At 42.4% G+C, this 264,522-nt stretch overlaps 4 protein-coding genes across 6 annotated transcripts; 2 read left to right on the top strand and 2 right to left on the bottom strand.

Moving 5' to 3' along the window:
• Window positions 1-516: 516 nt before the first annotated feature.
• On the bottom strand, window positions 517-78,930 carry SMS (spermine synthase). The gene is made up of 11 exons (XM_073357304.1): window positions 78,668-78,930; window positions 46,600-46,720; window positions 35,500-35,593; window positions 33,026-33,090; window positions 30,786-30,961; window positions 29,122-29,276; window positions 28,248-28,337; window positions 26,991-27,105; window positions 24,542-24,621; window positions 5,830-5,945; window positions 517-3,440 (listed from the first exon to the last, which is right to left on the bottom strand). Exons 1-11 carry the CDS (start codon window positions 78,720-78,722, stop codon window positions 3,398-3,400), a joined length of 1,110 nt encoding a protein of 369 aa, XP_073213405.1. The 5' UTR covers window positions 78,723-78,930; the 3' UTR covers window positions 517-3,397.
• Window positions 78,931-121,097: 42,167 nt separating this feature from the next.
• MBTPS2 (membrane bound transcription factor peptidase, site 2) lies at window positions 121,098-166,627 on the bottom strand. The gene is made up of 11 exons (XM_073357292.1): window positions 166,471-166,627; window positions 162,102-162,250; window positions 159,967-160,105; window positions 155,144-155,247; window positions 145,362-145,489; window positions 140,075-140,193; window positions 136,999-137,179; window positions 132,758-132,852; window positions 130,260-130,455; window positions 124,604-124,679; window positions 121,098-124,201 (listed from the first exon to the last, which is right to left on the bottom strand). Exons 1-11 carry the CDS (start codon window positions 166,543-166,545, stop codon window positions 123,979-123,981), a joined length of 1,485 nt encoding a protein of 494 aa, XP_073213393.1. The 5' UTR covers window positions 166,546-166,627; the 3' UTR covers window positions 121,098-123,978.
• Window positions 166,628-180,170: 13,543 nt separating this feature from the next.
• LOC140905218 (myb/SANT-like DNA-binding domain-containing protein 7) lies at window positions 180,171-181,983 on the top strand. Its single transcript, XM_073328101.1, has 2 exons — window positions 180,171-180,769; window positions 181,358-181,983. The coding sequence occupies exons 1-2, from the start codon at window positions 180,187-180,189 to the stop codon at window positions 181,441-181,443; spliced, it is 669 nt and encodes a 222-aa protein (XP_073184202.1). The 5' UTR covers window positions 180,171-180,186; the 3' UTR covers window positions 181,444-181,983.
• A 9,027-nt stretch (window positions 181,984-191,010) lies between these two features.
• Window positions 191,011-251,696, top strand: SMPX (small muscle protein X-linked). 3 transcript variants are annotated; one of them, XM_073328078.1, is made up of 5 exons: window positions 191,011-191,156; window positions 195,347-195,408; window positions 201,199-201,285; window positions 206,770-206,923; window positions 249,345-250,368. In XM_073328078.1, the coding sequence occupies exons 2-4, from the start codon at window positions 195,370-195,372 to the stop codon at window positions 206,908-206,910; spliced, it is 267 nt and encodes an 88-aa protein (XP_073184179.1). In that variant the 5' UTR covers window positions 191,011-191,156; window positions 195,347-195,369; the 3' UTR covers window positions 206,911-206,923; window positions 249,345-250,368. The 3 variants fall into 3 exon arrangements, with proteins under 3 accessions (XP_073184179.1, XP_073184186.1, XP_073184169.1); XM_073328085.1 differs by lacking the exon at window positions 191,011-191,156 and adding an exon at window positions 192,106-192,183; XM_073328068.1 differs by lacking the exons at window positions 191,011-191,156; window positions 249,345-250,368 and adding exons at window positions 192,118-192,183; window positions 251,333-251,696.
• Window positions 251,697-264,522: the final 12,826 nt, after the last annotated feature.

Genomic DNA, 264,522 nt, shown 5'->3' with positions numbered 1-264,522 from the left:
CCCTCCTCAGCATCTCTCTCTATACCTCTCCAGGTATGGAATGTCCTTCTAAAGCCATTTTGCCAACCCATTTTGCCAGCATACATACAAACCATCAACTTCCATTTAAATCCCTCCTGAATAATCACTTCTGCAATTTCTCCTACGATTTAACATTACATATGTAAAAATAAATGCAGTTGTGCACTTGCCATTGTCAATACCAAGTAACCCTATGATTATGTTGTTGGAACCCATGTCCTCCCACAGTCCTGACCAGTCCTGTTGTTTTGTTTCCCCATCCACAGGGCAGGCTGGAAATTTTACTGTAAGCTGTTCCTGGCAGGGACCTCTTCTTTTATAGGTCACGATAAAGTTCCTAACACATTCCTGCATGATGGTAAAAAAAACCCAAAACCTGAAATTACGGATCATGAGAGGCAGGAAAAACTCCTTTAATATCTCAATAAAAGGACATAAAACTCAACAATATTGTGCATCTATATTGGGTGGGGATTGGAAAAGAATGGAGACATGTTGATGGTCACCACATCAGACCATTGCATGGTCTTTAATACTGAATATGGGAAGCCACAAGTGAATTTAACAATTCAGTCATACAGCTAATAAGAGAGTGTACCTTTATTTTAACATGTGCACTGCACTCGTGCAGTAGATACAATGCCAGCAGTCTTCTTTCAGCACAGTCAAATGACTACCAATCAAGTTTTTAAATATTTAATCACATTTCTTGGTGGAAGCAGCATTTAGTGCAAAGAATAAAAACCATTTTTTCAGTCTCTGTTTCCATGTGTAGTGAGGCACTCGTCCAACTATGTCCCAACTGGCTTTAAATGTAAGATGTTGTTCAACTATAGCAAGTTTCATCTGAAGTTCACATGAAGCTGATTTTGTTTAAGTTTACACTACAGCAATAACAAATAAATAATGAATGACAGTGTTTTAAACAAGGCAGTAATGTAAAGAGAAAAACAGCTGTGTTCAGTGTTTGCCAGTTTGTTTTCTACTACATCTATCTCTTTAAGAAAGTCTACATAAAAACATTCCGAATCAAAAGAGTTACACTCCCCATCCTCTTTTCACAATGTCAATATACGAGGAAAAATTGTCATATGTATTGATCAGCTTTCAAAACAATGCTTCCTCCCACCTCCCCATCACCCATCAATTTAAGACTCCTCTCCCTCATTGAACATTCCAGGGACTGATTTCACAGCATCTTTCCACTTTCAAACAGCTCTAATTCCATGTATCTATGCAAAACAAAGCAAGTCTTTGTGCTACAAACCTATCAAGTGTATTAGATCATGTTCTAATCCACAAGCCTGTGGAGGATGGGGGGTGTACGTGTCTAGAACCACTCCAAACACCAGGACATGGGCTATCTTAAACCTCACTCCTGCAAGCATCCATGCACGCACACTTAACCTTACTTACATGAGTCATCACAACCAAGTCAATGGTACTACTCATACATGTGAAGTTAAGCACGTGTTTTTGCAGCATCAGGGCCATATATAATCCCACTGACTTCAACCTTCAGCCACAGATGCACAATTACAACTGTTCAGGGTCTAGCAGTATGGTCACTACAATGTTCTGTGCTCTGGATGTGACACTGCCACGAATGCCAAGGACCAGGAGAGGGCTCTTTCCACTTTCCTACAAGGAGACTATTCTGTAAGAGTTGGTGGGACTGCACAGGCTCTAAATCAAGGAGTGATTTGGCCCCAGGCGTATGAAATCAGTAATGCTGCTTGCAATCGCTTAAAGCAGTAACTTAAAACAGGGAATACAAAGAACTTCACTTAGCTTCCCAAGTTAAAGTGGTCCCTCTAATAGCATAATCATACATACAAAAATATACACCAAGTGAAGAGCAACGGGGATTTTTTTTTTGCAAGGGTTCTAATTAATATCATTTTGGATTTCTTCACAGGCTATTTACAGTTCGCTAGTAGTTTTGACACGATAAAACACATCAGTTGTACTGTTTCTTCAGAGTGTAATAATTGGAAATTAGTTTTTTGACAATCTGAATTCACTGTTAATGCGGGGGGGGGGGGGGGGAAGGAACCACTTCACCTCAAACTACAGTACATGGGAAACCTGGTGTTTAAAGATAGTCTCATTTTGGTCCACAATCTCAGATCCTCAGGGAGGGACAGTGAATTTTTTTTTATTCTCTCTTTCAGACATACCAAAGGCTTAAGACTTCTTACCTCCTCTGAGGTGGAATCTTTTTAATGTTCTGCTTACAAATAAAGTTGGCAATCAGTAAATAGCAAGCTTTTACAAAAATATAATTTCAGATGATGTGCAGAAATATTGAAGGGAAGAAATTTTTTCCTTAAAAAATCTCACAAAAAATAATGCACCCTTCCTTCCATTGGAATTTTGACTTACCAGTGAATACCATGTCTGGGCCTAATCCTGAATTAGTGTCACTGTGGACACCTGACTCCCTATGATCAAAGTTTAACCTAGTGAAGTGAATACATTTGTTTCAAAACACAAACTATGAATGAACAGGACCTAAATCACTTTCTCTCGTCTTCCCTTTTACACGACTTTCATTCTCTATGGACATAATGTTCTGCCATAAAGCTAATGGGTGTCTGACTACAAGAAGCCTCATTACACATTTCAACATCCCACATTCAGGTGGGAATGAAAATAGGTTTTAATTTTCAAAGTTATGGTGCTGAAAATACCTCTATAACCTACTCTTAATCCATATTAAAATCAAACTATTAAATGTGACAGGAGCTAAGTAATTCTAAGTGGTGATAGGTGAGAGCTTTGTCTGCTGAAGAGACTGCAGCAGCATGATGAATGAAACTAAGGCGTAAACAAATGAAACCTCATATTAGCTCCTCCCCTTTATAACTAAGGACATAGAGTATTCTTTTAAAAAGTTATGCCCTTCACATTTTCTGTAATGGAAGCACAGTGGTATTCACTTAAGAGAAACCCGCAGTCCTTTAAAAGCACCATAATCTATAAGTGAGTTAATATCTGGAGAAAAAAAAATACAGGGACCACCCTCAGGAATGAAATGTTAAAGATGTTTTTTTTTAATCAGTTTGTGAAGATCTACAAAAAAATAAAAAGGATCACATTCTAAAGGTTCAGTGCATTCAGCAGCTATAGTTTTGCTGCTAATTCATCTTTAAGTTGACTTTCAAAAATAACACCCTACCTCATCAAAATATACATTTTCCATTTGCTTTTAAATTAAAATAATAATAAAAAACATTTAAAGAATTCACAATCAATAGCATGACTAAGTTTCAGGATCATCTACAGCATATAATTTAAAGGTTCAAGATGCCAATATGCAGCACGCGGCAAGCCTATATGCTCCATGCAGCACACAATTAGAATATCTTGATCTTCACACTTCAGTTCTCGTCTTCCAAATGGTGTAAAACACCCACCTGAAGAAAAAAAAAGTCAAGGAACAAAGCAAACTGTGTAGTATATTGTCAAAGAAACACTTTTAGAACTAAAGTGAAATAAATCTCCAAATAACCCCTGTTTATTATAACTCAGAAAGATAGGGTGGGTAATATCCCCAACATTCCTTCTGGATCCCAGGAAGTAGCACCCCTTTGACATGTAGGGGTAGATGCCATTTTTGTGAAGTACCTCTTTGCCTCACACTCATGTTTTTTTATTTAGTATCATGTATTTTTCCTGCAGTTATATGGAAAGATTTGTTCCACAACTGCCATGACTTCTACTTATAGTTTCTGTCATTTCTGTCCCTTTCTTACTTTGCCTGCCATCACACTTTCTTGGTTTTGATCTTGGGTATTCCTCGTAATGTTTCCCTCTTCTTGTCGTACATTGGGCTGGAAGCAGTTAGCACAACATTTTGTTCTGCTGGCAGCAGATTCTGGCCCCTTCTTCATGAGTGCAGAGGGATCCAGATACAGCAAAACCAACACACTTCCACTGTGCAGAAGATGTGAAGAGGCAGCGGCAAGGAGAAGTGATCTGCTTGAACTCCCTGTTTTCTGTTATTCATGGGGTATGATGAAAATTAGATCCACTTCTGTGTAAATCTACTTGCCCCCTGTGGTATGGGAAGGAGGGAGGTAAGGCGAAGACTAGGGCAAAGTTTAGGATGAGAGTAGTATGCATTGCTCTGCAGCACTAACAGATGACAGTGATCTAAACAGAGTACAGATGGAATTTCCTTCCCATTCTTATGTCAACTTTTCTGGAATACTTATTAGTTTTAATATCTAGTTTTCCTTTTTTTTTTTTTTTTTTTTTTTAGAATAAAATGTATGCTGTTCACATTAATGCATACCAGAAGTCTAAGTTAAACGAACAAAAGTTATGTCCTGCAGACATGCCGGAGGCTAGTCTGAAGGCAGCATGACTCCTGCTGCCCTTATTAGCATTTCTGTATATATGGTGGGTTATCTTGTCATGTCGACAGTTAGACGGAATGAATGAAAACTTGCCCTTTATAAGAGCTGTTCACTTGGAAGCCTGATTATGCCTATTTAGTAGCCAGAATTAATAGAATTAGCTTTAGTGGCATTTCATGTCAATTACCTTACTGGAAACATTTAAATATACTTTCCAAAGGAATGAGTATTCTTCTTGCCATAGTTCATGTAGAAGCATTTTGCAATACTACTGCACAAACAACACTTAAAGTCTTTCATACAAAATACACCCAAACCATCTACAGAGTTAAATTAAGCAAAGCATGGCCTATATAATAGACAGTGAAAAATATGGTTTACTAAATACATTAAAGCTGTTAGTCATAAGGGTAAAGCCAAAAGAGATGGCATTTACGCCTTTTCTATTCGTCTTAAAGATGCTTTAAGATGCCATCTGAATATTGATGGATAGTTGGCAAGGTCAAGAGAAACAGGAAGATCGTTCCAGAGGGCAGGGCTTCAGAACAGAAGGCTCTGGAAACAACTGTACCAAGATAGTACACAGGAACAGAAAGGAAGCTGTACAGGGAGAAAACACACAGAGACAGAGGCAGAGTGTGGCAAAACCACACAACACTTTAAAAACCAAGCAGAGCAGACCTAAGTACGCAGGAAAAAGTGGGCAACACCAAGCAAGAGTCTGGAGAGAGAAACTCTAGGAGATCACAGAGGAGGAGCTGCAATAATCAAGGCAAGCGCAATCCTTTCAGGACAGGCCACCCATGAAGATGCCTCTATGGAGGTGAAGACTTGGGTAGCCTTTTCATGCCTCAAACCTCTTCCCTTGATGCGGGGAGAGGAAAAAAAAATACAAGCTCAGAGGAAAGATTTCCTGACTTTCATTCCTCTGTTTTTCCACAGGAGGTGGCTATTTAGACCAAGGAGGGAAAATAATCATCAAGGTGAAGGGACAGAGACAAAGACAAGTTGAAGGGATGAGGGGAGGGAGGGAGGAGCAGCTTGTCCTGGGCCCTGAAAATCCTGGCCAAATCCCTGACTCCTTGATTTTTCATTCCCCAGGTTTATGAGTTTATCCTATGGAGGTATACTCCACCACTGACTACTTTATAGGAGAGTTAAGGAACAAGTGGCCCAATTTTGAAAGGTGCCGGGCCCCTCTCACAGGGACATCAAATGGGAGCTGTGGTTTCATGGCACTTTTAAGCCATCCTCTCCCCCGCCCCCTACTACAGTAGTTCACTTCCTGTTTAGTAATTACAAAACATGTTTAGATTAGGGCATTTAAAACTGTTGTCTTGTTCGTTTAAAGAAAAAAACTATTCAGTTCACTCCAACCCAACAAACTGGGGTTGTTTGATTTATTAATCATACAGGCTCAACCTTTTATATTTGTCAAGGATACAATTCCATGTATGAGGGTACACATACAGTTTCCTTTGAGAACTCCACAGGGCAATAAAGCCTACCAAGCTGTTCTTCATAGAGGGTCAAGGCTTCAGTCAGATTGATACAGTTTCCCTGAGAGGAGGACAAAAACAAACAAAATACATCAAGTCCAAGTTACAATGAAGTAAAGAAAAATTACAGGTGCATAGGCACAAACACATTATACATTAATTCTAGGCTGCTCTGCACTACTGAGATATGTTTGAGCTCTTCTTAATACACAGTGCTTCTAATGTCAAATGCAAGATGAAGTCTGAATAACTTGTTTTTCCATCTCACTTACCCTTTCATGTAAAGAAACCTACCCAATCACAATTTGTAATGAATTTGTAAGTACTAGAGGATTGTCTGACTCCCTTCTCATTAGCAGGAGCATTCACTGCATCAGTGCTTCCAATTACAGCAGACATTAATGGTATTTATATGAACAGCATCTACTCCATAATCATTTACTTTATGATTGTTTCCATACATTAGTAAACAGCATTATAAGTCAGGTTTTTCTTAATTAAAATCTTAATCAGACTATGTTGTATGAGTTAATCTACATTTAACAATTTAATCTACTCATCCATAAAACAATATGTTGAAACAACAGAGATTCAGCAGTGGGATTTCTCCCTTACCTTTAGTTCCTTTGTGTCACATTACTGAAATGCAGGTGCTTCCCAAGAATACTTTTTTTGTATCTAAGCAACCAACAGCAGTTTTCTCCCCTCCAAAAATATTAGCAATTATTTGCTGAGCAAAAGAAAGTAAAATCTAAATGACCTGCTATTATTTCCCCTCGTAACACTATCACCAAGACACCACCACCTCCACAGGAGGACAAACTAAAAACCATATTCTTCCATTCCAAGTAACTAACTCCACAACAACCACCCACCCCAACAAGCCAGGCAGTTCTTGGGGTATACAACCTTTTATGAGACTAACTTGAAAAACTGAAAAGCCATGGTTTAAGAATCATACTCTTCAACAGGCAATTGAGAAAGTGAGATATGAGGTCGCCATGTAAAGAGGGTGGTAAGTAGAAGTCATGCAGACACTTCTCTGTACCTGGTTTGAAAAAAAATTAGGGATAAGTCAATCCCTTCTGAACATCTCAGGAAAAGAAGGTAAGTCCATAGCGTAGGCTATTATTTTAGGTGGTTCTGCAAGTCTAAGAAAGAGGTCCATATCAAAAATGTATGTCATTTGTTCCATGGTAGCCATCCCACTTGTGGATTTTGGTACCAATTGTAGAATTGAAGGCAAGACAACCAATTTTGAAGAGGAGGTGCTCTGCCATTTTAACAAAGTGCTCCAACAACAATTCCCCATTTAAGTACATGTACATACTTGCAGTTCATTTGTTTTCCCAACTGAACAAAAACATGCTCTCTCATCACTTTAACCAGGAAAAGATGTAATGTTGCTAGATAAACAACTTTATTCAGTGACATTTGCTGGAAATGTTATATTTTGTTCCTGAAAGATATACTGAGCATACTGACAGTCCAGCCCAGGCTTGTACTCACTGAAGGGACATCGGATTAAGATTCAGCAGAGGCATTTCCTCCTTCGAGAGACAGATACAAACACACCTTACATTTGGTGCAATCTGCTCATTCTAAAGTTCTAGGTTTTGTTCCTTTGGTATATTTTTAAAGGGTTCTTCAGAAGTATTTTTATGACTCCCAGAGATAAGTCATCTGACAGGGATAGTTTAGCAGCCCCCAAAGACTCCATCAGAAACAAGAAAATCTTCATTTCAATTTGGTTGTCCTGGAGATTTACCAAATAGCTTTCCAGATGGTTTCCAGGAGTCCCATTCAGCACATCCCTGTTAGAGAAAAGTCAACTGGGGAACTAATTCAGGATCTCTACTGTCACAAACAATCAACAGTTTCCTCCACAACATGCATATATTCTATTTTAAAGAAACATCTAAGAAAATGGTTGTCATAAATATAAAGGGAAGGGTAAACACCTTTAAATCCCTCCTGGCCTGAGGAAAAATCCTTTCACCTGTAAAGGGTTAAGAAGCTAAGACAACTTCGCTGACACCTGACCAAAATGACCAATGAGGAGACAAGATACTTTCAAAGCTGGGGGGGGCTGAGCGGGGGAGAAACAAAGGGTTCTCTCTGTCTGTGTGCTTTTTTTTTGTTGGGACCAGAGCAGGAATGCAGGTCAGAACTCCTGTAAAGAGTTAATAAGCAATCTAGTTAGATATGCATTAGATTCTGTTTTGTTTAAATGACTGAGAAAATAAGTTGTGCTGAATGGAATATATATTCCTGTTTTTGTGTCTTTTTGTAACTTAAGGTTTTGCCGAGAGGGATTCTCTAATGTTTTGAATCTGATTACCCTGAAAGGTATTTACTATCCTGATTTTACAGAGGTGATTCTTTTACTTTTTCTTCAATTAAAATTCTTCTTTTAAGAACCTGATTGCTTTTTCATTGTTCTTAAGATCCAAGGGTTTGGGTCTGTGTTCACCTATGCAAACTGGTGAGGATTTTTATCAAGCCTTCCCCAGGAAAGGGGGTGTAGGGATTTTTGGGGGAAAGACATTTCAAGTGGGCTCTTTCCCTGTTATTTTTGTTAGATGCTTGGTGGTGGCAGCAATAAGGTCCAGGGACAAAAGGTAAAATAGTTTGTACCTTGGAGAAGTTTTAACCTAAGCTGGTACAAATAAGCTTAGGGGGGTTTTCATGCAGGTCCCCACATCTCTACCCTAGAGTTCAGAGTGGGGAAGGAACCGTGACATGGTGGCAGAACGGTGGGATTAACTTGAAATCATTTTGAGATCAATTTGAACCAGAAGCACAGATTTAAAAGGTGTTTACCCTTCCCTTTATATTTATGACCATGGTCTATAACAAAAAGTCTATTGGTTCTTTACAGTCTTATGCCCAAGTAGAATATTTCGTTATTCCACACTAGAAAACACTGCCTTTATTCCTCAAATCAATCTTACGTCTGGACTCTTATGTTAGCATTCAGCAGAGTATCTGAGTGCACCTTATACTTCAAAAATACTCAATTGGAAGACACTAAACACTGCTTTAGATGTCATCTGTTGACACGCTAAGAATGCTAAAATCAAAAGAGGTTAGCTTTGGCTGGTCTGCTGAGGTCCCTGAGCATTACAGCCCTTGGTTAACAAAATTCCCTTTTATTATGAGTTACATAGAGGATAAATGCAAGGTTTTTCTTTTTCTCAGTTTTCTCCTCAATAGATTAATACAAGAAATCTTTATTGGCACATTCTTGCTAAAGGTAGATTTGAGATCTCTAATCTTTGGGGTCAGCCTAGTAACATTTTACCCATGCTGCAATAGACTAGACCTGTAAAAGAGATATCAGGGTGTGTGGTGTGTGAGAGAGAGAGAGAGAATCATAGGGGGCACCTCAAAAGGTGTTCCTTCTTCAAGGAACAAACATAGCTACATAGGACTTAGACTTGTATGAAACGCAAAAAATCCAGATGGTCCAAGTGAGAAAACAATGAACAATAAAACCTGAGCTGGCATTTATTTTTATATATATATGTATATATATACACACACACACACACACACACAGAGGGCCTGTACTGGACATTTCCAAGAGATTTCCAAGAAGGGGATGAATCCTTTCTCCAGATTTGCAGACCTGCACCGGAATCACTACTGCATCCTCAGCCAAGCCACTCCTTTCCCCCTAATCACAATGGCAGGTGATCAACAGAGTTGCAGACTCAGCTCCCTTATTTGCTCCTTGTCTGGATTCTGCCTACTCTGCATTGAGGCACAGGGAACCCAGGACCACACAGGTAAGTAGATATGGTTATCAGCTATCTAGATGAGGACTGGAACAGCCAACCTTCCATCTAAAGAGATAAAAGCTACTTACCTCTGTCACTTAAACCAAAGGCAATGCTGCTTACCTTCATGTGGCAGGAAGAGAGCTTATATTTTGCAGACCTCCAGTCACTAGAAGCAGAAGCATGAACTAACAGATCTTCAACTCCACTTTCAGTAGCAACAATAGCTTTTTTACCATTTTTTAATTTCCAATGGATGTGTCACATTTATCATAGCAGACAAAAAACAGAGGAACTTATATGTAATGGTATAATCAAATCTTACTGACGTAATAACGTCTGAGCAAAAGTCCCTAAAAACATGTTCATGAGAAGAACTAAGCCTCAACATTGTCACTATTTATTGAGAGTAGCACTCATAATAATAGACCATTAATCTTAATAACATAAGAGAGTCATCATTAAACAAACTCTTGGCTGCATTCTAATCTTTCAAGAATTTTAAAGAATTGGATAATTCAACAACCAGCACCAGCTTCACAGTTTCTAGAATGACCTTCTCATTACATGCCCAAAAATCTACCCATCATAACCCTAGAAGATGTATTGCTTTTGACCTTTACATCTTACATTTGCATGGAAAAGAGACAAAGGCAAAAAAGCCTAAAGTAACAAAACACTGCCTAAGCAAAAGCAATTTTTTTCACCAGTTTTGAGAAACTTTTGGAGTAGTCTGAATACAGAGATTTAAAAAAAAAAATTAAGCAAGGTATCTTCTTTTTTTCCTTCCAGACTACTTGCATGATTTGTACCTGACTGGAAAGACGTAAAATACTACCACTGCTATATATATATATATGGTTCTCATTCTAAAGACTTAAATTTCACCCTTTTTTCTAAAAGTCCTCTTATCTGAAGGTGAGGATCAAGCTCTTTTAATGACTTTGATGACAAAAACCAAGGTGGATAAAAATCAATGTTTTTTTTTTAAAAAAAGTAAATAAAAATTGGGTTTTATTTAAATCGGATTTTTTTGATAAAATGCTTTTTGATGAAAAACCTATCTCAAGATAGTTTTAATTAAGATACATTATAGCTCAAAGATATCATCATGGAATAGGGATTATAAATTCTAACTGATAGTATGAGACAACATATTCATGTAATGTTTAAGAAAAGTTTTGTAAATGAGTTCCAATAGTTTGTGGATTAGGGACCCAATCTGATGGGGTTTCAGGGGCTTCTGCATAGATGATTTAGGCTAATCTTTCTATCTACCCAATGGGACTCAGTGCTCAGTCTAGAAGATACCATCAAAGATGCTTAGTTTTGCAGTTCTCAAACTGTGGATTTGTGTCTCCAGAGATAACATGCTTGTTAACAGCAAAAATGTAGATAGATAGATAGATAGCCTATTGTCCCTCTGCACATTTGTGCACACAAAGTCAATCCCTTACCTCTCTCTAAAAGTGCAAAGTTTCAAAAAGTTCAATGAATAGAAGATTGTTGGAGGCGGAATAGATCTGGACAAGCAGAAGAAGTCTGGAGATAAATGGGAGAAGGGAGGGACAGGCAGTACAAACAAAAGTGAAACTGTTTGAGCGGCATATTCCAGCGGCATATTCCATTTCTGAGTATAGCCTTCATTGATTTGAGATCTATCATACCATTCTCTCACTAGAAGGGAAAACCTCTAATGGCAGCAGGCCATAAAAGAGACCCAGTTTGGGAATATTTTAATGAAGTTCTTCTACGTGTGAATAAGACAGGAATGCGTGCAAAGAGCACAACAAAGAAATGCAAGGCTTGGTGATGTTCTCCTCCTAATACAACATGGCAAGAAAATCCTCCAAATATTAACTTGTTGAATTGGAGATAATTCACCTCCCTGTGACTTCATAAATATCTGCTTCAATTACCTTTGGTAAATGAAATAACCAAACAATCATTCATTTTCTGATATAGCTGTAAAACTAATCTGAAAAGTTTTCAAAAATACATCACTTTAAAAAATATATTTACTTCCAAAAATGAAACCTACATCTATCTCTGCATTGTGAAGAATATGTATTAAGGTCATAACAACCAACAATAATGCACTTTTATGTAGAAATCCATGATTAAATCGAGTCTTCCTGACTAGTAATTTAAATCAATTTGAAACAGAGTTAATTAACGCAGCACTTTCAAATGATCTTTCACATACAATATTCATATGTTTTGCTAAAGTATTATAGAGTTTTGTTTTTTTGAGAACAGACTTTATTTAAGACACCAATCAGAATTTTACTATTGTGTTTCTTCTTGGAAGACAATTTCTAATTTGTTAAAAAATAGCTCTAATTTAATATAAGCTTATTTTTGGACACAGACATAAAAAAATCAGTCCAAACAACAGACACATGTAATTAGAAGAGACTGAACCAAGCAGATCTTATATTTAATCTAGTATAGTTGAGCAGTTTCTTTCAAGACTGTTTCTTCCATGTGGCAGGCCCAGATAATAACTAGAAAGTAAGCCCAACCTGTCTGTTTTGACTTTGGGAATGAAAAGGTATGAAACAATTTCTTTGCTTCCTACTATTACAAGGATCCTCTCTACTATGGAGTATTTGAAACAAACCTGAAAGAGTTCAGAGGAGTTTGGAAGGGAGATAGGGAGAGATGTCATCCCACTTTTATTTTATTGTACCTTGATTTTTTGCATTTACTGTAAGTTCCATGGATGGAATAAAGAAAGCTTTCTGTCTTACAAAGTATTTTTTTAAACATCTTTTACCCTTAAGATGCTCACTTTCAGTTTGCTGGAATGCCAAAGAGAGTTGGGTAAAACAGTGATCATTAAAACTGAAATGATATTTCATTTACAAATGCACTCTTGATTACACAGCCCAAGATTGCACATGTCACATTGCAATGTTTCATACTTATTTCCGAATAGGTTTACGACTACTATAGGTATCAGGAAATGGAAAGGAAGAGATTTATAAAAAGGTAAGAGTTGGGTACTTTAACTTAGCACAACTGTATAAAGCAATACACTGAAGAGACTATTGTAGTACTCGTTTAGTAACCTATTATTATCCAGAGGACTGCAATGGTTATTTGGTTCAGCTGTCCTTTACCAACCATATAATTTTGTTTTGACATCAGATTGAATGAGAGTACCAAAACAGCTTGTGTGTGTAATTTAAGATTCACAAATAGAAAATAGTGCTTGGTAATTTATGGAACATACCACCATTATGGAGGAAGTTTAATGGCGAGACCAATAAGGCACACAATGACAAATATATATATATAAAATAGACTAGTTTCCCAGACTGTCATCTTCGTATCCTAGCCCTTCTCCTGTCTTCATATATGACAGAGGAATCACTATAGCCAATGTGGCAAACAAATTACAGGAAAGAACAAAACACTTCAGTATGTAATTTCTACATTTTGTCAAACCCACAAACTCCCACCCCTCAAATCAAGACTTGCCCTAAGAGTGGTCAGACACATTCCATTTTACAGTATTTTTAACACCCTCTTTGAATTGAGGTATATAGAAATGTACATTTTATATTGGTTTTGTTTCAAAGAAGTTGTCTACTTTTATTTAACAAGCCAAAAACAATACAAAAAACACTGCCTAGAAAATTTAGATATGGCCATTACAATAATCAAACAAATTATCTAAAAACATCCCCTCCTCACTAACAGTTGACAGGCAACTAGAATAGTTTAATCAATTGTAGCAAAAGGCTTCACTTAGATTACTTCCAGGTTGCAGTTATGATGCCAAGTTAGAGCAAATTTAGGAGAGTTCCTGCACCACCGAAATTATTCAGACAGGGATCAAGACTAACACACAAATGACCATCTTCAGTCAGATAGGGGAAATAGCTAAAAAATTAGTGTAGGTTGAAGGAACACAATTCAAGGGTGTAGCAATACACTTTTTCTTCCATCTAGCCATTTTGTATTCAGTAACGGACGATATTAGACAAAGCCAGAGGCTTCATTCCATCTCACTTATACTGAGTTTAAACAGGTTGAGTAATGGAATTACTCCTCTTTTATATGGTAATATGTGAGATAAGAGTTAGGCCCTTAATTTTTCCCCTTTTTGTTCAGCAAAAGCATTCAGCACACCATAGAGTTGGAGAAGTCTTTTCTATTTTGTACTTTAACCATCTTGAAGGAAGTTTTCCCAATTTATTTTGGTTTTGGCTTTTTCTTTATAGGTGCCATGATGAGATAGCTCTGCAGCTTTCTGAACAGGAGAGTACCTAACGTGATTTGTAACTCTCAAGCATATTAGACATGGGGAATTTTAAATAAGCTTACTTGCATTGTAAAAAGACTACATATTTCTATACAGTAAGATTTAAACGTCCCTTGCATTCTTACATGGATTAGAATACTTACACCTTTCACTGTACATGCCTTTCTCCAAATGTAAACTATCTCAACTCTTAGAGACTGTAAGCTCTTTGGGATACAGGCTATCATGTATAATATGCACAGTGAAGAACTAGCCAGGCTGACCTCGAAGCACTATTGCAATATGAATAGTGAATCCAGAAAGTGTCAAAACTTTTCATGAAAAGGTTGTCCCTTTCTTATGCACCATACCCCACCCCACCCCCAGCAAGTTACTCAAAAACATTCAACCAGCTCCTGTTAAATCCCCACTACATACACAATATTAGTGTCAATACTTCCCCAAGTCATATTTTAAGATAAGCCTATCCCTTGCAACATTTTTTCTTTCGTCTGCCACATAAGCACATACCCTTCCACCACGCTTTGTGTGGTAGCAGCCAGCTTTCCTACTAAAAGGAAACAGGAAGGGTAACATCAATAGCTCTTTTCTTAATGGGATTAGGACAAAGGAAAGAGTTGAATTTGGCCAATATTCCCTTTCCCTTTTATTTCAGCGTGACTAAGGGCCAGAAGATATCTATTCTACAGCAAGACAGAAAATCATTTTGGCTAAGTGTATGTGTGTGGTGGGAGATGGGGGCAGTTATCAAGAGATAAGTGAGCTGAATCGGTTCAAAGGAGGACTCTGCAGTGTTTTATGAAAATACAGTTCATTTTGCAAATTGGATACAATTAACTTAGGCTTGAATAGAGACTGGGAGCAATTGAGTCATTATATAAAGTAAAACTATTTCCCCTTGTTTATTCCCCCCCCCCTCCCCGTTCCTCAGATGTTCTTGTTAATTCCTGGACATGTGCTGGAAATGGCCCACCTTGATTATCACTTTAAAAGGTTCTCTTCTCCCCCCACCCCACTCTCCAGCTGGTAATAGCTCATCTTAAGTGATCGCTCTCCTTACAATGTGTATAATGAACACCCATTTTTTCATGGTCTGTGTGTATATAAATCTCCTCACTGTATTTTCCACTTTATGCATCTGATGAAGTGAGCTGTAGCTCACGAAAGCTTATGCTCAAATAAATTGGTTAGTCTCTAAGGTGCCACAAGTACTCCTTTTCTTTTTGTGAATACAGACTAACATGGCTGCTACTCTGAAAGAAATACCTATAACCGGAGGTTCGAGATGCGTGGTCTCTATCCATACTCCATATGTGGGTGTGCATGGTGCACATGTGTACCCATGTGTGGAACACACACAAACATACATAGGAACCATGCCTCAAAAATAGTAGTGTTGGTCAGAAGAATTTTGAAAGAACAAACTGACAAGAAATTACACACACACACAAGCAGCTATGAGGCAATGGCCCAACGGGTCTGAAGAATCTACAAGAGCAGACTTCTAATATATTGGAGAGTGGCTGGGAAGGAGCAACATGACAGATGGCGGCGTGGGGGAAGAAATCTGATCCTCACGACAGTAGTTAGTGGAATGCACAAAAACCCACCATAAACATTCTGAGAACATTTTTATCTGGATGGGAAAGATGACCCAGACAAGGAAGTGCAGTTCCCGTACAAAAATATTTTTGAAGTATTCATTTCATAAACAGGCTCAAGATGACAGCTATTGGCTGAGAAGGTTAGATCAGCAGGGCAAGTATCTGGCATCAAGAATAGTGGCTATCAGTTAAAATGGCTGGGTTATACAAAACAGCCAATGACTGATTATTAAACAGCCTCATACAGCAGCTGTTAGAGACCCTTCCAGCAGGTTTGGACAGCATGCAAAAAGGTAGTTTTGAGGCAGTCAGGACAACTCTGAGTGGGATTTTCAAAAGCACATAAGTGATTTAGGAGTGGGATGGTTTTCAACCTTTTTTCATTTGCAGACCCCTAAAAATTTTCAAATAGAGGTGCAGACCCCTCTGGAAATCTTACACATAGTCTGCAGACCCCCAGGGTTCCACAGATCACAGGTTGAAACCAACTGACTTAGGCAATTTTGAAAATCCCACCCTATTCCTTTAAGAAAAGGATATTTTACCCTGCATGGAACAGAAACATGGCCCAAACAGCATTGTAAGTAGTGAGATCTGGAAAGAATGACAATATGGGACTCAGTCAGGAGGTCCCAAGTTCTAAGATTGGTCAACAACTCAGGGCTCTATCCTTCAAGATCCTGAGAAGGGTACTCAGCACCGCATAGGACCAAGCCCTCACCATGTAACCTTTGGCAAATCAGTTAACTTCTCTGCTTCACAGAAGAGGGAATGATGAAAGAAACAGTAATTACACCATGGGCCAACCCTTTAAACCCTTAGCACCTCATGCATTCCTATTCAAATCAATGGGACTATGTTCAGTAGTATGTCTTCGGGCCCTTTTTGCTTCTTTATGATATATAAAGGACTGAAAGGGTCTCTCCCCACCTCACAACATGCTGGGGGAAGTTGTTGGCTTGCTTTTTTGCACTGGAGATTCAGATCCTGTGTATGCTGCAGAACTATGATGCCTGAGGAACTACTGAAAGAGTGAGGTTATAAGAGCCAAGAGTCCAAGCTGAACAACTGAGAGGAAACTGAATAGTTTTCATGTGCTGTATATGTGTGTCAAGCATATTCAGAGATAAAAAGTCACACTATCCTATCACAACTATTAGTCACGTTAAAAATCTAATCTTCTCGTTTCAAACGCAACTTCCAACTTATATATATATCTTCTTACTATATGTTCCATTCTATGCATCCGATGAAGTGGGCTGTAGCCCACGAAAGCTTGTGCTCTAATACATTTGTTCGTCTCTAAGGAGCCACAAGTACTCCTGTTCTTTTTGCAGATACAGACTAACACAGCTGCTACTCTGAAACCTGTCTTCCATATCTACAATATAAAAACAAATCCTACAACTAGCCAAGTCTGTCCTAGCACTTTTGTTAATGCAAATAAATCCTCAAAATTCTCTCTCACAAAACTTTTCCGTAGACTCTGGTGTGCTGAGAAGTTGCTAGCCAATATTAGTCTTTTTTCTCCACCTAGTGGTACAAGATCATACTGCACAATACTCATATTATCTAATTCAGTGGTTCTCAACCAGGGGTACATGTAGGGTACTCTGAGGGTACTCAGAGGTCTTCCAGGGGTCACATAATCTCATCTAGATATTTGCCTCATTTTACAACAGGCTACATAAAAAACACTAGTGAAGTCAGTGCAAACTAGCATTTCATACTGCTCTGTACACTATACACTGAAATGTAAGTACAATATTTACATTCCAATTAATTTATTTTATAATTGTATGGTAAAAATGAGAACGTAAGCAATTTTTCAGTGACAGTGTGCTGTGATACTTGTATTTTTAGGTCTGATTTTGTAAGCAAGTAATTTTTAAGTGAGGTGAAACTTGGGGTTTGCAAGACAAAGACTCCTGAAAGGAGTCTGAAAAGGTTGAGAGCTACTGCTGTAATCAGTCTCCGAATGTCTAAGAAATGATCAAGCTGTGGAATGGAAAGCACGTGAAGAAAAATTTGGAAAGAACAAGTATATTTTGAGAAGGTTGGGAGGGCAGTGTAACTATGTAAATCACAGCTATAAAAAGAATGTAAAGATACAAGCTCATTTCTACCCTTTTTCATGATATATTCCTGGTACAATAGAGACTCCTGCCAAGCCTAGAAAAATACCAAACCTGCCTTGTTTAAAAGCATAATGAACAAATTTTACATCACAGAACCTGGCTAAATGTTCCCGCGAGCCCTCACTATTAGGCAATTTCGGTTGAGAATAACGTGCAAATTTCGCAGAAGAAAAAAAAAGACAAACAAATGAAGCCTCACTCCATTTTACTACCTTCATTGTGCTCACCCTCCAAAAGACATACATCTTGTCTGGATAATTCTTCTCTGTGTGAACCTGATCCAAAGCCCACTGAAATCAACAGAAAGCCCCCCACTGATTTCAGTGGGCTTTGGATCAGGCCCCAGATGTAGCTCCGTTTGGAGTCTTTCAACTCTGGTTGGCAGTGAAGACTTGAGAGATAAGCAATAGACTGCCTCTGCACATATTTCACAGCTTTCCTGAAGAACACTGATGGACAAACCCCCGGCCAGTTACACCTACAGTTTCATTTATTTCGTGCCCTTTTGTTCATGAGGAGTATACAGATGTATTATCTGCTCAACACAGTCATGCAGAAACAAGGATTTTGGTGTGCCAGTGAAGCTTTCATGAATTTGGAACTTAAGTTATTTAATTAGAAATAGTACCATGTGACCAGTTTGAAGGATTGGTGACTTTTTTCCCCATTCATGCATGTTATACACTCTCAAAAGATCAAAAAAACCCTAAGAAATAAGGGAAAAAACAGCAAGTTCTGATTTCAGAACAAACCAAAGCACTGCATATGTACAGCACATAAATTCATAAGACTGAATTAGCCTAGGAACAGTAACTAGAATATTGGAGAAGGAAAAAAAAAAGGATATTACACAGCTAGATGTGGAGGATAAAAATAATTAAGCAACAGCAAGGTACATTCAATTACTATTCTTTCAGACTTTCATCCTGGCTCTGCAGCCTACAACTATTACCACCCTCCTTCCCCCAACACTTCTGTATTTATTTACCTGCTAGTAACTGTTGGTATTTCTTGAACTTCCCTAGCTACTGTCAAGGAGCTATCTATTTGATACTCTTGGGCTCTACATCCTGTGCTTTTGCACTACATAAAACTGTATCTGCAAATGCAGTCTGCTGAGCCTAAAGTCGTGCAATACATGTAATTGTACTGTTAGCTTATAGTGATACAGTTGTGGTACAGTATAATCAGTGTGTATAAACTTTTTTCTTCTATATCCAGCACATGTAAGGTAGTTTTTACTTAACTCATAAAACCAAAAATTTTAAATGCTGTTTTTGTGCCTTTTTAATTGAATGCAAATTTCCATCCAAATTCAGCTTAAATGCAAATCACAAGTAAAAAATGAATCGAGTTAATAAGTAATATAACATTCACCATTTTCTAACAAAAAATATAAGAGTTCAGAATCTTACTAAACACATGTTAAGCTATATAATTGCTTGAATTAACGTGTACAGCTATAGCGTACCCACTTGGTTTGCATAAAGTTCCTAATTTAGTGTAAAGACTATATTTGGTTGCAAATCAACATGTTTTAATGATTACTATCCTATGAGAATCAATCTTTCTTTAAAAAAAGAAAAGGAGTACTTGTGGCACCTTTTCTTTTTGCAAATACAGACTAACACGGCTGTTACTCTGAAACCAATCTTTCTTTAGGATAACTAAAAAGGTACTTATACAAAACAAACCGTTTTCAGCTTGCTCATTTAAAAAAAAAATCAATCCACCCCCAAGTATATTTGCTTTAAAAAGTATCAAGATACTAAAAAGGTAAACTTTAGCCTAGTGAAATATGTACAAATCATTGATAACACGTAATCTGACTCTGTAACACAAGCTAGTCATTGAGAAAGTCACACTCCAAAGTAGGTGGAAGGTTTGGGTGTGTAAATGAAGCTATGTTGTGGGAGAAAGTTTGCCCAGACACTGGGAAGAAACAATATTCTAACCAGACAGCCCTTCATCTGACAGCTTTCCCAGTTGAAAGGTTGACTGTACTGCATGCTTGGCAACCCCTACAGCCAGTGTTCAAACACCAGCACAAAGCACAGCAGACTCCAGCTGGAGCCTTGTTGAGGCAGCTGGCCAGTAATAAAGTAGGAGGTCTACTCCATTATTAGACACCTTGATTTCTGCCGACAAGTGTCTGCTCATTATGGGAAAAGCCAAGATGTAACATAGGGAGAAGCGACAAGCCAGAATGAATAGATGGGCAAATAAACCATTACTTTTTCTGGTATCACTTAATACATTATTTTCCGGCTTCAGAGTTTTCAGCTCCCTGGGGAAGGCAATCTCAGTTTTTACAAATGCCTTCTTTGAGAAAATGAAGTTACTTTGCTAAGCAAATACAAACGACACCATGCAGACCCAGACAGCAGTCTAAGACACAGCAAATTGGAGTAACACTATGTAACAGAATCTATAAACTAAACAACCCTCCACTACCAAACCACACAGACTGGCAAACTGCAATACAGAGACCAATACAAGTCAGCATTTATCAAGACATCATAGTATTCAACAGGCTGCAGTTTTCAACATTTGCTTAAACTAGGCTCCAATACCATAAAGGTTACTGTTGGTAATGTTGACTTTTACTAAAATAATTAAAATTGGCAGATTCCTCATGAATACGTAAAACCATGGTTACAATTTTACATATTTTACAGTTACAGAAGGCTGATTTTACTATATTTTACAAGTGAAATGAGTTAAACTCTGATGACTGGCTATCAAAAAAAACAAACCAAAAAAACCATTACTACCTCCCCCCCACACACACACAACCAGTGAAAGTGTTTGTTTGTTTTTTTAATACACACAGTGTGTAGATTAAGATCAGTTTGAAAAAAGCCAAACTTTTTCTATGGTGCCTTTATACTTTCTGAAAATAAGTAAATTTCAACTCCTCAGCAGGTCAAGCTGTGTAAGAGCACATGACTCCCGTGCTCAGGACCCTCCATTGGTTACCAGTTAGACTACAGTGCCAATTTAAAGTGTTTCCACTGATCTTCAGATCTGTAAATGGTCAGGATCTAACTACATGAAATAGCCTCTCCATCCCGACAACTCTCCATCACTGGGTTCCTTTGGGATAATGCTGCTTTAAAAACAAAAGAAGCTTACCACCCTCCCAACCCCCTGACACACACACACACACCAGGCCCCCAGAATCTGAGGACCAGAGATAAAGTATTCTTTAAAGGGGAGGGGGTGTCTGTTCAACAAGCTAGTAGGGGAGATTAGCCTGAGAAAGTCTGACCAGTTTTAGAATACAACTCAAGACCTACCCATTTGCTAAATACTTCCTATGTCTAACCAGAGCACAACATTCATACCTGTCTGTCCACTCCTGTATCTGCATACAGAACTAATTTAGAGCAGGCACCTGGGTGATAAGCATTATTGCAAAACCTACAGTTATAAGGGGAAAAAAAACCCAGAACAAATTATGTATATATTCTCTTTGTATATGAGAATTAATTTTGTGTCTGCTGCAGATATGGTATCAGTCATCAAAATATGTCCTGCATCCAATAAAAGATGTAGATATTAAACAGACTCTGAGCTTTGAAATGAGATTTCGTATTGTTACATTAAAAGTCATTAGAGAGAACTGTTTAAGCTTTAGACAGCACAATAAGAACGCAACAGTGATTTTAAAAGATTGTATTACACATTACAGTGACCAGATTAAGAGAATAACTCGCCTGTACAACCAAGAGGGTCTACAATAATGAAACACATTAAGGTGGGCAATAATGGAAACCAACACAAAATAAGTGGTGGTGGTGGCTGGGGGGGCTTTTGTAGGCCAACCTTATTTTTGGGGGAACTTACGCACTGCAATCTAGCATAAAAGCCATTTCCTTTACAAACGCCTAGCTTAGACAGACATTAAGTTCACAGACATACCAACAAATGACTTGTTCGCCATTCAAGAATTATTGCAGAGTACTAAGTGGAAAAAAAAAAATCAACATACTACAGCTGCATGCTAGATATATTGAAAGACAAGTTATGCTGAGTGCATAGGGAGGAAAAAAAAATACCTTAAGAGTTACAGTTCAGATATGTGCTGGAGAACAGAAAATAGCAGCAAACATTTTGTGTTTAAAACAATGATAGAAAACTGTATGTGCAGTTATGACTACATATTTGTGATAAGCAGAGTCCAGACATCCCAGAGGAAGAAAAGGGGCTTGAAAGCTCCAAAATAAGCAACTGAATACTGTATACAATACTATTATACTATAAAAGTGTATTAAGTAAGGTCTTTTATGAAAGCCAGCAACACACTGGTCATGAATATCATTGTGAAATGTATGTATTAATTAATGATTAATTAATGTATGTACTCTGAGGAAGCATGGATACTCATTGATATTATGCACTCAAGTCTAATCAGACTAAAGCCTTGGCTATACTTACAGACATACAGCGCTGTGAGTTAAACCCGCCTTCGTACAGCTGAGTAGGGAAAGAGCTGCAGTCTGTCCACACTGACAGCACACTGTCGTGGCCACATTTGCAGCACTTGCAGCTGCATTGGGAGTGGTGCATTATGGGCAGCTGTCCCAGCATTCAAGTGGCTGCAATGTGCTTTTCAAATGGGGGAGGGGTGGGTGGAGTGTGACAGGGAGCGTGGGGGGGAGAAAGTGTTTTTTTGGGGTGCTGAGAGTGTGTCAGTACCTTGTAAGTAACAGACCTTCCTCCCTCCCCCTGCCTCTCTCTCACTCACTGAAAGCAAACAGCAGCTGTTTCTTTTTTTTCTCATAGATGAGATAAGCAGCCGCTTTCGGAAAGGGACCCCAATCCCCCGCCCCGCCCCTCCCCTCCCCTCCCTTCCCCCTGCTGCCTCTCTCTTCAAGCAAACAATTAGCTGTCGCTCCAAACAGAGCCCTCCGCCTGCCCCTCACTCACTCAAAGCAAACAGTAGCTGTGTTTTGTTTTTTCGATAAGCAGCCCCCCGGAAACGGCACTTCCGCGTCCGGAGTTCACAACAAAACAAGACAGGACGCTTCAATTAAAAGGATTATGGGGAGTCTCGGGAGGTCAATCCAGCTCCGTTTACACTGGAGCTGGAGCATCTCAGCCAATGCGCAACAGCTGTTAATCCTCTCGGGGAGGTGGAGTACCAGGAGCGCTCCAGCCAGGGAGTCAGAGAGCTCTACGTGCCTTGCCAGTGTGGACGGGGAGTAAGGTAGAGCGCCCTGGTAGGCTTTATTGTGGTATAACGTGCAAGTGTAGCCAAAGCCAAAGGGAGAAACACGGTTTCTCTCAGAGAGAGGGAAGGTATCTCTCTCCCTCTCCCTAATATAAATTAGGCAATATGGAACCAAAACAATGGAAGCTCCATCTACATATGAGTCAAGAGGGGGATGGGAAGTCAACAGGAGGAGATGAACAGCGGGGGGGTCATCCTGCTTCTGGAGACAAAACAATGAGTTTGGAGAAGTATAAAGATAAGCAAGAAGCCATTACTTAATGGACACAGAGGCCAGTACTCCTGAAATCTATGAAAAGTGGATCACTCAGCCATGTGGGTTGAGGACACTGATCTGACTGGAACAGTGAAATTGCCTGAGACCAAGATTGTAATCTGTTAAATTTTAGACACTGGAAAATATGTTTTATTTTTGTTTTGTCACCATTTTCTGTTTCTATTATTCTTGCTTTTTCTCACTTACATCGCTATTCTTATTAATAGACTTACTTTTGGTTTTTATCATAATGCAGTGTTGTGCATTAAAGTGTGGATTGTCAGCTAAATTAACAGGCTGGTGCATACACTGCCTCTTTAGATGCAGTAAACTTGATACTTTCTGAGAATGTCTAGTGATAGGAGCTGAATACTGCAGAGGAACGCTCTCCCAGGGCCGTCAGGAACTCGGGTTCACTGAATGTTACCTTCAAGGCTTGGTTAAGACTGACAGAATCTTGAGGAGTTTGCTGGTGAGGTGGACATAATGGTGTGGCAGGGACCCGACACACAGTTTAAGCTCCAGCAAAGCTCTCTCTTGCTGAGGCAGAGGGGTAACAGTGGCTTACGGTTTTGGGCACCCAGAGAAAGCATCACAATATTTTAAAAGTGTCTTCCAGTGAAAGTTTGATTAGAATTACACCTGAAGTGGTTTTACATCAGTTACTATATTAAAAGGCTTTTATATTTTTTCAATCATTTAAGTTAATGAATATTAGGCCAGAGGTTTCAACATTAATGGGCACTTGGAAATCAGAGTTTTGCCACTATCTTCACCTGAAGTGTTTTTACAAGTGCCAAAATTAGACCAGGTTTTCAAAAGTTGCCTCTAATTTTGTGGCTGGAAAAATGCAGGCAAAAATTTATATTTGCAAATCTGGTCCTTGAAGTTGGAGCTAGCAATCTAAACATACTATGGGGATGTGTTCTTTATTATTAACTCTCCATTTATTGCTGGTTCAGCACCCAGTAGGTCAGTTTTCAACTCACTCATGCCTTATGGACACACAAGTTTTCATCTTTTGTTTATATATTACTAGAGCCATTGGCCTGAAAACTGGTTCATTGTTTAACAATTCACCAGTTCTTGCTTTTTTAAACACCACTTGAAGACATAATCCTCTGTGACAAGCCAACTAGTTTCTGAAGAAGTGATTATAAATGTCAAAACTAATACACTATGACCTCAGCTGAAAACATGCACCACCAGAAACAAATGAGTCAGCAGCAACAAAGACCATGTTTCAAACAAATATCCCTAGCAATATATTAAAGAAAAAGTCAGACAGTATTTTTTCAAGATCGGAAAATGTAAGTCACTATATAGAGAGAGAATGCAGAATTATTTCTTTTAATCACAGTGTCATACCTGCGTGAAATATTTTCCATCATGTTTCAGGACTTTCATTGAAAGGTCAAGAATCAATCGTAGAAACTCCCATGTAGAATCTGGATATAAAGAATGAATTAGAATTTTCAAGTACTAGTGGCTTGCTAAGCATTACATAACTAATATTTAAGCACTGCTACGGAATATTTCAGCAGGATGATTATTTTTCTCCATCATTAGTTTAAATAAAGTGTTGATTACCAGCACTTGGGCTGTTTGGATTTTTGTCAGGTTTTTTAAGCATTTCTGAGAGACTTTCCATAACCTGTAGTGTGAATTCCCACACGTATTTTCATGAGTTCCCACTATTCAGCTGACTGTGCTTAAAGTCAAACTAAAGGGTAAACAAAGAAAATTTCAGGAAAAAAAATCAAGTCTTCGATGACAGTAATTGGACTTTTTAAGCACAGAATATCAATAGAAAAGTATTTCATTACCAATAAGGTAATGCAGTTTCCACCCAGCCAAGGGCATAGAAGAAGCAAGCCTGCAATCCTAAACTATGGAGGTTAGATGCGTGACATTCCCCCTTCAGCTCTAATTTTTCCACACTGCAAGGTGCATATTGGGAGCAGTTCAAGATGAACAGCTCCAGAACCCTGAAAATAAGAAAAATCTGCAGAAGAAAAAATGTAATGTGATTCTTTACGTCATTGGATGAATGCATTACACTAACCCTCAGGAAGATTTAACTTATTTCTCAAGCATAACTGCAATCGGCAACTCAAGCTAACAGTTATTTGTCATCTAGAAGGCATTACAGGAAAGAGACCTAAAATAGCGCCACCTAATGAAATATTGAGATCTTACTGTCCTTCAACATATAGCACAATAAGACTTCAACTTTCTCTAGTCATTCCAGCCCCACTGTGTCTTCTGCAAGGAAAATTCTATTCTCCATAGGGAAGGTATCTTATGTTCCCTAAAGTGTTCCATATCCATATTTTAACAGAATGGTGATATAGTACATAATAATTCTGAAGTCCTCAACTGTTTTGAAAAAGGACCTCAACTTTCAGCGTAAATGGGAGGAGAGGGAAGAAATGCTCCAAACAGAAAAGAAATCTGGGCAAAAAGTGCTCCAAAAATGTACATGCTAGAGCAGCAACTCAAATATAGGGATACACTATTACATTTATTTTAAAAAACACATCTCCCTGCCTGAGAACATAAAATAATGTGTCCCCCAATTTCGTAAGACCCAATTAAAGAAAACGTACATTCATGTTCTGTAGGTCACAAATCTATGGCAAGCTGTAAAAAACAGATTTGTGTTTCCAAAGTCTTCCATAGTTTATAAACTAGCTGTACTGTTTAAATTCAACTCGGGAAGTGGAGATGGGGGAAAATAAAGATTCTTCTGTGACATTTACTTCAAAATTTGCAAGGAAAGTGCTCCTCACTTCCCCTTTTTCCCAATTCAGGAACTGAATGCTAAAATTTAGAAGTCCTGATAGTCACAATTCTTCTCTCCACCTGCATGCATGTGCACTCCCTTTCCTCCCCCCCCCCTTGCTTTTCTTCCTAGTGCTCCTAATTATGACAACATCTCTGGTCTCAAAAGAGCCTATTACTTACAGAAACTGCTGCGAATACCACCCCACACGCTGCTGAATGAGACTCTGACATGGCTGAAATAAACTCTTAGTAAGTGTACAGTTGGGTTCATTGCTGTGCAGTGACTAGGTCCCCATCACCACCAATATCCAGAAAAGAAGGGGGGGAGGGGGGTTTTGGGAGGAACGATGTACTTGTGGATATATGTCTATACTTCTGCAGGGGAAAAAGCCATGGCAGAGTCTTAGAGCCCACATCAACTGACTCAGGCTCACACTACAGGGGTAAAAATAGCAGTGCAGATGTTCCCACAGCAAGACGGGGTGGTCTCAGAGCCTGTGCTCCGGCCCAACTGGGAACACTGACACTACTGTTTTTAGCCCCGCATGAAATGACCCAGGCTGAGATTCCCTGCCACAGGTTTTGTTTTGGGGTTGGTTTTTTTTGCAGTGTAGGTGTACCCCATCACTGCACTCTGCTATTTAGCTTTTGGTACAACTGGCTGTGACCCAGGAGCCCCATGGGACTAGACAATCCAGGCAGATGCTCCGGAGTTGGAGTGTGCCTTTCACTAACCTGCAGAGAGTCAGCAGGGCTGAGTAGGCCTAGAAGAGCATGCTTGTGTTGCCCATGGAGTTGGGGAGCTGACCCATGGCAGGTACAGACAAGGTTTCCTCAAGGTGAAGCCAGGAGGGATGGGGCAGGATGCAGAAGGGGCAGCAAGGTTCCTCACAACGCAGGGTACCCCCAAGCAGCAAGCATCACATAAGGTAAAAAGATCCCCCTCATTTTAACCCCCAAAATAATATTTTGCTGCAAACTGTCAAGAAAGCGAAGTGTTAAAAACAATTAGTATAAACAAAGAATTAACCTTCTTCAGGAGATGTGGAGATTGGAACAGCTGTCAGATCATTAATTACATAATCAAACATCCTTCCTTCTTTGGCATACCTCTTCAGTACTGGAACACAGTCTTCTATTAGAACCTAAAAAATTACTATGTTTTAATAAGTGATCAAAATCTTCTTAAACTGACTGCACTAATATGATCTATAAGCATTGAAATAGGGAAAGAGGTCAGAATTAAGTCTGACTTTAACATAAGGTTCTAATCTTAGCTTTTTATATCTCAATATAGAAGGCAATGCGTGGGGGATTGAGCGCGGGAGTGATGCAGCAGCGAACCAGAATTTCCATTCCCAGCTCTGTCACCGACTGCTGGATGACCACTTAGATCACTTGTGCCTCTGTTATTCCCCATTTTTTAGATGGGGAAGTAGTTACTAGCCTCACAAGATAGTGGCAAGTTTTGAGATCCTTGGATGAAAGGCACTTAACACATGCAAAATATCATGCAACTTTTGCTAGTTTTTCTCCAAGAAAACTAGCTAGTATTCAAAGATATGTCCTTAGGAAGAATAACCTTGCAGTTAAGATACCGAATTATGATCCAGTAGCTGTGGGCTAGTTTACCTGCTCTGACAGACATGATATGTTACATAACCTTCTCAGTAACCCAGTTTCTTCTTTCTTCCAATGGGGGAAAGAGGGTAGAATATTTACTCGTATGAATAGAATTTGCCAACAGATTTCAAGCAAATAATAGCACAGATAAAACCAAATTAACCCCCCAATCATGTGAACTATATCTGAGATTCTGAATGATGTACTAGCAATTGAATTAAGCTTATGATTTGCATTACTTCTCAGCCAGTTTATACTGGGAGTTATTAGATACCATACTCTAATTTTATATTAATATTACCTATTTTCACTCAGCTACTAACAAGGTTTGGTGATGCCAATATGCATTATTACGATTCAAGTTTCTTTATTATTCCAAGTGTGGGTTGTAAATATTAAGAAAACAGAGTGGGTTTGGAGAGGCAGAGTTAAATAATCCAAAATTAATGAATCAGTGTTTTGAATCCAAACCCTAGTGCAAACTATACCATGATTCAGAAATGCAGATATGGATTAAGCCTAAAATAGTAGGAAAGAAAATGTTAAGAAGTCAGATGGCATACAAAAAACTTCCCAAAACAATAAATTGCCAGATCTAAATCTAGATCTAAATCATATTTTCATTTGTAAAAGTTACTTGCAATGAAGGCAACAGATAGATTACCTGATAGCATTCTCCTTTAAGATTGTCTAAGACATCTCCACATGTTTTACGCATGTATTTTCTACACCCGTCGATCACCATTTGGTCAATGTTTGATGTTAGTTAAGGAACATTAAATTCTGTTCACCTTTCATTAACCAAAGTTTTGGGGGTTTTATCCTTTTATCAAAGAGATATAGTCAATCTTATGGAGGAATAGTAATAGTAATACATATTTACTGCAACATCTAGGATTAGGAATTCATTCCCAACCTCAATTAGAGGTTTAAGATATTATTTATATTAAAAAAAAATTCTTTCCAACCAGCATTGTTGGCACCATAATTTACCATACATTTTAAAAGTGTACTGTTTTAATACAATGATGATGATAATTATTTTGGTTTATAGACTAATGAAATTTGCTATGTACAGTGACTAATAGCAAATCATATCTGGAAAATGGAACTTTGAAATCTTATTTATGAAGCCACCTTTGGATCATTTTCTTTAACTGGTATCTGAGAAAGAGGATACGGTTGACATATGCCATCATCATTAAGAACCAAATCCTGAAGTCTTTAATCAGGTGACATTCCCATTGACATCAATGGCTTTAAGTTACCTAAATAAGGAAATCAGGGTTCAACTCAAAGTGCAGAAAATGCTGTTCGAAAGCTACGATTTGGATTAGGAACTTGGCCAGGATCAGATCTCACAGTCAATGCCTGCATGTTGTAGTGATTGGGTCTAAAACCATTCCTATTTTTTGGCTTAGACAGAACCAGTCTCCCAACACAAGTTCATACAAGGGACATTTAACTTGAGGTCCCAAGATACATAAGGAAGAGTATGCTAGATTATTAACATGAATGGTCATTTGTTGAAAGGATATCTCCACCATGGTGACCATCTTTGGTTTCAGTTTGACTATTTCATACAGTATACCCCCATCACCACCTCCTAGGATCAGCACTTCTTTCCCAGTGAAGTCTTCTTTCCCACTGCCCATTATGGCTTGCGTATATGCCAGGTCGCTCTCTGCCAGATCTGGAAGTAACAAAGAGAAAGTTGGTCAGAAGCTTTGCATTTGTAAGTCTGTTAATTACTAACTACAGTAGACCAGATGCATCTTAAAAGCAATGCTGTGTATTGTCAGTGTGAAAACCAGCATGGATTTTATATTCTTCCAGAACAAAAACACCAACACTTACAAGTGTTAACGTTACAAAGTCCAGCTCTCCAAAGTGAGGACATGCCAGAACTAAGGGCTTTTCCTGCATGGAATTTTTATGGTTACTTTGGTTCCCATCCCATCATTTACTCTGCATGGGTAGATCTGCATGATGACCCCTACTAGGGTCAGTGAACTCTGTGCAGATATAACCACAAGCAGCCAGTTGCAGGTGGGGGCATTACTGCATACCCTCTGCTAATTCATTGGCTTTTTCTTACACCTCAGTTAATTGAGCAGTTCCCTGGGCTATCATTTTATTATATATATTTATTTATTTGTCTACACGATGCCTGCAAAGCGCACCAGAGGGGTTTGAAATCACGGCAGATCTGGCAACGTTCTTTCCTGTGGCCCTCCTCCAGACACTTGAGACAATTTAAGTGAGGGTCACTGGTAGGCATAGGCTTGCCACAGGAAGCACACTGTTTAAACCCCAGTGACCGAGGCATGCCCCGGTACTGGGGGAGGGATGGACAGCCTCTCCGGGCATGGAGAGGAGCCCAACCCCTACTACACTAAAACAACTAAAAACTAGACTAAGAAACTATGTACAGGAAAACTATAGAGAGAACCACTAAAGGCACTTTGCAAACGCAAAGAGGCAGTTCCAACAGCCCTCACGGACAGTAAGAAGGAACTGAAGAGCGCAGGCTCAGCGGGCCCCTTATATCAGTTCTATGATCACACAGCTCCAGGGGGTGCCAGAGCTAAGCCATCGGATACCACTAGAGGAAACATTCCCGACAGCTGTGCTCAGGGCATGCACACACCCAAATCAGAATGGACATGTACAAGTACTCGAAGAAGTAGTATTGATGGAGAGATTGAGACTGCTAAAAGGCTGAGATTTGGCTACCCCTAGCTGGCCTCAACCAAAGAAAATTAGTTAACAAGTAGAAAGCAAGTCGCCAAAGGCCCAAATATTTTACAGGGGGAAATAAGCCATCTAACAAGGTTATGAAACCTTAAGGCAGACTAGGGAAAATCATTTCATTTGTCCTTTAAAATAATGGGCAGTTGTTTAGAAGATAGATCACTGAGTTTGCTTTCCAGTCCATTAAAGTAACTCTCAGAGGTTGCATAGCCTGGGGAGTGGGAAAGGGTTAAATATAAGAGAGTTTTCTTCACTTACACATTTTCTGAAACTTTCTGTTTGATACTTTGAAAAAGGTGCCTTTAAAACACGCACACACACACCCCCCAAAAAAATCCACACAACCTCTTACTTGCAGGGAAACTAACAAAGGGGTGTTCTGACAAGATAGACTCCAAATGACCTACAGCTTTAGAGCAACAGCACATTGTAAAAAAACTATACTTACTAACATCCCCACTGAGGATAAGAATATTCCCAAACTGTTTCGAATGTAGAATTTTAATATTCTGATAAGGCGACTCTTCATCATAAACAACCTCATCTATGTCATACTCTACCAAACGCCCATCAGCCGTGGGCCAGTATCTATCAATGGCTCCTCCTCTCACAGTTGCTGGCAATCTAAGGAAGGGGAAAACAAAAACTATTCACGATTCACTCTGAAAGTTAACGAACATTCCTCATTCTCCTTTAATTTAGCATGAATGCAATACATGAGAGATGCTCTCCCTCCCCACAGTACTTAACATTTTCTTATCATCATTAGGAATGCAGTACTACATAACTGAATGTTGTGGACACCAACTCAAATACACGTTTAATCTACGATTTTGCAAGAAAATACAATCCAAATAGCATTCATACAAAAAATAAAAATTTTCAATGTGATTTTTACATTTTTCTTGTATTCAGTAAAATTGCACTGTATACGAAGTTATTCCAATTTGTGTGTAATGCTCATGAAGGTTATTTGAAATATTTTAGCTAGCAGTCAAATATACAAGGATTGCTAGTGTCTACAGGAGAATCTGCGTGTTGATACTTTAATTTAGCACTACTCTAGCAACCTGTGTGTGAATCAGTCTTTTATCCTGGGGAAGAGGATTTGTGGAACACTAGACACTTAATTTGAAACTAGAAACTGAAATTAATGACACAAATGCAGAACATGGGCAAAAAGACACCAAACAAGTTTAAGCACTGCCTGCCTTTATTCTTAACGTAGATGTGAAACACATTTGGATGTTTCCACCAGAATTTGCATTAATTTCTGAAAGTCTGGCTCAGATATGCAGCCTCAAAGTTGGATGAATCTAGTAAGTCATTTTACAATTTCTTAATCGAGTATAAGTTCAGTTTTAAAAAATTAGTTAGCTTTAAAAAGACAAATTCACATTCAGCGTTCATGGTTAAGGTGACACCAACAGATCAAAATGCTTTTGTTATATTCTTCTGTGCAAGACCGTCTAAACACTGATTTAATTTGTTTCATATTTAGGAAAATTAAGCTTTTTGAAAATATAAATTGATCTTTTGAATGTCCAGTGATTCTAAAGGACAAAAGTCAAAATTATACCTTCTGAGAGACACTAGATGGCAGTACACAGTGGGAGAAAGTACAAAAATATACATCGACAAGCACAAATATGGGAAGGCAAAAAAAATCAGGACCTGCAATTTCTGGCTGTTCTGCTTTGAGAGTGAAAGACCTTTGCAGTCCTTATAAAATAAACACACATGGACAAGATAGCCTCTCCATTTGACCACATCAAAATATCAAACTGAAATTAAAATGCTATTTTCTCTGATTTTTTATTTATTCAACTCAATTGTTATGAAAATATTTCAAACTACTTTTTCTTTATTTTGGATTCCCTTTCTCTCTTCATGTACCATAATTATTACATAGTATGCAAAGTATTACACAATGGCTTAGTCTATGTACAATTTTAACAACAAGCCGAGTGGCAATATTTATCAATTCTGAAATAAAACCACCACATTTATAGGTATTGAGAAAGCAGACATGCTCAGACTTAAAAAAAAACACAAAACAAACCAATAACAGACTGTGTGTGTCTCTCTCTAAAAATTATATATAGATATAGATAAAGGCAGTAATTTATTATTGGTGATTTTAATAGCCTCTTAGAAACCTGAAACTGAGTTTCCTTACAAAACTCCACCACAGCAGAGATAGTTGCTATTGGTACGTTACAACAGGATTGCTTACCAGTACTAGACAGCACTATAGAATGTGTCTGGGAAACAAAAATCTCCTATTAAAAAAAAAGTAATGTGGAATTTGTTATATACCAAGAACTCAGTTTTGCGCCTACCAATCTTGACAGTGTTTCTTTGAACAGGTATTTATTATAGAAGTTAACTGCCATATGAATTTTTCAAAAAATTATACAAAAATATATTTATATACATGCATTTGTTTGAACAAATCTGAGGATTAGAAAGAAAAATTAGCAGTAAATCAAAAGGTATGTCCACAGACCTGTCCACTACACTACAGGATCAAAACGTTGAACCAAATTCTGTGTCAATCCAGAGTGATTCCCTGGCTTCAGAAGAATTAGACCCTACTTACACCTGTGTAACAAAGCAGGATTTGACTCACTTTCAATGTTAACGTAAATCAAGTTAAATGGTGATGATACATTAAAAATAACATACCGCTTTACCCTTTTGATACTGCTGTGAAACAACTCTTTCATTCTTTCTTCTATCTTATTTAGTAGCTGTAAGAAACATGAAAGATGTTGAATTTACGAAGTTCAGAAATACACTTCCCCACCCACGATACAGTAATTTGAAATAGTGTTAAATAATGTGTAAAAAGAGTCTCCCTGTGGTGCTTATACAGCTGGGTTGAGGCCCCTGGTCACGCCCAATTATCACCCACAGGTCAGCCCAGCCCAGTCCAGGCCCCAGCACCTTAGGGCATGTCTACACTGCCATTAGACACCCGTGGCTGGCCCATGCCAGCTGACTCGGGCTCGCCAGGTTCAGGCTGTGGGACTGTTCAGCGGCAGTGTAGACTTCCGGCTCAGGCTGGGTTTGGGGCTCTAGGACCCTGTGAGGTGGGAGGGTCCCAGGACTCAAGCTGCAACCTGAGCTAGAAAAACCTACACCACAATTTATCAGCCCCACAACCCGAGCCCCACAAGCCCGAGTCAGCTGGCCTGAGTCAGCCTTGCAGGGCTGAAAACTTGCAGTACAGATGTTCAGACTTGGGCCTGAACGTCAGCACAGAAATTTTATAGCCCCACAAGTCCAAGTCAGCTGACCCAGCCAGCCACAGATGTTTAATTGCTGTGTATGGGTAAGAGCCCAAAGGGTAAGAGCCCAGAGTCAGCAGAATTCCAGTTAGCAGTCCATGGGTTTGTTAACTTACAGCTTGAGTGTCTAAACTCATTTGTAACCCCAGGTTAGGAATTGTCAAACCCTGGGTCCCAACCAGCATCTACACTGCATTATGTGGGCCTGAGTCCAGTCACCCAACCTTCCTAGTACCCTCCCAACACAGGGCCGCTCTAACCCTTGGTTCATGATGCAGTGTGGGAAACCTTGACTAACCACCACACTTGACTGTCAAGAGGACAAAGAAAGTCAGCATCTGGGAGCATGGAATGCCTTTGGTGGACTCCCAAAGCACAAGTCCAGTTGGGCTGTGTCTACCCTGTAAAGCAACAGGTCTCAAACCCTGGATCCTGGCTTGACTCGGGCTCGTGGAGTACTGAGAGCCTGGGTCCAAGCCCTGAGTTAACACAATTTGCGTTTAGATGGAAGGAAGGCGTTAGGCTTGAGGCTGAGTTTGAAAGAGGTCAGTAGCACCACCTTACTTTGGGGGTGCCTGGGTAGCAGCTTTATGGACTCTTGGCCAGGTAGCCATGCCAGTCTCTCCCTCCTGGGCTTCTCTGAGGTTCACCTGACTCCTTGCAGAGCCGGGCGGGGAGGGGAGTGGGAGGGCAATGACACAAGGGAGGTATAGGATCTCTGGCATTGGGAGGTTCCTCCTATTGCTTCAGCAGCCACTTCCTTCTCAGGACTTCCCCCTTGCTGATAGTAGTTTCCTCTTTACCATGCATGACTGGCATAGCTACCTTAGCACACAGAGCCCACGCTGGCCCTGGCCCTTTCAATGCGGTGTTTACACACCCTGTCACACTGGGTATCTCAAGAGAAAAGTAATGACACACAGCCTTTCACTTGTAAGTTACCAATACAGATCTGGTCAACTTTATGACCATGTGAAGTTAGCAGTCTTAGCCCAATTCCTAGTGAATAGTATCCACATGACAGCAGCTATAACCACAATTGGCACATTTATTGACAGTATCAGCCTGGAGGCCAAGGATCAAATGGGCATACAGAGGCTCTCATTCTAAGTAAAAAGGTAGCTGATTCTCCAACTTGGCATTAAGACACAGCAGCATATGGAAGTTTGCACTACCACTAAGCAGTGTCACCTCCGGGTGGTGGGAATAAAGCGCTTCAGTTGAACAGCAGTTGCAGTACAGCTCTCCCAAACTTGGCATCTGACCTGGCTGCTAAGTTAAGGGCATGAAGTTTGACAAAAGTCAGTGGGTTACTCCACACTGCTGCCTTGTAGATATTCCTGAAACTGGCAGAAGACATTGTTTGTGCTCCGGTGGAGTGGGCCTTCACATTTGGAGGGAGAGGTACACCAGCCATCTGGTGATCTAGCTAGGTAAAATGTCCTAAGTAGCCTCATATGGCCACAAAAAGACATCCTGAAAGATTTAGTTCTATCAGTATACTAGAGCAAGTATGTATACACACACACACACACACACACACACACAGAGTGTTAGTTCTTGAGTCTAAATCAGATAGATAGAGTCAGGCAGAAGATTTAGCCAACACTAAGAGATAGTGGGCTGGACACCACGGTTTTATTTTGTTGCCACAGGTGGTAAGAGGCGAGGGGAGGGTGGCAGCCACTTTTACTCCTGCTTGAGAGCACAAGGAGGTACAGGATGCATGGCCAGCTGCAACAGACACTGCTATTCAAAAGACTCAGATCTTGTGGACACATTCACCTATAGTGGGATCCACACTGACATATTCAAAGAAACTGCTAGGATTTCTTCTACATGCTTTGAGATGGCTAATGGTATACTTACATGATCAATTTCATCTCTTCCTTTAATATCATCACTGTGGCTCTGCAGATCCACCAATACTAATCCATGAGGGTAAATTCTCAGATTGGAAAAACTAAAAAGCAAAATTATAGTGATTAGGATTTCATTTATTAACAACACTGTAGTTTACCAAGAGGAAAAACTATTTCTTAATACAATGCAATGCTGGAGGGTAGGTATAGGATACAGAGGGACCTAGACAAATTAGAGGATTGAGCCAAAAGAAATCTGATGAGGTTCAACAAGGACAAGTGCAGAGTCCTGCACTTAGGATGGAAGAATCCCATGCACCGCTACAGACTAGGGACCGAATGGCTAGGCAGCAGTTCTGCAGAAAAGGACCTAGGGGTTACAGTGGACGAAAAGCTGGATATGAGTCAACAGTGTGCCCTTGTTGCCAAGAAGGCCAATGGCATTTTGGGATATATAAGTAGGGGCATTGCCAGCAGATCGAAGGACGTGATCGTTGCCTTATTCTACATTAGTTAGGCCTCATCTGGAGTACAGTTTTGGGCCCCACAATACAAGAAGGATGGGGAAAAATTGGAAAATGTCCAGCGGAAGGCATCAAAAATGATTAGGGGACTGGAACACATGACTTACGAGGACAGGCTGAGGGATCTGGGATTGTTTAGTCTGTGGAAGAGAAGAATGAGGGGGGATCTGATAGCTGCTTTCAACTACCTGAAAGGGGATTCCAAAAAGGATGGATCTAGACTGTTCTCCATGGTAGCAGATGACAGAACGAGGAGTAATGGTCTCAAGTTGCAGTGGGGGAGGTTTAGGTTGGATATTAGGAAAAACTTTTTCACTAGGAGGGTGGTAAAACACTGGAATGCGTTACCTAGGGAGGTGGTGGAATCTCCTTCCTTAGAAGTTTTTAAGGTCGGACTTGACAAAGCCCTGGCTGAGATGATTTAGTTGGGGACTGGTCCTGCTTTGAGCAGGGGGTTGGAGTAGATGACCTCCTGAGGTCCCTTCCAACCCTGATATTCTATGAATTCAGAAGTCTAGTAATTTTTCCAGCTCCACTGTCAAATAATGATTTTCTCTCTCTGTTTCTTTCAAAAAGTAATTGAACAACATACAGAGTTGGCAGGAGCATGACAGCCACCCCCTAAAGATCATACAACTAATCTTAAAACAAAACAAACAAAACCACAGCAGTGCATAAAAACCAACACAGACATAACAAGAGGGAAAATACACTGCACATCAGTCTCTATTCTTTGAATATGAGAATTTGTTTAGAGTTATAATTAGATACTTAAAAACAAAACAAGTTTCAGAAAACAATTAGCTATTCCCTTGCCTTTCACTTCAAGAGAACTTAAAGTATTAGAGCCACCTCATGCAGACAGCTTTCATGTTAACAGATTAATGACTATTCATAAGAAATACAAAGTGTATTTTATGGGAGGGCGGGGGGGGGCAACAAACACAATTAAGTGACAAAACAAGTACTAAGTAAGAATGGGTAACTAGTTTCTGCTAGTTTAGTTACTGGAAACTTTTAAAGTGATTAAAAGTTTCCAGTAATTTTGGCCTTAAAGTGATTACCCTAAAAACTAAAAAGGAAGAGGCCATGGATGACATGCACTGAACCAACAACAAAACCATTTGCTCTATTCTAGAGGCCATCCATCAGCCATTTGCTTTGGATATCAGCGGGATTTTGTTAGGTTTGTTGGGTTTTTTTAAGCAAAGAAGAGAAGGCCTTTAAGATGGAACTCCAGTCCCTTTAAGAGATGTCTCAGTTCACCAAAGTCTCTATTACAGGACCTGACTTAGGAGAAGGATATGCAGCATATCCCCTTTGGAGTAATTTTATTTTTAAATCTACAGTAACATCTGTAAAGTACTTTTTAAAATATGCAGATTTATAGTTTTCATCTGAACCAGATGGTATCAGAAACAGTCCACTCAAGGCCTTTCCCACTAATATTTAAGACTATCTATGAGACATCTGTAAACTAACACCATTAAAACCATGGTTCATCAAAGTCAATGGACCAGTCTTTTTCCTCCTACTATCTAGTAAATAACTTTTGCATAATAAGCAACCTGCTAGTTCTGTTTGATGGAGGAAAGTAGATGAACAGTGATGTGACAGATCAGGCGTTGATAACCTGTGGCTCGTGAGCCACATGTGGCTCTTTTACAGTTAAAGTGCAGCTCGTGGACCCCCCACGCACCCCGCATTCTCTGCCTACCAGATGAGAAGGGGGAAGAAACTCGGAGTATCTGCCCTGCAGCAAGGTGGTAGAATTAGGGGTTTCTGCCCTGCAGGGAGGGGAATGAAAAGGCTTTAGCCCCATGAAGGGGCAGTGGAGCCAGAAGCCCAGCACCTCGGCAGATCTTGCAGCTCTCAAACTTCTCAAGATTATTGTATGCGGCTCGGAGGGTCAGTAAGTTTGGCCATTCCAGTGATAGATTCATCTTTGTCTTGTAATTATAAGCCACAATGGAGGTGAAACATGGCAGTCGTTAAACCACCAGCTTAGTCACTAGGATGTTGTTCCATCATTTTAGAAACACTGTGACATTACAACTCTCTTAGGAGAAGGCACTCACAGGTACTTTGTTCTAATAACGGTTTGGTTTTTTCTTCCATCTCAACACTATGGTAAAATGTTAGTGAAAATCCTCAATACAGCAACTTAGTTATAAGCACATTCAGTGCACTGATGGACATGAGCAATAGCAATGCACACACAGTGAGACTTTCTCCAGCTTTCCAGAAATATGTACAACAGTAAAAACCAACCAAGTTACGCCATTTATTTTTAAAGCAACCATTGCCACTGCAGTCCCCATCTATTCTTCAGATTCACCATCCCCCCCAGCCACTCTTATATGGCAGAGTCAGCCCATCAGACATTTTACTTTGACAGCCCTGAACACTCCACCAGCATCAATGCTTGGGTGTAAGAGCTGGTGTTTTTGCAAGATTCTGCACACTGTAGCATTGCCTATACACAAATGCTATAAAAGCAACATCAAAGCCAGGAAACTCTGGAGTGGTTTTTGTTTCGTGAGTGGGATGGCTAGGATCTGGTAAAAGTTTGCAGGAGATTGGCTCCAGCAAAGCAGGATTTGCTATAGTATAAGCAAGTTTTGCACTACCAGAAAATGATAACTTTTATATATGACTGAGAGGTTATTAAGTTAAGAACCTAGAGATGGTCAAAATTTTTGACATTCAAGATTTCAGGCCACATATCAGGGGAGAAACATAAAAGACTGAAAATATTTGTGATCTTTTCCTCTTTTTCCCAAAAAACAGCACTATAAAGAGCTGCCATTACTGTTCTCTAGCCTTTATGCATGTGTATCCCTAAAAGCATTTTTAGCCCTTTCTCTTGGTCTGTTTCTTAAGGCACTCTGGGCACATTACAAAAGAAACCCTGGCTGGCAACAATCCTGCTGGAAAGAAACAGTCAAGCATGGATGCAGAAGCCTGCATGACAACTTCTTCCAATAGCTGGACACCCTCCACTACAGAAAGGGATTTTAATAAAGCATGCTTGCTCAAGCATGCTATAGACTAGCCCTATAGGTATGTACAATGCCTTCAGTCCAGGAGACTACATGGTTTTTATCAAATACTTAAATAGAAGTACTCCTGTTGACTTTTTAAGTCAATTGATTCAAACCAACCCCTAACCACCACCCATAGTGCTAGAGCATGTAGCTAGGTGGCACTCTTACTATTCTGTACTAAACCCATGCTTCAACATGGTGCCAGAGAATGCTGCACTATCAAATGTGCCATTTCAGAAATTTATCCCCATACTGTAACAACTGGAGGTAATTCACCACCCATTGGCCATTATTAATTTGGGTAGTCATCTCCTCCACACAAATTCCCTCCTGTAATTTCAATTTCCTGTCCTGAAGTGAGGCATTGCTATTACTGTTTAACAACTGCCATGTTTCACTTCCAATGTGGCTCATTCCAGGGCTGCTTCCTCAATACATACATACATACTTTGTAATTTTTATAAAATAGAGACACAATATAAAGGCAAGGCTATTTTACAGCAGGTATTAGAATATAAAGCAGAGGCTTTTCTAGACCTATGTGGATTTTATCTATTTGTTATTTTAACTGTTACCACAGGATCCTTTAGGCTTCACATGAGTGGAAGATTGCTGTCATACCTCCTTTCTTCCGCAAACTGGCATCTGAGTGGTTCAAAGGGTCCATAATTCAACTTGTAAACCTAGCCCATACTTCCTGCCTCTAAACAGAAGACAGTCTTAGCCTTTTTCTAAAGGCAAGTTGCACCAGTTTAACTAAAATTAGTTTTTAAATCTGCTTAGCTGGATGGAAACCCCTGCTGGTTACTGATTTACTTTTTTACCAAATTAAGCTAAAACTGATTTAAGTGTGTCCACAAACTAGGCAGGCTTGAAAACAGATGTAGTCAAACCACTGCAATCATATGTTTAGAAAAACACCCATTAACAGCAGAGCAGTCCAAGGGTGCGGCCAGGAGACTCATTAGCTTCCGCTGTAAATAAGACTCAGCAAAATCAAAAACAGTTACTATGCATTTCTGTTCAAAGTTCATCCTCTCTCCTAAGGCAAGTGTTTTCTTATTACCGGTGTTATCTATACTGCTAAGACCAGTTTCCCCGAGTTGCCAATGAGCACAGGCTAGCTTCACCACCCAACATCCAATGAGAATGCTTCATACAGCTTACACAGGGAATCCAAAAATGCAATGACATTTTTGATAGAGCAGTGAGATATCACACTGTAAGTAACCATTGGGTGGCTGCCATCAAAAGCTGTTCAGTTTTCTTGAACAAATACTGACTATAGAGAAGGAAACAAATTTTTGCCACTATTAAGTTAGACCTAACTTTGAGTTGGCTAGGCAATGAGAAGGGGACAATTGACTCAATGGGCTAGAGTCCTCTCACTTAAAGGTTGGGGGTGGCGGGCGTTTTAATCAGCCACACTTACTAGTTTAAGTCACAAAATTATCAGGAAGCAAATGAGAGCAGAATCTAACCCAGTATCTTACCACCACATCCCACCAACTCAGTCCTCTTGTTTGGAGCCAGATCTAAAGCTCACTGAAATCAAAGGGAGACATTTCAGCAACTTGAAATGGTATTGCATCAGACCTGTAGATACTTACTAAGACGGCTGCTACTCTGAAACCTACATTATTAGAGAAGTTTTCAAGGTGTCACTTCTAAGATCAGCAATTTTTAAGATTGAAAAGTAGATTAATACTGGAGTTTAAATGTTGTAAATTCTAAAACAAGACTAATTTTTACATTAATAACGAGACTAGTTGAAAACAGCCAATGTAGTCTGTAAGATAGAAATAGTCAAACATTAATTATTATGGTAGCACTTAGGGGTCTATCAGGTTGAGGCTCCTGAAGTGACACTCCCTGCCCACAGGAACATATATACAAAGATTTTGTTTTCCAGTAATATCAGATGCTTTACTCTCCTTTCCTACACCTTACTTCTGTAATTAAAATTCATCTTCAGTGGTGTGGGGCAGCAGTGTAGAGGAATAGTGAAAAGAGATGAGAAGCAGCCCAAGTCAAGCAAGTCTTTCTCCCCTTTAAGGGGTAGTGGAGGTAGACTCTGAGCAGAAGCCTGGCTCAGCCATGGGGCCTTGGTGCTGCTGAAGCTGTGGGCCTGGATCCTGCCAGCCACCCTTCTCTCTACACAGGTTGAAGGAATCACATAAGAGCTTTTCCCCCTCGCCCCTTTGGGGGGGGTGAGAGCATGCATACCTCATCGGAGCAGGGTTTACTTGTTTTATTTGTTCTAACATTTAACAGTCAGGTCTCGCCTACGTTGGTTGTCTTGTCCAACCGTCTGCTGGGGTGGTTGGACATTAGAGGTCATCAGTTCATCAGGTTTCATTTCCTTTATACTTATGAACTAGGAAGTGACTTTTTTATACCACTTGAAGCTGTGGGATGGAGATTTGAGTTGACTCCTGTTAAATTTAAAAAAACTGAAAGAGGAGTCCACTTTGCTAAGGATTCAGCACCCTGACCCTTTCAATTAAGGCTTGAAAGAGGACTACGGGGGGGGGAGAGTAGGAGACAACACAACACACCCCCATTTTAGGCCTTTTTTGCATATCATACAGCAGCCTAAATATTTTCCTAGACAGGTCACTTTTAAAATGTTGTCTTCTGTCACTTAGGTATTCCTCATAATAGGGGAGGGGACAGAAGCCAATCCTGATTGATTTATTAAAATAATACCATTGAAATGTCTCAAACTTTGCACATCTATTAGTATTTCCCAATGGATTTCAGAGCGTTTACCAAACATGAATGAAAGCCATCACTACACCATTCCTGCATAGTAGGTATTTTAATTATACAGATGGGAAAATGAAGGAATTTAAGATATACCCAATGTTACAAGAGACAGTGACAGGGCTAGAAAGTGACTCCACATCTGATTATGCCTTCTGACTCTAGGATGATTCCGAGGGTAAACCACACAATTTATAGCCTGAGGCCAGGTCTACACTTCAGACCTACCACGGTATAACTAAGTTGTTCAGGGGTGTGAAAAATCCACCCCCTGAGTGACAAAGTTACACCCACCTAACCCCCAGCGTAGACAGTGCTATGTCAATTGGAGAGCTTCTTCCCACAACATAGCTACCACCTCTTGCAGAGGTGGATTAACTACATGGAGAGGAGAAGCTCCCCCGTCAGTGTAGGAGCGTCTCCACTTAAGTGCTGCAGCTACGCTGCTATAGCGCTGTATGTGAAGACAAGCCCTGAAACAAATGCTTGGAGAGTGTCCAGACTAGCCTTTTTTAAAGAGGTGTTAACATGAGATTAAAAAAATCCTTCACCCTCCTGCTGTAGGCCAAAACAGAATCATAATCTACAGAACACAAATGCCAATAAAATCCCAGTGCTCTATTGTGTTCCAAGGCTGAACAGAGGTTTAAAAAAAGGTGAAGGTCACAGCTACTCAGAGAAGTAGCTCATTTTTTTTTTATTTTTTTTTTTAAATGAGAAAGAGGGATTTTGCTTTTAAACAGTTGTGCAGGCAGACCATGAGTGTGGATTTGAAGCAACTCCTCCCCCTTTCCCCACATACACTGCCTGCCCAGACACCACATGCAAATCTCAAGTTTACCCACACACGCTATCAAAGCTGCCACTACAACACAGTAAGATACAGTATTCATTTATATGGCACCATCAATTAAAAAAAAATAAACCTCGAGCAGTTACAGGTACTACCTTTAGTGCTCCCCTCACCCTGAATTCCTCTGCCAATTTTCGAAGTTTTACATTTTCTTTTAATCATTAGTTTCTTGTCCAGTTGCTGTATGGAAGGTGCCAGCACATACGCAAAAAGTAAAAATACACTGAAAGTGCAGTAATAATTTTCCCTACAATGTCATGCACAACCTGTAATGAGAATCAGTAACATTTCAGGTAGAAATGTGCTGTTTAACACAAGGCACCCTTTTAAAAGTTAATGCAATTTACATAAGTGACTTTAAAAGTATTGGTCAGAAACAAAAATTGCTGAAGTCCCACAATGCACTTTGGTGTATTTGCCAGCTCAGTGTTTGGTCAATGAGGCTGGTACAGCAAAGAAAATATTCATTCACACCACTACTGGCAATGATTTGATTGGTTAAAGTGGGCAGTGTCTTGCTTCTGTGTGGGGTGTGAATGGTTATTTCCCCTACATTTGTGTGGACAAAATGATTAGTGAATATTTTTCAAGTGAGCCTTCTTCAATTAGGTTCTTTGTCAGAGTAAATCATGAATTAAATGGACCAGGTAGAGTTGCCAAATGTGACTTTTGCTAGCTTAACTTCAGACAAAGAAGGACGCAGCTCTGTTATTTTGGCAATGACAACAGGAAAGTGTGGCGTAATCCGCAAATCAACTCTGATTCATTTAACAGCTGCAGCTTTCCAAAGGGCAGTTCAGATAATTTCTTTGTCAGATAAATTTTTGTCGACAGCAACGGTAATAGTCTGAATCTCTAATATATTACAACTAAAGAGTAGCATGCTCATTTTACAGAGTTTGTATTGCATACACAATGTTTACCAATATATCTGAGTTGTTCAAAACATTTTCGTTTTTCTAGTTTTAGCACTTTTGCATGTGGCCCTGCATTGGCCCAGCTTTCATTGCCTGGTTCAGGGCATAGGTAAGTACTGAAACTACCCAAAGCAATTACTTTGATATTAAGGCTGGCTATTCTCCCTCCTGGGCGTCACCTCCCACTCAGCGTGCAGTGTTTGTGCCTGACAAGACCCAGCAATCCAGTATGAAAGCTCCTCATTCAGGCTCACAAAGAGGAGACATTGTTCAGCAAGATGGATCTGAGTACAGCACCCTCCACTTAGGCCTTATTATCAGAGTTACAAGGTTTCCTACCAAAGCCAAAATAGTTTTGTAAGGTAACTAACTCCAGCCACTGCCAATGGAATAATATGAAAGTCTTTTGACAAAGGTCAAACTACAGCTGCATGACAGAACAATGTACAAACTTGCTAACTGTAAATCTAAAAAGAAAAGGAGTACTAGTGGCACCTTAGAGACTAACCAATTTATTTGAGCATAAGCTTTCTTATTGCTGAATGCATCCGATGAAGTGAGCTGTAGCTCACGAAAGCTTACGCTCAAATAAATTGGTTAGTCTCTAAGGTGCCACAAGTACTCCTTTTCTTTTTGCGAATACAGACTAACACAGCTGTTACTCTGAAACCTGTAAATCTAAAGGCATTGTTTTATTAACATACAAATTCTATATGTATAATTCAAGCAGTACATTCTAGTATATACAAGGCCTCAGAGTTTCCTTAAGTCCAGCTAACATTTGACTAAATGTATAACTATGTCCACAAATGTTTTAATGGGCTGTAACAAAAGTTACAAAATTTGGAGTTTCCTTTTAACCTTTTTAGTAAAGAGGGTTCAGTTTAAAAAAAAAAAAAATAGAATGAGAGCACGCTGCAGTCTAGCCTAGCTAACAGAAGATTCAAGAAGCATCTTTTTTAGTGGAAGATATAAGGCCTTTTCTGCACTGAGTATTTTTGTACCTGTGTAGCGAAACTGATATAACAGTGTATGTAAGCTCCTATCACAAACCCCCTGCCATAGTGTAAACTGCGATTTTGCACCGGTACAGCTCAAAATTGTGTAAGAAAGAAAATAAGTCCCACAAGAAAACCCCGTACAGCCATGGTGACACTTCTCACTTTGCAAACTAGGATAAACTGCAACATCTCTATACTCTGAGCTTGCACCACTGCATTTAGATTAGCATAGCTAAGCCAGCGCAAACAAACAAAAACCACAAAGCATAAAAACCACGTCAAACTGCACAGCTTTTGGTTTCTGCCCTCAACGATGAGCCAAAGTTACAAAATGGTTAGGCATGAACGCAGTAAAGCTAATCTAATTCGTGATGTGAAGCATCAAATAGGCCAATTATATTAAATATGCAGTCCTTCAAAAATATATATATATATTTCTGCATGGTAAAGCAGCTAAGGGGAATAAACTGAGCCTGGTTTTATTTATTAGTTTGTCTCAATTAGCTCTGCTTATATGAAAGCGTGTCCCAGTCATATTTTTTGGGAAATCACCGATGGGTTTGTAAAATAGCCAAAAGCAATGGCAATAAAGGGGCAAAAATACCAAGTTAGCATATCTAGGGACAAGAGGGGTGACTTTATTGGACCAAGTTGTGTTGGTGAGAGAGACAAGCTTTTGAACTACACAGAACTCTTCTTCAGATCTGGGAAAAACAGAAGCCCTGGGGACTTCATTTTTCTTCTCTCCAGAAAATGCACTTCAGTTAGTACATCTATCATTCACATGCTGCAATTTTCTAAAGCTAAAACGTGGTTAAACATATAACGATCTTATCGTTGGAAAATTGATAATCCTGAGTTTAAAGCAGCAGTGATAAACTATGGCAGGGCTTCAAATACAGTAATCCATGGCAAGTAGGAAGTTCTCTCAAAGGGAGCTGGAAGGAGTGTAACTTTGGATTTCTGCAGAATTTATGATCTCATTATTCCCCCCCGCCCCCCTCCCAAAAAAAACCCTAGCCATTTTGACTGCAAAGATGGCATTCAGTTCACAGTGGGAATGTTAAGTGATTTAATGCAGGTTGTCCTAAGTCTGACGAGAAACAGTTCCTGGCTGTCTGTTTCTGAGATGTTTCCTATGCTGCAACCGAGGGTAAAACTGATTAGGGTGGTCAGTTTTCACTGCTACTGTTCAGAGTTTTGTGCAGCAATGAAACTGGACGAATTTTGGGTTAATTTAATTCCACTACAACAGGAGGACCCCTCTCCTCCTCTCTCTCACACACATACACACACACAGAGAAATAAAAAGGAGCAGGCAGATCAGCTCAGCCTAGGAGACTCCATGATCCTTTCGGGACCCACAAGGGAGAAATAAAATAAGAGAAAAAAATATATAGGGAAGGAAGTAAAGCAAGTACGGTGTGGACAGGGGAGAAAAATAAGGCGGCTGAAAAACAGGAAGAGACACACCATGATCTAGAACAGGGATTGGCAACCTTTGGCACGTGGCCTGCACCTCTTCCCACAACCCCCACTGGCCTGGAACGGCGAACCGCGGTCAGTGGGAGCCTCAACTGGCCGAACCTGTGGACGCAGCAGGTAAACAAACCATCTCGGCCTGTGTGCCAAAGGTTGCCGATCCCTGATCTAGAATAAGGAAAGAAATAAATAAAGGTAGGGAAGAAGGTAAAATGAAAACAACAAGGACACAGTAAAACACCTTCTAAATTTAAAATGTTCAAAAAAGTTTTAGTTAAGTACGGTATTTAAACTAAGTCTCAGGCAGTACCCAACTGTTTTGTTCCTTTAGGGGTTTTATTTTGTTTGGGGATGAAGGGGTGGGCAGAGGTTTTCAGATATACGGTTCCTTTTATAGATTGCTTTCAGAAGCTCAGATGGTGTTAACGCTGCTTTTCTTACATAGTTATAACTATGCTCATAGATGACTTCACTCATCTGGTCAGAATATGAACCCAGGGTCCAATATCCAACTCACCTGCCATTTTTGTTGATGTAAGTTGCTAAGTAACCATGATCCTCCCAGTTATGAATTGTTTCTGTCATTCCCTGCTCTTGAAAAACAGGCTGTAGACCTTTAAGAACGGCATTGCAATCAGCTGCAAGATGAAGGGAAGGAAGGGAAAATACAGTCAGTTAAGACATTCTCAGACAAACGTTAAGTTTACTACACACACCTGCTGCTTTATGTATATTTTAAAAAGGTTCTGTAGTTCTTGGCAGCAGTCTGGTAGCTATACTCTGGACCGCCTTTGTTCCCCCACTAAGGCAGTGGCTTTTGAGTCTGCAATCTTATGCTATGAGGGTGCCTTGTCCCCTCCTTTATGACATCTTTCTGGTCAAGGAAGTTCCATAAGACTTTTTTTTTTTTTTTTATAAAGAGTTGGGTGATCATAGGGCAAAGTGTCTAGTTTAATAGGATTAATATTATTACTCAACCATCTCTACCACCATGATAGCAAGACTCCAGACTTGTACTATTTTAATTATGATAAGACCTAATAATAGAGAAGCTACTGTACTGGATGATCTCGCAATTTAGTATTCTTCCCAGGTTAGGACTTTTAACATTCTCTCTAATAACAATGACTGACTGGGCAAGATGATCCAACCAATTCCACTCCAGACACAAGCCAAGCTTTTCCTGGTTCCTTTTAGGAACAAAAAGACGATTTTCCTCAGGTGAAGAGGGAAACTCTAAGGTGAAAATTTGTAGCTAAGGGATACAAAGCAATAATAAGTGCTAATGCACGTTTCTCACCACCACCACCAATACCAACAGTGAGTTAGATTTTTAAATTGACTGTCAAGAAGCCCTCCAACAGAGACTTCAATCTGCAGGTATTCTCTGTTGGTCATCACTTTTCTATCATTCTACTGATTTATGCGCTGATCCCTGTCTGTGGTACAGAGAGGTCTGTTTGCACAGAACTCAATAAAGGCTCAGGGCCTTAGTCATCAAACTAGAGATGTTACAGAGTTTAGTAGACTTTCACAGGCCAAATCTAAACTAAAATGGAATTACTTAGAGCCGGTTCCCTCAGTTATTTACTTACATTAATTAGACAATCCCGAAAACAGGAGGAGCAGAATGGTCATTCCCTTATTTAAGAGGAAGCCATTATAACCTGCCAACTATAATCCAGTTATTCTGCTAGAGTTCATATCCAATATACATAAACATTTGTCCAAAGTCATCCCTAGTGTGATCCCATTGAGTTTAATGCAAGTAACATCTGAGACTCGTTTGCTCTGTTATCTCCAAAAAAAAAAAAAAAAAGATAAATCTACTTTTGTAAATCAGTAATCATCCTTTTATAGCTAAAACAAACAAGTTACAGCACAAAAGTCTAGTGTGCATAAAATAAAGAGACTGCATCTTTTGCTTCCTCGTTATGGTATTTTAGAAGCTGTATCAAGAGTGAAATGCTAAACTAAATTGTGAGAAGTTAGTTGACCTTGGAATTAGTTATCCATGCTAAATTAGTGATTCTGGTAAAATTATATGAGACTCAGTGTAAAACTGGCAGAAAAGTGTCATACAACGCAGGTTCTGATGTACATAGCATTAATCCTCAAAGCATAACCCACAAGTTTCAATTAAAAAAAAAAAAGGAGAGAGATATCAAGCCCCAATTAAACCTCTGTTGCCATAAGACCATTCAGCAAGACAGGCATAGCAAAACAAGTAGCTAGTCTACACGGAGAAATATATTGTTTAGCTACAGTGGAATAATTATAACTATAGCTAAGCCAATATAGCTATATGCAGACACTATTCCAGAGTTAAAGTGACTTTATTCAACCATTACTCTGCTTTAGCTGGTCAGTTTCTCCAGGTAGACAAGCCCTAAAACTTAGGAACCCCTATCTTCCACCGAGTACAAAGACCACTAGACTAAACTGCCAACCTGATTATTGATTGCTATTATGTAAAAGCTGTACTCAGACATGTGGGCTATCATCCATATAATTTTACCAAAGAAATTGAAATACTAGAGAGGAACAAAAAAATATTTCCCTTATTTTTCCCTGTCAACAAGAATGATGTGATTCATCTCTCTTGCCAAATGTAGTAAGCTGGGAAGGCAATGCCTTTTAGATAAAGATCAAATAATGTTAGAGCTAACAAAGCAAGAGTTCACATTTTCCTTTTATCTTCTAGGTTTCATTCATTACATTCCCTGGGTTGCAATTTATGCTTAACTAGAATTAAGAAAAAACAAACTGTACTAAAAAGTACTGAAGAATTTGGATGCTGACATGTCTACTAATTTGACTCGTGTGTAGTGTTCACACATGCACAACTATAAGTGGACTCTCCCTCCAAACCTCCACAATATACATGCAGTGTTAAGCGGTGGTATAAATTCAAACTTTACTGGGGAGATTTTATTTCCAAATTTCTTTGGCAAATTAGCTCAATTAACTATTCCCATTATGATAGCTGAAACATAATCAAATGCAATCTCTACCCTCCCTCCTCAAAAAACCACAACTTTTTTTTGCCTTCTTTCATATTCTACGTTTTCTAGGAAGTTTTAGAGCCTCTCCCTGGCTTCATATCCACTAGCAATTTTTATACCTCCTGTGCAGCAGCAGCAGTAAAGATACACCATTGGTGTAAGCACTAGCACAGACTAGACTCAGGTGTTTACAGCAGTGGCTTGAAAGAAGGTTTTCATGACTCAGTGTTGAACACCCTGCCCTGCTCCTGTTGTCTGCCCTGCTAGTACTGGTACAACCACTCCCTGGCAAGAAAACTGGTTCCACATTTTTTAATTTAGACTCTGCACTTGGTGCGGTCTCTTGTGTTGTCCATCCCATCACCCACACATCCTCCCCACTACTACACCCGTCCGTCGTCATCTCCCTCCCACTTTCTTTCCTTTCCTCCTACAAGATCATAAGAGTGCTACAGGAACATGAAAATGAAACTGATGGGTGCCTCGTTAGTTTAATTATACACACAGCACTTTCCAGGCCAGCAGATTAGAGTGAAAACCAAAAAGGCCTGGTCTACACTTGAAAATTAGGTCAGCATAACTACATCACTCAGGGGTGTGAAAAATCCACACCCCTGACCAGCATAGTTAAGCCAACCTAAGGTCTGTGTACAGAGTGCAAAATTGATGGGGAGAATTCTTCTGCTGACCTATTTATCCCCCTCAGGGAAGTGGATTACCTATGCCAACTGAGCAACTTCTCCTGTCAGAGTAGGCAGTGTTTATACTGAAGCTAAGGGCTTGGCTACACTTGCAAATGTAGAGCACTTTGAGTTAAACCAGCCTTCGTAGAGCACAGTAGGGAAAGCGCTTCAATATGTCCACACTGACAGCTACAAGCATACTGACGTGGCCTCATTAGCAGCTCTTGCAACGGCCACAGAGAGCAGTGCATTGTGATAGCTATCCCAGCATGTAAGTGGCTGCAACGTGCTCTTCAAATGGGGGGGAGGGGGTGGAGTGTGACAGGGAGTGTGTATGTGCGGGGAGAGAGAGTGGGTTTTTGGAGGGGCTGAGAGCATGTCAGCATGCTGTCTTGTAAATTCAGACAGCAGCAAACCCCTGCCCTTCCTCCCCCGCCTCTCTCTCTCTCACACACAGCATTCCACAGTAATGGTTGCTTAGTCTTGGAGCAGATAAGCAGCTGGCTGTCAGAAACAGCGCTTTCAACAGGCATATCCGCATTCCTACAGCAAGTTCAAAACAATGAGAAGAGTGGTTACTTGACTTAAGGGGATTATGGGACGTTTCTCAAAGCTGATCAGAGCGCAGTAATGCAACACCTCCTTCACCCTGATGCCTGGGCGTTTCAGCCAAGGCGCAACAAGCATTAATCTTCTCGCCTAAGTAGAGTACCAGGAGCGCTCTACGTGCCTTGCCAGTGTGGACAGGTAGTGAGCTAGGGCGCCCAGGGCTGCTTTAATGCACTGTAACTCGCAAGTGTAGCCAAGCCCTAAGTGTAGACATGCCTAAATGAATTCCAGACCTTCACTTGAATGCTGCAGCTGCATCATCACCACCACTGGGTAGCCAGGAAGTATTTGGAATATTGACACCCACCACCTCGTCCCCCCCACTCCCCAGTTTTAAAAATAAATGAACTTGCCCCCCTACCCAAGTTCAGAGCAGGAGAATCAATACACTGAGCAACCCCTAGCAAGGCAAAGTGTATCCTCTGACCATAACAGCAACTCAAGTGAAAGAAAGCCTTTCCATTCAGCTCAAATTTTGACGCAAGTTCAGGCCAGGGAAATTTCTCTATAGTTCACATGGAAATTTAACAAACTGCATTTTTTTAAAATGTGACAGAATTAATAATTATCCAAGTATCTGGCATTTATGTATTGAAAGGAATGGAACTGCAAGGGATTAGATATCAAAGAATACAAAACAAGAATTACTATTACTTATAATGACATCACATCTGCATAAGTTTTAAGCATCCAGTCTGTGCATAACAATATGCTTCTAGAAGAGGCAATTTGGAATAGCTACAGACATTCCTCTGAAGTTACAGTTGCCAAAAGGCTGCTCGCTGTTAAAAATCAATTAATTTAAATACTGTCTTAAGGAGAAAAAACATTACGATCTGCTAGTCTGACTTCTTGCACAATACAAGCCACAGAATTTCACTCTGTAATTTCAGCATTCAGCCCCATAATTTGTAGCTGAACCAGACCATCTTTTTTAGAAAGACATCCAACCTTGATTTAAAGTCTCCATGTAAGAGAGAGTTTCCAACAATATCCCTTGGTAATCTGTTCCAATAGTTTATTACCCTCTTGTTTATTACACATCCTTTTTCCAGTTTGAGTTGCTCCAGTTTTAATTTTGAGCCATTTGATCTTGTTATGTCTTTATCCTGTGGATTAAAAAAGCCTTCTAAATTTCTGGTTTGTTCTCTCCTTGTAAGTACTCCTACACCACAATTAAAGTTGCTTTTTAAACTTCTCTGTAAGATAAACAGACTAAGCTCCTTAAAACTCATTGCATGGTATGAACACAATTAATGTGATGGTTCCAAGAATACAACATCAATTTCTATCTGTTTAGTTCTTGCTAGTCAGATAAAACAAATTAAATAAGACTGTGATGGGGTTCAACTAGGGACTGTGGGACCGCTGTGCCTCATTAACTCACTAATCTGGGTTGTCTCTCACAATGCCTTACTGGAGACAAGCAGCAAACCCCTCCACATGATGTTAACACTCAGTACAACTGCATGTGGAGCCCCACACCCAGCTAGATTGCATGAATGCTCCCAGAGCCACTCATGAATCACACAGAGAAAGGCACCAGCCAAATCCCCCCCTCTCCAAACCTAGTACCTGAGGAATATGCCATCTTGAACTGCTCAAAACCCTTTCTTGAGCAATGCAAGTTTATTAATTGGTTCACTACTTCATCAATGGAAAGTGGACATATACAAGCCTTTGTAACCTGAGCAGATTTACCAAGCACTTCAGTCAAACTCACTGATAAGGATAAACATTAGAATAAACTTATTGATTACAAAAGATGGATTTTAAGTGATAGGCAAAAGTCAGAGTAGTTACCAAAGGAAAATAAAAGATAAACACACAGTCTAAATTCTCAACCTTATTAGACTAGGCAATCTGGACTAAGAAGTTTTTCTCACCCCACTGAATACTACAGGTTGGTTACAATCTTTCATATGCAGGCTCTTCCTGTTAGCCTGGGGACTAGTCTCCTCAGCGCTACCGATCTTGTTGCCTTCAGCATAGTTGGGGGAAGATATAGGACAAACCATGCAGCCTCTGTCCTCTATTTTATATCCTCATTCCATGTGCTTGGAGAACACAAGTTCAGGTATGTCTGATGGGCAGAGTCACCAGGCAAGATTGAGAAATTCCCTTGGTGTGGACTTGTGCAAATGAATCACTGAATTGTAACTCCCTTGCTGGACAACGGCTGCTGATGGTTGTTGGACATGCACCCAGGCATTGGTTAGCTCCCTTGTTGTTGTTTCTGGGGATCTAATACCTCGGCAATTCCCCAATTCACAGCATATTTTAGTGACAACCATACAACACAATCTAATAACTTCATATGCACTAATTATATACATATTTAGATAGAACAATGGCTTTCAGCAGATCATAGTCCTTCCCATGAGTCCCTACCTGGCATGCTTTATATGAAATATGACAATTATACAAAAATTATGAATATGGGGTTTACAAGGTGCCTTCCCCATCCCTGAGGTATAGTGTGTCACAAAGACCCCACTGTTGAATACTTCTCCAGTTTTGAAGACTACTTTTTCCTAAATAAACCCATGGACTAAGTTACAAAGCAAAAATTCATAAACCTAATGTAAGATATGACACCGAATATGCATGGTCTGAAACATCATACCTGTGCAAATACTACTGTATAAGCACACATATTTATGCCACTGGGTGTTAGTATGTGTTCACCCTCCACACAACATGCAAATATACAAGTGGCCTGGGAAAAGAGCAATCTGAATGCCTGACAACTTGTGACAGTTCAAGGTATTGGATGCAGGAGTTTGAACTTGCAAATCTATAAAACCAGTGCTCTGTAGTCCATAGCTACATGGCTCCAACAGCAGCAAGTCTGATCCTTTACGATCGCACTGTCATTTGCTCTTACCTTGTAGATATATCCCATGATATAGCAGTATGGCCCTATGAAATCTATGCCTATAGATACACTAGCTATGTGTATTACCAACATGTGCATTTGTCAGCACATGTACATTCAGGAATTGGGGTTGAGGGGGAAGGGCAGAGGCCCCACACTGCGCGCTTTTTGATTTAGGAAGTAGCAAATAAATCTGTGGATTATGGACGGCTGTAGAAATGGCAGAAATAAAGTGCATTAATCATATAAATTAAGAGGTACATTTTCATTTAACTGATAGCATGCAATATTTCTGGCCCCCATCCCAAACGTAATTTGGTGCTATGGCAGGGGGGAGGAAGGGCGAATTCACCCAATTGAGCAGATTACAGGAGCGGAGCTTATAAAACTAAGAATTTATATACCTCCGAAGATACTCCATCTCTAAATGTGATGTTTCTCAGGGCAGCAATATAATTCATTAATTAACTATGTTTCTCACATTTACTTATTTTGAGTAGAGTTTTAGACTTCCAGGTTTTCTAAAGTTTAGGAAGGCTGTTCTTTCTTGTATTAATAGCTTTTAATTGTAGCTTTTGTTGAAGGGATGTTTTTAAGAAGAAACTGAAGAGCATAAGAAACCCCATTCTAACATGACCTTTCAAACAACTGAGCTACTTTTGGCCTCAAGTTGGTGAAAATATGTCCTCTAAAAACAATTGGCCTTTGCAACAAACATCTCCCGCAGTACTAAGTTTAGAAGCATTCTGCTCTCTGTAAGAAAAACACCATAGGAAAATCCTTTGTTTTATGCACACTAGGTCCAGCCAGACACAGAATGCAGGAAGCAGAGCTCTGTACCAAGACTTTCAAGGCACTTGGGAACTGAATTTTTAATAATGTTCACATGTGAGCAGCCACTAATATTTCAAGTTGAAATGACCCACCTGTTGTTTAGTTGTACATGGGAAAGTGGATCAACATTGGATTTTCCTGTGCACCTGCTCTGTTTTATTAGGTTCCTCATGTGTATAATATGGAAGATGGGTTCAGAGGGCTACTTTTCCTTAATAGATTATCACAGTAGTAGTGAAGTTCTAAAATTACGCTACCAAAATAGGAATGTAGAAACTACACAATGAACACAAACCAAGTGCAAAAGTGAATTTCTTTAATACTCATAATGCTTAGCCCACTTGGAGCTTCTATGAGATAGCGTAATAAAAGTAAGGTGATCGCTAAGAAAAGGGAAAATTTGCACAGAGAAGACCTAAAAGGATTTCTTCTTTGCTTTTTACGTTTGCATGTCTTGACTTCACTGTTTTTGCTGAAGTACTCCTTGGTGGACTGGGAAGGGGGAAAAAAGTAAAAAAAAAAAAAAAAAACACCATACCCCACTAGTGAGTGATGTGATAAGACAGTGAAAACAAGAGCAACCAAGACAGGAAGGAATTTTTATCTAGGCTGTTTGAAATGGAGTTTAAAAAAACCTGATAAAGCCATTGCAGTTGGGAAAACTGCTTTCAGCAGATTACCTTTCAAACTGATTGAGAAATCTTCTACTCCAGTCCTACCTATCCATATCTCCAACCAAGTCACCCAAAAAGGTATTAATTACATTGGGGGATGGGGAGGATTATAATTTGGATCAGATCTTATTTACATATCATAAATCAAGAAGAGAGAACTTTTATTTTTTGCAGGTTAACTTTGAACTGCTATTCTACTTTGAAAAGTGACTAAAGTCTTGTGTGCACTTGAAATGCTACAGCGACACCACTGCACTGCTATAGTGCTTCAGTGTAGACACTACCTACGCCAACAGGAGGGATTCTCCTGTGAGTGTAGGTAATCCAACTGCCTGAGGCACAATAGCTGGGTCAATGAAATAATTCTTCCATCAACCTAGCGCTGCCTACACCGGGGGTTAGGTTGGCTTAACTAAACAGTTCAGGGACATGTATATTTTTTCCCCGTACGAGTGATGTAGCTGGGTCAACGTAACTTTTTAGTGCAGACCAGGCCTGCGTAAAAGTTGCACCTTAGTGCTGAAATTTTTGCTACCTGTGAGAATTCAGAGCAACATCAGCTTTCCTAAGCGTGTGTCTAAGCTACGAAATTAGGTCGAATTTATAGAAGTCGATTTTTAGAAAGCGATTTTATACAGTCGATTGTGTGTGTCCCCACTAAGCACATTAAGTTGGTGGAGTGCATCCACAGTACCGAGGCTAGCGTCGACTTTCGGAGCGTTGCACTGTGGTTAGCTATCCCACAGTTCCCGCAGTCTCCACCACCCATTGGAATTCTGGGTTAAGCTCCCAATGCCTGATGGGGCAAAAACATTGTCGCAGGTGGTTTTGGGTACATGTCGTAAGTCGCCCCTCCTTCCATGAAAGCAGACAATCATTTCGCGCCTTTTTTCCATGTGGGCGCCATACTGCTTTCAGCAGACGGTGCAGTAGGACTGCTAACCGTTGTCATCAAACCACCGCTTCCGCTGTCACTCTGCTCTCCTGCTCTTGTCTCGATAGCGAATTTCTCCATGTTGTCTCTCATGGGCTCCCGCTTCCACTGCAATTCTGTTCTCATGAATCCACCTTGCAGGTTGTCAGCCACCACTTCCGCTGCAACTCTGCCCAGCTGCTCTTGTCTCGCCATACCATGGCAAGCATGTAGCCTGCTCAGCTGTTGTGTCCTGGCAGCAGATGGTGCGCTAGGTCTGCAAACCATCGTCACTGAACGACCACTTCTGCTGCCACTCTACTCTCCTGCAGATGCCGTACCATGGCAAGCATGGAGCCCGCTCAGATCACCGCAGCAGTTATGAGCATTGTAAACAGCTCGCGCATTATCATGCAGTATATGCAGAACCAGAACCTGCAAAAGCAGGCGAGGAGGCGATGGCAGCATGGTGACGAGAGTGATGAGGACATGGACATAGACTTCTCTCAAAGCACGGGCCCTGGCAATTTGGCCATCTTGGTAGCAATGGGGCAGGCTCATGCCATCGAAAGCCGATTCTGGGCCCAGGAAACAAGCAGACTAGTGGGACCTCAGAGTGTTGCAGGTCTGGGACGATTGCCAGTGGCTCCGAAACTTTTGCATGCGCAAGGGCACTTTCATGGAACTTTGTGACTTGCTTTCCCCTGCCCTGAAGCACAAGAATACCAAGATGAGAGCAGCCCTCATAGTTCACAAGCGAGTGGCAATAGCCCTGGGGAAGCTTGCAACGCCAGACAGCTACCGGTCAGTCGGGAATCAATTTGGAGTGGGCAAATCTACTGTGGGGGTTGCTGTGTGCAAGTAGCCAACGCCATCACTGAGCTGCTGCTATCAAGGGAAGTGACTCTGGGAAATGTGCAGTTCATAGTGGATGGCTTTGCTGCAATGGGATTCCCTAACTGTGGTGGGGCAATAGATGGAACGCATATCCCTATCTTGGGACCAGACCACCGAAGCAGCCAGTACATAAACTGCAAGGGGTACTTTTCAATGCTGCTGCAAGCACTGGTGGATCACAAGGGATGTTTCACCAACATCAACGTGGGATGGCCGGGAAAGGTACATGACGCTCGCATCTTCAGGAACGCTGGTCTGTATGAACAGCTGCAACAAGGGACTTATTTTCCCCGACCAGAAAATAACCGTTGGGGATGTTGAAATGCCTATAGTTATCCTTGGGGACCCAGCCTACCCCTTAATGCCCTGGCTCGTGAAGCCGTACACAGGCAGCCTGGACAGTAGTCAGGAGCTGTCCAACTATAGGCTGAGCAAGTGCAGAATGGTGGTAGAATGTGCATTTGGACGTTTAAAAGCACGCTGGAGCAATTTACTGACTCAGTTAGACCTCAGCGAAACCAATATTCCCATTGTTATTACTGCTTGCTGTGTGCTCCACAATCTCTGTGACAGTAAGGGGGAGACGTTTATGGCGGGGTGGGAGGGAAGTTGAGGCAAATCGCCTGGCCGCTGATTACGCACAGCCAGACACCAGGGCGGATAGAAGAGCACAGCAGGACGTGCTGTGCATCGGAGAAGCTTTGAAAACTAGTTTCATGGCTGACCAGGCTACAGTGTGACAGTTCTGTTTGTTTCTCCTTGATGAAACCCGCCCCCTTGGTTCACTCTACTTCCCTGTAAGCCAATCGCCCTCCCCCCTTCGATCACCGCTTGCAGAGGCAATAAAGTCATTGTTGTTTCAAATTCATGCATTCTTTATTAATTCGTCATACAAATAGGGGGATAACTGCCAAAGTAGCCCGGGACAGGTGGGGGAGGAGGGAAGACGGCCACTCTGCACTTCAAAACTTACTGAATGCCAGCCTTCTGTTGCCTGGGCAATCCTCTGGGGAGGAGTGGTTGGGTGCCTGGAGGTCCCCCCCAACCCCCGCATTCTTGGGCATCTGGGTGAGGAGGCTATGGAACTTGTGGAGGAGGGCGGTTGATTACATAGGGGCTGCAAGGGCGTTCTGCGCCTTTCCTGCACCTCAATCATATGCCGAAGCATATCAATTTGATCCTCCAGTAGCCTCAGCATTGCATCCTGCCTCCACCTCTCCTGTTGCCCCAGCCATCTGTCCTCGCGTTCATTTTGTGCTTTCTTGGACTCTGCCATTGTCTGCCTCCACACATTCTGCTGGGCTCTTTCAATTTGGGTGGACTGCATGAGCTCAGAGAACATTTCATCGGAAGTGCATTTTTTTCGCCTTCTTATCTGCCCTAGCCTCTGGGACGGAGATGTTAGTTGCAGCGTTGAAACATTTGCAGATGCTGGAGGAAAAAAGGGGAGATTAAAATTGAAAAAAAGACACATTGGCCATTTAAAAGGAGAGGCTGATATTTTCGGGTTAACGTGCAGCACAAACTCAACTAACCCCCCCCACACACACCTAATTCTCTGAGATGACCGCTTCACCCCTCCCCACACCATGTGGCGAACAGTGGGATGGATTTCTTTTCAGCCACAGGCAAACAGCCCAGCAGGAACGGCCACCTCTGAATGTCCCCTGAATAAAATTCCCCTATTTCAACCAGGTGACCATGAATCATATCATTCTCCTGAGGATAACACAGAGAGATAAAGAACGGATGTTGCTTGAATGCCAGCAAACAACGGGACCACATGTTGCCATGCTTTCTTATCCAATGATTCTAGACTACGTGCTACTGGCCTGCCGTGGTAAAGTGTCCTACCATGGAGGACGCAATAAGGCTGCCCTCCCCACAAACCTTTACAAAGGCTTTGGGAGTACATCCAGGACAGCTTCATTGAGATGTCCCTGGAGGATTTCCGCCCCATACCCAGACATGTTAACTGGCTTTTCCAGTAGCTGTACTGGCCGTGAATGTATCCCAAGTCTTATGGGCAAAGTAATCAAACACACTTGCTTTTAAACAGTGTATTATATTTACAAAAGTACACTCACCAGAGGTGCCTTCTCCACCTTCATGGTCCAGGAGCCCTTGGAGTGATATTGGATCCAGAGTGATAAACAGTTCCTGGCTGTCGGGGAGAACCGTTTCTCCGCTTGCCTGATGTGCATTATCTTCCTCGTCCCCAAAATTCTCATCCCTGTTGTGTGAGACTCCCCCCTTGCAGGAGTCCACATACAAGGTGGGGCAGTGGTAGGGGCACTCCTTAGAATTGCATGCAGCTCATCCAGAAGCGGTATGTCTGGGGCTCTGACCCCGAGCAGGCGTTTGCCTCTTGGGTTTTTTGGTAGGCTTGCCTAAGCTCCTCAGGTGTCACGCGACACTGCTGCGGGTCCCTGTGATAGCCTCTGTCCTTCAAACCCTTGGAGATTTTTTTCAAATATTTTGGCATTTCGTCTTTTGGCACGGAGTTCTGATAGCATGGATTCATCTCCCCATACAGCGATTAGATTCAGTACCTCCCGTTCGGTCCAAGCTGGAGCTCTTTTGCGATTCTGGGACTCCATCGTCATCTCTGCTGATGAGATCGGCACGGTCACCTGTGCTGATCAGCTTGCCACACTGGCCAAACAGGAAATGAAATTCTAAAGTTCGCAGGGCTTTTCCTGTCTACCTGGCCAGTGCATCCGAGTTGAGAGTGTTGTCCAAAGCGGTCACAATGGAGCACTGTGGGATAGCTCCCAGAGGCCAATACCGTCGAATTGCACCCACACTAACCCAAATTCGACCTGGCGATGTCAATTTCAGCGCTAATCCCCTCGTCGGGAAGGAGTACAGAAATCGATTTTAAGAGCCCATTAAGTCGACAAAAATGGCTTTCTTGTGTGGATGAGTGCAGGGTTAAATCGATCTAATGCTGCTAAATTCGACCTAAACTTGCAGTGTAGACCAGGGCTAAGGGCATGTCTTCGCTATCAACGTTAGAGCTTTAACGTGGCTGTGTAGTCGCAGCACCAGCACTGGGAGAGAGCTCTCCTAGTGCAGTAAAAAGAAACCACCCCAAGAGGGGAGTAGCTCCCAGCGTTGGTGCACTGTCTACACTGCCACTTTAGAGCACTGAAACTTGCAGCGCTCATGGGGGTGTTTTTTCACATCCCTGAGCGAGAAAGTTGCAGCACCATAAAGTGGCAGTGTAGACAAGGCCTTAGTGACTAAAGTTTTTGCTATGTTTAATTCTCACAAGCAGTGCAAACTGATTATTATAAGACAAGTATGATTCTATTCTTTCATGTGTATTGAAACAAAAATGGTTTGATGAGTTCCAGCTACAAGGCCAATATGATACAAATGAGTAGGAGCTACAGGACTGGGACCATTGCCATCAATTCAATCCAATGCACATGGACAAGATTCACCATAGTTACAGATCTCATCTATTTGCATTCCATTATACTACAAATATTCAAGTAATAGTCTTTTTTTTCCTTTAATCCTAGTAAGGAAGATGTTCACTTTTCTCTTTGTATTCACACAGGAATGGGAGTATAAGAGAAACACTGTCTCTCTTTAAAAACGTGACTGCAAGCCAGACAAACTGTCAGGAGATCTGGAGCAACAATGTGCCTGAATTCCCTTGATAATTTTTGTCAACTGAAATAACATTTAAAAAAAAAAAAAAGTCTCTCCCTCCCCTTCCCTCCAAGATATACAAATGAGTGGACAGTTGTGAAAATTTAGACATCAGTACATGTAAAACAAAACAAAGCACGATTTTCTAGTTGCTGTACTCTGCCTGTGCTCACATTGCAAATACCTTAAGGGGTTGTCAGATGTATGAAGTAAACTGTAAGAGGTCAGTTAAAAAATCCAATGGGATGTATAAATTGGAGTCCCAATTCTCAGATTACAGAATTAAAAAACTGTTAATAATTACTAGTATTAGAGTAGCATCCAGAAGTCCCAATTAGTATCAGAGTCCCAGTGTGCTAGACACAATAGATATAGAGGACATTGCTCTAAAACATGAGTGCAAGTCTTGATAATAACTAAAAATGTGCATGTTCACAGTAGCATAGGTTTTGTGAGACACCTAATTGCTCGAAGTTCTGTGCCAACTGCACCCAATGACTTCGGCTCTGAGAGAATTGATAAAGTGACATGTATTTACTCAGTCTTTAAAAAGGACACTAAAGGACACATTTCTGTCTGGCTTCAAAGACAAAAACTTCATTTTAAACAAGAAGAACAGAGGACATGGATTAAAATGTTTCAAACCTATATGAGTCATGACTGCGTACTAAGAAACTGGTAGCCAGCCTCCCACCCCATAGCCTATAATTAAACACAGCACAAGCAGAACGTGAAGTCTGTTAGAAACCATAATCCCAGTATCCTGAGGAAATTCCATTCTGCCTATCTAAATCCCCCTTGAAGTTTCAATTGGATAGACCATTTTTTACTTCCCATTCTTAATGACTGCATAGCTGTATTAAGCATTGGTTACGTAGCACCACAGTTTTGCATGGCTCTTTACAGCTAAGAGAGATGGTCACTTCCCCAACAAGTTTAGAAGGCTAAACCAGATAACGTACGACAGAGAAGGCCAGGGTTGCAAATGAAGGTGAGGAGACTTAGGCCTGATCCACACTAGAAAGTTAGGTCGGCACAACTAGGTTGCTCAGGGGTGTGAAAAATGCGTGCCCGTGAGCGGTGTAGCGATGCTGACCTAAGCCCTATGTAGACAGCGCTAGGGAGACGGAATACCACGTCAAAGCATCTAGCGTATTACTGGTATTATTTAAAACATGTTTCAGAGTAACAGCCATGTTAGTCTGTATTCGCAAAAAGAAAAGGAGTACTTGTGGCACCTTAGAGAGACTAACCACAAAAGCTTATGCTCAAATAAATTGAGCTACCGCTCACTTCATCGGATGCATACTGTGGAAAGTGTAGAAGATCTTTTTATACGCACAAAGCATGAAAAAAATACCTCTGCCCCACCCCACTCTCCTGCTGATAATCTGTCTAAATCTTGCTCAGAGTTGGTCTATTTGGTCTAATTAACCTCTTACAAAATGTCTCAATGTTGGCATTAAGTACTAAAAAAACGTTTCCTTTTGTATGGGTATATTTATTGGCCTCTGGACTCCTGCTCATCTGAAGTCCCACCCATATTTTTATTTGCTAAGCGCCGACTGGGAGCTCAGGAGGATACAAAGAAGACATGCTCCCTGCCTTGAGAAGTTTAACCATCTAAAACCATGATCCCGCAAGGATGCTCTGAGTGGGCATTACAGTTCACCCTCTCAGAGCTCCTTGATGGATCAGGGCCAGCATAGACAGACAAATTAAATCAGACCCAAGAGTCACCAGCCCACAGGATGGTTTTTGTAACTGGCCATCACTATAAAAATCTTCATCCCAATATAAAAGTCTGCCTATCCTACAGCCAGTTAAGGATCTAGCAAAGCCAGATTTAAAATACTTTCCGGGTGGTTGAGATTTAAGCTATTTGGGAAGGGAAGGCCATTTGTTTCAAAGTTTGAAAAAAAACCAAGGTCACACTTCAGTATCTGCTTTGATTTTTAGTTGCATTAACATGCATTAGCTTCACTTGTCAGAGATGATAAATCGATCTCCAAAGCTGTTGACTCACGAAGACTAACTACATTTCCTCAGTATTAAAAGTACTTTTCCTGGCTTGCGTACAGCACAAATAATATTTCTTGCTCATTGGAATTCAATAACCCTGCTCCATCCCTTTTCTATTTTTGACTCCTCCTACTTAACAGTTGCCCTAATGCAATTAAAACACACACAAGTTGTCTCTTATTGTGTTAAGTATTTTATGGTTTTGCTTGGTTCAGCCAAGCAACTTTTAGATCCCTTCAGCACTGCTGAGGAACTGGGACCATTTTAGGAACCACTTCCAACTAATCAAAGAATGTTTTTCTATTAAGCTAGGATGAGTCCCAAAATAACCTTCCCCAGGAGGTAAAAGAGGCTTAAAACCACTAATCATGCCTCTCAGAATTTGGCATGCTGATTCCATAAAAGGCATACTTCTTGCAAGACAGCCTCTAGAGAGAGAAAGAACACTGACACAGTGACATATCACTTCTTTCATAGACAGCGCTCACATAGACTTGCACCAAAACAAAAGGGTGCAAATAAAAATAGAGATTTTCCAAAAGTTTGATATTGACAGAAATAAAGGGCTGTTTTGCCACCCAACCAACTGTAATTATAACAACTGATTGTTTTTTTCAGCATCTGTTCGCATTCGTTCTTTAAGTAAGGCCTGGGTTGGACACACCACAGCACTATGCAAAAACTACTCAGCAATGGTAAATGGAAAGCTTTTCCCAGCAAGTGCCTTAAGCCAGCAATTTCTACAGAATCTAATATTTCATTAAAAGAAAGTTTACTAGTCCTTCTGGCTAAAATGATAAACTATCCAAACGTAAGGTTTAGAGTAGCAGCCGTGTTAGTCTGTATCCACAAAAAGAACAGGAGTACTTGTGGCACCTTAGAGACCAACAAATTTATTAGAGCATAAGCTTGGGTTTGAATAGAGACTAGAGTGGCTGGGTCATTACACATATTGAATCTATTTCCCTATGTTAAGTATCCTCACACCTTCGTGTCAACTGTCTAAATGGGCCATCTTGATTATCACTAAAAAAGTTTTTTTCTCCTGCTGATAACAGCTCATCTTAATTAATTAACCTCTTACAGTTTGTATGGCAACTTCCACCTTCTCTGTATATATATGTATATATCTTCTTACTATATATTCCATTCTATGCATCCGATGAAGTGGGCTGTAGCCCACGAAAGCTTATGCTCTAATAAATTGGTTTGCCTCTAAGGTGCCACAAGTACTCCTGTTCTTTTTAACCAAATGTAAGGCAAGGCAATGTGTTTTCTGGGCTCACAGATGGCTCCAGTCCCTTTTGCCATCCTTAAGTTTGCCAAGCAGCAGCGGAGTGAAATTAAATGAGACTGACCAGTTTAACTGCTGCTACTCAGAACCCTACTGACACCTTTGACACTATCAAGAATCACACAGTTTCAAGCTACTGATCCTTGGGAAAGCAACCCAGCAGCATCATAGGCAGACAGTGGATATGTCCCAGTAAAAGAGAGGCAGGGGAGGAAAGAACAGATGTGTAGAAAGAATAGTAAATATGGCAGGTGACCAGCTTGGCTTAACAGTGAAATCCTTGCTGACCTTAAACAGAAAAAAGAAGCTTACAAGAAGTGGAAGATTGGACAAATGACCAGTGAAGAGTATAAAAATATTGCCCAGGCATGCAGGAATGAAATCAGGAAGGCCAAATCACACTTGGAGTTACAGTTAGCAAGGGATGTTAAGAGTAACAAGAAGGGTTTCTACAGGTATTTTAGCAAGGGAAGGGGGAGAAAAGAATATACTAGCAGAGACCCACGATCTAACTAACAGTTCTGAGGGAAGGATTCAATAAACAGAAAACCTCCATCCATTCTTTCAGCAGCTATGAGGAAATGCAAAATGTAGAGACAGAAAGCTGCTTTCCTCCACCAGCTAGGGAAGGATTGAGTTTCAAACACCTATTATCCAGAGGCTGAGAGATGCAGCCTAAAGCACCTCCTCCTACCCAGAATCCAAGGTAGCAGGGGTTCTGGCCTTGTTCCCATGTTACTGATCCCACATATACGCCTGTTGGGCTTCCCTCATCTTTCATATCTACCTTTGGCTATCAGATTCAGGCCTTCTGCTAGTAGGCATCCAATAACATTTTCAAGCACTGGCAGTTGAGTATTCAAGTCATGCCACTGTGCTGTCAATCTCTGTGTCCTGGAAAATAAAATACTGCAAGATATTAACTACTTAATTCCTTTTCCAAGATACAGTGTACCTGAGGGCAAGACCAAGGACTTTACTGTACTATTACATAATTCATCCTGGCTTTAAGTAATTAACAGCAGTGATGAAAGCAAGGTTTCCTGCTTGCTGATTTTAATAACAATTTAAGGCACTTCAATTTTAAACCTCATTCTGCAACCGTGTTTTGTTTAAGGAAATAAGTACTGGTTCATTCTCATTGGCTGATATAATAATTAGAACACATTGATATGCAACAAAGTACGAAAATTTGGTACTTTTTTTTTGTTAAGAGGATGCACTATCTATACACATTTATTTTAGTAGTTATATAGTTTAAGTATACATTTATTCAGATTTTTTTTTTATTACTGTTGGAATATGCAGGTGACCCAAGAACCTCTTAAAGCCAGCTGAAATGGGTGTAGAGAGGGGTTACACAAATCTCAAATCTGGTGTGCACGTCCTAGTTCACCAAAGCATGTCACGTGAGGTTTCAAACGAAAGCCAGTATCACACTGGTCATTAATGTCATTGTGAAATGTATATATGTGTACTACACGAGGAATTATGTATCTATACCAGAAAATTATGTTCTTAAGCATGTAAGGTAAAAAGTAGATCATCAAAAGGTGACATGCCTCAGACCAGTTCTTCCAGACAGGAGGTAAGAAATGTGCATCTCTCTGTCAGGATATAAATTAAGCTTTGTTAGCTAACACAATGGTTGCCAATTTACACACACAGTCAAATGTTAACAAAGAGATGTGAAGTCAAAAGGAAAGCAGCATGCAGGAAAAAAAAAGCCATGGAGCATTATCCCCTCTCGGAGTAAAGACAATGAAGGGAGGGGGGGGATAACCTGGTATCCTGCACTTATGAAACAAACAGTCAGCATGTTTGCATTCATGAAAGTAGGGGTCTCAGCCAATCTTGGTTAAAAATGCTGCAGAAGACTGTGTGAGAGAAGCTTCTTTTGACAGGAGGTTAACCTTTTAGTTGAGTTTACTTTCTAGAAAGCATTTAATGATTTTGTTTAAGATTAAGGCATTTCTTTCCACTATTCTTACTCACTATTACTTGAATCTTTGATAATAAATTTATTCTTGTTTTCACTATATGTATATATCTAACTGTGATGTTAAGCAAAATGCCGATCCTGAGCTGAAACTAACAACGTGGCATGTACCATTCCATTGTGAATAGCAGATCTGGTAACTGTGTAGAGTGTCTAGTGGATATGGGACTGGACACTGCACAGATCACTCCAAGGACTTAGGCGTTGGTGTGTGCCTATCACTACCTGTACAGAGAGAACGAGGACTGCAGAAGCTGGGAAGGTGGTTCTTGTGCTGCCAGAGGCTGCTGATCCACAGCAGGCACACACAAGACCCTTTCACACCAAGGACGGGTAGCAGTGAGGTGCCTCACAATCCTGGGAAATGTCACAACGCATCATACAACATCTTTTATTTACTACATGATATTTTTTTTTTTACTTGATAATTGTGTCAAGTTGCATTTGAATGGAAATTTGGAATTTAATTAAATACACAAAGTTAAATAAAACTACCTTAAGTGTGCTGGATACGTTAAGAAAAGTATCAAATGTGTTTTGCATTTAGAACGGATTTTATGAAACGAACTATTTCGGTAGTTAGAGAATTGAACTGATTGTTTCTGGTCACCATATCTTAGATTTTCAAAGGTATTCTAAAACATATAAATAGGTACCTACTAGGATTATCAAAAGTGCCTATGTGCAGCTTTAGGCACCTAAATATCTTTGAAAAGTTAGCCCCCCCGTTTCCCTCACATTTTTCCAATTACTTGCTCTCCTCCTCCACCACCTGTTTTTTATTAATAGACTGATTAGGAGTTGGAAGAAGCAGGAAAGCTTATTTTTTTCTATCAACTTCTCAACTTTGAATGAACTAGCCCAAAATTAAGAAAATATTCTCTGCACCTGCTAGCTAATCTTAAACCAAAAGTAAGGCAAAAGATTTTCTGCCCAACAGAAATTGAAAGTACTTTTCCCCTCCTTAACATCAAATGCATATTTAATTGATTAAAAGATTATACTAAATGTAGGCATTAATGTAAGTTGTCATAATTTCAAGTTTAATTTGACAGGTTTATTTTTAAAAAAGAAAAATGTATTTAAATACAAAATCTGTTAACTGATTTGTATCCACTCTGCTTAAAGCAGTAGTCACTTTTCAGAATGTACCATGTAAAAAGGCACCTCATTCAGCACATCTACCACGTGTCTATTCAGGGTTACACTTGATTTAAAATAAAATAAGTTTGTACTGATTTCTAGTATTCTTTATACTGCAATGCCAACACAGCAAAAAAGGGGAACTGGATTCTAATTCTTTTTGAACTTTGAACAGAATGAATGTTCATTCCATTTGCCACCCAGCTACATTGGTACAACCCTATTGTACACAAGGGGGTTACACAGGTGTAAATAAGCAGCATAGCATGGCTGCTGGTTTTAGCACCAGCATCTCTTTCACACTGAGGCAGAGGGGTTACGCTGCAACCTACAGCTTTAGATGCCTCGAGAAAACATCACAGCGTAGTCGCTTCAGGAGTTGCACGCCTATATCAGTGACCTGAGGTTCACACGCCAAACACTTGCTAAGCAGACCATAACAGATTCAAAAGTGAGGGAGCAAAGTACAAGGTTAGAGTCCGTATTTGTTCCTGTTTATTTAGGGTAAAGGAAATAAAAACAAAAGAAAGTATACAGAAGAATAAAAGCAGCAGAAGAGTCAGGCTGAGCAAAGAAATCTGTGATAAAAACTCACCAAGAAGCCATCAGAAAAGCTGTGTGCACAGCAAGGTCTGTCAGCTGCTGACCAGAAGAAATTGGAGCTGGTGGCCATGCTGCACTCATGTGCTATGAGGCAGGATGGGGCACCTACTCCAAACTAGCGGCCAAAAGAAGTCCCTTTTTCTCCTACAGCACATGCAAGAGACCAAGCAGACCATTGCCCATATGATCTAGCAGCAGCGGTGATAGTGAGAGGCCCAAAGGTATGAAGTCTGGAGTGGGAAAGGATGCTCGTTAAGTAGAAACACATGGAGTTGGAGGCCAGGTGTCGGTGAGGAGGCAGAGCTGGAGCACCAAGCTTGCTGATCGGGACAAACGCAAGCAGCATGAACCTGAGAAGAGAATCAAGTACTGCCCATGGGACGCAAAAGGAAGAACATAAGGCTGTGTGCCCAATTACAGGCTAGCAGGCAAACAGATAGGGGTGTGATGCCTGTAGCCTGAATCATTATGGACACCAAAAATGGTCTGTGATTTTGACTGTGGGAATGTGGGAAACTGGTTTCCTTGATGTGTCATTTTCTGTAATAATGTAAAGGCTCAGGTATTTGCTTGCCATAATCAGACTCAGTGTCAAGGGGGGAAATCAAGTCAGTGCTGATTGTGTCTGTGGCACAGTTAAGAGGTGTTGTTGGCACAGAATCTGCTGGGAGCGGTGGGACACGGATAAAGCCAGGAAATGCTATTGGCCAGTATTCTGCTGAGAGCAGGAAGACTGCTGGGAGAGGCAAGACTCTGATATAACTAGGAGATGCTGTAGGCCAGAGCTCCACTGAGAGCAGGGACACTGAAGCACAGAGAGAAAGTGCTGTAGCCCAAGATCTGCTAGGAGCAGTAAGTCACGAGTACAACTAGGAAACAGCTGGAAGGCAGAACTCTACTGGGAGCGGGGAAGACTCTGGGTGGTAAAGGGTCTGGTTTCATGCCTTCAGGGGTGACAGAACTCTTTGCTGTTCAGGGTGACCAAGATGTTGTGTGAGATTAAATGAAAGCCAGTGACATATTGGTCATTAATATCATTGTGAAATCACTCTATGGGGAATTATGGATACTTACTGATATTATGCTTAAAAGAGAGAGAGGTTTTATTCCAGACTGGAAGGAGGATAGTTGCCTCTAATGCAAATTAAGCATTGTGGAACACCACTAAAGGAAGTTCCATTTGCATATGAAGTCAACAGAAAAAACAGGACGACAGAGGGATGTGAAAACCAACAGGAGGGAATCTGAACCCCAGGGCGTCATCCTGATTCTGGAAACTAAGACAATAAACTTGGGAAATATAAGGAGAAAGACATCTCATTATCCATTTCACTGCTGAACACCCTTCCTGGAGGGAGGTGACTCAAAAAAAAAAAAAAAAGTCTGGATCCTGATTTAATTGAAAAAAGTCAGCAAGCTTTTCAGAACGATTCTGAGGGTGAGAAACTGTTTGAGACAAATGATTATAGCCTGCTAAAGTTGTTTACTCTCTTAGGAGCATATTATACTTTTGTTTTATTTGTAACCAATTCCGTTTCCACTATCCTTACTCAGTATCACTCGAAGCTGTGCTCTCGTTAATAAGCTTATTCTTGGTTTTATTATAAACTCATCTCAGTAATATTAAATAAAACGTGAGGCCTCAACTGAACCAAAACAGGCTGGTGTGTACAATGTCTCTTTGGAGACTGCAAACTTGGCAATTTCTGTGAGTGTACAGTGACAGGGGACCACTCTTCACAGTGGGCTTGGAAGCTGGCATGCACCTAAAGTTAACCTGGCAAAGCGAAGGAGTAGAGGAGGTTGTTTGAGTGGCTAACAAACTGGTGTGACAGGGAGCTGACACCCAGTTTAGCACCAGCAAGTCTCTCTCACCGTAGCAGGGAAATAACAAGGTGACCCCAGTCCTGGGTACACCAAGAAAGCATCAGAGCTTCACTCTAAGAACTCAGGATGAGTTTGCAGAGCTCGTAGGGTACTTCTACACTGCAAAAAAAAAAAAAAAATCACAGCAGCAAGTCTCAGAGCCCCAGTCAACTGATTTGGAATAGCCTTATAGGACAAGAATGTCTACACTGCTACTTTTAGCTCCATAGTGCAAGCCGAAAGCAGTTGATCCAATCTCCGAGGCAGGCTGCTTGAGGGCGAGAGAGGACTTGCAGTATAAACATACTCCTAGTTAGAAAACAAAAACAAGTCAAGACAAAAACAGAGTGCCTGTAATCTGAAATCAAGTTTCACACATACTTTCAGCAACTCCTTGGAAGGGCAATCCTGGAGGAGAGTATGGAAACAGCAGACTAAAACACTGGCTCCCAAGGCTCTAGGAGAATTCACTCCAGCTCTACTACACCACAGGAAGTTATCCCTGCAATGAGTGAAACTGAATAAAACTCAAAAAGAAAAGGAGTACTTGTGGCACCTTAGAGACTAACCAATTTATTTGAGCATAAGCTTTCGTGAGCTACAGCTCACTTCATCGGATGCATACCGTGGAAACTGCAGCAGACTTTATACAGTTTCCACAGTATGCATCCGATGAAGTGAGCTGTAGCTCACGAAAGCTTATGCTCAAATAAATTGGTTAGTCTCTAAGGTGCCACAAGTACTCCTTTTCTTTTTGCGAATACAGACTAACACGGCTGTTACTCAGTTTCTCTCTAGCTGCATCTACACCAGAGAATTGCACTACTGTAGTTTACACTGGGATGACTGAACCTAGGCAAGCTGCAACAGTGCACCCTTCCCATCCCCCACCCACCAGCTGACTTTTTGTAAGCAAGCAGTACTTATGCATCAATAGGCAGGCAGCACTCCATGCAAGTGACTGTACATTGTAACATAGATTCATAGATGGTTAGGGTTGGAAGGGACCTCAGGAGGTCATCTAGTCCAACCCCCTGCTTGAAGCAGGACCAATCCCCAATTTTTGCTCAACATCTTCTCCACAGTCCTAAGACAGACTGCAGATGCCATGGAAAAATATCTGCAGTTCCAAAGACACTTCAGCTGTATCTACGCTAGGCTGTTTTGGCAACGATCTTCCAGTGATTCAGCTCTGCCACTCCTAGCAGCAGCATACTTAGACCTTGGCCCACTGTGTCTCATCCAAAATGCCTCAGAGCAGGAATACGCAACGTGGTGGTTAAAATGCCAGTGACCAGCTGTCTACACTCACAGTTCCACAAGTGGTGCTCTGCAGATGTAGTCTTGGGGTGGGGAAGAGGAGAGACTAACAAACCCTGGTGGGGGGAATAAACACAAATCATCCTGAGTTTTAAGACTGGAGATTATATTTTAATTTCTTTCAATTACTGTTCTAATTAGTGATAGTACTTTAAGGAAATAACCAGTCTCAGAACCTTTCAGATCAAGTTTCTTCCTCAAAGAAGTTCTGCTTGTCTGCCACCAGATACATTCGAATCATTAGCTTGACTTGCTGTAGCTCACGAAAGCTCATGCTCTAATAAATTGGTTAGTCTCTAAGGTGCCACAAGAACTCCTTTTCTTTTTGCGAATACAGACTAACACGGCTGTTACTCTGAAACTAATATATTGTTACCATACTAGCTAAAATAGGCTCTTTACATACAAACACAAGAGATTATTATTGTCAAATATTTTGACAGTAGACAGAACTATTGGGCAAATTTGTTTTTTATTTAAATTAGTTTTAGACTAATAGTGTCTCTTCTAAAAAAGTATCCCACAGAGCGTGGTTTGTAAAAGAAAAAAAAATGTTTTTCCTACAATTTGAGTGAAGCTGAAGTATACCATTTAAAAAAGGGACTTCAACTTACATAGCATCCCATTACAGCTAACCATTATTGTTTGTACAACAGCTTCATAATGCCAGCAATGCTCTGGGAACAGTGGCTAACTGATGTTGCAGAACCAACAGAATAGCAAGTATTGCTTATGGGGTTCCAATCATAACCGCGCGTATTTTAAAATAAATTTCTCCTTTTCTGCTTAGTGGGCTTATTAATGCTAAACAACACTTTAAAACTGAAGTATGAATGTTTTTAACATTTCTCCCCCACCCCAAAAGTCATGTGCACATACACACACATTATTATAGGGTTCCCAGTTCTTACTTGGCTGCCTTTTTAACTACAGAGAGAACTTTCTATAGACTTTGCAAACAGTTAAGGAAAAGACAGGGCACATTTTTGGTTAACCCAGTGAGTGACATCATCCTTCACACATCTAGCCTTATAATGGGCATTTCCCCATTTAGGACAATATGGATGGTGTTTGTGTTTGGTCCAATTGACATCTTGCTGTGGGAAGAAGTGAGATATTTAATGAACTCCTACTGCAAGAGACCAAACAGCAGATGGTAAGGAAAGCCTACAAACTGAACATTTCAAGTCCACTTAGCATTTCAAGTTCTCCAGTACCAACATTTGCATATTGATGTACACATGCCTGGGACGTTACTTACAAATTCCAATGCATGAGGAAGAGAATACATCTTACTTCCTTTAAGTGCCTGAAATTCACTGACTGACCAAAGACCAAAAAAAAAAAAATTATATATATTCTCTCAGTATGCTTGTAAATTAATTAGTATAAATTTATAAAATAATTGTGTGCATGGTAAACTGCACATGGTTGCCCCAAGAAACATTTTCCTGGTAGTGTGCTTGAATGACGCTCCACCCCACTCCACAAGTTTAACAAATTTAATAGAAGATATTTGCTTCTTCTTGACTGCCACTTGTAACTAGAGCTGATAAAAAAGAATGAATGTTTCATGCAGGTTTTCCTCAAGAACGTGTTTAAAATGGCAAACTGCGGCCACTGGGAGCTGTGAGCAGCCGTACCTGCGGACGCTCAGATAAACAAAGCGTCTTGTGGCCCACCAGGGGCTTACCCTGAACAAGCCGCAAACTAAGTTTGGGAACCCCTGCTTTAGAGGCAAGAAATCTCATATTTCTAGAATATCAAATACAATTATCTAACAGGAGGAATCATTAAAGGGATATCAACTTAAAAATCCACACAACACATCTAATTAAAAAACACTACCATTATTACAATAACCAAAAGAGTAGAGGGCAAAGTTCCTTTTGTTTACTGTGACAATTTGACTATGTTGGGTTAGTTTCACTCTTCCTCCCGCACAGACACTTACTCCTGTTTCTGTGGGTCTTTCACCCAGCAAGAAGGAAAATAAAAAACCCTTAAAAGAACAGGAAGAGGAAATTATAAAACCTCAAAGGGAATGAAGAGGCTAATACAATACCTCTTCCCCTCCCCCCAAAAAAATTTTAATTTAAAATAACTAATGCAGTGTGGCAGAGAACAAGTCCATAAAGAACATCCAAGAAACACAGATTTGTGTAGACAAAAGAATCCAAGATCCGCAGAATAGAGAGACAAGAAGAAAATGAAAATACTTCACCTGGCCCTCAACCTAACAAGCTTCAAAGAACACCATATTTAACTTCACAAGTCTTGTATTAGTTAACCGGGTCTACAACCAGGTTCTCTACCAAACTCTAAAGCACGCTATGGCTCTTGCCATTCCTTTACCAAGGGATGTGGTATGTTTTCTGTCACTTGGGAGCCTGGATATTTTTCTGATCCAGGACTTACTAGACTTATATTATACAGGAAGAAAAGGAGTACTTGTGGCACCTTAGAGACTAACCAATTTATTTGAGCATAAGCTTTCGTGAGCTACAGCTCACTTCATCGGACGCATACTGTGGAAAGTGTAGAAGATCTTTTTATATACACACAAAGCATGAAAAAATACCTCCTCCCACCCCACTCTCCTGCTGGTGGTAATAGCTTATCTAGAGCGATCACTCTCTTTACAATGTGTATGATAATCAAGTTGGGCCATTTCCAGCACAAATCCAGGGTTTAACAAGAACATCTGAGGAGCGGGGGGTAGGAAAAAACAAGGGGAAATAGGTTACCTTGCATAATGACTTAGCCACTCCCAGTCTCTATTCAAGCCTAAGTTAATTGAGTATGTATCAGATGAAGTGAGCTGTAGCTCACGAAAGCTTTATGCTCAAATAAATTGGTCAGTCTCTAAGGTGCCACAAGTCCTCCTTTTCTTTTTGCGAATACAGACTAACACGGCTGTTACTCTGAAACCTGTCATTATACAGGAAGTCAGCCTAGATAACCACAAAGTCTTGAATTCCTTGTTTCTCCTGGATGAGGCTCTGGAGGACTAGTTAATTGTTATGTCATGATCCCACAACCTGCTGGGAGAAGGATGGAGACTTTGCATGTTCTTGTTGACAGGGTTTGACAAGTATTTCAACTGAACGATCCATCCCTCCCCTCCCACTCAAGAGTTTTAAACACAAAATCATATCTCCCCCACCCCCCCCATTTCAAATTAAGGCTGGGAAAGATGGAGATCAGGTTTGTCCTGCAATGCCGTAAGGTACAGGAGAAGTTAGACAGAGGAAGCACTGGTCTGCCAAATAAATGCAAGTGTTCATTCAACAGAGAGTTTGTGAACTGCTGGTCCAACAGGTAGCTAGTACTTTATATTGTTTAAATCTCTGTGACCCCAATCCTATGATGATCTATACATGTGCTTAATCACAGTGCATAAAGTTATGCATATGCTTACATGATCACATTTTCATAGATGCCTTAGGGAGTTAGGTTCCCAATTATTAAGGGTGGGATTCATGGGGGGGGGAATTTAGGTGCCTACAGGATTAAGCAGTAGCTGATATTTTGTAAATGCCACCTTTTACATACCAACATTTAGATACCATTCGCATTCATAAAAATCCTTTTAGCTATTGCTTAATTCTGTAGGCACCCAGGCACTTTAGGCACCAAATTTCCAGTTAAGAGTCCCAGAAGCACTTGCGTTTCAGCAGCTAGGCACATGCACAGCCGCCCAAGTCCTGAGATCACCAAGCAGAGAGGGCTGACCCTGTTCAAGCACCTAACTCTACAAGAGGATTCACGACTGTGAACCCTGAAGGCAGGGAGACATCTCCCTCTGGCCTGGAGTTAATTGCCTAACTCACTTTGAGGGGAGGAGCTTACACAATAATACCCGTCTCCCAGCCAATAGGAAATGTTGAGTTTAGGTGCTCCCCACTGAGCATGTTGGCTTTTGTTAATCCCTTTCTTAGATCCTCTCTCCCCATACATTGCATAGTGAGCCTGGGTGCCTAACTCAGGATTAAGAATTCCAGTAGGTGCTGCAATGCCTAAATCCCCCTTAGGCTGCTATAAAAAAGCCCAGTCTAGCTTTATCTAGAGGAAAGGAGCCTAAGTATACTTTTTAATCATCTGCTTTATATTGTCTAGTAGATTTCAGCTATTGCAAGTACTAGATATAATTAGGTATCACAGGGTTACTGAAGTCTTCTTACTTTATATAAACTGTCCATTCACAGAGAGGCATGATTTTAAAGACTGACTATATTACCACACATTAACATTTCCTAAACCACGTCATTCAATAGCCTAAAATTATATATTTGGGAGTAGGAGACACTTGAAAAGTTATATACTAAAAACAAGACTCTCTAGTTGCTGTCCGATGGCAGAGAAATCTAAGGCATAAAGATAACGTACATTACTCTAAAACAAAAACAGTTCAAAGATACATCAACAGTTTGTTAGTAGTTTCAGGACATCCCAGAGCACTTTACCATCACACTGTAACACTGCTAGGTGCAGCTGTTATTTTTCTGTTCAAAAATTGTATTGCCCATAAGTAAAAGTACATTTCATCATTCACTTATTTATTGGACAACACTTCCCTGTTTAGCCAACTTCCCCTTTTGCTGTTAACGTGAGTACTTCACACACACTAACTGGAAAGAGGAAAGTGTTGTAAAAACAATAGGAAAGTATGATTTTAAAGACACAGTAAGGCAGATGTAACACCTGAAAACACAGCCTCCATTAACTAAAGGAGGGAGGGAGAAATAGGAAAGTACAAAAACTTTTACAATTATTTTCCCTTCTGTGATATCTTTTTGGTTTTTGCTGGTTCACTACAAAAAATGTATCATTCTGCACTGTCAAAAATGCTATGGATTGCAATAAAGCTTCTAGAATCTATGGTATCTTCACTGAAACAGAATTCCCAAAAAGGATTTGTTTAACAGTGGGGGGAATGCCTGTCCCCAACCAAAACAGCCTGGAAAAAGTACTGCTGGGGACATTCTGCAGCCAAAAAAATAAGAACTCCATGCACAATATTTTAAAATTCTGCAAATCGTATTTGTCATATAAATGTAGAGGCTCCAGCATGGCATTGGGGAGCACAGGACACTGGCTGCACAGAGGTGGGAGATCACTGTGCAGCTTCTTCCCCCCCCCCCATAGGGCACAGACTCTGCAGTGAGGCTTGCACCCAATCCACACACAGCTCAAGGACCAGGCCTGCCCCAGAAACACCCCAGGGCCCTGCCCCTCCATGCCAGGTGCTCCAGGTGTGGGAAGGCAGGATCTAAGCGTGGAGAGGCTAAGTGTGGGGGGATCCAGGTGTGCGTTGAGGGCAATCTGGGTGCTGATGGCTCAGGGATCCGGGTGTGGGGGGGACCTGAATGCACAGGGGCTTGTTGGGGGGGGGGGTTCTGGGGGCAACCATAAGGGGACTCTGCAGGGGGGTCTGGATGTGGGGGGAGTGGGGCTCATTGCAGTGGGGATCCAGGTGCAACTAGCTGGGGCTTGGTGAAGTGGGAATCTGGGTGTGGGTGGCTTCCAAGTCAGGGGTGAGGCTCAGCAGGAGGATCTGGGTATGAGGGGATCTGGATGCACGGGGGTTGGGTGGATGAGGGAGCAGCTCCCTGTACACAAATCCCTGAGCCAGGAGGTGCGATGGATGCAGAAAGCGGGGAGCAGGGGTAAGTGTGCAGAGCTTCCTGCAGCTGGGGGAGAAATCTGGGGGTGGGTCTTACCCAGCCCTGGATGCCGTGCAGGGGAAGACGAAGTCCAGTCCTCCCCAGCCCAGCCGGGATTATCAACTGAACCCAGCGCAACATAGGAGCAACCAGCCAGGTATTCCCCAGTCCCCCACCCCACCCCTACTTCTCTGACAGCTGCCCAAAACATACTTCTGGGGAGGGTCGCATGACCGCTCTTGTGGCTTCCCTTTGCTTCCCTGTCAGAAAGTCATTTTTCTGCACGGAAGCAAAGAAAACTGCAGGGGATATAAATTACGCGCCTGCACAGTGGCGCAGAATTCCCCCAGGAGTAAAAAAGGACGCATTCAAAAACAACTAAAAAAAAATTTATTTTAAATAAATATTGTCAGAGTAATTAATAAATAGCAAGATAATCCAATGTTTACTTGCCTCTTTACAAAGCTATCTACAGACTTTGACTGGCACTCAAAGTTCACTACAGCACTCTCCAAAAGCGAAACGTATCACCCACCTAACTTACCAAATAAAGTGAATACTTTTATTGAATTTTGGCTCAAACCCGCCTCCCCATCCCTCAACTGACCAGTCCATGACTGAAGTCAGTAGTTAAAATCTGATCCCCAGCCCACTTTTATCACTAATTACTGCAAGGAATTCTGCACACCACCATCTGACAAGAAATTCAGGAATAGCTTATAAAATCATAATAATCATGTTGGATATGTGTCCCTCTACTTTGTGTTGACCCAGAAAAAAAATCAGCAGGTTATTGCCTGTTACCCCATTTTAAATAAGAGAAAAATGCTACTTTTAGCATTTCACTGACAAGTCATAATAGACTACATAATGAAATGCCACAGGTCAGATTTTCAGGACCTCCCATTTTACAGTAATGTCTCCTCCCCAAAGCAACCTCAGAAAGCCTAATATGGCTAGGAAGTTTTTTAAGAAAAAATCTAGTTTTTAGTAAGAACAGATTTAAAAAATTAAGATGATGTTTTAAAAACGTGAACGGTACAAAGTTTAAGTGTAGAAGTTTCTGGTTATCAGGGAATAAAGTACAGATTATCAAGGGGTGCAAAATTCGGTTTAAGATCGGATGGCGTAAGGAATACATAATCTGCAATATCCCAATTAGGGGTAAAAGATTAACGGGTCAAAGTACAGGCACTGCGCTATGAGAGTATGTTGTTCACATAATGGCTATGTTCAGGTGTGGAGTATAATGAGTCGATACGATGATGAGAATGGATTGACCCTCATTTGATGAGATTTAATGTTCAGTGAGTTTATGGTTCTAGTTCATATGGTTCAACGGACAAGTACATGCATAAATCAACCCCAAAGACTGAAGTCATCATGCTAAAGCACAGCATGTAAGCCACGAATGCACACCCCCACCAACTCCCTTCCCATAGCACCATAACAAAGGGATAAACAACTAAAAACAAAACCTGAGTCTTTTCTAGCTTTGCTACCCCTGTCATTTGCAAGAGGCCCACAATGCACATTTCCAAACCAGGCCTCCGAATCCGGGCACTTCCTTGTTTCGTTTCTCCATATCATATTGTTGTACTTCCCTCCAGCCCTCCCAAACAAAAATACCTCATTTTGCCTGGCTTTATTTCCACACTAGGCCAAGCATTACCTTGGCCGGATCCCATTTCCCACCAGGATAATGGCAGAAAAATAAAAATAACCTCGCCAAGAGAAAGTCACCCAACCAAGGGACAGAAAAAGGTCACGCACGCGGCAAAGAAATGCTTAATAGCAGCGACATCCTTCCCCCAGACACACACACACTTCCCAGTGACAATCCACTAATTTGCATTAACACTCTAGGCTGCCGAAGAAGAGCTGCACGAGGTGCGTTGCTAGGCTGGCCGCCGATGCCGAGCGGACTTTGTATTTTTTTCCCTCGGGATCGCGGAGATGAATTGTGCAGAGCGCGACAGGAAAGGGGTTGCATGGCGCCTCACGAGGGGACTGCGCGCCCGGAGTGGCGGACGCCTCTGCATGCCCGGGGAGAGGCGGGGAAGCTCCGCACGTACGGGGAGGCAGGGGGAACCTGCGTGCCTGAAGGGAGAGGGCAGTTGCACACATAAAGGACGAGGAGAGCTGCATGCCTGGGGCCCTAAAACATGGGGGAGGGGGCCCACAGGAGACTTGCAGGCGGGGGGGGGGGTCAGGGAGCAACCTACACGCCGGGAGAGCAGCCGGATGCCTGCGGGGAGCGGGGGGGAAATCAGCTGCGTGCCTGGAAGGAGAAGGGGGTGCAGGGTGGGGGAGCTCTGGGAGGAAGGAGCGCGAGGATTTGGGGAGGGAAGCGCTCGCATGCGGCCGCTGGCGGCTGGGCAGAGCGTGGCGGCGGCTGGAGCCGCAGGAGGGCCTGCGGCAAGGAGCGGGCCGGGGCCGGCTCCCCCTCGCCCGCTGTCTGACTGGGCAGAGGCGGGGCGGTGCAAGGGGGACGCGGGGGGACGGGGGGCGCTGACCTGGGGCGCTGAGCAGGAAGTCCAGGGTGCTGTGTCGCGCTGCTGCTGCTGCCATGGCGAGGCAGAGCCCTGTGCCATGCCTGGTGGCGGCGGCCGCTGCTGCGCTGCGAGTGCCACTGCCAGAGCCTGCCTCTGGGGGTGTGTGCGCGCGTGTCTGTCTGTCTGTCTGTCTGCCTGCCTGCGCGGGGCTGCGGCGCTGCCGCCTGTGCGCCGGGCTGTGGGAGCGCAGGGGGCGGGACCCGCCAGCGCCGCCCAGCCCAGGCTGCGGGGAGCGCAACCGCGGCGGCCTGCGGGGGCGAGGCTGTGCGGCAGGCGGGCTGCAGAGGCCAAACCTGGGGGGGCGGGTCCCGCCTTCCCCCTTCCCTGCCGCCCGCGGGTCAGGGAGGCACGGGGGCAGTAATTACACAGCAAACCAACCCTGGGGCCTGCCCGCCCAGCCAGTATCCCTTCTCCCTCTTCCAGGCCCCTGGAGAGCCCACACTGTGCCAGCAGCGGGAGAGGGGAAGAGTGAGCGCAATACGTTGGTTCCTTGGGTTGTAAGCCCAGCAGGGAAGGAAGAACGGCCATACTGGGTCCGAGCAAAGGTCCATCTAGCCCCCTATCCAGTCTTTGGCCAGTGCCCCGGGGGAATGAACAGAACAGGCAATCCTCACATAGAATCATAGAATCATAGAATATCAGGGTTGGAAGGGACCCCAGAAGGTCATCTAGTCCAACCCCCTACTCGAAGCAGGACCAACACCAACTAAATCATCCCAGCCAGGGCTTTGTCAAGCCTGACCTTAAAAACCTCTAAGGAAGGAGATTCTACCACCTCCCTAGGTAATGCATTCCAGTGTTTCACCACCCTCTTAGTGAAAAAGTTTTTCCTAATATCCAATCTAAACCTCCCCCACTGCAACTTGAGACCATTACTCCTCGTTCTGTCATCTGCTACCATTGAGAACAGTCTAGAGCCATCCTCTTTGGAACCCCCTTTCAGGTAGTTGAAAGCAGCTATCAAATCCCCCCTCATTCTTCTCTTCTGCAGGCTAAACAATCCCAGCTCCCTCAGCCTCTCCTCATAACTCATGTGTTCCAGTCCCCTAATCATTTTTGTTGCCCTTCGCTGGACTCTCTCCAATTTATCCACATCCTTCTTGAAGTGTGGGGCCCAAAACTGGACACAGTACTCCAGATGAGGCCTCACCAATGTCTAATAGAGGGGAACGATCACGTCCCTCGATCTGCTCGCTATGCCCCTACTTATACATCCCAAAATGCCATTGGCCTTCTTGGCAACAAGGGCACACTGCTGACTCATATCCAGCTTCTCGTCCACTGTCACCCCTAGGTCCTTTTCTGCAGAACTGCTGCCTAGCCATTCGGTCCCTAGTCTGTAGCTGTGCATTGGGTTCTTCCGTCCTAAGTGCAGGACCCTGCACTTATCCTTATTGAACCTCATCAGATTCCTTTTGGCCCAATCTTCCAATTGGTCTAGGTCCTTCTGTATCCTATCCCTCCCCTCCAGCGTATCTACCACTCCTCCCAGTTTAGTATCATCCGCAAATTTGCTGAGAGTGCAATCCACACCATCCTCCAGATCATTTATGAAGATATTGAATAAAACCGGCCCCAGGACCGACCCTTGGGGCACTCCACTTGATACCGGCTGCCAACTAGACATGGAGCCATTGATCACTACCCGTTGAGCCCGACAATTTAGCCAGCTTTCTACCCACCTTGTAGTGCATTCATCCAGCCCATACTTCCTTAACTTGCTGACAAGAATACTATGGGAGACCGTGTCAAAAGCTTTGCTAAAGTCAAGAAACAATACATCCACTGCTTTCCCTTCATCCACAGAACCAGTAATCTCATCATAAAAGGCGATTAGATTAGTCAGGCATGACCTTCCCTTGGTGAATCCATGCTGGCTGTTCCTGATCACTTTCCTCTCATGCAAGTGCTTCAGGATTGATTCTTTGAGGACCTGCTCCATGATTTTTCCAGGGACTGAGGTGAGGCTGACTGGCCTGTAGTTCCCAGGATCTTCCTTCTTCCCTTTTTTAAAGATTGGCACTACATTAGCCTTTTTCCAGTCATCCGGGACTTCCCCGGTTCGCCACGAGTTTTCAAAGATAATGGCCAGTGGCTCTGCAATCACAGCCGCCAATTCCTTCAGCACTCTCGGATACAACTCGTCCGGCCCCATGGACTTGTGCACGTCCAGCTTTTCTAAATAGTCCCTAACCGCCTCTATCTCCACAGAGGGCTGGCCATCTCTTCCGCATTTTGTGATGCCCAGCGCAGCAGTCTGGGAGCTGACCTTGTTAGTGAAAACAGAGGCAAAAAAAGCATTGAGTACATTAGCTTTTTCCACATCCTCTGTCACTAGGTTGCCTCCCTCATTCAGTAAGGGGCCCACACATTCCTTGGCTTTCTTCTTGTTGCCAACATACCTGAAGAAACCCTTCTTGTTACTCTTGACATCTCTGGCTAGCTGCAGCTCCAGGTGCGATTTGGCCCTCCTGATAACATTCCTACATGCCCGAGCAATATTTTTATACTCTTCCCTGGTCATATGTCCAACCTTCCACTTCTTGTAAGCTTCTTTTTTATGTTTAAGATCCGCTAGGATTTCACCATTAAGCCAAGTTGGTCGCCTGCCATATTTACTATTCTTTCGACTCATCGGGATGGTTTGTCCCTGTAACCTCAACAGGGATTCCTTGAAATACAGCCAGCTCTCCTGGACTCCTTTCCCCTTCAAGTTAGTCCCCCAGGGGATCCTGGCCATCCGTTCCCTGAGGGAGTCGAAGTCTGCTTTCCTGAAGTCCAGGGTCCGTATCCTGCTGCTTACCTTTGTTCCCTGCGTCAGGATCCTGAACTCAACCAACTCATGGTCACTGCCTCCCAGATTCCCATCCACTTTTGCTTCCCCCACTAATTCTACCCGGTTTGTGAGCAGCAGGTCAAGAAAAGCACCCCCCCTAGTTGGCTCCTCTAGCACTTGCGCCAGGAAATTGTCCCCTACGCTTTCCAAAAACTTCCTGGATTGTCTATGCACCGCTGTATTGCTCTCCCAGCAGATATCAGGAAAATTAAAGTCACCCATGAGAATCAGGGCATGCGATCTAGTAGCTTCCGTGAGCTGCCGGAAGAAAGCCTCATCCACCTCATCCCCCTGGTCCGGTGGTCTATAGCAGACTCCCACCACTACATCACTCTTGTTGCACACACTTCTAAACTTAATCCAGAGACACTCAGGTTTTTCTGCAGTTTCGTACCGGAGCTCTGAGCAGTCATACTGCTCCCTTACATACAGTGCTACTCCCCCACCTTTTCTGCCCTGCCTGTCCTTCCTGAACAGTTTATAACCATCCATGACAGTACTCCAGTCATATGAGTTATCCCACCAAGTCTCTGTTATTCCGATCACGTCATAGTTCCTTGACATCACCAGGACCTCCAGTTCTCCCTGCTTGTTTCCAAGGCTTTGTGCATTTGTATATAAGCACTTGAGATAACCTGTTGATCGCCCCTCATTGCCAGTATGAGGCAGGAGCCCTCCCCTCACAGACATTCCTGCCTGTGCTTCCTCCCGGTATCCCGCTTTCCCACTTACCTCAGGGCTTTGGTCTCCTTCCCCCGGTGAACCTAGTTTAAAGCCCTCCTCACTAGGTTAGCCAGCCTGCTGGCAAAGATGCTCTTCCCTCTCTTCGTAAGATGGAGCCCGTCTCTACCCAGCACTCCTCCTTCATGGAACACCATCCCATGGTCAAAGAAACCAAAGCCTTCTCTCCGACACCATCTGCGTAGCCATTCGTTGACTTCCACGATTCGACGCTCCCTACCTAGGCCTTTTCCTTCCACGGGGAGGATGGACGAGAACACCACTTGCGCCTCCAACTCCTTTATTCTTCTTCCTAGAGCCACATAGTCCGCAGTGATCCGCTCAAGGTCATTCTTGGCAGTATCATTGGTGCCCACGTGGAGAAGCAGGAAGGGGTAGCGATCCGAGGGCTTGATGAGTCTCGGCAGTCTCTCCGTCACATCACGAATCTTAGCCCCTGGCAAGCAGCAGACTTCTCGGTTTTCCCGGTCAGGGCGGCAGATAGATGACTCAGTCCCCCGGAGGAGAGAGTCCCCGACCACCACCACCCGCCTTCTCCTCTTGGGGGTGGTGGTCGTGGAACCCCCAACCTCAGGACAGCGCATCTCATGCCTTCCAACCAGCGGAGTCTCCTTCTGCTTTCTCGCCCCAGACATATCATCTGGTCCACTCTCCGCAACGATACCTGTGGAGAGAACATGAAAGCGGTTAGTTACCTGTGTCTGTGTTACTGGAACCCGGACATTCCGCTTACCTCTTCTGGAGGTCACATGTTGCCAAGCTTCTTCACTGGTCTCTTGGCTCCTCTGTGCAACCTGCTCTATATCTGTAGAGCTTTGTGCCCCTAGAAGCCTATCCTGAGTTTCGTCCAGGAAATCCTCAGTTTCCCGTATGCAACGCAGGGTTGTTATCTGTTGCTCCAGACCTTCAATCTTCTCTTCCAATATGGAGACCAGCTTGCACTTTGTACATGATCCATCCCCTGTCGTCCAGGCCCAGCACCAGGCAGTCAGAGGTTCAGGGACACCGTAAGAACCTATAACCATCTTTTTGTTGCGCTTGTTCAGGGCTCAGCCCATGACTGGGGCGCCTACCTACAACTGCACTGCAAAACAAATGCTTCTAATAGTTTTGTGCGTCTCCTTTGCCGCCCTGAGCCTCGCTTTGGAACTTGATGGATTCTAGAGTTGGGCCCTTCCCAAACCTTCAGTTGTGTTTGGAGCAGACAGATGCCGCCCCTGCTGCCAAAACAAAAATACACCCCCAGAGTTCTCCCATGGACTTGTTTCACAGAAGTACCTCAGAGTGCCCTGTGATCTTCCAACATTAACTTCATTGCCTAGCAGGGAGGCTGCTGTCACTCTCCTTCAGAACACTTAAGAAAGGCTGCTGTAAGGAAACTTAAAATCTCTGAATAAAATGAAAATTGCAAGATGAGATGCTGCATGCCACAAACAGCAAATGAAAGAGGCAACATGTAAACAATGGGTGGTAGTACAAATTTTAGTTTAAGCAGCTGTGGCTGGTGTGACATCCAGAAATGTATCATTTTGTGGCATCAGGGTTACCAAAAACTTCACTGGAACATGCAACCAGACCATAGAGGCCAAGAAGACATGCGTGATGGACTAGCTAGCCCCTTGAGGCAATCTCTGCCCATCGTTTAGCAGCTATCCCTAGCTTTACCGATGAGCTGGCATTAGTTCATTAGTGACCCCACTGGGTATAATGGGGCTTAATTAGAAAGCCTGACCCCAGCAGTGATGGTGAAGCAGGGTGAGTACTACTCAAATAGAGCTGGGAACTCAGAAGAAAGGAGGACCCTAGAGAGAGAAACAAGGGGAGTTCCCCTCCAGGAAGAGTCTGAGGCAGTCAAGCTGAATCACCCATAGGGGATAGAATAGGCTTGGCTCAGGGGAGAGGGGGAAGAACAATGAGCTAGGGCCTAAAAGTACCAGGAAGCTCCTCAGAGGTAAACTGGTAAGAGTCCCTAGCAAAGGGAAACGGGGGTAACCCTGTTCAAGAATGTCTCTAGAGGGGCCAAGAAGCAAAAGATTTCATGAGAGTTTGAGATGAGCAGAAGTTTGGACATTTTGAACTTAAATTGGACCTTTAGTTACCCTAGAAGGAGAGTGAATTATTACGTGACTGGGCCGGAGGGCTGAGCCACAGAAGAGTGGTGGCTGTAGTTCATGTAGGTACCAGTGATGTAGGGAAAGGTAGAAGAGAGGTCCTGGAGGTCAAATGTAGGTTACTAGGTAAGAGATTAAAGTCCAGGACCTCCATGATAGCATTCTCAAATGCTTTCAATTCCATATGCGGTTCTGCCTGTCTAACTGGCTCTGCAGGGTCTCACTGGATGGGATAATGATGTTAGAAGGAGAGATTAAAGCTTACTAGGAACTAGGGGACCTTTTGGGAAAGAAGGAGCCTATGTAGAGGAGATGGGCTCCACCTAAACCAAAATGGAACCAGATTGCTGGCATGTAAAATTAAAAAGGTTGTAGAGGAGTGCTTAAACTAGTGGCTGGGGAAAGCTGACAGGTGCAGAGGAGCACACAGTTCAGACACAGACATCCTTTAGGTCAGTGGTCTCCAAATTTTTGATCGTGCACCCCCATCAGTAAAAAATTTGAGCACGCACCCCCAATATATGTATAAGTTATATACATGTACTATTATGTAAGTTATAAAACATACACAAAAAATAGAAAAAACGATGAGCTAAAGATGAATATTTTTAAAATAATTTTATTAATGGTACAAAAAACTTTTGCTCTCACTTAACAAAATAATTTTAGTAAAAAGAAAAGGAGTACTTGTGGCACCTTAGTGAGCTCAGGAAAGCTTATGCTCAAATAAATTTGTTATTCTCTAAGGTGCCACAAGTACTCCTTTTCTTTTTGCAAATACAGACTAACATGGCCACTACTCTGAAACCAATCATTTTAGTGAGAGCAATGCGATTGAATAGGCTTTATTATTTTTGAAAATCTGGGTTTAACACTTTGCGATGCAGCGGGCGCTCAGGGTGGGGTGCGGGGTCTGGGAGGGAGGCAGGGTGTGGGAGGGCGCTCAGGGTGGGATGCGGGGTCTGGGAGTGCGCTCAGGGTGGGGGTGCGGGGTCTGGGAATGCGCTCAGGGTGGGGGTGCGGGGTCTGGGAGTGCGCTCAGGGCTGGGGCAGGCAGGAGGTGCAGAGCACTTACCTGGGGCAGCTCCGGTTTGCGGGTGGCTCTGCATAGCGCAGCCCCACCCCCATGGCCACGATTCTGGGAGCTGCCCCCCCGGCAGGCAGGGCACCCGGACCGCAGGGCCTTTAGGGCCCTGGGCTAAGGGGGCCCGGCCTGCAGCTCTAAAGCCCCGCTCGGCACGCGGCCCTGCGAGCACGGGCCGGGGGACTCAGGAGGAGCAGGGGCAACCAGCGGCTGGAGAGAAGCGGCGCTTTCCCGTTCAAAGCGCCGCTTCTCTCCGGCCTGCTTTGAAGGGGAAAGCGCCGCTTCTCTCCGGCAGCTGGCTCCGCGGCTGCCCCTGCTCCTCCACGGGCCGGAGGACTCAGGGCCGCCCCCTCCACGCCTCCGGCGGCGCTCCTCCTGCTGTGCCCCCCAATCGGTCATCTGGCGCACCCCGCTTTGGAGACCACTGCTTTAGGTGAGGATTTATTAGAAGGGATACTCTAACCTAGTAAAAAAGGAGAAGATAGGAGTGGATACATTCAGATAGGAACTGGAAGGAAACAAATAAAAAGAGTCCCATTCAATTATATTTCATGAAAGCAGACAACTAAATGTTGACAAATTTTGTAAGTGCATATATACAAATAATAGAAGTCTAAATGCTAAGATTTATGAACTTGAATGCCTAGTATTAAATGAGGATATTGACATAATAGGCATCACAGAAACTTGGTGGAATTATGATAATCAATGGGACACAGTAATATTAGAGTATAAAATATATAGGAATGACAAAGTAGGTTGTGCTGGTGCAGGAGTGACAGAAAGCACAGAATCAAATATAGTAAAAATCTGAAATGAATCAAAAAGTACCGTGGAATCTCTGTATAGAAATTCCATGCTTGAACAATAAAAATATAGCAGTAGGAATATACTACTGACCACCTGCTCAGGATGGTGATGGTGATTGTGAAATGCTCAGGGAGATTGGAGAGGCTACAAAAACAGAAAGTTGATCTCCGTATTGATTGGGTTCACATCACCTCAGAATGGGATGCAGAGAAAAGTTCTAGACACCATTAACGACTGCTTGGAGCAGTTTGTCCTGCAACCCACAAGGGGAGAGGCAATTCCTGATTTAGCCTTAAGTGGAACACAGGACCTGGCCCAAGAAGTAAATATAGCTGACCTGCTTGATACTAGTGACCATAAAGAAACTAAATTTAACATTCTTCTAGGGGGGAAAATACCGAAGAAACCCACCACAGTAGAATTTAACTTCCAAAAGGGGAACTACACAAAAACAAGGAAGCTAGTTAAACAGAAATTAAGAAGAACAGCACAAAGGGGAAGTGCCTTTAAGTTGCTTGGAAACTATTTAAAAAAAAAGATTATTTATTTGGGGTATACATTTAGTTTGAACCTCTTATGGTTTTTTAAAAGCCACCATGGCTTAACAATAGTGTAAAAGAGGTGGTTGTCAGCAAAAAGGCATCCTTTTAAAACTGGAAGTCAAATCTTACTGAGAAAACAGAAAGGAGAATAAACTCTGGCAAGGTAAGTGTAAAAGTATAATTAGGCAGGCTAAAAAAGAATTTGAAGAGCAACTAGCAGAAGACACAACTAAACAGCAAAATAAATAAATAAATAAATCAGAAGCAGGAAGCCTGCCAAACAGTGAGTGTGGCCACTGGACAATCAAGGTGCTAAAGGAGCACTCAAGGAAGATAAGTTTCAGAATAACAGCCCTGTTAGTCTGTATTCACAAAAAGAAAAGGAGTACTTGTGGCATCTTAGAGACTAACCAATTTATTTGAGCATAAGCTTTCGTGAGCTACAGCTCACTTCATCGGATGCATACTGTGCAAATGTTTCCAAAGTATGCATCTGATGAAGTGAGCTGTAGCTCACGAAAGCTTATGCTCAAATAAATTGGTTAGTCTCTAAGGTGCCACAAGGAAGATAAGGTCATTCCAGAAAAGCTAAATGAAATCTTTGTATAAATCTTCATTGCAGAGGATGTGAGGGAGATTCCCCACACCTGAACCATTCTTTCTGGGTGACAAATTTGAGGAATTGTTCCAGTTTGAGGTGTCAGTAGAGGAAGTTTTGGAACAAATTGGTAAATTAAACAGTAATATGTCACCAGGACTAGATGGTATTCACCCAAGTTCTGAAGGAACTCAAATATGAAATTGCAGAACTACTAAGTGTGGTATATAACCTATCACTTAAATCAGACTCTGTATCAGATGACCGATAGATTAGCCAATGTGATGCCAATTTAAAAAAAAAAAAAAAAACCCAAAAGGCAATCCTGGCAATTGTACACTGCTATGCCAAATTTCAAGTACTAAGCAAATTGGTTGAAACTATAGTAAAGACACATAGATGAGCACAATGTGTCAGGAAAGTGTCAATAGAGCTTTTGTAAAAGGAAATCATACCTCAAAAATCCATTACAATTATTTATTTGAGGGGGTCAGCAAGCATGTGGACAAGGGTGTATTTGGACTTTCAGAAATCCTTTGACAAGGTCCCACACCAAGGGCTTTTAAGCAAATTAAGCAGTTATGGAATAAGAGGGAAGGTCCTCTCAGATCAGTAACTGGTTAAAAGACAGGAAACAAAGGGTAGGAATAAATGGTCAGTTTTCCACAATGGAAAGTGGTAAATAGAATCTGTAGTGGGATCAATGTTCATAAATAATGTGGAAAATTAGGTAAACAGTGAGGTTGATAAAGTTTGTAAGCGATACAAAATTACTCAAGACAGTGAAGGCCAAAGCGACTACAAAGAATTACAAAGGGATGTCACAAAACTGGGTGACTGGGCAACATTGTTGATAAATTCAAAATTAAGCACACTGGAAAACATAATCCCAACTATACATACAAAATGATGAGGTCTAAATTAGCTGTTAACGCTCAATAAAGGGGGAAGGATATCTCAGTGGTTTGAGCACTGGCCTGCTAAACCCAGGGTTGTGAGTTCAATCCTTGAGGGGGCCATTTAGGGATCTGGGGCAAAACTCCTGAGGTCCCTTCCAACACTAATATTCTATGATCTTGGAGTCATTGTGGATAGTTCTCTGAAAACATCTGCTCAATGTGCAACAGTCGTCAAAAAAAGCTAACAATCTTATGAATCGTTAGGAAAGGGAGAGATAAGAAAACAGAACATATCATAATACCACCATATAAATCCACATTAGACCCACACATTGAATACTGCTTGCAGTTCTGGTTGCCCCACCTCAAAAAAGAAAATAGAATTGGAAAAAATACAGAGAAGGGCAACAAAAACAACTGGGGTATAGAATAGCTTTCACACAAGGAGAGATTAAAAAGATGGACCATTAATCGTAGAAAAAGAGACAATTAAGGGTGGATATAATAGAGGTGTATAAAATCATGAATGGTGTGAAGAAAATGAATAAAGAAGGGTTATTTACTCCTTCTTATAACACAAGAAGCAGGGCCCACCCAATGAAGTTAATAGGCAGCAGATTTTAAACAAACAAAAGGACATACTTCTTCACACAATGCACAGTCAAACTCTAGAACTTGTTGCCAGGGGATGTTGTGAAGGGCAGAACTAGAACTGGGTTCAAACAAGAATGAGATAAGTTCATGGAGGATAGGTCCATCAATGGCCGTTAGCCAAGATGGTCAGGGACACAACCCCATGCTCTGGGCGTCCCTAAAATCTGATTGCCAGAAACTGGGACTGGACAACAGGGAATGGATCACCCAATAATTGCCCTGGGCTATTAATTTCCTCTGAAGTATTGGGTACTGGCCACTCTCGGAAGGATACTGGGCTACATGGACCATTGGTCTCACCCAATATGGCCACTCTTATGTTCTTAAGACCCAGAAAAGAAGTCAGAAGAAGATGCTAGCTGGGACTGGTCATTGTGGGGCCAGGACAGTGGGCATCAGAGGAGTGTGAGAGGCAAAGTTCCCTGAAATGCTGCATCCAGGTACAAAAGGACACCCTAGAAATAAGGACACATCCATACAGCATGCATTGGGTTTTTATAATAAGATATGGCATGTGTGACAAAGTTCCTCCTCTACCTTGGCAGGTCTTGCACTTATTGGCGGATTTGCTCAGCTTGGAGCTTCACAGCAGCCCTCAGTTTAGCCATTTTCATGAGCCCACAGTCTAGGTCAACTCCTCCTGTGTCTGGCCAGGAATTGGGAGGTTTGGGGGGGGGGGGCGGAAAGAACCCAGGCCCACCCTCTACTCCAGGTTCCAGCCCAGAGCCCTGTGGAATGCAGCTGTCTAGAGTGCCTCCTGGAACAGCTGTGCAACAGCTACAACTCCCTGGGCTACTTCCCCAGGGCCTCCTCCCAACACCTTCTTTATCCTCACCATAGAGCCTTGCTCCTGGTGTCTGATAATGCTTGTACTTCTCAGTCCTCCAACAGTACACATTCTCACTCTCAGCTCCTAGTGCCTCTTGTTCCCAGCTCCTTACACACACCACAAACTGAAATGAGCTCCTTTTTAAACCCAGGTGCCCTGATTAGCCTGCCTTAATTGATTCTAGCAGCTTCTTGATTGGCTGCAGGTGTTCTAATCAGCCTGTCTGTCTGAATGGTCTCCAGAAGGTTCCTGATCGTTTTGAAACTTTCCCTGTTACCTTACCCAGGGAAAAGGGACTTACTTAGCCTGCTCTCCTGCTACTGCCCTCTGGCCTAGGCTTGCCTTGCTTTTTGCCCCTGCTTTCGGCTTCCTCCCCCTTTCTCTTCTTTTTGTTGTTTTTTTTTCTTTTCTCTGCTGTTGCTAGAGTGCTGGCCGGCTGCCGGCCGGCTGTTAGCCCCCACCCCGCCTGCCCTTGGACGCTGCTGCCGCTTCAGCTGAACACCCCCCCCCGAGAGAGGGGGGCCTGCTGACCCGTTCCCCGGAGGGGGGGAGTGGAAGGACCCAGCCCCCAGAGCCAGCCGCTTGCTCTTTGTTTGCGGACCCGTCTCCGGTCGAGAGGACTCTTATCACTTGCTCCGGCATTTCTGGAACCCTGCTACTGCAAAAAAGAAAGCCCGGAACAGACAGAGAAAAAGCCGTCCACTGGAGGAACACCGCCCGGGGAATCTACAAATCGCCATGGAGGGGGCCTAAGACTGAGTAACTTTCGAACTGTACTCTCGTGTGGGGGGAGGCCTTGACTGTGTCTTAACTGTGTTTGTAGGGACACAGGGGGTGTGGCATGGAGCTGCCCTCCGATCCATATGTGTCCTCCCAACCCCCACACTACGATCTTCACCCACCCCACTCCACCATCTTTGCTGGCTGTCTAACATCTGTCTCTGGACTCAGCTGCTCGCCCTGATTCCACCGCGTGGGCAAGAAGCACCAGCCAATCAAACAGGACTCTCTGGACAAGCATACGGTGGTTCATGTGCCCCCACCCCCGAATTGTCCACCTCAAAGCTTGTCCCTTTCTACCTGCCCCCAACTCCTGTTAACCACCTCCCACCGCCCCCGCTGGGGCATCCGCAATGGAGGGCACCGGGGTGACCTCCGCCGCTGCCATGCCCATCGCCTCCCCAGACTCTAGGGAAGCCCTCCCAGCCAGCGGGAAAGGCCAGAGCAAGAAGAAGAGGAAGGGCCCCGCTAAAGCCACCGGGCCCTCCATGGCAGGGGCCACCCCCACTGCTGCGGCCCCGCCACCGACCACAGCATCCTCCCCCGCTGCCCCCTCCACCAGCTCTACAGATATCCCTCCCTCAGCCCCCAGGATGTATGCCCGGGTGGCGGCAACCCCCCTGCCTGCCACCTCGTCATCTCTCCCGCCCACCGCCTCCACCACCATCAATAGCGGCCGAGGCCCCTTTCCCACCATGACAAGGAAGCACGGTGTCTGATGCCTCCTGGTGCCCGCCTCGCCCCACGTGGAGACCTACGTGTGGACGTTGGCGAGGGTAGTGGGGCCCTCGGCCATTGTGGCAGCCTCCAAAATGTATGGAAAGGTCTTCTTCTTCTTAGCATCGGAGGCTGCAGCCCAGGAAGTGGTGGATAGGGGCCTGGCAGTGGGGGGGTTGTTGTCCCCCTAGAGCTGCTAGAGGACCTGGGCATCCGCCTGGTCCTGACCTCTGTCCCTCCTTTTCTCCCCAGTGCTGCCCTGCTACCCGCCCTTTTCACCCTGGGAAAACCTGTTTCTGTTATCAGTCCTCTCCCGTTGTGCTGCAAGGACCCCACCCTCCGTCACATTTTTTCTTTCCGCCGACAAGTGCAACTTTTACTGCCATCGGCGGCGCGTGATGGAGTGGTGCTCGAAGGGTCCTTCCTAGTCCCCCACCAGGGGGCCCGTTACCAGGTGTACTTTTCCATGGGAGAAGCCCGGTGCTACCTCTGCCGGGCGTTGGGGCATGTCCGGAAGGACTGCCCCTTAGCCCGGCAAGGAGGGGCACCTGGGATTCCCGAGACCCGGCAGGACATCGGCCCCGTCATTGCCAACGCCCCTGGCCGCCCGGTACCCGAACTCGCCCCACCTCCTCTTCGGACCACCGCTACTCCCGCTCAGGCCCATGGGGCACCTCCCCTACAATGCCCAGATGAGCGAGAGAGCCCCGCCCTCACTGCTGACAATCTAGTGGGGCCTATGGAGGAGGGTGTGGCAGAGATACCACCAGGCATGGGAGAGAGCCTGCCCCAGGGAGAATCCTCCCTCGCTTATGCTGCCCCACCATTCCCCCCCACCCCCAGGCCCCTTTACCCCCTGACATGACCCCTGCTAACCAGCCCCCAGATGATGCCACGAAGGGCTGGGCCCTAGTCCAGGGGAAGCAAGGCAAGCGGAAGGCTCGAGCTCCGGACCTCATCTACCCAAGGCGGAGGCCCCCCGGAAGACCAGGAAGAGGGGCACCAATGCCGAACCTTCCACTTTGCCCACGTGTGCGTCCCATCCACCGGTGTCAGCCGGGAAAGACGTGGCAGCACTGGAGGGTAGTGTCTCCCCTCCACGGGAGACCCTCCCCTTCGAGACCCTCGAGGAAGCCCCTTCTGTCCTAACGCTACCTGAAGCCCCCGTGAACCCAGAGGCAACCGTCGTGGTGGGTGCCGGAGGGGAGAACCCCGGGGCGGCGGAAAGTGTCCCTCCTCCATGTTCGAGGAGATCGAGGCCTTAGATCTGACCCCGGTCGCCCAGGGGGAGGATGACCTTTTGCCAGCAAATCTCAATCTGGGCGACCTCACTCCACCCCTCTTTTCCCCATGCTCCCTCCCCTTAATTGCTGCTTCCGCTCCCACCTCCGAGGAGCCCAAGGACTCCTCCACCGACCCGGCCGCTGATGGCACCCCGCTGACGACCACCGAGCCTGCTCAGGTGACAGCCAGCGCCACGCGGCCGGGACACGAGTCGCCAGGGGCAACACCCGTTGGTGCGGAGCAATCGACTTCCTTCCTGGGCGGGGGCCCTACAGAAGATAATCCACCTCCTGATGGTGTGGCTGCTAAATCCACTACAGAGCACGTGCCCAGTGTCACTGAGAGCTCCCCCCCCACCCCCTTAACCCTTGAGCCTGATCGGGAGGTGCCACCATCCAGCTGCTTGCCTCCCGAATCCCAGAACCTCGCCTCTGCCCCTGCCCCTACCCCTATCCAATTTACCTCCTGCAATGTCATTGCCGCCCCCAGGGCTGTCTCCTTCCCTTTCCCAACTGGTGACCCCCGGGACCAGCCTTTGTGTTCTCCTGTCCCGACCCATTAGGAGCTGCTATTTTCGCTCCACCGCCCCCTATTGCCCCAGAGCTTGAGGCGGGCCTAGAAGCTCCAGCCCATCAGGCACCCCGTCGGGGGTCTGCAGCCTGCTTGTCCATTTTAGTGGACCAGAGGGCTACACCAAGGGCCCCGCCAGGGAACAACCCGGAAACCGTAACCCCACCCCCCATGAGCTGCAAGGAGAACTGCGGAAGTTTTTAGAGGATGTCCGTGGCTCCCGCAACAAGGTACAGCTTGCTCTCCAGCAATGGGGGGACTTTTTTCAAATCCTCTGGGCCACAAGGGCCCTGATGGGGGAAGGTAGAGGGACGGGGAAGCAGGAAGCCATGGCCTACTGGCGGGTCCGCGTCTTCCATGACCAATTACTCACCTACGGGACGGGTCAAGGACTGTTGCGCGGTCCACTAGGGGATGCGAGCGTTCCTGCCAGTGAGGACCCCCAGGTCCTCCCCATGACACCTCTCACCATCGCAACGTTGAACACCCGGGGTTGTAGGATGGCTCTCCACAGGTCCCAGGTGCTCTCCTTCGTTCGGAAGGGCGGGTACTCTGTGGTTTTCCTGCAGGAGACCCATATGGATCTGACCGCCGAAGACAGTTGGTGGCTGGAGTGGGGGGACAGGGTCTACTTTAGCCATTCCAAAGTTCGACAGGCTGGAGTAGCAACCTGTTCTCCCCCGACCTACAGCCTGAGGTGCTAGGGGTCGCTGAGGCCGTGCCGGGTCACCTGCTGCATCTCCAGGTCCGTATGGAGGGGCTCATGGTTAACCTTGTTAATGTCTATACCCTGACATTGGGCCCGGAGCAGCTGCAATTCTATCAGCAGGCGTCCACCTTCCTCGGCACCTTAGATTCTCACGAGTGCCTGGTCCTGGGAGGGGATTTAATACCACCCTCGAGGAGCGGGACCACTCGGGGCCGAGCAGAGCCCAGCCGCCACGGACACCCTCCGGGAGATAGTCAAACATCACTCCCTAGTGGACATCTGGCATGACCACCACCCGGATGACACTTCCACGTTCACCTTTGTCCGGGTGGAAGCCCATCGGTCGAGCCACTCCCGGTTGGACCGCATTTATTTATCACGCTTCCATCTCTCACCAGCCCACTCCTCCAGCATTCGGCTGGCCCCATTTTCTGACCATCTCCTAGCCACTGTGACAGCCTCCCTCTGTGCAAAGAGCCTGGGGCCGGCCTATTGGCATTTTAACAACAGCCTGTTGGAGGACGAGGGCTTCGTGACGTCCTTCCGGGATTTCTGGTTGGCCTGGCGAGGGCAGCCAGGTGGGACCTGGGGAAGGTGCGCGCCCGGCTTTTTTGCCGCGACTACACCCGGGGCACCAGCCGACGGAGAAATGCGGCGATAGAGCAGCTGGAACAGGAGGTCTTAGAGCTGGAGAACCATCTGGCCGCCAGCCCCGAGGACCTGCTCCTCTGTGGAGCGTGCAGGGAGAAACGAGAGGAGCTCCGGGCCCTCGAGGACCATTGGGCCCAGGGTGCCTTTGTTCAATCCCACATCCGCCTCCTTCAGGAGATGGATCGCAGCTCCCGCTTCTTCTATGCCCTGGAGAAAACGAGGGGGGCCAAGAAACATGTTACCTGCCTCCTGGCAGAAGACGGCACCCCCATCACGGAACCGGTGGAGATGTGCAGGAGGGCCCGAGCCTTCTACGCAAGTCTTTTCTCCCCGGATCCGACCGACCCTGGCACTTGCGGAGTGCTCTGGGAGGAGCTCCCTACAGTCAGCGCGAGTGACCGAGACCGGCTAGAGTTGCCTCTCACCCTGGCCGAGTTCTCGGAAGCCTTCCGTCATATGCCCACTAATAAGTCTCCAGGCATGGACAGGCTAACCATGGAGTTCTACCGCTTGTTTTGGGACGTCCTTGGGCCCAGACCTAGTCACAATCTGGGCCGAGTCTCTGCAGAGAGGGGTCCTCCCTCTTTCATGTAGGCGAGCTGTGCTTGCCTTATTGCAGAAGAAGGAGGACCTCCGCGATTTACGAAATTGCCGTCCCGTCTCGCTCCTCAGCACGGACTACAAAATCGTAGCGAAAGCAATCTCGCTGAGGCTAGGGTCTGTGCTGGCAGACGTGATCCACCCAGACCAGACCTACACCATCCCGGACCGCAGTATCTTTAATAACCTAATTCTGGTTCGGGACCTTTTGGAACTCGGGCATAGAGACGGTCTGTCATTCGCCCTCCTGTCCCTAGATCAGGAGAAGGCATTCAATAGGGTGGACCATGGGTACCTCCTGAGCACTCTGCAGGCATTTGGCTTCGGACCCCAGTTTGTGGGTTTTCTCCGGGTGCTGTACGCTTCCGCAGAGTGTCTGGTCGAGCTCAACTGGACCCTGACCGAACAGGTCAGCTTTGGGTGAGGAGTACGGCAGGGGTGCCCCCTCTCGGGCCAGCTATACGCTCTGGCAATTGAGCCCTTCCTCTGTCTCCTCCGCAGGAGGTTGACTGGGTTGGTGCTGCGGGAGCCGGAGCTGCAGGTGGTCCTGTCGGCGTACACCGATGATGTGCTCCTCGTGATCCAGGTCCTGGACGACTTGGCGCTGGTAGAGGCTTGCCAGGCCATCTATTCAGCAGCCTCCTCCGCCCGGGTCAACTGGGTCAAGAGCTCTGGCTTGGCGGTAGGAGACTGGCGGCAGGTGAGCTCCCTCCCACCCACGCTTCAGACCATCCGGTGGAGCGCGGGTCCGCTGCTGTACCTCGGCGTTTGCCTTTCTGCCACGCATCCCTCTCCGCCGGAGAACTGGGAAAATTTAGAGGGCGGAGTGATAGAGTGCCTCCGGAAATGGACGGGACTACTCCGATGTCTCTCCCTCGGAGGGAGAGCGTTGGTGCTTAATCAACTAGTCCTGTCCACGCTCCGGTACCGGCTCAACACCCTGGTCCTGGCCCCGGGTTTCCTGACCAACCTCTGGACATCGATTCTGGGGTTCTTTTGGTCAGGAATGCACTGGGCCCCCGTAGGGGTTCTTCATCTACCCCTGAAGGAAGGAGGACAGGGCCTGAAATGTCTGCACACTCAGGTCCCCGTCTTCCGCCTCCAGGCCCTACAGAAGCTCCTCTATGGTGCAGGCAGTTCGGCATGGAGCATACTGGCGCACACCATCCTGCGTTGTGTCCGAGGGCTCTGATATGACCGGCAGCTCTTTTATCTCCGTCCGGGAGATCTTCCACAAGACCTCTCTGGGCTGCCGGTCTTCTATCAGGATCTCCTCTGGACTTGGAAACTGTTTTTAACAACCAGGTCCATGGCAGCCACCGAGGGGGCAGATCTCCTCACAGAGCCCCTGCTACACAACCCCCAGCTCCGTGTGCAGGTGGCAGAGTCCCACTCGGTGTGCCAGAGCTTGATCCTGGCAGAAGTCACGAGAATCGGAGACCTCCTGGACTACAAGCGGGGAGACTGGCTGGATCCCCTGACGCTCGCTCGGCGCATGGGGCTCTCCAGACCTCATACCCCCGGTGCATACTTCAGGAGGTGAAGGCCGCTTTGCTGCCCACTGCTCGAGCTTACCTTGACCGGGTCCTGCTCGAGGGCACGCCCTGCCCACCCTCTACCCCAGGCTCGCCGGACCTTTTAATCGGACTCCTGCCCCGTAGACCCAATCGACCCCTTCACCCCTTTACTGCGAGCCGGCTGCATGAACTGCAGCTGGTATGCCTCCAAACCGCACCAAGGAAACATCTATACACGCTCGTGCTCTGCTCCCTCCACACCCTCACCCTAGTGTCCCACCCCAACACAAAGTGGTGAGACCTTCTGCCACCTTTTGGAGGGTGAGCAGCCCCGGTGGGCCAGCCTATATTCCACCTTGGTTCCGAGGCCCGTCGGGGACATCAGTTGGCGGCTCCTTCACGGAGCTGTGAGCATGGGCACATACTTGGCGCAGTTCACCCCCATCCCAAATACTTGTCCCTTTTGGGGTGTGAGGGAAACCCTGGCGCACGTATATTTGGAGTGCGCCAGGCTGCAGCCCCTGTTTCAGCTCCTCACAAATCTTCTATTACATTTTTGGTTGCATTTTTCCCCTCACCTTTTTCTTTATGCACTCCCCATCCGTGGCCTCACAAAGTCGCGAGATCTCCCAGTTAACCTCCTCGTGGCTCTGGCTAAAATGGCCATCTATAAAACCAGAGAGAAGAGGTTGGCCGATGGAGTTTCCTGTGACTGTGGGGCCGTTTTCCGATTCTCGGTCCGTTCACGTATCCGGGCGGAGGTGCTCTGGGCGGCGTCCACCGACTCCCTTGATGCCTTTGAGGAGCGGTGGGTGCTGTCCGAGGTTCTCTGCTCGGTGTCCCCGTCCGCTTCCCTTTGTTTGACCCTTTGATTGGGGGAGAGAGTAAGGGACCCCAGCCCCAGCCTTTGCTGCTATGGACACCACCATCTTAGAGGGGTCCTTTAACATGTGGGTGCACGTGCCCCCTCGCCCCCCCCCCCGGCTTGTCCACCCCACAGCCTGCCATTCTTGTTGGGTGCTTTCAGAGGAGGGAATTGTTGGTGACAGTGAGTGTGGCACCAGGTAACTCGAGGGGGTGGCAGACCTTGAGAGTCGATGAAGCCCCCTCGCTCTGGGCCACCAGGTAACTTGGAAGGGTGGAAGACCATGAGAGTCAAGGAAGCCCCCCGCTCTGGGCCTGGGCAAGCTTGAACAGTTCCCTCCCCTGAAGCTAATGAGAAAACAATTGTGATTGGCTGCTGTGTTATACATTGCGTATGCTGTTTTTACGTTGTAAGTGTGTTATGTAAATAAAAACATCCTTTTTGCTTCAAAAAAAAAAATTACTCTCCTGTAGCCATCTGGCCCGACCCTGTCACACATGATTTTCAAAAGGGACTTTTTAAAAAAATCACTCTTTCCAGTGGAAGTGATAATGGTCTTTATTTAGGGTATAAACAGATTTTTTTCCCCAAAACTTACCTTTTAAAAAGTCATTGATGAAGACTGGCTCCATGTTCCAGCAGGATTTCACAATAGCAGATACTAAACCCTTGATCCTGCAAGGAGCTCCATCACTGTGGACCATTCTGTCCAGGTGGAGCTCCTTGCAGGAACAAGGCCTAAATTTTATAACCTGGTGGTGGGTCACAGAGGTGATGCATAGGATTTGAGGTAAAAACACAGTGTTCAGAGGGTAAGTTTACAATAAGTCATTTAACTACATTTTTGCTTCTTGCTCTGAGGCATTCAGCTCACAACTTTATAATTATCTCAACACTCACTATCGGAGCAAATCACAGGTAGGAGGCCAGTTCACCCAGGATCTGCTCCAGAAGAGGTGCCCAGCAGTGTTGAGGGGATTGCAGTGCTGCAATGTGACCACAATCACCTCCGCTCTGAGAGCCCACAGAAAGCCAACTCTGCCCCAGGTGAACAAGGGTGGTCAGAGAAAGTAGAAATTAAAGCCCTCAGCAGAGACTAAAGCTATCTTTTCCTTTCAGGATTCCCAAGCGAGCATAGGGGTGATGTTGATGCCTGTACCCAACAGGCCAGTTAGGCACGTTATAGGAGAATTTGTTTCCAGTTAATTCTGAAATTCAGTGGCACTACTTGCAAGGGTCAGATTCACAGGATTTGGCTTTTAGTTTAGAGAGATGAACACAACATTTAACAATAACTACACTTACTGATCTTTATCAAGGATCCAATGTCAAGTACTGTCTTACAGAATGAAGTGTAGTAGCCTCTAGGCATAAAGACTGAGTTATTTATTGTTTTGCTGCTGCCCCCTCACACCAGCTCCACCAGAGTAAAGGGGCCATAAAGGTGGCTGATCCAGCCCCCATGGAACTGCTGTGACACGGAGCTGGCGTAACACCTCGTCACCGCCATCCCAAAGAGCCCTAAGAGTAGGAGTGGCTGGCTGGAGAATGAGGGTGTGGGTGGAACACCGTAACTTTCCAGATTCCAGAAGGCAATTGGGCACAAGGTAAGGAAGCCTTCATCCCAGCACTGGAAGCCAAAATATAAAGTTCACTCTGGCTAAAGTTTGCCCCAGAATAAGACCTGAAGATGGCATCTAAACTGTGAGAAGTGCTTTCCTAGTTGTGGCTTGAAATATATAGGACTTCCCAGAACAACTCTTTCCCATTTGGCATTTATATATATGCATGAAGTATACAATCATTGCCTTCCTAGGAGGATTTTTATATGATACAATTAAAAACATTTTGAATTTAATTACAGGTGGGGCTGGTAGCACCATGTACCATGAAGGCTATTTGATACTTCCCATTATAAATCCTTTTGTTCCTTGTAATTTAGCCAGACTTTAACTGTGTGGACTAAAATTTTCCATAACAGTGTTTTGGGTTTGTATTTTTAGAGGGGGACGGAAGGTTATGCAATACATATAAACTATATTCCACGCTGAAGTTTGAAGGTTGTGTATGCATTCAGAATGCTGCAAGCTTCTCAATTTCTCTCATTATGTCACACACACACACACAATACTACGGATTTCAGAGTAACAGCCGTGTTAGTCTGTATTCGCAAAAAGAAAAGGAGTACTTGTGGCACCTTAGATACTAACCAGTTTATTTGAGCATAAGCTTTCGTGAGCTAGAGCTCACTTCATCAGATGCATACTGTGGAAAATACAGAAGATGTTTGTTTTTATACACACAAAATACCCCACAAAACACCCATTTTTTTCATGATTTGTGTGTATAAAAACAAACATCTTCTGTATTTTCCACAGTATGCATCCGATGAAGTGAGCTCTAGCTCACGAAAGCTTATGCTCAAATAAACTGGTTAGTCTCTAAGGTGCCACAAGTACTCCTTTTCTTTTGACACAATACTACATACATTAAAAGACATTATTAAGGTTGTAAAGTCAAGCACTTGAAAGCTAGGAAATGCCAAAATTAAGGTTGCCTGTCTCTTTCAGTGCACAGACTGGACCTGCTTTGGGGATGAATCAGGGGTGTGTAAGTTAAGGAGACTAGTGTCTATGGGACCACTGCTCCATTTGTTGCAGAAATTAAGTGTGTAGTGAATGAAGTAGGGGACTGCAGAAAGAGAAGGGATGGTCTATGGTTAAAGTAGTTCAGTGCTGCCCTAGAGAATTGGATTCTATTCCTGCCTATGCTACAGAATTCTGATGTGATGCTAGTCAAGTCACCAAATTTTCACGTTGTGTATTCCTCATTTTCTGGTGCCTGACTTTAGACCATGGGATCAGCTTCGTAGAAGTGCTGAGCATTCACAGCTGTAACTGAAGTCAATGGGAGCTGTGGTTTGAACATATAAAGTGCTATATAATGTGAAAACCAACTCTTGGGCATCCAAAATTAGTGGATATTTTTGATTAATCTCTCTGTGCCTTAGTTCCCTATCTGTAAAATGGGGATAATACTACCTCCTCATCTCATCAGGGTGTGGAAAATAAATTCATTAATATTTATGAAGTACTCAGATACTATAGTGATAAGCACCCTAGAGAAGCCTGTGAGGAAATTAATAATTCTGTCTTCGGAGCAGGGTTTGAATACCATGCAGTAAATATGGCAAAGAGCCACTCACTGAACAATGGGGAGAAAACAAAATATTGAATAGCTGCTCACTGAGTGAGCACCATTTATTCTTTGCACTGAATGAGTCTGGGGGCTGTGGAAAAATAGTCTGTGATCATGTAATTAAAAACTATATGATAATACATGCAAGGGAGCCAAATTAAGATTGCACAGGCAACCTTAATATGTCATTTCCTATGTTTAGAGTGCTTGTTTTTGTAACCTGAATGTTCTTACAATTTTTATGTATGTGATTCCATTGCTTTTTAAAAAGTAAACTTTAAAAAAAATCCATCATGTGGCTTTGTCACTCATGAGTAATGTGGCTATCCCAAACTCATGCTAATTAAAACCTTTAAACCATACAATGTGTATTTCCTGTATACACACACATATGCTTGATCCTGCATGCTTTTGAGCACTGATGAACAGGAGCACTCAACATTCTCTCATAAGAGGCCTTTCAATGGTACTGTAAAATATACACTGTAAAGTGTGCCAACCTTTAAGACCACACTAAAATAAGTACTGGTTAGTAATAGAAAAGTGGGCATACCTGGGGTTGGAAACATATATGACAAAATTGTGGTGCAGTGCCCTGATAGAAATCCCATCCCCTTTACACTTCCCTTCAGCTATAGCCATGGGCTTGGCTTTTCACTAATGATATGCCTTTGGCTTTCCAAGTCTTTAGTATTTGCTTCTGGTTCATAGAAATCTGATAAATTTTTCAGGGCCTGTTTTGGAAGAGAAGGATGTGGAAAAGGCAGGATCTCAGAAGGTATTTTGGGGGGAATTGAAGGTAAAACTTACAGAGGTTGGGGACATAAGAATTTATAAGCATTTACAAATATTTTGTCTTGTAATGTGAGAGAGAATTTAAGTAGAATGTATTTTCTAAATGTGTCATTTGTTTAGATTAAACTTGTCTAAGAAGAATGGAATTCACTACTCTGAAAAAGCTGGGCCTTTAATTTATTAATTATCTATCTAGGTTCTGATACAATCCCCCTGGTATATCTGAGTATGTTCCAATTTGATAGAGCAAACACAAGATCTCTCCCTTGCCCACCCATCATTTAGGGACTTAGACACAGATTTTGAACAGTATTTAGGCTTTGGTCCACTCAAACAGAAAAGCCTAAGATCCAGATCCTTAAAGGTATTTAGGCATCTAACCCCAGTGATTTCAAAGGAAGTGAGGATCTGGGCCCAAGTGACTTAATCATCCAAGTCCCATTTTCAAAAGTGATTTAGGCACTGAGGACTCTATGTCTCATTGAAAGTCAATGAGCAACACCTAAATACCTTTAAAAATCTGGGTCTTGGGTTTTATAATTAAATACATACTTATGATTCTAGGAAAGTACAATAAAGTTTGACCTGGATTTACTAATTTCACTTCTATAACAACAGCCCTAGAAAGTCAAATTATATCTTGGAGTCTAAGGGTTCTTAAACAACATGACAATTCAGGAAAATTTTGGCAAACAGAAAAAAGTAAATTGCTTAAATAAATAATACTGTAAATTACAACAACCAGCTCTCTGGTATCCTAATTCTGTACACATGGTGCACTGGTTTAAAGCAGGAGTGACTCAGTTAAGGTTCATACTGGGATTTTAGTGGTCTGAAAGTGGAATGAAGCCTATGATGTTATTTAAAAAGTGGTTCCCAAGCCATGGGTCTTGCCCCATTTATTTTCTTGGTTGTCCTCTAGTTCTAGCTGGGTTGCATGCTGGCTCAGCCTTTAAAAATATTGTAAACCAGAAAAAAGAATATCTACTTAATCAGTGAATCTTGCTTAGAATTATGTGAAGGAAATAATAGTACTACTGATCAAAATGTTCATGCAGAAGGAGGCACCGTGGGGGGAGGGGCTGGTGGGAAATAGAAAGGAGAGAAAAATAAAAATCATTCAGACAGCAAGGGAGGCAGAGAGACTATACAGAGCCCACAGAGAGAAAGGAATGTAAGAGAGAAGATAGGGAAAAAACACAGTTCAGAAACAAGTACTGCTAAATTATTAATTATGCAATACTGTTGCTCAGTAAACTGGCTCTTGTCTTCTTAATTGTTTTATTTTTCTACTCCCTCTTATATGGAGTAGGTTTAAAAGGTACCACAGAATCTGTAGCATCAGGAAAACACCCAGCTATATTTATACAGCTAGCACCACACCATTCATAGCAGCAGACAAAGCCCCCGGCCCAGCAATATTTATAATCTGCAGCAGGCACAAAGCAAAATATACGTAATTTAAAGTACACAAGACAGACAGTATCTCAAGACAGCACAAGAGTACACTATGGTGGCTGACTGTGAAAAAACCTCCCTCAAACACAGCTCTACGCAGGGATCTTCTAACAATCCTGCAATCTGGCTTCTCAAATTCAGCAGGCAGCTGCTCCAGCACTCCCCTCTACCCTGGCAGCAACTCTTCCCCCTTTGCTTCCCATATATTACACAGTACACAACATACAGCTATAACCATGGGTATGTTTTACTTACTGAGATCTAATCTAGTGAGTAAACAACACTAGTGACCTATCTTTCTACTGAAAGCACAGTACAATTTCAATTACAACACAGAATACAAAGTGTACAGTGCTCACTTTATATTTTTGATTTCAAGTATTTGTAGTTATAAACCAAAAGAAACAGTATTTTTTCAATTCACCTAATACAAGTACTGTAGTGCAACCTCTTTATCATAAAAGTTGAACTTATAAATGTAGAATTATGTACAAAAAAACTGCATTCAAAAATAAAACAATGTAAGATTTTAGAGTCTGCAAGTCTACTCAGTCCTACTTCTTGTTCAGCCAATCACTCAGACAAACAAGTTTGTTTACATTTGCAGGAGATAGTGCTGCCTGCTTCTTGTTTATAAGGTCACCTGAAAGTGAGAACAGGCATTCTCATGGCACTGTTGTAGCCGGCATCACAAGATATTTACGTGCCAGATGCGCTAAAGATTCACATGTCCCTTCATGCTTCAACCACTATTCTAGGGGACATGCATCCATGCTGATGACAGGTTCTGCTCGATAACCACCCAAAGCAGTGGGGACCGATGCATGTTCATTTTCATTATCTGAGTCAGATGCCACCAGCAGAAGGTTGATTTTCTTTTTTCATAGAATCATAGAATATCAGGGTTGGAAGGGACCCCAGAAGGTCATCTAGTCCAACCCCCTGCTCGAAGCAGGACCAATTCCCAGTTAAATCATCCCAGCCAGGGCTTTGTCAAGCCTGACCTTAAAAACCTCTAAGGAAGGAGATTCTACCACCTCCCTAGGTAACGCATTCCAGTGTTTCACCACCCTCTTAGTGAAAAAGTTTTTCCTAATATCCAATCTAAACCTCCCCCACTGCAACTTGAGCATTCCTCTTTTAAAACTTCTGAAAGCATGCTCCACACCTCATCCCTCTCAGATTTTGGAAGGCACTTCAGATTCTTAAACTTTGGGTCGAGTGCTGTAGCTATCTTTAGAAATCTCACATTGGTACCTTCTTTGCATTTTGTCAAATCTGCAGTGAAAGTGTTCTTAAAATGAAAAATGTGCTGAGTCATCATCCAAGACTGCTATGAACATGAAATATACGGCAGAATTCAAGTAAAACAAAGCAGGGGACATACAATTCTCCCCCAAGGAGTTCAGTCACAAGTTTAACTAATACATCTTTTTTTTTTTTTTTAAACAAGCCTCATCAGCATGGAAGCATGTCCTCTGGAATGGTGGCCAAAGCATGAAGGGGCATATGCATGTTTAGCATATCTGGCACGTAAATACCTTGCAATACCAGCTACAAAAGTGTCATGCAAATGCCTGTTCTCACTTTCTGGTGACACTGTAAATAAGAAGGCAGCATTATCTCCTGTAAATGTAGACAAACTTGTTTGTCTTAGCAATTGGCTGAATAAGAAATAGGACTAAGTAGACTTGTAGGCTCTAAGATTTTACATTGTTTTGTTTTGTAACAAAAAAATCTACATTTGTAATTTGCACTTTCACAACAAAGAGATTGCACTACAGTACTTGTATGAGGTGAATTGAAAAATACTATTTCTTTTGTTTATCATTTTTAGAGTGAAAATATTTGTAATAAAAAATAATATACACTTTGGTTTCAGTTACAACACAGAATACAATACATATGAAAATGTAGAAAAACATCCACATATTTAATAAATTTCGGTTGGTATTCTATTGTTTAACCGTGCGATTAAAACTGATTAATCACGATTAATTTTTTGAGTTAATTGCATGAGTTAACTGCAATTAATCAACAGCCCTAGTCCAGAGTGCTCGAGAAGGGAGGTAGTAGGGATAGGTTGGGTTTTTTTTCAGGGTGGGGGTGGGGATTAAAAGTTCTGTTTTAGCCATGTTGAGTTTGAACTGATAGCTAGACATTCACAAGGAGATGTCAGAGATACAAGCTGAGAATTTAGTTTGGACGGAAGACAACAGGTGTGGCTATACATAAATACATTCAACCTGAGTGACTCACCTTCTCAATTCCTCAACTTCACTGTTAGTGCAACAGTAACTAGAGCAAATTTTCAGAAATAGATAGGAGCAAAGAAATGGCTACTGAGCTTTTATAAGAAAGTCTTTTGCAATCTGAGGGGCAATAAATGAGCGAAAAGGATTTCATAGTCAGGCATCAAAACTGTGCCAGTCATTGGCCAGTCATCGGGGGGAGGAACAGCTCAGTGGTTTGAGCATTGGCCTGCTAAACCCAGGGTTGTGAGTTCAATCCTTGAGGGGGCCATTTAGGGATCTGGGGCAAAAACTGGGGATTGATCCTGCTTTGAGCAGGGGGTTGGACTAGGTGACCTCCTGAGGTCCCTTCCAACCCTGATATTCTAGGAATCTTCACTCACTGATATATTCGGGGGCGGGGGGAGGGATAGCTCAGTGGTTTGAGCATTGGCCTGCTAAACCCAGGGTTGAGAGTTCAATCCTTGAGGGGGCAGTTTAGGGATCTGGAGCAAAAATTGGGGATTGGTCCTGCTTCAAGCAGGGGGTTGGACTAGATGACCTCCTGAGGTCCCTTCCAACCCTAACCTTCTATGAATCTATTGAGAAAGCAGTGGCTTTCTTCTAATGATGGTTTTTATCAAAGGTGAAATAATTTTGGTGTGACCCTTTAACAGCCAACAATGTAAAATTTCAGTCTGAAATAACCCAGTTATTTCAAAATTCAGAAGATGCATCGGTGATAACATCAAAGGAGCCAGAGCAACACCACCTGTTTGGTCGTCCAGTCCATTCCCCAGCCAATGCACTAGTGCTTTGTTCAGTCTTTAACATGGGTCAGTGTCCCTTAAGGAGGACGGGTGCTCATGTGGTTAAAGCGCTTGCCTGGGAGTTAGGAGTTTAATGTTAGGAGTCAGTGTTTAATTCCTGGCTCTGCCACAGATTATCTGTCTCTCCTTGGGCAAACCACAGTCTGTGCCTCAGTGTCCCATCTGTAAAACGATGGTAATCCTTTCTCTCACTGCTGTCTTGTCTACTCTGATTATAAGTTTGTCAAGACAGGGACCACCTTGTGTACTTACAGTGCCTAGTACAATGGGTCTCAAAGCTTGTTGGGGCCTTTAGGCACTACTGTAGTATAAATAATTACAATAGCAAGTCTTCCACTTTCTTCCGAAGGGAATTCAACCGTTCAGTGGATCTCTCTAGTAGGTGATTTTCCATATATTCAGCCTGAATTTTCTTTCATGCCATCTCTTCATTTTGAATTCCATCCCTTGTATATCCAAATAATTCTTCTTCCTCCTCCTCCATCTTTCAAATACTTGTAAACTATTATACCCTCCGAATTGTCACTTAGCCAATAGACAAATACCTCACAGTTTTAGTCTTTCCTCCGAACTCCGACAGCCAAGTGCAAACTGGAGGTACTGCTGCTGAATGCAAAGTGTACATAGCTATCCTTAATGATTAAGCAGTGGTTCAGAAGCTGTCTTTACCCACTGACAAAGACAAGGTTTCTTCAAGGCTATAGATGCAAAATTTATGGGATGTCTACTGAATAGGAGGTGCCAAAACATTCAGAAAAAAATTCTATCAGAGATTATTGTTATGTTTCATGGATTCTAGGATAATATCAAGAGCCACACCAAAGAGAAATGTTTAAGATATACAAAACCCAATGTGCACCATGCTTTACTTTCTGATAGCACCCAGGATCTGGAAGGTTTCCTCAAAAGAAGTGAGAAGCAAGCAAGATTTTTCAAGTAGCACATAGGATTCCTTACAGAAATTGCAAGAATAGTGCATTAACAGCAGTTCAGTGGACGTTTGGGAAGCAAGACAATTAGACATTAAACAAGTAGGCTCAAAATACTGAGGAACATGCAGTGAACCTGTGTGCCTAGAACAGCCCTCACTGGAAATGCCAAGATCAGGGTGGGCTGCAAAAGAGAGAGCAGATACTCCCAAGGCTGGTGGGTAACACTGAGGTTAAACTCCCCAACGAGTCACAAACTGTGCTTCTGATCCCCACACACTGTTTATCAAGAAGCAAAGAACAAACCACTACAGCAGTGCTTAGGCCATACACTAACTGACTAACCTCATCTTGACTTCTACTACATATGTTTCATCTGATAGCATGCTTTGCCAGTGCTTCTTAGAGTTCTAAAACTGCTTAGTATCCCAGCAAAGTATGGTGAAAAAAGATTACAGACAGCTAAAGGTAATTTCTTTCTAATATCTACCATTTACTTTAGATTACAAAAAACTGCCATATGAAATATAATAAAAAAGTTAAGATTTGTTTACACAATTAACTCCCAAGAGGATTTTCCATGTACGGATATCTGTAACTTTTGGTTTTATTTTGGTAATGGGGGAAACCCATGAACTTATTTTCTCATTGGAAGGAAAATATCCATGAAATAAGCGGTTTACACATAAGCACAATGCTATTCACACGACAGGTGTTTAACTGTTAGCAACACTAATTCTGTGTGTCCAACCTCTACAATTTTCCTGAATATGTAAAAGTTTAATTTTTGAATGATGAAGATATCAAGTTGTTGTCAGTTGGCATGGGTGTGTTTGTTCTGTGTGCTGTCCCAGCTCTACACAGATAGCTGGCTCAGCAGACCTCCATAGCACTACCCAGAAAGACCACAGACTTGGTTCAGTGGTGGTGGCACTCGGCCAGGTTTATTGTTGTCAAAATATGGTACTAGCTCCCTGGCTCCTTGTCTTCAGGTACACGAACATATGTATGGCCACGACAATGGTACCAGTTGCTGGCCCGTCGGCCAGACAAAGGTGCCCCTCCTCTGATTTCTCTTTTATACATTGTTACAAACAAGTTAAATATAACACTCCTGACATATTTACCAACCCTAGCCCTTGTACCTGTTGGTTCAAACAAAACATCTCTATCAATTGACCTGTCCTGTCCTCCCTCCTGTCCTGTCCTGGTCTTGCTCGGGGCCAGTGTGTTCCTGTGCCATCTCCCACAATTGTGTTTATGCCATAACTCTGTGTTGGGCTGTACCTGCACTAACTTTCTGGAATGTGTTTATGTGAATACCTAGTACTTCTTAGGAGTGCCTGTGTTTTTGCAACACTAGCTGTGTTTTTTTGCGAAGTTCGTGTACCGGACAGTGACCTTGTAAGCAAGTGTCTGATTTATGACAGGCCCTGACTTCGGTGACTGTGGTTCAGGCCCCAGGCTCCAAGCTCTCTCTATTACATAAGTGAAATACAAAAAGTGGTAACTGGGTTTTACGCAGTATTTTTAAGCACTTTGAGCATCATCTGTGAAAGTCTGAGCACAGTTGTAATCATATGTTCAATGGCATCCATAATAAGCAGTGTGCATAGGCTGTCTTTAACAGTCACCTTTCACAAGTAATCTATTCACATAGCCCTACTGATTTCACCATATTTTTGTTTTGTTTATTCTTAGCTTCTTTAAAGGGCAAATAAATCACTTTTCTCCAAAATTTAGAATTATTATCTATTTACATATTTTAAAGGAGATAATTTTGTCAATGGGAGCATAAAGACTACTCCTGTAAATAAGGGATTCTGGCCCTAAGAAAGAACGTTAAGCCTCTGGGGCTAGGAATCCTGTACATGTAGCCTTCTGTCTGGTTAATCTGAACACAGGACATAACGAAAGTACTGTAGATCAAGCATGCTGGTGCTGGTGGGGACGAGGAATCATAAAGTGTTAACATGTGGAGAAAACAAATTCAGGCCACGAGCTCCCAACGCTGATAAGGGAAGGGAGGATTGCAAAAGCAAAGCTTTCAACAGTGTTTGTGTACTGAGGAAGTGCTTCCTATTGCTTTCAAGTGTCCCACTCTAGCCAACTACAGGAATGGCACTGACTGGGGCCAAAGGAAATTGCATGCAGCCCTTGTGGAAGGATGGGGGAAGGCAAATGTTTCCAGATGCATCCCTCACCTCCTGCCCCTTCAAACAAGCCAACAACATAAACCCCAACGATGTTTGTTGCAGAAATGCAGAATTTTTACTGGGGGGCCAGACTTTCAGCTGATATAAAGCAGTGTGGCTGTAGCATAGCCAGGGGAGCTATGCTGATTTACACCAGCTGAGGATCTAACCCAGTGTTTCTGCTTGGGTCTACTTGAGTGACAGGCAGAAGCATCAAGTTGCAGCAAAAAATTTCACAGACTTCTAGGTCCAGACTAGATTCTTCCTGATGCCTCAAACAAAACTTTCACAGCACTCAAAAATAAAAATAAATGTTAAAGTGGGAGTCATATTAAAAGCCAACAAATTAATTAGTTGTGGCTCCTGCTTCTAACAGCGTCTAAATGATGCAAAAATACGAGTGTCTAGCATCTCAACACTGCTATGGTTGCTTCTTTCCAGTGGCACAAAATAGCCAGTGGATTCAGACCCCTGAGGAGTCTCCCTTCTCTGTGGAAACTTTGGGTGGCACAAAGCCACTGTAGCACCTTTGCCATCGATATTCCTAATGCCTAGCGCAGAGCATTCCCACGGGAAAAGGCCCAAACTGCCCTTGAGTGGTGGACAGCCAGGAGAAGCCTAACTTGCACAAGGGACTGGACTAGCAAATATCTTAAAACTTTGCCTCCCTGCCTACAATCTTGCGCAGAGCTTTCATGCCAGGCCAGTATGTATCAGATGTATACAAACATTATTTACAGGAACAATTTGTAATTTCATAGCAACAAGCGGCATAAAACCACCCTCAGAAGGTGTGAGCCAAGAGAGCAGTAAAGGGAACGTTAGAAGACAACATTACTCTCTTGTAATTCTGCATCTCTAAAAATGTCATTTTGACAGGATTCCTACACTTAGGTCTTTACTTCATGCAGTGAGACCATATGAATATAATTTTTCCGGACAGACTTCTCCCCCCTCATTCTCAATTTTTCTTAACAATAGAGTGATTAAGCATCCAGAAGACTGGCAGCAATTCTGAAGCTAAGGGAATTTGCCAGTGAGCGTGTGGTTTGTTTATGGTGGTGTGTTTTTGTAACTCAAGGAAAAAAGTTAGGTTAAAATCATACTTAAAAAAATCTTTCTATTTGTTCTTATATAGATTGTTAAACAAACAACTTATAAAATGTACAGTTATTTATTGACAGTGAAAACAGATTAGCCGGTTTCATTTAATTGCTTGTAGGCAGTAAAACTAATCAGATTATCTGTTGCAACTAATATTAGTTGTAATTTCAGCCCTTTTTAGTTTATGAATCATTCATGAACTGAATCAGATTTCTGATACTTTAATAATCAGCATATTCTGGTTTCCAAAGTATCCACTGAATAGTTTGTGGCAATAAATGTTAATTTGTAGGTTATTTGAAAACTATCATCTTTGACCTTCACTTCTGCTTGTTGGTATTTGTATGTACTGGGTCACCTGAGTCATATGGTATTTTCGTCTGTTCTCTGATTGCCAATCTGTTTAAACATATGAATGGCGATTAGCAAATAAATTTCCAGAAAAATCATCAGGCTAAAATTTCATGACATGTACAAGAGTCATAAATATCCTCAGAAATGTCTCCTGTCATCAGAATGCTCACGAGCCTCTCAAAAGTAACCGTAAAGTGAAATCTCCACATTTATTCACAAATCACTTTCTATATTATTTTACCAGCTCTAATATGACCTGATCGAAAGCACAGTTAAATCAATGAAAGAAAGACTTCCATCAACTTCACTGGGCTTTGGATCAGGCCCATCATCCCTTTCCTTTTGACTCTCATGCAGGAACACAAGGGTGGAGTGTTTGTTTGCAATCACTGCTGGAAATGTTTAACTACAAACCAAAATCTGTTGCCATGGACACTTTATAAACATCATGGGGAAATTCCCATTGATATTTAATTATGCAAAACCTCTGTTTCACAAAACTAACATTGTAGGCTTAAACTGACTTTTAAAATGTGACAAGAAGAATCTAAAAACATACCTATTTGGTTTGTGCCCTGGCCTGCTCCTGCAGGATATACAAAGATGGTATCACTCAGCATTTCAGTCATGAGAGAAATGAACTGGAACACCTATGTTCCATCCAAACAGAGGTGGAATTTTGTGGAGGGAACGGTGAAAGATTGCTGTAAAACTGGTCCTTTCCAGTAGCCTACGTTTGAGGTTGCAGAAGTAGCATGGCACATTAAAAGCAGATTGTACAATGTTGGTATAAATACAAAAATGCTATGTTTACCTCATAGAACTGAGAAAAAAACAAAGACGCAAAAATGAGAGGAAAGTAGTGGTCAGTTATAACTCCCTTAGTATATGTTTACTAGCAGCATGATTCTTATTTATCTCCCTTCTGCAGCATCTAGCCCTTGTCATCCCTCTTCCCTCCCACTTCTCTGAGCTCCACACATTGCAGTTCATCTTTCCCCTCTTCCTCCACAGGACCTTCATTTACCATCTCCTCCAACTCAAGACCTCCGTCTTTGATGCTATGACCTTCTGGGGTACAGTCCTGACCAGTGAGGTACTGAGTCACCCCTGCTCTGCAACAATGCTTTGCTGATGTAGCTCCCAACCTGGGCCCCTCACAAACAGCATGCAGGCCACACCCTGAGTTTCTGTGTATAGCTGCAGCCTGCCAGCACACTCTAGTCTCACATTTGTTTCCACCAGTCTGGTTACCACTTGCAAGGTGACCCAACACACTCCCAGTCCCAAATTTCCCCCCAAAACTTGTGTTCTGCACTGTCCAGCCCTCTCCTGGACATTCAGATATTTCAGGTTTCTTGTCCTTTAAGGGGCTCAATGTCCAAGAGTTTGCTACTTTAATTGGAGTTACCCACATAATTCAGTTTAAACAGAACACTGGATTAGTTTTGATTAAAGAATAAAACAAGCTTATTTAACTTTCGGGAGATATTTTTAGTGAGAACAAGTATAAGGCATTATAGGCAGAAATGATTACAAGAGAAATAAAGATAAAACGCTTCCTAGTACTAAAACTTAAACTAGACTTGGTTCAAGGTGAAATCCCCTACCACATGTTCCCATTAACATTGCTGACCAAATTCTCAAACCAAGATTTTCTTCCAAAGTCCAAAGGCTGTTTCTACTGTCTTGAGTGAGAGAGAGATGGACAGGAAAAGATAAGTTGGGGTGCCTTTGCCCCTCACTTTCACAGTTCAGCCAACCCTTGAAATGCATTTTCTGGAAGGTTACCCCTAGATAAAGTTCCTCCTCACTGTGAGGAGAGAGACAAGGAGTCTGGTGGTGAAAGAAGTTCCATGCTGTTGTTTGCTAAGATGCAGAACTGTTAGTTTCTGCCCCCCTTCCTTGCCCATGAATGACCTCTTGACAGGAGATTGCCCATCAACTCTGATGACACCTGGGTAGAGGTGTCAGCTTGTCCTTTCTCTTTGAGAAACTGGCTTACCCAGACTGGTCTGGTAAACATATTTCAGACCTAATTTCATCTTATAACTTTACATATAATGTTGCTATACGCATATCATCATGGTATTATTGACCAGTGAGTTATTAGTTTTCAAATGATACCTCACAAGGCACGTTATACAATGATTATTACAGTAGCGTGTAGGGTGCGAATGGCTGGGGTGCATTCGGTCATGGATGCTCCTGACATCTCTCACCTCTCCATCCACACAGCCACCATTTACTGTCTCCTCTCCACCCCAAAAATTGGAAAATTCATCCCAAAAAGCTTTGTTAACTGACAGTTAAGATAAGACTTAGTTTTAAGGGAGGTAATTGGGATGTTCAATGACTTACCTGCTTATTTCCTTGCTTTTTACAGTTTGCATTCATGAGACAGATTTACAGAGAGAGTTGCATTCTACAGCTAACTGAAGACCAATTTATTCATGAGCATTTTTAAACGTATTCGTAATAAAAATTTAACTTTTGAATGAAATTGATTAAAAACATGTATAGATTAATAGCGCCAGCCATCACCATGCCAACTCATAGGCATAGACTCCATTTATTATACCATTCCTTCATAATGTTTCAATGAACATTATGGCACAAAAAGTGATCTTCTGTTTTGGTGTCAATAGACTAAAATATTTTCAATACAAGAATCGTTCAGATTCACTCAACAATCTTTATAACTAGAGACAATACTCCTTATGGAAATGCAATCAATGTGAACCCTCCATCAGATAAGCGTACCTTTTGAGTAAGGCAATCAGTTAGCATCCAACGTTGAAATAGCCCTATGGTAAGCCAAACTATGTATTTATTCACATGTGGCATGTACAGAAGGAAAGAAGGAATAAGGCAGTCTAAAACTTAAAATTATTGTATTTTGTCAGTCACAAACTGTTCAATTTAACATTTATATGTTATGCTTTTCATTCCTTCCATTTATCGGCTATAAAATAGCTATTTATTGAGGTGCTCTGAGCACCTCAAATCACTAATGGATTTTATCCTCACAACATCCCTTGGAAGTAGGAAAGTATTATTCCCATTTTACAGATAACATATGGTAGATTAGGTGACTTGCCCAAGATCATACCAGGAATTAAAGGCAGGTCTCCTGCTGTCCTAAGCACTAGATGAGGGAGGTTTTTTTTTGTTTTGTTTTTTTTCCCACTGCATGCATCCAATGAAGTGAGCTGTAGCTCATGAAAGCTTATGCTCAAATAAATTTGTTAGTCTCTAAAGTGCCACAAGTCCTCCTTTTCTGTTTTCAAACTGTTGCTCATGACTTCTGGAGATGGGGGTGTGTCACAAGAGGTAATCAGAGGGATGGCAAGGTCTTGATAAAATTATTATAATCAAAAGAAAAGAAAAACTTGCTTCCTTGCTCCCCACATATCTTTACTTTTTCAGGTCAAGTATTCTCTGTCAACTTCTTGAAACACACAGTAAATTGTAAAAACATTAACTTTGAGAGGTACGTTGTCAACTTGAAAAGGATGAGACACACACACACTGGTTCAGACCTACACTGCAGGCCCAGTTCTGCCACTTATACTTCTGCTGTTACTTCACTCCAAGAGCGGTCTTAATGAGTTCAGCTGGACTACTTGTGGGCTAAGGAACTAATTAAAGGCTTGATTCCATACTCATTGGCATAACACTCATGGTCTTTAATGGTGCAAGATCAAGCCTGTAGTGAATAAGGGCGGCAGAATCGGGCCCCCTGTGTTCACAGATCGATAGCATTCCTAATATTCATGCATATTTTGGCTGTTTTCAGTCTGGACATTTTTCATCAGCTTAATTTATGGTTGACCTACGATTTTCTGATAGCTGGTATAGTTTCCTCAGTCTTGACACAAAAATACCATGTTTAATGGTAGATTTAAGAACAGTGTTCTAACGCCTGAAATATAGGTTACTAATGGGCAGAAATCAAAACCTATTATTCAAATGCCTAGTTCAACTGGTTAATTATTGAAGTTCTTGGTAGAACTAGTTGACTGCTCTAGGGCAGGGGAATAGCTATCTTTTATCTGCAGCCAGCTAGGCACAGTTTCTTTTGTGAGATACAACAAGGTCAAACATCTGAAGTACTGCAGGAGTTGGAGAGAGAAGTTCAAAGTTCCTTTGTTGGAAAGCTCTTATCTCCAAAAAGAGCCCTGTGCAAATCATGAAGCTGAGTTAATTGTTTTGTGGGTAGAAGGTGGTGATTTCCACCAATTGTTGCAGATGAAGAAAACGCTCATTAAAAATGAAAGTACTATTTTTAAATTAAGATTTTAGCTCTTAAAAAAAACCTGATTAGATTTCAAACTGAGGTCTCTTAAAACACATTTCACAAACAAGAAATACCCTAGTCTTACTTTGTAATATATGGGGAGAGAGAGAGAGAGAGAGAGAGAGAGCGAGCATGCACACACGCTTGTGAATATTATTGGATTGAGAGCCCTGGAGACTAAAGCCCTCTATATTCCAAAACAGATACAGCAGAGATGAGAACACTAGTTTAAGAGTCCCTAACAGTATGCCTCTAATCTGACCTGGAGACTATCACACATTCTAAGTCTTCAATTTCACTTAGAATACTGCCTAAGCAACTGGGACACCCATGCCCCTGCATTATGTCCAAAAGGCATTTCCCCACCACTACTATTGCAGTATCAGTCTTTAGGGTAAGTTGATAGTGGAAATGCAAAAATATACTGATTTATCTACCCAAGTACTTATGTGACCCCTATTACTTCAATACCTGAGTGTGCCTCAAAATATTAAATACAGGGATTTTGTGTGGATCAATGTGAGGTAGGAGAAGAGCTGTTACTCCTGTTTTTACAGATGAGGAATGAGGCACAGTGAGGCTAAGGGACTTGCCAAAGGTCACCCAGGAAGTCTATGGCAGAGCAGCGAATTGAAGCCAGGTCTCCCAAGTCCTAGGTTAGTTCCCCCTGGACCATCCTGCCTCTAACTCAAAGCTGTACCAATATAACCCTAAAGTGCCATTTCAACATCTCTTACGGCAGATGTAGACTTAAAAAAAGTCTGTAAGGGATTATTATAACCAACTGCAGAACACAGGCCACGTTTGATGGTAGTTAATCAAATGCACAGTGGATTCAACTGATATATATATTTCCTGTGTTTTATTTGGACTTCTAAACATGTTTTTGATCTAGAATGGGAACTTTCATGATAGAGTAAAGTTAAATGAGAACATTTTTCTAATAACCTGATATATTTAATAAAATTTGACACAATTAAATATTCATGATGAAAAGAATATTTCTACAACAAAGAAACGTCCTGGCCATTTGTTTTCTGAATTCACTCTGTGTGTATTCCATGTAATTATATATTATGTCATAAACTCAGCACTATAACTTCACTTCATTAACTAGGGAGTGATGGGAAGTAACTAGGGAATAACTAATGGGTTAAAGAAGATTGTGAGTACAAATAGACACAAAAATCTAATATAGATGCTGGGGAACACTTATTTTTGATGGTGCAGACACTGTTGCATGGTCGGGATAGAATTAACATAACCCTTATTACATAAACTAATGGCTAACATGGCTGCATTGACACATCACTCCTTTCTGAAGGTAATCAATCCTGAAACATGTACTGTATTTATTTGTGACTATAATGTTTGAAAAAAAGCACCAATCTTCAGGACATGTAGGTTTTATAGCACTGGTTTTACACTAGATTACAGAACACAGAATATAGAACTCTACATGTCAGTGACAATACAGGGTAAAATCATCAAAAGCATTTGACTTAGGAGCGTTAGGATAAGTCTACACTGCAGGCACGGAGTCTCAGAGTCGGGGCCAGCTGACTCAGGCTTGTAGGGCTTGAGCTGCAAGGCTAAAAATTGTGATGTAGATGTTCTGGTCTGGGCTCAGAACTCAGGCTCCAGAACTGGCTGGAAGGTCTACTCTGCAATTTTTAGCTCCACAGTCCAAGTCCCGCAAGCCTGAGTCAATTGACCCAGGCTCAGACTAGGAGCCACGGGATTTTCACTGCAGTGTAGAAATGCCTGAAATGCCACTGATTGCCAATGATATTTAGGCTGTACGCACCTAAGTCACCTTTGAAAATGGCATTCAGAGCCTGAGTCTTTTAGGTGCTTATCTATGATCTCGAGTGTAACACAGGAATATCACAGATGCCCTCTCCGTATGCTACTGGCCAGAAGATTGTGCCCCATCCTATCACACACAATCCATGGTGATCTGTTCATTCGTGGGCTCTAGGCTTGATTTCTACAACTTGTATGTGGGAATGAAGTCACACCCCCTGAAAAATCTCTGACTGGTATAAAAAGGAGCAGCCTGTCTGCTTAGCAACGAAGGTTGCGGTCAGCACATCACCCAGTCCTCAGAGTACAGTTCAACATCTTAGTGTTCAAAGCCCTTCACACAATTGGCGCAAGCTAACCAAGTTCACCTCTCCCTCCTTGACTATATATCCCATGTCACGTTCATTCCACTAGAGAAAGCGAATGGTCAACCAATTTAGAGAAGCTCATGAGTCCAGGAGACAAGACCTTTCACAGGAACTGAACCCAGACTATGGAAAGGACTCCTACAAGAGATGAGAATAACCAGAGGACTCATCAAATTCAGAAATAAATGCAAAACTCATTTGCAATTTAGCTCTCCCCCAATAAATTCTTTTCTCTCTCTCACACACACACACTCTCTCTCTCCTATGCGCAGACATACAACACCCTGCCTGCACCATGAGTCAAGGTACTTCTGCTAAAGATGACAGAGAGGGGGATTGTTGTTATGACAGATGCGAGTCCTTGGAAGTATGGAAACTCCAAAAGACTATTATACTGAGACGTTCTAGGTACGTATGTTATATGTATCTTCATGAGTCACGGATTGTACTCCACCTCCATGGATGAGTTACAGGCCTTCCTGCAGGAACTAAAATAAGTAGGGGGTAATTACTGCAAATCCCAGGATTAGTAAACAGCTCTGGAAAAGTATTATCCCCTGGGGAAATTGTGTATAATGTTTCAGACTGGGGTCAAGAGACACAGCAGATAAAGAATTGACTTTTTTATAAAATGGGGAGGCTGAACTGTCTCCTGGACCCTCGAATTGACATGAGACTGTAACCAAGAGGGGAAACCTTGCTGGAAAAGTTCGAAGGACTGGAAATCTGCCAGGGTCTCTGTGTGGAAGATGGATGGCACCCAATAAGTGTAGCACGCCTGTGTAATGCTTTTGTCCTAAATAAATGTACTGTGTTTTGTAAAAGCTGGCTGGTCACTGGTAATGCTGTCAGAGCCCATGGGAGACAGAGCAGCAAACACTGGATGAGATAAACACAGCGAACTGCAGGGAGACTTCAAGCCTAAATTCCTGGTCTAAAGAGAGAGGTATATATCCATAAAAAGATGAGGGATGAAGACCAGAGAACTAAAGGGGCAACCACAGAGGGGGCAAAAGGTAGTTTACTCTGGAACTGTGACAACTATTAGGAGATGCTCGAATACTATGTTGATGGTGGGAGCCATGTAAATGCCTCGGTAGCTAATAGAAAATCACTTTAAGAATATAGAAAACTATTTTTAATCTGGTTTGAACATTTAATAAACTTAAAATTTTCTAACTTCAGAAAACATATACCCATAACACATTTGCAACAAATAAGGCATTACACACTTTCAGTCTGCTTTCAAATATAAAATGTGTTAACCAATAAACAATACATTTATTTGCAATTAACATTCATTTATCACAAGTAGAAAACAATACTTATTGTTTGGTTGATGAAGTGGGGAAAAACATACACAGTACACAGTTCAAATACAAAAATACCCCATACATTTGTTAGTCTGCTTGGTTTGAACATCTTCAGAGTGAATCATTTTCCTAAACATGATGATGGTGGGAACAACTGATATAGAAATCTGACATTCCACTACTATCAGTCAGTATAAAAAAACCTAGAATATGTAAAGAGAAAACGAACATTTTTAAAACAGTACAAATTCCACAAATGGGTTTCAGGTAAGGACATTTTGGGCACCTTGAAACCTTAAACAGAAGCCATACAAAAATCAGAGGGGAATAAAACAGCTTTGTAAAGAAAACATTGGATTTCTGATGTGTTTATTTGGAAATCTCTTCTATACCGTCACCAAACTGCTGCCCAAAATTTCTCCAAGTACTTGTGAAGGTTAGTCATAGTACATTGCTAGGGAAAAAAAAATAGTGAACATCTAGAACTGGGCAATATCCAAATAACCAAATAAACTGTGGCTTCCCAAATCATTTTTTCATATTTGATCTATGAAAATATATCAAGGAAACAACATTTTAAAAGTGGCAAAGAGTCCTGTGGCACCTTATAGACTAACAAGATGTATTGGAGCAGAAGCTTTGGTGGGTGAATACGCATCTGAAGAAGTGGGTATTCACCCACCAAAGCTTATGCTCCAATATGTCTGTTAGTCTATAAGGTGCCACAGGACTCTTTGCCGCTTTCACAGATCCAGACTAACACGGCTACCCCTCTGAAACTTAATGTTTTAAAAGTGTCTAAGCCTCAAATGCTGTGTGATTTGACAAAGGACAGAAAACAGGAGCATTCTCTGAAGTGTTAGTTACAAAACTATTTTAAAATTCCATTCCAGCATAAACGGCATGGGTGGAACTGTACATCCAGATCCTGGCTGTTGTCCCAGCATTGTAAAAGGCCCAGAAAACTCCCACTAACTAGGCAGCGAAGAGAAAACCTGGGCATAGCCAACTCTATGCCACCCATTCTCTATCCAATGTTATGGATGTGGCTAGTGCACTGGCAATTCCTGGCTGAAGTAATGGTTCCCATATTGTCTTAGTCTCATATTTTTTCTAGTCTTTATTAGTATATGGTCTATGCCACAACGTGGTCCAAATGATTTTGTTTAAGTAATGTGAGTTTATGTATCATCATATGGGAAGTATAGGACACAGGATGTAAAATAACCGTCAATATTAGATCTACCTGAGTTAAATCCAATTGTATTACTCACAAGGGGCAGAATGAAGCTGAGGCAAGATTGGTTGAGGCAATGAGTTTGAATTCACGTAAATAAAACTAATGCTTTACACATATTTATTCTGTATTTGATTTAGATACCAACTTATAAACATCTAAATGTTGGGTAGGTTCATTTTCACAAGTGACATTATTTTGTATCTGAGCATAATTTAGGCTCAAGGAATAAAAGACAAACATGTCATGTAATTTCATATGAAACTGTAAAAATTGCTTAAACAATGTTTTATTTGTTAATGGACATTTTTTGCCATCCACAAGCTGGGTCCTGTGAGGTGTTCAGAAAACTGATGAGATGTTTGGAGTGTGAGTACCGGTACATTTTTTGTTTAATGTAAATAGCAAAACTGAAACACTATAGCTGCCATGTGACAGCCCTCTGCCAAGAACACTGTTACGTACAGTAGTATTCTCCCATGCTCCCCTCTCTGCTCAAAACAATACGTGAGGACCCTCATTTGGAGAGCTGCAAGTTCTAAAGACAGTCTTTCTGAGCCCTCTCAAAAAGAAGAAAAAGTTTTTAATGGACCAAAATTTCCCTAAATGAGACTGATTTTAAATCTGTATTTTTGTTTCCAGCCATGTTATGCAGTTCATTCAGCTATTATAGTGTATAAACATCCCTATGGGTGATTTATGGGAGGAGAACAAGTTATAATTTTAGAATTCCAAAGAAAGCCAGTCATTTCATACACATGTGAGATTACAGATTTAAGTTACCTGTAAACGAGTGTGTGCATGTGCTCACATACACACAAACACAGAATAAACATCAGCATTGCAAAATACTATTGCTTGGGTGAATATATTTGACAGTGAGTGAAACATAATTAGTTGTTTCATTATTATTTAAAAAGATAAGTAGATTTTGTGCCTGAGCTGGTAAATTTTAATGATCTTTTTGCAAGGCTGATATACAAATTTTCCTACAGAAACCCATCTCCGTTAACTCAAAAGAAAGTGCACCAGTTTTATATTCTAACTTGCTGTAGAGCATTTAAGACTTTGCAATTAAGAAATTACCAGTATTCATACATGAAATAACAAAGAATGATATCAGAATATACTACAGAGATGATTCATTGATATAAAAATGTGATACTCCATATTAAAAAAACAAAAATACACTAAACCCGAATTTCAGTAATGATCAGTTACAAGTATACAGTTATGCCAGTTTTCAATTAAGAGCTACCTACAATGTTTCTGACCATTAGACAGCACTTCTTCCATCTGATACAGATTTCTACACAGAAAAACAGAAGTTATTAGTGGTACCCAGCCAAAATCCAACTTCTTTTTCTTTTACACTCCTCAGTTCAATATATCCTGTAAATATATTGCTGCAATCTATTTTAGAGGAGCAACTGCCTTCTAATCAGTCCACTGAAATAAAGAGAAAACACACAAAGATTTCACTTTCATTTTAGCTTTTTATGTCAGTGAAACATTAAAGGAAGAATCAACGTTAAATTCCTTTGTACAATACAAATTACCTAAAAGTTTACAAAAAACCCACACAACCGTCAGTTATCCCAGTCCGTATTCTTTGAACTGCATTCTTTCCCAGGAAACAAACAAAACACAAAAAACAAAAATCCAATAATGAGAGCACCTTGTACGGTCAAAATAGCACTTTTCCTTTATAGTAATTTACTTGCTGGGAGAGAAGTACATGACAATGAGGCTGAACCAATCTGAGCAGCTATTTGTTTAGGGGTTTGTTCAAGCCGGGTACTACTGTAGTGCACAAATAGTCCCACTCTATCTTAGCTTTTAAGCAAGGTCCCCATTGATCTCTGTATCAATGGCTGTAGGCCCTACTTCAAAGCACGTAAACTCATACTTAAATCCATCCCTATTCAGCAAAACTTAGACTTCAGTGAAATTAAGTATGTACAAAGTTAAGTACACGTTTAAGTCCTTTGCTAAACAGAGATCAGCTTGAGCATGCACTTAAGTGCTTTGTTGAACTGGGGATTTAAAAGGTGATGGCACAATCTGACCCACTGAAATTAATGGGCCTTTTTACAGAATACCGTATTACTTCATGTGAGTTAGGACTTGTCTACTTGCCACGGCAAAGCACTCCAGAGGGCTGTGATTTGTAAAGCGCACTAACAGGTTGCCCTCTCCCAGCCCCACGTAAACCCTGCAGGAGCACTCTAAAAGGTCTCAACAAGACTAAGTTAACGTGAGCTTGATACCCCTTGGAGAGCACCATTAGGGTCTACATGGGACAATAAGACTGCAACATGTTAGAGCACTTCACAAATCACACCCTTTGCCACGCTGTACAGACAAGCCCAAAGGGTGGCAAAATTGATCCTTTCAGAAACACTAACCACAACAAAATTAACTGAATTATTTTCTTTTAAATCAAATGTAAAGGGGACACATTAGATGACCAATTAATTTCAGAGCAGTGGGACTCAATTCAGCAGCATATTAGCAGAACAGTTATAGTAGACTTGCAGCTAGTTACTGGAGAACACCTTTTCTCTCTCTCTCCTTTTTACACACCCTCAGACAAGTACTGTGCCTGCACAGATTGTCACACAAATATCTGCAGTGAGGACAAATATTAACGTACAAAATATTATATTTAAAACTTTACCCAAAGAATATTTTTGAAACTGCCATAATGGCATTAACGATTATATATGAGAAGATTACTGCAACTCTAATACATACAAAGTGATCATCTGATTTTAAACTACTGAAGACAGTTCCATTAAATAACAAATTTGATCAGTTCTACTGAGTTAGGGTCAGTGCCAAACAACATGTGTCAGAAGACAGACCAGAGAAAAATGAAAGAGGTAAATTCAAAATATTTGTATCTAAGACATGTCAAGCAAACTAACAAAAAAACAAGTAAATGAACATGTTCTTTCGACCTGTGCATTACTGCTCACATTATCTAAGGAGAAAACATTTTTCACAGCACTCCATTTGTATTCTCCTAAATGTGCGGCTATAGCGAGAAAACAGAGTAACACACCAATGGTCAAATACAGGATACCGCAGTTATCAGGGCATGCATGCAGCACTGGGAATAGGACTCAATCTTCAGTTAAAATTACAGAGGCTTCTATCACTTGGCCCCTGTACATTTTGGAAGACAAAGCCACATGCCAACATAGTTCACTTTAGAGATCACCATATTCTTTTTTCTCTCAGCTATGACCCAAGACCAAGCTCAATTAAACATCTTTGATTAAAATGAATACTGATAAAGGAAAGTAACTCTTTTAGGAAGAGACAAACACCAATGAGGTACTGTATATCAATCCTACTGCATACATGGCTACAGAGGATGTACATTCAGAAACAAGTATAACATTTAACTTTCTGAATCACAAACACACACACACACACACACACAACCTTACCACTCACTTTTGAATAATTCTGCATAGTATTATTTCAGCAATCACGATTCTTATTGGGACACCAGAACTTCAAATTATTTTCAAGATATTGCTGATGCACAAAATAGTATCTTCAAAAATATTCTCAGTGGTGCACAACATTACACACTTAATATTTTAAGGAACATAGACAACATATGGGTAGGTTTTGTCATTCTTCCACATACCCATTTATCAACTGACATTGGCATCACTGAAATTGACATTTCATCTACTTTGGGAGGACAACATGCTTCCAGTCTTAAGAGCCAGCTGGAAGAGAAGGGTACTAAAGCATAGGATGACTCATTCCTCACGAACACATGGCAATAATTTACCTGGCCTTGCATCAATATAAAAAGTGAGCCCAGACTTCAGTTTTTCAGGTTCCAAATTGGTACACCACCTAATTTAAAAAAACCCAACAACCCAAATCTGCTCTGGTTGAGCAGAGCCAATGCAGAGCATCTCATATTTATTCAAATTATAAAACATAGCTCAAGTAGGTTTTCCCCCCGCAGTATACAAGATTTCAATGTCACATATATTCCTTCATTTTGGAATCTAAATTCACCAAGCCTGAGTCTTTTCCTTGTAAAATTGTTTCAGTGTAATTTCTCCAAAATGATCACAGTGCTTTGAAAACAATATTAAAAGAGAACAGTTCTTATTCTTTCAACTTTTCCATTAATTATCTGCACAAGATTTTGCAGAGTTAAATGAACATACAACTCCAATCACCAATCTTTCTTCCAATGGAATCTTAAGGAATTTATTCCTATCTCAGACAGAGCAAGTTTTACAAGGCAATGGATTTCATTCCTGTGTGCGTACTTGGAGAATTCATGGAAGTAATCAGATGCAGAAATGTATCCAATGTACTATCGGGCTGTCACCATCCAAAGTCCCAGTGCCACGTTGGCAGCCAAAAGTGCACTGCCAGCAAGCAAGATTAAAAAGCCAACAAGCTCTCTGTTTTGTTTCTCTACAATCAGTGAAGCAAGAGTGGCTTCCAGGAAAGAGTTCAATATCCATTGACCATCCAGTGCAAAGCAGGGTACTGCATTGATAACTGCCAAGGCTCCTGACAGTGAAATTAGATATCTGGTTGAGATTAGCTAAGGAACAAAACAGAAGAACATAGGACTGTAAGAATGGCAGATGCCAGGTGCTTCAGATGGAATGAACAGAACAAGACAATTATTATTCTCATCAGAGCTCTAAAAACTCACCATCAAGAGTTAAAAAAGAAAAAAGTGACCAGAATTATTCTTACAAACATCAGCAAGCAAGGAGTTTCATTCTGAGTTAGACATGTGCACAAACAATCAGTTTGGGGATGAGTCACACCTCATGTCCTAAAGATATGCTTCAGAACTGTGGTCCAGCTCCCAGAGTAGAAGCAGCTAGTTTAAAACTAGTAATGATATCCACCTGAAATCTTGCTGGATCAGCAAACTGCAAACAATTTGTTTTTTTGTTCTAAGAGAACACTTCAAAGGATACTTGCACATGGTCTCTATCACCACAGGCAGATCTATGCTCAGAAAGTTGTGTCGTGGTACAAAACTGCTGAGGCTCACTGAAACAAAAAGAAAATGAAAAAGCAATAAAGCAGCAAATGAAACCAAATGGCAATTCAACAGACATAGCACAATTAGTTTCAGATTAGCAGCGTAGCATGGCAAATCTGATTTTTATTTGTTTTCCACACTTCTTCCAGGATAAAGAACTGTCCCAAATACAGACTTTTAAAAAAAACGCATTGACACAATCACTTAATTATTTCTTAGTCAGATGCAGTCATAATGATAGTAGGAAAAATCAACACATCACATTACACAATTAGTACTTTATACTATGCATGTAACATCAAATCTAAAGCACATGATATGCTTTCAGACACATCACAAGTGAACATCTGTACTCCTAAAGAACATGTTGTATAGTTTAAGCCCCGATTTGAGTAACCTAATAATGACTATTACAGCAAGAAAGGCAGTTAAAGTTGTGTTAACGTTTCCATTCTAACCACTCCCCTTGTTTTTAGGTCAGGTCTGCATTAGAAATTTGTGCTAGTATCATCAGTAAGGGGTGCTGTTCTATATGAAACTTTTAGCAAAAATCTCTAGTGTACATGTACTTATATCTGCAAAAAATGTCCCTTAGTCAATTTTGCTTAGTTTATTTGGGGAATTGGCATAAACTATACTGGCAAAAGAACTCTTTAAGATGCCTCTCAACTAGGAGCGGGGTTACCAACAAAAGCTAGCCATTCCAGCCAACTTTTTCTTGAGCAGACTTGACCTTCGTCATTTACACCTTTCTCAAACTTTCACTTTTCATGTAAGGCAATGTAAGTCACCCGGGGTGCTAACGCGCGATGAGGAGTTCTCAGACATTAGGGAAGAGTCCAGATTCTGTAGATGGTCTCCATTGCCTTCAACATTTGGGTTTCTTCGAAATTGTGGAAGTTTTGTAAAAGAAGCATGATTGATTGACTGATTTAGTATTAGCTGGATTCCACTGAACCTCACTTTGAACCTTAACTCTATTTTAGCATATTTGAAAAGATTTTTCTGTGAGCGCACACACCAAAATTTTGAACTGAACTTGTGTATAAGCAAAGATGCCATGCTCCAACAGACCCCATGAAGCAAAAGCAAGCCCAGAGGAGAGAGGTGGGTGAGGTATGAGGTGTTAAACATAGGCAGGCTATAGGGATAGTAGGTGGTAGAGGGAGATGGGGAAGTTTTATTTACTGCAAAATTTGGAGTTTTGTATCTAAAAAATGTTATAACATGGAGAAAAGATGTCTGTTTCCTGCATTCACACCTCCTGTAGTCCCCTCTATGTCCTCTGCTTTTCATAGTTCTTCACCCTCTTCCATGCCTTCCCACCTCCTTGCCTTGTGCATGCACTCTGCCCTCTCTCTCCTGGTATACTCCCCACCATGCCTGACCCTGATCGCCCGCACTTTATCATCCATGCCATCTCTCCATTCCATGCCCCCCAGGCTCCTTAAACCTCTTCCATACCCCCATGGTTCTTTGTACTCCTTTATAGCCTATCACTGTCCTGCCCCTGCCCCTGCCCCCCCCCCCCCCCGAGAACCTCCTCCCACATTCTGAGACTGGGAAGCATAACTCATGCACCCACTCAATATGCCCCACAATCCTCAAGCACCAGACCATGCCCCACCCTTCCAGACTCCCACCCCTCACATTTCCCCTCAGTTGCCTAGCCCACAATTCATGATGATCTATCTTCAGCTCTACCCAACAGCTGCTGCAGTATATCCTAGAGCAGTGGTAGTCAACTGGCAGACCGCTGGTCAAATCTGAACCACAGGACGCTTTTGAATGGACCCCAAAATCTTTTAATGTACTTATTATCATTAGTATTATTTTTTATTAATTATTTTCTCTAGAGTCTGGACCCTGATTATACCTTGACCAAGAAATTTGGACCTTGACAAAAAATAGACTACCCCTGTCCTAGTGTTAGCAAATGCACCATATATATTATAAATGATAATGTTTATATGCAAAATTGCTCCTTACACATGAAATAACTCTTTATATTTTTAATCCTCCCATAACACCTTTCACAACATTAAAGTGCACCTCTTCTTCATGAGGCCAACAAAATAAGTTTGGGGTTTGCAGGCAAAATCACTTCAAACATATGAGCCCCCCCCAAAAAAAGGCAAATGCTCAAAAAGCAAACAATTAAAGTATCTAAAATACCATCACTTAAAAACTTATTTTCCAACTTTATCAAATATCCCCGAAAAAGTCCAACCAGGGCTGAGATGGGCTATGTGAGATTTAAGAGGGAATTGGTACTTTTAAGGACATTATAGTGGCTTACAAGAAGAAACTAGCCTCCCACTCAAAGGGAAAATCCAGGTTACAACTGGAAGCTCATTTCAACCTCAACTATGGAGTAAGTGCTGCTACTCCATACTTCAGGACTATCATGACAATGACATTAATGCATTTAGAAAACAGTGAAAAAAAATTACAAGACGTTTATCTAGAGCTGTATAAAAATAAACGGTAGAAATTTAAACAATGTTATTGGAGAAGGAGTAAGAGATAATTTATTCAGATTACTATAACACACACAAAAGGTGGAAGGGTTAAATACAAGGCTACTCCGAAAAATGACTATGTAAAAGTGTCACCTTCTTATTTAGCACATCTGCTCCCTGTGAGTATTAAGAGCCACATTGGCTTATTTTATTGACAAATGAGGGATGTTTTTAACCACTAATAATTCTTATTTGAAAATTTACACAGCTAAGAGTGAGATCCTCCTCCTGCATCATCACAAAATTGTTTACCAAGTTCCAATCAGTTACACCCATGCAACCCACAGAAGAGAATAGCTTGCTTTGGGCCCCGAACCTGCACCGTACAGTGCTTTGGGCAGACAGCTGCTCTTATGCACAGCCTCACTGAAGGCAATAGGGCTCCATGAAGGTGTAGCAGCCCATCTGCATGCTGTACAATACAGGATTTGGGTGCTGGCTTACATTATCTTGTTACTGGTGCTGATATGGTAGAGGGAAAGAACTCTATTTGACTCGGACCGTAAGCTGAGTTTGCAGTAATGGCTATTAAAGAAAAAAAGCATCTTTTTACTTGCAAACTAAGCTCATTTGAGAAGGGAATCATTGAAACACAGTAAATCATTCAACCTCAATTCTGTTTCATAAAGTAACTTTTCAGTTCACTTCAGCAGAACAACACTTTAAGGTCACAAGTGCAGCAGCAATTTAGTAATTTCCTGATCATTTCTTTTTTGAGTGCCTGACAATAAAAAGCCGTTTTTTGTTGGAAATCCTAGTCTAGTGGGAAATGTCCACTAAAATTCCATTACTCCATCAGAAATGTATTGAAAACACAACAGAACAATACCAGCTGCTTGAAGAATACCGACAGTGTTTTGTGTTTTTCAGTTAGAAAGCCAAGAAAGGGGGCTTAAAATAATTATCACACACAATTCTTAGAGCTCTGGTGCACACTGAATAAAATATCAGCAAACGCAAAATTAAATGTCAATGCCAAAGGCCCAAGTCTATGCTCCCCAGGTGGAAAAAGGACAAAAATAACAACATGACAAGACATTATATTCTGGACTTTCAGGATATACTGCAAACAATAAGGAGTAAAAAATAGAATACAATAAAAATCATATTTTAAAAGTACTCAGTAATATCTGCACCAAATAACCTCTCCTCCCAGCCACATTCCAGCAGAAAAGGATAAAGGCTGCCATATTTATGAAAGAATCATTGTTCATACAGGGCCTGATTTTGCCATTGTTACTCAAACTCAGCAGCCCTGATTCAGGAAAGCACTTGAGCTCATGCTTTAGACTACCCTTAGTTAGGAAACCACTTTAACACGTGCTTCAATTCCTTCCTGAATAAGAACACTCTTCTAAAAGGGGTCTTCATAAGGACTGTTTCAATGGGACCTCTCAGAGGGGCTAGATAGTGACTTTAGGCACAGCCCTGCCAAGGGGCAGTGCACACTGTACCACCCAAGATAGTCCTGTGACTGAGAATCTGACGCAAACCTTGGAGGCACAATTCCTCCCCAGCTTTCTCCTTGCTCCTGGAGAGGGGGCATAACTTACCACTTGTCTAAACCAGTCTCAAATCACTACCTACCGCATACTGGATCGGCTACTCTGGCCAGTGAGTGGGCGCTGGAGCAAAGGCACTGCCCATTCTCCACTCACCGTAGCAGGTAACAAACTTGCTCCCATGTGCCTGGACCCACAACCTGAATAGCCTGCATAGGAGTGAGTCAGAATCTAGCCCAGAGTAAGGAAGTACTTAACATGAGTAAAGGTGGCAGAATTTGGCCCATGTTGTTTACAGACTGATTAGGGTTGATAACATAGGGCTAGGTTTGGATCCTCTTTTCTCGTGATGAGTAGTAACTTAACGTATTAGGTTTCAGAGTAGTAGCCATGTTAGTCTGTATCACCAAAAAGAATGAGGAGTACTTGTGGCACCTTAGAGACTAACACATTTATTTGGTTATAAGCTTTCGTGGGCTAAAACCCACTTCATCAGATGCATGCAATGGAAAATACAGTAGGAAGATAGAACACTTCAACCTCCGTGATCACTCAGTTACAGACCTAAAGTCGAAATACTCCAACAATAATAAAAAAACTTCAAAAACAGACTCCAACAAGAAACTGCAGAATTGGAATTAATTTGCAAACTGGACACCATTACATTAGGCTTGAATAAAGACTGGGAGTGGATGGGTCATTATACAAAGTAAAAACTATTTCGCCATCCTAATATTTCCCCTTCTTGTCAACTGTTGGGACTGGGCCACCCTGATTATCACTACAAAAGTTTTTTTTCTCCTGCTGATAAAAGCCCACCTTAATTGATTAGTCTCGTTAGAGTTGGTGTGGCAACCCCTATTTTTTCATGTTCTCTGTGTATATAGATCTTCCTACTGTATTTTCCACTGCATGCATCTGATGAAGTGGGTTTTAGCCCACGAAAGCTTATGCCCAAATAAATTTGTTAGTCTGTAAAGTGCCACAAGTCCTCCTCATTCTTTAATCTATTAGTTGTCTCATTTACTTTAATAGGACTTCTCGTTAAGTAAAAAACTACTCAACATGCGTAAGTGTGGCAAAACCAAGCCCTTATATATTTACAAGGAAGACATCATGTGGACTTGGAGCAACATTTGTGTACTGGGCAGGGTTTAAAGGAGCAATTGTGTCTGTTCCAATCCAGGGGTTCCCTGAAGGCTTTTGAAGCGTGCTAGAGCCTTGTGCTGTTCACACATGGGACAATGCACAAATTGGACCTGTTAGGACAAGTGAGATCTGTTGAAGTGCCCCTTTCACACTTTTTTTGAATAAGCAGTCACCTAATATATTGTTTCTACTACAATTACACCTCTTTGCGTTGTGCACATTTCACTTTTATTCCTAATTACTCCAGCACCTCCACTGGCTGTAACTAGGAAAGGAACAATAGAATGGAGCTAGGAATGGATTCTGCACAAATAAAGCAAACTGGCAAGCCTTCCAATACCTTATTCAAGCAGCCTGCCAAAGCTAACCATGCCATAACCCTCTTCATTTAAATGCTCCCATAAATAATACAAACCTGTATACTGAAGATGCATTGGGTGTCCTACAAACAACATATCAACGTGGGGTGGATGTTTCACTCTGATTAGTCTCGTCTGATTTTCTAAAGAAGGTGTCACACACAAACTTGGAACAAAATCCTTCTGGCAATCCATGTTGGTTCGACAGACTTGGCTAGCCTCAATAGCTTTTCGTGCTGGCAGACAGGTATACTGCAAAGGACATTTTAAATAATTATCAAATTTAGATCACAAATATACTGTTCTGCATGTTTCTTTGTGAAACAGAAAAAGTTGATTTGATTTCCGTGATTTGCAGCTAGGATAGGAAGAATATTGTTCTGATCCTTTTTGTTTTAATGTATGTGTACATCCTCGCATGCCCTGCAGATCCCCTATACACTAACACAGAGGTGCGAACATATTCAGCCTGGCATTCTGCCATAAAGGCATAGGGGCATGTGTGTGCGCATATTAAAAGCAGGATTAGTATAAACATGTACATTAGCTGAAAATCTAAATATAGTAGGGACAGGATGGTTCAAGCAATTGGGAATGAGCAGAACCAGGGGAAATACATATCACCATACTACAGCATGGAGCTAAAGTCGGTCTATGGGGTTTTGGTTTTTATGGCCATGGTATCTGCGAATTAAAGCTTTTGTTAAAAGAAAAATCCTAAAATTGAACATGCCTGGCACTTCTGATGGCTAAGTTTTAGATCATTCTGACCTGAAGCAACCAATGCAATGTTGCATTCCTGAGTCTGCCTACCATACCCACTCCCTCTGCAGTTTGAGAGACCAGGATCTTCTCTCCCATTCACCACAGGACAGGGAGAGGGCAGTGGAACCCAGGAGGAAATGAAATCTTTTCTCCTCATCCCCTCCTAGAGGCTTATGGAGGCTTGCTTCTTGTTCCTCGGGGCAAGCTGGGGCACAGTTTATCCTCTCTGTCCCTGCTCAAGGAAGGGAGGCTGTCAGGGGGTTTCAGCCAACAGCCACACTGGCAGTACAGGGCCTGCACACATGGCTGTGTCTGTGTCTCTCCATTAACCGGAATCTAGTCTCCTCCCTATGCCAGTCTCTATCATGCTGGATGGGAGAAAGCATTCAGAAGTCCCCTGCTGTTGCTGTGTAGTTCTGCAAGTAGCAGCTTAAAAAACTGCTCAAGCAGCTGAGCAGCCATCTTAGTCCCCTTGCACATCAAAAGCCTGAAAAAGTGTTTCCCCTTAAACAGCAGCCATGCATCCAAGAACCTCAAAGTGTTATAAGTAAATGACTTATCTGAACCCAGTGCAGGTCAGGGGCTGTTAGGGCTGATGGCTATTTGGTGTTCAAGATGAAATGAACTAATCATTTATGTCCAATTTGTAGTGGACAAGTATCCCCACAAAAAATATCACTGGAACGGGAAGCTTCACATCAGAGGGATCAAATGGATTTGGGGAATAAACTCCACTCTGTTTCTTGAGGTGGTTACTCCAGGTCAGGACTGGGGAACACTGGCAGAGCGCTGCTGTTACCTGTGCTTTCCTGTGGATCCTGAAAGAACTGCTGAATTTGCTCCACCATTTTCAATGTGGCATCTTTCAAAACACTTACTTTTTCAATAGGGCTCCTATATTTTAATAGAGAGGAGTGTAAAATCTCCCAGCGGCACTTAACATTTCCCCATATTCTACAAGATGATTAAGTCAGAGGAAGAGGAGGGAAACGGGGGGTTTCAGCCAACAGCCACTGGCAGCACAGGTTGAAAGGAGCTGAACACTCTGGGCCTTGATCCAGCACAGCACTTGCTTAACTTTAGGCATATGTGCAGACCACCGACTTCAGCTGTTTAATGCTGAGCATCTATTCCAATGCTTTGCTGCTTCAGATCCTGAAGTTCTCTGACCTGGCAGCATTGAGCTCACGTTTAACAATTCCCCCATGCTCTCAAGAGCTGCTGTTGGTCTCTTGTTCACTTGTATTTACTCACAACTGTTGTGCCTTCAAAGTATAAAATGTGGCTGCATATAAGCAAAGTGAGAAAGAACGGTCCCCTGGCTAAAGGCATGTAGTCAGGAAGAATGGGATCTGATTCTACCTCTACCACACATTCCTTGTGTGATCTTAGGCAAGTGGTTCTCAATCCACAGCCCGCTTGTAGCCCAATCAGCACACAGCTGCAGCCCATGTGACATCCTGAGGGCCATACAAATTGTATATATATTGTGTGGATGTAGCCCATGTAACACACAGAAAGCTGCATATGTGGCCCACAATGGCAATTAGGAAAAGAACCACTGCATTAGGCAAATCACATAACCATACCATTCATACAGTCTCTCGGTTTCCTCAGCTGGAAAACAGGGATATGAAGGTTAGCCTACCTCTTAGGGATGTTGTGAAACTTAGCTAATTAATATTTGTCAAGTGCTTTGAGATGCTCAGATTGAAGGTGCTACACACGGCACTGTATAATTATGTACACATTTGTGATACCAAGCTGAACATCAGCTAAAGTAACTTACCAGGTGGCTGTCCAAGTTATTGCTGTATGAAAAGCAAACATCGGTGAGGCTGCTGTTACTACAACATTCAACAGTGCCATCAAGTCTTCTGTAGACTACAGAGGAACACAACCAACTAATTTTTAGACGATCACAGAATGACAGATTCATAATAAATCACAAAAATACATACGTCTCTGAATAAAATCAAATGATCATTTCTGTAGCCTGCTGAATTATAATGAATTATTTTAATTTAGAGATCCTGATCTGGATGTCAGCGATCGTTGTAAATGAGTTTCTTCATCCTAAGAACATCACCAGACTACAGCCATCTCTCCCACAGGCTGATCTTATCACCTTAATACACAGACTACTATAATTTATTGAATACTGTTACAAAATAGTTTGATCTGTTGCCAGCACCAATGGTGAGCAGAGGGATTCTGCTACCTGGCGTTGCATTCCCTTCACTGGCTCTGGGAATGATCCAACTTCAAAATATAATTTTTAAAACATTAAAAGCTTTTAATGGACTGGGGCCCTGACAGCTCTCTGAGGCTCCTGTTCAGCTAAAAATGTGTTTTTAAATGGATTAGTTAAACTAGTGCAAAATCCTGTGCGGACAATCATAATTTGATTTCAAATGGACTTAGTGATGCAAACTAAATGGATACCAACCAGTTTTAAACCAACGCAACAGTGCCCATGTAGAGGGTTGCACCAGTTTAACTAAAGTAGGTTTTTAAACCAGTGCAACTTCTATATGCAGACAAGGCTTGAGCTGCCTGCATCCTATATACCATTGTACTCTCTGAGGTCCAACAGCACAGAGTTTTGGAGCTTGGGGCTTGCAGGTGCAGAAGTGTACTATACATATTTTTTGGCTGTAGCCTTAGGGCTAGGCAATGACATATTTTTGATGTGTGGATGATCATGGAATTAGCTCCTTTAAAAAATACATTTTAAATTATTTTTATTTCAGATGGCTGTTGGCACACTGATTTCTTTATGGCTTTATATCTGTTTTAGTTGTTTATTCTGTATTTGTTTTACTGTAAAGTGCCTAGGGTCCATTTTCAATATAGACTCATTATAAATACAACGTATTAACAGAAAGGATGCTGAGATGTGAACTGTTGAGATTTTGACAAATGACAACTACTGCAGTTTGAATAACTGAGTTCATTTCATTTCAGAGGAATGACTATCATTGCTGGAGGCTCACCACTGAGAAATGCAGACAGACTCGTCTGATGGGGCGGTGGCAAGGACCACAGGCTTCTAACACAATACACCACTGGTGTTGGATCATATTAAAGAAGTTCTGTATTAAAATCACAAATGAGTTTGATTCCCCAGAGTTTAAATTCCAGGGTATTACTAATTAAGAGGTCTCTTGGTTTTTGGTACTGTTTCTCTCCCTCTATGTGTGAAACTTGCAAGCTGCTAACTGTGTTAGTATATTCTAAGACAGAGTCTATTCTCAAAGCAATTCACAGAGAGAGACTCAAAGCAATACTCTAACAACAGAAACAGCACCCAGAGACTCCCCACCCTTTTGTTGTATTAACAATTGTGATTAAAATAGAGATAGAGGATGTATGTGGATGGATGCTTGGTGTGGATAATAACTGAATGATCAGGGAGGTGCCAGCCTAAGAATGCAGTGTCCCGTGTCCAGCGGCTGAAGAAGGCATCAAGTGGAAATAACCAGAGGACCCCCCCCCCCCCGCCCCGGTGGACAGACTGGAATCCACCCAACAGCCTCAAGAATGGGAGAACCAAAGAACAAGATAACATCTTGGAGCCGTCAGGAATGTGCTATCTGCTGATTGATTCAGCAACAGCATGATGAAGCAATTCCCATAGACTGGCATAGGAAGAAATTCCTATAAAAATAGACTCTAAAAAGTGAGAACTTTGGGGTCTGATTCTGCAAACCAACGTCCAGGAGCATCAGATGAGCATTTGACAAGGCCCTGCTCCCTCCTCATGTCCAGGCCACCTGGCCAGTGGCTTGGCATGAGCAACTCTAAGGCTGGTAACTATGATAACAACCTTGCAGAACCTGTGTGTGTGTGTGTATGTTTGTATGAATGAATGTGTGAATAAATATGAGATTGAATGGAATGTTATAGCTATAACTAACTGCTTACTATGATTCTTTCTGTATTCACAGTAAATGTGGTATTTTGCCTTTTTCCCTTTAATAAGATCCTGCTGGTTTTTATTTTATTGGTATAACACTGGGTTTAGAATCAACTCTGGTACTTAAGTCCAAATGGGAATAAGAGGGTTACAAAATATGCAGTTTTATTACCCTTGCCTCTGAAATTACACTCCTGTGGACCGCAGGGATCTTCTTGTATTTATCTTTGGTATGCTGGGATCTGGAAACATCTCAGCATTGCTTCTCCCTTACCTTCCCAATCCAGCTATGGGCATGTGGCAAGGCTGCCCTAACCTCCTTCGGAGAGTGACTCAAACTTAGTTTGTCTGAGTGCTTGGGATCTGACCCCGGCATCATTTGGAGATACCAGTTTCAGATTTACATAATAGGAAAAGAGATTAATAGATTATAAAGATAGAAGGAACCACTGGGACCAGAATTAGCATTCTGAATGTCACATGAAGAGCAGTACACATCAAAAACACATACACCCAAGCCTTTGAGCTGGCCTGGCACCCTGTTTACTTCCAAGTATAATGCAAAAGGTTGGGAACAATCTTTAAAGCTCAAATGGTCTAGAACCTGGTTACCCAAGAGACTGCCAATCTCTCTATACTGAGGTAGGGCAGTTAAGAACATCTGGAAGGTGACTGCTGTGCAGTCTTAAAGTTAAAACAAACTTCCCAAGGTTGGTGTGGGAGGATTTATTCAGCTGAGGACGCTCACCTTTGGAATTCAGTCCCCATCACAGTTTGCTTGAACCAAACCCTAAAAAGTTCCTGGGCATCATGCAAGACATGGTTTAATCTATGTTTAGTTTAGTTTAGTGTGATTGGTTTTAGTTTAGTTGGTGATCAGTGGTCACCAGCCGGTCGCGATCGACCGGTCGATCCTGGAGACTCTCCCAGTCGATCGTGATCTCGGCCGCTAAAAGCCTGGTGGTATAGCAGGGCTGCCGCTAAGGCAGGATCCCTAGCCTGCCCCAGCCCCACGCTGCTCCCAGAAGCGGCCAGCATGGCCCCGCAGCAGGGGGTAGAGGGGGGATGGGAGCGGCGTGGGGTTGGGGCAGGCAGGGAGCCTGCCTTAGCCTTGCTGCACCGCCAACTGGGAGCCACCCGAGGTAAGTGGCGCCCAGCGGGACCCTGTATCCCAACCCCCAGCCGTGAGCTCCCTCCTGGAGCCTGCATCCCATACCCCCTCCTGCAACCCGAATCCCTGCCCCAGCGCTGACCTCCCCCTCCCCCAGTGCCAGCACCCCTTACCTGCTCCGGCACCCAAACTCCCTCCCAGAGCTTGCACTCTGCACCCCCTCCTGCACCCGAAACCACTGCCCAGTCTCAGCCCACAGCCCCGTACCACACTCTGAACCCCGGAGCCCGCACTCCCTCCCGAACCCCAACACCCTACCCCAGCCTGGTGAAAGTGAGTGAGGGGGAGGAAGAGTAAGCGATGGAGAGAGGGAGGAGAGAGTTGGGCAGCGCTTTGAGGAAGGGGCAGGGTGGATCCTGGGCTGCACTTCCATTCAAAAAGTTATCTTGTGTGGAAAAAGGTTGGAGACCACTGCTCTAGATGGAACACCCAGAATCAAGAAATAGAAATAATTCACAGTTCGCAGAGATTTTGATAAATAAACAAACAAACAAAACCAACCTAATCATAGTGGGATGATCTGCAACAGCACTCATAATAAAGAGCACTGTTACCTTACACCCCACACACCTTCACAGAATTCATGTTTTCCTACCAAATCAGTCAAAGCAATAAGCCAACCTGCAAAAGGTCCCTGAGATGAACACTGTAGCTGGATTATTACAGGCAACACTTGTATATGCAATTTTACAAAGAGGAATGAAAGCTCATTCGTCATGCCATAAACTAAAATGACCAGAAGTTAAGAGAAATTAATTCTTCTTCCACCTCCTCAAATACAGTATTTTACAAAAAGGAATTGCATATTGGTCAATGCCAAAGACAGGATACCAGACTTGATGAACCAAAAATCTGACCCATTAACAAATCCTAAATCAAACTTCATCTTTAAGGAAACTGTAACAGACAATACTTATAAGGAGTATACAAATAATCATACCCCTGGCTGGGAAGCTTAACTGCTGTAGGGTTGCTGCATTTATGCAGTACCCAATTTGGGTCTTCTGTGAGATCTCTCCTAGGCAGGAATTCCAGTCTTCCACACCACGAACTGAGCAGTCTTGCAGATGAGTTACAAGGTCCCCAACAAAAAGACCTCTGGGACCATTGGCAGGAGAATCCTGCAAAGGTAAAAGGAAGTCAGACACACTACCATTCTTAATAATGCTGGGATTAGTTTATAGTTCTTCTAAATGTCCAAGAGACACTTAAGCTAATAAACTATTTTTTTGAAGAAACAGAAAACCTCAGATTATTAGACCTAATTATTTTAATCTTAGGCAGGACATTAGGAAAACAAACTCCTCCACAAAGAGTGTCTCATTTCATATACAAGTAGACCTCAATTATCCAAATCTCTCAAGGGACATCTGAAATCCTCAGGCAATTAGTTTCATTCAAATGAATGTTTTGTTTGTTTTTAAAAAAACTAATTTTATATTCAAGAGACAGAAGCTAACACCTCAGAGTTTCAGACAAGCAAGGCTCACCTATACTTCTGGGGGAGTGAAGCCATAATGTTGGAGTACACCAGGGAATTCTCCCTTTCTCTTCCCACATAGGACCTCAGTTATGTCAGCTCCTTTTTTATCCCAGAAAGACTTCATGCCTGTCATCTTTACCTATCAATAATGCTCTGAGTAGCTGATTATTCAAGAGATATGAGGTACTCCCTTTCCAGAAGCTCAGCAAGCTGCCTCCATTGTGCTCCCAGGTCCTACTGACCCAGGGAGCAAAGGATCAACCTGACAGTCTTAACACTGTTCATAGAATATCAGGGTTGGAAGGGACCTCAGGAGGTCATCTAGTCCAACCCCCTGCTCAAAGCAGGACCAATCCCCAATTAAATCATCCCAGCCAGGGCTTTGTCAAGCCCGACCTTAAAAACTTCTAAGGAAGGAGATTCTACCACCTCCCTAGGTAACGCATTCCAGTGTTTCACCACCCTCCTAGTGAAAAAGTTTTTCCTAATATCCAACCTAAACCTCCCCCACTGCAACTTGAGACCATTACTCCTTGTCCTGTCCTCTTCTACCACTGAGAATAGTCTAGAACCATCCTCTCTGGAACCACCTCTCAGGTAGTTGAAAGCAGCTATCAAATCCCGCCTCATTCTTCTCTTCTGCAGACTAAACAATCCCAGTTCCCTCAGCCTCTCCTCATAAATCATGTGTTTCAGACCCCTAATCATTTTTGTTGCCCTTCGCTGGACTCTCTCCAATTTATCTACATCCTTCTTGTAGTGTGGGGCCCAAAACTGGACACAGTACTCCAGATGAGGCCTCACCAATGTCGAATAGAGGGGAACGATCACATCCCTCGATCTGCTCGCTATGCCCCTACTTATACATCCCAAAATGCCATTAGCCTTCTTGGCAACAAGGGCACACTGATGACTCATATCCAGCTTCTCGTCCACTGTCACCCCTAGGTCCTTTTCCGCAGAACTGCTGCCTAGCCATTCGGTCCCTAGTCTGTAGCTCTGCATTGGGTTCTTCCGTCCTAAGTGCAGGACCCTGCACTTATCCTTATTGAACCTCATCAGATTTCTTTTGGCCCAGTCCTCCAATTTGTCTAGGTCCCTTTGTATCCTATCCCTGCCCTCCAGCGTATCTACCACTCCTCCCAGTTTAGTATCATCCGCAAATTTGCTGAGAGTGCAATCCACACCATCCTCCAGATCATTTATGAAGATACTGTTCTCGCATGTTATACTGGCACTGGGTCACTGAACCAGTGTCGTCGTTATTCTCTCTCATTAGCTGGGACGGACATCAGTTTAAATTAACAAAACTAAAGCTGGAAGTTCACTCTAGATTTTTACTAATATCATTGAAAAATCAGGACACTGTCAGCTAAACAGCGTGTGTTTCTCAAAGAACAGAGTCTGCTGGATCCTGTGAAGTATTGCAGGATTTTTTAAAAATGTTTTTCAGTTCACCTAGTGGCAGCCTACACTACTCAAAAACCCCGATCCTGCCACTGGATCCATACAGGTGGATCCTGGAACCATCACAAAACTTAACTGAAGTTCACTCTCATGTATGTGTTTGCAGGATTAAGACCCAAGCTTGGACTACATATGGCAGAAAGGGAGAGGAACAAAATCAACTGCCTGTTCTACATCAAGTGTGAATAAACCCAATCAAGGTCATGTGAGAATGCACAAAATTCTCCATCTTTTTTAAAAACTGCACTTGGTTTTTCTAGCATGTTAATCATCATAATCAGACTGTATTACATGCAAGATTGTCCTCTGACAGTGAAATATAATATAAAATTATCTGAGTACACAGAAAATTAAACAAATGGAAAAATTTCATTAATTAAGTGTTAAGGTTGTATAATCCAAACGTCTACTGATCTGACATCAGAAAGAAATGAAATATTCAGTTAAGGTAAATAGATAAAAATACATCTTTATTCATTAAATAAAATAAGTTTAAGATTAAAATAAAATGAATGCAAAACAGGCAAGTCAACCTGTAAAACTCACCATTACCATTTTTAATTAACTGACATATAATACTTCTTATTCATGTGCACTTTGTGTTGCTCTAAGTAAAAACACTAATAATTTGAAATGTTAATAAAATACACATAGTAAATTATATTAACTTGGTAGTTAAAGAACAGTCTTTACAGACCATTTCTTTTTGTTGTTTGAGTTATTAGGAGGAGGATAGGATGTCCAAAAGTGCCAAAAGGGACTTAGGCGCACAAGTCCAGGTGACAGTCACAGGGACTTGTGCTTCTAACGCACTTTGGATGCCCTATCCAAAATGTTTTGTGGTCCAGCATAGAAATGTTTTGTAAATGTTAGTTCTGTGCTCTAATGAAGTGTGTTTGTCTATACAATTTCTTTAGGCAATCTTAACTGAAACAAGATTTTTTTCAAATGCCGGAAGAAGAATTTTCATGCAGTGATCAAAGTGTTCATGCAGTGATCAAATTTTAGCCAATGAAATGTTTCAGGTCACATAGCATATAATTAATCATTCAAGACCTGTTCATACCTCTGTGACCTCAGTGACAAGTGCCCCAACACCCGTGTAGTAAAATGGGAAAAGAATTGCTGGCAGCAGGAACAGAACTATGAGACTCGCAACACCAAGAACAAAATTATGCCAGACACCTACAAAGAGAATAAAAAATATTGACCTTCGAAGGAAACACTGGCACAAGTAACTAACAAAAAAGTGTTTCTGAACTGTAAAATATCAGTGTCTTTCCAACTAACTTTCCTGGAATGACTGCAAGTAGCTATGAACACAATTAGCCGACTGATTTATGGATAAAGGTCCCAATCCTGCAAAGACTTGAGCACATGAATTACTTTACCAACAGGAGTAGCCCCATTGAGGTCAATGGGACTATTCATATTCATAGAGTTATTCAAGTGCTTAAGTCTTTATAGTATTAGTGCCAAAGCAAGCACTCCTTTGGTTATGCAGCTTTAGAGTCTCTTAAAAAAAAAAACCATAGCAAGCATGATACTGATATCTGCCACATAACATTCACATCTTCACGTAAGTCAAATGGGAGAGAGAGGAACTGGGGTGGTTTAATTTGTATTAAACTGATAATCAACTACAATGACTTTTCTTTATGCAGTGGTACCATATATTCAGTGGGGGAGAATATAAGTCCAAAAAAGGAAGCAGGGAAGACACTGATAGACTCCCAATAATCATGCTACACTAAGTCTTTAATAAAATACTTTTAAAATGTTGAGTGGAAAATCTGGGCCCAAAGCTGTCCCAGGAAACTACTGTGTGCAATCAGCACTTCCTAGTCTATCACTTTTCTTACTAAGGCAAGCATAAGCTTCACAGGAAGCTGTGTGAACTTAGGAAGCCAAAAACAGGGTTACTTTCAACACCTAGCACAGAAATTTTCCAGTTCTACTTGTTTGCTTGGACAAAAATAGTCTGTGTGGCCAATTCATAGCAACTTTCCAGTGACGGAGTTTCCTTACAGTATCTTATCTTGTTGAGAAGGATATGATCCAATTCCACATTTACAGTACTGTAACGATTTATTACATAAGAGAAAGTTCAAAATCTTTTAAACTCATTTTTCTCCCACGGTATTTTTCTCCCACTGGACCAATCATAAGATGCAATGGAATCTCATGATAATCCCTTGGGACACTCACTGTGAGTCATCATTATGAGCCTTATAAAATCTGATTTCTCCTTCAGGATTCTGAGGCCACAGAAAGGGAATGTGAACCAAAGTTCTGTCTGTGCAATGCTCCAGTTAAGGGTTTGTTGTTATTTCCATGAATAGTTCCTTTTTAAAGGGATTTCTTTCCATGTGGGTTTTAAATCACATCTGACTGAAACTAAATTGGCACGTAAACTAAAACCCTGAGCATGAATTCCCCTCATCCCAAAGTAAAATAATGAAAACAACAGTATAAATTAAATAGGCAACAACCATTTCATTTTAGCTTTCATGCCATTTTTTAAAACGCACAATTACTTTAGTACAGCTTGTAATGCAGACAGTACAGTTCATTATGTGGGAATGGGGGCAGAGAAATCTAGAAGAGTGAGTGATTTTATCCATCCCAGATACGCAAAGCAATAAAGGTCTGAAAGATTGAGGCTGGGAGGTCAATTTAATTTTGTCAAAATATTTACATTCCTTAAAGGTAAATCTCAGGCAGCACCCTTGATGATGTCTTCGATGTATTTAAAAAGACAAAGACTTCACAAAGCAACATCAAAAAAACAAACCAAACTGAAGACTCAAACAATTTCTTAAAATCTACTTAATTCTCATTAAAAAGTACATACATTCCAGTGACTCTTCAAAGATGCTACAAGAAACGTACCCTCCTCTGAGAAAATATTTTTTTACTTGGGAATATAAATAGAGAACATGGAATTCTTTTGCTTTTATCCAAATCTCAACCTTTATTTTAACACTCATTCAATATTATTGAACTTATGATGCCATCTGCTGCACAACAAATATACTTTTTTATATCTCAAAAGTTTGAAAGGGCTACAAAAATAAACTTTCAGTGTATATTCCCTACTTCTTCAGCAATCATAATAAAAATCTGATTTCTATTATTTAAACTTAGATTTCAGGTCTTCAAAAGTTGGAGTAAGCTCATTCAGTTCCTCAAATAAACAAATAATCAGCAATGCCAAACAATGAAGCTTTTAGTAAAATTTAATGCACAATATGCCTAATCATCGTTAAATACTCCAATCTCATCTTTTAAAATGCATTATTAGCTGTATCAAAATGCACTTACTTGATACAATTAACTGATAACTGTTCATTCAAGTATGGCCATGGCAATCTGCCTCTACTGTTACCTGTCATCACTACATACATTTCCGTTTACTGTTTCAAGCTTGGCAAGAGTTGTTCTTGGCATTTATTAGTCAACAAAAAACAGAATTCATTTTTAATCATAGCTTACAAATGTTATTTGCTCCCGCACAAAATGCAATAGTGGAAAGCAGCTGCAATGAGGCATTTATGGACCTTGACCTCTCCTCTTTTTCAGTTCTGTCTGGGCTACCTGGACTGTGTTTGACTTTTAAAGAAATGGTCAGTTTAAAAGGGGGAAAAAAAAAAAAAGATATGTCTACACTGAAAGTGCTTGGTTTATTGATATGTTTGGGATATAGAATTACTTTGTTTTGCTTAACACTGCTTAGCTTTGGTGTGCTCTGCTTAAAAGCTCTTTTGCAACAAATTATAGCTGCAGTACTCAGTGAAACAACAGATTTCCAAAGTCTTTGTAAAGCAGCAATACACTAGGCAGACCAACATACCACTTTCCCCAGCAGTAACAGAATCCTTGCGTCTCCAAATTCCTACAGCATTGGTGGAGGAGCTCCACTGTGTGGTAGCTGCAGGTCTCTCTGGTACAATAAGCCCCAGACAGGAGATAGAGTTTATAACTCCAGGATCATTTTGAACTACAAGCTGAATAAAGAATTGTGTGTTTCCTTTTGTGTGTGTTTCAGCCCCCTTCCTTCCTGAGGGCAACCTTAAAACCATAGAATAGATAAGTGGTTCTCAACCGGGAGTCCGCGGAGCCCATGGCTGAAGCCCAGTGCCCCTAGCCCCAGCGCTGAAGCCAGGAGCGGCGTGGGGCTGAAGGCGGTACGACCCCCCTGCCCAAGCTGCGAGCAGCAGTCCCCCCACCCCAGCCAGGAGCAGTGTGGGGCTGGGAGTGGCGCAGGGCTGATGCCAGCACCCACTCAAGCCCTGAATCCGGGAGTGGTGTGGGGCTGAAGCCAGCAAGCCTCCCCCCGCAAGCCAGGAGCAGCGGGGGGCTGAAGCTGGGAGCCCCAGCATCTCCCCGCCCCAAGCTGGGAACCACACCGTTCCCCATACACAGTCCCTAGCTACACCCCACCTGCACCCTGAGCTACCCCCCTGCCGGCACCCTGAGCTACTCCCTTCACTTCATACAGCCCTTAGTAACTCCCTCCCTGCACTCTGACAGTTTTCAAACTTTTTGAACTCTCCCCCCTTTGAGTTATATTTTTTGGTTGCGTCCCCCCCACAGCCCAGAAAGGCTGGGTGGCCTGCTGAGTGAGTCAGGGGGTGGAGGTGGTGCTCCCTCCTTGGACCCCGCTGTGCAGAGCTGACTCAAGCCCTCCCAGCTCTTGCCCCCCCAAACAGAAGTAAAACTATGCCTATGCCTAAGGGTCGCCTCCCAGCCTGGAGACCCGAGTCCCCCTGCTGAGCCCTGGCGTTTTTATAGCCTGTTGAGGGGGGCCTCAGCAAGAAAAAGGTTGAGAACCCCTGGAACAGATGACTAACATGCTGTGTTGAAATCCACTCAGATTGCATCACTTGTAGAACAGGGCAGTAATACTGCCATGGGGTGTTCATCTGTGACAGGTAATCCTGCCCAAATTTCAACACCTGTACTGGCTGGTCATTATGCAGCTAGTATGCTTCAAGGCTTTACTATTAGTATTTAGAAATATGCAAAATAAAGAATATAGGCCATGTCCACTTAAAAGATGTTTTCTATTGCTCTAGATCAATGCACTGAAGTTGAAGTTAGAAAGTTTGGTGCTGCTGACCATTCCAAATCATACAGTATCATTTTTTTAAATGGAAAAGGGAACTTAAGAGAATTAAATACACAGACACCTAGAGAAGCTCCTCTTACCAACCATTCCTGACATTAATCCACAGGCCATCAAAATGGAGAAGAAAAAAAGGTACAAAAGACAAAAAATCTCTACAGTTAAAACAGCAAGGGGCAACCCATATTACATATTATGTCACTCTCATTAAATGGTAAAAAGGAAATTACATCATTTTCTTCATATTTACTTTTTAAACTCATAACAACTAAAACTTTTCATATTGGTTAATATGTGGCTTTTAATGTTTAAGGAATAAAAGTGCTTACGAAGGATCAGATTCTTATACTCTTGCTTACACTGAGTAACACCGTATTGCAAGAGTGCGTCCATTTAATTCAATAGGAGTACTCATGGAATTAAACTATTCAGTGTGAATAAGGGTATCAGAAATGGTGGGTCACACTATGTATTTTGTAGTTCATTTCATGTAAACACCCATTTTTTCCCCGATTTTATTCCATTTCCCCCTCCCATACCCCTCCTTTCCCCCCAAAAAAGCCAGTAAGGTTTCTCCGGTTTGGGAGAATCACAGCCCCATTGCTGGAAGTTACCAGGTCTTGTTGCTTTTATTATAAGTTATGCTGAACTTATTTATATTTTGTAAAGACAGTAGGAACGGATACCCTAACTTTTATTATTTATAATTACTCATTTTTAAAATGACCTCCCAGGAAACTCAAGCTGTACGTCCAAAATGTTTCCTACAGCTATACTGCCATACCTTTTATTCCTAAATTGAATCTAGCATACAACAACTTTTTTTTTTTAAGTTTGTTCCACCTCTTGGAGACTAATGTCTTGTTTGAAAAAACCCCCAAACAAGATCAGTATGGGCGGTGTTACTATACATTTTCTCCCCATCACCCAACAATGTATCTCAGTCTCAAAAAACAGAGGGACCACCTTTAGGGGGAAGAGAAGATTTTAGTCTGCTTGTCCATTCATTTCCTGGACTCTCCACCAAGATTGCCAAATAGGGTGCCACATGATACCAATTTTGGAGATGTTATTCTTTACAGGGACATTTGCTCATCAGTAACTAGACTAAAACCATAAAGAATTGAAAAACATGATGGTGTCTTCAATGTTAACCAATACTAACACATGCAAAAGAACAACTTGTTGGACAGATTAAGATTTAACATAACACAGACTCTGTTACCTGCACAAAATATTCTCAACTGCTGGACTGGAGATATAAGTTGCAAGTGGGTGGTAAAGAGATCGACAAATGCTCCAGGATATACAATAAAGATAAAAATCCCAAATCCATTAAACCGTACTTGTTCTCTAAAGAAAAAAGAAAAATGTTACTGCAAACCAAAAACTAATGACTCTATAATATAAAATAATGATTCTTACATTTTAGAGCACAGTAGAATCTTACAGCATCTGTATGAAATTCAGTTTAGCACAAAATACTAGCTTAAAAGATAATTAAGCTAAACTTTGTTTCTTGTGTAAGTACCCAATTCTAAACAGAAGGAAAGGATGACCCCAATTTCCCAATTTGTAAACAAAAGACAGAAAATAAGTGATTATTTTTTAAACCATCTTTAAAAAAGCTTTTTATGTTTTAATATTTTGGGGTGTGTTTTTTTAAGTAAAAAATAATTGCAGTTAGGAGTCAGTTATGAAATGGACCAGAACTGATCTTGCTCAAGAACTACCTAGAAATAGCAACAGAAATGCTTTTCTCACAACACCTGGATTTTCCTGAATTTATCACTCTTTCCCCTCAATGCACTTAAAAGCAATTTGCAAGCTAAAAGGAGTGCTGTGCCACCTGAAAAGAGAAACATAAGTTTCAAATATCCATGTAACACAGAGAAGAAACAAAAAAAAAGAAAAAAAAAGAAGATGAATGAAGTCAAAGGGCATTAGTAACTGACAGGGTGCATGGGGTTTATATCCACATCAGAGTTTTGAATTAGTATTTTTTAAAATGGGAGTTATATTTTTGGAATTATTAGATAAAGCTTATGTGAACCGTAGGAATTTCACAGGGTTTGATACAGGCTTTATAGCTCCTGTCTGTTTGGATGTGAATATTATGGACCAGTCCTGTATCTGAGCTGTCATGCTATACATGGCTTAACATTTTATATATTTACTCATATTTCAAATGTTTCTTATCATATGACTGAGGTACATGTACAATAAAAGCTGGTACAAAGCTCACTGAATGAATCAAAAACCCGATAAATTCCTTCCAAAGCAGTTAATCCATCAGAACTACCTATAAAACAGGATGATCAACAATGACCCCAATGTTCACGTCTACCCATAAGCTCGGGGAAGGGGGAAAAGTGGGAGGAAATAGGCTTTGCAACGTGTCCTGATGGCCAACAGATTCATATATCAAACACTGGGCAATAAAGAGTTCCAGAACCAAAGGTCCCACACTGAAATCATCTTGCCACCAGCTGCTTCCAGTTTACAGCAAGTGACAGTTAACTAAAGCCCTGATTTCAACTGCTGCAGTACCACATGAGGACAGACGCCTTATTCTCAAAGACGCTAGGACTCAAACCATTCAGGACTTCATCAGTCAAAACCATCATCATCTTGAAATGGTCCTGGAAATGAATTGGAGGTCTCAGAGCATAGGCGCGATGGACTCCCATGCGGCACTACTCTGACAAAATGCTCCTAGCACATCTATTCAAGAAAATCTAAATGCAGGGAAGCGTCTGAATAAGACATTACAGTACAAGACTTGAACTAGAAGAGAAAAGTTGAGACAAGGAGAAGAAAGGAAAGGAAGTGGGAGGAAAGAGAGAGCCTCACTTCTTCCAAAGATGCATCTTCAAATGGTCTATTCTATGTTGGGCCACTCCATTTTTCTGTGCTTAAATAATTTAAAATGAAATTTTCTATATAAGCTACAATCCAAACTCAAATGCTCAGAACCTTTGCCACAGAACATGAGTGAAGATAAAGTGCAACAGTGTAACAAATAGTTAAGTAATTATGTGATATAATCTGGCTTAAAAAAAAAAAAAAAGTGTACCTCTAGTGCCAGAATCTCTGCAGCTGCACATACCTACTGGCTAGCTGCATGCCCAGTCACAATAAACGTGAGAGAAAGGAAGAATACATCTTGGCCCTTCTTGTGATTGGACCCTCTGATTAAGGTGGAAGTCCAACACTACCTTACTCAGAAATGTAAGATGAGGTTGCAAATAGACCCTTGTCTTTATAGAAAGCTTATATGGGAGGGGTGGGGCAACTAAAGCATGTAGTTCTGCTATACTCCTACCTAAGGTAATCATCTCCAATAATGCTACTTTCATGGAGAGATGTAAAAAGGAACACACAGACACAGGCTCCAAAGGTGAACCTATTTGAGTCAACAAAACTAGATTTGGATCCCATGGATACATGGGGTCCATCACAGATGGAAAGCGTTTGTCCAGTCCTTCCAAAAATCACAGTCATTGGGTTTATAGCGGGGCAGTTACCCCGCTCCTGAGAGAAAAGGCTAGGCTGATTGGGGAAGCAGCCACAGCAGGGGCCACGCTCCGATCAGGCCACAGCTGGCCCTATAAAAGGGCTGTGAGCCAGGAGCTAAGTTAGTCTCTCTCTAATGGTGGAGAAAGAAGGACCTAGCTGCCTGGGAGCAAGGTACCAGAGGTAGAGAAGTGCTGGGGAGCTCCAGCCTGGCAACTCCCCAGGCTACAGGCCTTGTACAAGGCTGAAAGAGAGGTACTGGGCTGCAGGGAAAGGCAGCAGGTCCAACCCCCCCTTGCCAGTGATGAGTGGTTTACAGACTGCAGTCTGCCCCAGTGAGCAGGGGCTAGAAGATGACTGGCAACAGCCACTGAGGCAAGGTGGGGATAGAGGGTTGGGGGTTCCTCTGGGAGGGGAGCCCCAGAGTGTGGGGGCACTGCCAGGGGACAGGACCCCAAGGTAAAGGGGCACTGGGGTCTGGGAGGGACATGGGGGCCAGCAGCAGGCAAGACACTAGCCAGGAGGAGGCGCTCAATACGCTGGAGGGCTAATTCCCAAGATGACACGCAGGAGGCGCCATGCCAGTGAGTCATTGCTTCGCTACAAGGTTGGAAAAAAAATACACCTTCCTCCTATAGGAGGATAAAACATGTAAACAACTGCCATGTGAACTCTCATGGAACTGACAGAGAGCCCTTTAGGTGGAGTAAATATTCCAGAATATGCTATAGGGAAGACCACATGGGAGGAATACCTCCCTCTTGGAACCATATGGAAAAACATTTCCATTTCATCAAATAAGTGTATCTGGCATCAACCTCCAAGGAACACTCAGTTCGCTGAGGTGTTAACCACAGAAAGAATCTGACAGTTCCCAAGTTGTGACCTGCTCTAGAACAAGAAAGGCGACAATTCCTGTTCACTTGAGTAGCAAAGAGATCTCTGGCATTTTCCACATCTGAAAAATGGATCCTGCTATGTCCATTGTGAAGGACCATTCATCACTCCTGCTGAATGTTCTGCTGAGATGATCCATCAGATAGCTGTGAATGTCTGGTAGGTGCAAAGCTTTGAGTGCAATAGCACTGTTGATGCAAAAGCCCCTAAGATCTATAGCCTCCTAGCAAAGACTATTTGAACTTTCACCTTCCTGCCTGTACTAACGGAACAGTAGTGTTGTCCATGAGAGACTGTACAGTGCACCCCTTGAAGTGGGGAAGGAATTCCTGACATACCGGGTGAATCCTTTGTATTTCTCAAACAATTATGTGGAGAGTGATATCTTGATCTGACCAAAGTAACCGAATCTGGAGGTCCCCAGATGAGCTCCCTATATCCCAGGGAGCAGGAATCCATAACTAGTCCTGGAAGATAGGGCTGGAGGAAAAAGAACCCCTTTGCATATACTGGCAGGGTCCACCCACCAATCCAGGGATGACAAGACATTTGCAGGCACATGAGTCAACATGCCTAGCAAAAGGTGGGATGGACGGTAGATGAACTGCAACCTCCCCTGCATGCCCTTGAGCTGAAATTGGGCATGTTGAATCATAAACATGAAAACTCCCATGTGTTCTAGAAGCGTCAGACAATTCCTTACTCTTGTACAAGGACAGGCCTTAAAGTCTGCACAGTTCAATGCTGCCCAAAATATGGCCAGAGGCAAGTATGCTCTCATTGAATTGGAGTCAAGAACTGCTCCTATAAAAATCTATCCTTGTACAAGAAACAGCGTTGACTTGTCCTTGTTCATCAACAGGGCCAGGGAACGAAAGAAGGACTGGATCTTTTCAATGCTGACCTCCACCGGACATTTGGATCAACCCCAAATCAGCCAGCCACCCAGACAAGGGAATACCTGAACACCTGTCTTCCTGAGGCGTACTGCTACATGCACTTTGTAAAAACTTGAGGAGCAGAAGAGAGACCAAATGGGAGAAATCTGAACTGATAACGTACATTCACCATGACAAAACTTAAAAACCTCCTGTGGCTCTGGTGAACGGCCAGACAGTAAGTATCCTTCACGTTGAGGACAGCGTGCCAATCACCTGGATCTAGGGACAGGATAATAGAGGGTAGGGTAACCATGCGACACATCCTTTTTACGTATTTAGGTTTCACAGATCCAGACCAGGACTGAGGCTTCCCTTGCATTATGGAATAAGAAAGTATCAGGAATAGAATCCCCTTCCCAATGTTGAGGAAGAGCATATTCTATGGTTCCAGATTGTAAAAGACACTGGACTTTTTGAATGAGAACAGTCCTTCCTATAAGCTGAAAAGGGACAGGGAATGCAGATTTAGAGGAGGGATAGAGATAAACTTCAGGGTATAACCCAGTTTCACAGTGCTTCAGACCCAGTGATTGGTTGTAATATGGGTCTGAGCACCTAGGAAGTGGATAATTTGTTGCCAAAGGGAGGGATGGGAGAGATCAGATCTTCACACAGTGGTACGCGGACCTCAACTAAGAAGTTAAATAGACTGCTCAGATGTTGTAGGTTGCCTCAATTAAGTTAAAGCACAAGATGGAGTTGATGATCTCCATCTCTGGGACTTGCAGCATATTTTAAATTGTTCAGGTTTCCTTAGATGAGGGTACAATGGATACCCTTGGAGAGTCTGAGGATTAAACTACTTACACTCCAGTCCTTAAGAGGAAGTCCCCAGATAACTAAAAGTTGCCCTAGAATCTTCTAGGGAATACAATACTTTTTCTGTCTTCCATGAAAACAAATTAGGATCCTCAATTGTCCAGTGGATCTCTGCTGGAATCCCAGATGACTGCAACCTAGTGAAGTACCTACCTCATGCCATGACACTAGCCAGAGTTTGCACCATACAAAGCTGCTGGAAGCAAGGTTTTCACTACTAAATGACCTTCATTAATCATGGCTTGATGATAGTCTTGCTTAAGCCATCTGGCAATTTGTCAATGAATTTAGCCGTATTGTCTCAAACTGAAAAAACGTATCTTGCTACGAGAGCCGAGTAGTTTGCAATTCTAAACTGTAACTTTGAGGTCATATATTCTTCGAAGAAAGTTTTGTTTGTTTTGTTTTTTTTAAATCTTTATGCTTAGGTATGGATTTGGAGCATCCTTGACATGATTTCTCATCGACTGCAGTCACCACCAAAGAACCTTCAGTTCAGTGTGTGTGTGTGTGTGTGTGTGTATCAAACATACAGCTAAGGGTAGCATAAAATCCCTCCTTTACCTGTAAGAGGTCAAGAAGCTCACATAACCTGGTTGGCACCTGACCAAAAGGACCAATAAGGGAAGAAGATCCTTTCAAATCTGTGGGGGGAGGTTTTGTTTGTGCTCTCTAAGGACGGAGAGGAGGACCAGGCAGGAAAAAAACCTCTCCTAAAACCCTACCTGAAATAAGCATCTAAGATTACAAAAATTGTAAGCAAAGCAAGAAAATGCATTAGATTATCTTTTGTTTTAGCTTGTGAATTTTTCCTATGCTAAGAGGGAGGTTTATTCCTGTTTTTTGTAACTTAAGTTTTGCCTAGAGGGGAATCCTCTGTTTTAAGTCTTCCTATCCTGTAAAATTAACTTCCATCCTGATTTTAGAGGTGCTTTTTTTACTTTATTATAAAGTTCTGCTTTTAAGAACCTGATTGGTTTTTAGTGTCCTAAAAACCCAAGGGTCTGGTCTGTGCTCACCTTGTTTACCTATTTGGTTGGTATATTATTCTCAAGCCTCCCCAGGAAAGGGAGTGAAGGGGCTTGGGGGGTATTTTTGGGGAAACAAGAACTCCAAGTGGTCATTTTCCTGAATCTTTGTCTAAATCACATGGTGGTGGTAGCAATACCGTCCACGAACAAGGAAGGATTTGTGCCTTGGGGAAGTTTTTAACCTAAGCTGGTAGAAATAAGCTTAGGGGGTCTTTCATGAGGGTCCCCACATCTGTACCTCAGAGTGGAGAGGGAACTCTGACAGTGACTAGAAAAATTCTTGATCCTGGGATGGCATTTGGTATCTCCTTTCTGTTCTCTTAGCAGTGGGTGGAAGAGATGCTGGGGTTTAAAATTTTTAGGGAATTAGCAATTCTTTTTAATAATTCTTGATATGTTTTATGATCATCCTGAAGCAGGGACAAGGATTATGACACTGTTGCCTCAAGGGGAGGGGATGAAGATGTATTCAAAGGATGTACAGGATGTTTGCAAGGAGGCTATACCAATTAGGTCTGGTTTTAAAACCTCTAGTACTTGATCAGTACTGAGAATGGTAATGGACATGTGTCACTGCCTTGAGGGTGACTTAGATGGGCAAGGTACCAGAGAAGCCTGTGAAGCATGCCCCAGGGGTTCTAGAACAGCCACTGATAAGGCATCAGACCCCAGTTGTAAGTACCCTATCCCTACCCCTAGACTTGCTCCTGAAGACATGTTGGTTTCAGGATCGTTGTCCCTGATTAAGGATGATTAGAAGACATATAGCAAGGAGCACCTAGTTCACATTCTTCTTCTGACAACTCTTACAAAACAATAAGCTCCTTTATAAAGCTGGGACTTTTCAGCTTGAAAAAGAGATGACTAAGGGGGGACATGATACAGGTCTATAAAATCATGATGGGTGTGGAGAAAATAAATAAGGAAGTGTTATTTACTTCTTACAACACAAGAACGAGGGGGCACCAAATGAAATGAATAGACAGCAGGTTTAAAACAAAGGAAGTATTTCTTCACACAAAGCACAGTCAACTTGTGGACTCTTTGTCAGAGGATGTTGTGAAGGCCAAGACTATAACATGTTTCAAAAAAGAACTGGATAAGTTAATGGAGGCTATTAGCGAGTCCATTAGTCCATCAATGGCTATTAGCGAGGATGTGCAGGGATGCAAAAAAGCTCTGAAGTGTCCCTAGCCTCTGTTTGCCAGAAGCTGGGAATGGGCAATGGGGATCACTTGATGATTACCTGTTCTGTTCATTTCCTCTGAAGCACCTGGCATTGGCCACTCTCAGAAGACATGATACCGAGCTAGATGGACCATTGTTCTGACCCAGTATGGCTGTTCTTAAAAAGAATGCTGGGGCTTTCTAATTCAGTACAAAAAGGAAGGAATACCACATGTTCCCATTTACAAGGAACAGTCCTGATTATGACACTGCTATCCCACATCTTGCATTAAGTGGCCTAAAATGTCTTTGGGGTTCATTTAACATAGTGATATGTTGTGACACAATCATCACAATGTTGTAACACAACAATTTTATGCTGAAAGGGAAAGCCTTATCAACTGAAAAGGGTGGTTTTCTTCTGAGATCTCCCTTTCAGATATTGACCAAACCATTGCCTTTCTTAGTTTGTGAATTGTGATCTCTGGAGCGCTCAAGGAAATATAGCTACAGGCATAAGACCTACAGACAACAACAACAGATAGCCAAATAAACATATTCTAATAAAGAACTTGATTAATGCCTAGTGTATGCGTAGAAATTAAAGACCACACATACTGGAAGAAAGCACAGAACATCACTTCTCTCCATCATTCAGCACACCAACAGGAGAGAATTCTTATCTAGAGAACATGAGGCAGGAGGCCCTGCAACTATACCTGCTAGTGGTTCACAGGTGTGAGGTTAGACCCCAGCACATAAGGTAGGCACAGCCACACAATGGCCCCTTTTGGAACTCACATATCAAAGTGAAACCCACAGCATATTCCTTCACGGCCATCCTGATTTATTCTATCCTGAGCCAACAGGATGGTTCCTGTACCTAACTCAAGACTGGCATCTCTCTGTTCTTCCCTGTGCAGCTCAAAAAAATAAAGGCACAAGGAATGTAAAGACCTAATGAAGGTATTTTAAATCCAAGATTTCATTGATCAAAATAGTACCTTTCGAGTAACATGCTACAGAACCAGTTAGCTTTTTAATTTTGAAATTTTGCCAGTCACAATTATTGTCTAAAAGAAACAGTTCTCTATATAATATTGGGCTAAAGACAAGGCACCTTGTACATTGTAAAACTGGATCTAAACACTGTTCTAAGGCAGTGGTGCACAAACTGGGGCACAAGAGGTTCGGCGGGGGAGGTGTGCAAAGAAACTTTGGCCTTTTGCCCTTTTAAAAAGAAAAATACAAAAAAGAACAGGCTAGCTTATTTTCAACAATTTGGTAAGTTTTATAACTACAGTAGGCGTATTATGCCTTTAAAATTAAATTTGATTCTCATTCATTTTGAAGCTCATTTAATGATTAATAATTGATACTAAAAGACATAAACTGGCAACATATATAATAATAGTTGAGAGCCTGGGACCTCGAGTGACTCAGACACACTAATACTGAAGTGAATGAATGAACAGTCTCATCTCTGTATCCCCATCACCTTCAAGCATGAAAACCAGTTTCAGATTATAAGTAATGGAAGCAGGGTGCAACAAATTCTGTGAATGGTAAGGGGGATGCAACTGGAAAAGTTTGCACTTCACTGCTCTATGGGTCCCTGGTTTCTGTAGTATTCCTGTATGGCAAACCAGAAATTTGGCAGGTATCTCTCAGCTTTGAGGATTTTTTACATGACTATGAAAACAAACAATAGAACCAGTACAATATTTCTTTCAATATGCATTTGGTTCACTTTATATTTCTGTCAAAGTATTAACATGCCACCAACCTTTGTACTGAAATGCACAGCTGGTTTTGGCAGCTGGACAAGACAAAGCCAGGGTTTCTGACACACAGCTGATGCTTTTGGTGTTCGGGAACTAATAATTCTTCTCCTTCCCTGCCCATTGTGGGCAAAGGCAGAGGTGACCTCAATACCAAGTGCCCCACCAAGCCACCTAGTAACCCTGTCCTTACATCTTTCACAGCATTTAACAGTAATGGCTAAGCACATCAGATAATTCTTTCTGCTGAAATGATTACCAGTAAAAGAGTTAACACTGACATTTAAAATATCATTATGCATAAGAATTAACATACCACTGAGATTAATTGCAGCAAGTCACATCTCTCAGAACTACAGTTCAGCCTCTTGGTACAGCCCTTCATCAGTTTGCATTTAAGTCACATCATGAAGGTTTCCATAATACCCATAAAGAGTGGAAACTTTTTTGAGAATAAAATATTAGATTCTGGAACACCATTCTGTAACAGTGCATTGTGTCTTTGCAAATTCCACAGCTACAGAATCACAGAAAATGTGGGACCTTGCTTAACAATAAAGTAAATTAAAGGAAGGCTAACTTTAAATCTGAAGCAATGCAGTACATTAAAGAAGTGAAAGTCCATACTGATGATCTGCGCAGTAGACATTTATTTAAAACTCTATGCACCCGGCCATGATTCTAGGCACTTCAAAAACTTACAGTCAACACAAACCATAAAATACAATTAGAAAAAGAGAATAAATGAATTGTCTATATAAACCACATAAACTCTAATCATATTCACCCGTAGTTAAATACTCAGGAATATAAAGCTTTGTTGGAACATACTAAGAGAAAAACAGTTTGCATTACCGAATAGCTGCCACCCCGTGGCCGACTTCATGTATGACACCACTGATGAGGATTGCCGTGAAGAAATAAGTCAGTTGGCTGATGGGCAGATTTACACCAGGCACCTGTTCATGTAGGTATGACAACAAAGCAAAACAAACTAGGATACCAAGAGATACAAAGACAGATCATTTTGCCTTTAAACATGCTACTGCAACATAGTCGTTTAAAGACCAGAAGCACAACAAGGGCCCTTTGCGTACACAACTACCAAATACCCCTCTGCCCTTTCTACCTTATATATTTTTTTTAAAAAAGCCTTTCGTTACCTTTTATTGAAGATTTAAAACACTCCCATTCCAAAAAACGCAACAAAAACAAACCAAATACACATGACAAATCATGGGAGAAACTGCCCTAACTCTCATTAAGCTTCAGAAGTGTATGCAGATTTACACAGAAATGGTATACAAATAAATCAGTCATGGAAATTGCAAACATCAGTTTACAACTTTCTGTGGTGACTCTTGTAGGAATCGCTGCTCATCCACCATGAGATTTAAAAAAAAAAAAAACTCATGATTTTTAGGCCAATCACGTTTTTTGGTCTCTCTTCTTGATTGTAGACTCCTTCTGATCACTCCCACTGTGGCTGTGACAAATACAGGTTGAAAATTCAACCTTAAATGCATACAAAATGTGTGTACACAAACAATGCAGGCTGCCCCACTCCCTGACTCCTCTCCTGACAGATCCCACTGCCCCTGACTCCCTCTGCTCACCATTACCACTGACAGGCTGCTGTCCTACACATGCGGAGACTAACTTCTCCAAGAGCAGCTCCCAGTTCCAAGCCAGCAGTGGAAAAGGCTGCCCTGTGTTCCTAGCTTTATTAACCCGTTTCCCACACTGTAGTGGAAGCATGAGGTCATTGCTGCTGCTGAGCTTGGAGAATGCTCAGTTCTGCAGCATCTGCACCAGGGCTCTGACACCTCAGAGCACAGAGGTTGCACCCCAGTAATGAAGACATCTGAGGCAGCTGCTGTGGCTACTACTAGCAGCACAAACTGAAATATTGACCTCCAGTATTAGAAAGGGGGAACTGCAAAGAGTGCAGGCAAGATGACTGAACTGCCTGTGTTTTATCACCAGAGCCTTCCAAAACTGGCTTGAAATTGTAACACACAATAATATCATGAGTGTTGGCAACACTGCAATAATGCAATGAGCTGATGTTAGCAATTAGGAAGACAGTCTTTTTGTAATTTTCCTTAGCTTTTAAGCTACAGTTTAAGATATACTAAACTACCAAAACACCACCAGCAACATATTGATGCAATCGGAGAATTCCAAGCATACACATTTATTTCATTCTCTCATTTTAGAGAAGCTCCTAGAACCTTGAAGAATCTAAGGAGGAAATCATCAACACAAGAACAAGTTACAGGAAAAAGCCAGAAAAAGAGGACAGATGACAGGAGACAAAGGAAGCAGAAAATGAAGATAGACATAAGGATGCGGAGAGGCAGAAATCAACCATATTAGTATAGACAGACTGCAGGACAATGCAGTAAAGAGAGTGGGAAAGAACAGATAGAAAGGAGAAAAAACAGGGAGAAAACTGAAAAAAGAAAAAGAGGAGTAGTACAGAAAAAGGAAGTGACAAAAAAAGAAAAGCTTGCCTCTGAAAAAACTGGTTCTGGAGGTGGGAATCAATGAGAGAGGCATTAATCACTTAACCCAGGGTTCCTCAAACTTCATTGCACCACGACCCCCTTCTGACAACAAAAATTACTACATGACCCTAAGAGGGGGGAACCAAGCCTGAGCCCTGCCATCCCAGGCCGGGGGGGAGGGAAGGGTGGGAAAGAGAGGGAGACACACAACAAAGCCCAAGTCCCACCACCCCATGCAGGTGGGCCCAAGCCCAAGGGCTTCAGCCCCGAGTGGGGGTCTGTAACCTGAGCCCCGCCACCCAGGGCTGAAATCCCCTGGTCTTTGGCCCCGGGTTGAGAGGCTTGGGCTTCGGCCCCAGCAAGTCTAACACCAGCCCTGGCGACCCCATTAAATGGAGTTGCGACCCACTTTGGGGTCCTGACCCACAGAACTGCTGACTTATACTAGAGTTAAAAAAAAACAAAACTAAAATAAAACTAAAAATCCTTTTTAAAAGAAGGGGTAAGGAAAGCAGAGTAGAATATAGAGAGATAATATTTATGACTAGGCCTGTCACTGTCAGCAGAGTAGGACCATGATGCCACCTCTCAGCAGTCAGCACCACAGTCCTACAGTGTCTACACCTGAGAGAGAGCTCCTGAGGGAAGCAGAGTTAGAACTTCAACTATAGCACCCTACCAATTTGAAGCCAGCCGTGCTCGCCCACATTAAGCATCTTCTGTATTTTCTGCATCAACTGCTGGTGTTAATTTAAAGTTAGAGCTGCTGAGAAGAGCAGAGTTGTCTCAGACATGAACAAGGACAAAGTGCTATTAGCACTGAAAGCTGGCATCATGAGTCTACCATGAATATAGGATGCTTCCCGGCATCGGTTTTCAATGTCTGAAAACCTATTTTAAGATATATTTAAAAGGAATCTAATCCTTCATGAAATATACTGAAATTGAAAATAGCATTCTGTTAGGAAACAATGTCATCTCTATAGATATCTTAATTTTCTAAATTCTACTAAAGACATTTGTATGAAAAGAGGACCCTTTGTTATGATGCTTCTTTCACACCTCTGACAGTTGCAAAAATTTCCATAGTAAGCAACAGGTAGAGAATAATCAGTAGAAGAGGAAGACCACTAAAGAAACAAACATTCTATTTTCATGCAAATACTCATAAGAGTTGAGGCAGAGAACAGAAAATGTTATATAGATATATAGCTATAAAAGTAAAATTGACTGTTTTTCAATTATTCTTATAAGGCATCTCTTTAAAGTTTATTAAGCCAACAGCTACAGTATAGGGACTAACTAGTTTTGTGGTTTTGCACTCAGCAGCTATTCTCTTGTACACTGTCTATGCACCTCTCCTTTACTTACCTTACAATAATTATAAAAAGATCATCAAATTTGTATGCAACAGACAGATGGCTGATCTACAGATACAGTTGGAGACAGCCCTATACAACTGTTCCTGTCACTGGGACTTCTCTTCTGCCACCAGCTATTGAATCACTTTATTACCGCTAATTGGATGTATATGAGTAAGTCAATGGCACTCCACTCTGAAGACTTCTGCTTCACATAAAGCTGTAAGATCATGATGGTCTCCGAGAGAAAAAGTAGGCAATGAAGGGGAGTGCAAAAACAAAATGGCAGATATATAGCAAGTACTCTTCTTTGGAATGTTGAAGTTTTTAAAAAAATCACAAACTATATCTGTTTTCCCTCTAAATATCTGGCAATACTACAATATACAGCAACTCTTTGAAAGGTAGGGTTAAAAAGTATGTTGTGATAATTCAAGGTAAAAAAGTAGAATAGGAAATATAAAAAGAATCACAAACCTGCCTAGCAAAAGCTTGCTTTTCACCCATATCTCTGAATTAGGTGTCTCTAAATACTTCTCTATCCTTGCTTTAAATGTATTGATATTAGCAGCCCTCATATCACAAGGGAGTCCATTCCAATTTTGGATATTAAATCTAAGTCGCTACTTTCATGGATCCAATTCACATGGATAGGTTATATCCCAAGGGTTCAGTTTTAATTTTCCCTTCATTTCCCCCTCTCTCTTAACAGAGGTATGTCACAAAGACCTTTCATTTTGTGAAGGTCATGACATGATCAATTCCATGTTACGATCACAAAGTGAGGGAGTGAGGATGGTGTTCCTGTACAAGAATACAATAATAAAAATGTGCAGGGAGAGTGAACTTTAACTTCTTTCAGAATTGTTACATCTGACAGAGAGAAGACATAAGAATATTCAGTTGGAAACATTCAATAAAATTGATGTAAACAATGCAGAACAACCTTACATGACTTTATATGAGAAGACAGATGCACTCTGGTCAGATGATTATACGAGAGGAAATAAAATTAGCTACATAACCCTTCTTGTAAACTAAAACTATTTATAAAGGTGATGTCATTCCTTCTTCACTGCCTCAGATATTCCAAAATAAGAGAGAAAGAAATTTTAAATGCAAACTCTTCCATTCAGCAAAACAGTTCTCTTCTTCTGGCACTGTATGATTTAGTGTCTGGTATCAGAAACCCGTGCAACAAATGAATACAATGTTATTAGCTCTGTAACCAGACATTGCCAACAGAGATAACAAAAATTGCTGTCTCGGATCACCAACTCGACATATGATCCTTGCGTGATTCAAGTGTTTAATCAGCTTCACAATATAATCCTTGCCTCCCACTATCCTGAACAGTTGCTCATCCTTCCTTCCCCCTTCTACTGACACCCTGAACCAAAACAAACTGAAACACTCATCTGTTTGTGGATTACACACATGGCTTGTTTTGCAAATTTCAAACCCATCACCCTACCCATCCCAAAAAGTAGGGATTCTAAATAGCTGAGTGGAGGCAAACCCTTATAGCTGATTGGTATTCTTAGTAACTGTGACGCTTTCTGGGTATTCAATATGCATACTATCTATTCCAAATTCCTCTGTGCTTTTTTTATATAAACTCTCATATGTTGCTACCTCTTTTTTTAAAGACTGAATAGGAACATGGCCATTTTTGGTATAATTGGGGAGACTTCTAATCTTGTGTGGAAAGATTTCAAGATCAGAAAGGCTAAAACATCTCCTATGAAGACATCTCTTTGGAACAGGTTATAATTCTTAAGCTGAAAAACAGAGAGGGAACACTTACCACGACTTGCAACATACGATCATTCTGGACTGCAGGAGCCTCAGTTATCATCAGCGTCAGTGTCTGTATCAGTGTCTTTCCAAGGAGAACAACAGAACCAAACATGGCAACTATGCCGAACACCATTCCTATACTGAACCTGAAACAAAGAGAAACAAATGGTCTTGCGCACATAAAAGAAGCAACTGCATATCATGAAGACACTTAAATGCATCAGTGCAGCCTAACATATCAAACAATGGGTCAAAACTTCCCCAGTGCTATTCTGTCCCTCTGGTACATCACCACAAAAGTATTAGCAACCAATAGAAGGCTTAAGCCTACAGGAGCAGAACTGCATTTTTCTCCAGTGAAGAAGTTAGTGTCATAATGTTATACAAAACCGCATCCAGTTGAGGGTCAGGATTAGACAGTGATTCACATTGTTTCCATGCCACTAGAACAGGAAGTACTTATTTTCTGATTATCATAACTTGCAAAATTTTATTAATGTTTCTTAACCAATGGGAGGCAAAATTGGTACTTAATGCATTAAATGGTATAATGGTATTTAATGCATTAGATAAAGCTTATTTTCTGGCTAAAATATTGCAAGTCGCTGTAAGCTTTTTTCCCTCCTCTAACAGTTTCATTGTTCCACTACCACCTTTAATTGAACCTCATCAGGAGTTAGTCAGTTAACAATTATTTTAAGCTGCTTGCATTTGTAATTAAAATAAAAGGGACAAGTGGAAGTCAGTATGTTCTCTTTTGCTGTAAGATATTATACATATTATAAAAAGGCTATTTATGACTGATGTAAACCCATTTTAACCTAAAGTTATCTTACATAAGAGGAAACTTAAACAAAGAGCATCAACTCAGCAGATCTTTCCTCTTTTATTCACTCCTATCCCACTGACAGTAAAAGCAAAATAAGTTCACTACTGAACAGAAAGATTAATACATACAATGGAACAAATTCAAGACTTCTCAGCTGTTATTCCCAGAGTTAGTGCAAAATAATGCTGGAAACACAGTTTTGCATGCATTTTCTGGCCCCCCGAAAAGTACGCACAGTGCCACTGTGCATATCACTCACACCAGGAGCATAAAAAATTCCAGCAGAGGAAAGTGTAGAATGGATATAGGCTAAAATGTAAGCAATGCACCCTAACTCCCCACACAGCTGTAGAATGCCCAGTAAATGGCTTTGCCAACAGAGCCAAACTTGTGGCCCGATTTCTGTCAGGGTTCAAACCAAGCAACTTTTTAAGCTTGTGCCTCTGGCCAGCCAGAGTACTGAATTTGGTTCCACTGATTTCTCAGATTGTCCTCCCCACCAAAAGGTGTAATCCTGAAATGGGACTATTTGCATACAATCTAACTGACTTCAAAGGGACCACTCAGATGCTTGCAGGAAAAAGCTGCAGGCAGTATACCAATATTGTAACAATAGCATGATTTTTGTCTGCTGCAAAATACCAACAGGCATTTTAGGTAATACTGCAGAATTATTTCAGCTCAGCTTCTTGTTTATCTCCTTAATGAAAACAGTTACTTTATAAACAAACACTTGATTTATAATAAATGTTTTTGAAAGAGTACAAAGTAGAAAAGGATCTTCTATACAACAATAAAAAAGTATGCTAAGTCTTTAGCAGAGCAGACCAGGAAAAATTAATTTTTATTTCTTTATTGGGTATTTCATAATCTCTGAAACTATAAAGTATCAATGGTGCACTGACAATTTTCAGGGAAATTAGATTAGGAAAACACCTAACTTCCATTAACTTCTATATTCTAGTGTCCAGGGTGGAGCTCGGTGTACAGGGCTGGATATACCTTGTAAGACATGAAAAGCTACTTCTGGGTCTCCTAATAAATATATAACCTAGGAATTTACAATGTTTACAGCACTGAATTTTTTTCAGCCAATATTTTGCCAAACACGGATTTATAAAAAGAGAAAGAAAAGAAGATTGGTACTGTAACTACATTTGTGTGGTTTTAATACAAAGTTATCAAGGTTGCATTATAACCTAATCATTTTAAATCTAGCAGTGTGGTAATAATTATTGCTACTCTGATAAACAAGAGGAAAGTTTTCTAGTGTTTCTCCAATACAAGGCCAAACTAGAATTCTGAAACTGTACCATAGATAAAGAAATCTGGGTTTCCATCGTCCCCAACTGTAGAATAGACGGTTGAAGAGAGCAGTCTGCCATCGCATATGAAAAGGAGAGATGCTCAGCCCATATGACATCAGCCAATCTTCATAAGATGCTTTCAGAGAGCTAGATGACTATAAGAAACAATGGAAAGTTAGTTTGACACAGGGCTTTCGGGAAGATTTCATGTAATGACATCCAGTAGAACAAAGAGAAGAGTAGTATATGGGAGTATGTATGTGTGCATATAGCAACACTTACGTAAACCATGCAAAAATAACGCCTGCAGGCACCGCCCCCTACAGCTTCCATTGGCCGGGAACTGGCAAGGGGTTGGGGTGCAGGGAAGGGTGGGGAGTGAGGGAGGGGGGCTCAGGGCGGGGGGTTGGGGTGCAGGAGGGATGCGGCAGGGGGGCTCAGGGCAGGGGTTTGGGGTGCAGGAGGGGTTTGGGGTACCAGCTCTGGCCTGGTGCTGCTTACCTTAACCGGCTCTGGGGTGGCAGTGGCGTGCAGCGCGGCTAAGGCAGGCTCCCTGCCTGCTGTGGCCCCGCACCGCTCCGGGAAGCAGCCGGCACCACATCTTTGCAGCCCCTGGCGGGGGGAGGGGGCGGGGGGCAGAGGCCCCCATGCGCTGCCCTCCCCTGCAGGCACTGCCCCCCGCAGCTCCCATTGGCCAGGAACAGGCAGGGGGGTGGGGTACAAGAGGGGTGCAGCAGGGGGCTCAGGGCAGGGGATTGGAGTGCAGAAGGGATGCGGCAGGGGGGCTTAGGCCAGGGGGTTGGGTGCAGGAGGGGTGCAGGGTGCAGCAGGGGGCTCAAGGCAGGGGGTTGGGGTGAGGGGTGCAGGCTCTGGCCCAGCGGCGCTTATGTTGAGTGGCTCCGGGGTGGCAGAGGCATGCAGTAAGGCAAAGGCAGGCTCCCTGCCTGCCCTGGCCCCACGCCGCTCCTGGAAGCGGCCGACACCACTTCCCTGCAGTCTTTGGGGGTGGGTGGGGAGTGGGCGGAGGGCTCCGCGCGCTGCCCTTGTCTGTAGGTACCTCCCCCGAAGCTCCCATTGTCCACGGTTCCCCGTTCCCGAATGACGGGAGCTGCGGGGGGCGGTGCCTGCAGGTGAGGTGAGGGCAGCGCACGGAGCCCTCTGCCCTTCCTCCCCCAGGGGCTGCAGGGACGTGGTGTCAGCCGCTTCCAGGAGCAGCACAGGGCCAGGGCAGGCAGGGAGCCTGCCTTATCCCCGCAGCACCATGAGGATAGCAGTCCTGCGGGCCGTAGCTTGCCCACCCTGGCCTATATGGTTTGCAGGATCAGAAACTGTTGGCATGTCTACATGTACGGCGCTGCAGTGCATCTGATGAAGATGTTCTATGCTGGCGGGAGAGAGCTGTCCTGTTGGCAAAATAAAACCACCTCCACGAAGGACAGAAGGTATGTCAGTGGGAGAAACTCAGGGTGGTGGTTTATTCACACTCTGAGCGACGTAAGTTATACCGACATAATGCATAGTGTAGACGTAGCCTAACTGAGCAACCTTTGTATCGTCACTATTGGATGAAGAGCATCCTGGTAACAACAAAAAGACTTTCCAGTCCCCATGCATACTCGTTTTATCTGCTAATAGAAATATACCTGGTAACACTAACAGTATTTTAAGCCAGTGTATTATTACAAATGCCATATGACAAACCAATAACAATTTCACACATCACTACCGGAGCAAAAATGCATTAATAGCCTGAGTTATGCCCTCTATATTATTGCATAATCTCAAAGATTGTGAATGCCTGTTAAACGTCTGGGAAATTTATATAAATATAATATAGAAAATAGAGCAACAGAAGTTGAGCCATGAAAACAAGTTATTAAAGGAGGAAAACCACTACAGCGCAGCAATCACAGCATACAGATCTTTCTGTCACCAAAAGTATAATCAGGTTCATATATGGAAAGCCACTTTGTCTTTTTTTGTATATTTAAATTGTAAGCTCTTTTGGGCAGGGACCATTTCTTACTACGTTTGTATCCTGGCTAGCGACAGAGTCCTGATCATAATGAGGCTCTTTGGATACCAGCATAATACAAATAATAAACACCACCTTTCCTTTTAAGTACCCACTAGTCATACTAATCTGATTATTTGCCTAAAGTCTGGATCATGCCTTCAGTATGACTGAAGCACATATGGTTGTGATTTATATACCTACCAACAAGTCAGAGACACCCTGTTGACATTCAACAGTTCCAACACATTCCCTGATGACTAAAGATATTCAAATTTGGGATTTTTCCTGGACTCTCCTGCTCTCCTCAAGAGTCCTCTTAGGACTGCTACCAACTACTCAATTGCCTCTAAACCATATGGTTTCTTTTCTTCTTTGCTCATGGATGAGCAGTATCAAAGGGGATCTAAAAAGAAAAAGGATGGCTGTGCAGACGGACTGAGAAATCCATTTCAAGGCCCGTATCCTGCAATGAGATGTAGACAAGCAGACCATTTGAAGTCCCAATTATTTCCGTGGGTTTCTACACAAGTGTAAAAGTTTTGCTCACATTCAACTATAGGATAGAAGCCCAAAATTGTTTGTCAAAACAGCATCTGAACAGCTAAAATCAGAAGACAGCCTGATGGCTGGTCTTTTTTTGATTACCTAAGAAAGAAAGATCGTAGCTCAGATTTTGGATTTGTTCCCCCCCCGTGTATTCAACCACTCCTAATTAATGGAGTGCCTAGCTCAAGTCTGTTGTTCAAATTGTATTTGAGCAGATCTAGAACAAATATTGACACATTTTTTAAAATTACTCATTTTTTTTACAAATAGGTTATTGGACTTTTTGTCAGCTTAATTATTAAATCATAATATCACAATATTTTTCTATAAAATGCTTTGCAAATATTGCTTTCATTATTCGCTGAGCCTTATTTGTTTTTTTATCAAGGCAAGCAGCAGGGGGAGGTGCTTATTACTCCTGTTTGCTCATCTTCTAAATATTAAGAGAAAATATGTTTAAGAGTTTGTTCCTATATAATTTCTAAAAATATTTTTACACCTAGCCTACAACTAAATCTGTTTGCCTTATTGAAATAAACCAGGTTTCACCATGGCTGGCGTGAGTGATTAAGATTGGAGAATTAGGACCTTTGCTCTGAAAAATAAGGACAGCGTGGAGAGAACACTACATTTGATATTCACAATCATTGTTCTCAGGTTTGTTACACTTAATTTTTTTTTTTTGCACAAGTATTTAACAACTTGGATCTACTTTCAAAGGACAAGCAACAAAACAAACAATTAGCATCAACATTAAAATTTACTGAGCCAAGTTTTGCTAGTTATGAAGATATGATACTTCCTCTGCGGAGGATAGTACTTTCCATGATCTCTATACAGACCACTGTATTTATTTATTCAGATTTATAAAAATGCAAAAAGAGGCACTAATCCATAAGCTCTATGGCAGGGTTCTCAACCTTTTTCTTTCTGAGGTCCCCCCAACATGCTATAAAAACTCCACGGCCCATCTGTGTCACAATAACTGGTTTTTTGCATATAAAAGCCAGGGCCGGCATTAGGGGGTAGCAAGCAGGGCAACTGTCCAGGGCCCCATGCCACATGGGCCCCTGCAAAGCTACATTGCTCAGGCTTCAGCGCCGGGTGGTGGGGCTCAGGGACCTGGGCTTCAACCCCATGTGGCAGGGCTTTGACTTTCTGCCCTGGGCCCCAGCGAGTCTAATGCTGGCCCTGACCCGCAGACCCCCTGAAACCTGCTTGCAGCCACTCAGGGGGGCCCAGACCCCTGGTGGAGACCCACTGCTCTAGGGTCCCTTGACACAGCTGCAAAACACATCCTTAATGCAGCAATTTAACCCACCACACATCCCTGCCCCTGTCCCTTTTCCTTTCAACCTCTCCCACCGCCTCCACTGCCATTTTCAAATGCCTGGAGGGGAAAAAAAGGAGCCTCCTCACGCTCCCTGAAGAGTACGTTAGGACTATTTCATTCACAAGTGGGTTACGCAGTTTTGTTTTACTGCTTATGTCTGTGATGACGAAAGCTTAGGCTCAAATACATGGGTTAGTCTCTAAGTCCCCGTTTCTTTTTGCGGATACAGACTAACAGGGCTGAGACCATTCACAGACAAGACACTAAGGCCGATACACAGGGCGGCCTCGGGACGCCGCAAGCCTGGGCCGGGCCCGGGGTGCGAGGCGCCCCCGACAGACTCGGGGGTGCGGGGGCGCCCAGCCAGGCCCGCCCCTCGCTGCTGCTGGGGCCGCCGGCCCGCAGCGACCCCTCCCCCGGGATGCAGCCGGGGGTCCCGCGCTCCCCGTCCCTTCGGCCCGCTGCCCCGGCGACCTCACCCTCAGCAGCGTGTCCGCCAGGTAAATGACGGACCAGCCCCCCAGCACGCACACCACCACCGGGATCGGGATCATTGCGGCACCCAGGAGGAGGACGAGGCGGCGGCCGTGGGGGTTCCCGCGCACAGAGATGCCCCCGGAACGAAAAGTGCATCGGAACCCTCCTGCGGCAGCCCCATTTTCTGGTCGGACACTTCCGGGCATGAGCCACGGGGGAGAAACGGCACAAGCGGTCACGGAGGCGGTTGGATTACGTCATGATGTATCTAACCTCCCTTATCTCCCCCTCCCCATGACACGCCACCGCGGCGAATGGTCGCTGGTCCGCATGCGCTTGCCGCTGCCTTCAGCGGGGTGCGGGCTTTGTTTGCGCAGGCGCGCTGAGGTCCCTGAGATGACCCCGCGAACACTGGGGAGGGTGCTGTGAGAAGAGCGCCTGTGGATTGTGCGCAGGCGCAGTGAAGTGTTCCCCCTTCCCCCCCTCCCACAGGCTTCTTTTGTCGTAATGGCTCAGCTTGGGCGGTGCGTGGGGTTCCAGCTGCGCGGGCGGTGGGGGAGGCGCTCAGTGAAGGAGGAGCCTGCGATGACCTTGCTGCACGGTGTCATTGCTCCTCACATGCTGTGCGCCCCTGCCCCATGCAGCCCCCTCTGGCATGGTGGTGGGGGAAGAATCCAGCCACATGCCTCCCTCCTGCACCCCACACCACAGAGAGGAGGAGGGCAGGGCCCCAGGCTATGCCCAGGGAGCACCATAGCTGACTACAATAGTGCCATGCAGCAGAGGTGCTTGGCCCAACGGCCAGGGCCCTGCTTTAACTGCCTGGGTTGTGTTAACCCGGCCCCTCTTTGAATCTGTTTCTGAGCACTCAGAATTTCAAACCCTAGCCTGAGCCCAGGTGTCATAGCCCAGCACCTGCCCCCTCGGCCCTCTCCTTGCTGCCCAACTTACCCTTTCATTTAAAAGGAAATTAAGTTTCTGACACTAGGTGGTGTAAAGCAGTGCTACCCAAAGTGGTGGTCCGTGGATCGGTGCCGGTCCGCAAGCCATCAGCTGCCAGTCTTCGTGCACATTGGAAAAAAAAAATTGCCGGTCCCTCACATACATCAGATAGCTTGAGAAACACTGGTGTAAAGAAAAGCTTTCCAGTGTGAACTGTTACAATGCTGCCTTCGTGAGTGGGAAGAGAGGTCCTCTCTGCAGTACAAATTCAATTCTGTCTGAGACCCTACTTACAACATAGGGTATGCCTGCCTGCACTTAAGGTAGGGTGTAAAGTGCATACACTGCACACTCCCCCAGCATGTGTATAAATAGCAGCGTAGACAGTGATGCACTGCTTAGGCAAGTAGAGTACATAGGGAAAGACTTTGGCATCAGGGAAAGGCTCCAGTTGCTCGAACCTTTCGCTGTAGTGGGGAAAGGCTCTGGAAGGGAGCTTTTCCCTGCCACAGTGAAAGACTATGGTACTTGGGAGCTGCCAAAGCCTTTCCCCACTGCCGCCCTCTTGACAGAGCCTTTTAGTGTAATGTGTAGCTACACACCATAGTGTGGACTCAACTTGCCTTTCACTCGGGTATGTAGTAACACCTACCCACACACTGCCCCAAGTGTTGACAGGGTCACAGTTGAATTGTGCTAGAGTTCAGCAAAGATTCCACTTTTGTCCTCAAGTCTGCAGATTTGTACAGGCAGAGCCGTCAGGCCATGTGGAGCCCTACAGCAATCACTGAGGCTTTGCACAGCTCTAGGGATCCACCAGAGCAGATCTGAACACAGAACTGGGGGCTCATATTGTAGATAGGATCTTACTGTGTTTTAACGATCTCCATGGATTGGAGACGAGCATGCATATAGGAGGTGATCACAAAAACATAAATCCTTGGGGTGAGGTCCCCATCTTAAAGAAACTATCACAACTTCCAAAAGCTACTTGCAGCATTAGAATAGAAATCAGATGCCAGAATGTTGGAGTGTTTTCATTTAGTCTGATTTCATATCAAGTAGTAGCAGAATTCAGTCCTAGAATAATGCCAGGACTGATTTAGGGACTCATAGAAGATATTTGAGTAATTTTTTCCCAGTGCTGACATAGTATTTTGGCATAAATAAGAATATAAATAACTGAGCTTTTAAAATGCAGTATTAAAGAAAAAAACTTGCAGCACAAATAACGTGTCCAAATCATTTGGGTATTTCCGCATTAACTCTTCTGTACTCCCTAGTTATAAAAAATAACACATTTCACCTCTCCTCCCCCAGTTTTCTTGACTTCTATGCACTACTATTCAAATACACCACTTTGTATCCTGCTGAAGAAGTGCAATTTTATTGAAACTTGTAGGAAGGTCAGAATTGATTTTAGAAAGCCCATAGAAGTGAAAGATTTACAATCCTACCTACATGAACTAATGTTTTTTTATTAGATTCCCTTTGGGAAAAATAACAATTGTGCTTACTTTTCTTTTGTATTGATATTTCTGAAAGAAGTGTTAATACTTCCAAAATTCAGCCCTTTTATCATTTTTTTCATTAATTTCTGCAGAAAGCCTGTTACAGAAGTGCTGGAGTCAACACAAAAATAATTCTACAAGGGGTGGCTATGGCTATTCTGTAGCTCAGTCTGTTCAGTTCTTGTGTGCTCATTTGAAGACTAGCTACACAGAGCAATGATGCAGCTGTAGTTATATTAATTACACACACATTGAAAGTAGGGCTGTCAAGCGATTAAAAAAATTAATCACGATTAATCGTGCAATTAAACAATAATAGAATACCATTTATTTAAGTATTTGTGGATGTTTTCTGCATTTTCAAATATATTTATTTCAGTTACAACACAGAATACAAAACGTACAGTGCTCACTTTATACTTATTTTTTATTACAAATATTTGTACTGTAAAAAACCAAAAGAAATCTTATTCTTCAATTCCCCCATTACAAGTACCGTACAGCAATCTCTTTATCATGAAAATGAACTTACAAATATAGAATTACATACAAAAAAACTGCATTCAAAAATAAAACAGTGTAAAACTTTAGAGCCTACAAGTCCACTCAGTCCTACTTCTTGTTCAGTCAATCGCTCAGACAAATAAGTTTGGTTACAATTTGCAGGAGATAATGCTGCCTGCTTCTTGTTTACAATGTCACCTGAAAGTGAGAACAGGAGTTCATGTGGCACTGTTGTAGCTGGCGTTGCAAGATACTTATGTGCCAGATGTGCTAAAGATTCATATGTCCCTTAAATGCTTCAACCACCATTCCAGAGGACATGCATCCATGCTGATGATTGATTTTGCTTGATAATGATCCAAAGCAGAACGGACCGATGCATGTTCATTTTCATCATCTGAGTCAGATGCCACAAGCAGAAGGTTGATTTTCTTTTTTGGTGGTTCAGGTTCTGTAGTTTCCGCATCGGAGTGTTGCTCTTTTAAGACATCTGAAAGCATGCTCCACACCTCGTACCTCTCAGATTTTGGAATGCACTTCAGATTGTTAAACCTTGCGTTGAGTGCTGTATCTATCCTTAGAAATCTCACATTGGTACCTTCTTTGTGTTTTGTCAAATCTGCCGTGAAAGGGTTCTTAAAATGAACACTACGTGCTGGGTCATCATCCGAGACTGCAATACCATGAAATATATGGCAGAATGTGGGTAAAACAAAGCAGGAGGCATACAATTCTCCCCCAAGGAGTTCAGTCACAAATTTAATAACGCATTATTTTTCTTAACAAGTGTCATCAGCATAGAAGCATGTCTTTTGGAATGGTGGCCAAAGCATGAAGGGGCATATGAATGTTTAGCATATCTGTCACATAAATACCTTGCAGTGCTGGCTACAAAAGTGCCATGAGAATGCCTGTTCTCACTTCCAGGTGACATTGTAAATAAGAAGCGGGCAGCATTATCTCCTGTAATTATAAACGAACTTGTTTGTCGTAGCGATTGTCTGAACAAGAAGTAGGACTGAGTGGACCTGTAGGCTCTAAAGTTTTACAGTGTTTTGATTTTGAATGCAGTTATGTAACAAAAAAAATCTACATTTGTAAGTTACACTTTCACAATAAAGAGATTGCACTACAGTACTTGTATGAGGTGAATTGAAATACTATTTCTTTTATCTTTTTACAGTGCAAATATTTGTAATAAAAATAATAATATAAAGTAAGCACTGGACACGTTGTATTCTGTGTTGTAATTGAAGTCAATATATTTGAAAATGTAGAAAAACATACAAAAATATTTAATACATTTCAATTGGGATTCTATTAACAGTGCGATTAAAACTGCGAGTAATCGCGATTAATCGCGATTAATTTTTTTAATTGCGATTATTTTTTTTTGTTAATTGTATGAGTCACCTGCAATTAATCACAGCCCTAATTTAAAGATAAAAAGGAAAATTCTACTAGCTTCATGTATGAAAATGCATCTAGTGTAAACCTAAACTATGTACTCCCAGGCTAGTCTCTGGGAATATCTTAAAATGTATAGGATCATCTCCTGAAAACAGTTATGCATGTGAATAATTTTACTCACATGAGTAGTCTCACTGAACTCAGTCACAGTAAATAAGATCTGTGCCTGCTATTATGTGTTTGCAGGACTGGGTCTATAAAAGGCGTCTGTGAACATTACTATAGTTTTGTTTCCTGCTCTCTCTGTAAACTGCATAAAATACCATTTGTGAAACTGGCATAGAACTCCAGCAGTGCAAATCAGAAAGAATGTTCCTAAAATATACTTTGTACATCTTACAGACAGAAGTCCTAATACAGACAAAACACACAAAATTGCTGGCTTCTGCAGAAGAGGGAGCCTCCCACAATGCAGAGGACATATTTTTGAGTAAATTGAATACTGAACCTGATTGTCCTCTTATTACAATGACTGAGTATTTTGAATGTGACAGGAATGCATGAATGAGCCCTTTATTATCATAAAATATGAGACTGTTCAAGAATGGTTGTTATGGAAGCAAGTGGTTTCATTTTATATGTTATTATTTTTATGCCAGAATTAAAGGATTTACCACTTAAGATAGATAGGATAGACATACCCTCAGTTTGTGTTTGCAGACTTGCAGAGGATGCAGGGGTTTGCATGCTGGCTTCTGTAAAATGTTTGGTCAGAACCCTTGCAAAAATCTATTGTGTAATATGCAGTAAATAAATAAATCAATGTAAAACACACTGCAGAGATTAGAAACATTTTTATAGACAGCACTGTACAGACAAGGTACTGTGCCTCAGTTTAAGGAAGTACTTGAGCACATGTTTAAATCCATTCCTATTCAGCAAAGCATTTATGCATGTGCTTAATTATTTTTATTTATATTACCATAGCACCTAGGAGCCCTAGGCATGAAGTTGCATTGATGTGTGTAGTCCCATTGGTTTTATATTAGATGGTCAAGATTAAAGATTAAGATGGAATAAGAGCATTTCAATAAGGCTACCTATGTAAGTAGGTACTACACAGTTTGTATGAGAGTTGCAGAATCAGGCCCTAAGTAGGCAACAGCCACATCTTGCACTAGCTGAGGTTTCCAAGTGGCCTTCAAGGGTATCCCCCTTGTGCAGCACACAGCAGTAATACAAGCTGAATGTAAAGGCATGGATAACTATGGCAAAGTCTGTATACCAAAGCAGCAATATGAAAATGCAAACATTCATATGCTACCTTCTGAAATAGGCAGATCTTGCAAAAATGGAGCAAATACCAGCTAACCTTAGGTTGAAAAAATAACATATAGTATATTCAGAAGTATAGTCATCTGGCCATTGAAAATCCTCCCACCAATTCCTCCGCAAAGTTTCAAGGCCATATGTGAATCACCAGAGAGCATGAAAATAGGGTCTGCTGTTTATCATCACTGTGACATATGGGTCAATTTCCTGCAATATTCTTGAGAAACCTTTTTGAATTAAGTTTAAGTAGCTTTGGATTACATTGTATTAAATGTAAAATTTATATGTTATTGTGGGAAGTGCTGAGAATATCAAAGGACTATTTTAAACAATTTGCCAGACAAGAAGGAATTGTTGGGATAAAGTTAAGCAGATTTCCTAGGAAATATCTGAAGGAAGGTGAATGCAAATTCCCACCTCCAGACACAACCTGCTGCAGCTGTGCCATGAGGAGGGAGCCAGTGTCTGCCAATCACTTGTTACTTGAGGACACAAAGGCCCAAACTTTATATAGGAAAGAATGAACTGTGCATAGTTGTTCTTGTTATGAATTTGTAACCACAGAAAACCCCTCTGAATGGCTGTTCACCTACCAGAGCCTTTGTTGGAGGTGGGATGGTCTCTGGCAAGCTTAGTAGCATCTGTGTGTAATTCTTTTATTGTGTTTATTATGTTTTCTCTGTAATGCTTTCACCTTAAGAATAAATGTGCTTGCTTAGAAGGAGCTCTGTGGTAACTTATAACCGTTGGCAATTATATTGTTCATTGCCTTTGAAGAATAAGCAAAGTATGGGTGCTGGCCTGGTTAGCCAGTCTGGCTTGCTGGGAATAACACAGTGTAAGCAGGGAACTATGCAGCCTGGAAAAAGCTCAGTCAGGTGGGAGAGAGGCACAGGTCTCCACCCAAGAGAGGTGCTGGCTGAGGAGCCAGAATCCTAAAAGTGGCTGCCCTGGGTGAGCCCCGGAGGGGAAATACAGGTGTAAGTTGCTCAGAACTATGACAATTACTATTTCAGTATTGTTAAACTTAGTGGATAATGTCTCAGCATGTGTGGCTAAAATATGATTATCAAGTGTCAAAATGTAAAGCATATGATCCATAAATTGTGGATAAATTGTTAAATTGTGTAAGTTTCTGAATGATAGCTCTTTGTACTTATTGCACTTTTGGCCAAAGGATCCCAAAGAATTTTAAAAATATTAATTTGCCTCAGAACATCCTGTGAGGCAGAGAAGCAGAGTGCTATTCAGATTGTACAGATAGGGAAACTTGGACACAGTGTTGAATGTTTTGCACAAGGTCATATAGAAATGATGATGTTAACTTCTATATGAAGATTAAAACAAAATCTATAAGCTACAGGAAAAACATGCTCTGAAGAGAGCTGGGCAAAGACCACAGAAATGTTTCCACAAGTATTTATTTGAATTTTAAAATATATTTTGCTTCAGCCAGTCTGCACCCCATATGGGTTTGCTTTCTGTGAAGATTTGAGCACTTGAGTTTTACTGCCAGAAATGTCCACAGAAGGCTTATATCAAAGTCAGAGGCACATACTTGTGGAAAGTGAATCTTTAATACACAGGTAAGTATTGTCTTGGAAATTAGCATTAGGTAATATGATATTGCTTCCATTTCCCATCTGACACACACAGTTAAGCAATACAGCTTGAATTTCAACTACTCAAAATGTAGAATAAAGCATCCAAAATTGTATTTGTCAAATAAGTTACAATAGTGTATTTGAGGAATATTTTACCTGCTCACAGTATTCCATGAGCAGAAAAACAGGCTGAATTTGTGAAGTTAGTTATTTGTTACAAATTATTCACACAGCTATTGTTCTGATCCACAGTCATTTCGAGATGGTTCTGTTTAAAAACTGCATGTATGTAGATTAGTACTAAGACAAGTTAAATTCACAACGTAATCACTGTTCCCAAACAGTGTATAAGAAATATGAGGTTTCTAAGGAAGAGCAAGAAGTTGTAGAGACAAAAATCTTTATTTACAGGGTACCTTTTTTGAATTTAGAAATATATTTTTGAGGAGCAATCTTGATGTATGAGAAGCATCATGCGTTACCAGTAGTGAAGACAGTCAATCCATTTCATAGTTATATAAATACTCATTATATGGATACACATAACTAAACCATTAATGTTTCCTTTTAAAACTACTAATTTTTTAGAAAGTTAGACTTAACCCCCACCCTCAAGTTATATATTCTATATTACAAATAACATAGAATCATAGGACTGGAAGGGACCTTGAGAGGTCATCTAGTCCAGTCCCCTGCACTCATGGGAGGACTAAGTATTATCTAGTATTAGTATCTTCTATCTACTGCACTAGTATAGTATAGTATAGTATACTACTATAGTAGACTGTCTACTATAGTAGTATCTAGTATTATCTAGACCTGTGATGGGCTTCCTGCAGCTCCCATTAGCCTGGAATGGCAAACTACAGCCACGGGGAACTGCAGGCGGCTGTGCAAATGTAAGCAAACGGTCTGGCGGTCCGCCAGTGGATTATGCCATGGTCTGCGTGTGCCCTGTGGGCTGCAGGTTGCCCACCACTGTTCTAGACCATTCCTGACAGGGGTTTGTCTAACCTGTTCTTAAAAATCTCCAGTGATGTTGATTCCACAACCTCCTGAGGCAATTTACTCCAGTGCTTAATCACCCTGACAGGAAGATTTTCCTAATGTCCAACCTAAACCTCCCTTGCTGCAATTTAAGCCCATTGCTCCTTTTCCTATCCTCAGAGGTTAAGAAAAACAAATTTCTCCCTCCTTGTAACAACCTTTTACATACTTGAAAACTGTTACCATGTCCCTCTCAGTCTTCTCTTCTCCAGACTAAAGAAACCCAATTTGTTCAATCTTCCCTCATAGGTCATGTTTTCTATACCTTTAATCATTTTTCTTGCTCTTCTCTGGACTCTCTCCAATTTGTCCACATCCTTCCTGAAATGTGGCTCCCAGAACTAGACACAATACTCCAGTTGCGGCTTAATCTGTGCAGAGTAGAGAGGAAGAATTTATTCTCGTGTCTTGCTTATAACACTCCTGCTAATACATCCCAGAATGATGTTTGCTTTTTTTGCAACAGCGTTACACTGTTGACTCATATTTAGCTTGTGGTCCACTATGACCTCCAGATCCCATTCTGCAGTACTCCTTCCTGGGCAGTCATTTCCCATTTTGTCCTTATTGATTTTTATCCTATTTACTTCAGATCATTTCTCTAGTTTGTCCAGATCATTTTGATTTTTAATCCTATCTTCCAAAGCACTTGCACCCCGTCCCAGATTGGTATAGTCCGCAAATTTTATAAGTGTACTCACTATGCCATTATCTAAATCATTGATCAAGATATTGAACAGAACCAGACCCAGAACTTTTCTGTGAGCAGAAATTAAAGCTCTCCCAATTCCTGTTTCTTTGGAGTACATTCATTGTGGCTTTTGTCACAGATGTACGGCTAGCTGCACCTCTGTACCCTTTCTAGTCTGTCTGAATATACTCAGTTGTCAGTCGAGCTTTTAGCTATCCCAGAGCGGAATTGCAGAATTCTCCCATACTCCAATTCTGTCACAGCTTTAGAAGCCTGTGCTGTGTTATGGGTGGGTGAGTGCAGGGGCATATAGAAAAGCAGAAAGACTCTGAATGCCGGAGAATCCATATATCCATCATTATGCAGGAATACTTAAATCCATGTAAAACCTTAGTCAAGTTAAAAAGATTTATGGCAAAAGCATAATAACACTAATCAAAAATAATTGGGCATATAAATACAAAATAGAACATAATAAATGAATAAAGATAAAATCAAATTCAATCAGTCTCAGTGTCACAAGCAACTAGCTGCTAAATAACAAACAGATTTATCTTGAGATTAATTATCTACATCTCTAATTATTTTTCATTTCAGCTTTGATCTATTATTGAAATGCCTAGACTTCTTATTCATATATTACCATAAATGCACATGAGGCTTTAAAAAAATAAGGTCCTGCCTTGATGTACTTTACTGTCTAAAGTCCTGATCCTATCGTGAGTTCTGCATGAGTGCTGAAGTCTGCCCAATTTGAGCTCACTGCAGGATCAGACATAAATTCAGATGGGAATAACAGGAGGATAGGACAAAACTGAGCTGGAGTGGCACAGAAAGGATTTACGGGTTAGGATGAAGACAATACAATTAGGAGGTCACTTGGGTGAGTAAGTGCATGAGCCTTGAGGTCTGCAAAGGGAGTTTTGGGATTGTTTTGAGCTAATATTTGCAAGATTATAGTTCCCAAACATTTTTCGAAGAAGTGAGCTTTGAGAAATGACTTGATGAGGGGAGGGCAGAGTCACAGCAGACTATGGACCCGATCCAACAAACATTTTAAACACATGAGTAGTCCCGTGGGACTTAAAGTCCATGCATAAGTATTTGTAGGATGAGGGCTCAGGTCAGAAAGAGGAGTTTAGGCATAGGGAAATGCATGAATGAAGGTTTGGGCATGAATGGGGGAAGAGACAGAAGAGATAGCCAGATGAGCTGAGTGAAGTGTGGGGGAAGGGGAAGTGAGTAAAGGAAACAAAATCAGAGAGAGGAAGGAAATCAAGGCACAAGATGATCACTTCGGTGACTGACACACTACAAAGATGTATATAGAGAGATTGATTTTAGATGATTAAAGGGTGACTATCCACCATTTCACTTACTCTATCTGAAAGACGTTCAGATCATAGGAGTTAGCCAGGCATATAATATTGTTATGCTGTTTTAAACTGAATTCTTAAAATAAATGTAAAGAGTGCTTAAGTTGCTATGTAAAACTAAGGAGAAGATGTGACACAGTTTTGTAAGTAGAATTTTAGGTGACTGTTATTCATAGTGCAAAACCATTCTGGTCTTAACTTAAAGATAGAGTCAAAGTTCTCTGTTAAGTTTCAGGTATCTGCTTACAAAAGTTAGTATGGACACCACAGACAAATAGTAGGCACTTTTTTGTTGACCTTTTCAAACAGCCCAGTAAAATTGGTTCTTAAGTCTATGTTTGCATGGCACACCTTAAAGGGATCAAACACAGGCTAACAGACAGGCCTCAAAACAACTGTAAATGGTGCCTCATCATATTCTTGGAGTACAGATCCTCTGTCTCAGTGGTTCTCAATCAAGGGGTTGTGAGCAGGACCAGTGTTAGACTTGCTGGGACCCAGGACAGAAAGCCTAAGCCCTGCTACACAGGGCTGAAGCCTGGGGCTCTGAGCCTTGCCACCTGGGGCTGAAGCAGAAGCCTGAGCAACTTAGCTTCATGGGGGCCCCTGTGGCATGGGGCCCCAGACAATTGCCCTGCTTGCTATCCCTTCATGCCAGCCCTGACTTTTATATGCAGAAAACCATTGTTGTGGCACAGGTGGGCTGTGGAGTTTTTATAGCATGTTGGGGGGCCCTCAGAAAGAAAAAGGTTGAGACCCCCTGCTCTATCTAGCAACCTGTCCTGAAAGCTCAGACTACACAGTCTCTCTGCCCAGTCCTTGTTACCAATGCTGACTCATCAGACTCTCCCTATAGCTTAAGCTACATCCTCTCCCAGAACTCGACCCAGAAGTCTGAGCCTCCTGGGTCCAAAGGGCCACATGGTAGGTGTACCATATAACACACAAAGAATTCTAACACATTATCGCTCTCTTCTTAATCACATGAGAAATACACAGATCTCACAAATAACAAACACATGCATTTCCCCTCCCTCTAGCTCACCCTTCCCTTGAGCGGCCTTGGGGTCCATCTGTGTTCAGGAAGGCAGACTTCACACTGCTTCATCAGGCTACCTCATGCAGCTCCTCTCAGCCTGAGCTGGTAAAAAGTGGCCAAAGAGCAAAGAAGTCAGGTCCTGTCCTTTTATAACCTTCCAGACTGTCATGTGACCTCCTGGTCATTACCAACGGGTGACCTTGTTGTTAGGTGACTTCTCCCCTAACAAATCAGTTCTGGCTGGGAGCCAATCCATTGTATATGAGGTTTGTATTTTAGTAGAGGACCATCTCAATTTCACCACCCCCTGTTGTCAGCTCGGTTCCACTACACATTGGCATTTCAGCGCAACATGGAGGTGAAGAGACCACAGAGAAGGCAACTAATCGCCACACTCAAAATGGACTTTGCTGGTTGGTCAAGATTTATAGAGACTTCATAATCTCATGTGGGATACATAAATTGTACAAACAGATTTCCAAATAGTCACACAGACCCACTGACTTTGACCCTTGAAGCTTTTGGAGTACATCTTCTCTAGGAAAAAAGGTGTGTTCTTAACTCAAGCTAGCTAACATGAGATGAATTTCTAGTGAAGACAAGACAGTCTGCAGTTTTCATGAGTCAGCAAGTTAGACGTTAGGGTTTACCTTCACCTGCTAATTCATGTGAAACCTACAAACTAACTTGTCTTCATTAGGATTTTACCTCATGTTAATTACCATGCATTAGCTAACTCAGATAAAGAACACACCTTTTCCTCTAGTGAAGGCAAGGCCTTAGTTCTAATCTTGCTGTGGTAATATCTTGAATCCCTACGCAGCAAGTCCAGCCAGTGTACAGGGACTTTGCCAAATGGCTATCTGCTGTAGCCTCTGACCATCAGTTGACAGACTCAACAAATAAAGGTGGTATAAATCTGCAGTTTTCAAATGTTGTTTTCATATGACAGTCACTTTTCAAACCTCACTTTCAGCTCCTTGAAGAGAGCTGGCTTTTCAGAATTGAGCTGTACTTCAAAAGGTAATCCTCTGTGTAGCACAGCCAGATGTAGCTGAATGAAGCAGCTTAATACTTGCAGCTTCTTATTCAGGTTCTGTATTATCTTTGGACAGGAAATACGGCCAGCCTTTCAGTACACAGCCCATCCCCTCACATGACGTAAACTATGTCTAGTTTTAAAAAAAGTCTGCATAATTTCCTAGGAATTGTTATTAATGATTATTTAACTCTAGAGATTTGTGTTTGTTTTATGAAATAAAACATTTAGGAGTTAGATACTGTGGGACTTCACTATTGTCCCGTCTCCACCCTGATTCCATTCACTGATTTATTTTTGTATATTTATAATACTTAATTGCACGGGACCACAGATGATTTAAAAAAAGGTTCCTTTAGCACATTCAGTAAAAGTAAGGTTTGATAGAGATCATTGAACACTGATAGAATTATGCAAGTCCTGATACTGGAAAAAATTAATTCTTGTTATTTGTATGATTTTTTTCAGAAGTTGCAGAAGGGGGTTTAAAAATATATTTGTTGATGTTTCTAATGGGAACTGCAACAAGTAGATCAGTTTCCTGTTATTGATAAACTAGGAAATTGAAAGTTCTTGAAGCTGAAATCATCTGGATCTTTTATTTCATCTGCAGCGTATACAGTCTGAATTCATTGACTGATGGGCCACAGAAGGTTCAGAATTCATTATAGATAAATCCTGTAGAGGTTGGGTGCTTGTTAGCTAAACTTATTCACACTTTTTGAGGTCTCCTTGATCTTTCACTCCTTCCAGTCCACCACATTTGGCACGCTTCACTTCAACTCTCTCTCTCCAAACAGACTTCTGAGCTCTAGCATGCTTCTCTACCCAGACAGACTTACCATGTCCCACTAGCTCTTTTTCTTAGCCCTGGTCTACACTAGGACTTTAGGTCGAATTTAGCAGCGTTAAATCAATTTAAACCTGCACCCGTCCACACAATGAAGCCCTTTATTTCGACTTAAAGGGCTCTTAAAATCGATTTCCTTACTCCACCCCTGACAAGTGGATTAGCGCTTAAATCGACGTTGCCGGCTCGAATTTGGGGTACTGTGGACACAATTCGATGGTATTGGCCTCCGGGAGCTATCCCAGAGTGCTCCATTCTGACCGCTCTGGACAGCACTCTCAACTCAGATGCACTGGCCAGGTAGACAGGAAAAGAACCGCGAACTTTTGAATCTCATTTCCTGTTTGGCCAGCGTGGCAAGCTGCAGGTGACCATGCAGAGCTCATCAGCACAGGTGACCATGATGGAGTCCCAGAATCGCAAAAGAGCTCCAGCATGGACCAAACGGGAGGTACGGGATCTGATCGCTGTTTGGGGAGAGGAATCCGTGCTATCAGAACTCCGTTCCAGTTTTCGAAATGCCAAAACCTTTGTCAAAATCTCCCAGGGCATGAAGGACAGAGGCCATAACAGGGACCCGAAGCAGTGCCGCGTGAAACTGAAGGAGCTGAGGCAAGCCTACCAGAAAACCAGAGAGGCGAACAGCTGCTCTGGGTCAGAGCCCCAAACATGCCGCTTCTATGATGAGCTGCATGCCATTTTAGGGGGTTCAGCCACCACTACCCCAGCCATGTTGTTTGACTCCTTCAATGGAGATGGAGGCAATACGGAAGTAGGTTTTGGGGACGAAGAAGATGATGATGAGGAGGAGGTTGTAGATAGCTCACAGCAAGCAAGCGGAGAAACCGGTTTTCCCGACAGCCAGGAACTGTTTCTCACCCTAGACCTGGAGCCAGTACCCCCCGAACCCACCCAAGGCTGCCTCCTGGACCCAGCAGGCGGAGAAGGGACCTCTGGTGAGTGTACCTTTTAAAATGCTATACATGGTTTAAAAGCAAGCATGTGAAAGGATTACTTTGCCCTGGCATTTGCGGTTCTCCTAGATGTAGTCCTAAAGCCTTTGCAAAAGGTTTCTGGGGAGGGCAGCCTTATTTCGTCCTTCATGGTAGGACACTTTACCACTCCAGGCCAGTAACACGTACTCGGGAATCACTGTAGAACAAAGCATTGCAGTGTATGTTTCCTGGCATTCAACCAAAATCCGTTCTTTATCTCTCTGTGTTATCCTCAGGAGAGTGAGATATAATTCATGGTCACCTGGTTGAAATAGAGTGCTTTTCTTCAGGGGACACTCAGAGGAGCCCATTCCTGCTGGGCTGTTTGCCTGTGGCTAAACAGAAATGTTCCCCGCTGTTAGCCACAGGGAGGGGGGAAGGTTGAGGGGGTAGTCATGCGGTGGGAGGAGGCAAAATGCGACCTTGTAATGAAAGCACATGTGCTATGTATGTAATGTTAACAGCAAGGTTTACCCTGAAAGAGTGTAGCGACTGTTTTATAAAATGTGTCTTTTTAAATACCGCTGTCCCTTTTTTTTTCTCCACCAGCTGCATGTGTTTCAATGATCACAGGATCTTCTCCTTCCCAGAGGCTAGTGAAGCTTAGAAAGAAAAAAAAAACGCACTCGCGATGAAATGTTCTCCGAGCTCATGCTGTCCTCCCAAACTGACAGAGCACAGACGAATGCGTGGAGGCAAATAATGTCAGAGTGCAGGAAAGCACAAAATGACTGGGAGGAGAGGTGGAGGGCTGAAGAGAGTAAGTGGCGGGCTGAAGAGAGTAAGTGGCGGGCTGAAGACAGGGCTGAAGCTCAAATGTGGCGGCAGCATGATGAGAGGAGGCAGGATTCAATGCTGAGGCTGCTGCAGGACCAAACCAGTATGCTCCAGTGTATGGTTGAGCTGCAGCAAAGGCAGCTGGAGCATAGACTGCCACTGCTGCCCCTCTGTAACCAACCGCCCTCCTCCCCAAGTTCCATAGCCTCCACACCCAGACGCCCAAGAACGCGGTGGGGGGGCCTCCGGCCAACCAGCCACTCCACCACAGAGGATTGCCCAAAAAAAAGAAGGCTGTCATTCAATAAATTTTAAAGTTGTAAACTTTTAAAGTGCTGTGCTTAAAGTGCTGTGTGGCATTTTCCTTCCCTCCTCCACCACCCCTCCTGGGATACCTTGGTAGTCATCTCCCTATTTGTGTGATGAATGAATAACGAATGCATGACTGTGAAGCAGCAATGACTTTATTGCCTCTGCAAGCAATAATTAAAGGGAGGAGGGAAGGGTGGTTAGCTTACAGGGAAGTAGAGTGAACCAAGGGGCGGGGGGTTTCATCAAGGAGAAACAAACAGAACTTTCACACCATAGCCTGGCCAGTCATGAAACTGGTTTTCAAAGCTTCTCTGATGCGTACCGCGCCCTCCTGTGCTCTTCTAACTGCCCTGGTGTCTGGCTGTGCGTAACCAGCAGCTAGGCGATTTGCCTCAGCCTCCCACCCCGCCATAAACGTCTCCCCCTTACTCTCACAGATATTGTGGAGCACACAGCAAGCAGTAATAACAGTGGGAATATTGGTTTTGCTGAGGTCTAAGCGAGTCAGTAAACTGCGCCAGCGCGCCTTTAAACGTCCAAATGCACATTCTACCACCATTCTGCACTTGCTCAGCCTGTAGTTGAACAGCTCCTGACTACTGTCCAGGCTGCCTGTGTACGGCTTAACGAGCCATGGCATTAAGGGGTAGGCTGGGTCCCCAAGGATACATATAGGCATTTCAACATCCGCAACAGTTATTTTCTGGTCTGGGAATAAAGTCCCTTCCTGCAGCTTTTGAAACGGACCAGAGTTCCTGAAGATGCAAGCATCATGCACCTTTCCCGGCCATCCCACGTTGATGTTGGTGAAACGTCCCTTGTGATCCACCAGAGCTTGCAGCACTATCGAAAAGTACCCTTTGCGGTTTATGTACTCGGTGGCTTGGTGCTCCGATGCCAAGATAGGGATATGGGTTCCGTCTATAGCCCCACCACAGTTAGGGAATCCCATTGCAGCAAAGCCATCCACTATGACCTGCACATTTCCCAGGGTCACTACCCTTGATATCAGCAGATATTTGATTGCGTGAGCTACTTGCATCACAGCAGCCCCCACAGTAGATTTGCCCACTCCAAATTGATTCCCAACTGACCGGTAGCTGTCTGGCATTGCAAGCTTCCACAGGGCTATCGCCACTCGCTTCTCAACTGTGAGGGCTGCTCTCATCTTGGTATTCATGCGCTTCAGGGCAGGGGAAAGCAAGTCACAAAGTTCCATGAAAGTGCCCCTACGCATGCGAAAGTTTCGCAGCCACTGGGAATCGTCCCAGACCTGCAACACTATGCGGTCCCACCAATCTGTGCTTGTTTCCCGAGCCCAGAATCGGCGTTCCACAGCATGAACCTGCCCCATTAGCACCATGATGCATGCATTGTCAGGGCCCATGCTTTCAGAGAAATCTGTGTCCATGTCCTGATCACTCACGGGACCGCGCTGACATCGCCTCCTCGCCCGGTATCGCGTTGCCATGTTCTGGTGCTGCATATACTGCTGGATAATGCGTGTGGTGGTTAATGTGCTCCTAATTGCCAAAGTGAGCTCAGCGGCCTCCATGCTTGCCTTGGTATGGCATCCGCACAGAAAAAAGGCGTGGAACGATTGTCTGCCGTTGCTCTGACGGAGGGAGGGGCGACTAACGACACGGCTTACAGGGTTGGCTTCAGGGAGCTAAAATCAACAAAGGGTGTGCCTGTACATCAAGGAGTATTTCAGGCAGGACTGCACGGAGGGTTCCAATAAGAAATGGTGCACCTAAGTTATCGTTGTTATTGGAACAAGGAGGTTAGCCTGGCCTCTGATTGATACATGGCTAGATTTACCTCGCTGCACCTTCTCTGTGAGTGACTGCAGTGTGATCTAGACAGGGGAGGAGGCAAATGAGTACAAAACAAATCTGGTCTATTTCTTGTTCTGACCCACTCCATCTATCTTTTACATCTTTGGCTGGCAGCAGGCGGTGCAGAAGGACTGCATGCCATCCACATCTCATGGCTGCTCGGCAGAAGATGGTACAGTACGACTGCTAGCCATCTTCATCTCTTGCCTGCCTGGCATAAGATGGTACAATATGACTGCTAGCAATCCTCATCTCTTGCCTGCCTGGCAGAAGATGGTACAGTACGACTGCTAGCAGTCCGTATCGCCTGCCCGCTCACCATAAGACGGTTCAATAGGACTGCAGGACTAAAGAGAATGACCTGGTCAAGTCACTCCAAATTTAGTCCCTGCGCCCATGTCTGCCCAGGCGCTCCCAGCCGACGTGGCCAGGAGCACCTCGGACACGACGAGGACGACTACCAATCGTATTGCACCGTCTGCTGCCAGAAGGCAATGGGTTGCTGCTACTGTGCAGCAAAGCCGTACCGCGTCTGCCAGCACCCAGGAGACATAGGGTGACGGTTACCTGAGCTGGCTCCATGCTTGCCGTGGTATGGCGTCTGCACAGGTAACTCATGAAAAAAGGCGCGAAATGATTGTCTGCCCTTGCTTTCACAGAGGGAGGGAGGGAACGGGGGCCTGACGACACGTACCCAGAACCACCCGCGACAATGTTTTAGCCCCATCAGAGTGCTCCATTGTGAGTGCTCTGGACAGCACTCTCAGATGCCCGATTGTTTGCCATTGCTCTGACGCTGGGAGGGGCGCTTACAGGGTTGGCTTCAGGGAGCTAAAATCAACAAAGGGGGTGGCTTTACATCAAAGAGTATTTCAGGCAGGACTTCACGGAGGGTTCCAATAAGAAATGGTGCACCTAAGTTATTGTCCTTATTGGAACAAGAAGGTTAGCCTGGCCTCTGATTGATACATGGCGAGATTTACCTCGCTGCACCTTCTCTGTAAGTGACTGCAGTGTGATCTAGAAGAATGAGTCCCCTAGACAGGGGAGGGGGGGAAGCAAATGAGTACAAAACAAATCTGGTCTATTTCTTGTTTTGATCCACTCCATCTATCTTTTACATCTTTGGCTGGCAGCAGACGGTGCAGAAGGACTGCATGCCATCCACATCTCATGGCTGCTCGGCAGAAGATGGTACAGTACAACTGCTAGCAGTCCGTATCGCCTGCCCGCTCACCATAAGACGGTTCAATAGGACTGACTGCAGGACTAAAGAGAATGACCTGCTCAAGTCACTCCAAATTTAGTCCCTGCGCCCATGTCTGCCCAGGCGCTCCTGATCGACCTCACAGAGGCGACCAGGAGCACCTCAGACATGACGATGACGGCTACCAGTCGTACTGTACCGTCTGCTGCCACAAGGCAAGGGGTTGCTGCTACTGTGTAGCAATGCCGTACCACGTCTGCCAGCACCCAGGAGACATAGGGTGACGGTTACCTGAGCGGGCTCCATGCTTGCCGTGGTATGGCGTCTGCACAGGTAACTCAGGAAAAAAGGCGCGAAATGATTGTCTGCCCTTGCTTTCACGGGGGGAGGGAGGGAACGGGGGCCTGACGATATGTACCCAGAACCACCCGCGACAATCTTTTAGCCCCATCAGGCATTGGGATCTCAACCCAGAATTCCAATGGGCAGCGGAGACTGCGGGAACTGTGGGATAGCTACCCACAGTGCAACGCTCCGGAAGTCGACTCTAGCCTCGGTACTGTGGAAGCGCTCCGCCGAGTTAATACACTTAATGCACTTAGAGCATTTTCTGTGGGGACACACACACTCGAATATGTAAAACCGATTTCTAAAAAACCGACTTCTATAAATTCGACCTAATTTCGTAGTGTAGACATACCCTTAGTTGATATGCCATTTGTGGGAGGGAGCATCAGAAATTAGTCTGAACTCTCCTGCTATACTTTGGACAACGACTCCATTCAAATCTGTTGCATGTGCTGCTGGGGATCAAGGGACCCCTGAGTGCATTTCCTTTCCACAAAGCCCAATGAACCCTCCTAGTCGGACAACTGAAGATAGAGACTACCATAGCTCAGCAGAACTGCTGGAAACAGCATTCAGCAAAAGGAGTTTGTCCTGGCATTGGTAATACAGTGAATGGGTATTTGACCTTTCAAAAACAATCAGATTTGTTTGTGTTCATAATATGGAGTCAGATTCACCTGGTTCTTATTTTTCCCCAAACTTATTTGCCAAGAACTAAATCAGATGCTGCAGTGTAATGGTTTTAATTTATTTTCAAAATGATATTGAATCACTGGAGTGCTTTAGACAAGATATTTATCATATCAGCACATTGTTTTCAATGAGTATGTATTTTAATCAGTACACTCTTCGCGTGTTGTCAGTTGTGCTTTATATGGTGGCTACATTTTCCTAAGAGCAGAATTGAAATAACGTAATTGTTTGTGCTACAACCCCACATTTCAATTTATCAAAAGGTTTTTGATAAGTGAGATTTTAATGCTGTGCACAAAGAGTATGAGGCAACTGATATTAGATGTGGTCAAGGCTATTATGTTCTAGGATTTGTATGGGTTACATTGACAATGTGGTTTGTAAAAGCCTAATATAAAATCTTGATAATGCAAACACAGCTATTAAAGATGTTAGAACTTCAGGAATTAGAATAAGGTCACCTGGCAGCGTCTAATGAGACCACTCTCCTTAACACAAGGCTAATTATTTCTTTGTGGAACAGATTGTAACAATAATCACTGATCTTCAATTTGAAAAAAACAGAGAAAGAAAGAGAGAAAGAAAGAAAGAAAGAGAACCACATTTGACAACTCAAAAATGTATTTGCAACAAAGATCAGTTAAGTTAATAATGTTTTATGATTTCCATTCCATTAGTATATTAAAGCATGGCAAACACTGTTTGCATATAATCCTGCACTGTTATTAAATGTGTTGGCATAATTATCCAAGAACTCAGGAGAAAATGATTTTTCTTTTCTTTTCTTTTCTTTATGTTAAACATTTGTGTGGGTTGGGGAAAACTGGAAGATACATCATATATGATTCACATGACACTTTGTTAAGTCACTTACCTTCTTCAAATGACATTTCTTTGATAGGCACAACTGAAGTCTGTCATTAACCCTCAAAATTGTTATGTTTTCAATAGTTAAAGAGCCTAGATTACTTTCGGTTCAGATTAAGTGTAAGAGTAGCCACTAGACCTGGGGTGGCAATTGGCCCCTGACAGATGTATTAAACTTTTGTAACACTGACCTATGTCAGGTTCTTGGGCCCAGGAAATAAAATTCAGTCTCTTACAAGTACTCCTACACATCACACCTTTATTATATTAAGGGAAAAAAACAAATGAACAAAAATAAAATTTCCATGAGAAAGAAAGCAATCAGCATTTCTCATTCTCTAAGATCTTCCATTTGAATCCTGTCATAATTCTTCCCACTGGTAGATTTTGTACATTTAATACTCAGTCATAACTTATTTTTTCTGATATAGGAAGCTACTTCAATCATTAATGTGTTGGATAAAGAGAATAATTTATCTCATACTGTGACCCAAGTCTCTGCCTTCCTTCCCAAACCTCTTCAAGCAAAGACAATGATATAAACGTACTATATTGCATGAATATGTACTAATTTGGGATAGTCTTATTTCTAGATATGACTTTCCCTGGTACTCAGCTATAATTTCTAGACCTAAAATTAAGTAAAGGAAGGAAGACTTTGCATCCCCAAAGGGCTGTACCTGGTCCTTAGAGACGGACACCCAAGAACATTTTTTGATTCTCTTATTTTAAGAAGCCTTGCCTGTGTACAGCGAATGGAAACTGTGACTGCTCATTGTTATTTCTGGTGTTTTAGACTGCATTATACTGTTTGTGTTGCACTAAAGCATGTTGCAGTAAGAAAGTATGACTGCTTTACTCCTGGGAATCTCAGGACAACAAGATCTGCGTCTCATGAGGCTATCCCAGTGTACAAAGTCTTTAAATAAATAAATTGCTAGGTGACCATCTAAAGAACCAGCTCTGATATTACAAGGTAAAGCATCTCAGTCAAAAAGTAAGATATACACAATCAATTAGTTTTATACAACTTCTATTTTCCAAGATAAAAAGTAGTGATTTTTTAAAAATAATGTGAATATGAATATGTTCAATAGATGAGCTTCTAAGAATGTGTTAACAGTATGTTTTGAACAAAAATATGTCTTTTCTATTACAAGTGAACTACTATTCCTGGTGTGTTCTCAGCATCTCATAGTACAGTACATAGTGATTCTGTATAATATATGTTATATGATGGTGTCTAAATTAGCTGTTGCCACTCAAGAAGGCAATCTTGCAGTCACCATGGATAGTTCTCTGGAAACTTTCATTCAGTGCACAGCAGTAGTCAAAAAGGCTAACAGTATGTTAGGGACTATTAGGAAAGGGATAGAAAATAAGACAGAACATCTCATAATAGCACTATATAAATCCATAGTGCACCCTGTGATGGGTTCAGTCACAGAGACCCTCTTAGGACTGTCACCTGACATGCTGAAGATACCTCTGCACCCATTTTCTTTGCCAGTTTGGGACTCCAGAACTCTGCCTTGTTGAGCCAGACACGCTAACGGCTTCCGCTTAATGTTTACATCAGTAAGACAAGTTTATATCTTATTCTCCTAACTCCAGACAAGAAATAATACATGCAAACAAATGGGATGAACACACTCAATAGATCATGAGCTTTTTAATGATACCTTACAAGAGACCTTTTGCATAAAGCATATTTCAGTTACATCGTATTCACACTCATAAGCATATTTCCATAAAACATTATGGCAGTGTTTCCCAAACTTGGGATGCCGCCTGTTCAGGGAAAGCCCCTGGCGGGCCAGGCAGGTTTGTTTACCTGCCGCGTCCACAGGTTCGGCCGATCGCGGCTCCCACTGGCCGTGGTTCACCGCTCCAGGCCAATGGGGGCTGCGGGAAGGGGCACAGGCTGAGGGACGTACTGGCTGCTGCTTCCCGCAACCCCCATTGGCCTGCAGCGGTGAACCCGGCCAGTGGGAGCCGCGATTGGCCGAACCTGCGGACGCGGCAGGTAAACTAACTGGCCCGGCCCGCCAGGGGCTTTCCCTGAACAAGTTTGGGAAACACTGCATTATGGAGTGCAATGTCACACACCCATACCTTGAATATTGTGCAGGTCTGGTGGCCCCATCTTTAAAAAAGGGTATAGTAGAACTGGAAAAGGTTCAGAGAAGCACAGCAAAGATGATCAAGTGTATGGCATGACTTCCATATGAGAAGAAACTAAAAAGATTAGGGCTGTTCATCTTAGAAAAGAGATGGCTAAGAGCGGGATAGGACAGAGGTCTATAAAATCATGCTTTTTGTGTGGAATAAGTGCATAATGTTATTTATCCTTTCACACAATACAAAAACCAAGGCTCACTCAATGAAATTAATAGGCAGCAGGTTTAATACAAACAACACAAAGAACTTTTTCACACAATGCACAGTCAACCTGTGGAACTCATTGCCATGAGATGGTATGATAGCCAAAAGTATAACTGGATTTAAGAAAGAACTGGATAAGTTCATGGAGGGTAGGTCAATCAATGGCTACTAGCCAGAATGGTCAGGCACAGAACCCCATGCTCAGAGCAACTCTAAATCTCTGACTTCCAGAAGCTGGAAGTAGAAACCAGGGGTGGATCATTCCATAATTGCCCTGTTCTGTACACTCCTCTGAAGCTCTGGTACAGGCCACTATCAGAGACCTGATACTGGGCAAGATGGAGCATGGTCTGACCCAGTATGGTAGCTCTTATATTCTGTGGTCAACTTGTTAAATCAGCAACTGAATGTATGTGGCAGATGAATGTACAAGTTATGGGGTAGAATACATCTGTGGCTGTACACTGCAAAGCGATTGTAAAACTGGCATGTTCTTACTCAACAAGTCTGCTGTGACATTTTCTGACTTTAGTGACAAATTGTGCTTTTAATGATTTTTACTCCTTTTATCGCAATGTAGTTAACACAGCTAGAGATTTAACTTAATTCTCTTCCTTTTTGTGCATCAATAGGTTTGTTTAATAAATTTTTATCGCTTCCTAATGTGCAAATCTATTGAAGGAAATAGGTCTGAATCGACGTCATTCCAAGCATAATCTGAAGACAATGGAATTGCAGAGGTGCAAGTAAAGGCCTCATGTGGACAGCAGAGCCTTTATTTCTGGTGATGACATAATTAGGGAAAGAACCTGTTTGACTTTCATATCCTAGGAGGGTAAATATGTAGCATGCATGTTGTAGTATCAAGTGAAATACATGAAATGTACAGGGCTGGCAGTTAGGAAATCATCTTTTTACCTGTAAACTGAATGCATTTGATATGGAAATCATTAAGACAATAAATGTGGACTGCCCACAATGCAGTTTTTAAAGAGTAACTTCACAGAATAAAGCTGCACCTTAAGGCAGGATCAATCCCCTCGCAAGCAATGAGCTACGAGCGCATAATATATTGCAAAAATTCCACTGCTAGCAAAAATTTAAATGTATTATCAGTGCACTCTAAATCATGGCTCTGAAGTCATAGCTGTGAAGTTTGGCATGTTTTAAGTGTAAAAATCCCCTGGCCTCAAAAATATTTTAGTTCCTTCTCACAATAAAACTGGGGTACAAATGAACTAAAGCCAAATGGCAAGAACTTCAAACATAACTCTACTATATAGGCCACCAAATGAACTGAAAAGGAAAAGCCAGCTGAAATCGCAATAAAACAGTTAATATTTCAATATAGTTAAGGTAAAAAATGCTTTGACTTTGTTTTTCATATTGGATTGTGCAGTACCACTCATTAGCACTACTGCTGCCACGTAGGTTTATGGCTGCAACTAATTGGGCCCATAGCTGCTAAGTCTTGTGCAGCTTCTTGTGTGACATCTTCTGCAAATTGTGTAATGAGTTAATGTATATATTTGCAGATCATTTGCATATGACCACAGATTTCAGCTTATGGTCAATACACCCTGTTCCAAGCAGTGGTAGGTTCAGAACACAGAGTTGCACAAAACTTGGCAGCTATGATGGGGTAGGTGGGTGGCTGGTTGGAGAGTTCCCTGAGATATGTAGGTGGGCAAGCCACCTCATCGCAGTGTATCATGCCAGCAAATGCATCCATTACTCATAAGGGAGTGGAGCAGCATGACTCGGCACCATCCTGCAGATGATGACAGTGCAGCAACAGCAGCTCTCTTTGGTTTCTGCTGTCTTCTATTATTGGTGTCCTTGGTCAGACGCGGTGGGAGCAGCTGCAGCAGGAAGAATGTCGGTTCCCATGATGTCACAACGAACTGGAGGCTGCAGTCGTGTGAGTGTGAACATGGGGATGATGTCAAACAAATGTGATCCATTTCTTGTGATTCATGTGTGACCTGGACTGATGGGAAAATCTGCAGTTTGGTGCAAAGCACAACTGCGAGGGTATAGACAGATCAGGGTTTAAAGCTCTCACTAAAGAGGATCAAGAGATGTCTAATGTGCATGACCAGGAGAGGTATTAGGGATGACTGCTCATGTCTGTGCTCTGCCATGATATAGTATAATGAGGTGGACGTATTGTTGCATTAATCGCAATGACTGCTCCCATTTGTACTTTCTAAGCATTTCTTAACCCAGATCCCTAACATTTAACAAATATTTATTAGAGCCAACATTTTCAGAAGAATTCATTCATTTTGTGTGCCTCAGCTTTTGGGGGGCTCACCTGATGCCTGACTTTCAGAGTTCCTCTGGACCATTGCAGCTTCCAATGATTTCAGGCCCAAGGTGTGTCAAACTGGGTGCCCAAAAATTGAGTCAAAAAAATTAGTGAGCACCTTCTAAAAACATGGCTGAAAATGTATGTGTTTGTGAGCAATCCTTGGTTTGGTGCAGTGGTAAAGAGATAACATTGTGCAAGTGGTGCCTGAAACAGAATAGGGAAAGTTTAAGGATATGCACTGCCTTCTACCATTGTGTGCTTTGCTCCTGTGCACACCCAAAAACTACAGTGAGTGTGACAGCAAAAAATGACCCAAAGGTGTGTTTCATTAACAGCTATTGCTTGACACTTGAACCCTGTTTTTAACAGTTCAAGTGTCTCAGAGGGAATGAAGATACAGGGTGTATCAAACTCTATATTTAGGAAGAACAACTGCAAGCTATGACAGGAATTCGCTTTTACACTTAGCTTCTAAACTGAGTTCCACTCCAGCCCTGAGCAGCTCTCAGAGCCATACAGGCACAAAGCACTCTCGCTATTTCAGACACATTTAAAGGCTCACAGTCAAGATCTCAGCTGACTGAAGAACGTGTCTCTTTCAGCATCGAAAAGAAGTGTCTATACTCACTTGACGGTTTGGAACTTTTTTTATATAAATAAATCAGTAAACTAAGCTGAAGGTCTCATTTGCAAACTTGAAAGATTCTGTGAAGTGTCCGAAGTGGTTAGAGGTCTCTGTTTATTTGAACATCTTGTGCATCATATTAATGTGTTTAGTGCAGATTGTTATTGCTACTGCTTTATAATCTATGGGGATCTTAAAAGATTTAAAACAGAAAGCTGCTTTAATACTTAGTGACATCACAAACAAAACTATGTAGCAGCATGCTTAATTTTTTCAAAAAATTTGTTACAGTTGGTAAAAAAAAATGTTGGGGGGGATGGGAGAGATGTAAGTTTTCTTCACTGTAATCATAGCTCCTGTGAACATACAGTAGTGGAGGCAGAAACAACCGTGTTATCGAAAACTTTACGTTATTATTGTATTTGCCTGCAGAATGTAGTAAGTTTGTGCCTGGCAAAGAGGAAGAAGCAAAGTGTGGGTTTCTCCTTCTCCTCAGTACCAGTTAGGTTTCACAGTGGTGTGTAGTTCCTGTCAAAGTCTTTTATAAAAAAACACACTGCAGCTTTCTGGCCAAAACACCCATGGTGTTTGATTTCATGAGTACAGCAGGAGGTAAGAGGACTGCATTCGGGGTTTGGGTTTTTGGTTTTGTTTTTTTGGTTTTGTTTTGTCCTGCTGCTTATGTACAGTAGGATTAAGAAAGATGGAAATTATGATAGTGCCTTGTGTATCTCAGCCACATTTAAAGCAAATTGACTAAGAAATCAGTCAGTCCAGACAGCTGCACATCTTTCTGCACCCCTCTCAGGAATTATTTTTAGCTGAAGGAGAGAAGATAACTTTGTTTTTTAAACTCGTTCCGGAATACTGACTGATTCCTTCCTATTAAATATTCCTGTACATGAGTGATTTCACTACAAAGTAAAAGAGTTTGCATTGGAAGTCAGGCATTAAATAGCTCCAAACCGAAATAAGAGTGTCATTGCTTTCAAAGTTTGCCTTTGCATTCAGGCCATAAAAGGTAAAAGGTAAGGTGTGGGGAAGCCAAAGAGGCTTGAGAACAAGGCTTTGTGTGTATCAGACAATTTGCCTGGCAAAGGGGGTTTGAAATTCTTAGCTGATACTGAATGTGAGCTGTGATTTGTTCAAGTTTGCAAATCTGCTCAAAATGCCAGAAATAACAGAATGTGGGTAACAGCATTTTGTTGAATATCTCTCAGATATACATGGCAAAATAAAAGCATTTATAAAAATATATATTTATTAATCCATGTCTGTCTTTGTGTGGTGTGAGAGAAAGATATTGAAGTAACTTAAGCTTTATTTCTAGACATTTGACAGTCAGTAGTTGTGCTAGAGGTGAATTGGGAGGAGGGAAGGAAGGGAGGGAATGCAGCCAGAGAAGGTTGTCTATTTTTACTCATCAGTGTGCTGTTGTCCTGATTTCTTTGGCAGTAATGAGGGCAGCATGAACTGGAAGGAAAAAATCACCTCCTCCAAAAGCAATCCTACACAATTGTATCATACATCTCTCTTTAGGAACCAGTGTCTGATTGCAATCAGTTTCAACACAGGTTTCTTAGGAACTCACAACATATTACAAAAACTAAGATGGCTTGGTTTAAAGAAAGACATTCTAAGTAAAGATTTAGTCTAATTCCTCACCCATCCATGTTTAAGTATGGCCAAAGGCTGGTGAAAGTATATCAGCTATTTCATGTGAGGTGGGGGAGTGTGTTGCCATATGCTAGAAGCCTTAACTGTAATTTCATTGCTGCTGTGGTTTTGAAGCACTCCCATTGTATTTTTTAAATTCGTATGTGTGTTAATTTCCTTTGCCTTTGTTTTCATTTTTAACTGATCAGAAAGGGGGGAAAGATCATAGCATAAAAGAATTACGTTTTCCCCTGTTATAAGACATAATAGATCATGTCTTTCTAACAGTTTGTGGGTTTTTATAATTCTTGAAATGCAATCACTGAATACCAACACTGTATCAGCATAGGTCCACTTTCTATCAGTCATCTGAGAAAATGATTACTTTCCAGGCATAGTAGCAACTTAAAAAAAAATAAATGAATGCAAGGGGTAAAATCCTGAGAGTTTTGCCATTGACTTAAGTGACAGGATTTCGCCACCAAAGTCAGTCAAACAGACAACACAATGCACTTTGAAGTTACGTAAACTATGTCTGGTTTTAGGTTATCACAGTGAAAAAAAGCACCTGGAACTGTACAATTTATAATTTGTATGATGGGTTTTTTGGTTCGAAATCCTTACACAGACCTACCCAAACTGAAAACATAGCCCTCACAAAAGATAGTAAAAAGCAAAAGCAAAATTCAACCCAATGAGGTTGCTTGAGTGAAACTGATGGTAGAATTTGATTCTTGCTTTCCAGTCAGTCTTTATTGAGCTCCTTGACTTCAGAGTCAGTAGAACTGAGTAAGTGGCCTGGTGTGAATTTGTATATTAAGTCAGTATCAGTTTTTCCACGTTTATCTAAAATGGTCTCCATTCTTAATTCCTTCTTATGCTATTGATCAAAAACTTACTAAAAATCTACTTAATATAAATCTTTGAAGGGAAGGTTCTCTGTGGCCTGAAGATTTCCAAAGGACTTTATAATTTAACAGTGTCTATTCCCCCTCCCACACTCCCCCAGTCTATACAGAAATAGATTTGAGAGTTTTTTTAAGCTTTGGGAGTCAGGCGATGGATACATTTTTATTTGTTAAAAGTGTATGCTCCAGGATTACATTTTTATTTGCAAAGGCCAGATGCAGGCTCACGGCTTTTGTAACCTCTATTTCTATTATGAGACAACAGTAACAGTACGTTGTTTGCCCCCAAACGTCTTCCTTTTGCTATTTGCTCATTCTAGAAAGTCCTTAATGTCTTAAGAATTTCTGATTCCCCTCACTATTATTTTTTTTATGTGAAAGCAGTGTCACCATTTCTGGCTATGAAAGATTAACCAGGAAAGCTCAGGTGTTCTCACTCCCTCAGGTATTAGAAGGGAGTATCTAAGCAACTCTGAAACTGAGACTGAAAGAGTAGAAGGGCTGATGAAATGGATGCCTGTCAAGAAGCAGCATGGGTTAAGTTCTAGTTTATCAAGCTCTGCTATCTGAATGTCAGAGCCTGTAACAGTTTCTCATTTTGCTTGCAGGAATTAAGGTGCTCTCTTTAAGAATGTCAAAACAGCCAGTTTCAAATGTCAGATCCATTCAGGTAAGAGACAGTACTTACATTTCTAATATCAGAAAATAATGAATTTTTACATCAATTGCTTCACAATCTGCATTTTGTTTGTAATGAACAACACTTAAGTGTAGCTAGTGATTATTTTAAAAAGAATAAAAGTTTAGCCGTGGTAGACATGAAAGCACATAAAAACATTGACCTGAGGAATTGCTGGTGATCTGAACAAAAAAAAAAAAAAAAGATTCACAGATTTGATTTAAAAACAATAGCCCTTCGCATGATAAATACTGTTTGTTGATGGGTCTGCTAAACACAACAGGATAATCCACAGAATTTCCATATATACAGCCAATCACTATTATAAGCAAGTCCCATCTCTGAAAACCTGAGGGGTTTCTTTAGAATTAATACATTGTGGTAGAAGTATGGGGATAGATAGATGGCACAGCTTTTAATGTTTGCATGTTTTCATCTTTTCATTCTTTTGAACAACAAAATATATAGTTCCAGTATTCAATTTAACTACATTGTTATTCAGAAAGACATTTTATGGGAAAACCAAAATAAAGTAATCAATGACAAGACTGTGCCAGGTAGGGGTGTCTACTCATTCTGGTTAATTGTAGTTCTTAGAGTCTTTTACAAACATTAACTACAGAACAGTCACAACACCTCTCGGAAGTAGGGGAACAAAGCATGGTGAAACTAAGCCCTTAATTCTTCTCCCACTGAAGTCTATTGCAAAACTACCATTGATTTCAGCGTGAGTAGGAATTGGTCCTAAAACAGTAAGAGCTATACTTTTTTGTTTGTTTGGGTTTTTTTTTTTTTTTTAAATGAAACCAAAGATGATCCTAGAAACTTCTAGGATGTCAATTCACAGAGGCTGGTTACTATGTGTTTTCTAGGCCCCAAAGGCTGGCTGTGCCAGCAAGTGCAGGATATCATTCCCAGACTAAGCTCATGTTAGATTTTAAACTGATAAAAACTTTTAATAAAGAATATTTAAAATTATAGAACACATACATTGTTGAATACACATTATAAATACCCCAGCCATGTCAATTCATGTTCATCAGAAATGATTTTAATATTGCAAATGAAGAAAGAAATAAAGAAAAATTGTACGAGCTGACAATTGCCTGTGGTAGAAAATACAGACAAGGGTTAGTGGTTAAGCATATAACATAAAAAAAAGTACACTAGTTAGTTAAATCAGTTGATCTTAGCCTAAAGGCCAGGGTGCCTCCTCAAATACTAACTTGTACAATATTATTACAATTTTTGTTAAATATATTTTTGCAATAGATTTTCCCAGCATGTTGATAGGAAAAACAGTTTAAGCTTGAAATAGCATAAGAACCCCAAATAGAATTTATCATGGCTGATCTGCCCTAAGTTTTCCCATGATAATACTTTCCTAACTCACTGAGGTATTATGAAGATTAATTAACTAATGGTTGTGCAGCATTTTGAAGCTGCAAGGCCTATATGTGGGTATAGGAGAGAGGTATTATTATTATAAAGTGTGATTTAACTGAACAGAGCTGACTTTTTTGTACAAAAAAGGCATAACTGTTTGAGAGAAGTCTTGGCTTTGAAATCAATGGACATTTTGCCATTGACTTCAGACGGGGAGTCAGGATTTCACCCTTTATATATTTCAATGATTTCAAAATCATTTACATTATTAACTCACAGTTTAGGGGATTTATAACTTGGATCTAAGTTTTAATCAGCTACTAATCTTAATATGTTATATTTAAACAAGTTTTCTTTTTTTAAACACATTTTGAATTAAATTGATTTGCTTGTTTCTTTACTGAAAGAGTAGGGGTGGACACTTTTGGTCATGTCTAAGATTTTTTTCCAACCTCTAAATTGAAACTTTAAACGTCCAAATAACTGTTAGTATTTTTTTTAAAAAAGCTTGTGCCCCCAAATCACTAAATGTAATTCTTTAAGAAAGTCAAAATTATGAAATAGTCTTGAATAACAAATGTTAGAAAAGCAACCACTGCACAGACTGAGTTTTTTACTACATTTCTAAGGAAAGCTGTTGGAAGCTGCTGTAGTAAGAAAACCTACACCGCAACTGATGCCTATTTTTCTTGCAGCTATCTCAGATCCATGATACAAGGTGTCAGTGACTTCTATACACTGTAGCTTGTAGTGATTCATGGATTATGAGCTTTTGCTACTACATACTGATACAATAGGTCCTACATCTCGGGAAATGACAATGTATATTGTGCTACAGATATGGAAATGTAAGGATCCATATCCATACACTGACATGAAAAAATGTAGCTGAAGAAGCTGTCAATAATCTGTGTGTGAAATGTTGTCTGTAGTAGTAGCTGAAAATACATTCTGTCAACATTTACTGCTTTTGATTTTCCTCTCATTTAAGTGCTTTTCTGGTTTAGTGTTTTAGTGGAGGTCCTCTGTTCTGTTCAGAGCTCTGAAAACATTCATATTTTCTCAATTTATTATAACACAATTACCTTCAAGTGGCCCTACAGTTTGTTCATCTGTCCTTCTGGATGAATAGGGGTGACCATGACTCATGGGTCTCACCAATAACACTCCTAAACTGGCCTTCTGGGTTGTTTCAGGGCAGTAGAAGGCACTCAGACTCTCTGGTCTGTATATTCTGTCTCTGCAACACTCCCAACCAGAGAATTAAGTGACTGTAAAAATAAGTCCAGCTCTAGTAGTCCAGATCACTGTATAATAGGCCATCAAGCTGACACATCATACATTTTATCTGTCCATTTATAGTCAGAGAGTAATATTATCTATTAGAGAGACAAGGTGGGTGAGGTAATGTCTTTTATTGGACCAACTTCTGTTGGTGAGAAAGACAAGCTTTCGAGCGACACAGAGCTCTTCTTCAGGGCTGCAACCATATTTATCTATCATTCATTCTCTTTTCAAAAATCTTTGTTTTAAAGACACATTTAAACTAGCCTGCAACTTTCTGTCTGAACTCTCGAATAGATAACAGATCAGACTCTGAACTCAGCTGCACTGACATAACTCTAGAGTACTGCCATTGATTCCAACGGGGAGAAGCACTGACCACTGAAAGGTCATGGTTAAGGTGGTCAGGGGTTTGTGCTGATTTGGCTTCCTCCACTAGTGAAGACCCTTTGGAACGGCTGATGAAATATTAAGCTGCCCTGACTGGCAAAGCCCACAAGAGGAGGAAGCAATAGAAACTCTGCCCACCCTTCCAGTTGGATGAATCCCTCCTGGGGTGCAAAGGCACAGGTCTAAGGCAAAGAGGTAAAATTTGCCATTCCCTTTACCAGCAGGGTGAATTTGACCTACGAATGACAATTCAAACACTATTAAGTGTAACTGACCAACTGGAGGCCAAACTGCTTAAGGTAATTATAACAACATACTTTCCAAATGAGAGGAATGGTGATCCAGTGTTGGGAAGCAAGCATGGAATTTGTGACCTGTTGTGCCACAGGCTTCCTATGTGGCCGCTTAGTTTCTCTTTGCCCATTTTATGGATGGGGACCTGAGGCAAAGAACACTTGCCTTCCTCACAGAGGTACTATGAAGTTAAATACATTAAAGATTGTAAGATGCTGAGATGCTCCTGGAGGCTATATGGGTATGTCTACAAGGCAATTAGACATCCATAACTGATTTGTGCTCGCGGAGCTCAGGCTAAGCTGCTGTTTAATTGCAGTGCAGCATTTGGGCTGGGGTTGCAGCCTGAGCTCTGGGACCCTCCCATCTTGCAGAGTCATAGAGCCCAGGCTTCAGTCCGAGCCTGAATGTCTACAGCGCAACTAAACAGCCCCTTTGCCTGAGCCCTGCGAGCCTGAGTCAGCTGGAATGGACCAGCCGGAGGTTTTTAATTGCTATGTAGTCATACTCTGTAAGTACCTCAGATAGACATAGAACTTGCTCTCATTGCAGCCAATGTAGAGGGTTTTGCCACTGATTTTATTTACAGTAGAATTGAACATACTAGTGAACTTTCCTGAGCACTCCAACCTATTTGAACCAGAAAGGTGCTTGGGGTACCGGATCTAATTACTTCATGTGCTAATTAAACTGGATCCACATTACAGTATGCATTTTACTACAAATACTATTGTGCTTTCATTGCTCTAAAACTTTCATGAAGTCTGTAGATCTGCTTCTGGCACAAGGCACAAATCCATCAGCTATCAAGCAGATCTCCTTCCTACTAGCTGTGGCCCAATCCAGGATTCTTAGGAAGTCCAGCGGCTTTTCTTCTTCTTCTTTGTCCTTTATACCACTTTTCCTAGTGAGGGTCATGGCGGAAGCATGGAGAGTAGGGAGGATCAGACCTCCTTTTCCTCTGCGACAGATTCCAGCTCCTCCTGGGGGATTCCCCAGCGTTCCCAGGCCAGCCGGGAGATAGAATCTCTCCAGTGTGTCCTGGGTCAGGCTTGGGGCCTCTGCCCAGTGGGATGTGCCCAGTAGAGTTCCAAAGGAAGGTTCCCAGGGGGCATCCTTATCAGGTGCCTGAACCACCTCAACTGGCTCCTCTTGATCTGGAGAAGCAGCGGCTCTACTCCACGGCCCTCCAAAATAGCTGAGCTCCTCACCCTGTCTTGGAAAGTAAGCCCAGCCACCCTGTGAAGAAACCTCATTTCCACCGCTTGTACCCGCGATCGCATCCTTTTGGTCATCACCCAAAGATCATGACCGTAGGTGAAGATGGGGACATAGAGCGACCTGTAAATCGAGAGCTTCGTCTGAGAACTCAGCTCCCGCTTCACCACCACGGATCGGTGCAGCACCCGCATCATTGCCGCCACCGCACCAATCTGCCAGTCAATCTCCCGCTTCCGCTTGCCGTCACACATGAACAAGACCCCTAGATACTTGAACTCATCCACTAAGGGCAGGTGCTCTCCCCGGAGAGGACCATGACCTCTGATTTGGAGGTGCTGGTTCTCATCCCAGCCGCTTCACACTCTGCAGCAAAACGTTCAAGTGCACATCGGAAATCGCAGTCTGAAGAAGCAAGGACAACACCATCTGCAAACAGCAGAGATGCCACCTCCAAGTCCCCATACCAGATGCACTCCACAGCTCGGCTGAGCTGTGATATCCTGTCCATGAAAATCCAGCGGCTTTTTGACCAAGTTAATTAAAAAGCTGAAAAAACAGTCATCTTTAAGCACTGTTTGAATCTATTCCATCTAATAGCATTCCGTTGGTGTAAATCCAGCCTCAATCAAATTTGTGGGTAACACCAAAACTGGAGGGGTAGCAAATGTACAGGTGAACAAAACCAAACTGCAAAGTAACCCAGAGAACTTAAAGCAGTGGGGCTGCAGGCAATACAGGGAGCTAACTACTGATAAATATATTAATACTGTATGCACGGGGGAGGAAATAAGTAGCATGACTTCAAAAGGATGGTGGGTGTGGGGAACGGCCAAGCTGCCATTCTCATAACAGGAAAATGTGATTATTTCCATTTTGTCTCTCTAGTACCATCTTAATATTAAGCTTTTATGTAACTAATCACTATAGTTGCCACAGGCAAGGAGCAGGATCAGGAGCTGGAAGCTGGGTGGAGAGGGCCAGCAAGAGGATCTTTATCTTCATAAGCGGCCCATAGAATGAAAGGGTTTGAGAGCCATCACTCCAGCACCAACTCTGTAAAAACACTGCAGTGGCTACAAATAAAAAACACAGAGAGAGATTCACGCCAGTGATCCATTTTTTTGCAATTGCATCTTTGTCTGTAATTTCATTGCATTTAGACTTTTTTTTTGGTGTGGTGAATCCATCATGGTTTCCTTCTGACAGGCTAATATCAACATCCCAATGGGAGCATTTCGACCTGGAGCAGGGCATCCTCCCAAAAGAAAAGAATTTATACCTGAAGTGGAGGAGGTAAGAAAAATAATATTTAAACTTAATGCAGGAGACTCTCTGCAGTTTATGTGCTATGCAGCTATCTAGGCTACAGTACAAAATGCCAATCCTAGTTATCACAGGCATGCGTATACCAATCCCAGTTGGAAGTCAACCACTGACTGTTGAATACAGTTGATATACCTGGTGTTATTTTTGAAGTCAAAACATACATGGTAATATAAACAAGTACCAGGGTATGTGGTCCTGCTTAGTTAAGAGAATGGCATCAGCAGTGACAGGTGAGGGGAAGGCAATGATGGGAAAGCAAACCAGCACTCTGGGGAGTATATATTGCACGGTGTATAGCCCTAGCATAGTTTACTCCTGACTGGGGCGATGGGAGACCAAGAGGGGGATTGTGACACTCCATTCTACTCCAGGGACACCGATGCTCTCTCTCTAAAAGGGAATATTTTTGGACAAATTATCAGCCTTTTCCCCTAGCTACTATAGACACTTCAGACTTGTAATTTTCTTACTGAAGGTTAATTCTTTCTTCTCCTCTTATCAGTTTCATTGTTAATCAAAACAGAAGAGGTTATTTTGCTAAATTCTCTTATATACTTTACAGTAATGATGCTCTGTTTATAAAGTCATTTGGGGGGGAAAAACTGATCTAACTTATTTTTGAACAAGGCATTTTGGAAAGAAAATGTATAAAGTGACCTTGCAAGCACAGATGGTTTTCTCTTCTGAAAAAAAATTAAAACATATTTGCTATTTAGTAATTCAATTTTGAAGGAATGCAAAAGATATTAAAAAGAAATTAATAACGCATGCACGAGGGTTGGTAGTATATTTGAGAAATAAGATAAATGGCTAGCACTGTTTGATTTAGTTGGATCATTGAATTATAGCTTTGCTCTTCAATTATGTGTATATTATATATGAAACAGGAACTATAGAATTAAAGTTTCTGCTCTGATCCTGTAGCCTTTACTTCCCCAAACCAATGGGACTATTCACATGAGTAAAGGTTCTGCTGAATTATACCTTGTGGTAGCAGTGGAACATAAATGTTCCCAGTGGATTTGTCTTTTCAGTTTTTTCTGTTTATTTAGCTTTTGCAGTACAATCCATGGTTCTATCTTTAAGGCCATTAGAGGCAAATCTATCTGAACATTATGGGCTATATTTTGAGAACCTCTCAAGGAAGATGTGTCACATTCAATGGGCTGAAATCCTTGTAAGTTTTGTATGTGAAAAAAATGGAGTAAAAGGGCATGTAGCAAGCAAATTGAGTGGGAGGACATGGGAATTTCAAAAAAGAACACTGTCTCTTCACCTAGATATTTGCTTCCCTAATCTTACCACCATCCGGCATTTTATTGACTCTTTAGACCTCCTTTGATAAAGTTAGAGATCAAGTTCCAATCTCAGCTGCACAGTACACATTGCACATGTAGTGGGGGATAATTTGAGGCACGTAGTTATGAATGCCACATATCTGAGATTAAAAAGTAACCCTAAAAATAATGTATAGAATGGAACCTCTCCAAAACATGTCCAAACCTTACATGGTCCCAAAGACCAAAATGTAACCTAAGTCAGTTACAACACAGTACTACAAAAGAGAACTCTGTTGTAAGTGATTTAGGCAGCAATCATTTTTAAACAGGTCCTCTACAGATAGTTCTGGAATTCAGGCCCTTATTCTTTTCTGCTTAGTCAAGTTATCAGGCAATGAAACTGTGTAAGAAAACAATACTGTCTGGTAACCATCTATGTCTCCTGAGACCTTCTGCTGCCTCCCTTCCACTCCTTCTCCGTTAATTTACTTACTCTACTTGCCTTAATCCCAGATTGTGAGGTCACCTGGACACTGCTCAGTGCCTAGTACAATGTGGTCCTGATTCCTGATTGTGGTCCTCACACATTACCACAACAGAAACAATATATAATAGTAATAATAAATATAAAGGAAGCCAACACATATTCTTACTGTAGTACAGTATACTTTGTATGGTGCTTAAATGAAGTCAGAATTAGAGCTGGATTTATACTGTGATCAATTTTTTGTGATATCCACTCTAGTTTGTTATTTTTGTGCCCCATTAGCATTCTGTTTCCCCAAAGAGTTGTAGATTTACTTGTACTAGCTCTCACATTTGCAGTAAGCATGCACAAGTATTTCTATGAGAAATGATATATTTTAACTGGAACAGAATTCTGGAATAAACCTTTCACCAATACTCTGGCTCTTAGGCAGTGAAACAAGACAGACAAACATCTGATCACATCATTAGTAACATGCATGCACATGTAAGTTATTTTGCATGAATTAAATGACATAAAATTAAATACAAATGTATCAAGCCAATCAAACTTATAGTAGCCTAAATTTCCTGGAGATGATGCCTCATGAAAAGCCCTTGTGGCCCAGAAAGGCAGAAGTTAAAATGTTTCTACAATTCTCTGCTGCTTCTCCCTGAGAAATTGAAGCCACAGTAGATTCACTCTTCCTCCTGGAAAAACAATGAGAAATCCTTGTGGCACCTTAGAGACTAACAAATTTATTTCGGCATAAACTTTCCTGGGCTATAACCCACTTCATCAGATGCACGGAGTGGAAAATACAGTAAGCAGGTATAAATATACAGCACATGAAAGATGGGAGTTCCCTTACCAAGTGGGGGGGGGTCAGTGCTAATGAGGCCAATTCAATTAGGGTGGATGTGGCCCTTCCCAACTGTTGACAAGAGGGGTGACTATCAACAGAGGGGAAATTATTTTTTGTAGTGCTAATGGGGCCAGTTCAATCAAAGTGGATGTGGACCATTCCCAGCAGTTGACAAGAAGGTGTGAGTATCAGAGGGGAAATTATTTTTTGTAGTAACCCAGCCACTCCCAGACTTTATTCAAGCCTAATCTGATGGTGTCCAGTTTGCAAATTAATTCCAGTTCTGCAGTTTCTCATTGAAGTCTGGTTTTGAAGTTTTTTTGTTGAAGAATGGCAACTTTTAAGTCTGTTATTGAGTGTGCAGGGAGATTGAAGTGCTCTCCTACTGGTTTTTGAATGTTACAATTCTTGATGTCTGATTTGTGTCCATTCATTCTTTTGTGTAGAGACTGTCCAGATTGGCCAATGTACATGGCAGAGGGGCATTGCTGGCACATGATGGCATATATCACATTGGTAGATGTGCAGGTGAACGAGCCCTTGATGGTGTGGCTGATGTGGTTGGTCCTATGATAGTGTCCCCTGAATAGATATGCGGACAGAGCTGGCAACGGGGTTTGTTGCAGGGGTTGGTTCCTTGGTTAGTGTTTCTGTTATGTGGCGTGTAGTTGCTGGTGAGTATTTGCTTCAGGTTGGGGGCACTGTCTATAAGCGAGAACTGGCCTGTGTCCCAAGGTCTGGGAGAGAGAGGAATCATCCTTCAGGATAGGTTGTAGATCCTTGATGAGCTGGAGAGGTTTTACTTGGGGGTTGTTGGTGATGGCTAGTGGCAGTCTGTTACTTTCTTTATTGGGCCTGTCCTGTAGTAGGTGACTTCTGGGTACCCTTCTCGCTCTGTCAATCTGTTTCTTCACTGCCCACACTAAGATGGCTACCCCTCTGAAACCTCTTCCTCCTGGAGCTATATTTGGTCAATCAATTACTAGAAATAATACTATTATTGTATTAATAGTACTATTAATACTATTGGACTGTCACCAGAACCTGAAATATTTTCAAAGGGGATTCCAGCAAAACAAGTTTCAGAACCCCTGATATAGAACTTAGGCTGGAAAAATCTTAAATTCCTTGCTGGAAAACTACCTACCCACCTTAAAGTCAATTGAGATGAAATGTCCCGGTTGTAGACTGTAAGCACTGCCACAGTATAAATGTTCAACTACTACAGTTAATAATAATAATAAATGGTCCTTTCTGGTCTTAATGTCAAGGAAACAGTAGGAATTAGAGATGGGGGGACGAGAGGGGAAGAATTAGGCTGTCTTCAATAACAGCATTGTACAGATGGCACCTGGCTTGACAGCTTCTCACAGAGAGAAGCTGTCACCAGCTGTCTTGTACTTGTATTAAGACTAGCTTCACTGAAACCTAAATCCAAGAAACACAAGGTGATGTAATTGGGCAAAGGGAAAGATTCTGAAGACTTGGCCAAAACCATGACACCATCTTTTGAGGGCATCTACCCACCAACTGACACAACAAGGTAATACATAGTTCTGGGCTTGTTCTGTATGTTTCACTACTCCTGGACATCTGAATTACAGTTGGGTGAAAAACAGGTTTTTTTGTTCATTGGCAATTTAGAAAAGAAAAAAATGGGTTTGGATCAAACAAAGCATTGCATTTAAAAAGAATGAAATGTTTCCTTGTGATTTTGAGCATTTTAAAATAACTTTGAATTTTTAAAAATAAAATTAAAGGAAATTTTGAAAGGAAAAGTTGTTTCAGACTGAAAAATCAAAACATTTCACTTAGAAAATTTCAAAACTGACTGTTTTGATTTTTTCTGAACTTTTAAAAAGTTTTTTTCAAAATGAAAAATTCAGCAAAATCAACATGCACTCAAGAAGTTATGTGGTATCACCGAATGAGCATTTTTGCTGAAAAAAAAAAAAAAGTTGTATGTAGAAAAGTTCATCCAGCACTACTCCACATGGTGTTAGAAGCCAGAAATGCATCCCTTCCAGTCATAGCTGGACCAGCCAAAGTGATTTATCACCTCCAGCTTCAGTCATGGCCATGTACGACAAATAAGGGTTGTCAATGGAAGACCATGAAGAAGCTGCAGATAATACAGCATGTGGTAGGCCATGTTATAACTAACACAGATGACAAGAACATACCCCATCCTCACCTCCAATGCTCCAACACTCTACATTAGCTCCCTGTTTGAGTCCAGACCCAGGTCTTGGTCTTAATTTTAAAGATTCCCACTACGCTGTGTTGCAAATCTCTCAAAATCCATCTCTTCCACAGGGCCTGATCCAAAGCTCACTGAAGTCAATGGAAAAACTCCCATTGACTTTAATAGGCTTTGGATCAGGCCCTTAGTGCCCATGAGCTACCATCACAGCTCTGCTCTTCAGAGACTCGGGAGTTGCAGAATATTAGGTTTCTCAGTAGCTAGAGCTCATGGCTATGTAACTCGACAAGATATTAGGTCATAAAAATGGACATTTACTTTTCTTCCTTTTGACTGCCTATGGCACTCCACCAGATTCACTTCCCATTATTCCTTTAACATAGTAAATTGCTACTCACATGTAGAAAGATGTAAATCCTTGTGCATTCAGCACACTTTAATGTATTTTTCAAAACATGTGCAGGCATCTCAAGGCATCTACTAACCAAGTTAATTCCTTCTTACAGCTGTCCAGTTTCCATTGTGATTACATTTAGCATCAAAAAAACCTTTTCACGTTTCCCAATTAATCTGATCTCTGTTTATGCTCAAGAGATGTGTATGGTTATTGTAAGGTGACTATTTTCCCTTTGCACAGAGCATTCCTGCTTCTACAGAGGAGGAGAAGGAGAAGAAGCAGCTCCCAGGAGCCAAGAAACTTCCAGGCCCTGCTGTCAACTTATCAGAGATCCAGAATATAAAGAGTGAGCTGAAATTTGTCCCCAGAGCTGACCAGTAGTAGAAAAGAACAGGTGAGTAAAAGAGATCTTTCTTTACTGTGGCTTTAGGAACTACAGGCAGATCCAAAGCCCATTTATGTCAATGGGAACACACACACACTCTCACAATTAGGAGTTTGTCTATGATCAGTAGCAAAGCTTTTAAATAGAAAAATTCATCAACATAGCAAAGACATTGATTTTAAAATTATTTTCACCTGATTTTGAACAAGTCTCTCTAAATCTCGGCCTCTGTTGTCTTACATTCTGGCTATTTTTGGACTTGAGTCCTAAAGCAAGGAACTTCCATCTCTATTAAAAAAAGCATTGGCCGATTTCCTTCAAAAGTCTGAATCTGTAAAGGTACATCAAGCAGTATCAATAAGGATTCAGTTTTAAAGGGAGAGGGGGCAACTGAACCTGGCTAAAAATAGCAAAAGTGATTTGTGTCACATAGTATCTAACAGAACAGTTCATTTGCCAATTACTTCTATTGAAACAAGTCCTTTGTATCCTGGAGAAAGGGCAGAGGAGCTGTAAGTGAAATAAAAGAATGGCATCTGGAATCTTCTGCCTAGTCACATAAAAGAAGAAAAAGCAATATAGAACATAATGCAGGAGGATTCTGTAACTGCAGAACTGAAGAGTATCCGGGGCCTGGAAGGATATGATGTGCAATCAAAGTGATTTGGCCCAAAACACATTGTAACATTTATTTGTTTGTGTACAACATAAATGTGTCAATTTACAAAAAAACCCAACCAAACAAAAAACCCCTTTAATACTTTATTGTGTTTCGCCTTCTGTGGCAAAATGTTCCTGTGATTTTCAAGTAACAACAGAGGCTTTCTCCTTAGGAAACCTGGAAAAAGGGAAATTAACCTTTTTGTAAAATGTAATATTGTAGTCATCATATTAAACCAGTGCCCAGAGAAATATGAATTTTTAATGTAGAGCTTTAAAGTTTCCTCCTTCTATGAGAGATAGTCAGACCTAAATTTAACCCCAGATTTAGTTTCAGATGACTGTTATTCTTAGTGTTTGAAAATTGTTGTCTTATAATTAGTCTACTGGGGATCTGGCAATGATGATTATCACATGCCCTGAAGTGCAGTATAAGAAAATACATTGCTACATGGATGGATACCCAACTAAATTAAATCTTTAAAGCTGTTAGATCATCATACAGCAAAATAACTTGGCATTGCAGTTGTATTCCCTTCTTCCCCAACCCATCTTCTCATGCTTTTATTGCTTCTCAGGTTCGGAGAGTGACATGAATGGGGGTGCTGAGTCAGGTAGCTTAGGGAAAGTGAAGGGGTTAAAGAATGCCTTAGAAAGGGATGAAGGGGAACTTTTGGTTCTCTAGGGTCTTTTATATCCCAGCCCAGGGAGCTTCCATTAGGAGGTGGGGATGCTATGTGGTGCTGAATCACCAGCTGGGAGCAGCAAGGGCTAGTGCAGTGGGCCCAGTTCCTTCCCATTGGAGCCTGAGCTTTGGGTTGGCCATGACTGGAGGAGCCGCTCCAGGACTGGCAGCGGCATTGGTAGTCTAGTTGCAGGTGTGGGTAGAAGCAAAAGCGGAGACCACATGGTGCTGTAACTCCTTGTCAGGGCTGTGGGGTGGCAGGCCCAGCTCCTTCTTCTGGCCATGTTTATAAATGCGCTCACTTGGGTACCAATCATTTTAGCCAGAATTTGGTCTAAGGAGAGCGTTCGGCCATATGACTTGCCTATCATTGAAGTGTTGTTTAACTCACTAATAGGCTAACCTGACAGACCCTTGTACCCTTAGGTTGTTTGGCCATCATGTGTCAACATTGTTATTTTCCAGCCTGTAGTGTGGCCCTGCTCCCCAGCCTTCCTCCCTCTATCGTCACCCTTGTGCACAGACCATCTCGTTCACCTTCCTGTGAAGACAAAGTTCAGATTCCTTTGAGAACTGCAGCAAATAACTTTTCTCAGATATAACAGTCAAAACCCAAATCAGTTTACATTAAACAATAGAACTCTTAGGAAACAAGGAATGGCCACACTGGATCAGATCTGAGGTCCACCTACTCTGGTATCCTGTGGCTGACAATGGCCAGTGCTTCAGAGGAAGGTGTAAGAACTCCACAGGGGGGAAATAGGGGATAATCCGCCCCCACATTAGGGCTCATTCTGATCTCTAATAGCTAGAGATTGTTTTAAACCCTGACGTTTGGGATTGAGTCTACTGTTAATTTACAGAAATGAGTTAGGGTACATCTATACAGCAAAAAAGCTCCACAATAGCAGGTCTCAGAGCCAGGGTCAAATGACTCAGGCTTGTGCTACGGGGCTAAAAGTAGCAGTTTAAATGTTCCCGCTCGGGCTGGAGTCTTGGTGGATCTCAGAGCCTGGGCTCCAGCCCAAGTGGTTATGTCTGCACTGCTATTTTTAGCCCAGTAGTACAAGCCCCATGAGCCCAAGTCCCCTGAGACTCACTGCTGCTGGGTATTGTTGCAGTTTAGATGTACCCTTAGTCAAATAACAAGCACAGGAGGAGGAAGAGCTATGGAAAGATATCCTCAGCAGCCCTAGACTTTGTATGGTGGCGATTGTAGGGTTACCTCCTCAGTAACCCATTAGAAATCTGTCTGGCCTCTAAAAAGCTGTCAACAGAGCAGCATCTCTAACAGTGGCTTCACTTGAGAGAAATGAGCCTTTGGGTAGTAGGACTCTTTTACCCCTCAGTTATAAGAATGGCTTTCTTTGATGTGTAGATATCAATTATTTATAAAATATGTTTGTTTCCCTATTGTGGTGTTAAATGGTCACATTAACTTTCCTTCCAATCAAACTCTTGCTTGTAAGTACAAAAGTATCATTTCTATTACCCAACATAGATTGCTTTTAAACTGCATCGTGCTTGAGAGGGTTTCCTTCTTTCTTTCCCCGGTCATTGATTCAGACATAGCCTTCAGTTAGCTTGTCCTTTGTCCCCCACATTTAAGCAGAACAAGAGGAAACAGCTAACACTGAAATACAATAATACAAACCCTAGGCATCTCCTCTAATGAACATGCGTTGTCCTGCTAACATTTGTACTCTATACCTTGCTTGTACTTTGCCATGGTATCAGCTCACATTGATAAGTCAGCACAGTCCTGGAGTTCCAGATTAAGGGGAAAACCTATCCACTTCCCTATGCTTGAGCAGCTGGGCCTGGCACTGTGGCACAGGGAGAAGGGGGCCATCAGAGCTGGGATGAGATTGCAGAAACCTCCCTTCGGGACCCTGAGTAGTAACACCGGCAAATAACAATAATAATAAAAAAGTCACTGCATGTTTGTTGCTTCCACCTCCAGGCTGCAGTAGAGTCTGCAAGTCTGCATTCCCCCCACACTCTGTACATCCAGCTTCCTGCCCTATCTCTCCCCACCAGGGTATATGACCGATGGATCTGATTGTCTGGAGCGTCACCAGCTCCATACACACTCCTCCCCAAAGCCCGCTGGCTGCTGGGGTACATTCCATCCCCACTGAGCTGGGCTTCCTGGCATGGAGTTCTGAAATCCTAGTTTTCTTCTGCACTGCAGTAATTGCGATGGAGCCAAGGGTGAGGGGGCAGGGTTGTCTCATCAGAGGATAGTGCAATATGCTACCACATCCTATGTATACCCCTCTTGCGTGGGGGCGAGGCGGTAGTGTCATAGAGAGCACAGTAGGGGAGATGGAGGAGTTAGTTTTGGTATTAGGCAAATATGAAAAATAAATTGCATTGCAGAAGGTTTTCTTAGAAAGATTTATATTTTTACTCTTTTTTGAGCTTTAAATGAAATAACATAGCAACATGTTTTATGACAAGGAGCACCTCAAACTTACGTATATAAGGATCCACTATCACATATGTCTTAATAGCCTGTCTCCTTACATAAGGCAGAAAAAACTCCCAGGATACTTCCATAGCACTTATAGGATTATCCTGTGGTGCCCTGATGGGAGAGACTCCTTAGGACTATGGCAAAGTACTGAATACCAAAATGGAAGCCTTCTCTCTCCTCCACACCTCCAAAGAGAGGTCCTCAACTTGGCTAAAGATGGAAGGGCACATTCATAGCCTAAGCCTTGCCAATAATTTAATATCCTCAACCTCTCAGTTTCCGTTGATCTGGGCAAGAATATAAAATATATATATATAACTAAAGGCAGATCAAAGGATCCTTGTGTCAGATCTCACCCACTCTCTGAGCAGCTTGTAACAGTTTGGTGTAATGACTAACAGATGTAAAGGAAATCAAGATAGTGCAGCTGTGCTCCTGTTTAAGAACTTTAAGTAGGAGGCAGATCGCACAGTCCAGAGTGATAAGGGAAAAGTATGGGCTAGATGAGTTTTTGGCACTCAATTTAACATGATCGCCCATTAGGGTGACCAGATGTCCCAGAGGCTTTGTCTTATATAGGCAACTATACCCCTTTGCCTTAAAAAAAAAAGTATCCGATTTTTCACACTTGCTAGCTGGTCACCCTGCCTCTCACCCACTCATTCACTGTTTAGCCCAGTGTTTGTCTGAGATAGATTTTGCATTCTTTACTCCTAGTTTCTCTTTTGTCAACTTCAGAGAGGATCAATCCCTGATCCTCTGCTAAGGGGGCTATTTTCAGTATGGCCAACCCCAAGTGGTCAACAAGCATGTCAGACCTCCCAAAATTATGACATTGGCTTTAAAATTAATAATTGTAGTACATAATAAATAATAAGTATAATAATAACCATCAATAATAAATAATAGTACATTATTTTGGGTCGTTTTGGTTGCCTTCTAGTTTTTGAGCCTTTAGAGTGTGGTCAGGTCATGTTTTCAGGCTTCTCTCTGCAACCACAAGGGCTAGGAATGTTTCTTTTAAAAATGAAAACTGAGATTCCCACATAATCACTTGTCTCCAGGTGCTGAGACGTCAGGAAGAACACCAAATAGCATGAGATTCACAATAAAATCATCAGTCGGTGACACAGCCTCATTCCCACCTGCTCCAGTTCTGAGTCAATTACTCCCCCTTATCTTTTTCTTTTAGAGACCAATTTCTTCATATGTTATTTCCCATGACTAGACAGGGCAGTGAGCTCCTGGAAGCTGAGTAAATGGTGAGGCTGTTGCCTCTGAAGCAGACTCTCACTGCCACCAGGAGTCACTGCTGAGACCCTCCACTCCCTCTCCTCCACTACCCATCAAATGTTACTGAGAGCAGCTACCATTAATTTCCTGCCCCTTTGCAAATCAAGGAGAGTTTTCCTACAGCGCCAATGACATCCTATGGCTTAAATGGGGGAATGGAGGTAGAGAAAAGATTGAGGAGACTTTGACTGCTTATATCCCTCAGCACAGATGAAGGACCCTAGGAAATTTTATGAGAGTTACACAGGGTAGAGTGAGGGAAGGAACACACTCATTCCTACTGATGGGCAGGAGCACCTATATGAGCCAATCAAACAGGCAATAACTGAGCGTTGCCCTTTTGGACATGAAAACTAACTGCACTGACACCTTGTCAAGGTTCCTCCCCCACTCTGAACTCTAGGTACAGACGTGGGGACCTGCATGAAAACCTCCTAAGCTTCTCTTTACCAGCTTAGGTCAAAACTTCCCCAAGGTACAAACTATTTTACCCTTTGCCCCTGGACTTCCACTGCCACCACCAAACTTTATCTGGGTTCCTGAAAAAACATAGTTTGGACACGTCTTTCCCCCCAAAATCCTCCCAACCCTTGCACCCCACTTCCTGGGGAAGGTTTGGTAAAAATCCTCACCAATTTGCATAGGTGACCACAGAGCCAAACCCTTGGATCTTAGAACAATGAAAAAGCATTCAGTTTCCTTACAAGAAGAGTTTTAATAGAAGTAAAAAGGAATCACCTCTGTAAAATCAGGATGGTAGATACCTTACAGGGTAATTAGATTCAAAACATAGAGAATCCCTCTAGGCAAAACCTTAAGTTACAAAAAGGATATACAGACAGGAATATTCATTCTATTCAGCACAATTCTTTTCTCAGCCATTTAAAGAAATCATAATCTAACACATACCTAGCTAGATTACTTACTAAGTTCTAAGACTCCATTCCTGTTCTGTCCCCGGCAAAAGCATCACACAGACCCTTTGTTTTTCTTCCTCCTCCCAGCTTTTGAAAGTATCTTGTCTCCTCATTGGTCATTTTGGTCAGGTGCCAGCGAGGTTACCTTTAGCTTCTTAACCCTTTACAGGTGAGAGGATTTTTCCTCTGGCCAGGAGGGATTTTAAAGGGGTTTACCCTTCCCTTTATATTTATGACACACCTTCAAAGCAAGCATTCAAAGATTACAGAGCATTTTGCTCAACACTGGAAAAGATCTGCATTAATTTTTCTTTTAACAGAAATGTGCAAAACAATTCTTTACATTCACCAACATCTTTATTTTAAACAGATAATGTTTATACTTGGATGAGACATCCACAGATGAATAATTCAAAGAACTGTCATATTTTATAGAAAATGTGACAAGAAGCATGTACTGGTAGTTAACATTTAAACAAATTATATCCCATTATAGCACCTCTTATGTTCAGGAGCTAATTTCCAGAGAGTTTGAAGTTGTGAACACTTGTGCATGCACCTCCCTGCCTCAGTTACGTTTACCCCCCTCAGAAGTTCTAATACACTCTAAGAACAAAAAGTTTCTCACACGAGTGCTGTGGGGTCAGCAAATAGACCTTTTCATTTCAGTCTACAATGAGGGACAGAATTTTTCAGATCAGCAGGGAGAAGGTTCTAGCTAATTGGTTCAGAAGCAGACAATGCCCTACTTCCATATCATTTTGTGTGTGTGTGAATTAGGGCTATTAAATAATTGGTTTCCTTCGATCATGGTGTATTACATAATACTGTGCGCTGAGCCTTTGTTGTGAGACATATTTATACACTGAAAACTAAGTTTCCAACAGTGCTGTTCTTGCATAACTTCCTAAGGATTAGGTTACTGTTTAATCACTGGTGAGTTGGAAGCATCCTACAAAGGAAGCCCAGAAACATAGGATGACTCTGGAAGCTACCGGGGTGCAGGTCTCCCTTTCGGTGGAACAGCTTACTTCCCTGATATGCTGGCCAGTATGTGGGAAGATGGAGCACAGCCATTGCTCTGCCTCTTGCCTGCCTCTCTCTACATATGCAATATAAATTACATCTGTTAAAAAAAAACAGTTGGAATGCAGTCTCCTTAGAACTTTCTGAACATGTGATTATCTAGCCCTAAAATCTAAGGCTCCATTTCTACAATCTGATCTGTGTAGACCAGAGGTGGGCAAACTACAGCCCGTGGGCCACATTCAGCCCTTGGGACCCTCCTGCCCGGCCCCTGAGCTCCTGGCCCAGGAAGCTCGCCCCAGGCCCCACCCCTGCTATCCCCTCCGGGGATACTGCTCTGGGCAGTGGAGCTGCGAGCTCTTGCCGGGCAGCACAGCTGCAGAGCCTTGGCCTGACCTGGCGCTGTGCGGTGGCGTGGCCGGCTCCAGCCAGGCGGCACGGCTGCCTGTCCTGGTGCTCTGGGTGGTGCATCTGTAGCGCCGCCAGCCACTGGTGCTCCAGGTAGTGCGTTAAAGGGGCAGGGAGCAGTGGGGGTTGGATAGAGGGCAGGGGAGTTCGGGGTGGTGGGGAGTTCGGGGTGGTGGTCGGGGGTGGGGATGTGGATAGGGGTCAGAGTGGTCAGAGGGCGGGGAACAGGGGGGTTGAATGGGGGCAAGGGTCCCGGGGGGAAGTCAGGAATGAGAAGAGGGGGTGGATGGGGCGGCGGGGGGCAGTCAGGGGAAGGGGTTCCGGGGGTAGTCAAGGAGAAGGGGTGGTTGAATGGGGCAGAGGTCCTGGGGGGGGCAGTCAGAATGAGAGGAGGGGTTGGATGGGGCGGCGGGGGGCAGACAGGGGAAGGGGTTCCGGGGGCAGTCAAGGAGAAGGGGTGGTTGAATGGGGGCAGGGGTCCCGGGGGGAAGTCAGGAATGAGAAGAGGGGTTGGATGGGGCGGCGGGGGGCAGTCAGGGGAAGGGGTTCCGGGGGCAGTCAAGGAGAAGGGGTGGTTGAATGGGGCAGAGGTCCTGGGGGGGGCAGTCAGAATGAGAGGAGGGGTTGGATGGGGTGGCGGGGGGCAGACAGGGGCAGAGGTTCTGGGGGCGGTCAAGGAGAAGGGGTGGTTGAATGGGGCAGAGGTTGGGGGGCATTCAGGAATGAGAGGAGGGGTTGGATGGGGTGGCAGGGGGCAGATGGGGCAGGGGTTCTGTGGACGATCAGGGGACAGGGATCAGGGGGGTTGGATGGAGCAGGAGTCCCGTGGGAGGCTGTCAGGGGGTGAGAAGCAGGGGGGGTTGGATAGGGGGCAGAGGCCGGGCCATGCCTGGCTGTTTGGTAAGGCACAGCCTCCCCTAACCGGCCCTCCATACAATTTCGGAAACCCGATGTGGCACTCAGGCCAAAAAGTTTGCCCGCCCCTGGTGTAGACAGACTGATTCCCACAGAAAGTCTCGCTGACATAAACGGAGCTTTGCATAGGCTTAAAGGCCCATTCATGTGGATCCAGGTGCCTTTGGTCAGTAGTTATATGGTCTGCAGGAGAAAAATACATACAGTAATATATGATTTTTCTTGGGAGCATCACACAGAACATAGTTACAGAGCTATGAATGAGATTATATAGTGGTTTTACCTCCCTATACAGGGGAATTATATCATCATCTTAAGCCATGTGCAGTGCACCCATATATTATGGTGACAAGCCTGTAATAAATATTACAACTACTTAACCATACAAAGTTCAAGCACCATAGATTGTAAGTACCTTAATCAGAGTAAAGGGCTAAGTGCTCTCAAACACACAACATGCAACTCAATCCCTTATTAATGGCACAACGCTTTTTATCAAACTTACATAAATTGTAGTCAATTAAACTGACAGAGTGATTCGAAATATCATAGCTTGGACATGACAACCAAGCTAATTTATTTCTCATAGACTTAGTCCCCTCGTCATTTCATTTTATAATGTTTTCCTCCTGTCATTTGATAGGAGACTACCTAATTAAGTTTTCACAGCCCGGCACTCAGGAACCATCTAAATTACTTTTTAAATGTACTTTGGATTTTTTGTCATCTAATTTGAAACTTTGTACTGATGTCATACAGGCTACTTATAAGGAATATATTCTATTGCCTTTAAATAGGACAGTTTTAACATATGGAGCCAAATCTAGAGATCCCCTTGCTCCTTTCTCCCTCAGTCTGTAGTTCGGCAAACTTCCATTGGGTTCAGTGATAGTTTGCCAGTCTTGAGGCCTTATCTGTATTTGGGATTAGCCCTGAGTCAGCAATTGATGGCCAACAACTGGTGCAGTTGCATGATTTCACCTGTACTTCATTTTGATGGATGTCACTCAGTTTAGTCCCGAGGTTACCTCAGTGCCACACAAATTGGATGACCTGTCACTTTTCTTGTTGAAAATTATTAGCATTGTAAATAAAGAGTCATGAAATTGAGGCTGAAGTCCAAATTGATTATATTAAGGGAATGAATCCCACAACATTTTCAAGTTTCCTCTCATTCTGAGCCTTTGTCACATGTTATATTCCACATTTGAGCATTGGCATGTTGTAACTGCTCTGGGGAAAACATCTAGTGTAGATAACAAAAGTCAGTTCAGCAAACCTCTGATTGAAATCTCAAGTCAGCCAAACCAGTACGAACAGTGGCTTTCCTTGTCTACGTTTAGGGATTGCATTGGTGCAACTAGGTCTGTAATGGACCACTAATGCAATAAATCCCAATGACCAACAAGGACAGAGTAAAAGCCTCAGCATTGAGGCCCATAGTCAGAAGTTCCCCTTCCTTTGGTAACATTTACTTTGAGTTGATAACACTGTTATTAATACTTCAGCTTTTAATTCTCTTGGGTCTTTGTTCATGTTTGTTGCCTTGGAGCAAACCTTGTTCTAAATTGCTACTATGCCCAGCACAACCATACAGAGCCACTCACGATGCACAAAGGCACTCCTGGAGCAAACAACAGCAATCAAAAAAGAGTGCAATCTCCACTCTTCCTGTTCCAAACAAACTCACAGACAAGCAAGCAAACAAGGGGCAGACAAAGAATATAAGAGCTTTTACTGAAGAAACATGAAAAAACGGAAAAAGCATTCCCATAGCAAGACTGCTTCAACTCATGGGAGGGGAACCCATGACAGTAAATATATAGTATTATTTTAAACCTTTGGGGATGCGGCCCTTATACTGAAAACTAAGCAAGCACAAATGTATACAGAAATGGAATAAAATGTCAATACACAAAGCCTTAGAAATGTATGTTCAGGCTTAAATAGGCAGAAGCCAGGGAAGCAGACTTACCGCTGTCACTGCTCTGTTGTTCCTGGGCCCTGTGTCAGTCCCAGAGTTTTCCAGTAATAGACACTATACCCTCCTCTGGGTATGCAGAGATGAATTAAGGACACATTGCCCTTTAGATATCAATTTCTGAATTCCCTTGCTTTTGTGAGTTGGTCTGTAGCCCATTCAATTGATCAATGCATCTATGGGTTTGAGTGCTTTTTTGTCTGGGGGAGGGAACAGGGAAGGACTATCAGAAGGAAGGTACAATTAAATTTTTAAAAGCAGAAAGGTTCTTTCAGGAAAGAGAAGAGACATTTTTCAAGCTGTCAGGACTGGGATATTCCTTCATCTAAGGCTTCCTCAAAGAAGTGTCTCATATGCGAGGACAGTTCAGAGAGTCAGGTACTCTGGTAAGGATGCCACCTAGGGAGCCAGTAGACTTCATTCAATATTGGGGTCCTCACATCACTGCTCCATTGGGGTGACCAAGGACCAAGTTTGTCCGGATGGGTTCTGTGGAAGGTTCTTGGGAGCATGTGTATAATGATCTGGTTCCCAGGACCAGTCTTCTGTCTCCAGTCAACAAGTTACCATATCTTCCCTCTTTGTATCTGGGGTCTAGGATCTTGTGGACAAGGTATTCACCTTGGCCTTGGCCTGGTAGAAGGAGAGGTTGTTTTCGTTTGGGAAAGGAATTGACAGAAGGGTTTAGGAGGGAGACACGGAATACAGGGTGCACCTTAAGATAGCAGGGAAGTTGAGTTCAAAGGTTACAGGATTGATTTGCCTACAGATCTGGTAGGGTCCTAGGTACTGGTGGTCCAAGTTTACATAAGGGTCTGCCTGTCTTCAGGTCTTTGGTGGGTAGCCATACCTTTTGTTTTACTGCAGATGTAGGGCCCTCCTGCTGGTGATGGTCAGCCTGATGTTTGTATGCTGTGTTGGTTACATCTAGGTTTTGTTTAAACTCTTCCTGTGTTTGGTGGATTTGATGAACCAGGAACTGTGGGTACAGTGGGCAGTGCATGGTGAAAACGGGAGTGGCAACCATAATTTGCACACACACACACAAAAAACAGGCTCATTTTCGTTGAGGCATGATCTTCATTGTTGTATCTGAATTCCATGTATGGAATCAGTGAAGCCCAGTCATTTTGGTGGTGGCTTTTGAAGCATCACAGGTATTGTCCCAACACCTGATTCACTCTTTCTGATTGGCCATTGATTTGTGGGTGGTAGGCAGTTGATACATGGAGACAACAGCTCTAAGAAGAAGAACACCTCCTGCCAAAACTGAGAAATAAACTGGGAACTCTAGTCTGAGGTAATGTGGTCCAGGAGGTGGTGGAGGCAGAACACATATGTGATGAGGAGATGAGCAGTATCTTTGGTGGTGGGAAGATGTGCACAGAGAATGAAGTGTGCCATCTTTGTCAGTTGATTCACTACTATCAGTATGGTATTGTATGGTATCCCTCAGATTCTGGTAGTTCAATAATGAAGTCTATTGTAATTTAGCCCAAGGCCTCAAGGGGGTCTCAGTGGGTATTAACATCTCAAAGGTTTTAGTTTGGGGAACTTTGGTATGACCACAGGCGTTGCAAGAGCTGACATAGGCCTGAAAGTCAGACCACAGTTTTGGCCACCAGAATGACTAGTGTGCCATGGGAGTGGTTTTTGCCTTGCCTGGCATAGGGGATGTCAAGGCAAATGCATAGGGCCTCCAAACAGGGGTGTCCCTGAGGGATTTAGATGTGCCCACAAATGAGGAGGAGTCCATCCTTTTGTGTGAGCTTACCCTGGGGTTTAGTGTTGGAAGTTTGGAGTGTCTGGACGAAGGGGTCACTTGGTAGGGCAGAACATATGGTCATGAGCAAATCAGATAGCGATGATCCTCTGAGGAAATGATGTGGTTTCAGGATGCAGGAGGCTCTTCTTCAGGTCCCTTAGGATCATTGGCATATTCCCCTTTGTGGGACATAGCATCTGGCTTACTGTTGCAGGAGTCAGGGTGGTAGGTGATAGTAAAATCAAACCTAGAAAAAAAAGAGAGCTCTGCATAGCTGTTCTTGGGTTAGGACTTTAGCAGAATGCAGGTGTTCTAGATTTTTGTGATCAGTGAACACCTGAACTGGGTGTGTGGCTCCTTTTAGATAATGCCTCCAGGTCTCAAAAGCCACTTTGATGGCAATCAGCTCCTTCCCCAAAATTTCACAGTTATGCTTGCAGGTGTGAACTTGCAAGAACAGTATGCACCAGGATGAAATTCTGTTTCTGGGACAGCACCACACCAACGGTGACATTGGGGGCTTTGGTTTCCAGGATGAACAGTTGACTTTGGTCAGGATGTATGAGGATGGGCGCAGAGGTGAACGCCACCTTCAGGTGATCAGAGACTTCTTGGGCTTCTGGCATCCAAGAAAACTTGGTGGTTTTTTGCAGCAGAGAGGTCACAGGGGCCAGGATTCAGGAGTGGTTCCATATAAAGTAGTTCCATAGAAATTCACAAACCCAATAAAGTGCTGAATTTCTTGAATGCTTCACTGGGTTGCCCAGTCGTGAACCACTTCCACCTGCCAGAGATCCTTGCAGACCTCGTTGGCGGATGGAATGTAGCATAAGAATTCCATGGTGGGTTGACCGAAGATGCATTTCTGCAGCTTAGCATAGTGCACCTATTGATGGAGTCTTTATAGGATTTTGCACACATGCTGGTGATGCATAACTTGATCTTCAGAGAAAATTAGGATGTCACCTAAGTAGGTGACCACATACTGGTCCAGCATATCTCGTAAGACATCATTAATTAGATGTTGAAAGGTTGAAGGTGCGTTAGTAAGTCCAAAAGCATCCCCAGATTTTTGAATTGGCCATACCAGATGTGAAAAGTGGTTTTCTATTAATCCCTGACCGGATTCTGACTAGGGTATATACCCCCCTGAGGTCTAACTTGTTGAATACTCAGGCTGATCTTACCCAAACCAGAGCTCTGGGATCGGGGTAGCAGGTATAAATTCTGCACTGTGATTTTATTTAGGGCACAGTAGTCAACATAGAGTCTAAAAAAGCTGTCTTTCTGTTTCACAAAGAGGACAGGGGCCCCAGTCATGGATGGGGAACTCTGGATCAAGCCGTTCTCCAGATTCTTGTGGATGCAGTGCTTAAGGGTGGCTAAATCAGGTACTGAGATGGAATATATTTAGCTAAACAGAATCTTGGCTCCAGGCTGTAAATTGATCAGGCTGTCATATTCCCGGTAAGGGGGTAGTATGTCTGCATTTTGTTTTTTGAATTTTTGTTTTTTAAAACTCTTGGTATTTTGCAGGGATTGTGACAGCTGACCCTAGTAGCAAGGAGGCCTTCCCTGTTGCCCAAGCATCTCTCCCTGTTTCTGAAGCCTGGACAAAGCGTCTGACCTGAGGTTCTTGAGGGTTGAACTTGGAAGTCAGGAGGCAGTTGTCCTTGCAAAACTCAGAATTAAATGTCATTGTGTGCTGATGCCAAGAGATATGCAGGTCATATTTCACCAACTAGGGGATTCTTCATAACAAAGGGAAGTGCTAGGGATTGGAGCAGGCTGAATCAGAGGAGCTCATGGTGCTCCCCAACCTTCACCTCCAAAATTGTAGTTTTCTGACTAACAGCCCCAGAGGAAGCGGTGATCCATGGATTGTCTCAATTAAATTGGGGGCAGAGTTCAGCTGTATGGGTAAGCCAAGTACTTGAGCCATGGAAGCATCCATGAAGTTATTATTGGCCTTAGAATCAATCAGGGCCCTTGGGGGGCGGGGAGAGGGTGGGGAGAGAAGTACCTATCCAAAATCCCAGAGCCAGAGTTGTAGCTGGAGTTGTAGTTGTGAGGACATTTTCAATGTGTCAGGCCAGGTGCCCAGAATAGGTTGCTAGAGGGGGCTTGGTGGAGTTTTCCCAATGTTGACGAGACTCGACCCCCTGACTGAGGCTGGGCATGGTTGTTTCCCATAAACATGTGGTTCAGAGACATAGGAGGACTAGACATACACCATGTGGCTAGTGCCACCAAAGTGGAAACACGAAGTTCTCTCGCCATCAGTGTTCCCATTCAGAATGGTCCAGTTAGGTCTGTGTTACGTCCACTTGCATGGGCTTGGGTGAGGAGGTCTTCGCAGGGGTTCTGGCAGTGTCTGGACATGCGATGGAATCTCTTTCCTGATGGTTCCTAACATTCTGTATGCTTTTTTGACCGCCACTGTACATTGAGCAGATATTTTCAGAGAACTAGCCACAAGGACCCCAAAAACCATTTTGTTGAGTGTTAGCAGCTAATTTAGACTCCATCTGTCATAGGATTGATACACCCTGCGATGGGGAGTCAGGCCGAGAAAGACAAAAAAACAGGGGTTACTGCTCAAGTGGCAAGAGTTCCCTGGACTGCCTCTTGCCCCTAGGGAAAGACAACTGCCACTGTCTTCAGGGCACTGTGGCCCAGTGGCTAGAGTTTATGTGGCTGCCCTTGTGTTCAAGGCGGCGTGGCCCAGTGTCCAGGATCTATGCAGCTGCCCTTGCATTCAAGACATGTTCCTCAGGGTGGTGACCATACCCAATGTGGGTGCGGTGTGGGGTTGGGGGGACCCGGGCTCACCCTATTTCACCGGGTCTTGATCCAGGGCCCTGAGGAACCGATTCTCCTGCGTTCAGGCTCAGTCACTCTCTGTACCAGTTCTATTCCCTGTGTTGTTTTCTACCCTTACTTCCAGCATTGGTATTTTCCCTGTGCGAACAAATTCTTCTCCGTCATCGATGGTGGTCGATAGGGTTGCCGCAGGGACCTCAGCATGGTTGGCTTCTGTAGACTGGAGCTCCAGCAGCTTCCTGGCAGGCACCTGCAACACATGTCCACTCTCCTCCTCAGTCAGACCAGTTTGAGATGAGCTGCTCGTTTTTATACCTTGTCTCCAGTCAAAGCATGCCCATAAGGGTGAGGGAGTTTGGCCTCTTCAGTCTACAGAGTGTGGTTAACCCTAAATGGGCCAGTGTCAGGTTGATACACCACGTCACACCATCATTTTGTATGTCTGGTTGGTATTAAGTTTTCCAATGTGCATTACTTTGCACATAGCACTACTGATTTTCATTTGCCATTATCTTGCTCAATCACCCGGTTTTGTAAGAGCCCTTTATAACTCTTCACAGTCAGCTTTGGACTTAACTATTTTGAGTAGTTTTGACAGTATACAAACTTCACCACCTTGCTGTTTACCCCTTTCCAGATCATTTCGGAATATGTTAAACACCATAGGTCCCAGTACAGATCTTTGGGGACCCAGCTATTTACCTCTCTCCACTGTGAAAACTGAGCATTTATGCCTACCCTTTGTTTCCTGTCTTTTAACCAGTTATTGATCAATGAGAGGACCTTCCCTCTTGTCCCATGACTGCTTACTTTGCTTAAAAACCTTTCGGAGAGGGACCTTGTCAAAGGTTTTCTGAAAATCCAAGAACACTCTATCCCCTGGATCACCTTTGTCCAAATGTTTGTTGACCCCCTCAAAGAATTCTAATAGATTGGTGAGGGATGATTTCCTTTTACAAAAGCTGTGTTGACTCTTCCCCAATTTATCATGTTCATCTATGTGTCTGATAATTCTGTACTTTACTTTAGTTTCAATCAGTTTGCCTGGTACTGAAATTAGGATTACTGGCCCGTAATTGCCAGGACCTCCTGTGGTGACTTTTTAAAAAAAATCTGCATTACAATTATTTAAATTTAGGTTTTTCAGACATTTGATTTTTTGACAAAGATTGTAATATTCTGTGGAAAGCAGATACTTTGCTCAAAAAATTTCATTGAGAATCCCAATTTTACATTAAAAATCAGCTATGATGAAAAAATTTCAACTAGTCCTCCAATGCCTGCTGGTTCCTAATGCTATTCTGACCCTTCCTCTGTGCTTCTTTTCTAAATGCTCACTGCTCTTAGGTTGTGAACTCCCATTAAAATCAAGAAGAATATGTGAACAAATAAAATATACTGTATACAAACAGCATTTTAAGGTGTTTTAAATAGCAACCCTGTATTTCCATCCCAGAGGTGACTCATGGTGGGGACGGGCACGCAGGGTTAAGTGCCTCCCCAGATTTCTGCCAGGGTTTATATTTTTATTTCTTTTTTCTCAGGAATTGGGTTCAGAATTATGCCCTCACCCCCACTATCAATAGTCACTTGTTGCCTCTGTTCTCTCCCTCCTGGTCTTCCTCCTCACACCCGCTGTAACACACAAGCAGCTCTCAGGAAAGGCTCATTGTGGGCTAGAGGCTGCACAATTTAAATATTTAACTGAACACTAAGCTCTCAAAAGTGGTGGTAATTAACATGGTACTTGTAATAGTTTCAAAGAAACAAAGATAATGAAGGAAATTAGGCACAGCCCTGTATGGACTAGATGGCTTAATACACATAGCTCTACCATGGACAGTTCAGTGTCCATGCAAACTAGCAGCATGAGGGTGATGCCTTGCCTGGTTGCTTATCCAGCTCTGAGAAGATGTTGTCCATTATGCACAGGCTGGTTCTCCAGGTTCCTGAGCCTATGAAGACCTCTCTCGTACAGGTGTGAGGCAGAGAGGATGGTGTGAAGTCCAAGGCAAAAGTGTTAAACTTTCAAAAGAGGATGCAGGACATGTGGATCTGACAAATGTTGGCAGCTTGTGCTCACTTTCTTTCCACGTGCACCTTCCTCCTTCCCTTCTATCGCTTGGTACATTCATCTTGCTTCAAGTTAGATCATAAACTCTTCAGGGCAGAGACTTGGTCACTTTCTCAGGGTGTGTTAAGTGCTGCACACAATGAAACCCCCATTCCTGCCTGGGCTTTTTGAATGTTATCACAAGACAAACCTTCCACCTAAGCTCTTCCCACACATCCAAGGACACTTGGGCCTGGTGTCTCTTGTTTCAACTCCTTTTGCATACTGTACATGTCAGCATCACACTGAAAGAAACCAGATAGCTGAATTACACCATGTGTAATCCTGTTCACTACTTCACTGTGCAGCAATGCTGCATGTAACATATCCGCTGGACATTGCCTTTGAATGGAATGACACTGTCCCAGCTATCAAAGAAGCTGCTTTGAGAGGCTGAAAGGAGAACTTCTAAAAAATAGTAAATAAACAGCTCACCAAACCTGGGCCATTTTAGTGATTATTAAATATATGAGAGTGTATTTGGTGTTTAAACTTCATGAAAACTAGTGGGATGTTACTTGCATTGTTTTCTCTTGTCTGTATCCCTTTACAATGCAGTAACAAACATTTGCATTGTGCACACCCCTGCAACTAAATAACCCATCAAAGGAGAAAGAAGCCTTGTGGAATGCAAATGAAGAATTTTAACAGAAAAGTGCTCATTTCAAAGCAGGAGGTCACTGTGTGTGGTGAATGGAGGTCAAAGACTCAAAATGCATTCTTCATGCCCCGTCACCAAATTGTAGTGACATTGTCAGCTTGTTTTCTGTGAGAAGAAGCTATAAATGTGGACTCAAGGAAAGATCCTGAATCTCTGGACTGTTTGGCCTCTTACAGAGAAGCAGATGCAAAGCAGAGATCCCCAGAGACAATCTGGGTACCCCGAAAAGACTTTTGGGAAACTGGCAGTTTATTACATCACTACCACCATTTGTAATTACAAACTGTGACTCATCTGTGCATAGATTTTACCTGCTTTAACCTCTCAATAACTCTCATTTCCTTTTTCTTAACTAATAAACCTTTAGTTAGTTTACTACAGAATTGGCTGCCAGCATTGTCTTTGGTGTGAGATCTGGAGTACCAATTGATCTGGGTTAAGTGACTGGTCTCTTGGGACTGGGAGCACCCTGATGTAGTATGATTTGTGGTTTAAGTGACCTTTTATCACAAAGTTCAGTTTGTCTGGGTAGCAAGATAGGCTGGAGAGTCTGAGGGAACTGTCTGTGACTCCATGGTTAGACTGGTAAAGTGATCCAGGAGTTCACATTTGTCACTGGTTTGATGAAATCTTATTATAGAACACACCACCAGTTTGGGGTGCCTGCCCTGTTTCTGACAGTGTGCCCTGAGGTCGGCACTCACAGTCGTGAGTCATTCCAGACAGCATCACACATGGCACAGATGCTTTTTGCTGAGAGTTCTTGGATGCATTAATGGGATTTCTGGGCATGAATTTGCCTGTTTTCATTAACAAGTCAGAACAGACCACCAAGCTTTGACTACTGCAATCTTAAAATGTCAGATTTATTTACACCCCTGAAAGATTTGAAACTCAAGCAGGGCTAGAGTCCTTTGCTGTAGCTTAAAAATAAATATACACCTGCCAAGATATATCGCTAAGATATATGTCTGTGCAACTTCTAAAATGAAATGATCTAAACACCGAAAACAATTCTCATTGTAAACTGAATTTCAGTTTAGTTTTCAAATGACTGCAGCACAGAGTGATGGTTGAGGTAAATCTATATGGCTATTTTGCTTTCTCTCTTAAAACATCCAGGAAAATGTTAATTCCACTGTCTGAACTGTGAAACTGAATTCAGGCACTGAAATAGATTTAAACTGCAGGAGCCATTTGCACCTGGAGGAGGCACGAAAGCTCCATTCACTAGAAAGTGCATAGGCTTCCTATCCAAAACATTTATGATCACCAAAGCTTGAGAGAGCAAAACAGGGGAACCTCATTTAGATGCCAGTCTGGTTTGGGTTTATTTCTTTAAATGTCAAGGAACCTTTTTGTTGTATTTACCAACAAAGGCCTCTGGACATTTCTTATCATCTCGGTCTCCTTCTAGGAACAGGATTTGTACAAATTAAACTGCTAGTTTCTTCATTTAAGTATTAAAGCAGAACAAAGTACTCCATGCTGTTCTCAGTTTGCCCTTGTGGGTTTCCCTGACTACCCGAGAAATGTTTCTAGTCCATCCTCTCCCCTTTGCAATAGCAATGTAAATACAGAATATGTTCCACCACTTCTCCAACAGAGTGAAGTGATACAATGCAGATGTCACTTCTTTCAAGAATCACTTACTGTTTCTTTTCTAGAGTGCTTTTGGTATATCTTTAAGTAGTGAAAGATTATTTTTCTTAGTACTAATTTAAGTTAATTTCTATTCCAGACAATACAATTTGTATAATTATTCTGTTTGGAAAAATTAATTCCAAAGATTAATGTTGAATCTAGTTGATATATTGTTGCTTTTCTAACAAGATGGGCAATAATTGCTACAGAAAAGTATAACTGTAGCTTGAACAGCCTCATATATACTGCACTATGACTAATAACTCTTTAGGGAAACCTTAGAGCTGATGGGGAACAGATTTTTTAAAGATATTTAGGCACCTGAAGCTATAGATAGGCACCTAGTGGTATTTTCAAAAGCACCTAGGCACCTAACTCCTATTGGTTTCAGTGGGAGCTAGGCACCTAGGCATTTTGAAAATTCCAGTAGGCACCTATGGGTACATCAACACTGCACTGTAATTCCAGATCTGTGGGACCTGGGTTTGTGGAATCAGTGGTCCAAGCCCATGCTTGAGCATCCACACTGCATTGTAAACCCAGGCTTACAATTGCTGGCCCCAGGTCTCTCAGCCATTCAGGGATTTCCTTATACCCCCTCACTCTGAACTCCCCTAACCTCACCCCAGTGGTCAACTAGTTCCAACTAATGTTTCCATTTTAATCATTTTTCAACCCCCCGCTCTGTAAATTTGACCATCCCCCTCTAATTTCAATTCTTAGGGAAAATACTGAGCCTAATGTGTTCATACTGTACTCCACAGACCTTTCGACTTGGATTGTGGCTTGAGCTGCATCCACACCGCAAAATGACAGGGCTTGGACCCGAGTCTCAGTGGGACTTGAGCTCTGACTCAGCCCCCTCGCAGGGTCCTAGGACCCAGGTCTTGAGTGCTTGCTGACTCCAGTCAGCCTGATTTGTGTGTAGAGTGAAGAAGGACATGGGCTCAATCCTGAGTCAGAACCCAGGCTTAGTGCATAGTATAGACATTCCCAGTCTTCACATGCTTAAATCCCTTTAAAAACCTGGCACTTTTGCATTAAAAAACCCAGCATTAATTGCTAGGCATCAATGGCTGAGCAGCTGGCATTCTGACACTGCTACTTATTATTCCCGACATATTTGCTTCACTCTTACCGTGGCCCCTGGTTTATCTGTTTTGTTCATCTGTCGTCTCTTGTCATATACCGGTACTGTAAACCCTCTGGGGGCTGGACTGTCTTTTTGTTACATGTATAAGCAATGCCTATCACAATGGGGCTTGATCTGAGTTGGGTTCCTTTGGGCACTGCCACAAGCTCACATAGAGGCATGAAAAAACCTGGAAAAATGTGAACCCCTGAGGACTAAAACACCAAGAGGCAAATAAAAAGAATTCCAAATGTATTAAAAAAACCTCACAGTTCGGGGGAAAGGGGCGGAGTAATAATTTTTAAATGTGTGGGCTTGGAGGTACTGATATAAATAGTGAAGGGCAGCATCAGCTAGATGACTATCTGGCCTCACAGCTCTCGCGAAGTCACATTGTCAGGGTGCTGATGGTGAGGCAGGGGCTCCAGCGCCCATTGGGAAGTAGCACTTTTATAGAAATGGGCGTGGTCTCCAGATGACTTCCTGAGATATATGGGGGTTTGGGGGATATGATCCCGCTCCTCACAGTGTGGCGGGGAACTGTAGTAGGATGGTCTGCCCCTTCAAGGGCTCAGGGCCAGCCAGCCTTAGTCAGTTATTAAACCCAGGAGGAAAAGGGTCAGCTGATCCCTATGAAGGTCTGAGAGAGCTCAGTTGGAAGGAGCTGCAGGAGGGAGATGGGCTCCGGCAGTAGGTCATCAAGCAGGGGGATTGAAGGGAAGGGCATGTCTACGCAGCAGTCAAATGTGTGATTGCAGCTTATGTTGGCATACCTTACCTAGTTGTATTCTAATTCGCACAGATAAAAATAGCAGTGAAGATGCGGTGGCAAGGGCTTCAGCGTAGGATGTACAAGCCCGCCCGGGACCCTGGGTATGTACTCGCATTGATAGCCCATGCTGAAATCTCTACCACTGCATCTTCACTGCTATTTTCAGTCGTGCTAGCTAGACTAAAGTGAGCAGGCGTATGCCTACCGAACCTGCAATCACACTACCGATTGCAGCACAGACATAACCTGAGAGAGGCAACAGGAAAAGCCTCTGGGAGCAGTTTTGTTTTGATGTTAACGTAACATAAGAACAGTCATACTGGGTCAGCCCAATGGTCCATCTAGCCCAGGATCTGACAGTGGCCAGTGCCAGATACTTCACAGAGAATAAACAGAACGGCATTTGGTATTCCTGTTGTGCCGTCAAGTTCCCAACAGCATTGCTGGGTTTACAATGCAGTGTGGGCTTGGAATAGACCATGTTTGTTTTAAACCTGTGGACTATTCATTTCATCGGGTGACCTTAGCTCTTGTGCCTAAGTTTTAGGGGAATAGGTGAATTGTGATTAATTTTTTTTATTGATTTTCATAAAGAAACAGACAATGAAAAGTACTGACAGGGTGAATGACTTACAGCGCCTCTATCTTTCCAAAGATCGCATGCTTCACGGGAGCTAATTATGCAATTAAGCAATTTTATAACTGGTCAAAGCTGCAGTATCAGACAATAACAATACTACATTGATATGTTAAGTGGGGTAACAGTAACAAAAGAGGAGGGAAGGAGGTGAGCTGGGGGCTGCGGAGAGGACAAAGCAGAGGGGTGGGTGGAATGGAGATTAGCATTCTTCACGCCATCTCACCAATTTTATCCAAATGTGTGTAGAAACAGGGTTCAAATTTCTTCACATTCATATGATTGCTCACTATAGTGATAAGCCATTCTTTCTTTGGCTGCTAAGGCAGGTCAGCTCCAAATATCACTGTTTTATTCTGAGCATAAGCAACTGTGCCTGAAGGAAGGGCCTGAAAAGATTCTGGGCATGGCACTAGTCCTTCCTGGGCTGGGGCAGACAGGCCAGCAGCCTGACACGTATCCTCTCCCCATATTAACCAATCTGGGGAAAACACAGGAAGGTTAGAAAGTTTTCTTCTCCTTCCTAAGTCTCTTGTTGGATTTGCTGTGGAAGGGAGGCAAGTCTTTATTGTGTGTTGTAACCGATTGTTTCCATCATTCCCTCTTATTTCTAGTTAAATCTTTATTCTTTCTTAAATAAAGCTGCTTTTGTTTTATTGTAAGTGCTCACAAGTGCTGTGCAGTTTACAGGAGGAATGGCTTAAGGTAAAACTGGTAAATTGGGGTACACTGCACCTTTGGGCACTGAGGATCTGGAATTCCTTTCAGTAGCCAATATCAGGGACTGGATAACACAGACAAAGGCTTCAAGGGGAGAGTGGCTGAGGGGCTAGTGTCATCAGGTAGCTGCCACAAGAAAGTCTCCCTCTCGCTGGAGGCAGGGAATAACAAAGTGACTTACAGTCCTGGACACACTGAGAACCATCACAATAATTAACGACTGTGACAGTGATTCACCTATCATCTACCGCAATGTATATCTGACGTATCAATTGACTTCAGTGACACTATGGGTTCAGGTGAGAGGAGAATCAGACCCTCTATTTTAATTTATATATACACAAGACAGTTAGACTGTATCTTCATTACTAACTTTTACATTACTTGCTGTTTGTGGGATTAAGTTATAACCTGAACATTGTTTTAACATAGTGCTTTTGCATTTAATTTCCTAGCCTTTTTTTAAAATCTCCAGCTCTATAAACCTCACCAGTCAGCAAAGACTACTTATCAGTGTCACTTGTAATCTGCACACATGTGGACTTAACAAGCTCCAACAGAGCTTCATGTGTACCACAATTATGTATCTGCAGATTTTGCAATGCAATCTATCCCTGCTGCAAATCTGTACTCCAGAATCAAAGCTTTGTTTCTAGCCCATGTGGTTATGATGATAACCTTGAGAACATGAGCCAATCTTAAACAGAGGCAGCACTGTCTTCCTTGTAACTTCACCCTGGAGAACATGCCAGTTGATTGGGCCATCATGTGACTGGCAGTATGACAATAACACCGGACATCATCACCCATGTGAAATTAGAGAATAATTCCAGTGGCGTTTTGCTTCTAACATGTTTCATTCAGATTTACAATAAAGTTTTGTGCATAATTTAAAAGAAGGGATTCCTGTTTCATTGGAGAGCCACATGCCAGAACCAAATGAAATGTGAACATGGTTGAAATCTAAAATAAGACTCATGCTTCAGATTTTCCTTGGCTTAATAACATGGCTTACTTTAAAAATAAAAGTTTTATTAATAATTTACTAAATCCAATTATTAGTTTTATGGCAGAGACAGTCTGATCTTGTGGTTAAGAGCTCTGTCCTGCAAAGACTTATTCACTTGAATAATTTGATACATGTGAGTATCAATATACCTGTATATTCTGTTGATTTCAGTGAAACTATTTGCATGCATAGAGTTACTTATGTGCAAAGTCTTTGCAGAATCGGTCCTTCCAGAAAGACTCAAAGGAAATTTGGGTTTGTCTTGGAAAATGGTGTTTTTCCATTGAAAATTTCAACAAAAATGAAACAAAACCACCACATTTTTGTCAAAATTTCAGCAGAAAATGTTTACTTTTGGGCAATGAAAGAAGACCACACAGTCTAAAGTGGTAGTTTTTGGCTGAAACCCCGTGGGGTTTTCATTTTCCTGACAAAAATTTCCATTTTTTTTAAGGGCAGCAGACTCTTGCCAGGAAAATGTTTGGTTTTGTCAAAATTCCAATTTTATGTCGAAAAATGTTAAGATGGAAAGTTTTTGATCAGACCTAGTACTACTGTATTCCTGGCTTTGCCTGAATCCTGGGCATGACATTTATCTTCTCCATGCCTCACTTTCCTCATCTGTAACATAGGGGTAAATATGTTACCTACCTCAAAGTAATGTTAAAAGAGTATTTCATTAGTATATTTAAAGTACTTTGCTATCTTCTGATGGAAGACCCTATAGGGGTGCAAAGTATTATTTGCATTAACTCTTAACTAATCATTTTATTTTCTGACTAGCCCTTCACCCTTGATTCTTTTAAAAAAAGAAATGTGATAATTTGTGTGTTTCCTGTTGTGCTGGAAATGCCATTAATCATTAGGCAGCATCAAGACCATGACTGAATGAGGTTGGCATAGAGCTCTTAGCCCCTCAAGATTGTTAAAATGTTTCTTTTTTCCTCACCCTGTTGTTCTGTAATCATAACAGCTAAAGGCGATGACATTTAGGGTTATAATTTTTTTATATACAATCAACACGCTGGTGTATATTTGTTCCTGAGTACAGTTGCTGGGGTTCACTGGCTGTTTTTAGCACATGATAGGACCTGACCAAGCCACAGCTTGTTCTTCTATGCAAATCTTGCTCCTGTGTGCAAAACAAGTCCAAATCCTGAAGTCCTTACTCAGTCAATGGGACTTTTGTGAGAGTAGGGAATAATGTTTCCAAAAGTATCTAGTGATTTTGGGTGCCTCAGTTACTGGGTGCCCAACTTGAGACACTTTTAAAGGGGCCTGATTTTTAGCAGACAGATGCTCAGCACTTTCTGAAAACTGGATGTCTCAGGAGGAACACACAAACATTGGGGAACTAGTCACTTTTGAAAAATCCTACTCAAGGACTTTAGGTTTGACCCTACGATAATGAGGCTGAGGGTAACAGTGCACATATTGTACCTTCAGTGACCATGCCTCTTCTTGAGCCTCATCCTGGTAGGTGCCTATACTCTGACAGCATCTGCCCTTTAGATGTTTCCCATCATGCCTTCTGTTGGCGGGCAACCAAGCCTTTGCTGGGATGATCCCTGTGGTATGGAACTTGGACATTCATCTTCAGCCCATCACTCCCAAAGTATAATATATATATTGAAAATACTTCTTTTTCAGAGGTATTTCCTAGTTTAGATCCCAGTCTTGCAACTGGCTGTGGGTGTGTGGATCCCACATGGAAGCAATGAGTCACAGAGCCAGTTGCAGTGTCAGGGTCTTAATCACTGTCAGCCCCCATAGAAGATTCTCCTTCACCCTTTTAAAAAATGATGCTGCTTTCTTTGGCTTTTTGGCATTTGATTTTTACAGTTGTCTATTTTGTACTGATCAGGTATAGTTTTAACTTCTGATTCTTACTGAAGTTAAAGGGAGTTGATAATGCTCCGCACAGCTCAGGAGGCAATTAGTGCTTTGCCCTATGCCTTTACTTCCCTGCTGCTGCTGCAAAATCATTCCTGAGCTTCTAGTATCTATATAGGATTTATCGCAGATCATCTGAGAGGCTAACTGTAATGAAATGCTAAATTGTATTATACGGTTCAGCCACGAGGTGGAGCTGCATGCAACATACCTTATTTAAGCTAACCTTAGCCATACCTGGCTGAGTGTTAAAGGATCTTATAGTGAACACACACATTTGGGGTATATTTCTCTGCGAAGGAAGCTTTGTGGTCAGTCCATATCCGATACAGAAGCCTGACCTGCTAGTAGCAGCATTGCAACCTACCTCGTACAAGTTGTCTATGACACTAATTATGGGTAATGAAGAGCTAGGGCTATTCTGTCCTTGGAAATTTTTTAATCCGCTACATCTTGTGAATTCTTTACTACTTTGATGCACTGAAATTTTCATGTAACTTTATTAATAGACTATTTGTGTCCACTAGTATGACAGTAAAGATCACCTGTTAGATCCTGTTAAAGGGGCTCTATTCTATGCATTCAGTACAGCCTGGAGAGATTAATAAGACTGGGACTTTTCAGCTTGGAAAAGAGACGGCTAAGGGGAGATATGATTGAGGTCTATAAAGTCATGACTAGTGTAGAAAAAGTAAATAAGGAAGTGTTGTTTACTACTTCTCATAACACAAGAACTAGGGGTCACCAAATGAAATTAATAGGCAGCAGGTTTAAAACAAATAAAAGGAAGTATTTCTTCACACAATGCACAGCCAACCTGTGGAACTCATTGCCAGAGGATGTTGTGAAGGCCAAGACCATAACAGAGTTCAAAAAAGAACTAGATACATTCATGGAGGATAGGTCCATCAATGGCTATTAGCCAGGATGGGCAGAGATGGTGTCCCTAGACTCTGTTTGCCAAAAGCTGGGAATGAGCGACAAGGGATGGGTCACTTGATGATTACCTTTTCTATTCATTCCTTCTGAGGCACCTGGCACTGGCCACTGTTGGAAGACAGGATACTGGGCTAGATGGACCTTTGGTCTGACCCAATAGCGCCATTCTTATGTTCTTATGGAGTGCCCATCCTACTGTCTCCCAAAGCAAAGGTAGGATTGGATGGATGAGAATAATTTAAAAAGTGCCTTGCTGAACTGAGAGAGGGTTTTTTCCCCCCTTGTGGTGCTTGTTATACATGCATATCTGTATCGACCTAAAGAGTGAAGCAATAAGGAGAGAAAGATATATGCTTCCTAGCAGTGTAGCTATACTCTCCAGGTTAACTTGTGCAACAGTATTCTCCTCAGTAGATGCAACTAGTGGATCTTGGCAGGCTCCACTCCATCTTGACGGTGTGATGATGACACCTTTTCTTTTTGCGAATACAGACTAACACGGCTGTTCCTCTGAAAACTTTCATTGTATATCTGGAAGATATGCTTTCCTTGCTTCTCATTGGATATCACAAATTTCCCTAGAAACCTTCCAAAGGAAATTAAATGGGATTCTACAAGGCCTGTTTACACAGATGACAGTTTAGTTGATGGGAAGTCAGAGGGAAAACATAATGAAAAACTGAAATAAGTTGTGAAAGCAATTGAGGGTGCGCACAAGAATCAAATAGAGAAATGCATGCTACAGCAAACCAAACTACAGGTCTTAGGTCATGTAATTGGTGAAGAGGGAGAAGTCAGAGCTGTAGTTAAAGTGCTTCTATCTAAAAATATCCCAGAACTGATGTAGTTCCTCTACATCAGTGTTTCCCAAACTTGGGACACCGCTTGTTCAGGGAAAGCCCCTGGTGGGCCAGACCGGTTTGTTTACCTGCCGCGTCCACAGGTTCTGCAGATTGCGGCTCCCACTGGCCACGTTTTCATGGCCAGTGGGAGCCACGATTGGCCAAAGCTGCAGACGTGGCAGACAAACAAACCAGCCTGGCCTGCCAGGGGTTTTCCCTGAACAAGCGGGGTCCCACGTTTGGGAAACACTGCTCTATATGATTACTAGTCTGGAGAAAATTATACCTAGTCTGTCCTCAAAAGTCCAAGTTCTTTATGAACTGCTTTATTTCACATCTCTGTGGGTGTGAAATAAAGCACAGAATGTACTTTTGAGGCTATGAATAAACTATTGCTCCAACCCCCAATACTGGCATATTTTGATATTTCTAAGTCTGCCGCTATTTCAACAGATGCCAAAAGCTGGGGTCGTGGAGAGTGCTACTTCAGTTACAAGGAGATACCTGGAAGTCTGTAGCCTATAATGCAAGACAATTTTCAGACTCAAGCCCAGCTATGCCCAAACAGAGAAAGAATGTTTGGAGGACGTATGGGCTTGCAAGAAGTTAACAAGACATTTGCATGGTCTTGATAGCTTTAGGCTTGGGACATACTACAAGCCCCAGAAACTCAGGATGAGAGACGATAAAAAAATGGAGCCCTTTTTCATTACTACTTTTGTGAAAATAGCCTCTTTTTTTTGGGAAAAATTTTGAAATTTGAAACTTTTCAGCTGGCTCTGCTGTTACTGAAGCACATGTGTGTGTAGTCTGGAATGGGTTACCAGTGTCACCACAAAAATCAGAACTGATTCAAATGGCCAATAGCAAGAGTACAACTATAAATCGTATCCAAACGTATACGACATGGTTACCTCAGGAATCCTATGTTCGGCCTATAATTTACATGTAATGAGAAGAATTCTCCATAGCTGGTCTGATTATCTGTGGCATTAATATTATACTTGCACAGTCCTTTCAGGACAATGTACTGGAAAGTATATATGAGGGACACAGCCAGGCCTCAAAAAATGTTGCAATGTTGTCAACCTTAAAGGTTAAAAAAATCCCCTTGTCCTCTATACTCTCACTCAAAGGATACAGAGTGAAGATATGCCAAATCTAAGAGGACTCAGTTTTTCTTCTTTAATCATCAGAATCCAGTTTATCCAAACTTAAACTAGGAGAGCTAATTCTGATAAAAATGGACGAGGTAAAATATAGGTCGCAACATCAGCTGTTGTCATTGAATATAGCTATACCCCAATAGCCTCCATAATTAAGAGTGATCAAGGTACTGAACACAGACGACATGTTCTGCTGGTTCCAAACCTGGTTGAGAAGAGTTCTAAACCTCCAGCGCCCTTGGGATGTGGTAAATAAACTTAGCCAGCTGGATGAAATTCTCCTGAAGAGCAGAAAGCAAACACAGCTGGAGGAAGAGTGTAGCTGATGGCTCATCTGGACAATTTGTTGTTGAATATTGATTCTTGGTAAAGATTGTTCTTACAGCAAAGCATTTGATAAGAAAGAGAGGATCTGAGGGCATAGGAATGGTTTCTTCAAAACTATAATTCTTTACCATTATCACATGACTGATTTGATGACAGCCGATCACATGTGCTGATTTATCTGAATAAGAAATACATTTAATTGTTTAAGATCCTTGGAGAAGTAATTGGCATTTACCAAATTAATATCAGGACTTACATAAAACCTGGCCATTTCAATTCTGAAAGTAAAAAGATTTTTAATCTGAAAAAAAAAATTCTGTTGTGTTATTTCAACTGATTTAAAAGCTGAATTAAGATAAATACACCCACCCACCCTGAATAAAGTTCTCACCTCTAATGTGTTCATTTATATCCTTGTTCATGCTGATTAATGTCCACATCAATTGCTTACACAAATCAACCGGGGTGCCCCTGCAGTCACCAAATGAAAGAGGGTAGCCTAGCAACCACTCAGAGACTAATAATACTGCATTTTGACCAAGAGTCCTCCAAACAGATGCAAACACATACCCTTATCTGTTCTTTTTTTATTACCTCAAACTCTCATGCTGGCAAATAGGTCAACACAATACCCTCGTTGGCAATTGCCTTGGAATTTACCCTTTGCATATTGGTCTGAAACAGCCCTCAGCAGCCACCATGCTAAATTGTCACTCTTCTGCAGGAGCAATTGTTAATTCAGCATTGGGGCAAACAGTAGCCTGGCAAGAAATGTGGCAGCAGAAATAACGACAGTGGTATCCCAGCAAGAAATAACGGGAGCAGCGCATCAGGTGAAATGGTTTTATGCCACACTTTGCCCAGCAGTCTGAAGGCCTATTTCTGTTCACTAGATATTCTGCTGCACAGACTCTATTGACGCTTCCTTGTGCACTTCCTACTAAGTTACAATACTGCAAAAAAAGGTCAAAATTTACCTTCATTCACACTGTTATCATCACTACACGGAGATGCAATTTAACTTGAACAATATTGAATGCATCCGATGAAGTGAGCTGTAGCTCACAAAAGCTTATGCTCATATAAATTGGTTAGTCTTTAAGGGTATGTCTACACTACGGAATAAGGTCGAATTTATAGAAGTCGGTTTTTTAGAAATCGGTTTTATATATTCGAGTGTGTGTGTCCCCACAGAAAATGCTCTAAGTGCATTAAGTGCATTAACTCGGCAGAGTGCTTCCACAGTACTGAGGCAAGCGTCGACTTCCGGAGCGTTGCACTGTGGGTAGCTATCCCACAGTTCCCGCAGTCTCCGCTGCCCATTGGAATTCTGGGTTGAGATCCCAATGCCTGATGGGGCTAAAACATTGTCGCGGGTGGTTCTGGGTACATATCGTCAGGCCCCCGTTCCCTCCCTCCCTCCGTGAAAGCAAGGGCAGACAATCATTTTGCGCCTTTTTTCCTGAGTTACCTGTGCAGATGCCATACCATGGCAAGCATGGAGCCCGCTCAGGTAACCATCACCCTATATATCCTGGGTGCTGGCAGATGTGGTATGGCTTTGCTACACAGTAGCAGCAACCCCTTGCCTTATGGCAGCAGACAGTGCAGTACGACTGGTAGTCGTCCTCGACGTGTCCAAGGTGCTCCTGGTCACGTCGGCTGGGAGCGCCTGGGCAGACATGGGCGCAGGGACTAAATTTGGAGTGACTTGACCAGGTCATTCTCTTTAGTCCTGCAGTCAGTCCTATTGAATCGTCTTATGGTGAGCAGGCAGGCGATACGGATTGCTAGCAGTCGTACTGTACCATCTTCTGCCGGGCAGGCAAGAGATTAGGATTGCTAGCAGTCGTATTGTACCATCTTCTGCCAGGCAGGCAAGAGATGAGGATGGCTAGCAGTCGTACTGTACCATCTTCTGCCGAGCAGCCATGAGATGTGGATGGCATGCAGTCCTTCTGCACCGTCTGCTGCCAGCCAAAGATGTAAAAGATAGATGGAGTGGATCAAAACAAGAAATAGACCAGATTTGTTTTGTACTCATTTGCCTCCTCCCCTGTCTAGGGGACTCATTCCTCTAGGTCACACTGCAGTCACTCACAGAGAAGGTGCAGTGAGGTAAATCTAGCCATGTATCAATCAAAGGCCAAGCTAACCGACTTGTTCCAATAAGAACAATAACTTAGGTGCACCATTTCTTATTGGAACCCTCCGTGAAGTCCTGCCTGAAATACTCCTTGATGTAAAGACACCCCCTTTGTTGATTTTAGCTCCCTGAAGCCAACCCTGTAAGCCGTGTCGTCAGTCGCCCCTCCCTCCGTCAGAGCAACGGCAGACAATCGTTCCGCGCCTTTTTTCTGTGCAGACACCATACCAAGGCAAGCATGGAGGCTGCTCAGCTTACTTTGGCAATTAGGAGCACATTAAACACCACACGCATTATCCAGCAGTATATGCAGCACCAGAACCTGGCAAAGCAATACCGGGCGAGGAGGCTACGTCAGCGCGGTCACGTGAGTGATCAGGACATGGACACAGATTTCTCTGAAAGCATGGGCCCTGACAATGCATGCATCATGGTGCTAATGGGGCAGGTTCATGCTGTGGAATGCCGATTCTGGGCTCGGGAAACAAGCACAGACTGGTGGGACCGCATAGTGTTGCAGGTCTGGGACGATTCCCAGTGGCTGCGAAACTTTCTCATGCGTAAGGGCACTTTCATGGAACTTTGTGACTTGCTTTCCCCTGCCCTGAGGCTCATGAATACCAAGATGAGAGCAGCCCTCACAGTTGAGAAGCGAGTGGCGATAGCCCTGTGGAAGCTTGCAACGCCAGACAGCTACCGGTCAGTTGGGAATCAATTTGGAGTGGGCAAATCTACTGTGGGGGCTGCTGTGATGCAAGTAGCCCATGCAATCAAAGAACTGCTGATATCAAGGGTAGTGACCCTGGGAAATGTGCAGGTCATAGTGGATGGCTTTGCTGCAATGGGATTCCCTAACTGTGGTGGGGCTATAGACGGAACCCATATCCCTATCTTGGCACCGGAGCACCAAGCCGCCGAGTACATAAACCGCAAGGGGTACTTTTCGATAGTGCTGCTCCGGTGGATCACAAGGGATGTTTAACCAATATCAACGTGGGATGGCCGGGAAAGGTACATGACGCTCGCATCTTCAGGAACTCTGGTCTGTTTCAAAAGCTGCAGGAAGGGACTTTATTCCCAGACCAGAAAATAACTGTTGGGGATGTTGAAATGCCTATATGTATCCTTGGGGACCCAGCCTACCCCTTAATGCCATGGCTCATGAAGCCGTACACAGGCAGCCTGGACAGTAGTCAGGAGCTCTTCAACTACAGGCTGAGCAAGTGCAGAATGGTGGTAGAATGTGCATTTGGACATTTAAAGGCGCGCTGGCGCAGTTTACTGACTCGCTTAGACCTCAGCAAAACCAATATTCCCACTGTTATTACTGCTTGCTGTGTGCTCCACAATATCTGTGAGAGTAAGGGGGAGATGTTTATGGCGGGGTGGGAGGTTGAGGCAAATCGCCTGGCTGCTGGTTACGCGCAGCCAGACACCAGGGCGGTTAGAAGAGCATAGGAGGGCGCGGTACGCATCAGAGAAGCTTTGAAAACCAGTTTCATGACTGGCCAGGCTATGGTGTGAAAGTTCTGTTTGTTTCTCCTTGATGAAACCCCCCACCCCTTGGTTCACTCTACTTCCCTGTAAGCTAACCACCTGTCCCTCCTCCCTTCAATCACCGCTTGCAGAGGCAATAAAGTCATTGTTGCTTCACATTCATGCATTCTTTATTCATTCATCACACAAATAGGGGGATGACTACCAAGGTAGCCCAGGAGGGGTGGTGGAGGAGGGAAGGAAAATGCCACACAGCACTTTAAGCACAGCACTTTAAAAGTTTACAACTTTAAAATTTATTGAATGACAGCCTTCTTTTTTTTTGGGTAATCCTCTGTGGTGGAGTGGCTGGTTGGCCGGAGGCCCCCCCACCGCGTTCTTGGGTGTCTGGGTGTGGAGGCTATGGAACTTGGGGAGGAGGGTGGTTGGTTACACAGGGGCTGCAGTGGCAGTCTGTGCTCCAGCTGACTTTGCTGCAGCTCAACCATACACTGGAGCATACTGGTTTGGTCCTCCAGCAGCCTCAGCATTGAATCCTGCCTCCTCTCATCATGCTGCCGCCACATTTGAGCTTCAGCTCTCTCTTCAGCCTGCCACTTACACTCTTCAGCCCGCCACTTACTCTCTTCAGCCCACCACCTCTCCTCCCGGTCATTTTGTGCTTTCCTGCACTCTGACATTATTTGCCTCCACGCATTCGTCTGTGCTCTGTCAGTGTGGGAGGACAGCATGATCTCGGAGAACATTTCATTGCGAGTGCTTTTTTTTTTCTTTCTAAGCTTCACTAGCCTCTGGGAAGGAGAAGATCCTGTGATCATTGAAACATATGCAGCTGGTGGAGAAAAAAAAAAGGGACAGCGGTATTTAAAAAAACACATTTTATAAAACAGTGGCTACACTCTTTCAGGGTAAACCTTGCTGTTAACATTACATACATAGCACATGTGCTTTCATTACAAGGTCGCATTTTGCCTCCCCCCACCGCGTGGCTACCCCCTCAACCTTCCCCCCTCCCTGTGGCTAACAGCGGGGAACATTTCTGTTTAGCCACAGGCAAACAGCCCAGCAGGAATGGGCTCCTCTGAGTGTCCCCTGAAGAAAAGCACTCTATTTCAACCAGGTGACCATGAATTATATCTCACTCTCCTGAGGATAACACAGAGAGATAAAGAACGGATGTTGTTTGAATGCCAGCAAACATACACTGCAATGCTTTGTTCTACAATGATTCCCGAGTACGTGTTACTGGCCTGGAGTGGTAAAGTGTCCTACCATGAAGGACGCAATAAGGCTGCCCTCCCCAGAAACCTTTTGCAGAGGCTTTAAGAGTACATCTAGGAGAACCGCGAATGCCAGGGCAAAGTAATCCTTTCACATGCTTGCTTTTAAACCATGTATAGTATTTTAAAAGGTACACTCACCAGAGGTCCCTTCTCCGCCTGCTGGGTCCAGGAGGCAGCCTTGGGTGGGTTAGGGGGTACTGGCTCCAGGTCCAGGGTGAGAAACAGTTCCTGGCTGTCGGGAAAACCGGTTTCTCCGCTTGCTTGCTGTGAGCTATCTACAACCTCATCATCATCATCATCTTCTTCGTCCCCAAAACCTGCTTCCGTATTGCCTCCATCTCCATTGAAGGAGTCAAACAACACGGCTGGGGTAGTGGTGGCTGAACCCCCTAAAATGGCATGCAGCTCATCATAGAAGCGGCATGTTTGGGGCTCTGACCCAGAGCGGCTGTTCGCCTCTCTGGTTTTCTGGTAGGCTTGCCTCAGCTCCTTCAGTTTCACGCGGCACTGCTTCGGGTCCCTGTTATGGCCTCTGTCCTTCATGCCCTGGGAGATTTTGACAAAGGTTTTGGCATTTCGAAAACTGGAACGGAGTTCTGATAGCACGGATTCCTCTCCCCAAACAGCGACCAGCTCCTGTACCTCCCGTTCAGTCCATGCTGGAGCTCTTTTGCGATTCTGGGACTCCATCATGGTCACCTGTGCTGATGAGCTCTGCATGGTCACCTGCAGCTTGCCACGCTGGCCAAACAGGAAATGAGATTTAAAAGTTCACGGTTCTTTTCTTGTCTACCTGGCCAGTGCATCTGAGTTGAGAGTGCTGTCCAGAGCGGTCATAATGGAGCACTCTGGGATAGCTCCCGGAGGCCAATACCATCGAATTGTGTCCACAGTACCCCAAATTCGAGCCAGCAAGGTCAATTTAAGTGCTAATCCACTTGTCAGGGGTAGAGTAAGGACATCGATTTTAAGAGCCCTTTAAGTCGAAATAAAGGGCTTCATTGTGTGGACGGGTGCAGGTTTACATCGATTTAACGCTGCTAAATTCGACCTAAAGTCCTAGTGTAGACCAGGGCTAAGGTGCCACAAGTACTCCTTTTCTTTTTAATAACAGGAAGGAAAGCAAAGATAGAGATGTTAAAGCTGTTTAATAATGGTCAAAATGTTATTGTCAGCAAACGTGGTTTCAAGAATTTTTTTTGTGGGAAAATGTGATTTTTGTCTACATTGTTTTTTGATGATATTAAAAATATTTTTTTTGACTTTTTTTTCATTGTGTGGAGAAAAATGTCACTGCTCTTATTTACTTTTAGTTGTCATCCCCACCACCTGCCTTTCCTCCCCACTTGGTGAGGTGAAAAATTATTTTTAAAAAAACTTTCATTTTTAATTTTGTCGTCAATTAACTTTAGTTAATGGAAGGTAAGAGGGCTAATCTCCATTTGCTAACTCAACCCTCACCCAACATAAGCATGGATATTAGAGAAGAACTTCTCCCTCTAATCCTGTTCTCAGTGCTAATATGTGTGACTGGAACACATTTGGCTTCCTACTGTCTCTTCCACCTTTGCTGACTGCCAGTCCAGATATCCCACATATAATATAGATATTAAATCAAATGCAAAGGAGAAGGTGATCTCAACAGATGGCGCCAGTTGAAAGGAAGTAAGGGCAGCATGATAAGGCAACTAATTAAACCAACTAATTAAGACAGATCCCTTAAAATTGAAAGGTACCTTCTCAGGAAGGGTAAGTCTCTTGCCTGCTAACTGGCAAAAATGGATTATCTAAATTTTCCTTTCACGGCACCAATTCCCTAGAGTAAGCTGTGAACTAAGGATATGGCTCTGAATTTATTTTTTGCACGTTTTCCTTCTTTAGTTCTGTGTGTTTGAAATATCATACCAATTCTCCAGACTTGTGAAAGTTCACGAACTCTGTCCCCTTCTTACTTTACTGAATTTAATATCTTTCATTCCCAGGATGCTTATTGGCTTCGAGTGCCCAGCTATCATTTAAAAGCTCTGAGGACAAAAGTCTGTTCTGTGGCTTCTGACATCTCTAAAGGAAACCTTTCTCGTTATAATTTGCTCCTTTCTCCCACTTTTAAAGCTCTCACCCTGTCCATTTACTGACGTTTTCCAATAACTGCAATGATTTCTCGTTGCTGAAATTCTCATTGCTGAATTTGCATGTTGTCAGCATATAGCACATGGGAAATATGCCGGATGTTTTCTATTGATTATAGTGTATAAGGGATTTGTGATATGGGCACCTGGTCAAACTATAATGCTAAAAGGAAGGGTTAATCTTTATTCCAAACTGTAGAAAGAGATGCAGTACTTTTTCTTCTCTTTTATCGATGCATATGTAACTGCGGCAGTGGTGAGTAACATGTCTATAAATGGGTCCTGGTGAGAAGTAAACATCATGTGGTCTCCAGTTTGGAAGCTTGTTGAGTGGGAGGCATTTACTGAATCTTTGGGCTCGCAGCACGATTACTCGTTTTCTATTAGGAACATATTTGGTGCTAATAATATGCACCTTTTTTGCAAAGATAATGTCACATGTAAAAAGTGGCAGAGTCAAGCACTCAGAGGCTTGGAGGGGCATGGACAGAGATTGATCATGAAACTTTAATTCAGCCTCCTAACACATATGTATTAGGATACAGTCTTTAACTACATAAGTGGACCACACATACATACCTCTATATTATAGTGCCCCTCCCCTTCTAACTCTACAATTAGAAAGGACAGTTCCATGTTTTTAGCATTAAACTTGGCCATTTCATCCCACAACATCCTGACATGCAACATACAAGATTTCAGCCCAAACACAGATTTATTTCTCTTTTTAAAAGATTCCTTCTCTCACATATTTTAGTCACCTACAGTTTAGTAAATTAGCAAAATGTATTGACAGTTTGGCATCTTTGCTGCTGCATTTTAGAATGTAATTTTTAATCCATTGCCAGTTAGTCAGTGTTCTGGTATGTTGGACAGGGGAAAAGATACAGGAGAGATTTAGGTCTGAAAAAAAAAATCTGAGCATTTGCAGGTCAGTAATGTTATTGCAGTGTATTTTGTAAGTTTATATCAATGTTCGGTGTTACCCAGATTAGATCACTTCCCATTTTCAAACACCCCTCATTGAATTTGTTACAATATTAGCAAACTACAATTCTCATTCTTGTTCCCATTGAAATCAATGGCAAAGCCTGATTGACTTCACTGGGAGCAGGATTGGGACGCCAAGAATCTTGTGATTTTTAGAATGAAAAAGTAGAGGGTCTTGGGGGTAGGAAGGGACATGAAGTCCATGATTCAGGAAAGCATTTAAGCACATGCTTAAGACCATCCCTAATCAGGACAGTGCTTAAGCATGCACTTAACTTTAAGCAAGTGTTTAAATCCTATTGATTTATTTTAAAATGATCAGAGTAGCATGATGAAAGGTGGGAGATGATTTGAGTGGCACAAGAGATACTGGTAGAAAGGCTACAGCAGCTGAAAAATAACCAAGGGAGTATAAGTATGAAAATTATTAATGCACCATCTAGTATCCTAGTTTTGAGTTCAAACACTCCCATTGATCTCTGTAGGAGTTTGCATTCTAAAAATAGACTGCATTTGGGACCTGAGAGACAGCAAATTGGAGCACAAAGAGAGAGTTCAGAGCAGATTGGAACCCCACAAGGAGCTAAAAGAGGGGTCAGTAAGCAAGGAAACTCATTTGGCAATAAGTAGCAATTCTGGAGAGCTGGGAGAGCATTGGAGAGTAAGGTAATTGTAACAAATATGGCAATTTCATGCAATATCTTTGGGAGATCTTACTATATTAAATTTATGTGGGCCAGGGATTGTTTGTAATTCCATGGGGGAAGGTGACCAAAGGCCTTTAGGAACTAAGAAGAGTGCTGGGTGATTAGACAAATTCACTCAGGTTGTAATGCCTCCAGAGAGCTACCACCACCTGGAAAGACTTGTATACACTGGTTCAAACTGGATTCTCCAGAGATCAACAGAGAAAGAAAGGACTTTTGGATAAACAGCCTGAGTTTAAATGGACTCAGGGCCTTCTTTCTGATCCAGCAAACTGAAGGACCTATTGTCCAAGGCAGCGGTAGGCAATCCTTGTGGAAGGTCAGAAGGGCTGACACAGACCAGAGGCTTTGTGGGAGCTGGAGTGAGCTCTGATAAGCTTATTAGCAGTTGTGTAGGTTCTCTGTAATGCTTTCACCTTAAGAATAAACATACTTGCTTAGAAAGGGCTGTGTGGTAACTTATAACTATGGGTAATTAACCTGTTCCAGAGAGAAAGCAAAGATCAGGCAGTCTGGCTCGCTAGGAACTCACAGTGTAAATAGGGTATTGTGTACCTTGGAAAAACCCTGGTCAGGAGGGAGAGAGGTGCATGTCACTGCCCAGGAGAGGTAACGGCTGAGGAGCTGTGAGCCTAGAGTGGGAGCGTGTGCTGGACCACTGAGGGGGAATACAGGTGCAGTTGCCCTGAACTGTGACAGTAATATTATTAGTGTTTGTTAATTTATGAAGCATTGCTCATAACTATCACAGCAATTCACTAAATTAAAACAAATTAAAACATGAAGAGCTTGATTCTCCACTCCAGCTACACAGTGGGAATCCTCGACTGGGAGGCTCTGGCTGAGTTAGGCTCCCTATGTATTTCATAAGTGGTGCAAAGTGAACTTGGTGGAATAGAGCTCAAACTGGGGAATAGAGCTCAAAGAATTTAAAATGTTCAGTAAAAAAAAGAAAAGAAAAGAAAAAGAAAAACTCCTGCAAAGCATATAGATTGCTGGCATGATGCAGTAGGGGAAACAGTTTGGCCTAGTGGATGGAGCACTGGATTGGGAGTCAGGAGACCTGACTCTGCCACTGACTGGTTTTGTAGTACTGGACAAGTCGCTTCACCTATCTGTGCTTCTGTTTCCCCTCCCAAATTTTTATCTGTCTTGTCTATTTAGACTAATAAGCACTTCAGAGCAGAGACCCACTCTCACCGTCTGCTTATAAAGTATCTAACACAATAAGGCCCCAGTTGAGACTGGGGCCATAAAGCAGTACAAAAATAATATGAATAAATTCAAAGCTTTTAACTTTGTCTGGCATATGCTATTGATTTCAATGGAAGTTGAGAGTCAAAGGACTGGATTTATAAGCAAGGGACAGAGTTATTGTGTGGGGAAGGTCCTAGGAGCAGATGGAGGAACTGAGCAAGTGACTGAGGTGACCCAAGCAGTCAAACCACTTGGATATCAGTAGCATATTAATACTGTACATAGCAGCATGTGTTTTTACTTTACAAACTCCCATCAATATCAGCAGAGTTCAGCTTACACACACAGAAAAGTAGATCTTTGGAGGAATATAAAATGATACACATACCTGATGATTGAGTCTAAATTAGCTGCTACCACTCAAGAAAAAGACCTTGGAGTCTTTGAGCAGATGTTTTCAGAGAACTATCCACCATGTACAACGGCAGTCAAAAAGGCTAACAGAATGTAAGGACCAAATAGGAAATGAATAGACAAGAAGGCAGAAAATATCATCATGCCACTATATAAATCCATGGTATGCCCACACTTTGAGTACTGCATGCAGTTCTGGTCACCCCATCTCAAAAAAAGATTATTCGAATTGGGAAAAGTGCAGAGAAGGGCAACAGAAATAATTAGGGGTATGGAACAGCTTCCAAATTAAGGTGAGATTAAAAAAAGCTGTAACTGTTCACCTTTGAAAAGAGACAACTGGGGAGGTGGGATGATGGAGGTCTATAAAATCATAAATGGAATGGATAAAGTGAATAAGGAAGTATTATTTACCCCTTCCCATTCCATAATTATTAGGGGTCGCCCAATGAAATTAATAAGCAACAGGTTTAAAACAAACAAAAAGGAGTACTTCCTCACACAACGTGCAGTCAACCTGTGGAACTCATTGCCAGGGGATGTTGTGAAGGCCAAAAAGCATAACTGAGATCAAAGAAGAATGAGAAGATCATGGAGGATATCAATGGCTATTAGCCAAGATGGTCAGGGACACAACCCCATGCTCTGGGTGTCTCTAAACCTCTGATTGCCAGAAGCTGGGACTGGACAACAGGGCAAGGATCACTCAGTAAATTACCCTGTTCTGTTCATTCCCTCTAAAGCATCTGGCACTGGCCACTGTTGGAAAACAGGGCTAGATGGACCAATTGTCTGATCCAATATAGCCATTCTTATGTAATAGAGTAGAACTGAGAAAATAAGTGAGGCTCAAACTGGTGTAAGAGGGAGTTAAGGGAAGATTAGAGTGGGGAGATGGACCACAGGGGAGCTTTCTGACTTGCATTGACATCATAATGGCTCCTTTGTAGTTGTGCTGACAATGGAGATCCTCCTTTCTGGAAATACAATATTACTGAGTAAGATGTTTATTGTGTTATAGTGATGTTAAAAATCTGACTCGAGCCCATTAAACAAAGGAGCTCTAGTTAAAGCAGCTGCTCATGCTTTATATATATAAAACAATATCTTACACACTGGCATCTTTCAACTTGAAGGATCACAAAATACTTTATAAATTAAGGGCCAAATTATGCTATAAAGTGTACAGAGCCTGGCTTGCACCGATGTCAGTAAGAGCCCTGCATGCATATGAACGAATATGTCCCCAGAAGTATTTCCATTCACCTATGAAAAGCATCCACACCTCTTCACATTCAGCAAGTCACACAGTAGGGAACTGAAACTGCAGGGAGACTATATGTGGGCAGAATGTAATTACCCAGGTTGGAAGGCATGTGTGTTTGTGTACTGGGAATCCACCAAGCAGACTTTTAAAATTTTGATGTTATTTTTGTCATTTTACGAATATAACAACTTGCAGGTGCAAGGGATTTCAGTATTCAGAGCTCTCAAACCAACAGTGTCTTTCTGGGGCTATGTAACACTTGAACGGACAAATTCTAGGCACAGTCCGGTGTAAATCTACTGTAATTCCACCAACTTCAGTTGTGTTTCTCCACATTAACACTGGTGAAAGTGAGACCAGAATTTGAAAAGATGTCCAACGAAAGCCATCTGTCTGTGGGATGACTTGAAGGAAATTCAGGCTGAAATGAAGTGATAGGCAGTGGATAAATGTGCTAAGCCATACTGAGATGTGATCAGGCTGCTTTGGTTTCAGAGAAGCAGCCGTGTTAGTCTGTATTCGCAAAAAGAAAAGGAGTACTAGTGGCACCTTAGAGACTAACCAGTTTATTCGAGCATAAGCTTTCGTGAGCTACAGCTCACTTCATCGGCAGATTATTATGAGGGATAAACAGCGTTTGAAACATTCTGGGAAAAATTCCTTACCTTGTTCTTTTCGACAACTAATTTATTTTCACCATTTCTTAATTAATTTGACTTCTTTTCCAAAAAGTACGTAACATGTCCAAGCTATCAGTATTAGTCATGCGGGATTATTTGATATAGCACTTCTATGTCCTCTCTTATTTGTCTCTGCTGTAAACTGATCACTCCCAGTCTCTCTTCCATTCTTGTTCCGATTGATAAAGGCCCCCACATCTTAGGAAGAGCAACAAAACCAGTATTTATGTAAAATATTGTGAGCTACAAACCATGGTCATTTTTCATGGTGTGATGACTGTTTAATTTTCTGAGAAGTTTAGTAAAAGTTTATTGAGTGCAATAGAGTTTACACCAAATACAGGTATCCTGAAAATACTTAAAATTTTACTGATTAAACAAATATCCCAAGAGATCAAATTTCCTGCATTTCAGATCTGGTATTTCCTCATTATTGATCTGATCTGTATGACTGAAATCAATGGTAACACTTCCCTTAACTTCAATGGGGACAGGATTAGACCCTCTGCAGGGTTATACCTTAACCGTAACTATTCAGGGGGAAAAACCTGAGTGCCAGCAGCAGCCGAAAAATCAAACTGTTAGGATGTGCAAAAATAGGGCAGAAAATATTTCATCATACGCTCTCACCTACAATAATGGTTCAGCGCTGTCAGTCAAAAAATATACAGCAGAAATAGAAGGGTGTGGAGAGAAGTGGCAAAAATAGAGGCGAGGAGAAACTTCCATATGAAGAGAGACTCGAAAAGGTTGGGGCTGTTTAAAGAGGCAATGAATAAGAGGGATATGATAATTGTGTAAAAGCTAATGAGTGGCATAGAGAAGGAAAATTAGGTCCTCCCATTTACTTTTTCTCATAGTTAAAGAGCCAGGGGACATTCACTGAAATTGAAAGGCAATACTGTTCAACCGAAGAAAGGAAATACTGGAGGGGGGGGGTTATATTTACTCAATGCATGTTTATTATTTATCCTGTGGACCTCATAGCCACAGGATGCCATAGTGGCCAAGACCTTAGTCAGATTCATTAAAGGATAAGACAATTCGAAGAATCATGAGGACATCCACAGTTTCATTAGACAGATGTGAACTGTGGGTTGAGGAAGGTACCACATCAAAATGATGGTATTTTACACCCACTTTGTATTCCACTCTGCACAGATGTAAATGACTACACAATGTGCAAGGCAAATTGCAGATGCTAAGAATATATGTTCAGTAAGAACTTACATGAACTTTCATGATTTCTCAAACAATATCCACAAATACAATGGTAAATGATACATTTCTTGTCTTTTTTTTTTATCTTGCAGATCTGAAAAGAGAAACAGAATGAAATATAATGAGTGCAGATTATTGAAATATTTTATATATTTGTACGAAGATTATGAACTTCCTAAATACAAGATACTCCATAAAAATGTCCTCTTTGTACATTTATATCCCTTTCTTGTTGTCTATTTTGCATAATGTAAAAAGTACTGGTGACATAATGCAGCACAAAACAGAAAGTGGTGAACCTGTACATATTCAGGAATAAGTTTGATTTTATGAGCAGAGAATAATGTAACTCACAGTTTGAGTAAAAAAAAAAAAATCAAATAAACCATTTTTCCAGGGAGAAAGATCTTCTTACTAGTTGATTTTTTTCTCTTGCTGTTGAAAATAGAAGCTATTGACATAACAGTTTCATGGATAAAATGTTTTAATGAAAGCGCAGATTGCAGACTTTGTGAAAGATAATCTATTCCATGCTTTACTTTTACATATTAATTATTGGTTAACGGGTGGGTTTGAAATTCTGTAAAATAGAGAGTTAAAGTACGGTGAAAATCTTCACGTATGCTCTTTGAAGATGAGTTCATCCTAAATTCCTCCTTTGCTATAGAGCCACAGTATTTTCTTTTGCCTAAAAATGTAAAATGCACTGTTGGTCAGATATTTATGCATTGCTTTTACCTTGTACAGAACTTGGTGACAGAAATGCGCGGTAGAAAGATCCTTAAATAGACCCTGATTCAGGAAAGCACCTCTGTTCAGGAAAGTTCTTAAGCACATGCTTAAAATTAAGCACACACTTAAGTGCTTTCCTGGAATAGTGGGTCTTAAAACTCAATCCTGCAACCTTTAATGAAGCAAATAGTCCCACCAATCTTGATGCGACGACTCACCTGAACAAAAGATAAAGAATCAGGCCCTTAAAAGGTGATATAAAATACTGTCTCCTATATATTTTTCCACTGTATTAATATTGCACAGAAATTGAGTATGATCAAACAGAACTTTAAATATTATGATAAAATGTGAAACCCACATGCTTGTTTTATATGGAATGTACATAATGAAGATTGTTTAAGGAATATTCTATTTTTGGAAATGAAATTTTATTGTTGGAGAAATTCAATACATTATATTTCCTTGGTCTCGTGTCATTTACTCACTGTGGAGGGACTGTTCTGGTAATGGTATTCATGAGTTTTCTACCAGTGACTGTACTTGTTCTACATGCAATGAAATCTGCCTGGACTGCTTGTAATTTATTCTATTCAAATAAGGATAATTATTCTGGTTAGAAAACAGGTTTACAACGGAATGTTACTAACAATGACATGTTTAATGCACGCAGCAGTTTCTCATTTGCTCCATGACAGGATACCGAAGTCAGCCACTAGTATCCTTACATTTTAAGTCATGACAGATAATATTTGCATACTCTATACAGGATTCTCAGTCACTTCAACTCAGGAAAAAAGTACATGCTTGTATTTTTGCTTTAAATATGCAATATCAGTGTAGTTTACTAGTTTGCTTTACCCTGTACATGTGTAGCTAATTCCCCTTTATGCACTGCGCAGCCCTAAAGCAAGAGTGTCTAAGGTGAAATTAGAGGAAGTGTCAAGATCCAGAATGCAGCAGGCGCATCTTTCATTGACACATTGACAAGATTAGCATGCCTATTTGATCAAGAAAGAACAATTTCCCATCTGCTGCATTATCACTCACTGCAATGCAAAACATTCTCTGGAAAAATGTCATCCTTTGGATTTTTACAGTCTCCAACTGCTCACAAAATTCTCAAGTTGGAGATGTTTACTTTGTTCTATTTCCCAGGAATCTCAAGGCATGGAATTTTAAACATACCACAAACATTCATAGCTGAATAAGATACAGATATGCATATTTCCCACTATTTTGTGATCTTTTCCTCTCTATAATTAATGAACAAATTCAATATTCTTTGCTAAAGTCCCAGGCTATCTCATCAATGCTCATGTTCTATTACTTAATATCTAACTTTCAGAAAGAAGAGGCTACAACAAGATGGAAATGGGCCTTTGAAAGAAAGGAAAGGTGGATTGAAAGTAAATGAACAGAATGCACAGATCCTGGAATCAGAGATATGGTATCAATTTTCTATTTTGAGCTACACCAGTTTCTATCACTACTGTAGTGATATGCATTCTTTTACTGGAGCTGGTAAGAATTACTTGTAAGTGTTTTAATGTGCACAGCAAATGTAGGTCATGCCAGAATGAAGGTTGCCTGTGCAATCTTAATTCTGGCCGCCTGTGTACATGCATTATGCTACAGTCTTTAATTACTCAATCACATACCATTTTTTTCCAGAGGACTCTGGCCTCAATTAAGTGATCAATATCCATCCTGTGCACTAAATAATTAAATATTTTGTTTTCTTCTTGTTGCGCTGAAGACAGAATTATAATTTCCTCATGGGCTTTTCTGTGGAGCTCCTCATTATAGTATCTGACCACAGCATCACCAACAAAAATAAATGTATTTTCACAACACCCATGTGAGGTAAGTGGCTATTAGCCCCATTTAACAGGTGGGAACTGAGACACAGAGAAGTTAAAGTCAAAAGTATCCACTAATTTTTGGTGCCCAATTTGAAATGCTGAAGACCTGATTCTTTACTTAGCATTACAGTGTGTTCAAACCACAGCTCCCAGCTGTAGCTGTGAGAGTTCAGCACTTCTGCAAGTCAGACCAAGAGTCTCAAGCCAGGCATCCAGAAAAGGAGCATCACATCAGAGCTCTGTGGCAGAGGCAGGGATAGACTCCAGTTCTCCAGGGCAGTATTCAACTTCCTTAACCATGAGCCCCATCCTTTCTCTTCCTGCAATCCCCTGCCTCATTCACTGCAAACCTTCCAGTTTCTGCAACAAATGAAGCAAAGATCCTTCAGAGAACAGCCTCTTTTACTATATAACTCTGATTCATCCCCAGAGCAGGGCCATCCTGTGTACTGAATGAGACAGAGGTCTCATGTGGTCATGTACTCACCTCCTTCCCCTACCCCTCTGGTCTCCTTGCCCAGCTAGTCCCAGTTTCCCACCTGGCTCCTCAGCCAGCCTCAGTCTCACCCGTAGCTCCTGGCTTGCAGTCTCCCTTTACTATTGCTGCCCCAGTTCCCAGTACCAGTCTCCCTCTAGTTCTCAGTCTGCCTTTCCCCCAATTCCCAGTGCCATTCTCCCTCTGCCAGCCTCCAGTCCCAGTCTCACCCTCAGGCTCCTTGTCCCAATCTACCCTCTGCACAAATCTGGCTTTTATCCCTTCTGCATGTTAGACAGCTTCCTTCTCCACACTGCCTGAACCCAGAAGGAGGGGCACTGAGATCACAGGAGAGACAGCTCTCAGTTCAGGTTGCCAGGCCCAGACTCGGGATAGCCCAAAATGGCCCAGCGCTGCAATTGCTGGGAAAGCCCTTGTCAGCCTGGACAACATGGACAGTTTTGGGGAGTAATTTAGCAGCTATAAACTGAGAAGTCTCTATTGGGCACATGAAAACTGTGGTGTTTCAAAGACTTATAATTCAGTTATATTTGGGTGGATTTCCACAGGGCTGCATGACGGGGGTACAAGCCCCACACTGGTGAGGTAAGGGCCAAAGAGCAGCTCTGGGCTCAGAAAGCTCTGCTCCGTCTCTCCTGCTGAGCATGCTCACAGTGGAAGCTGAGGTCAAAAGGGAGCAGCTCATCTCAGTCTGGGTGGACAGAGCAGGAGAGCAGTTGTGTGTTGAAGCCTCCTGCTGAGAAGCTACTGAGGCCGGAGGTGGCTGGGACCAGGCCCCACTGCTGGGCCACTGCAGGCCCTCCAACCATGGAGGTGGATGACGACAAGCTGCAACTGAGAGAGGAAGACTCTCTGGAGTGCTACCAGAGAAGACTCCAGGGGGGACTCAGAACCAAACAAGCAGCACCAACAGAGAAACAGAACCTGGGGTAGGAAGTAGCCCATGGAGCAAGCCTAGGGGTACCCGCCCTCCCAGGCCACAGACTGTGAACTACTATTTACTGGCCCCTGGGTTGGCACCTGATGAGCAAGGAAGGCCCAGGTTCCCCCGCCCCTGACCACAGACATTCACCCCTGGGCGAGATAGCCATGGACAGTCACTGCTAGGCTACTTGGCCACTGACCCCCCCATCACTAGGTGACACGGCACAGAATATAACCAGTAGACCGTACTGCTGGGCTTGGGCCCCAACCCTTCTCCATCCCCTCACCAACAGACCAGTGAAAGGCACATCCCTGACGCAAAAGCCATTTCCCTATCAAATTTCAAGTCCCTGTTCGAAAGCACGGGGATGCTAGAACTTTTCAAAGAAAAGATCACCAGAATTTCAGAACACGTGAAAAACAACATGTTATTCCATAGCCTCATTTTCAGATATGGCTAAACGATTTTGGCTGAAATTTTCCAAAAACTTTGCTCTGAATTTTACAAAAACACCAGATACCCAGCCTGGAAAACTTAAGCCCAAATGCTTTTAGTTTGACAAAGTTATCAGCAGAGCCCTATGACTTTTTAAATTTTATTTTAATTTTTGTTTTATTTCATTTTATCATCCCTGGGGGAGGGGAGGGCATGTTTGGTCTCCAGGGGGATGAAATGAAATTCCTGAAAAATTCCCGGTGAGGAGGGGAAACTTGAGATGGGGTTTGGAGAGTGAGCCCACCCTCCCCTCACCCTGGGCAGTGGCATCTCCTGTGTCCCACGGCTTTAGGCCTGGCTCTCCACTCTGGGAATTGCGACCTGGGACACAGGATCATAGCACCTCACAGCTGTGGTGCTCTGTCATGATGAGGGAGGTATGGCTGGGCCAAAGCTGGCCAACGCTGTGTCCCCTTTCGACAAGTCTGTTTTTGTTTTTTATTTTATTCTGCATTTGCCAAAACCACGGCGCTCTAGTTATATGCAACTGAAAACAGGGTCAACCTTAATAGGCGGTACAGCCAGCCCCACCAATAACTGTGATAACTGTTTGGTTATCTGACAACGTGTGTGGGGGGGTGTCCCATAGTCATGGGCTGTTACATATTCACTCCTTATTAAATTGATACTCTCTGAATGTTCACAGACAGTGAAGCTAGAGGCATTTCAAAAGCATGGCTAGCACAATAAGGAGCTAATATTAGTGAACCACAATGGGAGGAAAAATAAAACACTTTAAATGTACAGCTTGCCTAATGAGGAACCTACTAAATAAAGTAGAATAGCTTTCATCACTGTTATCCTACACTGTGTTCTCAGAATGAACACGAAGTAACTGAGACTGACAGAGACGGTATTGCATTGTCATCATGAAACTCTGTATAGGTCATAGAATAATAGAAATGTGGGGCTGGAGGAGACCTCAAGCAGTCATCTAGTCAAGCCCCTGCACTGCGGCAGGACCAAGTAAACCTAGACCATCCCTGACAGGTATTTGTCTTGCTGTTCTTATAAACCTCCAATGATGGGGATTCTACCACCTCCCTTGGTAACCTGTTCTCTTCCTTACCTATCCTATGGTTAGACATTTTTACTAATATCTAACCTAAGCCCTGGTCTACACTGGGGGTGGGGGGGGGACCGATCTAAGTTACGCAACTTCAGCTATGTGAATAATGTAGCTGAAGTTGATGTACTTAGATTGACATATCGTGGTGTCTTCACCGCGGTGAGTCGACCGCTGCCGCTCCCCCATCGACTCCGCCTGCGCCTCTCATGGTGCTGGAGTACAGGAGCTGACGGGAGAGTGCTCAGGGGTCGATTTATTGCGTCTAGACTAGATGCGATAAATCGATCCCCGCTGGAATGATCACTGCCTGCTGATCTGGCAGGTAGTGAAGACAAACCTTAAGTCTCCCTTGCTGAAAACTCAAATAGAATAATGAAAGCCAGAGGAAGAATTTTCTGGGTTAACTTTCTACCCAATATTAGGCACCATAATTTCTTGCCAATGGCAAAAAAGGATCTAGCCTGGTTGTGTTTTACAGAGAAGTTACTGGGGCTACATGGCGGAGGAAAGTTCCCCCAGGAAATTAATGGTAGTCATTATTCTATACCTGCAGCAAGGGATTCAGTTAATGAAACACCAAGATCATAATGCTTCCTGGAGGAGGCTTTTTGTCCTCGGCCATTGAACAAAATATATTGTCAAGATTATTCAGATGATCGGCATACAAACACAAACACACATAGCTTGTGGAGTCTAGAGATAGAAAGATCATTTCGTTTACATGACAAATTTAAATGAGCTTTATTGCATTTAATACAACAATTTTGGCGAGCCTAATCCTTCACCATAAAGAAGTCGAATACATATCAGCTGATCTGATAGCATCCCAACTATGGCATCTGTGTAATCTGAATGAAAGAGCTACCTTATGGGGTGCTAGTATTTATTCTGGTTTTATTATTTATATTGCAGCAGGTCTTAGAGGCCAGGACCCTATTGTGCAAGTGTGAAAGGGTGCACTCATTCTTTTTCCTGGTGCCCTCTGTCAGCTTTTGCCCTCGTCAGGTGGGTCTTCAGTGGCTTAGCCCTCTGGTTAATTCACACGGTTGAAATGCTTGGAGGAACCCCTTCCAGGGTAACAAAGTCCAGCAAATGGTTGGCCTTCTCTGGGGTCTTCAGCCCCATCTCTGGGCCCATTTAAATTCTAGCTACTTTCTTGGGCTTTTATTATTGAGTCCTATCCCCTTTTGGGGGTTTATGCCACTTAGGCCACTTAGACCTGGGCCCACCCACTACTCCGGGTCCCAACCCAGGGACCCTATAAACAGCAGCCACATTCTGCCTCCCTTTAATAGTTGTTGTGCTGCCTTCCCTGGGCTGCTTCCTACTGTCTCCCTTATGTGATGTCAGTAAATTATTTCTGGGAATATGCAAGAAGAATCCCATTTTGGAAACTTTGTGTAGTGAGACAAAATACAGAATTGACAAATTGTTGGGAAAACATCTCTGTATTAGAGGAGGTTGCCTTGGGGAAAGAGTTTTATTTTTCTTGTGAAGACTTTAGGGCCAAAAATGTTGAAATAATTTTGTGTTTTGGACTTAAATCCCCTGTTTTCTAGGGCATGTACATTTCAACTAAGAGTAAGTTTTAGCTTTATGAATGAAGCATTTTTAATCATTCACTTGGCAAAAAATCTATTTCAGTCCATGAGCTTTAACAATTGTCTAGTACCATTCATGTGTGGATAAGTTACAAGGGAAAATCAGTAATGTTAAATGGGAGGCTACCACCTTTGCATGTCCAGGCATATACTGAAGCATTCTCTTTTGGTCTACATCATGTGACTGGGTTAAACAGATCTTAGGAGACAAATAAGGAAGAGCTAGAGATAAGAGCAATAAACCATGATAAAAGTCTGTTTCCTATATGTTTAGAAGGAGTCAAAAACCATTTACAAAGTAAGCAGAGCTACTCAAATGTTCTGGTGGACATTGCCTGAGACAACCTAAGGCAGACTTGTGACTAATTGCAAGTCACATAATCAAGTAGTGAAATATTAAAGAGCTCTAAGTGAAAATATTCTGGCCCTGGTAAGAACAATGTAGTTCACATTGACGGGCTGTGGGTAAGTCACATTCGGTAGGCTGCCTCCACTATGGGTTTGTCAGGATGGTATATTTTGAACCCTAAGACAATATGTTGCTGTATTTTAGTAAATAGCAATATTGGAATTTGAAGTTATTATTTAATTTTTAAAAGTAACAAGATTTTTAAAAAAGCATGATTTAAAGCAATCACTTCACTTTTTTTAACAATGTTGAACATATCTATATTTATATAACTTCAGGTCTTAGTTGTGATCAAACTAAAACACAGTATGAGTACTTGGGTTTGAACGGGCTTGGTTTCATATTAATATTCTAGTGAGTAAACAGAAAAATTAACAAAGAAGAGAAAAGTGGATGATACTGTCTTTGTTGTACACAAGAGTAGTTTGTGTAAAAAAAAAAAAATTCTGTAGCTCTCAGTAATCACTAAGTAACCGGCCTCAAGCTACGTTCAGCCAGTGAAGTGTATTCTCTTAATATTGGTTTTCTAAAGGTGGCATATATATTCACCGTATTGCCCATATGATTGGAATGAGGTTGAACTTTCCTTCTCCACCTTGCTCATTTAATGTAATTTATTTCATAACAAAGTTGGTCTAATTAGATGCTGAACTCTTAGCAAAAATTTACTTCAGCTACAATAAAAGCATCTCTGGATAGTTTACAGTTCTCCTCTCTGGCTCCTGGCATAGCTGAAATGAGTCTGGAGCCTCCACTTTTTAGCTGATGGGAAATTAAAATAACCTCCAACCTGAACAGAAATTTAACCACCACCTAGCAGAATGTGGGTGTTACAGAAAAACATTGCTGCAATAATAGAGTATCACTTAGTACGTCACATGCTGGCTACTTTTAGAATTTGGGAGGTGAGGGGAAAATTAGAGAGGTCCAGCTTAATGGAGAACACACAATATCTCCAGGCTCAAAAGAAGAACAAATCTCCAATGCCTCAGTTGGAGTGTTACCTTAGGAAAGACACCTTACATCTCTCTGGCTACAGCTACACTTGGAACCAGGGGCATGATTCCCAGCTCTCCCAGACGCACTCACCGTAGCTCTCAATGAGCTCTTGTGTTAAAAATAGTAGTGAGACCACAGTAGCCTGGGCAACAGCGAGAGGCTGCAACCACTAGGCACCCCGAGTGCAAACCCTCCTGGAGCACATGAGTAAGAATTCAGGACGCGCAGCTTGTGCCACTGCAGCTACGTGGCTACTTTTAGCGTGCTAGCTCAATGAGAGCCAGAATGAGTATGTCTGAGAGCTGGGACTCACCCAGTGCCGATGTAGTCTCTGCGACAGTGAAGGGTCATCAAAGCGAATGCACAGTTTGTAAAGAGCGTTCAGCTTTGACAGCGTTCTTAGCACTTCTTGCCCACCTGCTCTGTGCACAGCCATGCCCTCATCCTCTTTTTTTAATGCTGAAGGTTAACTAGGATAAATTAAAGCTTCCAAGTCCATTTTCTGCAGCTCATTTAGATCCAATAGATAATCTCACTTCAGGTCACCTAACTCTTCTAAATGTCACATACGCATGTGACCTGGAAGCATATGCAGGCTGTCTGCGTGCCTGAATAGCAGTGAGTCAGTCTCTATAATGTGTGGGTGAAACGGCATCTTTATTCCCTTCTTTGACGAAGGCGGCTCTCCATGCTGATATTTACAGCGGAGCAGTTGAACAGGACAGACTGAGTGGGAGAGCCTTGGATAAATCAGGAGCCTGACCCTGGGAAAGAGCATCCATATCACATGGCTGAGGGAATCAGATTCAGTGTCAAATTCATATAATTATTGTGATACAAATGTGAATTCTCCACTGAAATGCTCCCACTTGGCAAGACTGTGATGTATGCGTCTGAACAAGGCAAATCCCTGTGTTCCCCACACCATTTGGCAGGTGAGTCAAATGAAGTACACACGTGCTGCAGCCACATAAATGGTCTAAAATGACAGGCCAGCTCCTCAGCTGGTGTACGTTGGCCTCGTTCCTTTCAGGACACTGGAGCTATGTAGACTGTAGACTTTAAAATATTCTGAGTGAGAAATGTTCAGAACAGTTTGTACTGAAAATCATATCAATATAACAGAAAAGGGGGCATTAAAGAAGAATCAGCCTTATTCACTGTCTCTATGTCGTAGATACCAGTGGCTTAATGGTGCTCATGGTCCAGTGGTTAGAGCAGCTACTTAATATAATAATAAAGAATTTGCACTTGTAGGGCTTGATCCGGCAAAGTGCCCAGAACCTCCTGCAGGAGCTGAGTGCCCTTGTTCCCACTGCCCCTGTTTTTCTGAGATTTCAATGGGATTTTGGAAAACTCCACCCCCTCAGGAGTTACTCGGTACCTACCAGATTAAGCCCTCATCTGAAGATCTCAAAGGACGTTTACTGTAATTCAGTGCTTGTTTTTCTGAGGCAGGTTGGTGATTTTATGTTTATTTTACAAAGGGAAAAACCAGAGAAGGTAAGTAACTTGTCCAAAATAACCCAATAAGTCAGTGGCAGTGCTAGGAAGCTGTGGCCAGAATCCAGCCCCTTTGCATCACTCAAGCTGTGCCAAAGCATACATCTACACTTCCAGCTGGAGGGGCAATTTCCTACCCTCCTTCTGTTTGAACAAGTGCACTAAAAATAGAAATGTAGCTGCAGCGGTCTGAGGGGCAGCAGAGGGTAGCTGCCCCAAATACGATCCCATCCAAGTCACTAGGTCTGTATTCAGGGTGGCTAGCTCCTCCCACCACCACTTGCTCTGCAGGGGCTATACTCTATATTTTTAGTGTGCTAGTTGGTTCAGAGCTAGCAAGGGTCTGGAAATTACAATTCCAGCCTGAAATATAGACATAGCCAAAGGGATGGTACTGGGGGATGAGAATCTGGCCTTTTAACTCCTGCTTCTTTACTGGATCACCTGGAATTTTCCATTGTCTCTCACTAGCGTAGAAGAGAAATGAAATCAATTGGCCTTCAAGAATGCAAGCTACTAACATCAAGAACAGGAATGTTTATATTCTTAAGCTTTCAACGAAGAGAACAAAAAACCACTTAACCTATTTTCCTTTTATGTGCAGGCAGCAAAAAATATTCTAACCTCAGCACTGTTGAAATATATTTTTATACTGTAGCCATGAATTCTTAAACATGCATTCTTATATATTGATCTCAGCAAAAATGCCGAAGCTGGGATATCCCCAGGGAGTAGCTCTTTAAACAGCAATGATGTTAGGCAATGAATTTTCAATCACTCTTCCTGTGAACAGAGGCAATAGACAGACATTCATCCCTTTGTTCTGTACTTTTTCAAATTACTGATATGCTGGGCAAATTTTCAAAACAGGGCAACTGTAGTGTCTCAAAAGTGCCAAATCTCAGTATGTAACTAGGTTTGTCCTATTTAAGACCCTCAATTCAGGAAAGTCTCTCTCTTCAGGAAAGCATTAAGCACATCAGAAGGACTTAAGCACATGCTAATGTTAAGCATGTGTTTGAGAGCTTTCCTGATTTGGGGCCTATACTAACATTGTAACTTTATGCACAAATTCACAGACAGCATTTCAGGCAAAAGATATATTAGAAGGGGAGCGTCAAAAAGGAAGAGGAAAAAAATCAAAGGAAAATATGAATATGAAAAAACTAAATATGAGTCCCACCATTTCCACAGATTATATTTTAGGAAGAAAGGCTTTAAAAGAGCTTATTTTCTCTGAGATAAATTTACCCTAGTGCAGAGGTTTCATACAAGGCCCCATGTCCCACTTAAGCCTTTAGAGCCAATGACAAAAAAAATCAGTATTGGAAGAATAGCAGCTGGCTCAAGCTGAACCCAGGCAAGACTGAAATTATGCTTGTCAGAAAGGGGAAATGCTTCAAAGAACTGGCCAAGACATTGTGTTCACCTTCCGCGGAAGCCCCCAATTTGGCAAAGTGGTATGAAGCCTCAGACTCCTGTTTGACTGCTAGACTTGGATGACCAGATAGCATCGAGCACCAACAAGTTTGGTAGCTATTGGATGTCTAACATAGTGAATATCAGTGAAAATCACGTAGGATCTGAGGCTAAAATAGGGAATGAACAAGTTAAAAATTACTTAGACAAGTTAGATGTCTTCAAGTTGCCAGGGCCTGATAAAATACATCCTAGAATACTCAAGGAGCTGACTGAGGAGATAGCTGAGCCATTAGTGATGATTTTTGGAAAGTCATGGGAGATGGGAGAGATTCCAGAGGACTGGAAGAGGGCAAACTTAGAATAAGGAGAATAAGGACAACCCGAAGAATTACAGACCAGTCAGCTTAACTTCAGTTTCCAGAAAGATAATGGAGCAAATAATAAATTAATTTGCAGACACCTACGAGATAATAAGGTGATAAGTAACCGTCAGCATAGATTTGTCAAGCTTTCTTTGACAGAGTAACAAGCCTTGTGGATAAGGGGGAAGCAAAATATGTGGTATATCTTGATGCTAGTAAGGCTTTTGATACTGTCTTGCATGATCTTCTCATTAACAAACGAGGGAAATGCAGCCTTGATGCAGCTATTATAAGGTGGGTGTATAAATGATTGGAAAACCATTCCCAGAAAGTAGTTATAAGTGGTTCACAGTCATGCTGGAAGGGCATAACGAGTGGGGTCCCTCAGGGATCTGGCCTGGGTCCAGTTCTGTTCAATATTTTCATCAATAATTTAGATAATGGCATAGAAAGTACGCTTATAAAGTTTGCTGGCAATACCAAGCTCGGAGGTTGCGAGTGCTTTGGAAGATACTATTACAATTCACAATGATCTGGACAAACTGGAAAAATGGTCTGAAGTAAATAGGATGAAATTCAGTAAGGACAAATGCAAAGTATTCTCCACTTAAGAAAGAACAATCAATTGTACACATACAAAAGGGGAAATGACTGCCTAGGAAAGAGTACTGCAGAAAGGGATCTGGGGGTCAGAGTGGATCACAAGCTAAATATGAGTCAACAGTGTAACACTGTTGCAAAAAAAGCAAACATAATTCTGGGATGTATTAGCAGGAGTGTTGTAAGCAAGACACAAGAAGTAATTCTTCTGCTCTATTCCATGCTGATTAGACCTCAGCTGGAGTTTTGTGTCCAGTTCTGGTGGCACATTTCAGGAAAGATGTGGACAAATTGGAGAAAGTCCAGAGAAGAGATCTTAAACATAAAAAAGAAGCTTACAAGAAGTGGAAGGTTGGACATATGACCAGGGAAGAATATAAAAATATTGCTCGGGCATGTAGGAATGATATCAGGAGGGCCAAATCGCACCTGGAGCTGCAGCTAGCCAGAGATGTCAAGAGTAACAAGAAGGGTTTCTTCAGGTATGTTGGCAACAAGAAGAAAGCCAAGGAATGTGTGGGCCCCTTACTGAATGAGGGAGGCAACCTAGTGACAGAGGATGTGGAAAAAGCTAATGTACTCAATGCTTTTTTTGCCTCTGTTTTCACTAACAAGGTCAGCTCCCAGTCTGCTGCGCTGGGCATCACAAAATGGGGAAGAGATGGCCAGCCCTCTGTGGAGATAGAGGTGGTTAGGGACTATTTAGAAAAGCTGGACGTGCACAAGTCCATGGGGCCGGACGAGTTGCATCCGAGAGTGCTGAAGGAATTGGCGGCTGTGATTGCAGAGCCATTGGCCATTATCTTTGAAAACTCGTGGCGAACCGGGGAAGTCCCGGATGACTGGAAAAAGGCTAATGTAGTGCCAATCTTTAAAAAAGGGAAGAAGGAGGATCCTGGGAACTACAGGCCAGTCAGCCTCACCTCAGTCCCTGGAAAAATCATGGAGCAGGTCCTCAAAGAATCAATCCTGAAGCACTTGCATGAGAGGAAAGTGATCAGGAACAGCCAGCATGGATTCACCAAGGGAAGGTCATGCCAGACTAATCTAATCGCCTTTTATGATGAGATTACTGGTTCTGTGGATGAAGGGAAAGCAGTGGATGTATTGTTTCTTGACTTTAGCAAAGCTTTTGACACGGTCTCCCACAGTATTCTTGTCAGCAAGTTAAGGAAGTATGGGCTGGATGAATGCACTATAAGGTGGGTAGAAAGCTGGCTAGATTGTCGGGCTCAACGGGTAGTGATCAATGGCACCATGTCTAGTTGGCAGCCGGTATCAAGTGGAGTGCCCCAAGGGTCGGTCCTGGGGCCGGTTTTATTCAATATCTTCATAAATGATCTGGAGGATGGTGTGGATTGCACTCTCAGCAAATTTGCGGATGATACTAAACTGGGAGGAGTGGTAGATACGCTGGAGGGGAGGGATAGGATACAGAAGGACCTAGACAAATTGGAGGATTGGGCCAAAAGAAATCTGATGAGGTTCAATAAGGATAAGTGCAGGGTCCTGCACTTAGGACGGAAGAACCCAATGCACAGCTACAGACTAGGGACCGAATGGCTAGGCAGCAGTTCTGCGGAAAAGGACCTAGGGGTGACAGTGGACGAGAAGCTGTATATGAGTCAGCAGTGTGCCCTTGTTGCCAAGAAGGCCAATGGCATTTTGGGATGTATAAGTAGGGGCATAGCGAGCAGATCGAGGGACGTGATCGTTCCCCTCTATTCGACATTGGTGAGGCCTCATCTGGAGTACTGTGTCCAGTTTTGGGCCCCACACTTCAAGAAGGATGTGGATAAATTGGAGAGAGTCCAGCGAAGGGCAACAAAAATGATTAGGGGATTGGAACACATGAGTTATGAGGAGAGGCTGAGGGAGCTGGGATTGTTTTGCCTGCAGAAGAGAAGAATGAGGGGGGATTTGATAGCTGCTTTCAACTACCTGAAAGGGGGTTCCAAAGAGAATGGATCTAGACTGTTCTCAATGGTAGCAGATGACAGAACAAGGAGTAATGGTCTCAAGTTGCAGTGGGGGAGGTTTAGATTGGATATTAGGAAAAACTTTTTCACTAAGAGGGTGGTGAAACACTGGAATGCGTTACCTAGGGAGGTGGTAGAATCTCCTTCCTTCGAGGTTTTTAAGGTCAGGCTTGACAAAGCCCTGGCTGGGATGATTTAACTGGGAATTGGTCCTGCTTCGAGCAGGGGGTTGGACTAGATGACCTTCTGGGGTCCCTTCCAACCCTGATATTCTATGATTCTATGATTCTAAGAGTAACAAAAGAGATTAAAGGTCTAGAAAACATGACCTATGAGGGAAGACTGAAAAAATTGGGTTTGTTTAGTCTGGAGAAGAGAAGACTCAGAGGGGATACGATAACAGTTTTCAAGCACACAAAAGGTTGTTACAAGGAGGAGGGAGAAAAATTGTTCTCATTAACATCTGAGGATAGGATAAAAAGCAATGGGCTTAAATTGCAGCAAGAGCAGTTTAGGTTAGACATTAGGAAAAACTTCCTAACTGTCAGAGTGATTAAGCACTGGAATAAATGGCCTAGAGAGGTTGTGGAATCTCCATCATTGAGGATTTTTAAGAGCAGGTTAGACGAACACCTGTCAGGGATGATCTAGATAATACTTAGTCCTGCCATGAATGCAGGGGACTGGACTAGATGACCTCTCAGGGTTCCTTGAAGTCCTACAATTCTATGATTCTATCATCACTGTCTGACCAGCTTTAGGAAATGCAGCAAAACTTTCCTCGTTGAAAAAGCCTTTCCATAATAAGAATGA

Source organism: Lepidochelys kempii, chromosome 1 (assembly GCF_965140265.1).
Source record: "Lepidochelys kempii isolate rLepKem1 chromosome 1, rLepKem1.hap2, whole genome shotgun sequence".
Classification (NCBI taxonomy): Eukaryota; Metazoa; Chordata; order Testudines; family Cheloniidae; genus Lepidochelys; species Lepidochelys kempii.
The sequence above is the reverse complement of the archived record's forward strand: the minus strand, read 5'-3'. Positions and strand labels throughout refer to the sequence as shown.

Excerpts from the sequence above, each read along its gene's own strand:
- MBTPS2 (XM_073357292.1), bottom strand. The coding sequence starts at position 166,545 with ATGATCCCGATCCCGGTGGTGGTGTGCGTGCTGGGGGGCTGGTCCGTC. Across the intron at positions 140,194-145,361 it reads GTTGAGAATATTTTGTGCAG|GTGTCTGGCATAATTTTGTT; the intron begins GTAACAGAGTCT and ends TTCTCTTTGTAG. Across the intron at positions 124,202-124,603 it reads GTGATAGAGACCATGTGCAA|ATATCTAATTTCACTGTCAG; the intron begins GTATCCTTTGAA and ends AATCTCAACCAG.
- SMPX (XM_073328068.1), top strand. The coding sequence starts at position 195,370 with ATGTCAAAACAGCCAGTTTCAAATGTCAGATCCATTCAG. Across the intron at positions 195,409-201,198 it reads CAAATGTCAGATCCATTCAG|GCTAATATCAACATCCCAAT; the intron begins GTAAGAGACAGT and ends TCCTTCTGACAG. Across the intron at positions 201,286-206,769 it reads TTATACCTGAAGTGGAGGAG|AGCATTCCTGCTTCTACAGA; the intron begins GTAAGAAAAATA and ends CCCTTTGCACAG.
- SMS (XM_073357304.1), bottom strand. The coding sequence starts at position 78,722 with ATGGCAGCAGCAGCAGCGCGACACAGCACCCTGGACTTCCTGCTCAGC. Across the intron at positions 46,721-78,667 it reads CTTCCTGCTCAGCGCCCCAG|CTGATTGCAATGCCGTTCTT; the intron begins GTCAGCGCCCCC and ends TTCATCTTGCAG. Across the intron at positions 29,277-30,785 it reads TATCCTCAGTGGGGATGTTA|ATCTGGCAGAGAGCGACCTG; the intron begins GTAAGTATAGTT and ends TGTTACTTCCAG.
- LOC140905218 (XM_073328101.1), top strand. The coding sequence starts at position 180,187 with ATGCAGAGCTCATCAGCACAGGTGACCATGATGGAGTCCCAGAATCGC. Across the intron at positions 180,770-181,357 it reads AGGCGGAGAAGGGACCTCTG|CTGCATGTGTTTCAATGATC; the intron begins GTGAGTGTACCT and ends TTTCTCCACCAG.